This window comes from Asterias amurensis, chromosome 12 (genome assembly GCF_032118995.1).
Source record: "Asterias amurensis chromosome 12, ASM3211899v1".
NCBI classification, from domain to species: domain Eukaryota; kingdom Metazoa; phylum Echinodermata; class Asteroidea; order Forcipulatida; family Asteriidae; genus Asterias; species Asterias amurensis.
The window spans coordinates 6,403,256-6,623,150 of record NC_092659.1 but is presented as its reverse complement, the minus strand read 5'-3'; the positions used below and the strand labels follow the sequence as shown (position 1 = coordinate 6,623,150).

General features: G+C 38.6%; 9 protein-coding genes across 18 annotated transcripts; 2 read left to right on the top strand and 7 right to left on the bottom strand.

Moving 5' to 3' along the window:
- Positions 1–4,033: 4,033 nt before the first annotated feature.
- Positions 4,034–71,965, bottom strand: LOC139944740 (leucine-rich repeat and calponin homology domain-containing protein 1-like). Of its 5 annotated transcripts, none has more exons than XM_071941794.1 (18): positions 71,777–71,965; positions 53,026–53,170; positions 43,442–43,568; positions 42,776–42,881; positions 41,789–41,925; positions 40,384–40,505; positions 37,760–37,954; positions 31,152–31,263; positions 28,982–29,194; positions 26,664–26,890; positions 25,007–25,078; positions 22,855–22,911; positions 20,295–20,562; positions 19,215–19,359; positions 18,216–18,328; positions 13,493–13,630; positions 12,616–12,693; positions 4,034–11,986 (listed from the first exon to the last, which is right to left on the bottom strand). In XM_071941794.1, exons 1-18 carry the CDS (start codon positions 71,940–71,942, stop codon positions 11,870–11,872), a joined length of 2,538 nt encoding a protein of 845 aa, XP_071797895.1. In that variant the 5' UTR covers positions 71,943–71,965; the 3' UTR covers positions 4,034–11,869. The 5 variants fall into 5 exon arrangements, with proteins under 5 accessions (XP_071797895.1, XP_071797897.1, XP_071797896.1 ...); XM_071941796.1 differs by lacking the exon at positions 37,760–37,954 and adding an exon at positions 37,218–37,292 and having other exon boundaries at positions 31,152–31,266; XM_071941795.1 differs by lacking the exon at positions 22,855–22,911.
- A 1,450-nt stretch (positions 71,966–73,415) lies between these two features.
- On the bottom strand, positions 73,416–83,483 carry LOC139945439 (dynein regulatory complex protein 9-like). The gene is made up of 9 exons (XM_071942788.1): positions 83,248–83,483; positions 80,686–80,838; positions 79,669–79,919; positions 78,673–78,801; positions 77,744–77,987; positions 77,080–77,154; positions 76,464–76,595; positions 75,724–75,825; positions 73,416–74,921 (listed from the first exon to the last, which is right to left on the bottom strand). The coding sequence occupies exons 2-9, from the start codon at positions 80,809–80,811 to the stop codon at positions 74,790–74,792; spliced, it is 1,191 nt and encodes a 396-aa protein (XP_071798889.1). The 5' UTR covers positions 80,812–80,838; positions 83,248–83,483; the 3' UTR covers positions 73,416–74,789.
- A 209-nt stretch (positions 83,484–83,692) lies between these two features.
- On the top strand, positions 83,693–87,093 carry LOC139944916 (large ribosomal subunit protein eL33-like). Its single transcript, XM_071942093.1, has 5 exons — positions 83,693–83,764; positions 84,753–84,787; positions 85,171–85,323; positions 86,138–86,285; positions 86,978–87,093. Exons 2-5 carry the CDS (start codon positions 84,771–84,773, stop codon positions 86,999–87,001), a joined length of 342 nt encoding a protein of 113 aa, XP_071798194.1. The 5' UTR covers positions 83,693–83,764; positions 84,753–84,770; the 3' UTR covers positions 87,002–87,093.
- A 2-nt stretch (positions 87,094–87,095) lies between these two features.
- LOC139944915 (uncharacterized) lies at positions 87,096–101,622 on the bottom strand. 4 transcript variants are annotated; one of them, XM_071942088.1, is made up of 8 exons: positions 101,536–101,622; positions 97,306–97,497; positions 96,077–96,204; positions 95,460–95,730; positions 94,874–95,152; positions 94,220–94,303; positions 93,783–93,908; positions 87,096–92,048 (listed from the first exon to the last, which is right to left on the bottom strand). In XM_071942088.1, the coding sequence occupies exons 2-8, from the start codon at positions 97,385–97,387 to the stop codon at positions 91,570–91,572; spliced, it is 1,449 nt and encodes a 482-aa protein (XP_071798189.1). In that variant the 5' UTR covers positions 97,388–97,497; positions 101,536–101,622; the 3' UTR covers positions 87,096–91,569. The 4 variants fall into 4 exon arrangements, with proteins under 4 accessions (XP_071798189.1, XP_071798193.1, XP_071798192.1 ...); XM_071942092.1 differs by lacking the exon at positions 101,536–101,622 and adding an exon at positions 100,774–100,791; XM_071942091.1 differs by lacking the exon at positions 101,536–101,622 and adding an exon at positions 99,858–99,876.
- A 919-nt stretch (positions 101,623–102,541) lies between these two features.
- LOC139945484 (probable RNA-binding protein 18) lies at positions 102,542–110,612 on the bottom strand. The gene is made up of 5 exons (XM_071942840.1): positions 110,449–110,612; positions 108,442–108,568; positions 108,085–108,180; positions 106,863–106,987; positions 102,542–106,057 (listed from the first exon to the last, which is right to left on the bottom strand). The coding sequence occupies exons 1-5, from the start codon at positions 110,505–110,507 to the stop codon at positions 105,901–105,903; spliced, it is 564 nt and encodes a 187-aa protein (XP_071798941.1). The 5' UTR covers positions 110,508–110,612; the 3' UTR covers positions 102,542–105,900.
- Positions 110,613–128,507: 17,895 nt separating this feature from the next.
- LOC139945230 (uncharacterized) lies at positions 128,508–132,327 on the bottom strand. 2 transcript variants are annotated; one of them, XM_071942541.1, is made up of 2 exons: positions 132,122–132,327; positions 128,508–130,401 (listed from the first exon to the last, which is right to left on the bottom strand). In XM_071942541.1, exon 2 carries the CDS (start codon positions 130,390–130,392, stop codon positions 129,916–129,918), a length of 477 nt encoding a protein of 158 aa, XP_071798642.1. In that variant the 5' UTR covers positions 130,393–130,401; positions 132,122–132,327; the 3' UTR covers positions 128,508–129,915. The 2 variants fall into 2 exon arrangements, with proteins under 2 accessions (XP_071798642.1, XP_071798641.1); XM_071942540.1 differs by having other exon boundaries at positions 128,508–130,397.
- A 2,819-nt stretch (positions 132,328–135,146) lies between these two features.
- LOC139945609 (serine/threonine-protein kinase 24-like) lies at positions 135,147–189,446 on the top strand. Of its 2 annotated transcripts, none has more exons than XM_071943020.1 (9): positions 135,147–135,639; positions 155,024–155,254; positions 172,636–172,801; positions 176,767–176,924; positions 180,141–180,326; positions 180,963–181,102; positions 181,427–181,631; positions 182,060–182,202; positions 182,494–189,446. In XM_071943020.1, exons 1-9 carry the CDS (start codon positions 135,568–135,570, stop codon positions 182,534–182,536), a joined length of 1,344 nt encoding a protein of 447 aa, XP_071799121.1. In that variant the 5' UTR covers positions 135,147–135,567; the 3' UTR covers positions 182,537–189,446. The 2 variants fall into 2 exon arrangements, with proteins under 2 accessions (XP_071799121.1, XP_071799122.1); XM_071943021.1 differs by lacking the exon at positions 135,147–135,639 and adding an exon at positions 141,006–141,769.
- Positions 189,447–190,239: 793 nt separating this feature from the next.
- Positions 190,240–202,345, bottom strand: LOC139945608 (X-ray radiation resistance-associated protein 1-like). The gene is made up of 13 exons (XM_071943019.1): positions 202,215–202,345; positions 200,064–200,269; positions 199,121–199,265; positions 198,872–198,969; positions 198,262–198,407; positions 196,194–196,510; positions 195,595–195,743; positions 194,691–194,903; positions 194,036–194,386; positions 193,329–193,542; positions 192,756–192,865; positions 191,905–192,075; positions 190,240–191,017 (listed from the first exon to the last, which is right to left on the bottom strand). The coding sequence occupies exons 1-13, from the start codon at positions 202,309–202,311 to the stop codon at positions 190,817–190,819; spliced, it is 2,418 nt and encodes an 805-aa protein (XP_071799120.1). The 5' UTR covers positions 202,312–202,345; the 3' UTR covers positions 190,240–190,816.
- A 2,807-nt stretch (positions 202,346–205,152) lies between these two features.
- LOC139945122 (uncharacterized) lies at positions 205,153–210,766 on the bottom strand. The gene is made up of 2 exons (XM_071942391.1): positions 210,495–210,766; positions 205,153–207,246 (listed from the first exon to the last, which is right to left on the bottom strand). Exons 1-2 carry the CDS (start codon positions 210,652–210,654, stop codon positions 206,603–206,605), a joined length of 804 nt encoding a protein of 267 aa, XP_071798492.1. The 5' UTR covers positions 210,655–210,766; the 3' UTR covers positions 205,153–206,602.
- Between the last annotated feature and the right edge of the window lie 9,129 nt (positions 210,767–219,895).

Below are 219,895 nucleotides of genomic sequence, written 5' to 3'. Positions count from 1 at the left end.
GGGTAAAACCAGCATTTTTATCCAAATTGAGCCAAAAATTTAATAAAATCGCAAGGGGTAAGTCCAGCATTTATTTGAGCCAAAAATTGAAAAAATCACAAGGGGTAAGTCCAGCATTTTTATCAAATTTTAGCCCAAAATGGAAAAAAAAATCACAAGGGGTAAGTCCAGCATTTTTATCTAATTTGAGACTAAAAAATCAAACCATTGCATGTGTGCAGAATTTATATCAAGTTTGAGCCAAAAATATAAAAAAATCGCAAGGGGTAAGTCCTGCATTTATATCCAATTTGAGCCCCAAAATCATAAAAATATCGCAAGGGTAATACCAGCATTTTTATCCAAATTGAGCCAAAAATTTAATAAAATCGCAAGGGGTAAGTCCAGCATTTATTTGAACCAAAAATTGAACAAATCGCAAGGGGTAAGTCCAGCATTTTTATCAAATTTTTGCCCAAAATGGAAAAAAAATCACAAGGGGTAAGTCCAGCATTTTTATCCAATTTGAGCCGAAAATTTAACAAAATCGCAAAAAGTAAGTCCAGCATTTATTTGAACCCAAAAATGAAAAAATCACAAGGGGTAAGTCCAGCATTTTCATCAAATTCTTGCCCAAAATGGAAAAAAATCACAAGGGGTAAGTCTAGCATTTTTATCCAATTTGAGCCCAAAATTGATCAAAATTGCAAGGGGTAAGTCCAGCATTTATTTGAACCCAAAAATGAAAAAATCACAAGGGGTAAGTCCAGCATTTTTATCAAATTTTAGCCCAAAATGGAAAAAAATCACAAGGGGTAAGTCCAGAATTTTTATCCAATTTGAGCCCCAAAATTAAAAAAATCGCAAGGGGCAAGTCCAGCATTTTTATCAAATTTGAGACTAAAAAATCAAACCATTGCATGTGTGCAGAATTTATATCAAGTTTGAGCCAAAAATATAAAAAAAATCGCAAGGGGTAAGTCCTGCATTTATATCCAATTTGAGCCCCAAAATAAAAAAATATCGCAAGGGGTAAAACCAGCATTTTTATCCAAATTGAGCCAAAAATTTAATAAAATCGCAAGGGGTAAGTCCAGCAATTATTTGAGCCAAAAATTGAAAAAATCACAAGGGGTAAGTCCAGCATTTTTATCAAATTTTAGCCCAAAATGGAAAAAAAAATCACAAGGGGTAAGTCCAGCATTTTTATCCAATTTGAGCCCCAAAATTAAAAAATATCGCAAGGGGTAGTAAGTCCAGCATTTTTATCAAATTTGAGACTAAAAAATCAAACCATTGCATGTGTGCAGAATTTATATCAAGTTTGAGCCAAAAATATAAAAAAATCGCAAGGGGTAATACCTGCATTTATATCCAATTTGAGCCCCAAAATTATAAAAATATCGCAAGGGTAATACCAGCATTTTTATCCAAATTGAGCCAAAAATTTAATAAAATCGCAAGGGGTAAGTCCAGCATTTATTTGAACCAAAAATTGAACAAATCGCAAGGGGTAAGTCAAGCATTTTTATCAAATTTTAGCCCAAAATGGAAAAAAAATCACAAGGGGTAAGTCCAGCATTTTTATCCAATTTGAGCCCAAAATTGAACAAAATTGCAAGGGGTAAGTCCAGCATTTATTTGAACCCAAAAATGAAAAAATCACAAGGGGTAAGTCCAGCATTTTTATCAAATTTTAGCCCAAAATGGAAAAAAATCACAAGGGGTAAGTCCAGAATTTTTATCCAATTTGAGCCCCAAAATTAAAAAAATCGCAAGGGGCAAGTCCAGCATTTTTATCAAATTTGAGACTAAAAAATCAAACCATTGCATGTGTGCAGAATTTATATCAAGTTTGAGCCAAAAATATAAAAAAATCGCAAGGGGTAAGTCCTGCATTTATATCCAATTTGAGCCCCAAAATAAAAAAATATCGCAAGGGGTAAAACCAGCATTTTTATCCAAATTGAGCCAAAAATTTAATAAAATCGCAAGGGGTAAGTCCAGCATTTATTTGAGCCAAAAATTGAAAAAATCACAAGGGGTAAGTCCAGCATTTTTATCAAATTTTAGCCCAAAATGGAAAAAAAAATCACAAGGGGTAAGTCCAGCATTTTTATCCAATTTGAGCCCCAAAATTAAAAAATATCGCAAGGGGTAGTAAGTCCAGCATTTTTATCAAATTTGAGACTAAAAAATCAAACCATTGCATGTGTGCAGAATTTATATCAAGTTTGAGCCAAAAATATAAAAAAATCGCAAGGGGTAAGTCCTGCATTTATATCCAATTTGAGCCCCAAAATTATAAAAATATCGCAAGGGTAATACCAGCATTTTTATCCAAATTGAGCCAAAAATTTAATAAAATCGCAAGGGGTAAGTCCAGCATTTATTTGAACCAAAAATTGAACAAATCGCAAGGGGTAAGTCAAGCATTTTTATCAAATTTTAGCCCAAAATGGAAAAAAAATCACAAGGGGTAAGTCCAGCATTTTTATCCAATTTGAGCCCAAAATTGAACAAAATTGCAAGGGGTAAGTCCAGCATTTATTTGAACCCAAAAATGAAAAAATCACAAGGGGTAAGTCCAGCATTTTTATCAAATTTTAGCCCAAAATGGAAAAAAATCACAAGGGGTAAGTCCAGCATTTTTATCCAATTTGAGCCCCAAAATTAAAAAAATCTTCCAGCATTTTTATCCAATTTGAGCCTAAAAAATCAAACCATTGCATACATGTGTGCATAATTTGTATCAAGTTTTAGCCAAAAATATAAAAAAAATCGCAAGGGGTAAGTCCTGCATTTATATCCAATTTGAGCCCCAAAATAAAAAAATATCGCAACGGGTAAAACCAGCATTTTTTTCCAAATTGAGCCAAAAATTGAATAAAATCGCAAGGGGTAAGTCCAGCATTTATTTGAACCCAAAAATGAAATAATCGCAAGGGGTAAGTCCAGCATTTTTATCCAATTTGAGCCCAAAATGGAAAAAAATCACAAGGGGTAAGTCCAGCATTTGTATCCAATTTGAGCAAAAATTGAATAAAATCGCAAGGGGTTAATAATAATAATAATAATAAACATTTATATAGCGCCAAATCCATTAAAAATGCTCCCAGGCGCTTTACAACAACACAAATTTTAACCACAAAAACAAAACAAAAATTAAAAGGTCCCATAATTTTGGATAAAAATGATGGACTTAACCCCTTGTGATGTTGGGTTGTTATTTCAGCATTTATCTGAGGCAAAAATTGAAAAAATCACAAGGGGCAAAAGTCCAGCATTTTTATTAAATTTGAGCCAAACATTTTTAAAATTATAAGGGGTAAGTCCAGCATATTTATCCAATGTGAGCCCAAAATTGAATACAATCGCAAGGGGTAAGTCCAGCATTTATTTGAGGCCAAAAAATAAAAAAATCACAAGGGGGTAAGTCCAGCATTTTACTCCAATTTGAGCCTAAATTTGAAAAAATCACAAGGGCTACATGTAAGTCCAGCATTTTTATCCAATTTGAGACCCAAATTTAACAAAATCGCAAGGAATTTTTTTTTCAATTTCGAGCCCAAAAGTTTACAAATCACAAGGGGGTTAGTCCAGCATTTTTATCCAATTTGAGCCCAAAAATGAATTTTTTTAAATCAAATTTGACCCTGAAATGAAACAATTGCAAAGGGGTAAGTTCAGCATTTGTATCAAATTTAAGCTCAAAACTCGAACCATTGCCTATGTGCAGAATTTATTTTTGAAATTTGAGCCAAAAAATGAACAAAATCGCAAGGGGTAAGTCCAGCATTTTTATCAAATTTGAGCCCAAATAAGAGACAATCGCAAGTGTTGTAAGCCCAGTATTTTTTATCAAAATTTTGCCCAAGGGGTTAGTCCGGCATTTTAATCAAGTTTTGGCAAAAGTTTGAAAACAATTGGCCCCTTAAGTACAATGCTAGTATGCCTGGCACAAGTCAATTACAAGGGGTCCAAGCAGACAGCATTAAGTTGCTAACATGTTTTCACAACAAAATTCATGATCTCAAAAAGCTCTTCCGATCTCTTCAATCAAATAATGTGTGATTGCTGCGAGTCCCATCACACTTTTATTACTTCATCGACATAATAATTAAGGTTAAAATTCCATGACAATAGGGCATAAACAATGAATGCATTCTGCCCTCCCAGATCAGTAATTATACAAGAAAATATATATGACACTGTTGTACAGTTATTTGTCTACGGTTCGGAAAATGTACAAAAACCATGATTCCAAATTATGCAAGGCATCGAATCATAAAAATGGGAAAGTCTGCTCATCAGCTGGACTGTTTACAACCAAATATTTGCAGCTATTAGCGTGGTCGTTTATTTCACCATATAGCAATCAAAGCATATACTGTACATGTTATACACCTGTGTTTAAAGGCACTGGACACAATTGGTAACTGTCAAAGACCATTTCTCACTTGTTGATCACAACAAATGCATAAAATAACAAACCTGTGAAAACTTGGGTTCAATTGGTCCTCAAAGTTGCAAGAGAACAATGAAAGAAAAAAACAACCTGGCTGCACTACTTGCATAATAAAAGGCTTTAGCTGAAGTCTCCTATTAACTGAATGAGAAATTACCCTGTATTAAAGACTGCGTTACTTCAGAGGGAGCTGTTTCTCACAATGTTGTATACTATCAACAGCTCTCAGTTGCTCGTTACCAAGTAAGTTTTTTATGTTAACATTTATTTTGAGTAATTACCAGTCGTGTCCATTGCCTTTAACACCCCTATGTTTGGACACCAGGAGCTGCCATCATTTGCATCTTGCAATTGGGGAGGTTTTGTGCAAATATCAGGGAGATATTTATAAATACATTCAACATAACAGGAAGTTTTCTAACCAGCAAGGTTTATATTTTTTTCATGAGAGCCTGGAAAGATTACTTTTTTTAGGTTTTTTTCTTTTGAAGTTCAGGGAACTTTCTGCAGAATCAGGGAGAGTTTTCAGCTCTGTGACAGCCCTATGTTCCCAACCCCCCCTCCCCCTTACAAATCACAAGAGGGTATCTGAACATTAGGTTATTAACAAACATAAAGAGGTGTTGTGTTTGAACATAGAGCAGTCTCCATAGCACAGAAATTGTTTGACATTGTACATTATTTTGTTACTCCACCATTTTGTCTTATTCCCCGTTTACAAAAGCAACTAATAAAGGTGTTCATAACATGAACAAGGTGCCACACTATTTTTGCCATTCCAAATTAACGGCTGTGGCTAGATCACCACCTCATACATGTACACTGAAGTAAAGGCTTACTCTTAACATCACCCTATGCCACAGCCGAAGCTGTCAAGTAAGACACAGGTAATGTTTTGAATGGAAGAAAAAAGTAATGGCTGCATCAAGGCAATGGCTTCAATCGAAGTCATTTTGTGCATAGTAAAAGATTTGCTTTTCCCATTGCTATAGTTTGATCTGAACTTCTTTCATTTACTGAAGGAACACGTTGCCTTGGATCGGTTGAGTTGGTCTTCGAAAAGTGTTTGTAACCGTTTTTTATAAAAATGCATATGGTTGGAAAGATGTTTAAAAAGTAGAATACAATGATCCACACAAATTTGTATTGAAATTGTGTGGTTTTCCTTTTACTGTGCGAACTAACTAACACGGTCGGCCATTTATGGGAGTCAAAAATTTGACTCCCATAAATGGCCGACCGTGTTAGTCGATGAGGTAAAAGGAAAACCGTGCAATTTAGAGGCATGGTTGTGTGGATCATTGTATTCTACTTTTACAACATCTTTCTACCCATATGCATTTTGTAACAAACAGTTATAAACGCTTTTCAAAGACCAACTCGACCGATCCAAGGCAACGTGTTCCTTTAAGGAAAACAAGGGTCAATTTAATTTTGGTTTTACCCTTTCCTTATACCGATTTGTGTAAGCACAGTATACTTATTACTTTCCTGGGCAATCTCAATGGTCTAGTTAGTAAAACATCTGCTCTAGATTGGCAAAGGTCGTGGGTGCATATCACACCCGAGTAATATGCCAGTGATTTATTTACAGAACTCATGAAAGTACCGAGTATAACAGTGCTTACATAAATCTGTGTAAGAGTAAACCCAAAATTGTTTATGATCAATTCTTACTCTTTTAAAGGAACACGTTGCCTTGGATCGAACGAGTTGGTCTATAAAAAAAGGTTTGAAACCGGTTGTTATGAAATGTATGTGGTTGGAAAGATGTTTTAAAAGTAGATTATAATGATCCACACAAGTATCACTCAAATTGCACGGTTTTCAGTTTACGTCGCGAACTAACATGGTCGGCCATTTATGGGAGTCAACTTTTTGACTCCCATAAATGGCCGACCGTGTTTGTCAACGAGGTAAATCGAAAACCACGCAATTTTGAGGCATATTTGTGTAGATCATTGTATTCTACTTTTACAATATCTTTCTAACCATATCAATTTTATAGCAAACGGTTACAAACGCTTTTCAAAGACCAACTCCACCGATCCAAGGCAACGTGTTCCTTTAAGGGAAGCTTTCTACCATCATTATCTTCAAACTGTGTTAGTTTGATGTAGATCTGTGGACATTGTGTTTTGTGTCCTACTAAAAGTACCCAGACCCTTTAAAAACTACACAGAAGGGATTTCATGAGTGGCTTGTTTTAAAGGCAGTGGACACTATTGGTAGTTACTCAGAATAATTATTTGCATAAAACCTGAATTGGTAACGAGTAATGGAGAGCTGTTGATAGTATAAAACATTGTGAGAAACGGCTCCCCTGAAGTAACTTGTTTTTCCAGAAAGAAGTAATTTTCCACGAATTTGATTTCGAGACCTCAGAATTAGAATTTAAGGTCTCAAATCAAGCATCTTAAAGCACACAACTTCATGTGACATCACTATTATCTCGCAACTTTGATGACCAATTGAGCTCAAGTTTTCACAGGTTGGTTATTTTATGCACATAATGTTGAGATACAACAAGTGAGAAGACCCATCTTTCACAATTACCAATAGTGTCCATTGCTTTAAATGGAGTAATTCAAGGCTGAAATATATTCCCAAAAAGGTACAGCATTAGTTCTTTACGTTTAACCATGCCACAAATTGAAATGATCACCTACATGTATTCACTGTTTTAAGCACAAGTTGTAATTCATTAAAGTTAACTTTAAAGTTACTTCTTTTTAAATATGATTCAGATTGAATAATGAGTGAAATAAATAAAGCAATTATTTACACAATTTATGACCTCCATTTTTGCATACCCGATTTACATATTATATGTTGTTTACATGCACATTATTGTTAACACTTCCCATGAAATATGTAAATTACACATCGCGTGTCAGTGCCAAGCGTTCTAGTTTACTGGACTCTAGCTCTGATGTTGTCAGCAGCAGAGTGTGGGTTTGAATCCTGGTCATGACACTTGTAATCTTGAGCAAGGCATTTAAAGGCAGTGGGCCGGACACTATTGGTAGTTACTCAAAATACATGGCATAAAAACTTACTTGGTAGCAATGGAGAGCTGTTTATAGCATAAAACATTGTGAGAAACTGCTATCTCTGAAGTAATATAATTTTCAAGAAAGAAGTAATTTTCCACTTAAATATTTGAATTTGACTTCGAGACCTCGGAATTAGATTTTGAGGTCCCGAAATCAAGCATCTTGAAGCACACAAGTTCATGTGACAAGGGTGTTTTTTCTTCCATTATTACCTTGCAACTTCGGCGACCAATTGAGCTCAAATTTACACAGATTTGTTATTTTGTGCACCAAGTGAGAAGACTGGTCTTTGACAATTACATGTACCAACGGTGTCCAATGCCTTTAACCTTACTTGCTCCCTAAAAGTTTGGAAGGTAATGCATTGTTCTACGCGCCAGGGTCCTTGTGGATGGTACCCATTCAAAGAGCTGCCAACACTTGCATCTTGCAATCAGGGAGGTTTTGTTAAACAACCAGGGAGATATTTAGAATCTTGCTCAACATAATATGGAAAGAGTTTCCATAATCAGGAAGATGTTCCATATTGGGTGCGTTCGTTTAGCTTCCCTGGGTTGACCCGGTCTTCCCCCAGTGCGTTCGAATAGTTTTGACGTTATTCCAGGGGCTCACCCAGGTCAGCCCCCCGTGCCCTGCTTGTGGAGTGGGTCACTTGGGGGTGACCCGAGGTGCATGGCGTCACCACGAGAGGGCGAGTGTGATCATTCGATTAGCTCCTGTCAGGGGCTCACCCGAGTGAGCATCGCGGGGTCAACCCAGGGAAGCTTTTCGAGCGCACCCAATGGTTCATCAGAATATGAAGGGAAAAAAAATATTTTCAGGGGACTTTCAGCAGAACTAAATCGGATGAGTCGACAGCTCGACATTCCTTTGGCAATTTTGATCAATATTATAAAATAGCGCCATCCATAAAAGTCGGGGGGAAAAAAGGGAAATTTATCTGAATTTCTCTATAGATTTTCCTTGACAGAATCTGAAAGAATACTTAGTATCTGTGGTGCAAACTTTTACAACAATAAATTACTGTAACACATTATTAAAGTCATAGAAAGTGACTCTTAATGTATTCGCTTATAGAAAAAACACCTTATGCATATTCATTGGATGTACATGTATTCATATTAGGCTGACAGGAAGCAGTTATTGCTCCACCTACAAAAGGTCAAATCAGGCCACGCCCTTTTTTATACAAATTTATTCACAAGTGGTGACCCTTGCCCCACCCCTTGAAAGTGAATGCTCCACTTATTAAAAAAAAAGGGCTATTGACCAAAACGGGCAATGCTCATTAACATTATTATTCACACAAAATGACCTTTGACCCTCAGTGCATGATTGCTCTGCATACAAAAGAGCACATCTGACCCAAACAAAATTAATTCACAAATTAGGACTCTTCCATTCTCACAGTGACTTCTTTCTGCCCACAAAAAAAAGGCCCTTAACAAATTACGTGATGCTCATTCCCATAAATATTCACTTTGATCTTTCAAAGGCACTGGACATTATTGGTAATAATATACTCAAATAAATTAGCATATATAAACTTACTTGGTATTGAGCAAAGGAGAGCTGTTGATGGTATAAAACCTTGTGACAAAAGGGTTCCCTCTGAAGTAGCGTACGCGCAGTTTTTGAGGAAGAGGTAACTTAAAAAATAAAATAAAAATATTTGGATCTGAGAAAGACTCCAGTCCTGAAGCCTTTCTCAGGCATTTGAAAGGGTGTTATTTCTTTCATTATTGTCTTGCTACTTCGATGTTATGATGTTGTTATGAGAATACTTGTCTTTGACAGTTACCAAACATGTCCAGTGCCTTTAACCTCAGTGCATGGCTGTAAACGGGAAAAAACAAAAAATAATCGATCATAAAATAAGCGTGCACACACTTAATTAAGGCTTGTATTTCATCTTCCCAAAAAAAAGATGATGATACATGTATGTACAGTCATTTACAGTGGTACTTTTATACAAAATGGGAAAAAAAAAGAACAAAACTAAAATTTTGGAAAACAAAGTATGTATAAGATGATTAACGGAATATCTACACCAGTAAGTTTGAACAACCAAGTGGAACATTATATAAATAAAGCAGTCACAGTGAGTTAGCACCTATCAACAAAATATTATTATACTACATTGTACAAGGCGTGTGCAATTATGTACATTTTTCACAAAATAAGAACCTGTTTTCATTTTTAGAACTAAGCAACTAAATTAAAGTTCTTTTAAAACAAATTAAACAATCTCCGAGAATGATAGCTAAACATCCAATTTCAACTGAACCCCTTTTTCTTTTTGCTTCGCATGAAATAAACAAAACAAAATAAACAGCGATTACAAAAATGAGCATCTTAGGCTCTTAGAAATCTTTCCTTCAAGATATATGTCCCTTACTGTCTTGGGAGATTTACAAGAATGCAAGGTTTACTTTTCGACTTAGGATTTAAAACATTAGAATTTGGTTGAGCAACTGTGATTGTTATAAGTCAATACAAAATTGGAGTTTAATCTTCACGGGGGGCAAGGACACCCTTTGAAAAGGGCACTTACTGTGAGAAAAAAATTCAAGCCTACGAGAAACTAGTGAAGGGGCACCAGGGCTACTTGTGTGTTCTAAGGGAATCCGTAGTTAAGCCCGGTTCATACTTCCTGCGAATGCAAATGCGAAGCAAATGTTGACGTCACAAATTCGCAACGAATAATTCGCAGCAGTTGAACTCTGCTCGACTCACTTGCGAATATTGCTGTAAAAGGAGGGTTGTGACGTCAAATTCACGTCAAATTCGCTTTGCCTTCGCATTCGCATGAAGTATGAACAGGGCTTTAGGCAGATTTGGTTTCAATTGTACTTTGCGCAGCCTTATGTTTAACTGGGGTAAATAACTAAATAATGTCCCACGCAACCGGAAGATAGCAGGCTCTTGCATATAGGAACAGAGACCTGGCCACAACTTGGTAGAACATGACCCACACAGTTTGGTTAAGCCCATTATTTTCCGGTGTCGCGGTCTCAGTTGTCCGGTGTGCTGAAAGCTCCAGATTACCAAATACGGCAGTATTTCGTCATTTCATATCTGCGCACAGCAAGCGAAAGTGGTCGATTTTAGTGGCGGGCCGAGTCAACTGTTTTGCTCGAGCTTGTAGCTGTCATGGCGGCGCCCACAAGTAAATCGTGTGATGAACGAGTGGAGCGTCTACGACAGTAGCAACCATATAATCGAGTCTCTGAGGAGCAAGAACCTTGCCAGGCGAAAAAGCACTCATACAATAACAAAAAAAGGTGTCAGGGATTTATTTGCGGCAGCAGTAGAGCACGGGAGACTAACGACCGCAACGACAGCATGCTGAAATGCCCGGCTACGTCATCCGGAAAGCTTGGCTCGCCGGACATCTGAGACAGTGACTACAGCATGCCGAACTGCCCGGTGACGTCACCCGGAACTTTGAGCACACCGGACATCTGGCACCGTGACACGGGATATACATCTACATGTATATGAATGCCTCTACATTGTATAGCAGTACATGCAGAACCCAATTTCATACAGCTGCTTATAATAACACACTTTAGGTAGCTAAGCACAACATAATTATGCTCACCGAAAAAGGCTTACCAGCCACAATAGCCTGTCATCACATGCATAATTTATGACTGGTATCCGGTTCATTTTTGCGAAGCAGAAAACTGTTAAAGGAACATTATGGAATTCGTAAGAAAACAAAATCGTGAAGATCACAGATTTACATGTACATCAAACTTACACGGTCTAATGATGATGATAGTAGAAAACAATCCTTGAAATATTTCTGCCTGAAATGTCACATTTTGATGAGAAATAAATAATTTAACTTTGCGTTTAGGAGTTTATTACTCAGTGAGCGTTTTATTCATTTTTTGTTGTTTGCATCAATGTCATGCAAATTGTGTAGTCAGTTTTTCACTATTTTCTCGTGACCCAGATGGCCAATCGATCTCAAACTTCCACAGTTTTTTAAGTTTACATGTATGTACAAATGTATATGGTGGATTACATAAAGTGCTTACATTGCCAGCAACTATTTTGTTAGCAAAACCAATTCTGTAATGTTCCTTTTAGCAATATCTCCTGCTAAAGCAGCTACCTTGGCCTTGTTGAGATATATGGCAGACACTTTAGGAGTGAACTGTATGGTTTGGTTTTGTTGTACACAGACAAATTTACCTAAACCTAAAAGAGTCATTGTACTATAGTACGCCATATCTCAAAAAAAACATTATGAAATTGGGTCCAGCAAAAATATTGAACTTTGAGTCAAAAAACAAAAACAAAAACAAAACCGATTGACTTTGTTGACAAGGTCCAATTGAAGTAGTTGTATCGATCATACTGCCGATGACATCTTGGGTTGTGTTGTATTAGTGAGTAACGCCTGTACAGTAGACGCTACCTTAACTAGTCCCTTCCCTTCTAAGATGTCACCAGCTGTGCATAACTTCTCCTGAGGTAAAAAGAGACAGGAAAAAAAAAAAACTATTTAGAAAACTTCATTCTCTCTCAAAATTTGTTGGGACTGCAAGGGTGCGTTTTCGCGGTTGTAACCCAACAACTAACTTCTAGTTAATTTTTCTTTGATCAACCCCAAAAATCATTTTAAAATTGTCCCAGTCAGTTTCCCTTGTATCTTATATTGATATCTGAAACAAAAAGTCGCATCCCCTTAAGGTGATCCCCTGGCTGCCGCTTCCCAGAGGTTGTATCGTAATTTGGGTGTGCTCATTGGCTACACGGTAGTTAACGATTGTATGGCTTCTGACTGGCACCCCCGAACAAAGATATTGACAAAATAGGGACACCGCCAACATACATACATGTAGAGCTACATGTACCGTAGATAGCTCAGTTGGTAGAGCGCTGGCACGAAAAGGTTGTGACAAAGAGGGACCCGTTTTCTTTTTATCACATAGTGGTTGTCGGACAGCATTCACGGATCAAATCAAGCTCAACCAAATGTGTGCCAACATGTTGTTTTTTTTCTTCAAAAAATGGCTTCTACAAATCACAAGCTGCCGCAGCTCTTTTAATATACAGCTTTGAAATAATTGACAATACTCTTAATAATTCCCTTACCTCGGTTACTCCCGCCGTAGAGCAGGCCTTCAGGAAATTCTCAACATTCCTCCTACATTTTGCAGACGTCAATTTAGGCTGCAAATTAATAATAATAAGAAATACAATCAAGGGGTTGAAAGTCACTGCCGACAAAAACGCCTGAAACGGGGATTCAGATCTTAAGAGGTACAGTTAAACAATGACAAGTCCAACTTTTGATAACACATTGAGTTTTTGGGCCATGTCACAAGAGGCAATTTACAGGCAACCAGTTCCAGGCAATCTCCAAGAGGAAGATTCACATTTCAATGTTCAGGTATTTTTCTGGTTGATCATAAGACAAAGTTTGAAAATCGACTCGTGTGCTACTCAAGTGGTCCTGTAGCGTGCACTGCAGTTGGTTGCATCCAAGTTGGCCGTGTGACAAGGCCTATTGACCCAATTCACCTGACGTCATCATCAGAATAATCTTGTGAAACCTCTATCGGTGGACAATGTCACTGTGCGTACTTCAGTGAAGTGCGCATTCAAGCCGACGCAGCGTTTACACATAAACCTATTGCCAACCGAAATGGTGAGCGTGGCACAGTCGCTGAGTGTGATGTGCGTGCAAGGGGTCAATAGATTCCAAGGAGCTTTTGGGAACAATATCCTCAGTGCTAGAGAAGTTTATCAAAGAGCTTGACTTATTTAATGTGGAGAAACATATGGCAGTTTTTGTCAACCATGCAGACTCACAAAAACTAATCAGCAGAAAATGGTTGGTGTACAAGAATGACAATTATACTGGGATGATAAATTTCAGGCAATTATCTTAGCTCAGATTTTTTTAATATGATTGGGTGAAGGCTTTTTTTACTTTGTGGTTTTATTTGACTGGTTTAGCGGAACATACCACTGCGGGTGAGGGGACATGGATGGTAGGTACAGCATGAGGGAACACGTTGTTCATGAAGTGACACAAGACGACACCGTCCTCTAGGGCAGCCGGGATGTCATCTGGCAAGTTGACCTTTAACCTTGTCTCAATGCACTGTGGGAGGAGATAGACAAAAGAAATGGATTTATGTTTTTTTCTTTTATATCAAATAACAAAAGGAAACGTGACTGGGTAAACAAAGACAAATTTACTAAAGCGGGAATTAAACCAACAACCTCTAGATGAACTTGCCGGCTCTCCACCAACTGAACTAGGCCTATGTTCAATGTTTCAACCCTAGCAGAGTCTTTCTCGATGGCTAAATGACAACACAACAAACATGAACAGGTAACTAACAGGTAACTAATTTAGTTTTCTGTTCATGTTTGTTGTGTTGTCATTTAGCCTTCGAGAAAGTTTAGTTACCTGTTCATGTTTGTTGTGTTGTCATTTAGCCTTCGAGAAAGTTTAGTTACCTGTTCATATTTGTTGTGTTGTCATTTAGCCATTAACTATTTTTTGCATTTATACCCTCGGTCCATTTGGTTGGTAAGTTGTTTGCAACAGCTAATTCTATTTTCTCCCTACATGTATTTTTGTTTACATGTAAATCACCACCAAGTGGACTTACTGAAAATAACGACTGATTTTCTTCACTAGGCTGATGTAACACAATAAATTCACCCAGTTGGTTTGAGCCCCGGTCTGTTAATTGGGAGGTCGTTGGTTCGAGTCCCACTCTAGTAAATTTTGTCTTTGCTCAACCTCAAATTCAGAAACCGATCTGGAACATACATTGTACACTGTATCATCCTTACATAGTTAGATTCACACATTAAAGACATCTTTTAACCCGATGGACAGAGTGCATTAAAACATTAATTTAAACATGAAAGCTATCCACGCACACAAAGCCATGCCGATCATCTGTTACATGTAACTCTTTCATGCGCTTACCGGTCGTTAGCGACCAGTTTTAAAAAAATCCCTACAGACAATTGGTTGTAGAATGAGAAGTAAAGCCGCAAAGAGCGGCCACAAAAATTTCAGAAAGGGAATTGAGGATTCTTGGATGTGATTAGTGTGACATTTAAAAAATTAGTTATTATTAACTTGCATTTTTTTCAATGTAACTTTTATTTTTATCTTAATTTGTTTTGCTTTATTTTGATTGATTGATTTATTTTATTTTTATTTTATTTGGGCGAGGGGTTGTCATTTATATAATAAAAAAAAATAAAAAATAAATAAATAATAAAAAAACCAAGTAAACAATTAATGTGTCTTTAAGTTCAATTAATCATTAAATTGGTGCATGAAAGGGTTAAAAAAGGCTCTTAATATCCAAGCATGAATTCTGTTATTCAAGTCGACCGTTATCACACTCCAACCATCTGAGTTCGGTTTCCTACATCCATAAGAACAATGTAAGTTTTTATTGTGGTCTCTTACAATGGGTCCTGACTACTAATTATCTTCTTCTATTACATTGATTTCTAGAGCTTTCTTTTGATGGCGTCGCAGTCAGTGACCATCTTCGGTTAAAAAAAAAAGGTGGCCCTCACAAAAAACAAGTATTAATGAAAACTTTATTGTGTAACTCCAAAATATCTTAGTCGGTCACAAGGATGATTTTCTTGCAAAAATGTTTTCCCCTCAAGAAAATTGTGCTACAGAAAAATTTCACAGAAGGTTATTAGAAGAGCAAATTTGTGCAAATCAAGTGTTTTTATACCACGGGCACCTCCCACAAATGGTGGTCGGTGTAAACAATCAAAAAGTCTATCATGGAAAACTGACGGGATGGCTGTACTGCGATGCAGGTCTGTACTTGAAGTTTTAAAAAGAAGAAAAAACACACACACACGCTAACAAATAAAACAGAAATGGATGTATCTAATCGAGGGAAAAAACCAAATACTTAGAAATATCTCATCCTTATAATGACCAAATAATAAAAAAATAAATAAAAAAATTGTATTGAATGAAAGCAAAAAAAATAAAATAAAATAAAAAGTGAAAAGTGAAATAAAAAAAATACAGTGACCGACATTTAACTCTTTCATGCACCAACCAAGTGGCTGCAGCCTGTTTTAATCCCTCAGAAAAATAGTTGTACAGTAGAACAAAAAATAAGGATTGCACTACCAGAGTTTTCAGAATTGGAAAGAGGACTCTTGAGGGTGCTATTAGGACCTGTTCTTTGGGGGGGGGGGGCATTTCGATGGAGGAATAAACAATTAATGTGTCAATATGATCAAATTATCCCTAAGATAGAAAGTTCGAAAAAGGGTTGAAGACACTGGACACTATTGAAAATTGTCAAAGACCAGTCTTCTCTTTTGGTGTATATCAACATATGCACAAAATAACAAACCTGTGAAATTTAAACTCAATTAGTCGTCGAAATTGTGACCCTTGTCACATGCAGTTGTGACCTTTCAGATGCTTGATTTTGAGACTTCAAATTCTAAATCTGATGTCACGAAATCAAATTCGTGGAAAATTACGTCACTTCAGAGGGAGCCGTTTCTCACAATGTTTTATACTATTAACAGCTCCCCATTACTTGTTACTAAGTAAGGTTTTATGCAGATAATTATTTTGAGTAATTACCAATAGTGTCCACTACCTTTAATGTGTCCATATTTATGATCAAATTATCCCTAAAATAAAAAGTTCATGAAAGGGTTAAATGAGAGGCAGAGAAACACATTTACATCTTTCTACATAGTACCACTACTCTGACTTTTTATTTATTTATTTACTTATTTATTTATTTATTTATTTATTTATTTATTTATTTATTTATTTATTTATTTATTTATTTATTTATTTATTTATTTATTTATTTATTTATTTCGGGGAGAAAAAAAAAAGAAAAAAAGGAAAAGTTTGACGAAAAACATGTTAACACAAACTAAAAAACCAAAAAAAAAAAAAAATCAAAACGGCAAAGTGTTCAAGATGACGTCAAAAGCCGAGCGGTTACGTTTCTCACCTACGTCCTGACAACGAGACGACATGCAAAGCCAATAGCGCAAACAATTGGCACAATGGTGGTGGGTGTAGGAATCATTCTGGAAGACTCACCTTTCGCATTTGCTCTATTGTGTTAAGATCCGACACGGATCCATAACTACTCATCCAGTTGGGTTTCAACTGAACATTTAAGAACGATATTATCAAAAACAACAACAAACGACAACAACAACGACATGCACAGCAAAACAATGGATTATATTATAGGGAAATGCCGAATGACAAAGCAAAATTGACAAAGACAACAATACATAGTTCAAGGAAAAAACAACAAACACACAAACAACAATGGCAAAGACAAGCAAAGCAAAACAATGGAAAATGTCAAACGACAAAAAAACAATGACAACGACAACAGTGATTTGAAGGAAAACCAAAACGCCAACGACCAAGCAACAACAAACATAAGGAACAGCAACAATCACACAGATAAGCATTAACAAAAACCAGGTTTAACAACAAGGCAATGGACAAAGAAGACACATTTTCAAAAACAAAGTACCAAACACAGATGATAAGAAGGACGGAGACAGCAACAAGTGTTTCAATGAAAAATGACGACAACAACAGAAAAATAAAGGTGTTAACCACGGACAAGAAACAAGATATAGGGGAAGAATGAAGAAGTAATAAAATGTTAAGAAACATCAAGAAAAGTACATTGATAGAAAAGTTGTCTAGTAGTGGAGTAATTTCAGAAAATTAACAAAATCTAAATCAATACCATTTTGAGGAACATTTGTAACCCATTCACTGGTTTTGCCCGAGTTTGATGGATTTACTCAGCATTGAGTAAGGCACACCAATCCTATCAGAGTCTACAGGTCTTGCCTGAGTTTGATGGATTCAGTACTGCACAGTTAAACCAACCATGCTTAGCAGGGAGCCAGGCATACCAATTTATATCAGAGAGTCTTAAGATTTTGCCCGAGTTTGATGGATTCAGTACTGCACAGTTAAACCAACCATGCTTAGCATGGAGCCAGGCGTACCAAGTTATATCAGAGTCTTAAGATTTTGCCCGAGTTTGATGGATTCAGTACAGACACACCAATCTCATCAAATTTATGTCAGAGTCTTAAAGTTTTGCCTGAGTTTGATGGATTCAGTACTGCACAGCTAAACCAACCATGCTTAGCAGGGAGCCAGGCATACCAATTTATATCAGAGTCTTAAGATTTTGCCCGAGTTTGATGGATTCAGTAGAGACACACCAATCCCATCAGAGATTCAAGTTCGATATTATCAAGTCTTGTACAAACACACTATAACCATGCTGGGCAAAGGGCCAATCACAACAGAACATCAGGGTGGAATTATTTTAGTCGGGTACTGCATGGTGTTGGCTTTAAGAGGATTAAGGAGGTCCACAGAACCCAAGAAAGTACAGGGGTGGATTTCACAAAGGTAGTCCTAACTTAGGACTGTAGTCCTAGGCAATGCTAAGATATAGGACTGGTCCTAAGTTAGGATGAGTTACTGGTCCTACATGTAACTTAGGACTGGTCCTACGTATCTCTTAGCATTGCCTAGGACTAGTCCTAAGTTAGGACTACCTTTGTGAAATCCACCCCAGAGTATACAGTACTTACACTGTACACACATTGGTGTAAGGGTAAAAACCAAACGGTATTTTTATATTTTTTCAGAATCTCACCTTTCTAAGATGTTCAATACGATCCATCTCCTCCCTGTACTTATTCATCTCTCGTTTGACGGTGAAGTTTGGCTGAACCTCCCCTTTTGGTTTCCCTCCACCTATGCTGAATGCTGAAATCAAAACAAGAAACAGAGATTATTATTAATGGTTTATTTAGTCATCAATATTCATGAAAGACACTGGCAGTAAAAAAAAAAAAAAAAAAAAAAAAAAATGAATTTTGGTCTAAAATTTACAATTTGGCAGTTAATACAATAAAAAGGTAGTTAAAACGATTAAAAGCAGAAAAACATGCAAATGAACAAGCGACACACGACCCCCAAAATAACAGGTCAAAATACCAAAAAGAGAGTTACTGCTGACAAAACAAGTCTATAGGGATCCAGCTATTAGGAGTTACAGTACATTAAAGGGAAGGATCCAGGAGAAAGCAGGAAAATTATAGCCAATCAAAGTTTCTATTTCAGAACCAATAGGAGTTAAGTGGCGAGTACAAAGGATGTTCATGTTCATTATAAATATATATTTATTTTTTTTTAAGAGAGAGACTACCTAACATCACACGGATGGACGGCCACTTCAAGGTGAGGGTTACACTTTTAACTGATCTGGGCTATCACACCAGATCAACTGCCACCAGGGCCACCAGGGCAGTTACCACCTACTCCTGGGGCAAAACAGGGTTACCCCTTCACAGTACATATGGATGACACTTGAATTTCCTATCTACCCATTCCGTTCCCCTTGTTCTTTTTTTATATGACAAGCAAGCACAAATTTGCAAGCGCAAACGATTTGACCAGTAAGTCTGCTGGAATTGCATCTTGGATAAAAAAAATTGGTGCAATAAAGTCCTTTTTAATTACTCCGCATGAGTCAGCCACACATTTAGTCAGACACACATTTTTAAAAGGGTGAACCTCAGACCGCTGTTTAAGTACAATGAAGGATAATTTACCTCCCAAATTTACAAATGGAACAGTCCACTGCACTTACCCGATCTTGGTTTGATGCTGCCAAAGGCCGATCCACTGTAAGACACAGGGGGTGGGGGTGACTTAGCATTGCCCGGGCTCGCTTCCCTTTGGGGGTCTTGGTCTTCTGGAGTGGAAGAATTTTGTGGCGATGGTGGCGTCCGACTCTGCAAGGAAAAAAACAATTAAAAATGTTGAACCTACAATGTACTGTCTCTACTGTGTGATAATGACTGGGTGTGGGGGCTGGCCGCCGTGATTGGGCCAAGCGAAAGTGCGAGGACCCGGTCTTTATCGTGGGCGTGAGAATATTATGATAATCAGCGCCCCACGCAGAAACCTGGGCTCGATTTCACAAAGCAAGAAAATTCATCGCAAGATAAATTGCAAGTATTACCGAAGTGATTTGTATTGTGACATCACACTTTGCTAAGCAACTATTAAAGATTGACTTGCAGTTAAGATCAATCTCAGCTCTTTGTGAAATCAGTCGCTGGTGTTGTTCACGGGCCTCAAAGTGTGACATTGGGGACCAATTTCGTGGCTCTACTAACTGTGTACAAAGAATTGCACTTACTGAAGCAAGAAATTTCCACTGACGTCAAGCGTATTTCACAAGTAGCGGGGAATTCATACTTGTCTGTAATCCACGTTACTAGGCATTCGTCACTTAAGCAGCTAGCACAGAAGTTTGGCGCTGACGTCAAGCGTATTCCACATGTAGCGGGGAATTCATACTTGTGTGTACTCCACGTTACTAGGCATTCGTCACTTAAGCAGCTAGCACAAAAATTTGGCACTGACGTCAAGCGTATTCCACATGTAACGGGGAATTTGTACTTGTGTGTACTCCACGTTACTAGGCATTCGTCACTTAAGCAGCTAACACAAAAATTTGGCACCGACGTCAAGCGTATTGTACATGTAACGGGGAATTTGTACTCGTCTGTACTCCACGTTACTAGGCATTTGTCACTTACACAACTAGCACAGAAATTTGGCCCTTGCACGTTAAAAACACAATGGCGATCATAAGTGCAGAATTCTGCGGTAAACAGAGCCATGAAATTGGGCGCGGATGTTCAGGCTAACCAGAACGTACCTGTACAAAGTTCCTGAGGGCGCTCTTCTGCATCAGCTTCATCCGTGCTTTCTCCTCTTCCTGCCGCCTTCTCGCGAGCTGCGCCTCGTGGCGGCTCTGCGAGATCCCGCTGTCTGGTTGCGATGGGGGCGGCGGCGGCTGCGACGATGGTAGCGACGAGGACGATACCGACGTGATGTTTTCTGTTCGCTGTAACTGTCTGTGACTGTCGTCTACTGATGGCAGCCGCCCATTCGGTAAGGTGCTGGAGTGATTGGATGTTGGTCTACTGTTGGTTGTAAGTTAGGGGGGGGGGGGAAATGGATCATAATAATTGCATTTTTAATACTTCAGGATTTCTATTTATTTATTTTGATTACTAACTGGTTAATGTTTTTAAGAATTTTTACTCCCGTTGATATAATTCCGTATTTTCTTAATTTTTAATTTGTCGATATTAATTTGTTCAGCGCCCTAGAGCTTGTTTACATGATTAGGGCGCTATATAAGTTTCGGTATTATTATTGGTATTTGAAATAATAACAGAGTGCTTTATATAGGGCTTGGGTACTTTTTGTAACAAGACACTAATGTGCACAGATTTCCATTAAACTTACAACAGTTTAAAGATAATAATGGTAGAAAGCTTCCCTTTAAGCATTACTTGATCAGGTGCTGTAGTTTTTGAGAAATTAGTAAAATGATCTTACCAAACAGTATTCGTCTCAGTGAGACGAATATTATTTTAGCAATACACATTTATTTGACTTTCCTGAAAAAATTGGTCCTTGATTTTCACTTTTTTTTTTTCTCAAAAACTTGACGACTCATGAAGCTGCAACTTCTACAGGGAAATTATAATTACAAACATCTTCATTCACAGTGAGTAAGGATTCATTTCATGGCAACAAAACTTGATCTAAAAAGGGTATCAAAACCCATCAAGTAATTTTCATTTTTATTAACTACAAAGTAGGATTTGAAACTTTGCATGGTGCCATTCCAAGCAACCCCAAAATACCGAAAAATGTCACCGTGCAATGGCCCTGTTCACTTTGTTTCTCTTACACGCCTCTCTTAATATTTATGCATGAGTTACAGTAAGTCACAATTCTAACCCAAAACGAGGCTATAGGCGCAGCCACTGCATGTGGTAATAGTATTAATAATTTGGGGGGCTAATCATCCTTACTCGCAGCTAAGAGCTGAATTGCGAAGGACGCGGCTACACCTTGTTTGAGAAGCAGGCATGCAAGGGCCCCTTTGGCTGCCAGCCACATCAACCCATTATGACCACGGGGCACAGCCAAGATCGAAAGGGTTTGATTTTTCCCCGAGGGAGGAAAACTGGATGGTCTGGAAAACCCTCGTGGCACAGCAGAGAACCAACGCACAACTCAACTCACATATGGCCCTGGCCGGGAATTGAACCGGGGTCACCTTGGCGAGAGGCGAGCGCTTTAAGCACAAGCCAACCATGCCACCATGGTGGCGGGCGTGCACCTATAGCCTCGTGTTGGGTAAAAATTATGACGTCATGCATGATGAATATTAAGAGAGGCGTATCCCAGTGGAAGACAGCCCTGGGAGGACCCATGAGTTTTGTTTACCCCAAGGTTACTCTTCCACTGTCCCTGCCTGATAGGTCCTTATCTATTTCAAGGGGCTCCGGTGGCTACTCCCCGAGGTATGCCCATTTGCAGGGGTGTGTATCAGGGTTAAAGCGATCCAAGTGTGAAAGGGATGGCTGTTATTCCCCAAGGTTGCCCCCGGGAATAGAGAAGTGTGAACAGGGCTAATATTTTCACCAGAACCAATAAAATGTGAGCAAAAAGTTGCAGCCAGAGATTTATCGACCAACCGAGATTAGCAAAAACACATGACAAAGTTAAGCGTTAATTTTCTGTCATTGTTTAGCAGAGGTCTTTTGCCAGAGCTAGGACAGGAAAAGGGTGAGTGGGGTCGGGTCCTGAAATTCAGTGTTTAAGGTGCGGGTGTTCTCGCCTACACAGAGCTGTGGGGACTTTAACACAATCGAACAAAGGCCCCCACAACGTTTTTCTTTGTTAAACTGGGTGTCCCCCAAAAAAAAAAAGTCTTTAGCAAAGGGTACAATAGCAAGTCCCCACAACTCTGTGTGCAAAAGCATGAGTGGTTTTCCCCCTCTGGAAAAAAATTTACAATTAGAATTGTAACTGAAAATTTGTATTCTGGGTGATGCTGCATGCTTGCAATTTGCAATATTTTTGACCACTGTGAGGGCAAGTGTGAACCAAATTTCTGTGACGCGAGACTATAAGACCAACTGATTTTTGTTTCGTCATTCTCACAAAGATTTCAAGTAGTGACGGAGGCAGAGTACCGTTTGAATTTTGTTTTTCATTGTTTTTAAAAAGCCTTGATAGCCTCTGATCTTTCCAAAAACCAGCAAAACTTCAGGTAGACATGTAACTGTCCAGTTGTTGCTACAAATAGCGTCAACACTTTCCTCAGAAATACTTCAAGAAGTGACGGAGGAAGCATACCTATGAATTTCAAGACCCGATGGAAGAGGGACAAGGGGTAGGGAGGTATAGCTTACGTGTAAGGATCAGAAACATTAACCGTCGCCCTCCGTGCCGGTCTCTTAGTCTGCGAACTGAAAGATTACGGGACATAAACGGTTCATAGATTCCATTGCATTCTTTAGTTTGAAGTGTATACTCATTTTTGAGACACTTTCTAATGGTTGCACAAAAGATACATTCTCACAATATCACTAATGGGTGCTACTGATATTAATGCACAACATCACAAAATAAGGGACAAATATTACATTTATATAATTTGATCGAGTTCAGTCAGATTCATCACAAAAGTTGGGACAAATAATATTTTTTTTCGATAACTGAAACTTTGTCAGGTTGTCTGCATTAAATATACATCGAACAAAACAAAACAAAAATCGCAAAATTTAGGAAAATAATCATTTTAGACCACAGAGGCACACTGTACTGAAACCTTCTTTGTAGCGTCATGCACCAGGCTCACCAAACAAAATCCTTAAAGGGTGTTTTCTAAAGGTGATCTGATTTACTACGACTGTACATACATACATGTACCTGTATACAGCACACACAGATCCTTGTCATTGATTGATGGAACATGGGTCATCCTTTATCTTGGCACGTAAACTGTGGCTAATTATAGGACACTTCGTCCTATCATTTCCAAAATATTCATTCCCCACCTAATTGTCCAAACGAGAAGCAACAATCTGCCATAACGCAAAAAGTTGAAATCTTTATAGAGTTGTCCACCTAGTACATGTATAGTTTTTGGGGTTTTTTTCGAAAGATTTTTCAGAACGTGGTGTGGACAAATTTCCATGTCAATTTTGTATTTGTTGTGAATTTTTTTCATCTTCAAATAACAAGGATACATAAAGAGTTTGTTTTAATTGAATGCATTTTGTTTACGCAATGATCTGTTAAAGCACCCTTTAAAAATCTTGATTGTTTTTTTCATTGATTACAAAAACACCAATTTGCCAGCGAGAATATATGAATTTTAGATCATCTTAAAAGTAGAGGAAACAATGCAACCATAATTAGGTGTGAAGTGGAAGATGAGAAAGATAAAGGGTCGGATAACAGGCAATGGAAGTTAAGACATTAGTTGACAATCAGAGAGTTTTCATGGTTTTTATCAAATGAACTTGGTGCAGCATATCACTTTTTCAATTAACCCCAGTCCAACCCTCACCCTCAGGTTCCACTCTATTGCCTACATTCGGAGGGTGAGACAAATTTGTGCTTTCAAGGAGAAGCTTGTCACTTGTGGTTAGTTTTTATTTCTTGATGCAACGCGGTCCCCAAAATAAAAAGCAACAATGACAGCGTTAAAAAATGAAAAAACGAGTGCTTACCGCTAAAAGAATTTTGTACACACGGTTTTGGATTTAGGTTCCTGAATATCTTTCAAAAATGATAAATGCGCCGGTTTGAACAAAGTTTCAAAAAATTATAAACAAAGATTTGCGTGGAACATCAATCCCCATAAATGGTCATTCTTAATACAGGGATGAGAGTCATTGCTAACAAAGAAAAGTCTGAAACTGGGATCCAGATCTTAGGAGATACATTGACATGACGCTAAGTCAACCTTTTTATCAACCCTGTCGTTGATTTCACCAAACTCATCCTAACTTAGGACTAATCTTAGGACTTAGGACGAGTTAAGTTCCGTATCCATAGACGTTATGGCGCATTGAACACATCCTAAGTTAGGACGAGTAAGAGATGGGAGTAGAATCCTAGCATTTCGTGAAATCAGCTGCAGGAGTACTAGATTCCAAGGAGCTTTTTTGAACAGTATTCACAGTGCTAGAGAAGTAGATCAAAGAGCATGAATTATTTTATCTGAAGTTTTTGTTGTTTGTTGTTTTGTTGAAGATATTTTTGAATTGCTTTTGTTCTCCAGCCTGACTTTGAAAAGCCTGAAATCAGACAGAATTCTGAAATTTCTCATCCCTGTTAAGACTATTTCAAAGAAAGTTGAACAGCAGGAGAGAGCTGAAAAGGGTGAAAGTAAGAAAAAGATAATAGTGGAGAAGAGGGTGGGATGATAATAAGTATGATCATGATGATGGTGGAGGGCTGTTAGGGGAACACCCAGAAAGTACATGTAGGCGAGGGTGGCAGTTGCTTTTAAAGCTGGGATGAGAGAAAAGCATGCAGATAAACAACACTTACATCTCCAAGGAGGTCGGTCTTCTCAGGCTCTCGTTAAAGGAAGAGGATGACAAGGGTCTGGGTTTGTTTCTCCTATGAGCAACGAAAGGGGCGGGCAGAAGATGTGCGGAGCCAAGACAAACAGAACAAACAAGCATGCATACAATCAGTCAACGACAGTTCAACAAGGGGTCATCATTCAATCAATGAAAGGTTGCTACTTCCCTTCTAAACTGTCCCCAATCCCAATTATTGAAATTTGCTCCTTTAAGAAAGGACTACAGATCTTAAAGGCACTGGACACGTTTGGTAATTGTCAAAGACCAGCACTCTCACATATGCATAAAATAACAAAACTGTGAAAATTTTGGCTCAATTGGGCATCAAAGTTACATGAAATTTGTGGGCTTTCAGATGCCTGAGAAAGGCTTCAGGCCTAAAGCCTTTTAAAGACTTAAAAGTTTGAGAAAAACATCAAAATAATTGAACGCATCTTTAAACCTTTTCAAAGGAGCATGTCTTACTATTTTAAAACCCCCGTTCCCCAACCCCAACATTTCAAAAGGCATAAGCTGTCAAATACTACATGACAGAACGAGGCAAGCTACAGCCAGAAACAAAATCATAAAACAACATTTTCAACACAATTTTACTCACAGCACACAATCACATGGCATACAAGCAAGCAAGATACTGACTTCTTTAAAGTATTGGGAAAACTACAAGTAGTGCTTAAGGCTTGGTAACAGAAAATATAAACAGTTTGCTTTGAGAAGAAGTATCTTGTGTGCATAGAAATATTATGCGATGAGAAGTAAAGTATCGACCACCACACTTGGCAAGAAGTTAGCTTTTTTTTTGCATTTTCCGGAGCTCGCTAAATTGAAACAAGGTCTCTGGAATGTTTTCTACTGGGTGATTATCTCTGTTCTAAAAGTTCAATCACTTCTAAAACAGACTTGAAAACTTGCTTTCTTGGCATCTGGAAGTCTTTGGAACGTTTTCTATTTGGTGTTTATCTTGGTTCTAATGGTTCTACTGTGGACTTGTGAACATATGGTTTTCTGTTGATTATTTTTGTGTAAAAAATAAACAAATTGCGTATCAGATGAAACTAGTACATTGTACCTACACCGACACGCAATTTGCGCATAGTGTATCAGCCAGATAGACTATTGTATTTAAGTAGCTTGTTCATGGGAAGAACCCAGCCATCGATTTCACAAAGAGTAAGAACTCGTCTTATCTCAAGTTAGGACGAGGAACTCGTCCTAACTTAGGATTAATCTTAAGGTCTGCATGCTTCATTGCAGGGTTGAAACTCGTCCTACATTGTAAGTCCTAAGATTAGTCTTTAGTTAGGAAGAGTTTTGTGAAATCAACGGCTGGTATTTTGGGTGGAACCCAAACTCAGCTGATGGCAAGATAATTCTGTGCATAGCGAACTTGTGTACGTCAAAGCTCCCTAGACAACATTCATCAAAACTAGTTGTGAAAGTGCTATATTTTGTTTAAAAAAGCTTCATTAAAGCTTTATTACGAAGTGAAAGATCTAATCATTTTTAAAAAATAGCCACAAGACTTTCTTCTCAGTATAAGACACGGATAAGTCCAGTCCGTTTGATCAGACCTTGGTAACAGTTTCCATAATTCGACCGCCCCAAAAAAGAGTACGTACCTCTCGATGCCTCTACTGCTGTTTGACCCGTTATACTGGAGTGACGTCGTACTACCAGACGGTGACGACCTTCTGTATCTCTCCTGCTCCGCTTCACGCCTTCTCTCGGCTTTCCATCTCTCCTCCTCTTCAAGCTTCCGCCTCCGTTCCTCCTGCTCGTGTCGGATGCGCTCCTCTCTTGCCTTGAGTTTCTGGTCTTCATAGATTGCCTTTTGCCGTGTGAGTGCCTGGTGTATTTTTGAGAACGAGGAAGAAACATCTGGTATGTTAGGACCATGTACATGTAACATGGGACAATTCTTCATGCAACCAGTTCCAGGCAAGGAGAATATGCGAACAGCTAAGATCATGGGTACATGTACAATTTCTTCATTGTATTTCCATTTTATGAACAACAGATTGAAAACCAGCGATGTAGCAGTTATCTCAATGTTATATAATATGCAATTCAAGTTTCAATTGACAATCAATGTGTGCATGGTTAACAAAAGTGCTTGCCTTTGTCAAATACAAGATCTGCAAAGAGTTACTTCATATGTTTATGTTGTTCATTTGGTGTCTTTGTAACAAAGTGTACCCCTGATTGTGGCTACAGGTGCACAAATGCATTCGAAGTATACATACTTTTTTAAGGACCGTGAGACATGATTCGAAAGATTACTCATGTGCTTGTTAAGTATTCCTGTAGCATGCATTGCAGCTTTGGTTGCCTCCAAGGTGGTGGAAAATCTGCCTTGTGTGACAAGACCCGTTAGATCAAATGGATGGTTAAACTCTGTGAGACTCTGTGAAACCACAGAGGGTATAGTGCCTCATAACAAAATGCAAGATCAGATAAGAATTGTTTTCTTTTAAAAAGTTGGATCTTCCTTCCTGTGTACTTAATTCACATATTTGTAATCTTAGTGGTTTACTAAATTTTCAATTATTTCTTGTTTAACTTTTCAAGTGTAAGTTCACCAGGCCAAAGTCATATCATGCAAGCTAAAAGAAAGGCAACCCTGTTGTCATGCAATCAAAAAAAAAACCGCAACATTTTATCAGCTATTTTAAACACATTTTCTTTTAACAAAACATATTTCCTTCCTTTTTTTTGGACAGGCAAGTTTGAAAGTGTTCTGTTTTTTAGAAAGTTATTTTAAAAATTCTCATTTTATTAACAAGAAACCACTTTTCAACCAAGATTTCAGTAACAAAGCCAAACATTAGAAATCAACTTTTCAAGTTTGCAGAGCAAGAAATATTAGTACGGCGCTTTTTGTTTTTAAAAACAAGTTAAGGAACACAAACATTTTGAGAAAGAAACCATTTACCTTGATCTGTTCTACTCTACCAAGACTTTATTTTCCAAGAAATTCAGTCATGAATCTTTTCTTCACTACAAACTGTCATGTGATCAAGCTTTATGGGTCATTTGTTAGAAATTTTATTATGGAGTAAAACCAGCCAAAACTGGCCAACATGGGTGAATTTTTAATTAAATTTTTTACTTTTTTTTTGGGGGGGGGGGGGTAAATTGAAATGCTAAAATATTTCTTAATTTATATTGGCAACTTCCCCTTGATAATAACATCAACAAGTGGTTAACGTTAGCATTGGACAAAAATGTGCTGATGTAAGATCAATAACTACTCCACTTTACTACATTTTTTCTGCTTTATTCTCCCTCATCTATTGGTGATTCTACTCTCACAACTTTTGAACAAAAAGTGGTATTAACATGGGGTTTTACCAGTATTAAAGCATAGATTATGCTCTTTCCCAATGTATAAAAAATATATAAAATGACCTGGGTCGACAAACGACTTTTTTTTGCTTGATTGCATCACAAATATATTCTTACCAACGTATCGCATGAACCAACAAATAAAATAAAAACTTCGGTCAAAAATGCTGACAAAGCACTCCAGCAGTCGATTTCGTGAAACTTAACAAAACTGCCCAAGTCCACTTGCGCAAGGATTTCTTGTAATAGTGGTGAACAACTGACGCAAACAATGTTGCGCAAGCGAACTTACGCAGCTGCGTAGATTTTCTGTACGGTGGCAGATGCCCAACTTTGTCAGGCAGATATGCCATGCCAATAAATGAATCCACCGACACATACTCTATGTGACTTCACCTTCGTAAACTCGTATTCACTTTAAAATATATTCTTACCAATACATTAAATCACATCAACCAAAAATCCAAAAACTTGTCCTGGTCAAAAAGTTGTTACACAAATGCCAAGAAAGCATTCCAGATGCCCAAGTTTGCCAGGCCGACATGCCATGCCAATAAATGGACCCCCCGATACATACTCTATGTGACTTCACCTTCGTAAACTCATCGGGCTCTTTCTGCGTTGGCGTGATCTCACCGTCTTCCATCACATCCTCGCCCGTGTCTATGTAATCAATGTCTCCCTCGTTGTCCCCACTGAAGGAGCCAAAGGATTGGTTGAGCAGCTCCTCGCGCTGCTGTCTGTGCTCTTTTTGCTGATTGGCTCGTTCTGCGAGAATTCTGGCTTCCTCGTCGTCGTTAGACGGCTGATTATGAGGCAAAGTTTTTTTAGTTTTAGTACAGCTTGGCAAAGAAAAAGGTTTTACTTAAAGGCACGGGACACTATTGGTAATTACTCAAAATAAATATTAGCATAAAAGCTTTCTTGGTAAAAATTTTCTTGAGCAATGGAAAACTGTTGATTGTATAACACTATGTGAGAAAAGGCTCCCTCTCTTAAGTAACATAGTTTTTGAGAAAGAGGTAATTTCTCACTAAAATAATAAAAGACTTCAGCTAAAGCTTTTTATTAGGCATCTGAAAGCACAACAATTTGTGCAACGAGGGTGTTTTTTTCTTCCATTATTCTCTTGCAACTTTGATAACCAATTGAGTAAGTACTGGTCTTTGACATTTACCAAAGGTGTCCAGTGCCTTTAAACTTTTACACTTTTGTGTAATTGGTAAAGACCATTATCCTCACTTGGTGTATCTCAATATATGCATAAAATAATAAACCTGATAAAAATTTGTGCTCGATTGGTCATCGAAGTTGCAAGAAAATAGTGAAAGGAAAACCACACTTGATACATAGCATTGTGTGCTTGCATAAGATGCCTGAGACTGAAGCCTTTCTCAGATTATCATTTTGGGATGAGAAATAACCTCTTTCTAAAAACTCACGTTCTCCAGAGGGAGCCGTTTCTCACAATGTTTTATACTACCAACAGCTCTCCAGCACTCTTCACCAAGTAAGTTTTTATGGTCATTTAACATAATTACCAAAAGAACACCCAGCCTTTTTTGCCATAACAAGCTATTTGCTTGGAATTATGAACTTTAAAGCAACTAGCGTTATTACTTTTATTTTGCATGCATTCTTCCGTGTTTTTTTTTTTAATAAGAGATAGAAGATTTGTTTTGTTAACCTCAAATCAGTACACTGTTTTTTACATGCTGTCTGCATACATTACATTATCAGGCTGAACCCCAGGATTGTCTCAAACTGTGGGGCAATTCTGTACCAATTTGTTATATGTTTTGCCTAGGCAGGCTGAATTGAAACAAAATCTGAAGAATTCTGTCTACTTGATGTTTATTTTAGTTTTAAAAGCCTTAAGCCTGGTTTATACTTCCTGCCAATGCACATGCAGTGTGAATTTTGATGTCACAAATTGGCATCAAATAATGTGCATCAGTTCGCTTATGCTGCGAAAACAGCCCTATGGCGTCAACATTCGTATCGTATTTGCATAAAGTATGAAATGTCCACATGACTGCACTCGATTCAGGAGCTTGTGCATGTGGAGAACCCCGACTTTGAGGAAGAAGAATTGCTGCAGCAATAATACAAAAATACAATAGAGTCTGCAGGTTTTAAGTCCATGCAGTATGCACATTATTTAAAAAACGCAAAGGTTGATATCTGCAGATGAGATGTTTCATGCAGGTGAACCTTGGTGTCACATTTTCAAACCCTTTACAAAATGTCTCATTGTATTGTATATTTGATACTACTCATTTCCTAACGGTAAATTTTGAGGCAGGGGAGGAGTGGGCAGGGGGCAAGGAGGGAGGGCAGAGCTGGGTTAGGGACGTACACGAAGAGTTTGGGTGAGGGATGGGCGAGTTGAGGCAGGAAGGGGTTAGATGGGGTAGGGAGGGGTCAGATGGGGTAAGAACAGGACAAGTTGGGGAGGGGGTAGATGGGTCTGGAATCAAGGAGTGGGGGCAGAAAGGAGGCGGTTAGAGAGTTGGGGCAGGAGGGTGGCAAGTTTGGGTAGGAGGGGTGAGTTGGGATAGGAAGGGGCAAGTTTGAGCAGGAAGGGGGCGAGCTGTGGCAGGAGGGGGGGTGGTTGGTAAGGGAGGGGGGTGAGGGATTTGAGGCGGGAGGGGTGAGTTGGGGTAGGGAGGGGACGAGTAGATGTAAGAAGGGGGCAGGAAGCAGGCAGGTTGGGTAAAGTTGTAGTCGTAATTTTTTTTTGGGGGGGGGTGCTAAGGTACCTCGGTTGCAGACCATCTCTTGTCTCCATCTACATATCCCGAGTCGGCTGTCAGCGTTCCTCTTCTTAGCTCACCAATCTTGGCATTCCAGAAGGCAAAATCTTCCACAACACTGCTAAGACAAGAACAAAAGGAACCAATAAGAGATTGCCACACCATCAAATGAAAATGCACTTACAAAAATGACACTTAGCTTGGTCCATACTTCCTGCGAATGCCAATGCGACACAAATTTTGATGGCACAACTTTACAACAAATAATTTGGCAGAGTTGAGCTGCACTCCTGCAAAATATTCGGAGCTGTGACGTCAAAAATCATATAGCATTTGCGTTTGCAAGAAGTACATGTATGAGCCAGGCTTAAGGCAAGAACAAGATTTCAAACAGAGTCTGTGTCTGAATGTGCATCTTGCCAACGTCCGTTCATACTCTAGGCATGCATAGTGTCATTCAGATCTGCAGTAAATCACATTCAAACATCATGCAAACAGAAATACAAAAGAAAAACCAAGTTATTCACTGTAGCTTGCAAGCCTAAGGAAACCTGTTAACAAGGGTGCTTGCTATGTGAACCAGAAACACGGAAGTTAAACCCCCAGTCTTCAGCGATACGTGTTTCGGGCTCTTGACGTGCACTACCAATCTTAGTACGCGAGACCTACGAAGGACAAAACATTTTAGGAAAAAAGTACCTGGCTCAAGTTAACATCACGTTAAAATACCTTTTTATTTTATACCCTTTCAGAGCAAAAACTTTAAAAGAGGAATTTCTGCGCCAGTCATTATAAGCTCAATTTCACGTATTTGATTATCATCAAAATTTGGCAATGAAATAAAAATTTCTGTACCAGAAAGTACAGACCATAAATTTGAAAGATGGCATCATCCAACATTTTTGGACTTTGACAAAAATTGCAGTTGAAGGGTAACAAACACAGTTTCACACCATGTTAACATGACGTTCATTTTTCATAAGAACTCTATCCATTGGAAAATGAGTGAGTCACAAAACTGAATTCGACCTGTTCAAAACAGCTGAACAACTAACACAGAATAAAGGTGAGAGCATTTGACAAGCTCAGTGCACGATGGTGACAAACGGAAGAACCATGCAAGCCTGTGTACTACAGACATAAAAGTCAATGGATCTTTTGGTTAGTCAAGACAAGTAAAATGACTGAAAACAAAAGTTACAACTCAGTTTTAAAATGCAGTATGACGAAGATAAGACTGTATGTCATGAAGTTGAACAGATACAAAGTTACAACACTACTCAATCTTAAACCAAAGTAGAGATGACAGGTGTATGAAACACGTAGAACTGCATTTTCTGTATAAAGATAAGTAAAATTATTTTTATTTTTTTAGTAAAAAAAAGATATTATGAGAAAAATTCCGTTGTTACAGATGAGATTTTAAGATTGTAAAGAAATCCTGGAAAATGCTTGTGGGCCTGGGTTCCATGTTTTTGTGACCCGTAACGTCATGAATCTAAAACTCAGGAGGTTTAGACAGGCTCTGACCACAGGTTCGGACAAATGCTTTTTTTCTCAACAAATTTTAAGGGCTCAAAGAATATTTCTAGCGTGTCATGAAATAACAAGTTGTTTTTTTATTCAAAGTAAACTAAATCATATTCATAAGGGTTTTGGGTTTTTACCACATTTCACTCCAGAAAAACAGCGTAGGTTATTTTTTAATCATTTTCCCAACCCATGGTTTATTTCCGGCTTGTTTTTTGAAACCCCTTCTTGTTATCAGGGGCTGTGATGAAATCTGAGCTGATACGCAATCTCAGAGGGTTACAAGGTTCACAGATTCAGTTACCAGAAATTGAGACTCTCACACATTTGTGTTGTTCCAACATTTCAAGTTCAAGTGAAGTTTTTTTTTCTTTCTTTTCTTGTACATTTGTAAATCCAAAATTTAATAACCTAGCTAATCTGGAAGTACATGTTTAGTTTTGTGTGTGTATTGATAAACATTTGTAGGCTAACCTTTCAATTGTACAGATTCAGTTACCAGAATTTGAGACTCTCGCAAATTTGTGTTGTTCCAACATTTCAAGTTCGTCTCTCAGTGAAGTTTTGTTTCTTCTCTATCCTTATAAATCCAAAACTGAATAGGCTAGCTATTGCCCAAGACAGTTTTTGTGTTTGTTGATAAACATTTGTGGGGTAGCTTTCCAACTGTATCTTACATCAATTGTTATCAAAATATCAGTTGGAAAAACAAGATCTTTCTCAATGTCCATGTAAACATAAAGTTATGGGGGCTTGGACACACTGAAGTGTGAGGACAAATACAGGGGTGGGTTTCACAAAGAGTTAGGACTAGTCTTATCTCGAGTTAGGACCAGTTACTCGTCCTAACTTAGGACTATCCATGCAATGTGTATATCTCCTAGGACTAAAGTTAGGACTAGTCCTAACTCTTTGTGAAATCGAACCCTGGTAGTGTACATGTAGGAGGGAGGGAGACAGCTAAACATACATGTAGACAAGCTTTCAAGAGAGATTTGTCGTGAGAAAGACGGACATCTATGTGTTATCATGCCAATGTCTTGATTCTGAGGTCGACTGACTAACAGTTGAAACCCCCATGCATCACAATGCTAGCTATCCTTTGCAAACAACTTTGTTCAATCTCTCTATTTTTGAAGGATGTGATTTCAACATAGAGCTATATATATTGACCAAAGCGCTAACACCCCGTTATACACGAACTAAGGTTTTGAAGCCGTGTGGGCGCATCCATGTTTATGTACAAACCAATACAAAAGCTTGAAATTTTGTACGGCAATTGTACGGCTATTTGCATGATAGTGTGTTTGTTCTTTTTTATGTGTCATCGAAGCAAAATATGCAGCAAATGTGAACCCACAATCTGCTGATCAGCGTACAAACTGCGAGCGACATGTGCGTCATGTTTAAAAGGCGCGTACACTTTTTTTAGTACGCCAATCAAGTTGAAGTTACGGTTTTCGTAGCGCGGACGTACGCAAGTGAACAGTTGCGTACGTAAGCACACAAGCCGAATGTACAAAAATCGCGGCAATGTGTGTTCTTTTAAAAATTAAAATCGTTCCGAACTCACGCAACACATAAAACATGTCTGCGCTCAGGGTGGCTTCAAAACGCAGAGCAAGTCTAATCAATATATATAATCAATATATATAGCTCTATGGATTTCAACTGAAATTTGGCACAGTCAGGATCCATTAATACAAGATCAAGAAATATGGTCTCAGGACACTCAAAAACGCTGTAGGCATGGTTCTTGATTGGGCTGACCTACATGTACATGTACATTCGACAAACTGCTTTTTGAAAGATTTCTATGGAAATTCTTACTGTTTTTTTCTTGTGGGCAAAAGAAAAATTATCAGAAATCAGTGTAAAAAACAATTGTGTACACAATGTAGGAAGAATATCATGCCTGTAATGTAACTGGTTAATACATGTATAGGTTACTGTATGCAATATGGACAAGTGATACTGAATGTCAAAACCATACATATGTACATGTACATACATGTACAACTAGTAACAATTGACAGAGTCATTTGCAGATAACCCATAGCAGGCAACGTTGTTGGTAGTGGACATGCACAAATTGTACAGATGCACAAATTGTACTCATTAATCTTTATGACTATGGTTCGATTAAAGGTACATGTACTATACAGGATTGGTAGAGCTGACAAAATAGTTGCAGTGATAAATTTGTGTGTGATCAAACATGTAGGGACAACGATAAAATTATTATTATTATCTATTTATTTATTTTTTTTTGGGGGGGGGGGAGGGGGGGTTTAGATTGTTTATTGAATATGACTTCATTACAGAGGGAAAATTTTCACTGAATTTTTTCCCCCATTTTTCCATAAACCAGTAAGTTTTCAGACTAAAACTTAACAACTATTTTTGTCCCCTTACCAATCCTGTATACCTTTTAACAGAGTAAACAAAATAACCAGTTTGAAACTTTACATTTGGGTGCATTCGTTTAGCTTCCCTGGGTCGACCCCGGTCTGCCCCGGTACATTCGAATAGCTTTGACGGGGCTCACCCGGGTCAGCCCCCGGTGCCCTGCTTGTGGAGTGGGTCACTTGGGGGTGACCTGAGGAGCATGCCGTCACCACGAGAGGGCGAGTTAAGCTTGGGCGATATCGATTTAATTTATTCACGATATATCGCCGACAATATATCGCGATATTCGATATAATCGCGATTAATTAAATTTGACATCATCAGTCTTCAAACTCCCAGTGAAAGTTGTAGAAGAGACAGTCATAGCATAAGAGAGGTGTAATAATGACCTATTCTTCTGGTTTTACTCAAAACCTATGGGGTGCAAGATGTTTCAGCTAGGAAATACATCACGATATTGCGATACTTAATCGATATCGCGATATATCGCGATATATCGCAATATATCGCGATATATCGCGATACATCGCGATATATCGATATTTCGATTAAAACCAAATCGAACCGATAACGAAATCGTTTCCAAATTAATATCACGTTATGCGATAATATCGTGATATCTCCCAAGCTTAGGGCGAGTGTGGTTGTTCAATTAGCTCTTGTCAGGGGATCACCCATGTGAGCACTGCGGGGTCGACCCAATGAAGCTCAACGAACGCACCCTAAGTTATAGCCCTGGCGGCCTTACACTTTCGTATTGTACTACAGTGACGTCCTGGACATCAGGGTACATTTCTGGGGCGGAAAATTTTCACAGCTTCATAACTCAAATCTTACCTGCAAGAAAGCACCAATTTCAACAAATTCACATTCCATGGCAGCATATGTTTTTCTGCGGTGGGTTTTGATCGTCATATATTCTTCACAAATCCGTTATTTTCATGAAATAATGCAGCTCCCAACGTAAAGGAATTCCCGTTTTTGTTCGTACTCTCACAGTCTGCAGTGTGTACGGAAGACGCACGACGCGCACATTTTGAATTGTGTTGCGTGTTAAAGCTGTGCAGTCAAGATACGGTGACCAAGAATTCATGCGTCTTGCACGCGAATGTATACGCGTACGCACGACAACAGACAACACTGTGAGAAATCGATCGAAACGGGAATTTGTTTACGTTGGAAGCTGCATTATTTCACGAAAATGACGGATTTGTGAGGAATTTATGAGGACCAAAACCCACCGCAGAAAAATATATGCCGCCATGGAATGTGAATATGTTGAAATTAGTGGCTTGTTGCAGGTAAGATTTAAGTTATGAAGCTGTGAAATTTCTCCGCCCCAGAAACGGGCCTCAATAGTTAGGACTCTGTTCCTGTGTACAGAGAAAGAGTCCTATATAGGGCTACCTAAGTTACTGCTCTATTTGAAGACACTTCATTGTAGACAACATGAACAAACTAAAGGAATGTATGTGTTGATGATGGCTGTTCAAAATATCAAAATGCTACCATGCCAGCCAAGGTATATTTGTAAACAAGTGATGTCGCGTGCGTGTTGCATCGTCTACAGTTCTATCCACAATGCTCAAATAACATTCTCTTAACATTTCTTTGAGTAAATGGCAGCCATGTTGGACTCTGGTCTTGAGGTTAGTGGTTATATGAGTTCCCAGTTAATTTCTTTGTTTATTTGAATCTAGTGTTTTTTTCTCTGTATAAAAAATTCAGGTGAAGTGTTTATAGCAGAGTTGTGAAAATTTTCACTGAAACTGCTTTTTATTTACCGTTTTGTTTAACATGGAAATTGCTGGCCTGGAATTTCAAGGAGGCAATGGAGGCCAGGGCCTCAGTTGCCCTTGTTATAGCCTTGGTGCCCCTTCAAAAGTTTCCCATAGACTTTAAGAACTTCCAATGGAAGCGCCCATTTTCAAAATAAAAAAGGCCTTGCACTCTCAAAGATGAAATTCCAGGGCTGAAACTGCATTTTTTTGCCAGTTATTTTCCCTTCTATGTATTCCAGTGAAATGCTGGCCTCTCGTGGGGAAAAGCTAACAAGCATCGTATGGAATCCAACATGGCTGCCCTTCTCCAGTGATGTCACATGCAAATCTACTTATAATGGATGTGTTGTACCTAGGGTCACCATTACACAGGGTGGAATGACTGGAGTCAGAATCAAAGGAGGACTGGGGGGAGTGGGCGGAGCCTCTGAAACAAAAATCGGTGGTGAAATAAATTTAATATGCTTGATGAATATCCTGTTCTGTATGGAAAAGAAAAATAGAGGAATGATTTGAACCAAAAGCAAAATGAAAAATGTGACACTAAAGCTTATGTGGAGTGCGTAACGTACGTTACATCAAGTACATTTGCATAATGTCTTGATCAAATAAAATAAATAAATGTGTGCAACCTAAAGAACCAAATTACAGTTATGAAATGAAAAACATTAAGCCATTATAAGCCATTTTGTGCCCCAAAATGCATGGGCGAACACGGGGGGCCAGACTAGTTGGGTTGTGTTGACCCAAGAAAACTGGTCCCTCTCTCAATACACGGCTCTGACCACATCGATTAAAGAGCGCCCTCTATCAAATGTAGGTCTAAAACTCAGCAGCATCCATCATAACCACAATACGACAAAAAAAACAATTCAAATTAACAAAACAAAATACCTAACAGCGCCGTTAGTGCCCTGGTGCCCCTTAGAGTACTGGGCGGAGAGCGTGGAGGGGCTGAGAACGACCGACTGATGCCCTTGTTTAGTCGCATCGTGTTGGTGATGGTGATGATGGTTGGTGGAGGTGGTGTTGGTGTTGTGGGAGGAGCCAAAGCGTGTGGCTACTTCGTGCGTCGTTAGCCAAGTGAATCTGAGCATGACGAATGGATTAGTTTGGTTAGTTCGGTGCGTGAGTGCTCTTTGAGTCCGCTGGACTACGGTGTACTTGTTAAGGAATGGACGTTAGAACTCAATCAAAGCATGGAGGCTCAGTTTCTCAAATACAAATCAGGTTAAATAAACTTTATTTTGTGACTATGGTCTTCTGCTTAAAGCCATTGGACACTTCCGGTAAACAGTATTGTCCAAGTCCCACACTTCGTGTATCACAACTTATATACATTATAAAATAGCAAACCTGTGAAAAGTTAGGCTAAATCAGTCATCGGAGTCGGGAGAAAATAACGGGAACACCCACCCTTGGTTTCCGCACGTTTCGCCGTGTCATGACATGTGTTTAAAATAAATCCGTAATTCTCGCTATCGAGAATTGATTTTGTTTTAATGTTTTCTCAAAAAGTAGAGCATTTCATGGAATAATATTTTAAGAGAAGTCTTTCACCATTACTTCTGTAAACCCTGTAAATTATTTGTAAATCTGTGAACTTTTTTTCTTTTTTTTTCTGTAGCGAAAGTGTCCAATGGCTTTAACAGGCAATTGAACATGTTGAAGATGAGGGTATAACTAAGTAAAACTTAAGTAGGATGTGAAACTTTGCATGGTGGAAGTATAACTACATGTACATGTAAGAGAGGTTTGTGGTAACACCATGGGTGTTACAGTAGTGTTGGTTCAAAAAGAGATACATGTATTCACTTGGTCGTACTGCAAACCTCTCCTACATGTCTTAAACAAAACTTAAATATTCAGTCTATGAAACTGTCTAAGCAGTGGTTGAAGTTGTCCTCTGTTTTGGCCACGAACATTAAATGCCATGTTATTATTTACAATATGAGTGAGATGAGATACATGTACTGTACATACAGTTAGATGGATATTCCACACAGAAATATGAATGGCTTGTGGGATGTAAGATGGTTGCAGACTTGTGATATGAGATTTCACTGCCAGACACATTACATTAATGTCAATGAAGTGAGATGAGATACAATGTGTATAGATTCTGTACAAACATGCTAGTCCAATGACCCCCCAATGACGCAGTCTGCAATGACTTCCCAGCAAGCTATAGTATTCGACAAACCCGCACAAATTTGGACGATTTGCAAAAAAAATTATAAATAAAATTAATTTTTGTTCTTCCTGTTTACTAATTTCACAAAAATCATTGAGAGAACAAAAATCTAACTATTTTAACATTGACTGCCCCCTTGAATGGCCCCCTGTAAGAGGGTCAACACCACAAAGCTATGTAATATCTCATTAGACTGTATAACACACAGTGACATAGACTCCCGAACTGGCGGAACCAAGATTATTGTGATGATAACGTCGGGAAATTTGGGTCAACAGGCCTATTACATGTACATTACATACCATGATGACCATGTATTGTATGATTAGCTAATTACAAACTGCCCTTTTTTAACATCATGCGCTGCCTCCTGGCAAAAATAATAAGCATGGTAACAAAGGAGCTTTTTGACACAAAACAAATTAACACGATTGATCAGTACTGCACAACACAATCACCCGATGCACCTTTATCACATAGCGTCCATCTTGGATTTCCAATCAAACGTCTGCGGAATTCAATCCCGAGGCTTAGATCCACAATAGACTGGTGCCATCTGGTTTTGAGATTCTGAACGTGATCATTCCCAAGAGGGTGTCTGGGAGCCAAGATGAACATGCGTAGGGATGAAGTGTGATAATGGTGCATCGAAGCCACAGTTAATAGCATGCAATGTGTGATGATGATGATGATGATGATGATGATGATGATGATGATGATGATGATGATGATGACGATGATGATGATGAATTTCCAAATAAACTCTCCTGGGCCCAATTTCATAAACCCTGTAAGCATTAAACATTTGCTTAGCACAGAAAACAATTGCTTAACAGAAACAGGTTACAAGCCCAAAGTAAATTAGGTTTGCATTGTTGTGACTGGTTGTTGTGACTGGTGCCCCACTCAAATCTGCTGTCAACAGGGGCTTGTTGCCACCTACCCCTGGGGCTGAAACAGGGTTACATGTACCCTCTTCACAGACCGTAAGGATGTAGGCATGGGTATCATCCACTAGGAGCCTGGCTGGTGGAGCAAAATACATTATGGCACTTAAAGTGCCTTGCTCAAGTGTCATGGCTCGAACACCAAAGCTTGGGTCCGGTGAAATAGACCGCTCGGCCACGACACAACACAATTCTTTTGCTATAGACATCACTGAGAAGGCCCTATAGCATGGATCTCTATGTACAGGAAATCAAACTAAGAAAGCTGCAGTAAGAATTGCGTCTGATTGAAGAAAAGACAAAAACCAATGCCCACCACCTTCAATTCCCCCGAGTCCTGTGACTTAGAATGATACGTCTGCCATAACTGAACATACTTAGCGTTATTGAGCGACTGTCTAGACAATCTCTCGTTCTGCTCCTGCCCTCGCCTCTTCTCATCTTTTGTTGCTATGTTACTGAGATACTTGAAGATGTGAACTTTTCCTCTTGTACAGACCTGCATATATAAAATAAACAAGGCAGGAAAGATTTGTAATGGTTGCAGGCCTGGGATGACACCAAGGCCATGTACATGGGCCATGGCGTCTTTTGGCCCCCTGGGCTCGATTTCAAAAATACTTCAGATTGATCCCAAGTGCAAATCCATCTTAATTGCAAAGCAAAGTATAGTCACAATATAAATCATTATGGTAATACTGACAACACATCTTAAAGAATTTGGGTACATGTACTTTTTGTAACTAAAAAACACAATGTCCACAGATTTACATTCAAACTTTGTTTGAAGATAATGATAGTAGAAAGCAAACCTTGAAGTATTAGTTGCTGAGGTGCTATACATGTTGTAGTTTTTGAGAAATGAGTAAAACAATGTCATGAAAATACATTTTTACATGCTAAAACAATTTTCGTCTCATGATCACTGAGACAAAAATTATTTTCATGACATTGTTTTACTATTTTCTCAAAAACTACCAACATTATCATTATCTACCATCATTATCGTCAAACTGTGTAAGTGTAAATCTGTGGACATTGTGTTTTTTGTCCCACAAAAAGTACACAGACCCTTTAAGATGAATCGTAGTGCTTTGTGAAAACCAGCCCCAGGTCTTGGCCTAAGGATTCCTGCAAAAGTTTCCCATAGACTTAGAGATTTTTCAAATGAAAGCGCTCTTTGCAAAAACAAAAATGGCCTTGCCCTTTCAAGGAGTAGTTTAGAGCATCAGATTCAAGTTCTCATGGATTCAAGTTCTTGTGGTTACAAGAAAGGCATCGGAGTGTGGGTTCGAATCCTGTCATGACACTTGTCGTGTCCTTCAGCCAGATGCCTTACTGTAATTGCTTCTCTTCACCCAGGGGTATAAACGGGTACCTGCTATGGTGGAGTTTGATATTGTGTATAAAATTAAAGAAACTGGAGCGCCATGGTAGCTCAGGGCTGTATACTCCGCAGGGAGCTGGGAAAGATTAAGGGGATGTTACTGGCCCAATGACCAGGGCACTGATGTAAAGCGCATTGATACATTGTACGTTATTTTGGAATGAGCTATATAAGAACTAACTACCATCAGGCCTGATATTGTACTTCACGGAAGCAACACAGGCGATTGCCTTCATACCCCCTGGTCATTGCCTTGGTGCCCTTGAAATGCTCCAATAGAAATTTAACAATTTCCTCATAGGGTGCCCTCTAACAAGGATAAAATGCCTTGGTGCCCTTGCCCTTTCCAACACGAAGCATACCGGCCTGCATCATTATTATTTTTTTTTTCTCACCTGAGCTGGAGGCATGTCCAGAGGATTGTGGTCTAACTTTAAGATTTCCAGCGAGTGGATATGACGATAAGAGGGTGGGATGAAACTGATCTTATTACACGACACGTCCAGCATCACCAGATTCAGCCTGCTGATTTCTGCAAAGACAATAGGGAAACCAATTGGGAAAAAATGCTAATTGAATGATGGAAACTAATAATAATACAGCATTTGTAAGGCGCACTTTCCTGAAAACCATGCAAAGGCGCCTTTTTAGAAATTAAGTTAAAGTATTGTCAAACTGTTTGGAAAGCAAGCATGAACAAGTGTGTTTTTAAGTTTCAGCTGGAGAAGAGAGGGTGCATTTGTCTGAATTCCAGAGTCTCGGTGCTATGCTGGAAAAAGCCCTGTCCCCGTAGCTAGCCAAGCGAGTTCGAGGAACATGAAATATTTCTGATAAAAAAAATCAACAGGGGGTAAAATTCATTTCAGTAGGCTTTTATAAAACTGAAGGGCAATTGTATAAACACATGTATACAGACTGGTGTACATGTAATTTGGCTGTCCTGCTGTTTGTTTAATACAGAATGCCTTTACTGAGCCGTTAAGCTGTGCATGTCAAAACCCAGCATGACTTCAGTGGCTGACAAATGACAACAGTTCAGGTGTTAAATGAGATTTAACTTTCTACCACCTTTTTCTGGTGATAAATTCCTTTTCTGTGTATTTGTATTAGCTTAGTAGTTGTACCTGGGCCGACAGGTTGACAATGAGCAAGTACGCCCATCACTCTCTCTGTACGCCCATCACTCTCTCTAAATACAGTAGTCCCCAATCACGAAATCTTGCTTACTAGAGTCAATTTCACTTGACTCTAGTAAGCAAGATTTCGTGATTGGGGACTACTGTATGTATAGTACATGTAGGCAACTGCAGAGAAAAGTATTTGGACATAAAGAAACAGTCTAAAACAACTCATGTGAGAGTGCCATTGTTAACTGTAGTTACCTTCTGGTAAGTGGACTAGGTGGTTTCTTCTGAGGTTGAGCTCCTTCATTGACACCATGTCTCCGATCTGCATCGGTAATGTGTCTAATTCATTACAGCTGGCATCCTGCACAAGTACAAATAAACAAATTATTTACAACCTGTATGAATAATACAGCTCTATAGACCCAATGCAAAACCACAATACACGTGCTTCTCCTGCCCGCCTTTTCGGGGGTCAAAGTAAGCACAAAAGGATGGTACACATGTTTACACACCAAGGTGGTCATAAACACATGTTGATACCATCCTTTAGTGCATGTTTTTACCCCCAAACTGGCAGACAGTGTGTGTTCTAATAAAACAGTAGATGAAAAAAATTGCATTCTTATTTTGATTAGAGTCTCCTCTCATTTTGATTCTAGTCTGGATGTTCCCCCTAGTTTGTGTGCTTAGCAGCTCTATGAAATTGGGCCCTGATGTCACACCTTGAGACCAGTGAAATAACCAAAGATCTGCTGTAGAGCCCATTGCATAATCACCTTTGACCTCGCATCATTTCACAAGGCTTTCATGGCTCTGGAGATTCACAGTTAAATCTGATGTACATGTCTATACTTAAAAAGCCAAAACCTGACCTCATCCTTTAGGGATAAGGACAGGGGACCAGTCTATTTTGATACTTACTAGATGCATTAAGGTCTTCATCTTTCCGACTGCAGGGGGTAACGCTACTAACTTGTTATTGCTGACTATTAAGACTTCTAGGTAGATTTCACATATCTCTATGGGTAGAGCTGACAGTGAATTTCGACTGCAAAAAGAATGAGAAAACACGAAAACACCAAGTTAGAGATTGTCAAGTTCCAAAAAGATTTAAAAAACAGTGCATTTAGAACTTCTTTTTAAAAATTACTCTCAGAAATTTACCAGTTATTTGACAAACCTTTCGAAACCATTCAACTAAGTTATAAAATACATTATTGTATCTGTACATGTCGGGTTGGCAGCATTAATTAATGGTTTTAAGTGTCTTGCTTTATTGCGCAAATGTCACGACCACCAGGGATGTGGGTTCGAATCCTGTTCATGACACTTGTGACCTTAAGCAAGACACTTCAATTAAATTGCTTCACTTCACCCAGGGGTATAAATTGGTACCTGCGAGGGTAAAGGTTGATATTGTGCTTGAAAAAGCCTTTGGGCATGTTGGGGCACTATGGCAGCCCAGGGCTACGTATATATATACTCCCCAGAAAGATTTCAAAAATGTAAAGCAAATTGATTGTAATGTACATGTTGTAGAATGCGCTTTATAAGAACTAGTTATTATCAGGCCTTGATTACACAAAGGTCCCGAAGGCCATGGCCTCTGTTGCCCTGGTCTTGGCCTTTGTGCCCCTTGAAAATGTTCCCATAGACTTTAAAGATATTCTAAAGGGAAGTGCCCTTTGCGAAATTAAAATAGCCTTGCCCTTAAAGATGAAATTCCAGGTCTGTATTACTATTTTGTGTGCTACACTCTATGGTACAGGTAAAATCAACCAGCCAATTTTCACGTCACTCAACTCTGTCAAAAGTACAATACAGCGTGACTATATAGGCATGTCAAAAAAAGGGGGCAATCTGGGTTCAATCTAATTATATTGACACAAGCAAGTCAGTTTACACCTGTATACACAATCATAATTCGCAGTGTGTACAGTGAAACACACATGGCACGACAAACTTCTGCACTTCCAATTTTGGACTTGTCCACCAGCTCGTTGGGAACGCTGATCTCCCAGTTTTTAAAGGGTTCGCACGACACAAAACATGTCCACAGATTTACATTAAACTTATACGGTTTTAAGAAAATGATGGTACAAAGCTTCCCTTAAAATATTCATTGCTAATAGGTGCTGTAGTTTTTAAGATATGAGTAAAATAATTCATGAAAATAATTTTTCGTCTCGGTGAGACGAAAATTGTTTTAGCGTGTAAAATAGATTCAAAAAATAGTTAGTGGCCTGACGTTTCGACCCTAGCAGAGTCTTTCTCGAAGGCTAAAACAGAATAGATTCACACGACTCTCCTGGAAACATTGCTCTGTGATTTTAATTTTTTGTCCCCAAAAACTTGACGACTAATGAAGATGTAAATTATATTACATACATGTACATTTTCATTCACAGTGAGTAGGGATTCATGTCATGGCCAAAAACTTGCTAGAAAAGGTAGCAAAACCCTTTAACCAAACGCACGACGATGGACAGAAATAGCCAAGGAGCGATTTTCCAGATGTACCAAAAAATTCGGACAGCTCATGGACTCCGCCACAGCTTCATCGTCGTGCCAGGAATACCTGGGCGGCATCCAGGGAAAAAAATATGTGCCAACGGGAAAAGAATAACTGTGATCGAAATGATTTATTTGGACAGGATCGTTCAGAGGTGGGAAATGTCAAGGTACAGGAGCCTGTGTTTATTTGGGAAGATGTTTTTAGCAGTCACTAGAGGTTTGCATGATGGACTCTTTTTAGGTGTCTCCATTAAATGTTGTGAAGTGCTCCAGAAAATTAACATACTTTTTCAGGCCTTGAACGTCACTCTTGAAGGGGCACTGCAAATTGTTCTTCTGGTTTTGTAAGGGGCACTCTAAATAGTGAATTTGTATTTGAGCTTTGCAAAGGGCACCACAGCAAAAAAGCACAGGGCACAACAACAATGCAAGACTTTTGAGACACTGGTGGCAGCAGACATAACTATCCTTTTTTTGCGGCCTTGAGCGTGCTCGCATTATATGCTCAGTATTGCGCAGAGGTCTGAGCATGCGCAATAGGCATTTGCCGTTTACATTGTAACACAGCTAGCGCAGAAATTTGGCTCTTTCTTAAACAGTAAGCGGAGAATGAAGATCCTAAGCGCAGAATTGGGCTGTAAGCAGAGCCATCACATCGGGCCCTGATGGCAGCAAACGGGAAGGCAGTAAGCTATGCCTAATCTTACACGCCTGTACGCTTCGTTTTTGAAAGAGCGGGGGAGCCAAGGTATTTTCGGCTATGAGGAAATTGTAATTTTCTTCTGCATTTCAAGGGCACCAAGGCAATGACCAAACGCCTCCGTTGCATCCATGAAATATCAGGCCTGATCTTGGCCAAACATTTGCAAAGTAAAGGAAGCATTGTCGCAGAATACTCATCTTTTGGCTCACGTACATGTACTACACTTTACAGGTATTGTGTACATGTAGCTGAAGTACAATGTACACGTACCAGCAACTCTTACTGTTTATTTTTACCATACATTACAAACACAATCGAACATGTTATTATGTTTGCATGATGTCATGGATGTAGTCAAATTAATTTCCTGTTACATAAATTAGCAAAGTACAAACTTGGGTTACATGTACACATGTACTATATGATATGTTACGTACTGTATGTTTAAATTCTAAAGGCAATGTTTGGTAATTGTCAAAGACCAGTGTTCTCACTTGGTGTATCCCATCATAACCATAAATTAACAAGCCTGTGAAAATTTGGGCCCAATTGGTCCTCAAAAATGCAAGAAAATTATGAAAGAAAAAACGTCCCTGTTGGACAAATTTGTGTGCTTTCAGATAGGAATAAAAGACTTAGCTGGCTAGAAGTCTTTTAGTATTTTAGTGAGAAATTACTTAATTTCTCAAAAACTACGTTAATTCAGAGGGAGTCGTTTCCCACAGTGTTGTATACTATCAACAGCTCTCCAATGCTTGTTACCAAGTCAGTTTTTAAGTTAATATTTGTTTTGAGTAATTACCAAACGTGTACCTTCCCTTTAAAAATTCAAAATAGTTATACTCATACAAGTAGGTCTAACTTTTACAGGCATAATATTTGGTCCTTGAGAAAAGTTAGGAACATTTTATTGAGTACATTGAAGCATAGAGAAAGGAGTATGACATCTTTAGCATCACTCTTATAGAAACTGTAGCCGGAGCTGTAGCCATCAATTTGGATACAGCTGTGGTATCTTCTGACTGTTTCTGCCGATAAGCACTGACAGGTGAATTGTGGAAATTTACGACCACTCAATAAGTTGAGTGCTTTTTTTCTTCAACATCCAGCAAAAAAATAATAAACAACACTAAAACACTTACTTTCTATTGTATCCGAGTGTACAGTGAGGCCAGTGTTTTTAGCATCGGGTCTGTAAACTTATAAATTAAAATAAACAGCACTAAAACGCTGTTACTTTCAAATGTTTCTGAGTGTACAGTTGGGCCAGTGTTTGTAGCATTAAGATCTGACTCGAAAGCTCCAGCACCGATGTCTAACATTTGAGCCTTTGAGAAAGACTCTGCTGGTGATCAAAACGTCACGCCATCAACCAAACAAGTTTTTTTCATTTTGAAAATGGCAAATGACATTTGAAAAAAATAACTACCGAAAGCCAATTGAAGATATTTGACAAGAAGAGCACTCAGTGTCAGTTACTGTCAGACTGGTTACTGTTGACATGTATATCTGTACCTAATCTGTGTCTACATGTACCTCATGGTATTAAAGGGACACGTTGCCTTGGATCGGACGAGTTGGTCTTAGTGTTTGAAACCATTTTGTTATAAAATACTATATGGTTAGATAGATATTTTAAAAGTATAGTATAATGATCCACACACGTATCACTCGAAGTTGCGTGGTTTTCCTTTTACCTTGTCGACTAACACAGTCGGCCATTTATGGGAGTCAAATTTGTGACTCCCATAAATGGCCGACCTTGTTAGTTCATAAAGTTAAAGGAAAACCACGCAATTTCGAGGCAAATTTGTGTGAATCATTGTATTCTACTTTTAAAACATCTTTCTAACCAATATGCATTTTATAACAAACGGTTACAATCGCTTTTTAAAGACCAACTCGACCGATCCAAGGCAACGTGTTCCTTTAAGGTCTCAATCAGTTATCATTACATGTAGCTTCATCTGTCAAACCATTAGATAACGTACGCAGGTCTGATACTTCACTGAGGCAACGAAGGCGATTGCCTCAATGCCCCCTGGTCCTTGCCTTGGTGCCCTTAAAATGCTCTGAGGCCCAGTAGAAATTTACAATTTCCTCATAGGGGGACTGCCCTTTACCAAGGAAAAATGTTGTGTAGTGTCCTTGCCCTTTGAAAACGAAGCATACAGGCCTGTGTGTAGTGTGTACAATGTAGCTTATCCATGTCTATCTATGTGGTAATACTGTCCCAATCAATTATCATTAGCTTCATCTGTCAAACCATGTACATATAAATGATACATGTTCATGTACTGCGAGTCCAGTGAACTCAACTCTCATGTTTTTATGGCATTTCCTCAATTACAGTTTTCCTCAAACCCATGTTTAATAAAGGGATGATGCACACACATAGTAAAATAATATGTAAACAAAATCTTATTTTTTCTTATTTTTCTATTTGTGCATGATGTACATAATACAATGTAGGTTTGGGGTTCATCAGGCCTTCTGTAAAGTAATGTACGATGTAGTCCACTTGACAAGTAATCTGTACAGTTTACTTGCCCCTAAGAAGTTTTAGTAGCCCTGATTTCAAACACGTATTGTAATTAATGTATTTCTGATGTATCAACCTTTTAACACAATTTATTATTTACATCTGAAAAGGGAGAAATATGTATGTATTGAGCATTCTAAACAAATTGTACATGTGTAGGTTGTACAGTTGTTAGTAGCCCACCGGACAAACTTCATTAGGTGACAATGTTAAACCAAAAGTCAGAGAGGAAGATGGACATGGTAATATGCACAATAATATTGACAATGACATAAAGACAATCAACTACATAAGCCTCCTGACTGGGTTTTCCCCCTTCTAAGTAATGAACATTGTACAGTCAGGATACAAACACATCCGCAATGGGCACTTCCCTTTAACGCACAGTAAGGAACAGTTAAGCAACAAAATTTGCTTACCGCTAAGCAGCTCTATGAAATTGGGCCCAGGGGTCTCCCTATGCACTTGCTAGCATATTTGGCCGATATGTGGACTTAGGGCTTTTAGGCACGAATTCATTTTGTTCATCAAAACATGGAAAGATTGGTTTACTGTATCTTCAGGGAAATGTTTGCAGAAAAAGGGAGAGTTGGCAGTTTAGGTAATGTCAGAAAACAGGCTCAATAATGAGGCCCCTAGACAATCCCTTTAAAGTCCTCTGGAATGTCATGGTAATCCAATCAGACAATGGGCAAATAATAGAGACATCTCTCTCCACTGACCCCCAGAGGCAAAAAGAAGAGTCAATACTTTAAGGGTAATTGGATTATCAAGCTAAGGATAATTGGGGCTGTGAGGTCAGGGCAGCTTCTCCTAAACACACATCTTAACTCACTCATCAAGTTTATAATGGTTGCCAAATATTTAGATTATCTGGGATAGGGAAACAAGTGTGTAGATTTGTTGTTTAATCAGAGCATGGAGCTACATATGTATGATCAGAGGTGTGAGTAAGATTTGTGATCAAAGGTACATGTACATACAATGTCTTTGTTATGGGTGTTTTATTGTCAGTGTAGTACATGTAACACTGATTTACACAATTTTCAAGGAAGATAATAAAAGTCAGCCCTCGAAAGTTTTGAGAAGGGTTGAACTCTTCAATTGGTGGGTCAGATTCGGCAAAGAGGATTCAAGAAAAAAAAGTGCAAACACAAAGGTGGATCAGACACAGCAATCCAATGTGGTCATTTCCGGTTTTGCTAGGATTGACAGGTTTCTGATTGTCTTTTTGAAACAAAAATGGAATCAGAGCTGGATCAAAGGCAGTGGACACTATTGGTTTTGTCAAAGACCAGGCGTGTATCTCACATATATGCATAAAATAACAAACATGTGAACATTAATTTTGAGCTCAATCGCTCATCAAAGTTGCGAGATAATAATGAGAGAAAAAATGCCTTGTCACACGAAGTTGTGTGCTTTCAGATGCTTGGTTTCGAGACCTCAAATTCTAAATCTGAGGTCTCAAAATCAAATTCGTGGAAAATTACTTCTTTCTCGAAAACTACTTTACTTCAGAGGGAGCCGTTTCTCACAATGTTTTATACTACCAACAGCTCCCAGTTACTCGTTACCAAGTAAGGTTTTATGCTACTAATTATTCTGAGTAATTACCAATACTTCAAGCACTGGCGAAAACATGACACAAGATCTTGATCTACTACATGTATGGTTCCGACACAAATGCCAGATCTCAATCCACATTTCTGGATTGAGAGTAAACGGACTACTACAGTCTTGTTGATTTTTCACCACATTTCAATACCTGACAGCGTGGGTGAATGTTTTCCATCAAGAAAAAAGTCCCTTTATGTGGAAAGATCAGTGGGGCCAACACCCTGAACCCTTGCTTTCATAACCGAGACACTAAATCACAACCCGAAGGCTTGATTACTTTGCTTAACAAAGACCAGTTGAAATGTCACTTGCCATTTTCAGAGGCAAGTGTGACAACATAAAAAGGTGTTTCAAAGCTGTAATGTAAGTAAACTTGTCTGTGCAGCAAAGGTGAAACTTTCTCATTTTAAAGAGGACTGTTGTACTCAATTCTGTTTAGATGATATTCCCATTTAGGGAACACAGCAAACTCCAACGAGAGGATACTTTATAGGCCTATATTATAAACACCAAGCTGGCAATAACTGATCTCTCTCACACTAACAGTTGGTTTTAAGACACTGGACACTATTGGTAATTGTCAAAGACCAGTCTTCTCACTTGCTGTATCTCAACATATATGCATAAAATAACAAACCTGTGAAAATTTGAGCTAAATCGGTCGTCGAAGTTGCGAGATAATAAGGAAAGATAAATCACCCTTGTCGCATGAGGTTGTGTACATTCAGATGCTTGATTTGGAGACCTCAAATTCTAAATCTGAGTTCTCGAAATCAAACTCGTGGAAAATTTCTGCTTTCTCAAAAACTACTACACTTCAGAGGGAGCCGTTTCACACAATGTTTTATACTACCAACCTCTCCCCATAACTCGTTACCCAAGTAAGGTTGTATGCTATTAAATATTTTGAGTAATTACCAACTGTGTCAACTGCTGTTAATGTCTATGATTATAAATTGCACAAATTAAGAAACTGTAAGATCAAGTAACTAGATGTAAAAACTTGCTCTAGTCATTGTGAAATCAGCAGTTATGGCTTGGTAGGATTCGAAATCTGGCACAACCTTGTGATTTAAATTCCTGCAGTCTAAAAATTAAACCACTTGATCACGTTGAAAGATTTTTACCAGAATTATATTCAATAGGAAAACACGGCTTTTCCGGTTGCGAGTTCACCGGCCTGACACTGAAATAACTGGCCTCTGGGCTGCAGTCTGATGTTAATTTCAAGCTCTAATACATGACCATGTGTACAAAAATAAAACATATTGACCCTATACATATTTTTTGTTCTACAAAACGTTTGCGACCTGTATCTTTGTAATTTGTTTTTCAGAAGTGAAAACAAATAAATAAGAATGAGAATGTTTCTGTATTTGAAATTTCATGCGATGAGGCACACAAGGCCTGGAATTTTGATCTTATTTATAGGCAAGGCCATTTTCTTTTTTTCCCGAGTGAAATTCTAACTCCATTAACAATCTAAATACAGAATCGCCAAGGTCTAGACTATGGACAAGAACTCAATTATTGACTTTGACATTTGAAGCTTGTTACAGAGGGACGACAATGTGTTCAACGTGTGTGTGTGTTAACCATGGGGTTCTAGACAGAATTCATAGGGTTTTCAGGCCTAAACCTTTTGAGGAAAAAAGGGGCAGGCTGCTTTGGATATATGCCTTTATCAAAATTTCTGGGGGCAACCAAGGACTAACTCACAATGACTCAAGGGGCACTGAGGCCAAAAGAATCAACCAATTTAATTGAGAATATAAAAGAAGAAATGTAGGCCTACTCGCTAGTTAAGATATCCATGATGACAGGTTCATTTTTCTAAGGGTAACGCGACCAACTCTGCACCTGCAGGGCATTGCAGCCGCATTGGCCCTGGGTAAGTTTAAAGGAACACGTTGCCTTGGATCGGACGAGTTGGTCAAAACAAAAGCGTTTGTAACCGTTTTTTATATAATGCATATGGTTGGAAAGATGTTTTAAAAGTAGAATACAATGATCCACACAAGTTTGCCTCGAAATTGCGTGGTTTTCCTTCTATTGTGCGAACTAACACCGTCGGCCATTTATGGGAGTCAAAATTTTGACCCCCATAAATGGCCGACGTGTTAGTCGTCAAGGTAAAAGGAAAACCACGCAATTTCGAGGCATGTTTGTGTGGATCATTGTATTCTACTTTTACAACATCTTTCTACCCATATGCATTTTATAAAAAACGGTTACAAACGCTTTTCAAAGACCAACTCGACCGATCCAAGGCAACGTGTTCCTTTAAGGCCAGGAGGTTTTATGATCATGTCAAAATTGTTACAAAAATTGGAAGTTGAACAAATAAGGAATCCTGATTGCTAATTTGCAGTGACCCCCCCCCCCCTACATTAGAAGTTTAATTTAAAGAGGATGACAGGGTGTCCAAAAGCATCACAAACATGGCTTCCAAAAATGATTAAAAGAAGTGTGTATAGTTTTATTTTCTTAACAACAAACTACAAAAATCATAAAGATAAAACCATTTAGAATGCCCCTGATTACAAAAACATAAAGCCCGATACAAATTTTGACGTCACAACTTTGCAACGAATAATTCAAAAGAGTTGAGCACAGTTCAAATCCTCTAAAATAATCGCAGCAAAAACGGAGCTGTGATGTCGAAATTTGTATCGCGTTCGCAGGGAGTATGAACCAGGCTTAAAGACACTGGACACTATTGGTTATTGTCAAAGACCAATCTTCTCACTTTGTGTATCTCAACATATGCATAAAACAACAAACCTGTGAAAATCTGAGCTCAATTGGTTGTCGGAGTTGCAAGATAATAATAAAAGGAAAAAACACCCTTGTCACACGAAGTTGTGTGCTTTCAGATGCTTGATTTCGAGACCTCAAAATCTAACTCTGAGGTCTCGAAAACAAGTTTTTAAATGGAAAATTACTTCTTTCTCGAAAACTACGTTACTTGAGAGGGAGCCGTTTCTCAAAGTGTGTTATACCATCAACGACTCCCCATTACTCGTTATCAAGTAAGGTTTTATGCTAATAATTATTTTGAGTAATTACCAATAGTGTCCACTGCCTTCAAGTCTGGTTAAAATTCCTTATAATGTAGTTACTCACCTTAAATTTAAATATGTAAGCATAAGTAACCTAGAAAACGACTCTGGAACGATTCTGATGGCATTATTGTAACAGTTTAGTCTCTCCAAAGAAAGATATTCGCACACTTCATCCGGTACTTCTGTAAATCTGTTCTTTGAAATATCTGAAATGGAAAATGGAAGAAAAGAGAAGGAAACAAAACGTTACTCTAAATGAAGCCTGAATGTATTTCAGATCCTGTTCATGTAGCCAAACTCTTATGGTCAGGTCATACATGTAGATTGGTACTGTATAATACAGTTTACAGAGTCCGCTGTCGCGATAATAAACAATAAAAAGATTGTTGAGGTAGATTGTTATAGACAAGATTAATTAAAGAAAGATACATTAAAAGTCACATGTGAATGTTTTCAGCAGAATACAGTGTCTATTTGCAAAATAGCAAAATACTGTCACGATGTTTACTTTTTTTCACAAGGGTCGAATCCATTTCACATTTAGTGAGGCGTCAACAGGTACAAAACCACATCCTGGCCGCAGCATTTCTGAATTGACACCAACCCTCAGAAATCTGAGAAACGCTTCATGCATAAATTGTTTCTCAGATTCAATGTATGTTTTCGGATGAGAAATTATCCAAAACATATTGCTTCGAAGGGCACATATACTTTCTCAAAATAGTTTATACTACAAATCCGACAGAGCCTGCAGTTCTTCTCACCGAGTTAGTTTTTATTTCAGTTTTTGGGTATTAACCAACATGTATGATGAGCCTACCTTTAAAAAGTTTTATCATCATTGCCGGATGGATTGACGGAAAACAAAATTTAAAAAGTAAGGTGCATTTCCTTTTGTATTTAAGTTGTATGTTTTTTCTATTGGCAGCAGTCAGATGCAACTTTTTAATTTGCAAAAGAGGAGGATAACGATGGCTCAATCACACATGAAAAATCAGCTGATCATGGTATAGACGGGCGTTTTTGTTATTGACTAACTTAGGCTTGGTGGTCAAGGTACCATGCCAACGAAAAACAGCATGCTGCCCTATCAGTCGATGATGTCATCGTCAGCCAATCACCCGTGCAAGAAAACCATTCTGTCTAATAGTTGGCTTTTTCATAAGGTGAGATTTGGATTAACGGTGGAAATCGCTGTATCCTGACTGGACTAGGAACGATCCGATCTCGGTTTAAACATTTCCAGGTAGAATATGAAATAATCTATCCATACACACTAATTGGGGACTGTTGCCGACGTTCATAACGGGAAAATTTGCCGTGTTTTTGTGACTTGTTTTCTCCGTTTTTGAAGCCATTTTTCACATACAAATTTCTCTATTTAAAAAATGAGTTGCACCGATTTTTTTAATACATAACGACAGATATGCTCTTTGTCTCAATTTCCTGGTATATTATTTTGGTTGAGACTTTCCAGAAAAGGCAGAAAAAGACTGAATTTCAGAAGCCCTTTGTACTAATTAGTATTCAAACCGAGGTCACGCATGAACAATCACGCCTACTCGCGCAGATAAATTACAAAGGAGACTTATTAAATCGAGTGTTCTGCGGGTGGACTGACAATGCATGCATTCCCGAGTCCAGACATTGACAACAACCTACATGTAGGAAACTGTGACTACTGCAGAAATTTTTCTCAATGGTTTTCCTTTTATGAATATATGTAAGTCGATTATTGAAAACCACTCATGCACAAATTATTTCACACTTGTTCATAAATAAATCTTCCAGGTGTTTGTCAACTAAAAAAGTCAAATGTATTTCGTAAACCACACTGGTTTTAGAGAGTTCATCACCAGTTTAACCCTCCAATTTTAATGTACAGTGTACATATGTACAGTATGCACTATTCAGCTATTGCAGTACACGTACAATGTATGTAGAGTGCCAGAGTAGAGTACATGTAAAGCTGTATTTAGGCATAATATTCTTGGGGGAAAAAAAGGCAAATTTTATTGAGTGAAGCAATGACCTTCTTTACACATGGTGTAGGCTTTTTAATAGCCTATTTAATCACAATTTTTAAAATTTTCCAAGGGCAAAAAAAAAATCAGCGGAAATAAGTCTACAAAGTAGGAAGAATCTCATGCTAACTTGTATCAGAAAACAGCTAAAAACAAAGTTCATGTTTTATCAGGGTGGTTATATTATATATAAATTGTTTCAAAGGTACTTTGAGTTGCCAAAATCAGACAATTTGGAATCTGCATTCAAGAAGTACGGCACGTACAAAAGCCATGCACAGTAGTTGATGCACTGCAATATTTTGAATTACAATCATGGCCTTGTGTGACCCTTAGGAAGATTCAATTTATCAACAATGCACCCTCTAGGCATATATCCTTAATGATGATAAACTCTGGGTGTCAAACGACCAAGTGGCTCAAAATTACAGATGTTCACATTTATTAGAGTTTGTTTTGCACCTGTACACGTACTGTTTTTATATAAGGTATTCTGGTATTAATTCTCAAAGACAAGGGCCCAACTTCATAAAGCTGTTTTAAAGCAGAAAATACAAAGCAGAGAAAGGACCATAATATAACAAGAATTATATTTCTACGAAGTTCTATGCACAGTTCCATGTTTGTCACAGTAAATAAAATTGGGGGAAAAAATACTGTTTCCACAAAAATTGTTTTAAATCGGGTGCATATGATTTGTTACATCAACACACACTGTATCAATGCATCTTACAATGTATAAATAGACAGTGACCTTAACACCAACCTACATCATGTTGTGTGTACTACACACATCTTGATGGGGTTTGGTCACTATGGCAACAGAGATCCCTTTTTCATTGGAATGTTGATTAAGAACTTACAGTGTACTTACACATGGTATCCAAATGTACCATCAGCTGAGAAAAATCTTTACTGCGAACCATTGCCAGGCCTGATGCTTCGTTTTTGAAAGGGCAAGGGCACCAAGGCATTTTCTTCTTTAGTAAAGGGCACCCTATGAGTAAATTGTAAATTTCTACTGGAGCATTTCAAGGGCACCGAGGCAATGACTAGGGGCAACGGAGGCAATCGCCTTCGTTGCCTCCGTGAAGTATCAAGCATCACTAAAATAATGAAGCTTCAGCTCGCCTGACCCCTTTTCTTATCATCTTGGATGGTCTCATCAAGTAATATGTTTCGAGGGAAACTGATTGGATTGGGTAAACTGAAAATAATTTGGACTAAAATTGACTAGGAACAACAGGAGTTGAACCTACAACAATAGGATTAATGTGGTGGCACTTAACCAACTGAGCTACATGTCAACTGGTGTACATTGGTTTTTCTCCCGTTTTTTACCATGATCGGGATACCTTGTCAATTGTCAATGGTATTTGGTTTAGGACTTCTGTAGAGCCCTTTATCCAGTGCCCACACGTTTTTTTCCTTTGGAAAAGGCAAATCTGAGAGAAATTACCAATTTACATTATTAGCCCTTTCCAAAATAAAAAATGGTAAGTCACGTCCTCTCAAAGTTTAAATTCCAAGACTGTGCTAAAAGTTTGTTAATTATAGACAAAGTGAATTCAAAAGTAAAACACCCAATAAAACCAACCTGCACACTATTGGTATTAATTGTCAAAGACAAGTCTTCTCACTTGGTGATCTCACTTGAGCTCAATTGGTCATCGAAGTTGCGAGATAATAATGAAAGAAAAACACCCAAGTTGTCTAAAATCTAATTCCGAGGTCTTGAAACGCAACTTCGTGGAAAACGATTTCTTTCTCGAAAATTACGTCACTTCAGAGGGAGTCGTATTGTGTGTTAAACCTCTCCCCATTGCTCATTACCAAGTCCGGTGTTATGCTAATAATTATACTGAGTAATTACCAATGATGTCCACTGCCTTTAAAGCCATTGGACCCTTTAGGTAAACAGTATTTTCCAAGGCTCACACTTTGTGTATCACAACTTATATATCAAATAACAAACCTGTGGAAATTTAGGCTCAATCGGTCGTCCGAGTCAGGAGAAAATAACGGGAAAACCCATCCTTGTATCCGCACGTTTCGCCGTGTCATGACATGTGTTTAAAATAAATCCGTAATTCTCGCTATTGAGAATTGATATTGTTTAATTGTTTTCTCAAAATGTAAAGCATTTCATGGACTACTATTTCAAGAGAAGTCTTTCACCACTACCTTCTTTAAACCCTGTAAGTTATTTATAAATCTGTGAACTTTTATTTTGTTTTCTGTACCGAAAGGGTCCAATGGCTTTCAAACAGTAGCGTATACAACAAGTATGTAAATGTAGGCTACATTGTACAACATGTACTTAACCTATGATGCAACATGGCTGATGTACTTAACCTATGATGCAACATGGCTGATGACGTTAAGCCCCTAGTATTAAGGAAGTATCAGTCAGCCCGCTCGATCCCTTTATATAAGATTTCAAGCATGCCACGTCTGAAATAGAACAAGATGTGCTCCATTTGGACCATGATTCACACATTATGTCTGCAGTCGGCATCTAGACTTTCAGGGTTTTTACAGCTGTCTAGGACTGTCTAGGGCAGGCATTTCTTGAGAAACCTTTTTGTTGGATTTCAGTCACTTTATGGAAGCCGTGTCTGCATGAGCCTCTTCCCTGCCTGATTTCTTGTTACAATACCTGCACAAATTTATAAATTACATCATACATTGTACAGTACAGGTACAACACTATGTTCATTGTACAGTCTTGTGCTAGTCATAGAGTTATATATAAAACCAGAGGGCGCACTGGCCTTTAAACACGGCCCGGCATGCGCGCAGGCGACCATTTTCTAAGTTGACAAAACAGCATCGCACAGCGTGTGTTTCCGCGGCCATTTTGTAAGTTGACAAAACAGCATCGCGTAGGCGCTCAATAAACACAAACTCCAACGTGTAATTCATATTCACTGCGCATACACAATGGCGCGCGTGTCTCCTTGCGATCCCGTCGCGTTTGTGCAAGCAGCATCACCAGTTCGCCCTCTAGTTCTTATTTATATAACTCTAAGGTGTTAGTACACCACAGTTTATTTGCATCATGTTTTTGTTAGTATGCAAAACACTCTTTAATGTGTCTAAATTACATTGTACATCCCCTGTTGATAAGCCAAGTATCTTATAATTTATGCATACTTTTCAGAATGCGTTTGGTCGTAAAAAGATGGAAGAGCGATGATTTCAGGATGAGTTTTTTTTCTGTATTTTTATTTTGTGAACTGATTTTAAACTAAAATTCACTTACATGTAATGAACGCAAATTGTTCATCTAGTAAATAATATTTCAACATTTGTACAAAGCGCCATCCATTTACAAACGTAGTGATATACTATACGTATAGAGAAGTAGATCAAAGACTTATTTATTTGAGAAAAGTACAGCATTTTATTTTATTGTTGTTAACATCACAGAATTTAAAAGTCTGAATTGAGATATATGTAAGGAGAGGTCTTAAATTTCTCAATCCCAGACAACCATGACAACAAAAACATCCTTGGCCAATTAAAATGCACAGTCTGGTTACTAGACCAGTTAGGTACGGTACCTTACAAAAAGCTTACAGCACAAGGTGTGAGATGCTACTAAGTACATTACAGACAGTAGAGTGTAATTTGTACATTGTACACTGACTTAACATTCATGTTGTGATGTACACATGTCAGCCTACAATTTTAAGATGAAAAGCTCTCAATACAATCCTTCGTACATCACGCCTCATCACGCCTCATCGATGACTCAGCAGCCTATTATCACTTTCTTCAATCCTCCAACAGTTCAACTCTAGACTTTCATAAGTCTCTCACAGTTCTTTCCAGGTCTGACATCGTTCATCAACCTGAGTGTAATTATTTCTTTTGCTCTAAATCTAAAACAAGAGGACTGCATATTTCGTAGCTCTCTACAATGTATGGTTTTAAAAGAAACATTATTTCTACAGTATTATACATCATGTAAACCAGGCCCAGAATTAAACGTTATCAATTTTTTTATCAATCAGATTGGTTTTTAGGTAACTTTCTGCGGCATTGAGGAGAACAGCTCTGCTACATTGTGCGGTCACAGCAAATCTACACCGTGCGCCATTCGATTGTACACGCATACATGTTGACAATATTATTGTTCCAATGATTTGGGGTGTTCTGCCTTAAGCCTGGTTCCTACTTCCTGCAAATGGAAATGCGATACAAATGTTTGCGTCACATATTCACAACGAATAATTGGCAGCAGTTGAGTTGTGCTAGACTCTCTTGCAAATACATACGGTATCGCTGCGAAAAACAGAGTTGTGACGTCAAATTCATGTCAACATTGCGTTGCATTCATATTCACATTCGCAGGAAGTATGAACCAGGCTTTATACGCTGGACAGGAAAACACGGTAAGGGTGCATATTATAAAACATGTGGATTAAACATAAGCTCACACATCACTATGTCACTGAGTACATCATCCTACAACCTTTTCTGTCTGTGGACAGCCATGACTTCATCGCAAACTAATTGAGGAAGACAGTCCTGAATCACAATACAGTTGGATTAAGGGCAATTGATAGAGGGGTTACACACAAGGTGTATGGTCTGTGGTGATTGAATGAAAACAACTGCTGTCCCACTATGTTGATAGAGCAATATGGATAGGGGAAGGAAGAGGTTTACAATATTCACATCATCATGGCGTGCTTAGATGAAGAAAACAAAACTTAAAAGTTTGATTTTTTTTTTACATTCAACAGGACTTTGTCATCGGATGTATGTAAGAAGGTTAAATTCTACATTGGGAAAACATTTTTTTTCTGAGGTAATTCTAGCATTGAAAAAGTAAACAAAATTAATACATTTTTATTTGTTTTCCCCCCAGGCAACAACTTCTATGCTTCAATACTCTTGTTACTTGGACCAACTTTTTTAATGTGCCTGTAAATGATGTCTACAGTAAACTACATTACAGGTGGGCTACCTGCACATAAATGTTGTACCTCCACAACAACACCATTGTACTCACGTCACCCACCACCAAGCAAGACAAGCCTACTTTCTACAACAAGTTCTGCCAACATCGTTTGTTTTATTTAATACACTACTGCACATTTTGTTTGAAATCAGTGGTCCCAACAGAGAGATGGGTCTTGGTTTATAAATGCAGTCTCCTGTACATGTACTGTAAGGCCAAGTCAAAAAATTACCAGTTGATCGTCCGGATTTAAAAAAAAAAAACGAGGATGAGGGCCTTACTATTCACTTTTTACTATTTTTTTTCAAGATGGCCGCTTCCCGCTTAGTATTTCAAATCAAACAGGCCACCAGTTCTTCAGTTTGAATCAACCGCAAAGTCATTTACCTATTGTTGCATGAAGACCTGTGCTAACACTAACACTAACAGGGTCGGATAACACTAAAAAGGTTTGCTGGTAGGCAGTCACTAATATTGTTTTATGAAACAGACGGTTACAAGTGTTCGAGAGCATCACGTTAGATTCGGGAAAAGCTCCTAGGGCAGTCCGTTTGAAAAGATTGATAATTTTAAAATAAAATAAAATAAACTAAAAAAATTAAAAATTAAAAATCGGGAAAAAAAAACAAATAGTAAAAAAAAGGATGCGGCCCAAAAAAAGGATGCGGGCGGGGACGATCAACTGTTTGTTAGTTTTTTTGGCCTAGCTTACAATATGTCCATTCTATTTTGTATTTTTTTTTTACATGTAGTCGTCACACCATGAAACCATGGATGAATCCCACCTTTACTGCACGGCTCATGGCAACCTTGACCCTAATTTGTTGATAAATTCCAGACTTCCCCACTGGGAAATGATCATACACCCTCAGCATTACACATGTTCACCTATACAGTACTTGTTTTTGCATTGTGACCTTATATAGCCCATCATAGCCACATCTACCTTACTACAATGTACATTTTGTACACGATGGAGCCTACTATACTACACTACCAATGACCATTGATGTTGCCAGGCCACTATAAAATATACAGCACTTTTTTTAGCAGCATCATGATACTTTATTTAGCACAAAATTATGACATTTCACTTGTCCTTACATTGTACAGGCAACAGCCAATGCAGGCCTGATACTTCACGGAGGCAACGGGGGCGATTGCTTTCATTGCCCCTTGTCAATGCCTTGGTGCCCTTGAAATGCTCTCTGTAGAAATTTCCTCATAGGGTGCCCTTTGCCAAAGAGAAAATGCCTTGGTGCCCTTGCCCTTTCAAAAACTAAGCATACAGCCCTGCCAATGTACCACTGACTGTTATTACATAGTAGGATAGGGAGATTGCTTGAACTTTCTTGTCACTGGATACATTTGTACTCTTGACATGCTCTAAGATTCCTAGAAGGAGAATCGAGCCATGCAATGTGTAATATTAACCATGCTGAGATGACACTGACATTACATTGACATGTGTTCAAACAGTACCATGTAGACATTACACCATACTGTGCCATACTCTGTGGTGTACATCAATCTCAAGCTACATGCTTTTTAATAATATGCACAAAAAAACATATTGTGCAATTGTGATTTGCAATTGCATTTGTACAAAATATATTAAAACAAAATTCTCTACACCATTATACCACGGAGCTACACGTACAGTACGTATACTCGTTGAACGACTTTTCTTGTATTTAAAGGCAGTGGACACTATTGGTAATTACTCAAAATAATTATTAGCATAAAACCTTTCTTGGTGACGAGTAATGGGGAGAGGTTGATGGTATAAAACAATGTGAGAAACGGCTCCATCTGAAGTGCCATAGTTTTTGAGAAAGACGCAATTTTCTACGAATTTGATTTCGAGACCTCAAGTTTAGAACTTGAGGTCTCAAAATCAACCATCCAAACGCACACAACTTTGTGTTGACAAGGGTGTTTTTTTCTTTCATTATTATCTCGCAACTTCGATGACCGATTGATGTTAGTTATTTTATGCATATGTTGAGATACATCAACTGTGAAGGCTAGTCTTTGACAATTACCAATAGTGTCCACTGCCTTTAAAGCAACAAAACATACAAACTGTATCAATTGCTCACGATTCCAAAACCACAAATTTGCTGCTGACAAGTAGAATAGCTCCCGGGCTACCCGGGCGCTATTCTTTTTGTCATGCGCATTTACCATGTGCGTGATTACTTGCATGCGCCCTGTACAATTAGCAAAAATGACACCTGGCACGTGATGATGAATGGACCAGTATTAGAACTCAACTCTCGGTCATGAATATGAGGTACATGTATAAGAATAGCATATTATGTACACAACAGCTTCAATATTTTTGTGTGTGTCAGATCACCTCATTAATAATAATAATAAATAGTAAAGAACACTTAATAGAGTGTCGGTATCCGCCTCAGGAAGGCGCTCATGGCGCTTGAGGAGAGAAAGACAAATTAGGACTGAGGATTGTGTGAGTACATGTATGCCTGGGGTGCGTTCCACTCGCGCAAACGACTCGCAACTGTTCGCGCAAACGTTTTTTATCTTTTGAACGATTGGTGCTTATACGCGATGTCAATATGGCGGCGCCCTAAAATGAAGATGGCGCGCACCATACGTAGTTTTTTTTTTTACTTTGTTTTTGCTGCAATAGTCCTCTTTTTGACATCATTACATCAATTAATGAACTTTTTATTCCAAATCTGCATTATCATCCACTGAAAATACAATGTAATTATGTTTGTGACAAAGAAATAATACGGTATGCTTGTCCGCCATTTTAAAAACCACTCGCAAACACCTCAGAAGTATGTTCGCCTAAAGTTGCCAACGTTCGCCAACGGTGGCGGCAAACAACTCGTTCCACTTGAAATTGTTGGCGAACGTGCGCAACTGTTGGCAACGTTTGCGCGAGTGGAACGCACCCCTGTTTGAATAGGTGAGATTTTAAGTTTGTCTTGAATGTTGTGATGGATGGAAACGATTTGACAGTCAGTGGGAGTTGGTTCCACACCCAGGTTGATGCCACAGAAAATGACTTATTGCCCCAAAGAGTGGAAGTTCTGGGCTGATGAAGCATCATGAGCTCATTAGAATGCAGTCCAGTTACAAGTAGTACAACACCATACATGAAGCCCACACTCTTTCTTTTCTCCTTCAGCTGAGTGACCCTTCTTGCAAAATCTTGTTGAGACACCATTGTTTGTCCAGAGTCTACTAAGCATACAGTTTGAGGTCAAGACCCCCTTTTAACAAGTGAGACTGATCCTGGTTTTAAGAGGCAATTAAAGGAACACCTTGCCTTGGATCGGTCGAGTTGGTCTTTGAAAAGCATTTGTAACCGTTTGTTATAAAATGCATAATGGGTAGAAAGATGTTGTAAAAGTAGAATACAATGATCCACACAAACATGCCTCGAAAATGCACGGCGTCCTTTTACCTCGTCGACTAACAGTAACACGGTCGGCCATTTATGGGAGTTAAATTTTTGACTCCCATAAATGGCCGACCGTGTTTGTTCTCAGAGTAAAGGGAAAACCACGCAATTTCGAGGCAAATTTGTGTGGATGGATCATTGTAATCTACTGCATTTTATAACAAATGGTTACAATCGCTTTTCAAAGACCAACTCGTCCGATCCAAGGCAACGTGTTCCTTTAAAGTGGGCAATACAAACCTGGCATACAGTGACACACACTTCCATCCTGCAGTTTTATAGGCCTACTACTAGTACTACATCTTGAAATACTCTGGAACAAATTTCTTAAATAGAAGTGCCCTTTACCAAAGAGAAAATACCTTGGTGCCCTTGCTCTTTCAAAAGACAAAGCACCAAATTGTAAAGGCTAGTACATTGTAAATTTCAATTAATATTGTATGTTAAGGAAAGAATGGTTTGCCAAGCAAAACAAGCAGTTCTCCTTTAACACTTGCCCACTAAACACACGATGCAAGCCTTACAACACCCGAATCAGTCAAAATTCACTCCAAATGGTCCAGCTTACAAGTTCAGTGTTGAAAAGCATCTCCATTGAGCTTGAAAAAAAAACCTTCAAATTCACAGTTTTCATTCTCAAAATCTGAGCATCAAACTAGTGGAGGTCTAAGTAAATAAAGCAAATGCCGCGGGGCAAATAACTCAACGAGTTCACAAAGGAGAATACTTTGACTATAAATTGCACATTGTAAAATGGTAAAATAGACGCTATTCAAGGTGAGAATGGATGAAAAATTTCACGGGGCTTCTTTGATTGAGTGGATTATTCAAGATTACAGTGACTGATGAGTGTTTGCGAATGGACAAGTGAATCTAGCGAACAGACTGATTTGCAAACTGTAGACATGTACATAAAAATTGTTATTTGTGGCTTTAGTCTGGTACCCGATGCGAAGAATAACAACAATGTGGTTTCCTTCCTCCATTGAGAGTAAACAGTACTGACTCATTGTAAAATCTGCCTATTAAAAAAATCCCTCCACAGTTGTTTAAAGACAGTGGACACTATTGGTCATTGTCAAAGACTAGCCTTCACAGTTGGTGTATCTCAACATAAACATAAAATATCAAACCTGTGAAAATTTGAGCTCAATCGGTCATCGAACTTGCGAGAAAATAATGAAAGAAAAAACACCCTTGTCACACGAAGTTGTGTGCGTTTAGATGGATGATTTCGAGACCTCAAGTTCTAAATCTGAGGTCTCAAATTCAAATTCGTGGAAAATTACTTCTTTCTCGAAAACTATGGCACTTCAGAGGGAGCCGTTTCTCACAATGTTTTATACCATCAACCTCTCCCCATTACTCATCACCAAGTAACGTTTTATGATAATAATTATTTTGAGTAATTACCAATGGTGTCCACTGCCTTTAAAATAACCATTCTTTACAAAACACATGATGATGAGTATACCTATTGTTGGTGCTTTTTGCCCCCACAATCTGAGTAAGCGGTACATCAGTGTATGTAACTTGTACATTTTTTTGTTTTATTAAAGTTGCCTTTAAAGGGACTATGTACTTTTTCCTAACACAAAACACAATGTCTGCACAAATTTACATTAAGCTTACACAGTTTGAAGATTATGATAGTAGAAAGCTTCCCTCAAAGTTTTACTTACTGAGGTGCTGTAGTTTTGGAGAAATTAGTAAAACAAATAATTTTGGTCTCAGTTTTAGCATGTAAAAACGTATTAACCAGTTATGCTATGGTTTTGGTATAATATCATAACTGGTTAATGGGATTTTATATGCTAAAATAATTTTTGCCTTCCCGAGACGAAAATTATTTTGTAACTTGTTTTACTCATTTCTCAAAAACTACACAAATAATATTTGAAGGGAAGCTTTCCACTCCCATTATCTTCAAACTTTGATAGATTCATAGACAACGTCAACCTTTAAAACCATTCTCAGTCTGCACTTTAAAAAAAACTCCAAGCAAGTTGACTGCCAGTTCCCTGACAGGGGGTCAGACGGTAGCCAGAGGGGAAATCATCCCATGCCCCCTCAGGGGGGTTGCTAAATTCATGGTGGCAGACTACCTAGGAAGCCTGTACACTGCAGCAGAGTGGGTCATAACAAGTTTTGTACAAAACAACTTCATTACCCTAATCCTTTGGAAGGCAAGGTTTGACGAACGACTAATAATTCTGAATCATTGGCATGTTTAACGCAATTGAATCATTACTGTGCTTATAACGTTGTAGCCTACTATTAAGAATACATCACTTGCAGCCACAGGGTTCTCCCCAGGATTTCAATAATTTCAGGAGCCATACATGTGTACATTGTTACTTTAAGGACCTTCTTATTTAAATGTAAGAACCTACATGTATGTATACTATTAATGTACAAAATATGTATAACATGTTGGCATCCCCCTGCACCCATGTTTACCACTTTTGTGTATTGAATGACTGTTAAGTACTAAAGAGACTGTTACATTGTAATACATTGAATTCTGTATTCAGTAATGTAATACAAAATGATACATTACAATGTAACACTTGTGAACAACAAGCAAGTACACACATTGTGCAATGTGTGTTGTGTACAAAATACAAAAACAGTGCCAGTACCAAGGTTGTATGCCCCTATTCTGTAAAGCCCAAATTTTAAGTCACAAAATTCACAACAAATAATTCATATCAGTTGACTAGTGCTCAACTCCTGCAAACATCCGCTGCGAAAACAGCCCTGTGACGTCAAAATTTACATTCACATTCAGCGCATTTGCAGGCTTTGGTCTTCCATGAGTTCAATTCAAACTTTTTTGGTACAATACCATACTTTAATGATGTACATGTACATTGAGAAAACCACGTTAATGCCTGAAGGACAGAATCACCCACACTTTAACAGATCCCAATGTTTTATGCAGTCCACACAATGATTTATAATCTCTTCTTGCAAACCACCCAGGTCTGGTGTCCCATATCACTCAGACAAATCTAATTCCACACCATGCCATACCGGAAAGGATGATGTCATAGCAATGCACCACTTCAATTGATTGTAAAAAAAAGGCCAACGTGGAGGCTCCCGCATAAATACAACATGCACATTTGTACTAATTATTGTCTCTGCAGTCTGTGTCAGACACATGTTGTGAAGGCTGTATGCTGGAGTATAGGATCGAGGGTGTTCCCCAATGAGTTATGACTAATCAAAGTGGTTTGTCATGTGCTGGCAAAATAAACTATTCATGCACTGTCTTCTCTATAGCGCTACACATAATTATGTACAAGCACTGTATATTTTTATTATACTAATTAGTAGGACTGGATTTATACAGCGTCCAACATCAAACCTGAGTGCTTTACATAGTAAAAAACATGGGTACAAACCAACAACAGTGTCCACATTGTACATGTAGTTGTCTCCACATTGCACGTACATGTATACATACAAAATGTACATGTAGCGTCAATTCACTTACAACAAACTACATTTTCATCGATCTTGTGCACATAACAAAAAAACGTGTCTAAAGAAAATCGAGTTTGGAATTGGACACTGTTGTTCAAACTGCTGTTTCAGAGTCTGCTGCCTATTTTGAATTTTACTTCATTTCCCTAGGACAAAAATAACTTTAAATTTGTACAAAACTGTCATTGTTTTTTCTTTTCCTTCCACTATAGCAGTAGGCCCCTAATTAATTCCGAAACAAAACTGAAAATTAAAAAAATTAAAACTTTTGCCCGCAGAGGTCCCCATAGAGGTCACTTTATGAATATGCAAATGTATATTGCTTAAGTGGTGTATCAACTATCCAGACAAGTAGGTCCCTTTGTGAAATCACAAAAAAGCAAATCTAGTGATTTGTTGTTTTATTAATTTAAATTAGGATAATTACACAACTATTAAGTTTGAAACTTGCTGCAGTCGTTAACGGCAATGAACTATCTTAAATAATTAGAAAAAAATATATATGGATATATATATATATTTTTTACACATGTTGCAAAAACGTGTGATTTTTGTCAGTTAGGCATGTTACATGAACTGTACGTCAGTTCATCAGGGGTCGAATCTAAGTGTATTTCCATGGTAGTCAGCAGGGCTAGTATTCAAGAATTTTTAGTAGCCCTGATGAGATTGTGGTAGCCCGAAAGGCACATTATGTCTCGCGTCACGGCTCAAATTTTACAATACACCATAGTTCAGTTCTTTATTGCTTGTGATGATGATTTTTGCATTATTTTTCCACTAGCCCGTTTGGGCTATCAAACTGGAAAAATCAGTAGCCCGGCTGTAAATCTGGTAGTCCCGGGCTAGCAGGCTAGTGGCAATTTCGACCCCTGGTTCATGGTATGAGCGACGATTTGTACCCACTAAATTTAATTATGTGTACTATATATTGGCATATCGCCTTAATGCAGTGAGTTTGTGACCTTGTACTTTAGTTGTTGCACTACACTTTAATTTATATTAGTCAGAGGAAGAAATCTTTGACCAAGTTCCTGCTTATAATACATGTCTGAGCATTGTACAAATCATGGTGGTATAGTCCTTCGTTCATTTGCAGTCATACAACATCACCCTTAAATATTTAATAACTATTCAACTACTACGTGTACATTTAGGGACCAGAGAAAGTTGAAGTAAATTTTTGAAAATAAAACACTGTGTCAATTTACAGTTCCTGTTTACATTAAACAAAGATTTCTTATAAGGGTCCACCTACATGTATGTGTATGACATTGACATGACCAGAGTCCAATTTCATAGGGCTGCAAAATAGGGATGTGCTTTACCACTGAACTACATACATGTAGCCAGCACTTGCAGTAATTTTCACTGGTCCCCCAGATGTGTGACTAGAAATTGGCCAGCGCGCCGCAGCCAAATCTTTTAAGGAGAACGCTGCGGCTGTCAGTTCAGGCCTCTTAAAGGGAAGGTACACCCTTAGTAATTGTCAAAGACCAGTCTTCTCACTTGGTGTATCCCATCATAACCATGAAATAACAAGCCTGTAAAAATTTGAGCTGAATTGGTCATCGAAGTTGCGAGAAAATGATGAGAGAAAAAACACCCTTGTTGGACGAATTTGTGTGCTGTCAGATAGGAATAAAAGACTTCTAGCTAGAAGTCTTTTAATATTTTAGTGAGAAATTACCTTTTTCTCAAAATCTATGCAATTTCAGAGGGAGCCGTTTCTCACAATGTTTTATACTATCAACAGCTCTCCAATGCTCGTTACCAAGTCAGTTTTTAAGTTAGTATTTGAGTAATTACCAAACGTGTACCTTCCCTTTAATAACCCATGGCACCCACAGCAAATGCCGTGGTGCCCTGTGCTTTTGCTGTGGTACCCTCTGCCAGGTTCCTACACAAAGTTCAAAATACAAGTTTTCCCCATAGAATTGACCCTCACAAGAGGAAAATTGCTATGCCCATTCAAGAGTGATTCACTGTCTCACCAAACAAAATGCCCAATTCTACTTTCAGCGTACAGACATGGCAGAAACTACTGCAGAAACTCAACAGCCAAGGGATTGTCATTAGTCACGGAAAATCATTACATAAAACGCTAATTTTGCGCACGTCAAGTATTATACACAATTTTGCGAAGAACAAATAATTCAATTACTCCTCAGCTGTATTTCTTGTAATAACAAATCTTTGTTTTGACAGCTTTGGGGTATCCTGTGTTGTCATGGGAACACCTTCACAATTGGCCGGTCATTGAAATGAAATTGCAGGAAATTGAGTCTGATTAGAAATGTTTGATTGAATTTTCGAGAGAAACTGGAGACCAAAAGATATCATTTTTCAAATCCCTTTAAGTACAGTAAAGACTCCCTACAACATGTTTTGGATACAATATTCAGTTAAACTGAATTTAAATACTATACGGTACAGGAGAAAAAAAATTAAAGCATATTTTTATCAAATATATATGGACAAAATACATGGTACATTTTGTGTCGGTTACTTAGTAGTGTAACTATTTTTGTACATAGTTTGTATGTCAGAAGGTTTTCAAATATGTACATCGTACAGTGTGTAGGCCCTATTACACGTAACATGTACACAAGTTTAGGGGGATGGGCTTATAAATACTAGCTGATGTCACAGGCTCCAGCAGCCAAGTATTTTCTCTTGAATTAAAACATCTGTTTCACACATTGCTGTAGTATGTAACTGCACATGTAGCTCTGTGTTTTAATAGAGTTACTGGATAGTTTTATATCAAAATACACTTTACTCAAAGTTTTTAAATTCAGGACAATTTGTTTAAAAATAAGTTAACTACAATGTAAGTTCAATTGCAAGTGTCCATTTTACAGAGCATTGCACATAATTGTCAATAAAGACACATATTTCAGCATTACAAAAGCAGTCCTGTAGTGTAAGGGCATGGCATGAAGTACAAAGGTCACTTGACCGCCCAATCAATGGCCGCATTTTAACAATATTTATTTTACTATTTTATCTGATTTATTAATTTGTACATCACTTGAAGTCAATACAAAATTGATAAAGCTGACATTTTATAGTGTATGGCAGGTATAAAGTACATGATGTTGTGATCTGAGCATACATGTAGCCCTCCTCCAGAACACAGACCCCGCCCCCACCCCAAACCCTCCAAGTACAGTATCAGGCTTGCATAGTCCCTTTAAAATAAAACCACAACCAGCATGGTTGACCCCAAGGTCACGGGATGTCTAATTCACCTGATGAAGCAACAAGAATACCTCTGAGGTCACACAAGACAGGTATCTGCATGATCCATTTGTGCCCATTACAAATGGAATGTTCCTGTCTGTGTGTTGAGGGGGAGGGAGGTAGGGGAGGAGCAATGTAATGCAGAGCTAACAATATACTTCCTATGGCATTTTTAACAACGTAGGACAGGTACACGTTACTGGGTCATGATGGTTGGGACACCCATGTAGAGCTATAAACCATGGTTTAACTGATTGTCAAGGTCAGAAATGAACCAGGAAATTTCTGGCATGATGAGCCCGTTTATGTAGAATTTTAACAGTTGTTGATTGGGGATTCTAGCCAAGTAGGTTTAAGGTATAAAACTTTGAATATACAGCCTGTCCTAAAAATATTACAGTTTAATGTAAATCCTGTGTGTTGTTGAACAAAAATATACAATCACAGTTAAACTTCTGCGAGTATTGATTGAAAGAACCACTTCTTCCTCATTGTGGCCTATATAATATTGCACCTCTTCCTGTGCCCCCCCCCCCCCCCTCCACAACCACCCACACCTTGACTACCCATTTCACGAATCTGCTTACCACAGAATCCTGTGATTCAGTACCATTTTAACAATTTCAAGTATGATTCTAGCATAGGATTCTTCATTAAACAGAGCCATGAAATTGGGCCTGTCCCAAATTCTAAGCTCATTCACATGGACTTCCAATAATTGAATTATTAAAATTCTAAAAAGTGATTGATAATTTACGATACATTTTTATGTGATTGTACAAGAATGTACTTTACATGCGAAGCAAGCGCTTGGTAATTTACAAACCAAATACACTGTACATCTGAGATTGAGAAGTGACTGAATGGACCCTTCCCATGAAATATGCTAATTACATTTACGCATGCGTACAGACCCTGTTGGTTGGCAAACGCCATAGAGTTGTGCACTAAGCAGACGTGCAATCGCGTCTGCGTCACGCAGCCATTAGCCATGTACAAAACAGCACGATTTTCCCTCATTTTGCCAACCAAAATTTTAGTGCGCACGCGCTGTGAGCAATTTACATATTTCATGGGAAGGGTCTATTATGAACACTGCCATGTCATGTGTGCCATCATGATGCATCCATACAAATTTAATAGGAATCTGTTCAGTCTAGGACTAGGTGTCACATTCTGTCATTTACATTACTTTCAATCAACATGAGAGAGCAGCAGTATAGTAGGACAATCATTGGTCTAGTCACATGGGCCAAACAACAAACCAAACCCATGTACAACAACACAACAACAAGTGACTCAATCATGGGCAGACATGTGACACACAATATTAATTATTCAAATTTGTCACACACACACACATGCCATGTCAGAAAAAAAACAATCACTTTATTCCTGAACTGGAATCGGGATCTATTAAACAGGTTCAATTAAAAGCATAAACTACAAACATTCCTTCAAATTTACGCAGCTGTTTAATTGGTCTGTCTTCCATGCTATCATCCACCAGTTGTCGGTTGTCAGTTGAAAGTACACAAACAGGGTTCATTCATTCCAACAGTGACAAGTGCATTATTAACAAAACACATCCGAGAGAGAGAAGAAAACGAACACCGGTCCCACTTTTATAACTCACCTACATCCAGCGTATCCATCAAATCGAACTTATCAACACTCTTAGGAAAGTCTCTCATATTCCTGCCACCTAAATTCAATATTCCAGTCATGTGAGCATCTTCCAAGACCTTTTCTAGGGAGCGCAACTGGGCCCCTCCTAGATGGTGCGAAGTGGGGATCGCCATTTTGCTTTGAATTACTGCATGGATGGATGGGTCGCCCACATCCATTTACACACTAACGGGGATTTTGTGCACGACAGACGAACCCGGAAGGGCTTGGCGGCAGAGGGCGCTGTTTATATTTTAGATTAGAGCACTTGGGTTATTTGACAGGTGTTTGAAAAAAAATATATTCCAGTTTACTCGGAGTTTTTTTCTTTCTCTTAAGTTAGGCAATTCTGGTTATAGTCAGGGCCCAATTTCATAGAGCTGCTAAGGACAAAGATTTGCTAAGCATGAAATGTCTTCCTTGATAAAAACAGGATAACCAGCCAAATTTCCACATGATTTTCAGGATAAGCAAACAACAGCTGAATACCAGTAACAAGCAATATACAACAAATGGAAATTTAGGCGGTAATCCTGTTTTTATGAAGGAAGAAATTTCATGCTTAGCAAATTTAGGTGCTTAGCAGCTCTATGAAATTGGGCCCAGGTCAAGACAAAGCACAAAATTGGCAATCCGTATCCTGCTACCATTTTTTAAAACTTATTTTTACAAATAGAAATATATATTTTTGGTTAGACACTGTTTTATTTTACAAAGAATGAAAAAGTGGCGACAGGATACAGAAATTTTTTCTTACTGAAATTACGAAAAACAAATTCATTTGATTGTTTAAAGGGTAGCTCACTGACTGTACACTAACGACATGGAGTGGGAAAAACAGTAAGGAATCACACCTGAGTGTAAAATATGACAACCCTGTACTTGAACTGAGTTAAAATACTTCTTCTAGAGTATTTGGTCTCGATTGATATGCAATCTAAGTCCGTTCACACTAATGGTTACAACTCATTCAACTTTAAGATGAAGCATGGTATGTGTTTTATACATTTTCCCTCGTATATAATGCTTAGTAGACATTCGTAAGGAACTACAGAGTCACTATTTAAAAGGCGCAATGTTCAAAACAGGGCGAACAGGGATGGACAAGAAATCAACTTTGAATAAGACAGTAAGCCTAAATTTGTTCAATTTCCACCCTTACCACTTAAGGACTGTAGGACAAGTCAACATTGAGACAAAGTGTGTACACCCATAACTTCTTAATTAATGAGAAGATTGTCTTCATTTTAGTGACATATTAGGGTATGTTGCACATACAAAGGAAAATCTACTAATTTTAGTGTTTCCTTCCAATTCTAAAATAAAAAGTCTTTCTCTGTTATGAATAATTTAAGATGGTCACCTGCACTTTCTTAAACAAAATGAATTTTCATTGAAGATCAATCCTCTTTGAATTTTGAATGTGCACATTAAAAAAGCTTGACACATGACAAAAATACCACTAAGTGTGAACACAACCTCTATTTGTCTGTACACTAGCACTTGTGTGATACAAAACAACAAATCGCCTTTAAAAACACAATAATTACACCATATTTTCCACAGCTCTACATATAAGCACAATAAATGAAAAATCAAACTCAAAATGTTATAACAGTAATGTTTATTGAATCATTAATTAACTGTAAAATGTAACAATTAACAAAAATGGTGAATTCAGTTTTATGCTTCAAATGTAGCAAGTTCATATTGTGGTGGACGGATACTTTAAGTTTTAAATTATTGAAAATACAAATATCATGTTTAATTTATTATAATAATTTTTATATGTAAAAACAAACTTCCACAGGACGGCTCAAACTTGGACGGTTAGAAGTTTAACAGATATCTTTGCATTAACAAAATGCTATGACATATGGTGTATGGCAGTACAAAATATAAATCTGTGGCTGGTTATTAATTATAAAGTCGTTGTCCAATTCTTTTCCAATTTTCAGGAAGACCCCAACATCTGCAAAAGTTAAAAAGTAATTTTCTTGTTTCCCACAAACTTTAATTTTTGAAATTAGTGGCACAAACAAATTACTTTCCTTTTTTAGAAGCATTAATAAATATATCTCCTTTAGAAATATTCCTTCATAAAGATTTTCATTTTATTGATACAATTTTAAAAACCTCAACAAAGTGTGTTGATTGGTGATTAAATATTGTGTTAACAAGACCAGGTCGGAATTTAAAAAAAAGGGAAGATGTGTAAACAAATGGACGGTTGGATTCCACATGGCATATTTTCACAAATTTAACAATGTGTTTAGTTTACTAGTGTCTTATTTACTCTGAATGGCATTTATCCCTAGCCATCTCCCGATATTTGGTATGGCCCAAAAATGGGTAGTGTTTAAATTATCTTGGGACTCAAATTTGTGGGAAAATAGCTTGGAATTTTTACGGAACCAGAATTTGTTGCGGAAGACCAGTTTCAAAATGAGAAAAGACATGAAAAGGCCAGAATCAAAGGGTCATCATAGTTATTACAAACTTTTGTTGTTTGTTTGTTTGTTTGTTTGTTTGTTTTGTTTTGTTTTGAAGAGAAAATTATTAGTCTAAATTCTTTTATGGGTAAGTAGACTTTGATACTCAACAAAATTAAAGGACATTTATCGGAGTGAAATTTAACATTGGAGCATCTTAAAAAAGAAAGTACTGAAGTAAGCAACATAAGATTGATGGACTTGTCCAGTCCGGACTTTACTGGCTCTAAAATCACTGGCTCCAGGCATGTGGTCCAGTTTAAATTCGAGCTCCTTAATTGACCTAACACATTTTTTCCCACATTAAAAATCACTAAACTGTCCCTGTGTCGATTTAGAATTTATGCACACCAATATTAAGTTAAACAACTAGTGAAATAATGAGGAAAATGTACCCCTACTTCAGTTTAAAACACCACCCTTCCTTTTCTTTTCAATATTTACAGGTATTTACTTATAATTTGGAAAGCTGAAAAGTGTACATTGAATTTACTTCTTCTTCTTTCCCTTTCCCTTTTTCTTGCCAGAGCCCTTCTTTCCTTTCTTGCCCTTCTTCTTCTTCTTCTTGCTGTACGGTCCGATCTGCTTCCTCACCATGATGCCACGCCACCAAGATTGTAACTGGAACAAAAGAAATGACAAGGTTGATTGTTAGATAGGAATTCGTTTTTTCTGCTCATAAACGTCTGTAACTGTCAGAGGTGAGAGTCACTGCTGACAAAAAAGGTCCGAAACAAGCAGCAAAATTTGAAAGTATGCTTAAAGACAGTTATTACTCAAAATATTTATTAGCATAAAACCTGACTTGGTAACGAGTAACGGGGAGAGGTTGATAGTATAAAACTTTGTGAGAAACGGCTCCCCCTGAAGTGACGTAGTTTTCGAGAAAGAAGTAGTTTTCCACGAATTTGATTTTGAGACCTCATAATTAGATTTTGAGGTCTTGAAATTAAGCATCATCTGAAAGCACACAACTTTGTGTGAAAAGGGTGTTTTTTCTTTTATTATAATCTCGCAACTTCGACTACCAATTGAGCTAAAACTTTTACAGGTTTGTTAATTTATGCATATGTTGAGATACACCAAGTGAGAAGACTGATCTTTGACAATTACCAATAGTGACCATTTCTTTGAATGATGGAATTTGTGTTACAGAACAAGATCAAAAAGCAGAATTTGGCACATCAAAAAAAGAAGAAAAAAATTGTGGCAAGGCTGACATATTTTGTTTTCTGAATTCAGATAAAAGTCCGAAATTTTTCATCCCTGAATTCTGGGTAGATTTGTTGTATCACCACCTAAATAACAGTGGCATAGCTAAACATTTTCTCCAGGGGCATTGGGGATGCAAAACTTTCCAAGATAAATCGACCAAGTGTCTACAACAAAATCCAATAACGGTTTTGAAAGATTCCTGTCTTACCTTGACGGTAGACTTGAGTTCCTCAAGTTCCTGATCCTGTAGTCTTCTGATTTTCTCTTTCTCAATTCTGTCTTCCACCACAACCTGCTCGTAGTCAGTATACTGCCAAGAGAAAAAAAAAACATCCAATCAAACATAAAGTATGTAAAGTCATAATAATAAGGGTTGTTATAAAGCAAAGTTTCGGAAATGATCATTGCTCTACACAAACGCATTGTTACCCAGAGGCCATATTCAGAAAGAGTTAAGGTTGGTCTAAACTGTGTATCAATCTGAATTGCTAGGAAAAAATGTGATGTCGCAACGCTGCATTATGAGATATCTCATCTTAAAATGAGTGTAAGTGCCTTGTGAAATAGACCACTGGGCTAAAAAGAGCTAATATTAACCTTGAGATGTGTATCACTCATAATGGCTAAGCGAAGTATGATTTCACAATGCAAACCACTATGGTGATGTAAAACTAACAGGCCAAGAGAGGTTGCGAAATACTTCAGCCGCAGCAGCCATGATAACTTAACATGGTTGCTAAAAAGTCCAGTGAGAACTGAACCACTCTGCGCTGTAAAACTACCGTGGCCACGCTGTAAAACACTATGCAACTGTGGCAGAATATAAGTCCAGGTAGGAGCGCCTGGTAGAACTACACCAAAGCCAGTCACAGTAACTTTCCGCGTAACAGCGGAAGAATATTTCAATGGGAACACGGCTGAAGTCAAAACACTTTCCAGGGGCATTACCTTTTTGGTTAGATCCTGAAGCTTGGCGAGGTCACTGGCCTTGGATGCCTTCAACACCTCCAGCTGGTGCGTCTTTTCTTCAACGTCTGTGTCGTACTTCTCCATCCAGTAGTCGACTTTTTCTTCCAGCTCCTAAAAACAGAAAAGAAAAAGTGTGATGTGAAAGTATCAACACAAAAGGCAATGAAAAGAATCTGCATTACGAATCACTTTAAAGATCGCAACTTTATAGTCAAGTTTGGTTGTATACGACTATATACGACTTACACAACTTATACAACTTGGTTGTATACGACTTATCAAAGAATTTACAAATTGATTTATAAGTCTCAAGCAAATTTATAACTTTAATCTGGTCACTGTGGTCCAGGGATTAGACAGCACGACTTCAATCACAAGGTTGTGGGTCCAAATCCTACCAAGCTAACCACTGTAGAATAAGTGTTGTCGTCTAGTTACTTAATCACAATTTCTTGATTTGTGCAATTCATAATCAAAGACATTAAACCTATGTTTGTTTGAAACAGATTGGCTGTTGCATGCCAGCCTGTTTTTTTAATTTCCCATAGTGGGAGTTTGCCTAGTTCCCTTGACAGGAAGTAAATCTTGTACTTACTGCTTGGTGTGCCTTGAGGTATTGCTCTATTTCCTGATTCACACGAATCTCCTCGTCAATTTTCTTCTTGATGAGCTGTTATTAACAAGACGAAAAAATGTGAAAATGTGATGAAATGTTTTGCTCTTTTGAGTTTCCAGAGGAGATGTCAATAAATGCAAAATTACATATTTCGTACAAAAGCGTGTGGGATAAAATCCCAGTCATGACACTTGTGTCATTGAGCAAGAATGCTTGAATAAAATTGCTTTTATTCACCCAGGTGTATAAATAAGTACCTGCGAGGGTAAAGGTTGATACTTTGTATGAAAAAGCCTTTGGAGCACCATGGATGTCCAGGGCTGTATACTCCTAAGGGAGCTGAGAAAGATTACAGGGGTGGATTTCACAAAGAGCTAAGACTAGTCTTATCTCGAGTTACAATGTAAGACGAGTTACTCGTCCTAACTTAGGACTAGCCGTATGTTTTTCATACCTCGTAGGATTATTCCTAAGTAAGGGCTAGTCCTAACTCTTTGTGAAATAGACCCCTGGAATGTTATTGTCCCAGGGCATGATTGCAAAGCCCGTTATTGTCAGCGCAAACGAATCAATTAGAGCCAGCATTAATCAAGGGACCAGGGGCTCCAACGAAATAAATGTATGACCGAAAATTCAAGCTCACCTCGATCTCATCCCTGAGCTGCTTCTCGCTCAGCGTACATCTCTTCTGGACCTGACTGACGGCCACCTCGGCATCCTTCTGGACGTACTTGCCCTCCATGCTGGTCTTGGCTTTCATCTCTTGGAGCTGGTCCTTCAAGTGAGCAATCATCTCGTTCCTCTGTTGGATCTCTTCTTCGAGCTCCACCTTGACGTTCTGGATTTGACGCTGAAGGCTCTTGATCCTCTTGCGCCCCTCTTCCTCCCTGGATTAAACAAAAGTACATTGCCATGGATTAACTGATGCACTCATTCTTAAAGGCACTGGACACTATTGGTTAATACTCAAAATAACTGTTAGCAAAAAAATAAAATAAAATTGAATTCAATTTGAGACCTCAGCTGAGGTCTTGAATTCAAGCCATCTGAAAGCACACAACTTGTACGACAAGGGTGTTTTTTCTTCCAATATTCTCTCGCAACTTCAACGACCAATTGAGTTCAAATTTTCACAGATTTGTTATTTAGTGCATAAAAATATGTTGAGATACACCAACTCGTCTTTGACAATTACCAAAGGTGTCCAGTGCCTTTAACTGATGCACTTATTACTTAATAAATGGAGAGTTTTGTGGTTTCTCCACAAACCTCACTTTGGATTGCATTTCTTCACCATGTAAAGTAAATTTTACTCACTCTCTCATTTATACTAACTTTTAGGATTTTGTAAGTTTGGGGTTTTTGGATGGATAAAAAAAACACAAAAAAAACCTGACATGGTTGCTGTGGCTGCCAGGAAGTTTGAGGCCTGCTCGAGACCTTTCATGAGTTTCTTGCTTCATCCTTACAATCACTGCGGTCCAGTGCTAACTTACAAACCTGTTTGAGATTTTGAAATTCTGGAATGATATTTTGATGCAATGTTCAAAGAAGCATTATAAAGAGCCTTACTTGAGGATTGTGTTCTGTAGTTCAGCTTTCTGATCCTGCTCGGCAGTCACTGAGTGAATGAGACTCATGAATGTCTTCTCGCTGGTGATCTCATCCATGGCTTCTGACAAGACATCTTGAAGAAATTGCCTGCAAGCAAATGGGAGAACTCATTCATGAAGTATACAGATGAAAAATACAAACAAACACTTTACAAAAAAGGGATCTAATAATAATAACACAGGCCTAAAATTTTCTTTTGCTCCGAGTCTTGGTCTTGAGAGGTCTTTGAAAGGGCTAGGACATTTTCATTTTGCAAAGGGCACTTCCATGTAAGTCTATTGGACACTTTTGAAGGGGCACCGAGGCCAAGACCAGGGGGCTCTTTGGACTCTGTGTGATTCCAGGCCTAAGAATCTCAATGGAAATATTTTTAAAAGTGAGGTGCTGCATTTGTCCGGAGAGAAAGGACCACAGAAGGAGTTAGAACATCCCAGCATCAAATGAACAATGATCACCGATGCCAGCACCAGTGATTTAACGGCAATGGTTGCTTTTTGTTTGCAATACTTACAGTTATTCAAAGTATGCTCCACTTTCTAAACAAATTCTGAAAGGAACAATCGTCAAGTATAGGAACAAATTTCTCTGTTGGTCACAGCTGGCTATCGATCAGAGATGGTTCATTGTTTACTAAAAATCCTGCCGATTTAAAACAACTTCTTTCTGAATGTAGAAATCCATGGAAAATTGTTTTTATGATACATTTAAATCCATGGTTACTCATGGGTTAACAGCAGCAAAATTATTATCACCCAGACTGCCGGTTACCATGGCCAGCAAATCGGCGGCAACGATAATTATACACGAAGGCAAACAGCCCATGGAAGAGCAACGGGTGATCACAATGCATTTTCTAAGGGACAAGCTTGAGGTGATGGTCTGTGGGTTTTTCAATCTAACTCCTTCCATGGTCCTTTCTCTATGATTGGTCGGTGCTGTTGTGAAATACCTCACCTGTCATACTGCAACTTCCCCAGGTTGTCTGACGTCAAGGGACTCTGTTTCAAACTCTTTGTAAACGTCTGCGCTGCGTGTCTTATCCCTCCGACCACACTCCCGATCTCGTGATCAGTCTCTTTCAGGCGGTTTGCGTCCCCCCTACGACCCCCGGCTCTCAACTCTGTCCTCTTTGAGATCAGCCCCTCGTACTTGGATTCTAGCTGCTTTTGGCTGTCGATGATCTTGCCGATTTCATCTCCAACAATCTGCCCGAAGAAACAAATCATGTCAAGTTTAAGATTTAAGGTTTTTGAATCATTTGAATTGTGAGACCGCTTTATGTAATAGGGTTCACAAGGTGCTTCAGAAAATTTAGCAGCCTATAACAGGAACACAGGAGCAAACCCCTTCTCTTAGCATTACGTGTACCTGGGTTATACACAGCACAAGGGATCTTTTGTCCTAACGAAAGACAAAGCAAACAGGTTTAGAGGTTTTTGCTTAAAAAAAATTGTCAAGACCGGGTCTCAAACCCATGTTCTGCTGATCAGAAACACCAGAGCGTGAGTTTGGTGTTCTTAACCACTTGGCTACGTTTCGATGACTTGCGTTCATGTTTTTATGTTAAAGCTGAAATATTTGAATAAAGAAAACACTAGGGAAACTGAGGAGGGGTTGAACTAATGACCTTATGGCTACAATAACTGACCTATCTAGCCCTATGTTGGCTGTCTCTCTATTTTGTGAATATCTTGGTTTGGGAGTAAAAGTCAAAGCCTTATTGCTTTTAACTGCCGTGTAGCCAGGGTTCACACCCAAGTTACGATACATCATGGGAAGCACAGCCAAGGGATTGACAAGAGCAGGATTAGAACAAACGACCTCCGGATTAACGTACTTCGTACTAGAATTATTGGGCTTTCAGGTTGGATCAGGGGTACCTTCTCTGCATTTTACAACAAAAAAACGACTTAAAACAAAATTGGAACAATCAGTAGAACCTTTAACAAAATTTACTCCAGTAGTACATACCTCATTGGCATCTGCTCTTCCTTCGTAGGTTTGTGGCATTATCTTCCCTAGGACAGCTAGCTGGTCCACGGTGTCTTCCAACACCGTGGTGATGTACAGCGAATCCAGCTCCATTAATTCGGACATGATGGCAGCAAAATCACTTCCCTGATACTAAAGATGAAACAATGGCAAGTAGGAGAACAAGAGAAGCCTTATCGTTAATGCTGAAAATTCACAAGACTTAAAGACATCCCTATGTTTTGACACCCTTGTTCCAAAACCTTGTGTACTTTTCTAACCCAATAAACCCTAACCCTAGTTTATATAAAAGCATTAAGGTTTTTAGAACATGGGGGTGACGGAAAATAGAGCAGAAACCGTTTTAAGTTTATGATAACTAAGGAGCCTACTTAATTATTATCTGAAGAAATATCCATCCTAAAGGTTAAAATCTCCAGGCGATATGAAATGACATGTCAATAGCAAAGCCTTTCCACTAAAGTTAAGCCCCAGGGGATTAAGATATTGCACCATTATTATTACTGGTTTATTGTAAAAAACATCTGCTTGTCGCAGTCCAGAGACAAACAAACAAACAAACAAACAAACAAACAAACAAACAAACAAACAAACAACCAACCAAACAAACAAACAAACAAACAAACAAACAAACAAACAAACAAACAAACAAACAAACAAACAAACAATCAAACAAACAAACAATCAAACAAACAAACAAACAAACAAACAAACAAACAAACAAACAAACAAACAAACAAACAAACAAACAAACACGCAAACACTCAACCAGACAAACAAACACATAAAAAACACACTAACAAAAACCAAACACACACACGCAAAAAGGAAAAAAACTGGGAATAAAATCGATGGTAAAAATATGAGGCCTGCCAAAGTGTGTTACATGTTCAAAATACTGGTGAGGTAGGGAATGGGGCTAGACCTGTATCGGTTGGTTCTGCACCTAATACTAGACAAAGAGTCGGAATTCCTAAGGTTGTTATTCCTTGCAGGAGGCAGCCACTCTCTATGCTTGCTTGAGGACAGGAGCGAATTACCAAAGTTCAAAGAGAGCTGTTCAAGTCTTTCAGTGAGGGGCGGAATGTTAAGCACCACACAAATATCAGCATAAGGTTTAAATTTACAAAAATCCCAAGTAAGTATGATACGGAATGCCTTTCGTTGCATTTTCTCGAGGCACTCTCTTTGGACTTTGGTAAGACCACAAAACCAGGCAGGTGAGGCGTATTCAAGAGTTGGTCAAACATATTGCAAATACACTGTTCTCAAGTCATTAACAGGAATGTTACATCGTTTAAGTTGACGTAAGAAGTAAAGTTTTTTGTTGAAGGCTTTACACATGTAATCAACCTGAGTATCCCATTTAAGGTTTTCTTGTATATGAATGCCCAGAAGCTTAACACAGTTCGTTTGATTGATGACGTTATTACCAATTTGAAAAATGGGCTTAGCAGGTTGGCGTCTTTGGAAGCAAGAAATCATGACTTGACATTTTTGGGGGTTGAGTCGCATGTGATTTTTTAATGACCAGGAATGCAAACAATCAAGCTGCTGTTGCATTAGACTTGTTTGGTCATTATTACGATATGTTTGAGCCAACGACATATCATCTACGTATTTGTAGTGGGAAACCTCAGGAGTGCCAGAAACAAAGTCATTTATCATTGCTAAAAAAGCCACCGGCCCTAGTTTAGTACCCTGGGGGACCCCAGCATTGGTTGGTTCCCAGCTGGAAATACTACCATCATATCGAACAGCTTGACTTCTGTTTGTTAAAAAACTACATACCCATGGAATAATTGAAGTACGAACGCCAAGGTGATTAAAACCATTGAGGTGATTAAAACAAAACACTATTGGGATGAATAAAACTTGTTCATTGTCTTTCTTTATTGTGATCATTGTCACTTTCATTTTTGGTTGTTTTATTCAGCTACATTAATCATTGCATGGAACTCTTGGCATTGTCCCTTCTTTGGACGAAAGGCTCCAGCTACGAAGTGCAACTTGGGACAATCACTTCATCTGTGACACCCCTGGCGGGCCTAATTTCATGGCTTTGCTTACTGCCAAAACCGGCCAGATTCTGTGCTTGCGATCACCATTCTCCGCTTACTTGCAAGCACTGATTTTCTGCGCTAGCTGTGTAAGTTTTTTTTTCTCCTGTAGAGTGTAGTAAGTGTATAAATGCTACTTTTGTAATTTTAAATAATAAGTGTAAACAAAGTAAATTTAACTATGAACTATTATGAACTTGGAGTACGCACGCGCACAAGCCAAAAATTCCCTGCTAATCTGCTTCCGCAAGCGCTGATTTCTATGCTTACCGCATATATAGGCCTAGTTCTGCACTTATTTTATGAACATTCTCAGGCTCTGCTTACTGTGGTACGGAAAGCACCAAATTTCTGCACTGGCGGGGTAAGCGGGAGCCATACAATTGTTTGATGAGCTGTTAATTTTAAATTAAAAAGTTAAAAAACATAAAATTAAAAAACATAAAAACAACAAAAGGAAATAAGGTTTAAAAAAACTTACCGAATTTTTAATTTTAGAAAAAAACTAGACAGTAAAAACACACATTCTCGTTGAAGTGTAGTCTGCTGGAGACAATTTAAATAAATGCACAAATTCTCTAACGAAAACCCGAAACAAATTCTACATTTTTTACGGAAGAATATTAATGCACCAAAGATGAATGTGTACTGTGTAGTTAACCGTTGCTCACTCCATGTCATTTGTTTCACACACACGAAACTGTTTACAATGTGGTTTCCAAAGTTTCACTGCAAGTTCTGCCAAAGGCTCTTTCGCAAAACATAACTTAAATTATTTTAAAACAAAATTTATATAAAAAATGGTTCAACTTAAATATAAGACAGTATTCAATTGTAACAAAAAACAATTATTTTAAAGAATAAAATAATATTTTTGATTATAAACACATTATTTTAAAAGGTACTTCAGAAAATAGTAGTTGTCATTATTGGAGAAAATAATTACAGCAAATCCAACAAACAACCTTTCCAATTTCGGCCATTGAAGTCCAACGAAGGTGCGAATAAATTATATTTTGTAGAGGGAAATTATTAGATTTGTAGGACGTTTTAGATAAAAATTTCATAAGTAATTTATTTATGGGTAGTTTACCTAAATGGTTGAAGAACGTTTAGTCAGTGATGGCTTAGAAATAACGGAGATTAGTGTGATGTAAATCGTTGGAATAATCGTGTGTATACGACTCGGTCTAAACACCGACGAGACACACACACAGTCATGTGGATGTGACTGACGAGTTTTGTGGATGTTGACAATATTTCTGTAGACCGATGGAAATTGTGTATGTTGTAGTTGAAAGCTGGTCTAAATAGGCTGCAAATGATAATGTGTATAATTTGAAAATTTTACATCCATCGTTTGCAGAAAAACAATTAAATTAAAAAATACACGCATGAATGAAAATCATCATCATGTCGTCAGGCTTCTTTTCCTAATTTTGACACTGCTGCTGCACACTCTCTCTGCAGTGAAGTCTTCTTCATTTTCAAGTCTTCTTCATTTTCAACTTCATGAAGTTCAGCGGGTCATTTTTTTATAAATAAAAGAGAGATAAACCTCGCTGTAAATTCATGAATCATGCGGGCAATATGATTGTCGCAATATGATTGTCGTGAGTTGCGTTTGCTGACGCCGGGGATGGCACTGCAGCTTTTTGCATATCAGTTTTGTTCAGACAGTGAGTGAGGAACTCGGGCCACCACGCCGCGGGGGTCTAAAATAATTTACGGATAACTTTCCGTATGGCGCCACCACCTTTTCACTCATTTTTACAAAAAGGGATATCCCATTGAGGTAAATTAGATAGGGGGGCCTACTGTTTTAACTTTTATTTCATAACAAAATCAAATGAAAAAGTGGTGGCGCCATACGGAAACTTTTCCGTTGTTCATTGTAGAGAAATGTTGCGTTGATTCATTAACATCGTAATCTCAATCTCAACCTTTGTGATCTCTGTAAAAACATATTTTCTTTATTTTATTCAGGGACTAGAGGCTGTCAACATGGTTGCAACAACCAGGTAAAAAATAACAAATTACAGCTAGTGGCTAGTGAATCAAATGAGAAGGTTCATCCAAATCACAGTTTCTACAATTTTGAAAATGAAAGTTACATTTACAATTTGACCTTCAAATAAATAATTATAATATTTTTTTTACAAATCAACAAGTTGTCTTGCCCAACAGTAGGGGGTGTGAAATGGTATCATCTGTTTGACTTCCCATTTTTTTTCCCCTTCTGAAATCTTGCCGGGAACAGATTTAACAAAGAGCTACAATTTACCTAAAATGCAAATAAATCGTAGTTGCTAAGCTGCTAAGTGTGATATCTTCGTACCCTGTGATATAGAGTTCCAAAGTAATAATAAGATTTTGAATCCATTATCTCTTGATTCCTTTGTAGACTATACGTGAGAGCGGTGTTCACAGGCTACAAGCGTGGTCTCCGCAACCAGCATGAAAACACTGCCCTGCTGAGAATCGAGGGCGTGGAGAACCGCAAAGATGCGGACTGGTACCTGGGCAAATGGTGCGCCTACGTCTACAAGGCCAAGAAGTGAGTCAGGGTACCGCTAGTTAGGGAAATGAAATGATTTAGTGAAAGTGCAAAAATCACTAAAGACAGGGTTTGTGGTAACACCATGTGAATATCTCTTTTTTGAGTAGTGTTGTTTCTGAAAAGAGCATACTGATCGAACATTGGGTTGTTAACCATGTTTTTTTCTTCAGAATCAACACTAATTTCTGTTGGAAACGTCAAGGCCACACCAGCTCTTCTCAAAACTATTTTATACATGGTTGTATCCGCATGAACGTCGGCACATTGAAACTGTAAATGCCTAGTCAACAAGTACGAAAAAAAGTTGTAGGCTATCAAGCCTTGCTGGCTGAACTGAGGTTCTTGAAATAACCAATGGCACCCACAGCGATTGCCGTGGTGCCCTCTGCAACGTTCCAATACAAAGTTACATCTTTCCCCACAATTGATGTGCTCTTTCTAAAAATCAAAGTTCAAGGCCTGCTGTCGATTTAACTAAAGTCTTCCTAACTAATTAATCTTAAAAATTGGGACGAGTTAAGTTCCGTATCGATTAGCGTTTGGATGCATTGAACCCATCCTAAGTTGTGAGTTACTCATCCTTACGAGCAGGGCATACTGTTGGAAACATCAAGACAAAACCGGCTAATCTCAGAACTGTCACTTCTCTCGAATACGAGTTACTCATCGTAACTCAAGATAGGATTAATCCAATATTGCGTTTCGTGAAACCGGCTGCAGGAATTATATTTCTCATGAGAGATCATCTATGTGCGAGGGGTCTTTCACTTTATGTATTATTAACCTTAGCTTGAATTATTCATCTTCACAGCAAGAAGAGGCCAGCTGGCTACACAAAGGCCACCAAGACACGAATCATCTGGGGCAAGGTCGCCCGACCCCACGGGAAGAGCGGTGCCGTCAGGGCCAAGTTCAAGGCCAACCTTCCCCCTCAGGCTATGGGCAAGAGAATCAGAGTGGTAAGTGCAACATGTGTGACGCTAAATAAATAAAAATCCAACAGCAGGGCCAACATGTTTAAAAAATCCGTCGATAATAAAATTTTACCGAAACAACTGCTATAGCTGTCCCAGGGACCAATTTTATAAAGTTGCTTAATGGTGAGCAAATTTTCGTGCTTACTACAGCAATTTTTTTAAAATCTTAAGCGTAAGCGTACTTCAAAGGTTAGCAAGAAAAATAGGCGGCCAGTTTGATCGTCACCATTAACGGTCCTGGAAGAAACTGGTTTTATGCTTGATGAAGAATCATCTAGAAAGCTAACTGCTTGTCCAAGGTGTGGTATAGGGGTGCTCGTGTTGTGTGGTCGTGAAAGTGCAGTATTTACAAGGTAGCCAAGCAGGGCTTTAATTTTGGATCTTAACTCTGCAAAATTGCAGGGGTATGCAACCCAAAATTTTGACTGGATCATAATTTATTTTACAAGGCCAGAATCAAAATGAGTTGAGCAGGCATGAAGACCTATCTCCTGCGACAAACAGGACTTGTGTGGTTGTGAGTTTATTGGATTGGTGTTTAAGTCACTGACCTTGGGCCCCGAGGTCCATTGTTTATTTCAAGCCCTGCTGAGTATACTAGGAAGCAAGACACTTTGCGTATATTTTTCTTGGTGAATAATGTTTCTCCTTTTGTTTCACTTTCTTACTTTCAGATGATGTACCCATCTCGCGTCTGAAGATGTTTGCCAACATTAGGACAAGCCTAGAGTAAAGGACATTATGGTTGTTAATAAATAAATGCAAGGACAAAAGTAGAAAATCAAAACAATGCCATGTTTGTTAGACTGTTTTTATTTGGTTGTTTTAGTATGCCGTTGTCTTATTTATTTAGCCTTACCCTTATACCTGTGGCTAGTTCCCTTTTGAAAGCAATACGATAAAACTGTACTAATGCAATAGACTGTGCAAGTCTCGCGCATATTCTGACTTCCGGGACCATTACGATCTATGGTTGTTGAGGTGTCGCGTGTTAATTTTGTTAAATGGCTCATTATTCAGATGTGGATTTTAATACAAAAGGGGTTTCTAAAAAATTAAGGTCTAATAAGCATCCTTGTCCCAGAGTTATGATTTTGCTAAAAGCTAAAACTCATTTTATTAAAAAATGTAATGAGCATTTTTGTTGTTCAGATACTTTCAGATAAAATTGGTAAAAGGAAGATTTGATTTCAGAAATCAATGTGTTCTCTGTTTCGATACACGTGACACTTGCACGGCCTATAGGATCCACAAAACCTTGTCCCTGTTGGTGAGATTGAGGTGCCCCAAGCTTAGTATTGCTTAGCAGAAGCCAGTTACCAGCCCAAATTACACCATACTCTGGGCCGAATTTCATATAGCCTGTAAGCACAAAAATTGCTTGTTACTGGCATTCAGCTGTTGTTTGCTTATCCTGAAAATCACATGGAAGTTTGGTTGGTAATCCTGTTTTTTATTAAGGAGGAAATTTCATGCTTGTGCTTACAGGCTTTAAGAAATTGGGGCCCTGGTTACGGCCGTATCCAAATAGGCAGCTACGGCTTTGGCTGTTGCTAAGAATGTTCTATACCTCAACACATGATGAAACAGAAATCTAGCTGTAGTCACCAATTTGGACACGACTTTAACACTATGATGACTGGTTCTTACAGCAACATACCTCCATCATCAAATGCTACAATTTCTAGAAATTTTTTGGCAAGAAACAGTAGTTTTAACCTAATTAAACCCCAAATTGTTGAGACGCAAAACTTTGATAACTTCAAAGACATTGCAAATACTTGTTACATGTGTTAAACGTGGAATGAGGCCCATGCTGGTCTAGCGATCAAGTTTTATTGCTAGCTACACCAACATGCACCGTATTCAACAGTAAGCACTTGCGCAATGGGCATTTGCACAAAAGGTCTATGGTAGCAGTAGAAAATTGCCTTGTGCACCTTGTCCCTCCACCTTGGCACTCCTTGAAATCTTTCAAAAGAAATTAAAACTTTTTTAAAGGGTCAGGGGTCGATTTCACAAAGAGTTAGGACTAGTCTTATCTCGAGTTCGGACCAGTTATTCGTCCTAACTTAGGACTATCCATGCAATTTGTATATCTCCTAGGACTAGTCCTAAGTTAGGACTGGTCCTAACTCTTTGTGAAATCGACCCCTGGGTCCTTTTTGTAGGACAAAAAACACAATGTCCACAGATTTACATTAAACTTGCACAGTTTGAAGATAATGATGGTAAAAAGCTTCCCTGAAAATATTACTTGCTGAGGTGCTGTAGTTTTTGAGAAATGAGTAAAACAATGTCATGAAAATAATTTTCAGTGATCATGAGACCAAAATTATTTTAGCATGTTAAAACATATTTTATGACATTGTTTTACTCATTTCTCAAAAACTACAGCACCTCGGCAAGTGATATTTTAAGGTACGCTTTCTACTATCATTATCTTCAAACGGTCTAAGTTTAATGTAAATCTGTGGACATTGTGTTTTGTGTTACAAAACGTAACCAGAGTATCAGAAGAAAAAAAACTTGTTGCCCCTTACAAACATTTTGGCAACTTTAAAAAAGGTTAAATTTATCACTATCAATGCACAATTATACATAAAATATTCTTGTTTATATATCAATCATTATAAAACCATTCATAAGACATGCTTATATAGTGCTGCCTTATATAATTTACTCAACAAGCACAATTAAATATTAGAATCGCAATATTAAAGGTAGGGTCATACCTTGGTAATGACCTCAATGTATAAGTGGTTTTTTTTTCAATTCTTATCCGAAAGTCTGCTTGTTAAAAAATATGGTAATGGTAGCAAGCATCATGCAAAATTGTTTTGTCTGAAGTGCCCCTGGTGACAAGAAATCAGTATAAGTATGTCAGCTAAAGTCTGTTTGTTCCAAATGCTACGGCCATAGATTTGGTTACCCGTTGTGGCCTCACTAAACAAGGATGAATTAAAGGAGCACGTTGCCTTGGATCGGTCGAGTTGGTCTTTGAAAAGCATTTGAAACCATTCGTTATAAAATGCATATGGTTAGCTCTATTTTTAAAGTACATAGAGTATAATGATCCCCACAAACATGCCTTGAAATACGATCGGCCATTTTGTGGAGTCAAAATTTTTACCCCACAAAATTGTTGACCGTGTTAGTTTGCGAGGTAATAGGAAAACCGTGCAATTTTGAGGCATGTTTGTGTGGATCATTATATTCTACTTTTAAATTATCTATCTAACAATATGCATTTCATAACAAACGGTTTCAAGCGCTTTCCAGAGACCAACTCGACCGATCCAAGGCAACGTGTTCCTTTAAATTAATAAAAACATGAAGATAAAACAATAAAAATCGTAACAGTGAGCGTTTTAAACCAAAGATAAGGTAAGAAGGCTTCGTGCTCTCAACTTTTTTTCGCTTTGCGTCCATAGTTCTGGGTTTTTTTGGTCAAACAGCCTATCACATCCCTGTAATAATTAAAATGTTGGACAGGTTTTGTTCGTCAGTTTTCGGAAAAAGTAGACGTGGTATTGAGCTGAAACTTTCACGTGTGACTTATATTATTTCTTTAGTGATAATTTGACCTATTAATCAGGATTACATTGACAGAAACCAAGCTATGACCCTTCCTTTACCAGGCACCTAAAAGCAGATACAAGTATATACAATAATTACTCACAGATTTTACAAATCACAATAACTTAAAAAAGGAATATTTCAATTAAAAGGCAGGGTGTACTTTGAAAGACACTGGACACTTTTGGTAATTGTCAAAGACCACTGTTCTCACTTGGTGTATCTCAACATATGCATAAAATAACAAGCCTGTGAAAATTTGAGCTCAATAGGTCGTCAAAGTTGCGAGATGATAATGAAAGAAAAAAACACCCCTGTCACACGAAGTTGTATGCTTTCTGATGCTTGATTTCGAGACCTCAAATTCTAAATCTGAGGTCTTGAAATCAAATTCGTGGAAAGTTACTTCTTTCTTGATAAGTACTCCACTTCAGAGGGAGCCGTTTCTCACAATGTTTTATACTACCAACCTCTCCCCATTGCTCGATACCAAGTAAGTTTTTATGCTAATAGTTATTTTGAGTAATTACCAAAAGTGTCCACTGCCTTCAAGTATTCCCAAAACTGATGACCTTTAAAAATTACTTGTTAAAGAGCACTGTAGAGTTTTTGATATTATAAAACATTGTTGTTCCCCCCCAAAAAAATTGTTTTTCCCCCGCAGGCATGTGAGACTTCCTCTTTTCAGCTAATTTCCTCTGTTTTGGTTTTGATTTTCCCCTTTTTTACTTTACTTTCTGTGTACAAAAGTATAGGAAAAAAATCTTTTCCTCTTTTTTTCTTACCCGGTTTTCTCTTTTTTTTTTTTTTCATGGATAGTTACTCACATGCCTGTTCCCCAAAAAGTCTGATAAAAGCTTCAGACATGAAGCCTTTGCTCAGGCATCTGAGGAAATGCACACAATTTTATGTGCAACAAGGGTGTTTTTCCCTTTCATTATTTTCTTGCAACTTCATTGACCAATTTTATGAGTCCAAATTTACACATGTTTATTTTATGCATATGTTGTGATATAAAGTGATTTTTGAATATACGAGTCAGTTTCCCTTGTGGTTTTACTCATCTGTTTTGTGAATGAGTTTGAACATTCACTAGTGGCATACTAAACATTGAGGTTTTAAAACTGACTTGAAACGTTGAAATGCATTTATTATACAAAAGACTTCAACTTATTATTATGTCACCAGAATCTGTTTGAACGAGCTTAGAAAACATTGGAAAACGTGAACGGCCATAACTCCTTATATCAATGATGTACTGAAATTGTTATAAAATATTGCGAATGACATGCATACTAGAAAAGAAAAAGAAAAAACAAACGAACAAACTCATGAGTATGACCTCAGTTCCATTTGAGCTGAACGTGAAAGTCAGGATATACCTTTGTAATTACATGTAGGCCTACTCCAAAATATAAAGACCACACAATGTTACTGGATGGAGAGCATTGGAGAGCTATTGATACTATAAAACGTTATGTAATGTAGCTTTAGCAAATTGGTAATTTTTTTCTCAAAAAAGTTTGAATCCGAGTATGGCTTCAGGCACGAAGCCTGCCAGCAAAAAAAAAGCAGGCGATGCAACTTCATACCATCAATGACTTTACTAAATCACAGAACTACAATGATTGAAGGGTAGGCACTGTACCCAAAACGTCTGTTGCAGCGAACGACCCCTAGCTGATGTTCATGCCCAGTAGAGTAGTTCACTTTGATCCGGTATGGCAACTTTCATGAACTTCGGCCAGAAGTAGCAACTATCCGTTTCCACGTTATAATCGAGAGACGCCAATATATCTTGACAGAGACTCCTCGGTATCTTGTCCTCTTCTAGAACTCGGACAATGATCATTTTTCTTCGGATGGACTCGGAGCTGACTCGACTCTTGGCCATGGCGCTCGTGAAGCTATGGTAGGTGTGTTTCAGGTAATTCTCCGAGGTGATGATCACGATACGAGAGCAGTTGAGGAGGCGAAGTCGCAGGAGTTTGTTGCGGCTGGACGAGCGATCGGGTCGCTCCACCTCCGACCACAACCCGATGTTTAGATGGCTCTCTCGCTCTTGTAGGTTGGAGCGGATTAGCTCAGCAAAGTGGACGTCGGAGCTGTGGTTGTGGATGAATATGTCATGCAAATGTAGAAATGACCGTCGCTCCTGATGCATAGCTGTGGTGTTTTAGTTTTGTTTTAGTTGAGGTGCCAGGAGTGAGGTGGGTTGAGACGATGGGAAATAAATCAAGCGATATGCAGAGAATGAGTTGATATGTAGTTTTACAGATGAGGGGGATGTGATGGATGTTAGGATGAAAAGAAGGACGAGGAAGTTTGGAGATTTGGTATAGAATGTTGATGCAAGGTTAACAAAGAAACGGGTAGGAACGAATATAAAATAAAAAAATACATGTAGTAAACATGCATGTTAATGGTTGAAAGTGGTATTGGAAATCCATTTCGGATTTTAGTTTCAGGTTGTTGAATGTTGATTTGTTTTTTGTGTGTTTTTATTTTGGGGGGGGGGGGGAGGTTGGAAGGTTGCCGATGGATATAGAGAAGGCCAGAAACAAATTGAATTTTAGTTCGTTTTGTAAACATTTAATTTGTTGAGGTTGGGGGTGAAGGTAACGCACATGGAATTAAAAAAGGCAAAAAACAAAAGATTTGGGGTTTAGGTTTTAGGTTTTTTGTTAATGGAGGTTGGAAGATAACGAAGATGGAATTGGAGAAAGCAAGAAACAAAAGATGCCACTTAAAATACAAATTAAAATTGAGTCAATATGTTAATTTTGATATTTTCGACTGCCATAACAGAAGAAATTCATGTAAATAATGGATCGTTAGAATGCACCACTACCATGTTTAACCTTATTAAATGTTGGTTTTTGACCCATACACCGATGTGTGTTAGCTCTCTATATGTACTCAGTAAACATACTCAGTACTTTCCTTGAGTCCTATGAAAAAATATCACAGGCATATTACTTGGCTGGGATTCGAACCCACGACCCTTGCCATTCTAGAGTAGTGCAAGCAGTGCAAGGGTCGTGGGTTCAAAACGCTTTTCACTCTGTATCTCTTTTCCCCTTGTGGAATATACAGGTAAACGCCTGGAAACGAGGTCGATTTGGTAGTGCACCGTATTAGGAAGGTTTAGCTGCACGTTACGCGAGCAAAATCATAAACATGAACATGAGAAAATGTTGTTGTAAAAATCTCATGTTTTAAGGATACGTCACGGCGAGCATGAAATAAACCCAAAGTGGCGACCTCATCTTGAAACAACACAATTTTCTGAAAATCACGTTTTCGCTCGCATAACGAGCAGCTAAAACCTCCCTATTGTCATGATTGTGAATCACTCGTTTGGTTCATTAGACTTGGAACCATAGAGCTATGTATATTGACTAGAGCGCTAACTTGCTCCGCTTTTTGAAGCCACCCTGAGCGCAGACATGTTTGATGTGTTGCGTGACTACGGAACGATTTTAATTTTTAAGAGAACACACATTGTTGCGATTTTTTTTAATTCGGCATGTGCGCTTTCGTACGCGACTGCCCATTCGTGCACGCCCGCGCTACGAAAACCGTAAGTTCGACTTGATTAACGTACTACAAAAAATATATACGCCTTTTAAACATGACGCACATGACGCTCGCAGTTTTGTACGCTCATCAGCAGATTGTGCGTTCACATTTGCTGCATTTTTTGGTTCGATGACACTTAGAAAAGAATAAACGCACTATCATGCAAATAGCTGTACAATTGCCGTACAAAATTTCAAGCTTTTGTATTGATTTGTACATAAAACATGGATGCGCCCACATGGCTTCAAAACCTTAGTGTGTGTATAACGGGGTGTTAGCGCTCTAGTCAATATATATAGCTCTATGCTTGGAACTTACAAGTTCGGTGTGGACTTGGGGCCTGATGATGAACCACAGTGACAGTGTTCGCTTGGATTGCAGTGCTGTTATTCCCAATTATGGAGATGTTATGCGTTGGGCAGCACTGACCATTCCGCCACAGCTCTGCCAAAAAAAAAATATAAGAATAGAATTGTTTTCTCCTTCCATAAAATATAGGATTCGAACCGCCACAAGCTACCGGACAATCACGTTGGTAAAACAAGACAAAAAAATTGTCTACTTCCATACAGGATTAACCAGATAGGTCTGGGAAAACCCTCGTGGCACAGCAGAGAACCAACGCACAACTCAACTCACATATGGCCCTGGCCGGGTATCTAACCGGGGTCACCTTGGTGAGAGGCGAGCCTTTACGCACAAGCCAACACAAACCAGTAGAGCACGATTATAGTTCTGCAAGGGGAGGCACTTACTTTTAAATCGCCAGGTGATGACCAGGAGACAGACAACACAAATTGCTGCTGCACAAATAAGGACCACTGTCACTGCAATGTCGTCTAGACGAACAAATCAAACAAAGAAAATACAAGAGGAAATAATATTTAGAATAATATATCAAACATTGCCATGGCAATATTCTTTTTTCCCAATTTGATTTACTGTGACAAACATAGAACTGTGCATAGAACATGTAGAACAACAATTCCTGTCTTCATGGGCCTTTCTCTACATGCTTAAAGGCATGGACACTACTGGTAACTACTAATTTAGTTGTTGGGCTAAAAACTGGTAACAAGCAATAGAGAGCTGTTCATAGTATAAAACAATGTGAGAAACGGCTCCCTCTGAAGTAACGTAGTTTTTGATCGAGTAATTTCTCACTCATATATTTATAGACTTGAAGCCTAAAGCCAGGCATCTGAAAACACACAATTGTGCAACAAGGGTGTTTTTTTCTTCCATTGTGCTTGTGCAACTTCAATGACCAATTGATTCAAAATTTTCATGGATATATTAATTTTATGGATATGTTGAGATACACTAAGTGAAAATGCTGGTCTTTGACAAATACCAAAGATGTCCATTCAGTGCTTTTATAAGTCTCAGCTACAGGTTTCTACACTCACTTCCATGGTAGCTCTCTTTCACTTTCACCGTCATCTCTCCAGACCTGACTTTATAAAAGTCATTCTGGGCGATGCAGACGTAGATCCCAGCATCGTCAGCCGTGACGTTCTTCACAAAGTACGTGCTATTTTCGTGGCCGGGGATTGGTTTGCTGTTCTTCTCCCATGTGACTTTGGGCGTAGGGTATCCCACTACTGAGCAACTGAGTGTCAGTGGTGAACCGTTGATCGGATCCATCGGGATTTTGGTATAGTTGGTAATGCGTACAGGCGACTTATCTATGAATAAATAATCCAGTGAGTATGGTTTTTAATTGGCCCATAAAAATGAGGGAGAATATTTCAAGTATAGCAAAATACCTCTACTTGGGACAAACACTGATTGCTTCAAGTTGTTTACACATTATGACTTCGGAGATGATCATTGGCACATTCTATTTTTCCAAAGTGTGTCATGGTTGAACTAAGCAATCAATAGTCACGATTTTGGACACTAGTTGCACCAGACGCCCAGGCTTACTTCACAACCAGACACGTTAAATGAACAAATTAAAATAAAATCTCAGAAAAAGTTTTTTACGAGTACCTTGAATGTCTATGAACACTTCCGCGTATCCAGGAGTCGCTGTCGTATATTGATCCTCACTGTGCGCCACGCAGTAGTACCGACCCAAGCGGCTCTCCGCCATGTTGTCCAGCCTTAGGGTAGACGTCAAGGACGAAGCGTTTTTCAGTTCGCTCTGGTCCATTTTTAGAAAGGGGGGACTAGGGGGTAGTGGCTCTGGTAGGGGCGAGTTGTAGCAGCTTTTGTCGGTTGAGTTACACCACCAGATCTGCAAGCCGTACCTTGGCTCTACCTTCAGTAAAAAGAAAGAAAAAAAATCAATAACAAATCAGCGAGAGTCGAGGAAAAGATGAATTTAACCCGATTCTTTTTGGAGGTGTTTAGACAAGACATCCAAAATCCATACGCCATTTTGAGAGGAGGTGGATACAATACTATGCCACTATAATGTTTCTGTAAATCTCTCATTACAATGACTACAGCAATAACAGACCTGGAATTACAATTTGCCCCTGGTCTTGGTGCCCTTCCCGTTGACTTTAAGATTTTCCAATGGAAGTGCCCTTCGCAAAATGAAAATGGCCTTGCCCTTTCAAAAATGAAATTCCAGGTCTGTTATAAAGTGAGATAAGACTAACCCCTGGATCAAGATTGCAGGAACTAAGATCCCGTTGGACTTCACATATCAATTCCGTGCTGTTTTCAGGGAAAAGTTCCAAACGAGCGACTGTCGGTTGCAGAAACTGTGGTTCTAGTTGCACAGGACCTGTGAAAGAACAGAAGGAGAGAGAATGAAAACATTTGAACTCAATCGATCATGAAATAATGAAAGAAGTTACACCCTTGTTGCAGAGAACTGTGTGCTTTCAGATGCCTCTTATAAAGCGTTTTCTTGGTGAAAATATACAATTTAATCTAAAATTACATTACGTACTTCAAAGACAGTCTATCCAGCAATGTTTTATAATATCAACAGTTATCCAGTGCTCTATGGTCATTACATTGTGGAGTAATGACCACAAGTTAACCCTACCTTTAAAGGTACAGGACAAATTTGGTGATCGTCAAAGATCAGTTTTCACACTTGGTGTATCCCAACATGCATCAAATGGGCAAAACTATGGAAGTTTTTGCTTATTAGGTCTTTGAAGTTGCAAGAAAATATTGAAAGAAAAAACGCCCTTGTTGCAAAAATTTGTGTGCAAGCTTCAGACGCCTGAGAAAGGCTTCAGGAACCAAATCTTTCTCATTCAAATTATTTCAGCGAGTACGCCTAATTACCTCTTTCTTAAAAACCGTTATCAACAGCTCTCCATTACGTGGAAGTGTCGTGGCCAAGGTGTTAAGAGCACCGAATTCAAACTCTGGTGTTTCTGATCAGCAGAGTGTGGGTTCGAATCCCCAGCCGTGACACTGTGTCCTTGAGCAAAACACTTAACCATTGCTTCGTCCTTCGGATGGGACGTAAAGCCGTTGGTCTCATGTGTTGTGTAACGCATGTAAAAGAACCCAGTGCACTTATCGAAAAGAGAAGGGGTTCGCCCCGGCGTTCCTGGTTGTGGCTGCTTATTGCGCCGTAGCACCTTGTAAACCCTTAAAAGGTGCTAAATAATTGGGTCTCAGAATTCATCACTGCAATAACTTATCTTTCTGAAAGTTTGTATATATACTCAGCGCCTTGAGTACCTTGTTTGGTAGATACGTGCGCTATATATAAGACTTCGATATTATTATTACTCACGCCCAGAACCAAAAGTGTCCTGAGTGCCTGTTAAGTAGTTTTGTATTAAATTGAGAAGTTCTTTTCAGAATTAAGAAACATTTTCTTTCCGAAAAATGTTGACCAAAAAAAGAACGAAAAACTTACACTCAAGACAAAGATCTGTCTCACAGAGTAACATGATGAGGATGCCACAGATCCAGAGACTCGTGATAAACCGCATGTTCATTGCTCCAGGAGATTGTCACTAAGAATGAGATGGGAATAGCAACTCTTTCCTTCAGTGTCTTCTTGGTCTTGATCCTACGTCCTTCCCGAGTTGCTGCATCCTTGTAATTCCTTCAAGAGATTGCAATAAGATGAAACTCTAATGAAACAATATAATAATTGTGGGGGGCTAATCATCTTTACTCGCAGCTAAGAGCTGAATTACGAAGGACGCGGCTACAATGTGTTCGAACGCAGGCTTCAAGGGCGCCTTTGGCTGCCAGCCACATTATGACCATGGAGCACAGCCAAGATCGAAAGTGTTTGACTTTTCCCGAGGGAGGAAAACCGAATGGTCTGGAAAACCCTTGTGGCACAGCATAGAACCAACGCACAACTCAACTCACATACGGCCCCAGCCGGGAATCGAACCGGGGTCACCTTGGTGAGAGGCGAGCGCTTTACGCACAAGCCAACCGTGCCACCCAAGCTCCAGCAGTAAATGTGCACATGTGATTTGACTGCGAATCTCTGCATGAAATGAATGCAATGTCACAGGTACATCTGGCAGCATCCAGTCTGGCATTATTCAGAGCATCGAAGTGTGACGACAGATGTTTAGCCTAGGGAAAACTGTGTCTGCATCCTCAAATTTGAATAGATGATGGTACGGTAGTCTATAGCAATTAGGCCTTATTTGGTAATTAAAGTGTTCACTTTGTGTATAGACCGTAATGGAATGACATTATTTGAGTAGTGCAGCCTTGGCCTTGGCTGGAGGTCAAAAGAAGGTCATTCATGAAATGGACCTATAAATGTGTATCAAGTATTCTTCATCAATCTAATAGTACTCAGAATTCAATCTAAGCAAGACCATACATTTTATTTTGTAGTTGTCTTTATAAGTAAAAATTACAGTAGGTAAACTAAAAATGTAGGCAATTTTCAAATGTACAATATGTTGCAAGTCTGCATTTGGCTAATATTAGTAAACATTCATGCACGTAGTAGGGATATGTGGCTTTTAGTCTAAGTCATACATGTATATGCAATACGTAAGAGCACATTTCCTTCCAAACCATAGGCCTACACTGTACCTTGTTTACAAGCAGAGATCTAGAAAAACAAAGCTGACAGTTAATGACACTATTTTTTCCTGTCTTCAAAACCACCGTTGTTTACCTTTCAGTTTTGCCACAGAGTTTGTTGGTGAGTCACAGTAGCGTTGTACTATTGGTCTCTGTTAAAGGCACTTGGCATAAAAACTTACTTGTTTACATGCAATGGAGAGCTGTTGATAGTACATATAAAGCATTGTGGGAAACGGCTCCCTCTGAAGTAACGGAGTTTTCGAGAAAGAAGTAATTTTCCATAAATTTGATTTCGAGACCTGTTGTTGAAATCAAGCATCTGAAAGCACACAACTTGGTGTAACAAGGGTGTTTTTTCTTCCATTATTATCTCACAACTTTGATGCCAATTGAGTTCAAATTTTCACAGGTTTATTATTTTGTGCATTGTTGAGATACACCAAGTGAGAAGAGTGGTCTTTGACAATTACAAAAATTAAAAATTGAACTGTCTTAATTTTTCACAAACACTCTAACTAAGATTGATCTCATTTGTATGATGGGAAGGGCCTACATTTGTTTTATTCATTCCAGTAGGCCTACTGAACAGAATTCGCAAAATACAAAAAATTACATTTGAACTAACTGTCTCAAAAGACACTGGCCACTACTGGTAACTGTCAAAGACTAGATACAGTGTATCTCTACTGTATGCATAAAATAACAAACCTGGGAAATTTGAGCTGAATTGGTCATCGAAGTTGCGAAATAATAATGGAAGAAAAAACAGCCTTGTCACACATTGCTTGAATTTGAGACCTCAAGATCTAAATCTGAGGTCTCAAAATAAAATTTGTGGAAAATTACTTCTTTCTCGAAAACTACTTTACTTCCAAGGGAATCATTTCTCACAATGTTTTTTACCCAATAACTCGTTGGAAATCAAGAAAGTTTTTATGCTAATTTTTGTTTTATAGTAATTACCAATAGTGTCCAGTGACTTTAATTTTGACAAACACTCATATCTCATTTTTGTATTAACTGCATGGGTACAATACAACTTAACAAGGCCTATAAACAAATTCTTCATTCATTCCTTTACTACACAGAATTCAAAGAAAACATTTTATCAGACCATCTCCATGATCAAGGAAAGTGATTGGGAATACCGGACACTTCGGCACCTTGCAAACTCGGCACCAGCAAACTCCGCACCTCTCAAACTCCGCACCCACAACCTCGGCACCTTGCAAACTCGGCACCCACAAACTCGGCACATGTACAACTACAAACTCGGCACCTGGTTGAAAACGCTCAATCTGCCACGGTTACAAACACGGCACCCAGTTGGAAACTCAAATAAATCCCGATCCTCGTCGTGTGTATCGACGGGTTCAACGTCGTACCGACGACGATACATACCTAATAATGTATTTTCACTGTCATGGTGAGGTTGCCCTTTTCAAAGATCTGTATCAAAATAATTAAAATTTATTTTGTGTAAACTTTTGAAGACGTTTTGAAGTCGAAAATACGTAATTTCGATGTCCAAGTATTTTTGGGGAACATTTACACGAAACTTTGATCCAATAAAACACTAATTAAAAATAAAGAGTACGTGTAAATAATTTCTGTTACAGACTGTCGTGCACTGTGTTTTATTACAAGATGATCGTAACCCACTTTAAGGCTGCTGAGACATTTCACGATTCCACTAAACACCGGATGAGCACGCTGAACTGTCGCTGCCGCCGCCGTGTGGTGGGGCAAAAGTCCCCCCACGGCCGATGGCTGTTATGTAGGCAAAACACGCCCCCAAATCACACTCTCTTCAAATCAAAAAGTCATTCTCAACTAAACGCTAACATTTTCAAAGCCCATTACATCAACACATAGCGACTCATGCACTTTCACCAACATGATGTGAAAGAAAAAAAGAAAAAAAAACTGTACGTGCGGACGTAAAGTTTCCGGGACAAAAAAAATCTCCGATGCCAATTTTTCAAAAGTTTGGAACCGGTTATGGTCGTATAAGCTAGCATAACTACTAATTATTTCAACTAAATTCAAACCAGTTTTTATGGTGTTATTACTACGTACTCTTCGGTTGGTATTTGCTGTTGGTGCCGAGTTTGGTTTGGTGGACCAAAATAGGCCGGTGCCGAGTTTGTTTGGTGCCGAGTTTGTTGGACCAAAACAGGCCGGTGCCGAGTTTGTTTGGTGCCGACATTCTTGGTGCCGAGTGGGTGCCGAGTTTGCGAAGTGCCGAGTTTGCTGGTGCCGAGTTTGCAAGGTGCCGAAGTGTCCCGTACCCACGAAAGTCACTGTGCGGTCCTACTAAAAGCCGACAACAAGCCGACAACGCCGACAACAAGTCCAGAGCGCCGCCAACACGCCGCCAACACGTTTTAAATACCTCAAAAATGCTTTTAGTAGGACCCTCACTGTGACTGTTCATTCATACACAAACACAAAACTACCAGAATTGTAAAGTCAAGTGATACATGTATGATGAGAATTTACTGAAGGTAAAACTACCGGCCTTGGTGTTATGCGTTTAGCGTAGCACCCTGACCATGAATATCCCAGTATGTTTTCAGGAAAACCTTGTATATTTGTAGGCCTCTGGTTCTACTTCGTCTAGATAGACAATTTAGGGGATTCCCCTTATCCTTATTATAAATTACATTTTCAACCCCCCCCCCCCCCAATCCGGATATTTTCCAGCATTTTAAGTAGATTACATGTATGTTAATAATCTAAATTACATGGCCATCAGAAATGATAATTTTAAATCTAGACATCGTCCTTAGTTTTAAGGCGTGTGCTTCGCTTGGCAGACAAAAATAGAGCGCGGTGCATGTGTAATGTGTACGCGCGCAGCTAGCTGGCATGTGGATAGCCGGAGCCGTACGTTTTCGTGTGGGGTGTGGTTGTGCATGTTTTTTTTCACACACACCAGCAAAACATGGCCAACCTGCCGTGCGATAAGAGGCCATCATGCCCTTCTTAATGCAACTCGAGCATAAGCAAAATTTGACCTGTCCGATGTATACGTACATTTACCATTCTAAATAATGTAGAAAAATAAAGAACTTACAATGCATTTAGATAGAGTCCATCGTTGTTTATAATATATAACTGCTGCCTTTACACAAAAAATGGTACGCAGTGTAGGTTCGGTTACTCGTTTGTTGAGGTTCGATATTTGAATGCCAAACAGGTACTAGTTACTAGTTACTAGTTTGGCATTCAGCATTCATTTGTGCACAAGTTTTGTATTGCGAGCAGTGGGGTCCAATATTATTATGTAATTTTGGCTGGTGACCTGTCCCTGCCATGCGAAACTGTTCTGTGTGCTTAGCAAGGTTTTTGTGCTTACAGGTGAAATTTTGCCTGGCATGCATTTATTTTCAATTTATATCAATTATAGTGTGCGGGAACTAGCAAGTGTCTGTAGGCCTAGTCGGCCGCGTGGTAATTGATGGGCCCACCAGCTCTGCTAAAAGCCGTATAAGCACATAATCGGCGCATGGCTCTGCTTACCGCCGAATTCTGCGCTTACGATCACCATTCGCCGCTTACCTGAGCGCCGAATTTCTGCGCTAGCCTTGTAAGCGAAGAATGCCTATAATGTGGATACGCACGCGCAGAAGCCAAAATTCCCCGCTAACACGTGAAACACTCTTGGCGTCAGCACAGAATTCCCTGCTTCTGTAAAGCACCGATTCTGTGCTTACGGTAAGCAGAGCCATGAAATTGGGCCCAGGTTACTAGGCATTCTACGCTTACACAGCTAGGGCAGAACTTTGGCGCTTGCACAACGTAAGCGGAGAAGGGTGACCTTAAGTGCAGAATTCGGCGGTAAGCAGAGCCATGAAATTGGGCCAAGGTCGAGAATTGCTTTAAACAAGGCATGACAATTAAAATCGCTAGCACAAAAATTTGGCGCTTGCACAACATAAGCGGAGAAAAGTGATCTAAAGCGTAGAATTCGGCAGTAAGCAGAGCCATGAAATTGGGCCAAGGTCGAGAATTGCTTTAAGAAACGGAATGACAATTAAAACATAAACTAAATAAAAGATGCACTTCTGCCACAATTAACATTTAAATTAAAGCACATTTTTTTATGGATTTATTTGTTTTTCATTGGAGAGGTGGGGGGGAATACACATTATTAAAATGCATTTTAACATTTCATCTCACTTCTTGCAAAAAGGGAGTAAAATTAAACGGTTTATTTGTAAAAATTAATAAACTTACAGTCAAACAGACAAATAAATGATATCCAATGATATAAAAAGCTATACTACTCATCTACAGGGTAGCTGTTGCTGGCAGTCAAAAGAAAAATTTTCAAAAACATATTTTTTACATCTAGTTATTTTCTCTTCAGTCAGCAGAGTTTCTGCAAATATATATAAACAAATCTTGTGCTATTTAAATACTACTTATATTTCTGGGTAGAACAAAGACAAACTTACTAGAGCACTGGGGATGATTTCACAAAGAGTTAGGACTAGTCCTAACTTAGGACTAGTCCTAGGAGATATACAATATGTATGGGTAGTCCTAAGTTAGGATGAGTAACTCGTCCTAACTCGAGATAAGACTAGTCCTAACTCTTTGTGAAATCGACCCCTGGATTTGGACCAATGACCTCTGTATGAATTAAAGTGCCGGCGCTTACCAACTGAGCCAGATCTATGTTGGCGGTCTCCCTATTTTGTCAATATCTTTGTTGTGATTGTTTTTTTTACTATAAAAAGTCGCATCCCTTTCTAAGGTGACCCTTTGGCAGTCACTTCAAAGGTTGTATCTTAAAGCCATTATACACTTTCGGTACACAAACAAACAAACAAACAAATTCACAGATTTACAAATAATTTACAGGGTTTACAGAAAGTAATGGTGAAAGACTTCTCCTAAAATATTAGTCAATGAAATGCTTTACTTTTTGAGAAAACATTAAAACAATATCAATTCTTGATAGCGAGAACTAGGGATTTATTTTAAACACATGTCATGACACGGCGAAACGTGCGGAAACAAGAGTGGGTTTTCCCGTTATTTTCTCCCGACTCCGATGACCGATTGAGCCTAAATTTTCACAGGTTTATTTTATATATAGGTTGTGATACACGAAGTGTGGGACTTGGACGATACTGTTTACCGAAAGTGTATAATGGCTTTAAATTTGGGTGTGAATACCTGGCTAACAGAGCAGTTTGGTAACAGTTTGCTTCCGACAGGCACCCCGAACAAAGATATTGACAAAACAGGGAGACTGCCAACGTAGGGCTAGATAGCTCAGTTGGTAAAGTGACAGCATGTCAATCCAGAGGTCATGGGTTCAAATCTCATTCTAGTCAATTTCTCTTTGTTCAACCCCAAATCATTTAATAGCTACCCAGTCAGTTTCCCGTGTGATAATTGATCGTTAAAATTTTCAACTTGGGAGGCTTAACTGTGTTTGGTTTTGGTATGACAGCAGAGTTTTGTCGGAAAGGCATTGGGGTGAAGTATCACACAGCTCGAAGCTATCAAAGTTTTTCAGAAAACTGAAACATTTTCTGTTTGTTTGCATTGATATGAGGATGGACTAGAAACAAATAATAAATTTGATCGCCAATTTATTTAGTTAAACCCTTTACTATTGGTCCAAAAAATAACAGTGTAGTGTCCAGTTTCAAAGAGCTGCTTAAAGGTAATGGACACTATTGGTAATTACTCAAAATAATTATTAGCATAAAACCTTACTTGGTAACAAGTAATGGGGAGAGGTTGATAGTACAAAACATTGTGAGAAACGGCGCCCTCTGAAGTGACGTAGTTTCCGAGGAAGAATTAACTTTCCACTAATTTGATTTCGAGACCTCAGATTTAGAATTTGAGGTCCCGAAATCAAGCATCTGAAAGCACACAACTTCGTGTGACAAGGGTGTTTTTTCTTTCATTATTATCTCGCAACTCCGACGACCGATTGAGCTCGAATTTTCACAGGTTTGTTATTTTGTGCATATGTTGAGATATAGCAAGTGAGAAGACTGGTCTTTGACAATTACCAATGGTGTCCAATGTCTTTAAAGAGAGCATGTGTAGCATTAACTGGGTGAGAGTTCATATTGACGATACAGCTTCTTTAACTTGAATGAAACATTTGACAATGCACACCAAGTGAATTCAAAAGTACTTCCTTAAGAAAAGCATTTATGGAAACATAAAAAAATTTAAGCTTAATTTAAAAATCTCATAATTCGTGTTTAGCACCTTTAAAGTATTGGGGTACTTTATTTAACACAAAAAACAATGTCCACAGTTTTACAGAAAACTTACACCGTTTCAAATTCATGATAGCAGAATATAAACCTTGAAATTTTACTTGCTGAGGTGCTGTAGTTTTGAGCAATTAGTAAAACAATGTCACGGGTTGGTAAGTTATTTGCAAACAGCTAATTCTATTTTCTAACTGGTTAAGTAATTACACTTATGTACATATTGCACTTCTTCTGACATATCACAAATAACTGAACATCAGGGACTCTTATGAACCATTCATAAATACCTCAGACAGTTTCACTATTCCCATTGGTGGAGAGCGCGTCACGTGGGGGTGTTTAAACGGCTGATAATGACCAGTTGGAGCTCGGTTGACGATCGGTTGTTTTCGGATACTGCAGGCTAGTCTTGGTTCAAGACGTTTCTAGTTACAGGCAATGGGGACGCTGTCGGTGAGTTTCTCGGGCTGTGTGTGAAAGGAAAACGAGAAACGTCTGGCACCAAGACTACGCGCACGAACGGATCCGAAAACTGTTGTCTCAGTCATAACAATGCAACACACAGACGTACAGAGCTCAAGCCCGTCGGAAAACGGATAAGTTTTACAGAGTTTCTTACTTTATTACGCCTTTTAACCAAAAAGGCATTTATGAATGGGAATAAAAGAGGAGTGACTCACTCTTAAAATGCCGTTTAAAACCTTGCAGGTTCGGTGATGTGCGATACGACCCTACCGGTTGTAAACGTTTAAGAACTACCCTATTTTTACCTTATTAAAGACGGGGCTCCAAGATCGAATTCAATTTTGTGATGCACTCATTTTCCCATCGATAGAGTCCTTGTGAAAGTGGGGAAAAAGTTTCAAGATTGCCTCTAGCTTTCGGGCAACCTCGGTGGTCTAGTTGGTAAGACATCTGTTCTAGATTGGCAAAGGTCTTGGGTAGCCTAGTTTGGGTGTGACTGCCACCCAAGTATAATCCTGCGATTTTTTTTCTTCACAGAACTTGAGAAACTACCAAGTATACAGTCCCAACAATCATCAGTGTAAGGGTAAAACCAAATAATATTCCTTACCCCCGATGCAAATTTATCATCTATCAAATATTATCTTTATCTTCACTGACTGAAGTTGACCTTGGAGCCCCTCCTATTAAACACATGTTGTTACTGCACATCTGAATAGGTGTCACCTCTTGTCATATGGTTTGGACCGTTTGGCATCAGTTTTCCCTTTGGGTTGCTGCTGGCTTGCAGCCGAGTACGTTGGTACGATGTTGAAGTCATTGCTGGCACGCTCCATCTGTCTTAATTTACTCTCGATGGCTCTGATCTTTGCATCATTGCTGTAAAAAAAATAACAGTGCAGTGTCCAATTTCAAAGAGCTGCTTAAAGACACTGGACACTATTGGTATTTGTCAAAGACCAGTCTTCTCACTTGGTGTATCTCAAAATATGCATTAACATAACAAACCTGTGAAAATTTGAGCTCAATTGGTCGTTGAAGTTGCGAGATAATAATGAAAGAAAAAACGCCCTTGTCACACAAAGTTGTGTGCCCTCAGATGCTTGATTTCGTGACCTTAAATTCTAAATCTGAGGTCTCTAAATCAAATTAGTGGAAAATTACTTCTTTCTCGAAAACTTTGTTACTTCAGAGGGAGTTGTTTCTCAAAATGTTTATACTATCAACCTCTCCCCATTACTCACTATCAAGAAAGGTTTTATGCTAATAATTATTTTGAGTAAACACCAAGTGTCCACTGCCTTTTACAAGTTGTCTGCAGAGCAGAAATAAGCAGGATAACAGTAACAACAGTCCCTTCTAAAGGGATATAGGGCGTTGGAAATAAAAAGAACTCTGAGTGCAAAGCGAAAAAGCATGCGAGCTCCAAAACTTGCGAGCATGAAGTAACATTTATCTTTGGTAAAAGCCCTACTCTGCAATCTGGGGCGCTATTATAGGGCTATTTTTTTCTTTTTTGGGAGTGGGGGGGATAAACAAAAACGGAATTTCCTTGTTTAGGGGGGGGGGCAAAAAAAGAAGAAGAGAATTCCGTTTACATGCAGAGAAAATACATGACCTATGCAACACGAGTTAAGCATACAAACAGTTTTACTTGTAAATACAGTTTACTTTGTAAGTTTACCTATTTTTGCACGCGTGTTTCTTTGTGCTTGTGCCTGCCACTGCAGCCTGATGACCACCAAAGCTACTTGGGAGCTTGTCCGGGGCAAGAGTATTCTTGTCTTCCTCGATCTGCTGTTCTTGTGTCTAGTACAAAAAAGAAAGAACAATTTTAAACAATAACTCATTCATTCTTGGAGATTCATGTAATTTCAAGATTTGACACGTCGTGGCTGAGGGGTCAAGCACACCGGACTTAAGATATGGTGATTCTGATTAGCAGAGTGTACATTAGGTTTGAGTCCCGGACTTGACACTTGTATCATTATAAATACCTCAGACAGTTTCGCTATTCCTATTGGTGGAGAGCGCGTCACGTGGGGATGTTTAAAGCTCTGTTTATAACTGGTTGTTTTTGGATACTACGCGCCAGTCTTGGTGAAAGACGTTTCTCGTTACGGGTGATGTCAGCGAGTTGCTCGCGCTGTGTATGAAAGGCAAATGAAAACGTCTTGCACCAAGACTATACGCGCACGAACGGATCCGGAAACTTTCGTCTCAGTCATAACAATGCAATACACGGACGTATAGAAAAAACACCATTGTTGCACAAGTTCTTTTGCTTTAAGATACCTGAGAAAGGCATCAGTTCAGATCTGAAAACAAGTTCAGACCTGTTCTGAAGTTTTTTTCAGAATCAAATATTTTAGTGAGCAATTACCTCTTTCTCAAAAACTAAATTACTTCAGAGGAGTTTGTTTCTCACAATGTTTTATACCATCAACAGCTCTCTGTTGCTTTTTACCAAGTAAGTTTTTATGCTAATATTGAGTGTTTGCCAAACGTGTACAGTGTATTGGTAATTGTCAAAGACCAGTCTTCTCATTTGCATCTCAACATATGCATAAAATAACAAACCTGTGGGAATTTGAGCTCAATTGGTCGGAAGTTGCAAGAAAACTAATGAAAGAAAAAACACCCTTGTCACACAAAGTTGTGTGCTTTCAGATGCTTGATTTCGAGACCTCAAACTCTAATGACTCAAAATCAAATTTATTCGTGGAGAATTACTTCTTCCCCGAAAACTACATCACTTCAGATGAAGCCGTTTCTCACAATGTTTTATACTATCAACCTCTCCCATTACTTGTTACCAAGTAAGGTTTTATGCTAATAATTATTTTGAGCAATTACCAATAGTGTCCACTGCCTTAATTTGCACATTATTGGACCACAGTGTTTACCTTGTAGCTTGATGTCTGGGAGTGGGCCCATTTCACAGCAAGTTTCTTGCTCAGTGCCAGCTTACCATCTAAAGCATGAATGGCATGTTCAGCCTCCTACAAATGCAAATGAAAACAACTAGTTCAAGATACATGGGTAAAGATTAAGTAAATGGTTAGTTTTGCCAAAGAACAAAGAAATTGGTTTAAGTAGGCCTACTTGGTTTCTTTTCCGGGAAAAAAAGTAACTCCGGAAAAAAAGGACCTAGTATATGTACCTAGTTTTTTCCTCCTGGAAAGAGTACCTAGACTTGCTCTGACAACTTCCTGAAAGAGGATTTTCGAGGGTGAGGTTTAAGACAGGAACAATTGCCTTACCTCCCGAGTCTTAAAGCTGACAAAACAGTAACCTCTTGGTTTGCCCTCGCTTGGTCCCGTCTTGTGAAAAAGGAAGTCAAATTGTGCGATTTCACCGTGACGTCTCAAGAGCTTCAACAAGCTGTATCTGTTGGAAAATTAATAAATCAGACAATAACCAAAATTATGCTATAATTTGATTATTGGAGGAGTTAATTATTTTCCGAAAAATGTCTGTATACTGCCACCACTTTTTCATACGTTATGAAATAAATTAGTATCTAATTACTCAAAGGGTAAAAATGAGTGAAAAAGTGGTGGCAGGATACAGAATTCTTTCCATCACTCATTCCGATATATTGTAATTTTCAATCAACTTACCATCCAACCAACCTCTGAAATTTTTTTTACCAAAGAAGGGAATCCAAATTAAGTTGTATACGTATGTCTAAGGTTTTGACAAAGTATCATATGAATATAATCAACACAATGTAGAAAAACGACATTTGAATTGATACAAATGATTAATCGTAGTTGCGATAACGTAACCCTCCTCCCGACTCCGCCGTCGGAAGGAGGGTTACGTTATCGCAACTAGATTAATCGTACAGTCTAGCACCTACCGGTGGGACTTCTCTCCGTTGCATAAATAAAATTTGACAGAGTCCGATGCCTAAAGCAGGGCCCCTGCTAGCCCTGGCGGCCTTACACTTTCGTTTTGTATTACAGTGACGTCCTGGACATCAGGGTACATTTCTGGGGCGGAAAATTTTCACAGCCTCATAACTCAAATCTTACCTGCAAGAAAGCACCAATTTCAACAGATTCACATTCCATGGCAGCATATGTTTTTCTGCGGTGGGTTTTGATCGTCATATATTCTTCACAAATCCATAATTTTCATGAAATAATGCAGCTCCCAACAATAAGGAATTCCCATTTTTGTTCGTACGCGCACATTTTGAATTGTGTTGTTAACGCTGTGTGCAGTCAAGATACGGTGACCAAGAATTCATGCGTCTAGGCTTGCATCATGCGTCTTGCACGCGAATGTATACGCGTACGCACGACAACAGACAACACTGTGAGAAAACGATCGAAACAGGAATTTTTTAACGTTGGAAGCTGCATTATTTCACGAGAATGACGGATTTGTGAGGAAAATATGAGGACCAAAACCCACCGCAGAAAAATGTATGCCGTCATGGAATGTGAATCTGTTGAAATTAGTGGCTTGTTGCAGGTAAGATTTAAGTTATGAAGCTGTGAAATTTTTCCGCCCCAGAAACGGGCCTCAATACTTAGGACTCTGTTCCTGTGTACAGAGAAAGAGTCCTATATAGGGCTAGGCCCCTGCCATTGCGCCAAAGTTTTTATCAACAAATGTTCACATTAAAAACCTCATGATGCATTGATTGATGGTATTAATTATTATGCATGGAGGAAGCTATGTCTGTATAATGGTTTCCGTATGGCGCCACCACTTTTTCATTCAATAGAATCAAATATGAAATAATTTAGTATCTAATTCTAATTTACCTCAACGAGATAACCCTTTTTGTAAAAATTAGTGAAAAAGTGGTGGCGCCATGCGGAAAGTTGTCCCTGTTTTTTAACTGTTATCCAATTTGAACTTGACTGTTGTGCATTTTGTTATTATACCGCTAGAAAAGAAAAAGAAAATATAAGCGTCTCTATAATTTAATTGTATTGTATCTTTTTGTAAATACTCCTGGTGTGAAACCTTGTGCGCACCAAGTGCGCACCAGGTGCGCACGTGTGCCCACGATTAATTCATAAATTAATATTCATAGAAAACATTCCAGAGCATGGGGGTAGCAGAGTGAGAGAGTCGGTAAATAAAAAGAGACACATGAAAGAAAGAGTCTGTAATGTATTGTAGTAGTATGCAACAAATGAATAACAAAACAGAGACCTTCACTTTGATTGAGGAGCTGCTGCAGTAGTTTTGGCACATCATCAGCAGAACCAACAATGAACAAGTGGACCACGGTTTCTTTTACTTACTCAGATATCTTTTCGTCGATGTTCCCAACCCAGAGTCTCCGTCTTTCACTCTGCTCCATGGCATGCCAGACAGCTACACTAAACAAAGAAGCTGACACTATAAATTAACTGACAACAAACAAAAGTGACAGGGCGAACGAATTATTGTATTCAGCCATTTTGGGCACTCGATCAACAGTTGAGGGCGCCCTACCTAGTTTTGCAGAGTGCATAAATAAGCCATAAATACACTGCTGATTTTTAAAGCAGGGGCTGTGGAGGGCGGGGCGGGGGAGATCGATGGGACAGATAAACACTTTTTTGAAAACCATCACAATTTATTACCCCTTAATTGTCACGTGGGCTACTGATACTAAAGGTTGTTTATGTTTCACATTAAATTTTAATGGAAGACAAAATCTCCTGCCACACCCGCAACAAACCTCGCCAAAAATTGACACAATTGATTTTGGAAACCGAAAGTGGAGGGTGGTTTGAAAGGTTTCACGAGAGCTGCGTGTAGGTTTGGCGGCGGGGGTAGGGTAAGGACAAAATGCATTTTTTTTTATGTGCAAGAAAGTTTAACATAATGTTCGATTCTGGACGGGGAGCAGCCATTTGACACTTTCGGTAAACAGTATTGTCCAAGGCCCACACTTCGTGTTTCACAACTTATTATATATAAAATAACAAACCTGTGAAAAATTAGGCTTAATCGGTAATCGATCGGAGTCAGAAGAAAATAACGGGGAAACCCACCCTTGTTTCCGCACGTTTCGCCGTGTCATGATATGTGTTTAAAATAAATCTGTAATTCTCGATATCGAGAATTGATAATTGTTTTAATGTTTTCTCTAAAGCATTTAATGGAATAATATTTCAAGAGAAGTCTTTCACCTGTGGCGGAAATGTAGACCTCGTCTGACCTAAAGTCCTCTCACGGGTCGTCTTCAATAGCGCTGCCACCAGGCGGAAAATTTAAAGGCCTAAACCACCGGAGTTCCGCCTCACCGGTTTAGATTATCGAGTTGGTAGACTAGGGTTCGCCGTCAAAATATATGACCAAGTAAGAGGATAAAACCAAATCATTAAATCGGCACACAAGATGATTTAAATTCTGCAAAATAGCAATAACTGTTTTATTTGACTCTCCACTTCACCAAATTATTATTTACATCACTCAATATTTACAAGCCAGGGTTTATCAGTTCTCTTATATTTCCCAAATGAATCCTCTAAATTTACTGGTCTTCCACCTGCAAATCTACTACTTAAACACGTTAAAACTTAAACGATACTAGGCTCCAACCTACAATATCCACTACTATAATCGAAGTGATCCTGCGCTCTACAGCTACAACAAAATCCACTTATTTAAACCTATAATAAACGACAGTGATACCAGGCTCCAACCATACAATATCCAACTGCTCCAAGTGATTCTGCGCTTTGCAGCTTCAACAAAATGCACTTATTTAAACCTATAATAAACTACAGTGATACCAGGCTCCAACCATACAATATCCACTGCTCCAAGTGATCCTGCGCTTTGCAGCTTCAACAAAATGCACTTATTTAAACCTATAATAAACTACAGTGATACCAGGCTCCAACCATACAATATCCACTGCTCCGAGTGATCTTGCGCTTTGCAGCTTCAACAAAATGCACTCTAACTATAAACACTGAAAGGGTCCTGCGCTTTGCAGCTTCAACAAGATCCAATCCAAACGAATCCACGAGCGATGAAAATTATAAGGGAACTGTCTACTCCTTGTCTGATCAGATAAACTTGAGCTTTGTAATATACAACACACCAAGTGATTGGCTCCAATATCCTCCTCTACTACTTACAATTAATTATCTACAAATCTAACACAATCCTAATGGCTCCTCGAGTTCAGCTCCTCGAACTCTCGTGGCTCCTCGAGAATGCTCCTCGAGAAAATCTAACGTAATTCCTTAAATAGCTCCACAGTCCGTAAATAATTATCCTTTACTAATTACAATTAATTATCTACACATCTAACACAATCCTAATGGCTCCTCGAGTTCAGCTCCTCGAACTCTCGTGGCTCCTCGAGAATGCTCCTCGAGAAATTCTAACGTAATTCCTTAAATAGCTCCACAGTTGCTAAAATAAATATCTGACTGCACAGCTCCTCTAATAAGTTACCATGAAGCTCCCCAATATTTAATCTATAAATTCCAGAACTCCTCTAAAGCTCCCCAATAATGCAATATGACATCTAACGCCAAAGCTCCTCAGTGACTATTTGGCTCCACAGCTCCCCAAATTAGCATCTCATAAAATGGCAAATAAATCGGTGAATATTTAGTTTAATTATTCACAAAAATCCACATTGTTTCCTGTCTTAAAGTTTATAAACAGAACTCCACATACCTGTGTTTATGCACTTCTCAGACTCAGCGGAGCAATCCAACAAACAATACTTTAAGAGATCAGCAATACGATTATACACAACTGTCAAGGTCAAGGCCAGGATCGATACAAGGGAGTCGGCCAAAATTCACTAAAATCTGCTCTATTTATACTCTTTGAACTACGCGCCATACGCACAGAAAAGTTCTCACGCATAGTAATTACGCCACGCCCCTAAAAATCGGCGAGAGCAAAATTGGTTTACACATAACTGTTGCAAAACGGCTCAGAATCACATATTTATACAGTTTGATTCTAAATGAAAGTGCCAAAATATTCTCTGGTAATTATCATTTCCACTAAATAAAAGAATTAATTAATTAAGCAAACTTAGTTCCTAAGAAATCCATTCATAAAGTTCGAGAATGCATAAAAACAAACCTTACTTTCATTGATAAAAATAGTATGACATCATCTCATGAATATTAATGAGCCTTACTGAACACTGTGCAGACGATAATCTGCCTCGTTTTTCTACTTAATTTAACCACCGGAAAAGTTTCATTCCAATGTGCACCAAAACCATAAAAGCTTGTTCAGTATGAAAAACTGTAAATCTACACTCATAAAGTAAGGTGTTTTTGTGGCTATTCACAAACTAGAAAATTATCTACCAGCTTCCAACCAATCACAGCGAAGTTAAGAACAACCAACGGCAGTCGCCATCTTGGATTTAATATAAACAGTATCTGACATGTGTACTTTATATAGAACACACGTGTGTACAATGTCTTCTCTACACACCAGTGAATTTATACCTCGGAAATACCTCGAAATCCAGTTAAAATTATGGAAATAAATGCTGAAAATATAGTACATCTAAAATAGAGTAGCTCAAAGGTAAGCCTGACGAAAATGACAAATTTCTGGGGACATTTTCGTCACACAGCCTTCCCCTAAGACTTTGCTGTCCTCAGCAAATTTAAAATACACAAAAACGTGCTGTACATTAATTTCCTCAACCTGTATACTCTGTAATATAGTACAATCCTCAACATTCAGTACTTTCAATTTTTACATTTACAAAGCATTGGCATATTAAATTACAGTCATTAAAATATTCACACTTTACTATTTATTTTTAGGCATCTTCTCTCTTCTTCCATAGAATTACCTAAAAGATTTTACATGTATAAAGATCAACAACATAAAGAAGTCTGATAAGGCTCGCTCCTCTCAATTAACTGTGAAATTTCTCTTTATTTTTAATTAAAACAATTTGGCGACACTTCTTAAATTTCTCTTATATGTACAAAACAAGTAATGCATCTCAATGAGAAATTTCCTTAACAAAACACGTTTCAAACTGATTTCTTATTGGTCAATAATTGCAATTAATTTATAATGTTGAGCCTATTATTTATCTAGTTAAATTTTACCTAAAGGGGGCCTTACTCCTCGTGCCGTTCAATCTCATACACACGTTTTGTTGTGTCATGTCGTACCAGTCGCCCTTTCCTGTCGTATGACTTCACAGTATACTCTTCCGTTACCTTGATTAGTTTATCCTTCAGGAGCTCCTCTAATCGCACTGGCTTCCATTTGTACTCTCTCTCTGTTGGAATCTCCTCTCCTTCTGATTCATTAGAACTTGAGGCACTTGCCTCCTCTGGGTCATTGATTTCTTTCGGCCGGATAAGTTTACCTTTTCCTCGGGGGGTCCTTGTAACTGTAGGCTCTGGGTCCTGGTGTCGGTCTTCCTCATCGTCGATCTCCAGGTCCGAGGCCATGAGGGACATGGCAGCCTCTGCTGCTTGTTCCTCCTCCTCTACTTCTTCCAGGGATTGCCTTAGGGTGATTGCAGGAGCGGGAGGGAGTGATTGGGGGGGCGTATCCGGGGCCGTTTCCCTTGACAGGAGTGGGGTTTCTTTGTTGGTCCTTTCCTCCTCTTCAGCTCTCTTCTTTGCTGGCGTAACCTGTTCTATCTCGGGCTGGGATCTGACAGCCTCCTCTATCCTTGTTGGGTGTTCTGCCCGGTAGTGCCGCTTCAGGGCGAATCGTTGTAAGTAAGTTTGCGGACATCTCCGGCAATGAAACTTGTTGCGATAGTCCATATGTGTCATGCGGTGACGATCATAATTATATCGTTTTCCAAACCTCTTCCCGCATTCCTCGCAGGTAAAAATGCGTCGATCATTTAAAATCTCTTTCAGATCCTGGAGCTCCACATTCAGGGGGAAGTCCTTCATGGCTCTGTATTCCACAAAAAAAAATATAATAAAATATAACAAGTCATTAGTATTTCTTATAATCTTAACTTAGTTCTTATATTCCAACCTAACCATAATTATTCCATATATCTCCTCGGAGGTTTCCTTTCCCTCTCCGGATTTCTCCTGTGATTAGCTGTGTTTGTTCCCTTTAACTCCTGTGTATTTCTCTTAGTACACTCTTTTATAGGCAGTCCTTCATAGACCTTCAGCCTATCTGCATGTACCACAATGAATTTACTTGGTCCCTTCTTAATTCGGAAGACTACATCAGTGAGCTGCGTCACTACTTGATATGGTCCTTCCCAAGGTAAGTCAAGTTTTCTACTCCTCCCTTTACTCCTAATGGGATTATGTAACCACACATAAATTCCCTCAACAATTCTACAGTCAGCTGCTGTACGATTGTATTGTCTCTTCTGTCTTACTGCTGCATCATGAAGGCATTTCCTTGCTCTATCATGTGCACTAAAGAATTTACTTCTTAAATCCTCTACATAGTCACTACTATCGTTATCTAGTTCTCCTTGGGGCATCTCTATAGTTAAATCTACAGGTAGTTCTACATTACGTCCTAACATCATCATATTAGGGGTTTCCTGTGTGGATTCCTGAACAGCACTTCTGTACGCGAACATTGCATACGGTATTTGCTCATCCCAATCCTTTTGGTTCCTCCTGGGTTCCACTAATGTCGCCACAATATTCATCAAAGTCCTGTTAAATCTTTCTACAAAACCATCCGACTTTGGGTTGTATGGAGTAGTTCTAGTTTTCCTAATTCCTAGCAGCTTACATACTTCAGCCATAATGTTTGACTCAAAATTCCTACCCTGGTCACTGTGTAATTCTCTGGGTACACCAAAACGACATATGAATTCCTCTACTACTTTCCTAGCTATTGTTTCAGCTGTCTGATCCGGTATCGGATAAGCTTCTACCCACTTGGTAAAATAGTCTCCAATTACCAAAATGTACTTATTACCTCTGTCAGTGACCGGTAATGGTCCTAAAATATCCATGGCAATCCTTTCCAATGGTGCTCCAACCATGTATTGTTGAAGTGGGCATTTCTTATTCCGTAATGATTTACGCCTAGTACATAGACTACATACTCTTACAAAAGTCCGTACATCTTGACTTAATCCTACCCAGTAATATCGACTCTGTACTCTATGTTTTGTTTTCCGTACTCCCAAGTGTCCTGCTGTCTTTGATTCGTGAAGTTCAGTTAGTACTACTTTACGAAGTCTCTTAGGCAATACTACTTTATAGTCCACTTGTTTACCATTTTCCGACTCCCATTTCCTACATAGTACTCCTTGTTTGATTACTAATTGTTTCCACTGTGACACATAAGTTTTAAATTCAGAAGATCGATCTGAAATTTCTCTCCAATCCGGCTTATCACCATCTTGTTCCAAAGTGGTTAGTATTTGTCCCATTACTGCGTCTTCAAGTTGGGCTTTCCTTAGTTCCTCCAAATTTATCTCAGCTTCAATGGCTATTACTCGAATTTGACTAAATAGTTTCCTTCCATCATTTGTATTGTCTTTGTCATTCACTGTTAGTTCGTTCCTTTCTGATATTGGTGGTTCTGATCCTTTATTTTCAGATTCGTGTCCAGTGATGCATTGGGTTTCTGCTCGGTCCGTCGTCTGGTTAACGTCTTTGCATTCATCACGGCCACATTGTTGACACTTACGGGAAAGTCCATCTGCATTGCCATGCTGTCTTCCAGGCCGGTGTATTAATGTCACGTGATACTGACTGATTGTCTCTAACCATCTTGCTAGTTGTCCTTCTGGATCCTTGAAGTTTGTCAACCATCTGAGTGCTCCATGATCCGTTCGTACTGTTACAGTTCGGCCAAACACATAAGGTTTGAAATGCTTTAAAGCAAACACAACTGCCAGTAATTCTCTACGGGTTACACAGTAATTCTTCTCTGCCTTATTTAAGCTTTTACTAGCATATCCAATTACTTTCTCCATTCCATCTTGGGTTTGTGAAAGTACTGCTCCAAGTGCATATCCGCTGGCATCAGTGTCCAATATGTAATCTCCTTCGGGTAAAGGATACGACAAGATTGGTGAAGATATCAACTTCTGCTTCAATTGTGCAAATGACTGCTCACATTCCTCAGTCCACATAAATTGTCTGTTCTTCTCCGTCAGTTGATGAAGTGGTCGGGCTATATTAGAAAAACTCTGGATAAAGCGTCGATAGTACGATGCTAATCCCAAGAAGCTTCGTACTTCTGTCACCGTTTTGGGTCTCTCCCAATTTTGTACTGCTTTGGTTTTCTCTGGATCTGTCATAACTCCTTCTGCAGAAACAACGTGTCCCAAGTACTGAACACTTTGTTTAAGAAGATGGCATTTCTTCGGTTTCAACTTCAACTTCGCCTCTCGTAATCTTTGGAATACAACTTCAAGTCGTGCCAATGCTTCGTCTATTGTCCTACCAAAACAGAGTATATCATCAATATATAGCAACAAGATCTCCCATTGAAGTCCTGCCATGACTCGTTCCATTAATCGCTCAAATGTTGCAGGTGCATTGCACAAACCAAATGGCATTACACTCCACGAGTATAATCCACCCTGTACAACGAAAGCTGACTTATCCTTTGCGGCATCATCAAGTTCAACCTGCCAGTATCCTGAGGCAAGATCCAAACTCGAGAACCATTTTGCTCCTGCTAACGCGTTAAGTGAATCCTCAATATTAGGTACAGGATATGAATCCTTTCTAGTCACATCATTAAGTTTTCTATAATCAATGCAGAATCTCTTAGTGCCATCCTTCTTTGACACTAACACTACTGGTGAGGCCCACGGACTTGATGATGGTTCAATGAGTTTCTTCTCCAGTAGTTCTCCTACTTGTTTATTAATTTCGTCTCTACTTGCTCCTGGTGCTCGTCTCGGTCTTTGTTTGATTGGTGCAGAGGTTCCTGTGTCAATTCCATGCTTGACTAAACTCGTCTTTCCTATATCATAGTCTCCCTTTGAGAAAACATCCTGATATTTAATAAGTAACTCTGCAACTGCGATCTGCTCTGATTGGTCCAGTTTCTCGGAGCTGTCTCTCCATAAGTCTTGTAAGTGGTCCGGCATCTCTGTCTCTACATCTATCATTGTCCGAATGAAAGCTGTGCTTGTACTCTCTCCTGTCATCACTGCTCGTGGATTTATCGATGTTTCCTCAATGGGTGACATCAATCCAATTACAGTCCCTTCTTTTATTGTGGTGTCTTGGGCTCCAACGTTCATCACTCGTACTGGTAATGCTTCATTGGCAGTGTTCACCAAGGTTCTTGCCACCAAAACTCCTTTGTCCGTCAAGTTGCTTTTGGGTAGTCCTTCAATTAAGCCACACCCATTATAAGTCATAGATTTTGCCAGTGCTGAGTACACAACTAATTCCTGTCCAGCGGGAATTGATATGGTTTCAAGTACCACAACTCTCAATGAACAATTAGTGTCATCTACAGCTAAGCAAGGTATTTGTTCTCCTCTTATTCTTAAGAACAATTTATCCAAGTCCAAGATTCCTTCAGCTTCTAATAAGAAATCTATTCCAAGTATTCCATCATTGAAAATGTCTGCAACTATCATCTCTAATCTAATATTTGTTTTCCCTATCTGCAAGTCAATCCATCCACTGCCTAATACTTCAAGCGGATTTCCATCGGCTTGCTTCATTCCAGTGTTCAGAGGTTTCAATGTTGGTCTTAACTCGGCGTCTAAGTTCAAGTAAGTCGACTTTGAAATAACAGTGTGGGTTGATCCAGTATCTACTAGAAATTTAATGCATTTGTCACAGATTGTCCCTTTAACGAAAAGTCCTGCTTGCATCACATCTCTTGTAGATTTGTCCACTGCTTTATTTTCAAGTCCTATTTCCTTTGTCCTTTGTTCATCTGATTCACTGGGTCTCTTGCAGTATTCTGCGGCCACCTCTCGACCCTTTGAGTTGACCGATGACCGTTTAACGGCGGTGCCATCTGGTACTGTCTATTTCGCGACTCCCGTGTTGGGCAGCTACGAGCGAAGTGTCCAACGTTTCCACATTCATAACAAACTGTGTTTTCTCCATTGTGACTGTTTTGAAACTTCGGTCTTCTCATCTCCGACTCCTGTGCATAGTTAGGCCTCGAATTCTTCTTCATGTCTTGCATGGTTTTCATTAGCTCTGCCATTGTAGCTCGCACTTCTGTCAATCCTTTTTCAAAACTTGCCATTTGATTTGATACTCCTTCAGTTCCAGTAATATTTCTAGAATACCTACTCGGCTTCATTCGGTCTCTGCTATGTTCTGCTTGTAGAAAACATTCAGTCTCCAATGCGGAACGAATTGCATCATCAAGTGTTTCCGGTCTTGACCGAAAAATCCCAGCTCTAATTTCTGGGTCATCCATCGCATCTAGGAAGTGACCCTTGGCCAACCTCTCCCTAACTTCTCGTGGTAGTTCTGGGTAAGCCATGCTAGTCAAGTCTCGAATTGCTTGTCCTACTTCTTGAAGAGTTTCATTTTGTTTCCTCTTCCGCATCCTCAGTTCAAGAAGATAGTTTTCTGGGTGTTTTCCTGGTCCAAATCGTTGAGTCAACTTGGTAACCAATTCACCGTAGGACATACAGCCATTCATGGGCATGCTCCCCAATACTTTTAAAGCTGGACCTTGTAAGCGTGTGGCCAGTTGATAAGCAGCATCTCTGTCTGACCATTTGTTCACCACCTTACATGCCTCAAAATGTCTCTGATAGTCTCCCCATCCAATGCGACCATCAAACTTGTCTGGAGTCACCTCCTTCTTACTAACGAAAGATCGATCTCCACGTTTTTCTCGATTTCCAAAATATCCGTGAGTGTTCACAGTTCCATAAGTCTCCTGGTCATCTTCAACATTATGCCAGTTCCTCCTGTGTGTCTCACCTCGTCGGTCATCCGATCCATAATTATCGTAATCTCTGGTAAATACTGGTTCTCCTCGAGCTTGGTATGTGTCTCGATTTCCAGTTTGCATCCTATTACTCTGGTACTCCTCTTGTCCCAATGGTTCCAAATCTGGATAATTAAACCTAAGTTCTGACGTCTTAGCGTTCCGATACTCTGTACGTTTATCCTCTCGACTATGAGGCTCCATTTCTCCTCTTTGTTCCATTACGTCTGGAGTTATCATTGTCTTCTTAGCTCCTTGGTTTATTCCGGTTGCCATCGTATTGTCCTGCTGACCTTGACCCAAACTAGTTGTAATCGTATTCGTATTGCTGACCTCCATAATCTCCTGTACCTCTAGTACATCCATATCTCCTTATCCACTCAAGTTTTTCTAAACTGTGTTACTTCCTTTGTAATCCTTACAAGCTGTATCGCTTAGATCCCGAGTGTTTTCCTCTCAAGATTTATCCTAGAACTTTATCTTAAACACTATCTTAAATCTAAAGTTTTATCCTCAAACTATTGTATCTTAAGTTTTATCCTCAAACTATTGTATCTAAAGTTTTATCCTCAAACTATTGGATCCCACCGCTGCCACCATTGTGGCGGAAATGTAGACCTCGTCTGACCTAAAGTCCTCTCACGGGTCGTCTTCAATAGCGCTGCCACCAGGCGGAAAATTTAAAGGCCTAAACCACCGGAGTTCCGCCTCACCGGTTTAGATTATCGAGTTGGTAGACTAGGGTTCGCCGTCAAAATATATGACCAAGTAAGAGGATAAAACCAAATCATTAAATCGGCACACAAGATGATTTAAATTCTGCAAAATAGCAATAACTGTTTTATTTGACTCTCCACTTCACCAAATTATTATTTACATCACTCAATATTTACAAGCCAGGGTTTATCAGTTCTCTTATATTTCCCAAATGAATCCTCTAAATTTACTGGTCTTCCACCTGCAAATCTACTACTTAAACACGTTAAAACTTAAACGATACTAGGCTCCAACCTACAATATCCACTACTATAATCGAAGTGATCCTGCGCTCTACAGCTACAACAAAATCCACTTATTTAAACCTATAATAAACGACAGTGATACCAGGCTCCAACCATACAATATCCAACTGCTCCAAGTGATTCTGCGCTTTGCAGCTTCAACAAAATGCACTTATTTAAACCTATAATAAACTACAGTGATACCAGGCTCCAACCATACAATATCCACTGCTCCAAGTGATCCTGCGCTTTGCAGCTTCAACAAAATGCACTTATTTAAACCTATAATAAACTACAGTGATACCAGGCTCCAACCATACAATATCCACTGCTCCGAGTGATCTTGCGCTTTGCAGCTTCAACAAAATGCACTCTAACTATAAACACTGAAAGGGTCCTGCGCTTTGCAGCTTCAACAAGATCCAATCCAAACGAATCCACGAGCGATGAAAATTATAAGGGAACTGTCTACTCCTTGTCTGATCAGATAAACTTGAGCTTTGTAATATACAACACACCAAGTGATTGGCTCCAATATCCTCCTCTACTACTTACAATTAATTATCTACAAATCTAACACAATCCTAATGGCTCCTCGAGTTCAGCTCCTCGAACTCTCGTGGCTCCTCGAGAATGCTCCTCGAGAAAATCTAACGTAATTCCTTAAATAGCTCCACAGTCCGTAAATAATTATCCTTTACTAATTACAATTAATTATCTACACATCTAACACAATCCTAATGGCTCCTCGAGTTCAGCTCCTCGAACTCTCGTGGCTCCTCGAGAATGCTCCTCGAGAAATTCTAACGTAATTCCTTAAATAGCTCCACAGTTGCTAAAATAAATATCTGACTGCACAGCTCCTCTAATAAGTTACCATGAAGCTCCCCAATATTTAATCTATAAATTCCAGAACTCCTCTAAAGCTCCCCAATAATGCAATATGACATCTAACGCCAAAGCTCCTCAGTGACTATTTGGCTCCACAGCTCCCCAAATTAGCATCTCATAAAATGGCAAATAAATCGGTGAATATTTAGTTTAATTATTCACAAAAATCCACATTGTTTCCTGTCTTAAAGTTTATAAACAGAACTCCACATACCTGTGTTTATGCACTTCTCAGACTCAGCGGAGCAATCCAACAAACAATACTTTAAGAGATCAGCAATACGATTATACACAACTGTCAAGGTCAAGGCCAGGATCGATACAAGGGAGTCGGCCAAAATTCACTAAAATCTGCTCTATTTATACTCTTTGAACTACGCGCCATACGCACAGAAAAGTTCTCACGCATAGTAATTACGCCACGCCCCTAAAAATCGGCGAGAGCAAAATTGGTTTACACATAACTGTTGCAAAACGGCTCAGAATCACATATTTATACAGTTTGATTCTAAATGAAAGTGCCAAAATATTCTCTGGTAATTATCATTTCCACTAAATAAAAGAATTAATTAATTAAGCAAACTTAGTTCCTAAGAAATCCATTCATAAAGTTCGAGAATGCATAAAAACAAACCTTACTTTCATTGATAAAAATAGTATGACATCATCTCATGAATATTAATGAGCCTTACTGAACACTGTGCAGACGATAATCTGCCTCGTTTTTCTACTTAATTTAACCACCGGAAAAGTTTCATTCCAATGTGCACCAAAACCATAAAAGCTTGTTCAGTATGAAAAACTGTAAATCTACACTCATAAAGTAAGGTGTTTTTGTGGCTATTCACAAACTAGAAAATTATCTACCAGCTTCCAACCAATCACAGCGAAGTTAAGAACAACCAACGGCAGTCGCCATCTTGGATTTAATATAAACAGTATCTGACATGTGTACTTTATATAGAACACACGTGTGTACAATGTCTTCTCTACACACCAGTGAATTTATACCTCGGAAATACCTCGAAATCCAGTTAAAATTATGGAAATAAATGCTGAAAATATAGTACATCTAAAATAGAGTAGCTCAAAGGTAAGCCTGACGAAAATGACAAATTTCTGGGGACATTTTCGTCACACACCATTACCTTCTGTACACCCTAGTTATTTGTAAATCTGTGAACTTTTATTTTTTTCTGTTCCGAAAGTGAATAATTTTTAAGATAAAAGAAATCCGTTATACTTTCTCATGGCTTTGTGCAAGTGACTTCCCTTTATTACGATTTTCAATTGTTTACTGGGTTGTGCTGAGATGTCAAACAAAAAGTTTAAAAATATTAATTCGGTAAAGACTATTTTCATACAGTAAGCATTGGAAGGTATTAGCATGCGTTTGCGTGTAGCAGCAGTATGATAGGGAAACTTTAACAGTAAGTACAAAATTGGCCATTGGCCCCCATGTTTGTTAATAATCGGCTTCATTATAAATAAGGCGCATTCGAACACCCGCCCCCCCCCCCCTTAACACACACCAGAGGCTTGCCAAATTGCCAGAAGGCTGCTAAATAAAGTTAGAAAAGTAACATTAAAATACATAATGTTAACGCACCATAATTCATTGATTGAAATTGTTTGTTTGTTTTATTACACAGAATTACTTAAAATACAACAAGTGGACAAAACAAGTAAATTAAATACAAGAATCATAAAAGACATTGGAATCTAAAGGAATTGTCTAAGAAATTGTTTTGGTCATTTGGTTCAAACAAATTTTTAGCCCATCCTGCTTCAGAGAGCAAAAAAAGCCTGCATGCAAAATCAAATTGCTTTTGACAAAAGGAAGTCATCATTCATCTATATCAATTAGAAAGTCAGGTCCAGACTCCCAAAATTTGTTGTTAAATTCATTGTCTTAAATTTCAACAATTTAAATCACAATTGAATTGAATAAAAACAATAATAAAATATTAATTAAAACCTTCTTTATAAAACACATTTGAAAGTCTTTGAAAGTGTTTGTTAATGACATAGAACTGGTTAGACCATGTTTTAAAAGTAGTGTATAATGATATTAACTATGTGCCTCAAAACTGCATGTGAACTAAAGTGGTATGCCATTTTGTGGGGTCAAACATTTGCTTCAACAAAATGGCAGGTTGTTTTGAGGGTAAAAGGACCATACAATTTTCAGGTATATAGAAGGTTAATTTTACTTTGAAACATCTTTCCAACTATATTTCATAATAATAGCAAGCACCTTTTGAAGCCATATAAGTGCCCAATCGAATGGCAACATGACCCTTTGTAATTCAACATTTCCCCAGTGTGGGATAATAAAATTCTTATCTTATCTTATAAGATTAGTTGCTTTGGATCGGACGAGTTGGCCTTTGATAAGCGTTTGAAACCGTTTGTTATGAAATGCATATATGGTTAGAAAGATATTTTAAAAGTAGAATAATGATCCAAACAAGTCTCACTAGAAATTTCACAGTTTTCCGTCGCGAACTAACACTGTCAGCCATTTTATGGAGTCAAAATTTTGACTCCACAATTGTTTGTGTGGATCATTATATTCTACTTTTAAACTATGTATCTAACCATTTGCATTTTATAACAAACGGTTTCAAACGCTTATCAAAGACCAACTTGTCCGATCCAATACAACCTGTTCCTTTAATAAGAAGTCAGCTCAATACTCGTTATAAACCTTGCTGTTGAAAATTCATAGCATCTCAAATTTCAACAACTTTAATCACAATCAATGATTTCATTAACCTTCTTTAAGAGACACCTTTTAGATTTGGCAATTTGGGCTGTGGAAGCGCTTGTCATGACATGAACTTGGTTCAACAAATACCTTTGAAAAAGTAGTGTATAATTATTTACACTAATGTGCCTCAAAACTGTGTGGTTTTCCTTTTACTTAGTGAACTAAAAATGGTCTACTGTGGAGTCAAAATTTTGCTCCAACAAAATGGCAGTTTGTGTCAGTTCAAGAGGGTAAAAGGTAAACCAAACAATTTCCAGGTATATTTGTGTGGATCATAATTCTCTAAGTTTTTTAAAACATCCAATGGCAGTCTTTGTAGAGCAGCATAGGGTGTTGACATGGGCCTTCAGTGTTAGATGTTCATCCATGACTGCCGCCACCGAGATTTCTTGGGTATGAGGGGCTTCACTGCAAATCACCAATCGTGATGGAAATGACTGGGAGTGGATGTTGCGAAAATCTTGATGTAAAAAGATGAACCTTTGTTTTTGCGGCGATTAGCATCATGACATCTTGTTTCGTACGCCCGGTGGGTGAATGTCCTTGATGCACGCATTGAGTTTCTTGAGTGCAGTGTCGAGACTCTGACATAGACTTGCCTCCGTGGCCGCCTCATCCTCAAGTTGTAGTGTAGTGGGGGTGCATATACCTGGAGTCACACACCCTCGCCTGTTCTCTTTCATCAGTGTCTTTCAATGTGGAGGCAATCCATTGCCAGCTTTGTCGTGAATTCAGTAGCCATAACCTTGAAGATGTTATCAAAGTACTGCAAGAGTAAACAATTGAAAGAAAACAAATTAATAGTGGAGAGAATTATGGGTTACCTCACCTCAGTATAGCTAATCAAGACATTCCAACCCTTCAACTTTATTACGGAAACATGCTGAACTTACTTCTGTTTTGTGAAAATATGGTTATGTGTTCACAGTGTATCAAACCGCGGCCGAAAGCCAAGAATGATAATCTACCACTTGGACTTGTCCTCTCATTGAGCAGAATACAATGATAAACAATGGTGGCAGCCTCTCCATAGGTAACAAAAGGGCAAAAGGTCTGGAATCCAGAATTACACACTAACCCCGGAAAAATAGAGATTTCGATCATGAATTCCAGTACACTCCATCCCTCTTCGTATAAAGTTGCCTGCCTCAAAGAGCACATCAGTTGGTCAACTAACCACCAAAAAAACTGTACTCTGAAGTTGTTCCAGGAGTTTGTAAGACTAAGAGGCTACAATAAGCCAGTTTGAATAAGTTCGGACTTTGCATACATCATCTGATATGGACACACATGTGACATTAGAGCAAGGGGTCAGTAGTTTATTTTGCGTCTTGTATGAGACTTCTCCTTGAACTATCTACACTAATAAAGAACTCTAATTTAGATGCACATATCAACTTCATTGCCCTTGGCCAACTCTATATGGCCAATTTGGTGCCAAGTTGGTGTAGTTTTAGTGTATTCGTTTGCAAAAGATTTGTGTACACTAAATCTATATCATGTGATAAAACCAGACTACAACACTGCAATACCAGATTATGTACTTTTGGGGATAGAGCTTTTTCCGCCATTGCCCCTAACTTGTGGAACCAGCTGAATTTATGTCTCAGGGAAACAGCAAGTATTGATGTTTTTAAATCCGGGCTAAAAACCCATTTCTTTCGAAAGGCATTTTTATAACTGTTTATTGTTCAAGTAGTTGTTGTGGTTTTTATTATCATTTAAGGATCTCTTGTAGCACTTATTTTCCATTCTGTAATTAATTATCGTTTCCCTGGAGTTTTAGTGCATGTCTCTTTTTACAATTTTATTGGGTCACAGCTGGTCTGTTTGTACAATCTCTTTGCAGTTTTAAATTGTGCATACTCCTATTGTATATTTTATACCTTTCCATTGTATATTGTTAATTTCTTTAATTGCTTGTCATTGTTCGCTTGATTTTGAACTTATTTTTATATCTTGTATTTTTTGCTGATTATCTAAATTTTTAATGTTTCTCTGTATTAGCGCCATGGAGCATTGTTTTCGATGGATATGGCGCTATATAAATTTTTACTATTATTATTATTATTATTATTATTATTATTATTACACTCTGAAGTGTACATTCATTGAACTACAAAATGTACTTTGCCTTTGGTGTGTATTATGGATCGAATGTACGGGCCAATTTGGCAACGTGTTAAAACTGTATACTCAGTATACTTTCCAGAGTCCTGTGAAAAGTCAACTCAAGATGAATGGTCTATTTTTGGTTACAAATAACTCATGTTTTTAGAATGAACGATGCAATGACTACAGATAAAATAGTATCCAAAATCATTGAGCTCATTCAACCAATCGAGGGCGTGCATTTTTATCGTTCTCGTTTTCTTTATCGGGGCCTGTGTGACCAGGCCTTTAATGAGGAGTGACTCGTTCTTAAACGGCCGTTTAAAACCTTGCAGGGTCGTTGCCGTGCGATAAAGGCCCTCGCAACACCAGCGACGACCTTGCCGGTTTTAAACAGCCATTTATGAACTCGTCGATATCCTCGTATCCCCTTATTTATATAAGACGGAAAAGTTTCTGTATGGCGCCACCACTTTTTCATTCGATATAAAATAATATAGTATCTAATTTACCTCAATGAGATATCCCTTTTTCTAAAAATGAGTGAAAAAGTGGTGGCGCCATATGGAAAGTTATCCCTTTCCTGTCTTCAATTTTGAAATTATTAATCACGAAGGATGATTTCGGTTTAAACCCCTTTTGTACACTTTTTGAACCTAGCCGAATCGACTAAAAATACATCCTCTGCAGGTGTAAACAAAAATAAGTTTGTTGTACTTGTATTCCCCAAGTTTGTTAAACTTAAAATATCACAGCCCAATTTACTCATTGTGATGCAACTAATATTACTTCCTATGGCAAGTTGAATGAACTTACAATTCGAAGTGGGCGCTACTTTTCATTTGAAGTAAAATTAACTAAAAACCAATTGATTAAATCAATTCAATTTTACTCAGTATGGGTTTGTTTGATTTATTTGAAATTGGTTATTAACCTAACAAAATTATATTATTGTATGTAACTTGAATTTGCAAGGTAAATAGGCGCAAATAATTTAAGTTTGTGCTACTCACATTTAACTTAGACAATCACAACAATACAATGATCCGGGCAAGTTTAATTGATTGAGGTAGATTACACAAGGTATTTATTCAGATTGCACATGAAATTAAACTGAATTACAGCGCTAATAGTACTTAAACGTTTTAAACTTAATTCGCAGTGTGATTTTATACTGGTGTGTAATATTATGATGCAAGAATTAACACAAATCAATGTGTAAACAATTTAAGTCATAGAGTTGACGGAAATTAACTGAGTTGAGGAAATTAACCGATTAGGGGGTAAATTACATACTGATATTTGTAAATAACACTCAAACAAAATCATGAAAGTGATTTTCTGTGTGTTACTAAAATTATTGACACTCCAAATTCAGTAAGGTCTGACTTGCGGTTTGTGCAATTATCTACCATGAACGCATTTATTTTATGTAAACATAATATGAACAACAACAACAACAATAATTTTTAACGATAACATCAGCAAACTCGTTTGAATACTCTTGAAGGATTTGGGTACTTTCTGTAACACATAATACAATTTCCATAAATTCCTATTAAACTTACACCGTTTGGAGATATTGACAGTAGAAATCTTATACTACTTGCTGAGGTGCTGTAGTTTTTGAGAAAGCAAAAAAAAGGTTTTACTCATTCCTCAGCAAGTAATATTGTAAGGGAAGCTTTCTACTATCATTATTTTCAAACTGTATGAGTTTAATGTAAATCTGTGGATATTGTGTTTTGTATCATACAAAAAGTACCCAGACCCTTTAACTTCATAGCATAATCACATAAAAAACACCTTGCTTTGTTGTATCAATTTTTAGTTGTGTTTATGATACAACTTTCATTTGTTAACGTCTCAATTATCTGACACGGAAGTTATTAAATACAGTATTGTTTTTGTCAAGTGGTCATACGCTTCAAAACAATATTCTCTTGACGGTGTGGAACATAACTAAAGTACAGATTTTTCAGAAAAAACTTTGAAGAAAAAGCATCTGGCTGACAAGCTATATCAAACAGGTTTAGGATGCATTTATAAGATAAGACTTTTTTGGACTATTCTTTTAAAAAATAAATTTCAAGTTAACACCCCCCCCCCCCCCGAAAGATGTATTTTTGTTAGTCTTTGTTAAGCGAGTAAAATTAGTGGAATAATAAAAAATAATGTACTGCAATAAGGTGTCTCTAGCAAAGAGACCTACTGCAGGTTATTATTTACAAACAATAATTTTTAAGCTAAGGACCCATTTAGTTGACCTTTAAAAAAATCCTTAAAAAGTGCAGAGAAATCAACTTTAGGTCACTGTAATGTCTAGCATTGGGTATAGATATTCAGCTTGCTCAACCTTAATGTTACATCACTTTAAAGAAACACGTTGCATTGGATCGGTTGAGTTGGTCATTGAAAAGTGTTTGAAACCGTTTGATAAACACTTTTCCTTGGTTTCAAACACTTTTCATGGACCAACTCGACCAATCCAAGGCAACATGTCCCTGTAAGTAATAAGTAGAAAAAAGGATTGTTCAGTAAAACTTGTATAAATGTACATGATTAATTATAGCATTACATTGGCAAGTGGTCAGCTGGTTTCAATCACTATTCTTTAGAACAACATATGGTTTTTGAGGAACTACTTCTTGTCTGCGGTGGGAAAAATGTCTTTGCCATTTTTTCCATAATCACTTTTCCATTGTGTGTTTTCTTCAATTAATCAAGAAGAGCAGTCCGTTCCTTTTCAGAGCTTGCAGCTGTTTCATCACCAGGAAATTCAGGGAGGTAGTTATCTTCTGCCTTCTGCCTTTCTTGTTTTTTTATGTTCTTGGCTGATTTAGAGTGATTTTACAGTTAGTTCTGTGCATCCGTGATTTCGCAATTTTGATCTACAGTTACCCATCTTGAGTTTAAGGCTTATTTTCCAACCAAGTTAGCCAGTGGCAGCACCTGGTTCTTTCAGGTATGGGTGCTTCTTGACAAATGCTTGTGCTACAGAGCAGAACTGATCATCTGATGGATATGCCTTGTAGCTAAACATGGCTTCAGCAAGTTTTTCCAAAATATCAGATTTCATTCCTGTTGGGTTTGTCAAAGTTCCATCCTTCTCAAACTGTTGTTTCCCCGTTTGAAAGTTTCATCTCTGTGTCGATTGAGAAGGATGGGATTGGAAAGACGGTAGGCCACTGAAGTGCTCTATCTGTACTACATGTACTTACAGCAGTAGACATGGATGATGCTTCCGACATCGACGGGGACGATGACAGCAGAGATGAATTACTCAAAGGATCAAACACAGTGTCAATGTCTGTGTCTGAATCTGAATCAGGAATAGAAAGTGGAACGACTTTGATAGTTCCCCTGTCTTTAATATCCTTGAGTGATGATAAGCTCATGAAATTATCAAAGTCCGGATCAACGAATTGGAGACTGAATTCCCGTTTGAGTTCAAACCTCTCCTTGACTTGGTTCTTCAAATCCTGCACACTTTCCAGCCCAGGGGGTAGAATCAGCTTCTGGATGTTTCCTTCGGTGATGATGACTCTCAACATTATGCACGATGGTACAACAAGTGCATCTGCCATCTTGACTATCTGTCATAAAAGAAACGAGAACAACACAATTAAATCATTAAAATTAATTTTTCTTTTGTTTGTTAAATTACAGTAGTCTACAGCCAAAGTTAACTAAATTTGTTTATAAATGAGTAACTATTACTAAATGTTTTGTTGTTTGGACTTAATTTATTTCTGTGCAAACTACATACCCTTCAGTAAAACTTACTTTATTACAAACAAGTAACTATTACTGTGTGTTTTTGTTGTTTGGACCTAACTAATTTGAGTGCAAATTACATAACCTTCAGTAATCCCAACTTTATATATAAATGAATACTTTTACTTTGTGTTTGTTTTGATTAATTTACTTTAATTTACTTCATTTACTTTAGTGTCAAACACATACCTTCAGTAAAACTAACTTTGTTTATAAATGAGTAACTATTACTTTGTGTTTTTGTTGCTTGGACTCAATTTATTTAGGTGTAAAACACAAACCCTTCAGTAAAACTAACTTTGTTTATAAATGAGTAACTATTACTTTGTGTTTTTGTTGCTTGGACTTAATTTATTTATGTGTAACACACATAAACCTTCAGTCAAACTAACTTTGTTTATAAATGAGTAACTATTACTTTGTGTTTTTGTTGCTTGGACTTAATTTATTTATGTGTAACACACATAACCTTCAGTCAAACTAACTTTGTTTATAAATGAGTAACTATTACTTTGTGTTTTTGTTGTTTATTTTGGTGTAAAACAAAAACCCTTCAGTCAAACTAACTTTGTTTATAAATGAGTAACTATTACTTTGTGTTTTTGTTGCTTGACTTTATTTATTTATGTGTAACACATAAACTTCACTCAAACTAACTTTGTTTATAAATGAGTAACTATTACTTTGTGTTTTTGTTGTTTATTTTGGTGTAAAACAAAAACCCTTCAGTAAAACTAACTTTGTTTATAAATGAGTAACTATTACTTTGTGTTTTTGTTGCTTGACTTAATTTATTTATGTGTAACACACATAAACTTTGGTAAAACCAATTTTGTTTATAAATGAGTAACTAATACTTTGTGTTTTTGTTGTTTGGACGTAATTTATTTATGTGTAACACACATAACCTTTAGTAAAACCAACTTTGTTTATAAATGAGTAACTATTACTTTGTGTTTTTGTAGTTTGGACTTAATTTTTAGGGGTGCAACACATGTAACCTTCAGTAAAACCAACTTTGTTTATAAATGAGTAACTATTACTTTGTGTTTTTGTAGTTTGGACTTAATTTTTAGGGGTGCAACACATGTAACCTTCAGTAAAACCAACTTTGTTTATAAATGAGTAACTATTACTTTGTGTTTTTGTAGTTTGGACTTAATTTTTAGGGGTGCAACACACACACACTTCAGTAGAACTAGCTTGAAAATGAGTAACTATCACTTTGTGTTTGTGTTGTGTTGTCTTTATTTATTCGGGGGCAAAACAGGAACCCTCGAGCAAAACTAGAAAACGGCAAGTTAATTTAAATAAATGCTCCAATGCAACTGTCATACAAAGAGGCCTATATCACTCAGTCATATTGTCAGTTTTAGCATGTCACAGTCAGTATATTGAGCATGTTGTTGTGTACGGAGACGGACAACGTGGTTCAACATTACAACTCCAACGAACTGTTTAACTTAAAAATAGTCATGAGCATATCACAACTACTATAGTGTAATAACTAAAATAACACTTTTTGGATTATGTTCTTACCTATGATGAATGGCATTCAACGAAGTAACTGATCACGTCTTCAATGCAGGGGACAGCTAATCTTCCCTTGGCTTGCTCTCTTTGAGCTCCTCTGTTGTTGTTGTTCGGAGAGAGCGTGCCATGCCGTTGGTGTGGGAAATGTTGGTCCCATACAAGCAGTACTTGAAGCCATTCACTATAGGCAGGGGACCAGGCCAAATGGCCCGGTACGGTCATTCATATGACTTGTTCTATGAAGTTGAGTTAATCGGCTGGTCCAAGTATTGTGAGCCTCAAACTCATTACATACAATGTTTTCTTTGCATTGGGACCAAGCTATATGCTATAAATTATCTTTATTCATTTTGTGTCTGTCAATTAAATATAATTGGTGAGTGACAGATGAGAAAACTATTGTATTTCGTTTGGTTTGGGTTTGAAATGCTTAGAGCATGGAAAGTTAGATTATGCCATGGCGCCCCCCCCCCTCAAATAGTCATTAGCCGTGTTTGTTCGTTCAAGTCATGTTTGTGCTACGAAAAATTTGCATACTGTTAAGTTAAGCTCTTCAGCATCAATACAAGTAATTGAGTATTTCTTACTCAATAACCGCAGTAAAAGTGGCAAAGTTTTATTTTTAAGTATCACTAACCAATAAGTGTCAGTAGTAACTACTTGATCGTAACTCTTGTTGATTTGACCTTATTATTTATGGATAAACAACTTACATAATTAAAGTAAATCTGACTTTTCAAGATTTAAGTTTCAATCACTTAGGATGAGCAAGTAAAAACAACAAAAAACGGTATTAAGTATTATCAAATTAAATAATTCGAGTTTAATTTACTGAACCAGAGTTTCATTTTTTTGAGTGATAGTGGACCACTGGCACCATGGTCACTGGTGGCACGCACAGTTTTTAAGCACGGAGTTTGAAGAAATTGAGTTGATAATATACATGTATTTTAACGTGCGAATAACTAAAGTATCCGTTCAAGAAGTACAGCGGGATTTACAGAAACGCATTTCGCCAGGAGGAAATAATTAAACAAAATAGATGTATACTACCTTTTCTGATGAATTTAGAACTGCGTAACAAGCGGAGGTCCTTTCCCACGCATCAAATGGCGCTGCTCAACTCGCGCATGCGCACTGCACGTTTAAATCCCAGCAGGCGTCAACGTTTTTTTTATTTTATTTTTTTATCCAATGACATCCCCGTATTTGTGTGACGAAATAATGAATATTGATGATTAAGCCTTTCGTCAAGCTAGTCTTTTAACCAGCAGTTAATTTAGTTTAGTTTTAGGCAAATATTCATCTTTTATCATAATTATGTTCCGGTGTTTTACTTTTAATTCAAAAAATAGGCAATTAGCTTCGACGATTCAAAAATGGACGAGGTTTTTGTATTTGGAAATTTACGTCAAAAATGTCCGATCCACTTATTTAATTTTCAAATAAACTTAAGAAAACAACTTCAAAGGATAAACAATTAGCTTAGACATTTCAAAAACTGACGAAGCTTGAATTCATTTTATATACAGCAAAAATGTCCGATTTACTGTTCATCATAGCTTTGCTACTTCAAAAACGGACTCGAAGCTAAACAATAATTGTAGTTTTCGGGAAGACAATTTTTAGAACAACTATTTAATCACATAGAAAACGGCACACCTTATACACAACGTAGATGCGTATACGAGTTGGTCGGTAAAATTGGCATTATTTTTTTCTAAATTCGGCTAAAATTTTCACAGTGCCCCCCCCCCCCATTTACACAATGCAAGGCTTTTGCGATAGTTGACGGCGTGCCCATCGTACGGAGTTGATAGTTTTGACGGCGTGCCCCCGTCGTACCGTATGGTATGTCCTTCCTCTATGGTCGTACGGAGAGGATGCCTGGCGTGAAAAGTTTGTCTCGCCGATGATGGAGAAGTGCACACACGGATGATCGCGCAGAGTCGACGCCCATGCAAGTTCAAAACTTTAGGGCTCTTGTGTGCCACCCTATTCCTCCATGATAACGACTGAGGAGGGGTTTAGCTAGCTACACTCACAAGGTGCAGATTGGCCCTGGTTAGTTGAAGAAGAACAGTTTCGGACACACAGAGAACCACACAAAACGTTATTTAAAGTAAACTATGACGAATTACAATATTGTACTAATTGTTGCAGACGTTGTAAGCACAAATTTGTGGGCTTTGAAAAAAGTTTTTGTTTTTATTAAAAAAAGTTTTTTTTTTTATTAAAAATGTATGGAAGCGAGTTTAAAGGAACACGTTGCCTTGGATCGGTCGAGTTGGTCTTTGAAAAGCGTTTGTAACCGTTTTTTATAAAATGCATATGGGTAGAAAGATGTTGTAAAAGTAGAATACAATGATCCACACAAACATGCCTCGAAATTGCGTGGTTTTCCTTTTACCTCGTCGACTAACACGTCGGCCATTTATGGGGGTCAAAATTTTGACTCCCATAAATGGCCGACCATGTTAGTTCGCACAGTAGAAGAAAAACCACGCAATTTCGAGGCAAACTTGTGTGGATCATTGTATTCTACTTTTAAAACATCTTTCCAACCATATGCATTTTATAAAAAACGGTTACAAACGCTTTTGTTTTGACCAACTCGTCCGATCCAAGGCAACGTGTTCCTTTAAGCAATTTTACCCGTTTGTTTTACTAGGCCGCGCCTAGGTAGAGGAAAACGATGAGTTTCGCTCGGCCCCACTTATATTTTATGCGCAGGGGCAATTTATCTGTTTATCAACAGTTAGAAAGTTGTTGAACGATGGCGTTTACTTTTGATGTGGTTCTACCTCCATGTTTTGATCAAAGCTACAAAAAGCCAGAATCAAAATGCTCCAATGCTCCAATGCTTATAAAAATAATGCCCGATATAATGACCACTGCACACCGCGTACCATACGAATACACACTAAAAGTGCCCCTGGGAACGATACCGGTTTCTCTTTCGTAATACAACTACTGACAATGCGACCATTGTGGGTACGAGATTACTACGTGTTTTCAAGCATGGCGACCGGGCAACTGCTGAACGCGGAAGAGCAACACCGAGTGGCAAAAAATTGTTGCAATTCTCAATGAGTTACAGCGGAATACTTCAAGTTATAGCTTCAAAACGTCAGTAAACACCAGTCGTACATGTTAAGTAATCTTTACGGCAACACTTGGTTGACTTGAACACGGGAATTGTACAGTTATTGCGAATGTTTTCTCTGCAAAATTAAGTTGACACTGACAGCCGGCCGGGTAGTGTCGTGTACGAAACATTTTGTTATACTCAACTGCGTGAGAAAGCCATTTTTGTGTGTGGAGGTGGACATTGGACTGTGCAGGCTTGTGTTTCATCTAATTCGAGAGGATTCGAGGAAACCGGAGCTGGGGTTTAATCTAAAGATTCGTCAACTGCAGACAATGAAGAGAGACGTCAGGTAGCACAAAATATGCAGAGGGGAAACCAGAATGGAGAAAGAATGAAGAGGAGTTCTTCAGGTGTTGGTGGGATTGGTCAGCGGGTAAGAAATTGATCAATTATTTTGTAATCCTGCCCCCCCCCCTCTGCCCCTCCCTGCCTGATCCTGCTTGACCCATCATGATCATGACGAGTCATTCAGTCATCAGTCTGTCAGTGATGACATTGTAATTACTTAAAAATAATAGGCCCCTATTAATAAACATTCTAAAATGATTATTAATTTATTAGCCTATTGAATAATTTATAGACCTTATTTATGCATTGACATCATCCAGCCGCCATCTTTGAGGTCAAACGGTGACGAAACAATCGAAGCGCACATAGGTTGGCCAATGAACAACCTCTTTTTGACCTCAAGGCAGGGGCGCCGTACTGAAATGACGTCATGTGCATATAAGGTATATGGCTTGACCGTGACGGTTTTTTTTTCAAAATAAACCTGCCAACCCCAAAACTGCAAAACAAACAAACTAGTTGTACTTGTTGTAGGCTAGTATTATTATAACTGCGATAACGTGTTGGCAGGAGGGTTACGTTATGGCAACTACTATTATTAGTAGAAATTTTCTATGTTATAACTAATTTGTGTCATGGTCGTGTCTAGAAGTAGAACTTTAGAACTTCTTTGTCATGTTTGTCTTTTCTTTAGTAATTAATGAGTAGTGTTGTGTTCGGCTGTACAATAAGTAACTGTAAACACTGTAGCATTAATAAACATGATTGGAAACAACTATTGTGATGAGAATTAACTTTTAAAGTCAGGGAGTTACAATGTAGGTTCTCCAGTTCTCGGGAAACATGTTTTTTTTAAACCCTTGTTGAAATATGTAGGTAAATTTTAATGAAAGAAATCTTAATTAAACAATTACATACATGTAGGTTCCACCTTTAAAACTGTGTTGTTGATGCATTTGAAAAAGAAATCCAGGAGGCAAGTGTACATACATGTACATCAGTTGTTTCCATCCAAGGAACCCTAAGTAGGTCATTCACAGCTCAGAGATTTGGAATTGATTCACATGGGGAGAAACGGCCAGAGCTCGAGGAAGCTTTCTAAGTGGCACTGGTACCCACTGGGTACAGTAGGCCTTGGGAAGCTGTCTAAGTACAGCACTGGTACCCACTGGGTAACCAAAAGGATAACTTGATCAGGGTTTGACAGGTTTATGCCAAGGGGGCCATACATGTAAGTTGTCAACAGTTTAAAGATAATCAAAACTCTTGTATACTGTATTGTAAGATGTGCATGTCATTACGTTAGATCCCTTGTGTACGGTGCTCACGACAGCAATTTAAAAAAACAAACACAAATTTGAAAACTTTTAAATGTTAAAGTCACCTGGAAATAGAATTTTTTCTTCTTCGAACATTAGAGTATATGTTTCTGAACAATAAAATAATTTTTTGAGTAATTGTTTTAACGATTTATATACATATGTTAAAAAAAAAAAAAAAAAGTTATGTGGGGTTGACTCCGCCTACCCCTTTGGTGAGGTCAATCGAGGGAGACTTTGCCTCTATCGAACATCGAACACACGTACGTGCAAGGACATTCAAGTCCTAGTCGTGAGTTTGTACACTTTCGAAAAAGTTTTTTTCTTGCATTTTTCCGGCAACGTCGACCAGGTGTATTGCTGCTGGATGCAGCAAAACAACTAAAGATAGGGTCAGTTTGCAAAGTGGTCCGGTCCGACGTCTTTTTCAGCGCTGTGCAGCAAACACTTCGAGCCGTCGTACTTCGAGAATCCGGAATACACTACACATTTTGACATGAAGAGAAAAGTTCTTTTCTAAAACATGACGCCATCCCAACGTTTCCAGCTAGTGGGGAAGTCAAAGAAGGTACATGAAAGATGTAACAAACCTGAAGGAGCATTTATTTTGCCTAACGTGAAAAAATCAGGTATTGTATCAACTTGTAGTGCATGTTTTGTGTTGGCACTGCATGCGATTCATCGCGCCTCGATTGACATCACGAACAGCGCCCTCTCGGTTTGGGCTTATTTTCAAATTTGTAAATAACATGGAAACCAATTTTTTTTAAACCTTAGTTAATCGTTTTTTTTATTTTCCATTCATCAAAACACATATTTTAGTGACAAAAGCTTTATTTTGACAAAATGCCACTTCCAGGTGACTTTAATTTGTGAAGGACATTGACTCCCTAAACCCATCGTCAAAATATGTATTGGGGTCTGTCCACACTAATAGGTCTTTTTGGTTCCAAAAGATAACTTTTTGGACTGTGACTGGGAGGGTACACAAAATACAACATTTTCCCCTGTATTTTGTTTTGTACAATTCTCTGCTGATAGTGAGTGTGCTTACCAAACAGTATAACAAATGTCTTATTATGTAAGAAGTTACGCAGTTTTCTTTAAGACACATTGTTTGTAACGAGGACAGACATTTTGTATTGGAATTGACTAGAAATGGATGACACAAATAATTAATTAATTGATTTACTCAAAGGTTAATTAAGTTAGACCCATTGCCCCTATTTTTATGGTTATCTGTATAAACCAAGAGTACCTTGAGGTTTTTCAGCTGGTATGAATGTTTGTTTTTAACATGGACAGACATATTGTGACAAATATCTGTCCATGTTACAAACCTAATATCTTCAAGATAATTCCCTGTAGTTTCTTGAGTACCCACGCAGATGTCTTGGTTTTGCCTGGAAACATTCTTTGCAGGGACAGCATTGTAGGGGACAACATTTTTGGCAATCTGTTTATATTATTATGCCTTTCTCACCATTTATGTACGAAATGTCTGTCCAACATTCCCCTGTTACAAACATAATCATCTTGAAGATGATCCCCAGTTATTGCTAAAATACAGATAAATGTGTCTTGCTTTTTGCAAACAAAAACCTTGAAGTGATTTGGAATGTGCATGGGAAACAAGCTTGACAAAACTCTTCTTGTTTATTTTTGTCACCCATTTATAAAAAAAAGTCACATCAAATGGTCCCATTAGTGTGGACAGACCCATTGTGCAGTGTCAATGCGATGCAATGTTTCAGCTGGAGAGATTTAATAGTAACTCTTTTTTCTCTCTGATAAGATTTTAAATGGAATTCTAAAACCTCCCCACCCCAGAAACGACCCTCATATCCAGGAGATCACTATACAAAACTTGGGAAAGGCCTCCATGGTTAGGGCCTGTGTATTATGTAAAAAAACAACCAATTGTTTACTTTTAGTAGTTCTTCAAGGGAATTTCCCTCTAATGTTTTTAGAGCTCTGCATTAATTAATGTGCTATTTATGAGCATTGCTAGAGTGTAATATGTGGAGTTTCATGCCTGTTAAAAGTTTTTGTGTACATAACAGAGGCAATTGCCAGCAATCCCTGGGTAATTGCCTCAGTGGTGCCCGCTTGTAATGTTTTGATGATTTTCCCGTCAATGGAAATCGGCAAACTCCAACATGTCCAATAAAGGATAACAGTCAATCTCATTCATACAACATTTTTTTCTCTCTTTTTAACGTCTACGATTATGAATTGAAACAAATCAAGAAATTTTGACTCAGTCACTAGACGAGAATACTTATTCTAGTCGTCCGTGATATCAGCAGAAGATATTATACAATGTATACATAGAAACATGTAGCAAAGCATGGTATGATTCAAACCACACAACCTTGTTTGTGATTGCAAGTCCTGTCTAATCGTTTGACCATGGTGACAGTACTTAAAATCCCCCCTCAAAAAAACATCAAACTAGGTTCCCTTTACATTATCTGGAAAAACAAACAACTTTAATTTACAAACAAGTTTCTGCTTTGCAAGAATTGCTACAGAGCAAATTGGGCACAAGATTTATCAAATTGCTACTAAATAATTTTTTTTTACTAATTTGTTTAACATTTAGTGTGTACAAAATAATGTAAGTTCAGTCTAAATTGTTTGATATAATAATGCACAGTTGCTGGACAAATAGTTCCCCAATAATTGATAATGAAATTTTTTAGCACGATGACAAACATACTGCATATGAAATCACAACGTATATTGATGACCTCATGTACATGGAGTGTAAACATTTATTGTGTACTCAGTCATTGACGTAATTAGTACCGGGTTAGTATATTCTGACGACAGTAGCGCACTCCTAAAATCCCCTGTCACAGACACTAAATAGCCCCCTCTTGTGTCACAAATAGGAGAGGACACAGACAGTACTGGTTCACTGCAACACAGGGGATTATGCCGATAGCCTGATCGTCTGACGTCATTCTTCGAGGCTCGTGAATAACGCCAGAGACCGGCCTAAAAAAAATGGCAAAATTGGCGTGTAGTTTGACCTCTGACCTCGGTCATTTCACATAGATACGCAGTTAAATTCCATTGCGGACTTGAGAGCAGTGACGATTTGGGCATCTATGTCACTGCACGTATCAAATGATATCATTGTATCCAATGGAATCACTGGATCTAGTGGCAGGGACCTGTCTTTATCCTTGCGGATAAAGACAGGGGCCCAGTCTACACAGGGGACAGTAATAAAGTGCTGGTGCTGAGGTTTCTGCCCAGTTAGTGCCTGTTGACTTCAGTCAGGGTTTCAATTTATGATTGATTTTGGGGGTTTAACAACAAATTTACTAGAGTGGGATTCAAACCATGACCTCAGGTTGAGCGTGCCGGCGCTCTACCAACTGACATCTAGCCCTGTATTTTGTCAATCTTTGTTCAATTTTTGAACATTTGTTTTAGGCCCCTCTATATTAAATTACATTGTACTTAAATTTATCCCATTTTTACTTGAAGTCACCTCTCACGCAAATTTATACAATTTTTTACACAATTGCAACTTTTTGTCACAACCATTTTAACGAAAGGAGCAGAACCCCTTTTGATATGAACTCAACTCACCAAACTTTGCTCATTTGGTACGTAAAGTTGATCACCCATCCTCAAACAAAATACCGTTATTGAAAACTAGGTATACAATGTAGGTTAGGTTTTTAAAACACTTATGTTGAACAAGTTTGTTTGCTTTCAGATTCCTAAAAAGGCTTCAGGCCTGAACTCTAAACAATGAGTGAAAATTGACCCCTTCCCTAAAAACTACTTTACTTCAGAGGGAGCAGTTTCTCACAATCAACTGCTCTCCATTGCTCATTACCAAGTAAGTTAGTTTGAATAGTTGCCCCAAAAAGTGTCAAGTGCCTTTTAGTAAAAGCTCTGTGCACTGTTGTGTTTTAACAATAACAACAACAAACTGAAAAGTAATCCACCCCCAGTAATAATTATTTGTAGAATTTCCCAGTGCTATCAGTGCAAACCTTGCACAATGGTAGCCTGAATTGTATTATGGGAGGGTATAATATGCACTGACAGTTTGCTGACCCTGAGGATTGCATTGTACTTATCCAACCAACGCATTGTCATGCAAGTATACTCGGACCCAGTGGGGTGTTTTGTACACTCTCAACACAGTGCATGCCTTATCAGTGATGCACTGGGCCTGTATTAGTACAAGGTATTACAGGCTGTACTTTTTTGCAGTGGTGTGACTCTCGGAAGCGTTGTGTTGGTTTTTTCTACCACCAGTGATGCAGTGAGACCACGTATTTAGTCGTCACATCCATGTGGTGGGCTATGCATGCTATTTGAAGAGTATAGTTCATTTGTGTACCACTATGACCCTGTGACTGTATTTATACAAAACTGAGTATAGAAATACTGTGGTTTTTGCAATCGTTGAAGTAGCATTCTTTGGATTATGACCTGTTTGTTGGACTATTATTTGAGGTGCATTTGACAATCAGTTGTTCAACCACCCGCTTCTCGAATCCAGTCAACAATGCCAGCAATCACTTAAATCGAGGGATCCTACTCTAGCGGAGATGCACATAATGTAGGGAGTGTGTTCCAATTAAATTTGACATCCACGTACGTACATGTACACAGAGGTTTGTTATAGCAGCCATTTGTGAACGACTAGATACCTGTATATGACATACACGTAGTAGAGTGAGTGTGTGCAGTGTGGGGATGCTCCAGGTAATAGCAATTATGGAAAATACATGAAAACAATAAGCGAAGTCAGTCATCGGAGTATAGTTTTTGTCAACGCTTTTCGGTGTTGGGAGAGAGGCCATGGGGAAGCCGTCAAAACATTCTGCCATGGGACGTCCGGCCTCTACCGTTTCATCACAGGTAATTGACAAGAAATCGTCATGATTGATACCGGTTTTTTATTCATCTTGGAATAAAATTATGTGTACACACTTGTGCTTGTTTTGAGATATGAAGAAGGGGTGCATTTTGGAAACCCTAAACGCAGTCAGTTGGACCATGGAGGTCTACCCCCCTGGTTGGACTCAGTGACTGGGTGGGGTATGTTCCCCCCATTTGGTTAATTAACACGGGCTAAAGGCCTTCCTTCATGGGCCAAGTAACAGTGTCAATTCAAAAAATGAATACATTTCTACATATTCGCTGTATGGGGGATACAATCTTGAGGGGATACAATCTCTTGGGGGGGGGGGGGGATCTCCTGCCATACCGGCATGACACTTGGGTTTAAAGCTTCGGCCACTAGTTTTCCAGGTGTAGGTTGTTTGAAGTACATGTAATTGCTGTTGGTTCAGCCTGCACATAATTGTTTAACATTTTCTTAATTTATATAAATTACGAAGGGGTCTTACATTGTACCAATAATTTGGGCTCAACTCCTTGTGTGAGTCGTCAAGAGACTGAAAACAATTTATGCATATTTACTTATTGTCATTGTCCTTAATTTCAGTAGTACCAAACCAAAATCAACCGATTGCATTAAAAAAAATTGCTTTATTTCAGAGAGAAATTTCACAGCAAAAAATGTTTCTTAATATTAACTTTGTAAAGACAGTAATCTTTCACACAGTGATGCTTTTTGACCTTAACTATCATTTAACAGTGTACCTTTAATTTTGTGATAGTTGCTGGCAGTGCTCATCCATATAACATAAAAAAAACAATAAACTGTTTTATGCGATTTCCATGTCAAGTTTAAGCTGCAAGTCAAATGTACAATTATATCACACTTCCTCCTTGTTTTAAAGTGAAATGAATTATAACTGATAACGACACTATAAACATAGTGCATTTCCTAAACATCTGTACTTCAGAATTTAAAATGTAAGTAAATCTCTGTTGACAATGATAACAGTTGGCGTACATATACATGTATATGTACGCTGTACCCTACGTACCAAGTACACTACATTTAGTAGGCCTACACACAGCTGCCTACACGCATGAACATGTAGGCCTGAGAGTTTGTAGGCCTACATGCACTGTCTAAGTGCATACATGCACTGTCTAAGTGCATTGAAAGTTTATTTTGAGGCTTGGCTCAACTGTAAATTAAAACCTACTCTGACCTTGTACTTCACCTGCATGTATAGCACTTTACTTGGGTGAACCATGGGTGAACAATTGGCCTTTCCCTTTCTGGAGTCTGTTACAAGTCATAAATATTCATACAAATTGGGGGAGGGGGGTCGGGGGGTGGGGGCGGGGAAAGCTTACCACTGATTCTCAAGGACACTGTGAAAATAAACCCACTGCTCACAGATCATTCACTGAAACGTTGTATTTTGTGATATTTCATACGAAGACATGACTTGTTTTGATTGCAGCAACCACAATAAGTTAAAACACAAACCTGCCGTCGCCCTGCTACATTTGTACTTTAATGGCAAGGCAGTTTTTCCGCCATAAACACTGGTCATAGAGGAAGGACAGAGATGCACTGGTAAAGGGCACCTCTAATACATATGTATGAGGGACGTGTCGTGTCCATTTCTAAGTACATACATTTCTTTGGAAAATGCAAGGGGCATGGGGGGGGGGGTCATTTGCATCCATGAAGGATAAGGCCTCCGAAAAATAATAATTTTTATCTTATTTTTTCACACTAAAACTTGATCACCCCATCACCTGTTTGGTCGGATGGTGAGTTTTGTAAAATTAAACAGTAGGAATTTTCTGTCCCAACAAACCAATGATGTTCATATTGGTGGTGCTCTTTTGCAAGGAGAAAATGCCTTGGTGCCCTTGCCCTTTCAAAACGAAACATAAAGGCATGTATTCCACTGCATCCTTGAACAATTTACACAAAAATAGGTCTTGTTTCTTATTTTCCCCACTAATACTTGATCATCCATTGTGATCACCCAGAACTTCACATGTTGTTCGGATGGTGAGTTTTGTGAAAACTACATTTAAACGGTGTGATTTTTCTCTCCCAACAAACCAATGACGTACATGTAGATGCCCATTGTACCTTTAACATTCAACCATTACTAATGTGCCAATGTGACAGTCAATGTAACCAGTGCTGAACCCTGTCATGAAATATTACTGTTTAAATTTGACAGACACCCATAGTTTTATTGAACCAGACATTAGATGTTGTCTACCAGTATTACTACATTATTAGTATCATATTAAGTATACAGGTGGGTAACAATTGGGGGTGTGTGAAAGCAAATTCGCCAATGTGATTTCCTCTTCTGCTTAATGAATTGAGCCCGTTGGGTTCAGGGTATAACTCTGGGCGGGGTGTGGGTTAGATGAGTCACCCGGGCTACGTGTGTACCTGTTGTTTGTAATAGAGTGCAGTGAGAGGTGTGCTACATGTATTTTACATGGGTAGAAAGATCATACAATGTACCTGTTGACTTTCATACACCCATGTGTACATTGTGTAGATATGGTTTGCAGATAAAGTTGATGCAAACCTATTTGGCTTTTAGGGGCCAGGCTGCTGGGAATATTCGGGTACAAAGTTACTCTACTGATTTTAAAGCTCGTTATTTATAATCGTTATTTATAATTTATTGAAATGGTGAATTATGTGTCACTGTCAAAATGTGCAGTTTGTTAACATTAATTGTAGTACATGAGCATTACAGTGTACCAGGTACATGTACATGTGCACCTAGATCTACATGTACATGTACAGTGCATTTCCATACATTACACCGAGTATCGATTATGTAACTTAAAAATATTTAAATCTTTCATTCAGAAACAACAACTTGACAAAAGTGGCCGATAGAAATCCAAACACCCCTCTGACTAAGACCCATTTTAATCAAATTGAGGTTGTACGTAAATTCCTGTATGAGTGGTATTGTCCTGATTAATGGACTTTATACCTCTATTGGTATATTTGTTAGGAGATTTTCAAGGAAATGTCAACACATGATTAGTCAAGCTTTATTTATCCAGCTTACGTAATCGCTCATTTGGATCCTGGTCTCACAGTTCTGAAAAAATTCTTTAGATATTTTTGGTAAAACGTTCTAGCTGTGGAAGTTAAATTCACTTAAATTCAATTTAAAACTAAACAACAATGATGATGATTGTCAGTTGTGTGATTTGTCATGTGTTTTTTTTCTCCTCAGTATTATCCCAAAACCTCATTTTATTTCAGTAGCTTGCAATACTGAAGAAAAAAGAAAGACATTTATAGTACCCAATGTGTCCAAACCTGACATGTACAGTTTTGTATTTCTGGTGCAGGTGATGCACATTTAAACCCCCTGAAATGTAGCATCTGTTAAAGGGTCTATGTAACTTTTGTCGGACAAAAAACACAATGTCCACAGATTTACACTAAACTTACACAGCTTGAAGATAATGATAGTAGAAAGCTTCCCTGAAAATATTACGTGCTGAGGTTCTGTAGTTTTTGAGAAATGAGTAAAACAATGTCATGAAAATTATTTTAATCATTTACAAACGTATTTTCATGACATTGTACCTCCTACTCATTTCTCAAAAACTACAGCACCTCAGTAAGTAATATTTGAAGGGAAGCTTTCCACTATCATTATCTTCAAACCCTGTAAGTTTAATGTAAATCTATGGACATTTTGAAAAAGTACCCAAATCCTTTAAGGTCCTGGGTCTAGAATTATCCCTTGTTAGAACAATAGCCATAATATATTAGGAATTTTCACATCTGTCCAATCTTTATCCCTGTACCGTTTTTTGGTTTCAAAATAATTGTAATTTGTTTTCTTCATTATAGTATTTTGTTTTCTGTTAATTTTTAAAAATTGGTTGCCAAAATGATTCATAACCCAAGAAGTTAAAACAACCATCCGATGGATTTTCTACAGCTTTCAACAGTTTATTGATTTAGTGATTGCCTACAGATAGCGGGCTGTTTATACATTTAGGTGATGTCTACAGGATGACTACGAGTGCACTAATTATAAACTCATTTGTTGACTTCCATTGTCAGTGATGAACTTTGGTACACCACGTCAGCCTTTTGAAAACATCCGTGTTTGGGTGTTGGCTGGTTTGCCTGCTCTTGTCAAGGTCGCGCTGTGTGTGTGTTGCTAAGCAATGGCTTCTGATGGAACAAGCTATTCTCGTTTAAACGTTGTTCATCTTTTGCGGGTGTGTCAGAGCATCTTTCGGAAATTTCACGTAAAGACTGAAATGTTCTTAGCAGTCCGGTTCTGGTATAATTTTTGATGAACTGCTGAAGCTACGTATAGCGGCCGTTGATTATCTTTAAAAAAAATCTGAATATTTTTTAAAATGACTTTTAAAGAAATGTTTGGAAAAGATTAATTTTGAGGACTGGGTTTTTGGTCCTCCTCTGTAAAAAATAAATGCAGCTAAAAATCCTCAAAGTTGTTGTGGTTTTTGTGGAGTGTAAACAAAATGTACACTGGCTACAGTGACTGTAAAAACAACCCAGCATTCTTGTTTGCATTACTTCATTCTAAGAATGTCTCTCTGACAATTTTGATTATCTGACTCGTCTGTGAGTTTTAAATTTAATTCAATGAACTATTCAGCACTTATTAAGCTCACTACTTAGCCTATACTTCCACACCAGTTATTTTGATTTGGCTGGAGGGGAATGTACAAAGACAACCACCGACCCTTTTGTGTCAGTCGAAAATGTAATTAACGATGGTCTTTTCCAAAGGAAGCGACTGAGTATATTTTCTCTTGAGTAAAATTATTTGACAGCGGAAACGTTCAGACGGGAATTTAATTATGCGACTCTTTAAAAAGAAGAAGCTTATTCTGCATATCATACCAGGTCCAACAGTTATATTATATGGCAGCTTGGTAAGTACATTGTCATTCAGGATAAATTTGACATTGCTGATTTATGGAAAAGTCTATTTCCATCAGGGACTCAGGTTTTCAGAAAGGGGTCACAACCAACCTGTGAAAGTTTCATCAGATTCAGTAGTGGCATTTTATTAAAACATTGACAAAAGTTTCAGGTTTGTTGAGAGATTTGTTTGCTTGTTCTTTGTATAAATTGCTGTTAATCAAGTTGGTTTTGGTGTCCTCGGTCTGTGAGCAAGAGTCCTGTAATTTTAACATTCAGTCGGAGTAACCCCAAAACCTAAACAAATCTAGTAATATAGTTATACCGCGCATTTTCCATACTAAAAATGATCAAAAGGGCATCACAACAAAAATGACTACTCTGAACTTATCAGAGTTTACTAGCATCAGTGCTCAAAATACTGAATATTTTAATCGTAGTAGGCCCTACATGTATTTATACAAAACATTTTGTAATGATGTGACTTTACATAAATTTAAAACTCGCAACCACAGTGCCCCCCTTTCCCCCTGAGGTCAAAATTTATGAAAAATAAAGTAGGTCTTTATTTTGTTGACGCCCAAACACACATTTTGTTGACGCCCAAACATACACACATAGCTCTGGTGTGCGGTCTGAAGTTCTTATTGGATTATTTCAGAGCCTTACAACTTCCTTATTACAAACTGATACCATACAAACGCATTAGTTCCGTTTATGTTATCACTGGTTGAGTGTTTGCCAAGGGATGGATCATGTTTTAAAGGCAGTGGACACTATTGTTAATTACTCAAAATAATTATTAGCATAAAACCTTTCTTGGTGACGAGTAATGGGGAGAGGTTGATGGTATAAAACATTGTGAGAAACAGCTCCATCTGAAGTGACATAGTTTTCGAGAAAGAAGTAATTTTCCACAAATTTGATTTCGAGACCTCCGATTTAGAACTTGAGGTCTCGAAATCAACCATCCCTAAACGCACACAACTTCGTGTGACAAGGGTGTTTTTGTCTTTCATTGTTATCTCGCAAGTTCGATGACCGATTGAGCTCAAATTTTCACTGGTTTGTTATTTTATGCATATGTTGAGATACACCAACTGTGAAGGCTAGTCTTTGACAATTACATGTACCAATAGTGTCCACTGCCTTTAAGGGTGTACACAGTGTTAATTATTCACAGCTGTACTTGTAACGTACATTCATGTTCAATGTGTAAGGACTACTTTATGTACAGAAACTGAAGTACATGTACACTGATACTGTATGGGCATCAGTCAAGAAAGAGTAGACTTATTAATGCTTGCGTAGGGTTAAAGGAACACGTTGCCTTGGATTGGTCGATTTGGTCTTTGGAAAGCATTATAAACCGTTTGCTGTGAAATGCAAATTATTGTTCTAAAATAGATAATTTAATTTAGTTGAAAGGTGCAACGTGTAGCCATACATTGTGTTGTAGTTCCGCAGTCAAGTCATAGCGTCCAGTACAATTGCCACTGGTGCCAAGTACATACGTGTACGTGTACTCTGTGTGTAAAAATGTATGTTATGTGTAATTAATTATGCATCTTAGAATGTTACATGCACAGTAATTAGAAGACCTTGTTTAGTATTTGCGTTTTAAGTGGTCTGCAAAATTTTGGTTGAATTCCATTAGAACAGTAGTAAAATTTATCGCCATAGTATGCAACAACATGTCTGCATAATTTTGTTCAGTACAGTAAGACGGCTCTTGTAATGTCCTACATAGCTTTTGTGCCCTTTAGGCGATATACAGAAATGTGCTGATGTGCAGTTCTTAAGTAGGCCAATACATACAAGCCTAGGATTCTATTAAGAGGTCGATACCATTCTCATACCGCAAAGGGGGATATCCACTGTAAAAACCACTCTTGGAATACTTTTGAAGGGGCATCAAGGCCAAGATCAGGGCAACAGAGGGCATGGCCTCCAATGTCTCTACAATGCAATATTTATAGGCCTGTGCATGGGTACAGAAAGTGCACTTGGTCTCGTTTCAGACCACATGTCATGTCGTGCAGTTAAAGAGCAACAGCGGAGACAATGGTGATTGTCAACAAAATCCACACTGACAGAAAAAGTTACTCTCTGTAGCCTACATAGTAATTAAAGACAGTGGACACTATTGGTAATTGTCAAAGACTAGTCTTCTCACTTGCTGTATCTCAACATGCATAAAATAACAAACCTGTGTGAAGATATGAGCTCAATCAGTCATCGAAGTTGCGAGATAATAATGAAAGAAAAAACACCCTTGTCACACGGAATTGTGTTCTTTCAGATGCTTGATTTTGAGACCTCAAATTTTAAATCTGAGGTCTCGAAATCATTTTCTTTTGAAAATTACTTCTATCTCGAAAACTTCATTACTTTAGAGGGAGCAGTTTCTCACAATGTTTTACACTATCAACCTCTCCCCATTACTTGTTACCAAGAAAGGTTTAGTGCTAATAATGTCTTTGAGTAATTACCAATAGTGTCCACTGCCTTGTGCTTGGTACTTAAATATTTTCACTTTAGGAGTTCATGGATTAACGCAATTTTTCAAATGAAATTCACACTGACAGAGCAAGTTACTCTCACTCCCTGTATTTAGACTAAAGTTTGAACTCTACTTCTTTCGAGCACAGTTTTGAAATGCTAACTGTACAATCCCCTGATGCACATGTTCCTGGCACAATAATGGTTTATATACAGTGTAGGCCTACACAAATACCAAGATATATATACAAACACCAACAGTTGCTGTCCCCTGTCACTGTCCACATCATTAACCCAGCCTGTCACTCCAACTACGGGCGATAAAGGAAGCTTACCTATTGCCATCGCCCTAATCACCATTGTCCCCGCTGTTGCTCTTTAACCGCCAACTCTCCCCAGCGTGTATGTCCTATGTCCACCAACCGCAGCGGTTGCCCTGTGCAAAGCGCGTCACAAGTCGGCGCAGCCCAGGGACAGCTCTTTTTTTTCAGCGGGAAAAAAAAAAACACCGCCCATGTGCGAGTCACTGCTTCCTCTTAAGCCAGTAGGCCCTGGTCAAAAGGATTTCATTATTCAGTGCTTCCTGTTGCCCCCCTCCTTGGGAGAGGAACGGAGACCATCGTCATAATTCTGCCGAGCTCTTTAGGCTGACTTCAGAGAGAGAGAGAGTGACTTACTTTTGTGTTAGCTCATCATCGACACTTACAGTCTTGGCATTGTCAGCGAGGTGATGACTAGGACAAGTTTCCATTTGGCATCGTCGCAGCAATTTGTGTTTGGGTATAGAGTTTTTAAATGTTCACGTTTTGCTCTTTTCGGCCTTAAGTCATCGGTAAACACAAAACCTTTGTGACGATCAGGGTGAGCTAGCTACAAGTACAAAACACCTTAGCAAAAGAGGAGACAAATAACATTTTTTAAAGCCACAATTCCTAGTATCTTTTCATTAGCTGATTTACCAACCACTGGAAAAATGGTAAGATCCTCGGCGCCAGTTAATTTTTTTCAGCAGCACATTCCTCGTTAAATATGATCCGGAGGAACTCTTGTTGCCAGGGGCAGTGAACCGCGGAGACTATTGATCTGGAAAATTACTTGACGAGTAGATTAAGATGAGAAGAGACATCTTCTTTAGATGTGTTCTTGTAAGAAAAATTAATGTGACGAACATTACGCCCTGTCTGTCTGTTTGTCGTTGAGGCTGACGACTACATCTTCGATCGAACTGAAGTATTCTGCGCAATCGTGATCAGCTCTGAGCACTATAATCACCCTTCCCAACACTTGGACTTGGAGTCATAAAACGTTGTCTTGAGAACATCTGTCTTGTTTAAACCAAGAACTAGATCCGTGGAAAGTATTTGCAAGATCTGAACCCCCCTTTGCCATCATGGAAATGTGGCAGAAGATAGTTGTTGGAGGGCCAGGTTTACGTAGCTCTTTCATAGAGGGGATTCGTAGCCATCTTGACTCGTGGAACAGCCTTCTTAGAGGGCTTGAGAGGATCTGTGATAGCCCGGGGAAGGGGCAATCGCTGGACGATGGTGTGGACAGCTATCAGGTACTTGTTTGCATGATTGATTCTGCTAATGACGCGAATGTTTTGTTTATGGTAATTTTTAATATTTTTGATACTAAGCGGTTCTTCATAAAGTTAGTACATAAATTGTAATTGTTCATCATGTCTGTAATTTGTTTAATAGGTACTTTATGTATGTACATGTACATGTACAGTATGTGACTGACACAGTGTATGTACAGTACAGTTAGTTAGCAACTAACAACTCGACCAGTGCCTTGTCTTTGTGGTCTTGGACTACATTATTTTCATGTACCTAGAGTACATGAAGTTTATCTAAAGTTCCTGCACACGTTTTATCATTGTACCTAACTGTACATTTAAGCCACCTACGTGTACCTCCATAATTTAAGGCAGTTAAATTTCTTTAGCTTATGACTTCTTTTGTTTGAATTATGTACTTGAATTTTTCAATGGTGACACAGCATGCAATGAAACAGTTGGGTTGTAATAGTTGAGTTAGTTCTTTTTCCGTTCACTGTTCCTGTTTCTCCCTTTATTTTGACCTGAGCTTCCCAGCTTCTTTCCCCTTCCCCTCCATTGTACATGAATCTAAAGACCCTCCCCTTTCCACTTTCCACTTCCCACTTCCCATGCCCAACCCCTCAGTCCCCTTCCTCAGCCCCCTTCCTCAGCCCCCTTCCACAGCCCCTGTCCCCAGTCCTCCTTCCTCACCTCAGCCCCCCTGTCCCTAGTCCCCCTTCCCCAGTGCCCTTCCCCTTTCCCCGGACCCCTTCCTAAAGCCTGACCCTCTTTCCATTCTTGACTCCCCTCCTCTTCAATAAAGGCCCAATTTCTTAAAACCTGTAAGCGCACAAGCTTGCTAAGCACAGAAAAGGATTACTTAATAGAAAAAGTTTCAAAGAAATATTGTCAAGCAGTATTTTCTGCTTAGTTAGGCCCAGATCCTGCTGACGTACACGATACGCACACATGTGTGAGGCGTATTGTTCTCTGAACGTGACTTGGATAGTATTGACTGTTAATCAGTCATATGTTAACACTTAGTCATTACTTCATTGAAACCAGAACCCTCAATTAGTGACGGTTCCTTAATGTACAACGTCTTGTAGTTGGAAGAGGAAGTGCGGACAAAACCGCTACAGGTGGCAGGAGGGGCAGACGGTTTTGGCAATATCCAAGATTAGAAGAGGAAAAAATAGGCCAGGGCCCAATATTGTAGAGCTGTTACATGTAGGCTATAACAAAATTACGCTTACTAGAATAAGGTTACCAGCCAAACTAACAGGTCATTTGTACAATTTGTAACTGGTATCCTGCAATAGTTTGTGCTTAAATAGCTATGAAATCAGGGTCTGTAATTATATGGAGGCTATGTTGCCCCTGGTCATGGCCTTGGTGCCCATTTGAAAGTTCCCCATAGACTTCAAGATCTTATCTTCCAAGCAAAGTGTCCTGTGCAAAATGGAAATTGGCCTTAACTACTCGAATATTAATTTTCAGTTCTGAAACTGATCATATCAAGTTTGCATCAAGTGAACAGACAGCTTACATTGTAAATGTTTTTATCATCCTTTGTATTGAAAGTCAGTGGACACTATTGGTAATTACTCATAGTAATAATTAGCATAAAACCTTACTTGGTAACAAGCAATGGAGAGCTGTGGTAGTATAAAACATTGTGAGAAATGACTCCCTCTGAAGTAACGCAGTTTTCGAGAAATTTGATTTCGAGACCTCAGATTTAGAATTTGAGGTCTCGAAATCAAGCATCTGAAAGCACACAACTTAGTGTGAAAAGAGTGTTTTTTTTTCTTTCATTATTATCTCACAACTTCGACGACAAATTGAGCTAAAATTTTCACAGGTTTGTTATTCTATGCATATAGTGTTTTGAGATACACCAAGTGAGAAGACTGGTCTTTGACAATTACCAAAAGTGGCCATAAAGTCCAAGTAAAAAAGTTGCCATAACAATTATTTTCACTTTACCGGTTAATCAAAGGATTAACTCAATTTTTCAAACAATCTGTTTGGCCTCGTATCGGTTAAAGCCCAGACCTCGCCCACTACTAAAAACACACACCCTGATTTAGTTATAAACGAGACCAATTTTGGGCACCAAACTATAATCACATCAAGCCTGCCCTCGCTTGACAAACCCTTATCAGCCCAATTGGAGGAAACGAGCCTAATCGCCCATTCTACTGGCAAAGTGAGCCGGAAACTCTGCCCAATTTTTCCCCTACCCTTCCCCAGACCCCACCCAGACCACCCTTGTCTAAGGCTTATATTTTTCTTTTTTTCACGCTTTTTTTCCCCTTCTTTCACAAAGGGGTTAATTTTTGTATGGTCTGTGGACAGGTCTGGTCTGAGTGGAACAGCGGTTAGACTTGCCTTAATTCCCCGAGTCCCTTGAGGGTTTAATCTGAGTGGTACCAGTCATGGATTTATTATTGAGATGACTGGAGGATTGTGAGGACACAAATTAAGAGGAATGACAAGTTCTGTCTGAAAAGGAAGTCTACTGACTGCACAACCACAGTTTTGTCTTCTTATTATGTCTTTTGATGAATCCGTGTCTGTTGTCTTTTGGGCCGGCTGAAAATGAACATTTCTTGTACGGGTTAGTCAGGGGTCATCTCTAAGTTTGAAAGTTATAATATTTCTAGAAATTGAGGAAATTACATATCCCAGTGTCTTGTCTCAATAAATGCATCATACAGTGTACATCCACCGTGTGAAAGTTTCATCAGATTTGTTGGTCGAGCCAAGTTCAGAAGAAATGCAGTGAAAAAAGGTTGATGTTTTTTTCAATGGATTTTGTGCGCATTTGTATCAGGGGCACAGCAATTTTCCTCTGGTAAGGGGCGCGCCATAAAGGAAAATGTAAATTTGTATCGGAACAATTGCAGGTCCAGGTGCCATGGGTTATTTCAAGGCCAAGTATAGACTTTAGTACATAATGTACAAATTTTGGGATGTGTTTTTTAAATTAACAGCAAGCCTAGGACCATGCCTGTAAAACCTAAACAGAGCCTGCTGATTACATTACATATTTAAAAAATCAATGATTGATTCGCAAGGGCTCTCTCCCAAGGCTACCCGTGCTACGAAACCACAAAAAGGTAAAAACCCAGGGTCCTAGCTCCTCAAAGGTCACCCCAGGGTCACGCCTCTAAGTGGGAACCCCCTAGGGGACCCACATGCTGTTTTCAGTTGACCAGTTTTTGATATATTCTACCCCCTTCCCCAGCCGATAGGAAGAGACCTTGCCAGTTGTGGTTACCGAGTGTCTACATCTCATAACCAGTTGAGGGAGTCAGGTGGTGCACTCATGGCGCACTGAAGGAGCTGCAAGCCAAATATTGGGAGCAAATCCATCGATCAATGAGCCTGTGAAATATAACACTGTTGTTAGGGGGTTACAGTTTTGTTGGGGGACATTTTGGGCGGAGATGGTGTACTCTTGGGAAGGGGGACACACACCCCTAACTGTGTGATTGATGAGGTGGGACTCGGAGTAAAGGCTGTGTAGTTAGAGATTGCTGACTAATGAACAGCTGAATGTGTCCCACAACATTGCGGACATGCAGTCAACCTGATGTCTGGTTGTATTTCAAGGGAAAATGTACTTTTAATATTGTATCCAATTGATGCATTTAAGCTGGTAATTAATTAAAGTGAAAGTGAACTTGTTTTTATGTTGTGGCTGTACACTCATTGTATAATGAGGGCTGCAATAAAAAAAAGCAGTCAGCAATAATTTGCCAAGCAATTTTCTGCTAAGCAAAAATATGCAGGGTACCTGTCTCAATTGGTGCATGGTAGAAGGGTGAGCACAAAATTTATGTTTAGCTACTTCTGGTGCATCAGCAGATCATCATACAGAGCTGCTTTAGAAGGTAGCTAAAAGCACAACAAAATTATGCTTCCGACAGAGTAAAGCCCGGTTCATACTTCCTGCGAATGCAAATGCGAAGCGAATTTGAGGTGACTTTGACGTGACTTTGACGTCACACCCTCCTTTCTCAGCGATTATCGCAAGGGAGTAGAGCAAAGTTCAACTGCTGCGAATTGTTCGTTGCGAATTTGTGACGTCAAGATTCGCTTCGCATTTGCAGGAAGTATGAACCGGGCTTTAGGTTACCAACTTCGATACAATGTCACTCTCCTTAGGGTGCCCTTTACCAAGAAGAAAATGCCTTGGTGCCCTTGCCTTTCAAAAATGAAGCGTACGGACCTGGTAAAACCAAATATTAAACCAATCTTACTTTATGTCTTCTTGCAGAACATGAAGGCAGATCCGGAGCAACTGTTTGCCAAGCTTGACCGCATCGGCAAGGGCTCCTTCGGCGAGGTCTTCAAGGGGATCGACAACCGGACGAAGCGCATCGTCGCCATCAAAATCATCGACCTGGAAGAGGCCGAGGACGAGATTGAGGACATACAGCAAGAGATAACAGTCCTCAGTCAGTGTGAATCGTCATTTATCACAAAGTACCATGGTTCATATCTCAAGGTAAGGAACATATATGCTGCCCCCTCCCCACCCCCTTTAAGAAAGATGAAGACAAAAACCGGTTACAGAAACTCCAAAATCTGCTGCTACCCAGTGTTACCAAAAGGCTACTATTGCTTAGCATGAACATCTGACGTCACACTTTGAGGCTAGTGAATTATGTCATTAAAGATCGGCCTTTTATTTTAGCCCATATCAATCTTCACCTTTGACCTCCCATTCATTTCACATGGCCTTCATGGTCCTGGAGATTCACAGTTAAATCTTACATTAGTGTATACACGTATACACATAAAGCCAATACCTGTCTTAGGGACCAGTCTACCCATTGCTTAGCAAAGTGTGATGTCACAGCACAAATAACTATGGCAATACTGACAACTCATCTTCAGATGAAATCGACCCCAGGGCTGCCCATTGGGGGCCTCCTGATTGCCTGCTGACTGGAATTTCATCTCGCTGGATCATAAACCTTTTCATCATATCTGGAATTTTTTTTATTGTCAATCAAAAAGTACCTTGACCTGATTAGGGATCTAGTTTATACTTCTGGGTGGGGCCTGACAGAAGGCACGTTCATTCCTGAGCAAGACTTCATGTACTAATAGGGTCCGTGGCCTGACTGAGAAACATGGTAGGGCACATGTCGTCATTATACAGGTCACAGTTGGCCAGACTATTGATTTGGGTCCGTGGCCTGACTGAGAAACATATACATGTATAGAGCACTTGTCGTCATTTTACAGGTCACAGTTGGCCAGACTATTGATTTGAGTCGGTGGCCAGATTGAGAAACATGTACACGCGTCGTCGTCATTATACAGGTCACAATTGGCCAGACTATAGACAGGGAATGATTTCCCTTGTACAGTATAGCAGAGAAAATGTTACAGAAAATGCTCCAGTTGCTCCTCAAAAATCATCATTTGCTACTCAAAATATTAGCATTCAGTGTGCACAGAACTTTTCAGTCTAAATATTTTGCTATGCAAATATGCTGATTGATTTGGGTCCATGGCCTGACTAGGAAACATGTTGAGCAAACAATGTACTGGTTACACTACAGTGAGCGTGAGAATAGATTAGACTGGGTGTGTTTGGAATATTGAACCTTGTACTTTGGATACATTGATCTTAACGGCTTATGAATTACCCTGGTTATTGTCAATTGTGTAGTAACGACATAACAAATGTGTAATGCCTTCCGGAGTACATGTTGTTTAGTGTCAATGATTCATGGCTTTGAGACTTCATTTCAATGCAAAATTGGTTTTGGGGAAAGTCAACATAATGTACGTATATATATTATATGACTCCTCTACTTTTTGAGAATATCATGTTCAGAATGCACAGAACATTTTTAAATAATATATCCAAAAGAGTTTTTAAAAGAAGAGAATAACATGACTACACAGTTTGTTTTCCAACAATGTGCAAAGGGTGTGCACAGTATTGAAAATGTCAATATTAAAAAAAATTGCTTATAGTGAAACAAATATATAATTTTACAAAAATACATGCTCCAGATTTAAGTACCCCATACATGTAGGGATTTTGAAACCAAGATAAAACATTGAGTCAAAATCTTCTCAAATGACTGTTTCAATTCAGCGAACTTGAGGCTAAAAATAAACAGATTGGGTCCAGAATCCACAGTTTTTAACAAACCTGAGGAGAATCCTCATATACAATGTATAGGTCACATAAAGTGTGGATGCTAGCTCCCCCCCCCCCCACACAGCTTTCTGTTGATGGGTCAAGCTAGCTCTTGGAAAAACAGACCTACATGTAATACTTCACAGAGGCAACGAAAATGTCTGAGTGCCCTTGCTCTTTCAAAAACGAACAAACATGCCCATTTGGGTCCAGAATGCCCCACAGTTTAAAAAAAAAATAAGAAGAATCATGATGTACATTTTATATGTACGTGTACGTACATGTACATAGGTCACTGAAGTGAGGATGCAGCGGCTGATTTCACGAACACTAGGATTAATCCTAACTCGAGTTAGGACGAGTAACCCGTCCTACATGTAACTTAGGATGGGTTCAATTCGTCCCACGTATTTGGATACGGAACTGAACCCGTCCTAAGCCCTAAGATTATTCCTAAGTTAGGAAGAGTTTGGTGAATTGACGGCTGGTCTCTTTCAGTGTTACCCTCCCCCTCTCCCCCTTTAACAATTTTATGTTGATGGGCCAAGTTCTTTGTTAATCATCAAACTCAGGCTGAAATTATGGAACCTTAATCCACTTAAGTGTCCCAGGTGGAGATACATGTACATGTAGCAATGGTCCAAGTAAATCACAGCAGGGTATTTATAATAAGGTCAACTACATTGTAGGTTGTCCTTCCTTAATTAAGTTGTTAGTATTGGAATGGGTGTCCCTTGAGATATGTGATTTAGATAGTAAAATTCAATCTTAACACTTTTGCATAACATGTTGTATACATATTTTATGTAAGTTAATACATGAAGTAAGCAGAAAGGTTTGCTTACACTGTATCCGTAAGCAGTTTTATTAAATTTGACCCATACTGATACAAGTAGGGATAGTAAAGTGTGAGCAAACTTGGAGATGAACATGTACATGGTCTGTCTTTAGCTATTCTGCTTAACCCGCCTAAATGCAATTGTCTGCATGGCCCAATTTTATAAGCCCTTTCAGCACAGAAACTGACTACCGGTAAGCACAGACAAATCTTGCTTAGCAGAAACATGTTACCAATCGACTTTCCATAACGTTAACACTGTAGCAAACCCACTCATTTCAAAATTTTTTGCTAAGTAGTATTTTTCTAAATAATAGATGTTAAATTTGCATCGGGGATAAAGAATATTAATTTTGGTTTTTACCCATACACCGATGTGTGTTAGCACTGTATACTCAGTACTTTCCCGAGTCCTGTGAAAAAATATCACAGGCATGTTACTCGGGTGGGATTCGAACCCACGACCCTTGCAATTCTAGAGCAGTGTCTTACCAACTAGACTACCGAGGTTGCCCGGCAGCTAGAGGCAGTTCGAATCCTATGTTTTGGCAGCGGGTACCGCAACGATATAATAGATGTTAAATTTGCATCGGGGATAAAGAATATTAATTTTGGTTTTTACCCATACACTGATGTGTGTTAGCACTGTATACTCAGTACTTTCCCGAGTCCTGTGAAAAAATATCACAGGCATGTTACTCGGGTGGGATTCGAACCCACGACCCTTGCAATTCTAGAGCAGTGTCTTACCAACTAGACTACCGAGGTTGCCCGGCAGCTAGAGGCAGTTCGAATCCTATGTTTTGGCAGCGGGTACCGCAACGATATAATAGATGTTAAATTTGCATCGGGGATAAAGAATATTAATTTTGGTTTTTACCCATACACCGATGTGTGTTAGCACTGTATACTCAGTACTTTCCCGAGTCCTGTGAAAAAATATCACAGGCATGTTACTCGGGTGGGATTCGAACCCACGACCCTTGCAATTCTAGAGCAGTGTCTTACCAACTAGACTACCGAGGTTGCCCGGCAGCTAGAGGCAGTTCGAATCCTATGTTTTGGCAGCGGGTACCGCAACGATATAATAGATGTTAAATTTGCATCGGGGATAAAGAATATTAATTTTGGTTTTTACCCATACACCGATGTGTGTTAGCACTGTATACTCAGTACTTTCCCGAGTCCTGTGAAAAAATATCACAGGCATGTTACTCGGGTGGGATTCGAACCCACGACCCTTGCAATTCTAGAGCAGTGTCTTACCAACTAGACTACCGAGGTTGCCCGGCAGCTAGAGGCAGTTCGAATCCTATGTTTTGGCAGCGGGTACCGCAACGATATAATAGATGTTAAAAACCACTAGTATTTTTCTGCTTACTAGTCTAATTCAAACTTCATAAAGCCTGTATGCTTAAATTAGGCAGAAAATACAGATTGACAAATTTCTTTGCTAAGTAAAGAACAAGTGGGACACCAGTCGCAACAGTGTAAACTTAATGGAATGACGGCTCACCAGAAGTTTGCTAAACAGCATTTTCTGCTGACCAGCTGGCCTAATTGATTGTCTACAGGTGGCTCTTGAGAGAAACAGGCACCTGCTTTGTGTCTGCAGCCTTGCGTTCTGACGCTGCAGGTTTTTTCTCTTTCTTTAACGGTTGTGCATCGTCACTACCTGATCGCATTAACAAACCCCCTCCCCAGTGATTGTCAACTCAGTTTATTTTGACCTAGTTTGTTGGTGCTATGGGAATGGAAACAGGCTGGTTGTGTTTAAAGAACAATCTGATGGATTGGTAAAGAAAATTGCCTTTTAAATGCCCCACCCCAAAACACTTTTCAATCTGAATACAGGTGCGATAATTTGTCAGTTCTTTTTAGGCAGGCTAGAGCTTCCAACTCTATGTGATGCTGCAGAAAGTTCCCTCAAAATAAACCAATCTTCCCATGTTCTGGTAGCTCAACAGCCCCCACCCCTCCCAAGTGATTGTCAACTCCATTTATTTTGACCTAGTTTGTTGGTGCTATGAGTATGGAAACAGGCTGGTTGTGTTTTTGAAAGACAAACTGCTGGATTGGTTAAAAAAATTGCTTTTCCAATCCTTAAAAAAACACCACCCAAAACACTTTTTCATCTGAAAATGGGTGCGGTAAATTGTCAATTGTTGTAAGCACAAGCTAGAGCTGCCAATTCTCTGTGATGCTGCAGAAAATCTTCCCATATCCTGATTGGAAACTTGTTCCCTTTGTTTTTGTATGTTGAACTTTAGTGCAAGTCTAAATCTAGATGTGTCCTCCCTGATTGTTGTACACATTCTCTCTGGTTGCAAGATGCTAATGTTGGCAGCTTCAGCAGGCAGTTTATTTTCCAGTTGGGTACCATTTATTAGGCCTAATGGACACCGTGTCAAACTCTACAGCATTTAGATATTCAGATTTTACTCCTTGCTGATCTTGTACACAGGTACATGTACAATACAACACAGTGTGCAGTTGTACAATTATGTCCAATGTACTGGACAAGAGATGTTTTTATTATCAAGGTGACAGGTGTCACTCGGTATAAATAACATGACAATAAACGCAGCGGCAATTGTTATCACACAATCAATGCAGCCTTGTAACAAGTATTTTTTATCTCCTCAATGTCATTTTTATTTTAAAAGGTTATTTTGGCGTAGTTCGTATCCACCACAGTGTGCGACATATTGCATGCCTATGGATGTAAGTTATTGCATTGGATCTTCCTTCATCATCAGGCTTCACAGTAATCGATGGTCGTACAGTTCTTTTGACCAAGAGACCGTATTGAATAACCCCTTCGTTGCTATGAAAGAGGCCATACTGTAGGGCAGACCGTATGCGCGTCTTAACGTGTACATCATTGAAGCATGCAGAAATCCTGGTTTATTTGTATGGCACACGATCATGCACACGCAGGTACATGTATTTGACATGAGTGGTGACGTCATATTCAATACGGACTATTTGATGGTTCGACACAAATTGCTTGCACACATCTTTCAAGAAAATAACTTCGCGTACAATAGTTACCGTACCGTTATCGGTTTACTGCATATTGGCCTACCCATAAATACTGTTTTATTATTGTTATTACATAAGTATTTCCTTCCTCCTTGCCTACATGTACACGTGTAATATGCCACAGCACATGGTCATGCAAGAGATGTTCAGGCCCTAATGATGTTCGTGTGCAGTATAATATAACAGGCCTTGCACTTGGCTCTCGAAGGGCACAGCAATTGTTCTCCAAGAAAGGGGCACAAGTAGGAAAAAAGTGAATTTTTATTGGGACTCTGAAAAGAGCACCAACGCAAAAGCGCAAGGTAGCGAAAATGCTATGGGTGCTGTGAGTTACAATGCAATTAGAGGCCTGTCACAACTTACTCAAGGAAACTGTTGAAGTCTGATGTTGAGGCCATTTTAAGATAAACAGGGGAGGGGACCAGTCTATTTGCAGAAAAGGGTATGCATTTAACAGTGTTAAGGTTGAAAATGTAAACATAACTTACAATGTCAGAGGGTCCATGGTGGAAAACGTCCATTGAAAAAAAAATTTGCCTGAAATGCTTACATGTAAAAAGTTTTTGGGAGAAATGAGTAACACATGTACTTCTGATCTTGCTTGTCCAAAACTGTTTTTCTATTTAAATTTTCTTGGGACTTAGTTATCTTTTCACGGGTTGGTTGTTTAACGAATGTATGTCGGGTCATACAGTGCTGCCACTGGTCTTTGATAAATGACTTTGTCGCCTACGGGTACCGAATAAGGCATGTCTGTTCATAAAATAATTATTACTCATACATTTTGAAAGTGTTGTCTATGTCAACTTTGTCACCATGTTAAAAAATCAACAGCATTAAACGTTAGTGCCGGTAATTTAACATCCTACAAAACCTCAACCAATGTTTTCAGTTACTAATCTTTTTAAACTCCCATGTTACCCATTCCAAAACATCATCAACATCCCATCCCATTCTATTCATGCATTAAATTTTCGCCGCCGACAAAATAATGTAGGATAAGGCCCACATGAGAAAACGGGATTGTACATCGCGGAGACAAAGCCCCGGGAGCTTCCCTCGCGGTCACTGATCATAGGTCTAGGACCATTCCTCCGTGGTCGTCGCTAACCAATCACTTCCCGGAGTGCTTTTAATCACCGTCCCATGAGTAAGGGTGGATCTTAGAGAGCGGATTAACCATACGCCTCAACAACTCATCAACGCTGCACATCTTTAAGATGCCATCAGATGGCCATTATACATTGTGGGGGCTGGCTAGTGTCAAGCCCCTTTTAATTTTTTTAGTCCCGATGAAAAAAAAAAATAGTTCAGCGACCCCGCCCGTTTCCTTTTTAGAGGCTGCCTCCTTTTTTTTCTTTTTTTCCTTTTTTCTTTTTAAATAAAAAAGAAGTATACATTTTATTGGTCTCAGTCGGAAAAAAAAACAAAAACTGAAAAATTGCCCAGCTGGTTGTCTTTAATGTTTTGAGCGGCCATTTTTGGAAAAGAAAACATTTGAAAAAGAAAAGAAAAGGCACTCCTCCTTTCTATTTTTAGAAAGGCAAGACACGAAACATGTTTTTTTTTATTTGGGGGGGGGGGGGGGGGGGCTTGGCTGGCCCTGCCTTGTTTGGCACTGATAGTGCAAGCCCCAATACTTTTCCCAAGCCTCTTCCATTGTGTCCTCAGGTGTGTTTTGAGGATTGGGGCAGTGGGCACACAACAAGCACACCTTGGTTTTATTTATAAGGACTGAGGCCATTTCCTGGTGGGAGTTGCCAGGATGTTACAATGCAGGGTGTGGTGATTGGGTAGTTAAACATTGTACAGTCGCCATCTTGTTGATATTAGGAGATTGCGCATTAGGGACTTCACTTAGAAGTGATGTGCGCAATACAGATATGACTTATTGAAGTTGATTTATCATTCTGGAGTCTCTAGTATAAAGTAGTATACATCTCAGCTAATCCACAGAGTCCTGCAATGGTTTTTTTTGGGGGGGACGCTAGGTGGCAGCATACTCACCAAGTAAAAACCATTGTTCTTGGTTAAGTGTGCATGCTCAGAACTGCGTAAACAATGGACATGTACCTGGTAAGTCTGCTGCCACCTAGCGCTCCAAAGTATCCCATTGTACACTTCATGTATAAAGTACATTACAGTGTAATGAACAGTGTTTACAATGTTATGAACTGTGTTCGTGTAGTTCAGGATCAGATTTCACAGAGAACTACATACGTACATGTACTGTACACGCATGTTGTACACTGTTACTGTCAGCGTTCTCCCCTATCTGAGCTGCCTACTCCGGATTATTGTATTCAGTACTACTTTACAAAGCAGAAATAAGATTCAGAGCTTCATAATATGCTCATTATAAGCAGAGACTCGTACACATAACGGCAGCGGACTGTATGCACCATCAGCAGGTCATTGAACCGCTGCACTGAAAACACCAGGCCTTGTTCTCAACCTTTTGGACTCCTGCAGGGAGGTCATGATCTCTCTTGGTTCTTGATGTCAGTCCAGCACCCGGAGCCGTCCTCTCACAAGATATATGAGGGCCACGCCTAGATCCGTTAACCCCTAATAAGAAGTCACTTTGAAAAGCAGGTGATGGGGATAGCATCAGGGAGGGAGACGTCTTGTGGTTGGAGAGGTAATCCTGCTAAAGTCTCGTCTCTTTGGGGCCGATGATGAAGCACCTTCAAGTGATGAACTTAAAGATACATCTGTAGAGCTGTGACTCTCCGTGATTCTGCAGACGTTTCCCTGAAAAGAAACCAATCTTTCTATGGTGGTTCTGATGAACAAGATTTCTGAGCAACCAACTAGGAGATGCCACAGCTTCTATGAGAAAAACTAGAAGGCTGTACCGGAACTTAAAATAAGAGTTAGGGGCCAGATTCAGAATAGTCAGTGGTACAAATTGTTGACCCACCTATCCACCCCAAATTTAGTTTTTCAAACATTGAATGGCTTCATATTATTTTCTATATACTGAAGAACAAAGTAATGCATCAAACGAACCAGATACATAAATTTAGATCAAAATCAATGGTCTCCAACTGACGGCTTTTCCTGGCTTAATAAACAACTTTGTAGCTTAATCATAAATGAAATTGACGATCTTGGCCAGCTGGGTATTTTTTTTTCTTCTTTTACAATTAGTTTCTTTTCAAGTAAAATTTTAATTTGGATTGTCAGTTATTATTTCTTTTGACCCACCCATCCACGATTTCCAGAGGGAAAAAATAATATTTTAAAAGCCATTGGACACTTTCGGTAAACAGTAATGTCCAAGGCCCACACTTCGTGTACCTTTACTCATTTATAAAATAACAAACCTGTGAAAATTTAGGCTCAATCGGTCATCGAACTCGGGAGAAAATAACGGGAAAACCCACCCTTGTTTCCCCACGTTTCACCGTGTCATGACATGTGTTTAAAATAAATCCGTAATTCTCGCTATCGAGAATTGATATTGTTTTAATGTTTTCTCAAAAAGTAAAGCATTTCATGGAATAATATTTCAAGATAAGTCTTTCACCATTACCTTCTGTAAACCCTGTTAATTATTTGTAAATCTGTGAACTTTAATTATTTTTCCTGTACCGAAAGTGTATAATGGCTTTAACCATGACTATTCTGAACGGCCCCTAAATTTTAATTTGTTTTAAATGATAATACTGTACCAGTGAATTGGACCCACCTCTTTACATTGATATCAGTTTCGTTCAAGGAAAGTGAAACTACCTCATGTGTATTTTAAAAACATGTGTTAACTACAATTTGCATAATTTACATGCGTAACTTCCTTGACACGCTTACTTTGTTTGTTCCAAAAATAATAAAACAAGTTGGTTACAAAGTCAACTTTCTCACGCCTCTTCGATGAATCTTGAGTTCAATGCTCTGATCAAGTCATCAGCTGGAATAAATGGTATGACAGTTGTGTTTTCATTTTGTGTCACTGTCGCGATATAAAATATTTTGTTTCACTTTGATTGTTTCCTTTGATTTCAAACTCTTGGTAGCTTAGTCACCTTACTAAGGAATTCTTCCATTAAAGGCAGTGGACACTATTGGTAATTGTCAACGACTAGCTTTCACAGTTGGTGTATCTCAACAATATGCATAAAATAACAAACCTGTGAAAATTTGAGCTCAATCGGTCATCGAACTTGCGAGATAATAATGAAAGAAAAAAAACCACCCTAGTCGCGTTTAGATGGTTGATTTCGAGACCTCAAGTTCTAAATCTGAGGTCTCAAAATCAAATTCGTGGAATATTACTTCTTTCTCGAAAACTATGGCACTTCAGAGGGAGCGGTTTCTCACAATGTTTTATACCATCAACCTCTTCCCATTACTCGTCACCAAGTAAGGTTTATGATAATAATTATTTTGAGTAATTACCAATAGTGTCCACTGCCTTTAAAGCCATTGGACACTTTCGGTAAACAGTATTGTCCAAAGGCCCACACTTCGTGTATCACAACTTATATATCAAATAACAAACCTGTGAAAATTTAGGCTTAATCGGTCATCTGAGTCGGGAGAAAATAACAGAAAAACCCTACCTTGTTTTTGCACGTTTCGCCGTGTCATGACATACAATATGTTTACTATAAATCCGTAATTCTCGTAGTCGAGAATTGATAATTGTTTTAATGTTTTCTCAAAAAGTAAAGCATTTCATGGAATAATAATTTCAAGAGAAGTCTTTTACCATTACCTTCTGTAAACCCTGTAAGTTATTTGTAAATCTGTGAACTTTTTTTTTCTTTTTCTGTTCCGAAAGTGTATTATGGCTTTAACCACAACTTACATGTACAACACCTTTCAGGCCCGATACTTCACAGAGGCAACGAAGGCAATTGCATCCATGTGCCCCCTCACTGCCTTGGGGCCCCTAAAATGCTCCAGTAGAAATTTACAATTTCCTAGGGTGCCCTTTAGCAAGGAGAAAATGCCTTGGTGCCTTTGCATAAACGAAGATATGTATGTACAGGCCCTTTTTGTGGGGGCAATTAGAAATGAAACGTACTATGTAATTGTCGTTATTTGAGCCCAGGTGTATAGGGTTGCGTTTCATTTCCCTAAATGAAACAAAATAGGGGTGTGTCTGAACTTGATATGAAATAACTGGTATTATTGCATTTCTTGATTGGGTTCAATGGTTTTGGAAATAATGCAAATTATCATGAACAAGTTAAAAATTAATTAAACAAATTTCCTTGTTGAGAGGGCAAGGCTGGTTTCCTTCCGTGGTGATTTTAATTATACAGGTTATGTCAATACTAAATTTCTTTTCCCCAAATTATAAAATAAAGCCTTTTATTTTATTTTTTAATTTTTTTATATAAACCAAACCTAAACTGATAAATAAAAAAAACATTCCGAGATCGTCATTTCCGTTCAGAGTACTTTAGACAAACTTACATATGTTAGGTCCAGAATGCAGTGGAAAGTTACACTACGGCCACCCCCTTACTTTTCCTTTAATGTCAAGGCACAAGTTCAGGGTGTAAGATGGTGGCCCTGTTTGGCTGACAGGTTGCACCGATAATTGATGCTTGGAGACAGCTCGCAGACTATGTTTGATGTACAACGTATGAATCCAGACTAGCAATGATGTGGCAATGTCAACCTACATATCCTGAGCCACTAATAATAACCCTCGATTGCACTGGCTGCTTTGGGTGGGTGGGGGAAGATTGAGCATTGGTCCCCAGGTGAATGGAAAGTACGTGTACTGATGTAGGTGGGTGATTCCTGGGGTACTAATGTAGTTCATGAATGTGGGTGTGACATACATACACGAGTAGAGCTGAGTTGTGCTGTGTTGGGTTGGGAGTGTTCGAGCATGGATCCCGAGGGTTAAGGAAGGGAGGTGGGGAACCCCTGGGGTATGTGGATGGCATGTGTATTCAGTGTACAATGTACGCCTACGCCTACAATAGGGTTGGGTTGGGGGAGTTCGAGCATGGACCCGGGGTTTAAGGAAGGGAGGTGGGGAACCCCTGGGGTATGTGGATGGCATGTGTATTCGGTGTACAATGTATGTGTACGCCTTCCATAGGGTTGGGTTTGGGGAGTTCGAGCATGGATCCCCAGGGTTAAGGAAGGGAGGTGGGGGAACCCCTGGTTGTGTGTGGGTGGGTACACCCACATACATTTAGAGGTAGGGGACATAGAGTTCATGTTTATTGTACAGTATGTGGGTGGGATGTTAAGTGTTTTAGGTGGGGGTGGGGAGGGTTGAGCACGTGGATTTCTAGGTTTATGGAAACGTTTGGATACATGTACATGTATGTTGCTGGATTGGGGTTACGGGCGATGAGGTTGAGTTTGAGCTCAGGAACATTGTGGTTTGATACTGTTTGATGTTGTAATGTAAGTTGTTAACTTATAGGGGACAACTATGGTGGGATAACCATGTGATAATTTAGTTATCTCATCTTGACAACTCATTTTAAATAAATAAATGGGTTCATTCAGCTATTCAGCGTTGTACCAGGTAATGGAAATGAAATGTTTGTATTAAAAATCCAAATGTCAACCCATTTCCCTGTATCAATAAAGATAAGCAACACACCGCTCCTCCCTCGCCCTTATCACAAAAATCTCAAAACTCATATTTATTCATCGATACGGCCCACACCACACGAATCTGCCAAGTCATTTCTCTACACGGGTTTATGAACCAGCTTTTCATCAACATGTATTCTAGTTTTTATGAAACTCTACGTCACACATTACCATGACCCCATATTTCCATCCCGCAAACCTGGATTTTCATCTTCAAGGTCAAGGTAATTTTGTCATTTTGCAAGGGGGCACTTCCATTGGAAAATCTTAAAAGCCAATGGGAAGCTTATGAAGGGGCACTAAGGCCATTGGATGCCATGTCCTGCATGTAATTCTAGACCTACATGTAATCCTGGGGGTGGGGGGGGGGGGGCGATTTTACAAAGAGTGAGGACTAGTACAACTTTTGTACATCTTAGGACTAGTCCTAAGTTAGGACGGGTAACTCGTCCTAACTATAGATATTAGACAAGTCTTAACTCTTTGTGGAATCCACCCTTGGTCTCTGTGCACAATATGCACTCTAACTGGGAGTTATCATACATGCTCTCGATTCGGCCTCTTCAATAAAATTTATTAGAATACTTTACACAATCGGGAACCCTATTGTGCTCCATATGAAGATATAACAATCCACCAACTGCTTTGTTATTTTTTTTTTTCGGGGAAAGGAAATGCTTTGTTGTAATCTTGACGATTCATAGTGTACATTGTGCACCCAGTGCCAAGTTTCTACACAATACATTTTGTACAGCGAAGGTTGAGTGATTTTTATGAGGGCTTTCAAAGTTGACCTTTAGAAGTATGCAGAGTAGAATAAATACGTATCGGCATATGTTGAACATTGCCTCCCATTGACAACAATACGCTTGTATTTTATGGCGGCAACCTGTGTTTATTAATATGGTTGAGGCTGTTGTGGTGACTTTGGATTTTTTAGGAAAGTCACTGTTGCTATATCAAAGGCAGTGGACACTATTGGTAATTACTCAAAATAATAACTATCATAAAACCTTTCTTGATTACGAGAAATGGGGAGAAGTTGATAGTATAAAACATTGTTAGAAACAGCTCCCTCTGAAGTGACGTAATTTTTGAGAAAGAAGTAATTTTTCACGAATTTGATTTTGAGACCTTAGATTTAGAATTTGAGGTCTCGGAATCAAAAATCCAAAATTGGTGAAGAGAGCCTCGTAAGTGAAAACTTGAGCCCAAGCCATGTACATGTATAGGTGCAGAAAGGACCAAGCTTGATGCTTGATACTGTTAGTGTACAGATTGTTTTGGGATGTAAAATACATGTTTAAAGGCAGTGGACACTATTGGTAATTACTCAAAATAATTATAATCATAAAACCTTTCTTGATTACGTGTAACGGGAAGAGGTTGATAGTATAAAACATTGTGAGAAACAGCTCCCTCTGAAATGACGTAGTTTTCGAGAAAGAAGTAATTTTCCACGAATTTGATTTTGAGACCTCAAGTTTAGAATTTGAGCTCTCGAAATCAAGCATCAGAAAGCACACAACTTCGTGTGACAAGGGGTGTTTTTTTCTTTCATTAATATCTCGCAACTTCGAAGACCGATTGAGCTCAAATTTTCACAGGTTTGTTATTTTATGCATATGTTGAGATACACCAACTGTGAAGACTAGTCTTTGACAATTACCAATAGTGTCCACTGCCTTTAAGTAAAATATGGTCTGCCAGTTTCAGTCTCATTATGTACAATTTTTATATGCACTTTACTAAAAATTGCTTACATCAAATAAATTAAGAGCATTCCCATGTGTTGTTGTAAATTGAATGAGTCAGTTTTTTAATATAGCTATTTGATCAGCATTTCTGCCCAGCAGGGGTTTGGTGTTCCCCCAGCATGGGTTGGTGCTGTCCGTAGTTATGTTGGTTGGTTCGTTCTCAACTATAACAAACACAGCAAGTCGCTTATTACAGAAAATAACACTTGGAAATTACCTTGAGCTTTTTCTAACCCATGGTATTCAGCTGTAGTTTTGTGGCTAACAATATGAGCAAATAAGGACTTGTATATCAGTTTGTTCTATGTTACTAATACTGTTTACAGTTAGACTTGAACTTGAAGTTCTTATCGTTGTGAAAGGAGCTGACAAGTCTTGTGCTTTGATGAAACTGGCTAGCAAGGCGTGGATCCACCCCACCAGGAACCGTGCGGTTGGCCCCTGGACCCTACCCCTTAAATTTTCTTTGAGCAAAAAAACAACGTATTATGGCTACAAAGTTGTGCCCCCAGGTAAAAAAAATTGTGGATCTGCGCCTTGCCTGCTAGCACACCACATACATGTGATGTATTACGTGTTCGTGCGGATTCATAAATTGTTTTCACAGGTTGATGGATTTAGTTTGATATTCTTCCCTACCCCTATCATGCCCATCCCCCCCCCCAAACCCAAACAAACCAAAAACAACAAGAACAACAACCAAATGACGTACATGTACACTGCTCAAAATGGAATTCTTGAAGTCTTTTTTTTGGTTAAAAAATTTCTCGTTTCAATAAAATATTCATTTTATGAATCGGAGTGTAAATTTGGATCATCATTGATATTCATCTGTACTTAAATATTTTACACAAACTTGTGTTTTAAATGATTTTTGTAAATGAACATCTAAACTCAATATTATGCAAAGGTCAACAGCCATGCATGTAGCAAGTAAAATGAAGCTATTGTCAGTAGACTGTGCGCTGATAGTGTGCCTCTTTTTCCCTTTAACCCGTAGTCATTGAAAGGTACTGGACACTATTGGTAAATTACTCAAAATAAATGTTTTTAGCATAAAAAATTACTTGTGAAAGAGCAATTGAGAGCTGTTGAGCTGTGAGAAACGGCTCCCTCTGATGTAACACAGAATTCAAGGCATCTGATGTAACGCAGTTTTTGAGAAAGAGGGTAATTTCTCACTAAAATATTTGAATTGAGCTGAGGTCTCAAATTCAAGGCATCTGAAAGCAAACAACTTGTGCGACAAGGGTGTTTTCGCAATTTCAACGACCAATTGAGTTCAAATTTTTCACAGGTTTGTTATTTTATGCAAAATTATGTTGAGATACACCAAGTGAGAAGACTGGTCTTTAACATTTACCAAAGGTGTCCAGTGCCTTTAAACCTGGCTGCTGACTGCATGCTGATCATGCCAACTAAATATTGACCTGAAATGAACCTGTATCCCACAGAGCTAGAGGGCTGTTGTGATATTCCCCCATGGGTTATGAGGGACTGTCTGGTGCTGCATTGAAATCTGAAATCAAAGCTCATGAATCAGACGAACCATGGACGAACCTAGTGGATATCAACATGTGGGAATTGTTGGTAAACTTGTTAAAGACTGACAGAGTTGAATTACTCATTTGGGGAAGTTGTGTAGTACATGTAGCACTGTGCACATAGCCTAGTTTATGTGTACAATAAATACAGAGTTGCATTTACCTGCTGACTGTTGGGGGGGGGGGGGTACACACATAATGGACACAAAGCAGCGTTCTCCCTTTAAAGGGAAGGTACACGTTTGGTTACTACTCAAAACAAATATTCACTTAAAAACTTACTTGGTAACGAGCATTGGAGAGCTGTTGATAGTATAAAACATTGTGGGAAACGACTCCCTCTGAAGTTATAGTTTTTCAGAGAGAGGTAATTTCTCACTAAAATAATAAAAGACTTCGAGCTAGAAGTCTTTTATTCCTACATGTATCTGAAAGCACATGAATTCGTCCAACAAGAGTGTTTTTTCTTTCATCATTTTCTTGCAACTTTGATGACCGATTGAGCCCAAATATTCACAGGCTTGTTATTTTCTGCATATGATGGGATACACCAAGTGAGAAGACTGGTCTTTGACAATTACCAAACGTGTACCTTCCCTTTAAATATGCCACTGAAAACTCCTGAGGACTGGTAAAAATTCACTCCATGTGGACCCGCTGGCTTGTTCAGTGTTGAAAAACATTCCTACGGTACATGTACTGTATTGCATACATTAGGGACTAGTGAAAGAGGAGATGGAGTTGTGAAATGACGAGCTAACTGGTGTCCAATCACTAAACAAGTTAAAGGCAAACCCGGCAAAGGCCATGGCCTCTGCTAACCTGGTCTTGGCCTTAATGACCCCTTCAGAAGTTTCTCAAAGACTTTGTAGATTTTTGCTAAATGGAAGTGATCTTTGCACACTGAGAGTGACCCTGCCCTCCTCAAAAAGATGCCTGTGTTGTACTAAAGGGTGTACATGTGTACTTTTTGTAGGACAAAAAACACAATGTCCACAGATTTACATATATTATGTACACTAAACTTACACAGTTTGAAGATAATGACAGTAGAAAGCTTCACTGAAAATGGTACTTGCTGAGGTGCTGTATTTTTTTAAAATTGAGTTAAACAATGTCATGAAAATAATTTTTCGGTGATCATGAGACGAAAATTATTTTAGCATGTAAAAACGTATATTTCATGACATTGTTTTACTAAGTTATCAAAAACTACAGCACCTCGGCAACTATTATTTTAAGGTACGCTTTCAACTATCATTATCTTGTTACTGCACGTGCATTACATGTGTATCAACTGTCTTTGTTGACATTAAAAGTTCATTAATCTTGTCCACTGCATACGCATAACTCCATAATTAATATCAAAATGAAATTGCGTGGTAAAGTGTTATGAAGGTCAAACTCCAACCCAAATTCTGACTTTAACTATTGATCTTGTGTTTGTGACTAATCCTTTGTATTGTACATTTAAGGGGTCCTGCCCTCTTTCATTTCAAGTGTGATGTACTTCCTGTGACCTCTTACAATATTTTATAATATTATGAGATTGCTGTTCCAATGCCAGAGGGTTAACATGCAGGTGTTTCGGCTGTTTCTTCACCACAGGGTAGCAAGCTTGATTTTATAATTATTATATTGATGTTCCAATACCAGAGAACCAACCACTGTTTGTGTTTTCTGCTGTTTCTTTACCACAGGGTAGCAGCTAAAACATTTTTAACTATTGCTGTTCCAATGCCAGAGGGCTAACCATGCAGGTGTTTCTGCTGTTACTTTACCATGGGGTAGCAAGCTTAAACATTTTATACTAGGATATAGAGCTGTTCCAATGCCAGAGTCCTAAGCACTGCATGTGTTTCCTGCTTTTTCTTTACCACAGGGTAGCAGCTAAAACATATATTGCTGTTTCAATACCAGAAGGCTAACCACGCATGTGTGTTTTCTGCTGTTTCTTTACCACAGGGTAGCAAGCTATGGATCATCATGGAGTATCTGGGAGGGGGGTCGGCGCTGGATCTCCTCAAGCCGGGCAGGATGGAGGAGGTGTTCATTGCCACCATACTAAGAGAGATCCTGTACGGGCTCCACTATCTACACACTGAGAGAACGCTACATAGAGATATTAAAGGTAATGCAGGTCACAATACTTCAAGGAGGCAATGAAGGCGATTGCCTCCATGTCACCTGACCCTAATTTCATAGAGCTGCTCAGCTAAGCACAACATTTGCTTAGCATGAAATTTCTTCCTGGATAAAAAAACGGATTACCAACCAAATTACGCTCCAGATTTTTGCAATATCCTAAAAAAAAAAAAAAAAAAAAAAAAAAAAAACTTTTAAAATGAAGTTTTATTGTGTATTACATCTTCATTTACATACAATAGGATTACAACAATCAAACTTTTCTGAAAAACCAAAGGTTGGTTTTTGAACCATTTTATTTTTTTAATCCTAATACAATTAAACTAACCTCTGAAAAATTCATTTTAAGAGGTGGTAGCAAATTTTGAGATATCGCTGGTAATCTAAAGGTTATGTCTATATGCGGGAATAATAATCCGTAAATGGAATACACAGTCTGAGAAAAATTTCTTGCAGAAACTTTTTATCAGATTGAAACGTTTTTTTTTAAAGCTCCTATCCCTCCTTTGAAGGGGATCGTTTCTCAAAATGGTATTCATTATCAACAGCTGCAGCACTTCTTAGCAAGAAAATTTTTATAGTTGTAAAGTTTTTTTGAGTAATTACCAGAGGTATGACATTCCCTGTATTAGTCAATTAACGGGCAAACATTCTTGGAAGGGCTAAGGATTTTCATCGAGAGTGCTGCTCTGGTTAATTTGAATTACAGTCAACATGAGGAAAACAGACATTGTTTTAAAGTACCCTTAAATGCGTTGGTAGAGTAATTACTTTCAACTCTTTAAAGCAATCGCACAACACTTCGTGTATCACAACTTACATGTATATATAAAAATAAGAAACCTGTGAAAATTTAGGCTCAATCGGTCGTCGGGGGGGGGGGGGGGGGAATAATGGGAAAACCCACCCTTGTTTCTGCACGTTTTGCCGTGTCATGACATGTGTTTAAAATAAATCTGTTATTCTCGACGTCGAGAATTGATAGTTGTTTTAATGTTTTCTCAATGTTTTCATGGAATAATATTTCAAGGGAAGTCTTTCACCATTACCTTCTGTAAACCCTGACATAAGTTATTTGTAAATCTGTGAACTTTTAACTTTTGTTCTGTTCAGAAAGTGTCCAATGGCTTTAATCCCCCTTCACACTGAACGAAGTTCTCAGGGAAAATTTGGTCGACCTTTTCACACTTGATTTGCTCTCTCGCTTTCTCTCGTCGACCGAGGTCGGAGTCATGTTGAGATTTGCACATTCTTGTCTATCTCTTATTGGGAAAATCAGTTTGAAGCACGTCAATGTCCCTGGCAACTACATGTACTGTATTGACCCGCCCTTGCACACACGTCACACGTGGCGACTGTGCCACGCTCACCATTTTGGTAGTCAATAGGTTTACGTGTAAAGGCTGCGTCGCCTAAAATGCGCACTTCACTAAATAACACACAGTGACATTGTCCACCAATGTGGCCCATCCAGATTATTCTGATGATGACGTTAGGTGAATTGGGTCAACAGCTCAGCTTTTGTCTTCCCCTATTTCTTCTTCCATGTTTTGTCTTCCAACCTGGTCTTGGGTTCAATCTTTGGCTTGGGCTTCTGGCTTGGGCTTCTGGCTTGGGCTATGCGCGGTGCGCACACAGTGAAAACACAGCTCGGCATTTAACATGCCATTTTTTAGCAGAGTGTGTGTTATTATTGTTATTACTTTCCCCGACGAGAGACATCAAAAACAAACCCCAGCATTGGCTAGCAGCTATCCTGAGCTTGAGCCCAGGCCGAAATTTGTGAAAGGCCCCTGGTGATAAGCTGTACCTGTAGGACAGGTTCTTTTTATGTTTCTATATGAGTGCCCTGCTAGTCTTGGACGACGCTGGTGTATAGACCTTTATCATGCTGTCACCATCTTGGTCATGTTCCCTGTTTCCAATGCTGACATTCATTGCGGATGGTACCAGACTATTTTTTTGTCCAGCCTCAGTTTGGTTACAATCAGTTGGAATGGAGTAAAATCAAGATTAACACACAAGATGAAGGTCTATTGAATTGACTAGCTAAAACATAAACAAAAAAACACACAAAAAGTTACAAGTATGTCAACACTATGATGAAGCCATACTTTTTCGCGGAAGAGATACAGATTTCCAGCGTATCAATCATCAGCGACTTACCGAATGTAATTAAGAAATTAGCGGACAATTAGGGGAGTGATCTCACTTCCCCTTCTCTTGACAGACTTGTTAGATAAATAAGACGTTCAAGCTGTTTATCCATATGAAACGCCTAAATGACACAAGAGAAATTTGTACAGAATTTTTTCAAAATACTAAATTTTTAATGCATGTTAAATTCCGAGTTGCTTTCTCAAGAAGACGATCAGAGCAAAACGTTGAGTTGAAACCAACGGTTCTTTTTCAGAACCACCGCAAGTCATTTTAGAGATAGTCATTACACTGTTACCGCAAACCTTTCCATATTATTATTATTATATTTTGTTTTAATACCAGGAATAACATTCTATCGCTCTCAGTCAAACGTGCGCTGTCACAGAAAAGTAACAGAAATAAAATTAAAACAGCGTATGTAACGGCTAAATGATTTTAAAGTAACTTGTCTCGAGTCCATGTCTGTAGTTGGATTGATCTTTTGTACTCCTACATTTAATGAGTCTGCGTAAACTGACCTCCAGTGTTTGTGTGCCACCTTTCTGGTTTTTACATATTGCTGCTCACATGCATTTTTGTGCCTTGCCCAAGAACATTGAGTGTTGAGTGTCATGACCGGGATTCGAACCCACAATGATGATTGCGCAATCAGAGCTTGGTGCACTGGACCATGACTGGACAGATCACGCGCCACATCACGTGTTGTAAACGAACAGTCATGTTGCTCATTCTGACTAGCCTTGCCTGGATACCTTACCTTAGAGACGAATGCGAATAGCCTGCGGCGTTTATGACTAGGTTTTTTTTTTCTGTGTCAGGCTTGGTGACTAGGGGAATCAAGCCCTGGGCTTATCAGAACATTTAGGGGCTCCAAGGGATGAAGCAACTCGGGCCACACCCTTGATCATTGCGATCATTATCAAAAGGAATACATGGGGGACTGTGCAGTTGGAGGCATGAATGTACAGTGGTTTGCAGAACCACCGTCTCACTAGAATGTTGACTTAAGCCCGGTTCATACTTCCTGCGATTGTGAAGCGAATTTTGACGTCACATGGCTAGTGAATGTCTCAGAGGAGTTGAGTACATACCGACTGTTTCAAGTTATTTTTTATTGCGAATTGGTGACACAAAATATGTATCGCATTCACATTCACAGGAATGATGAACAGGGATTTCACCTAACAAAGATACTGACAAAACTTTCTTGATTACGAGTAATGGGGAGAGGTTGATAGTATAAAACATTGTGAGAAACAGCTCCCTCTGAAGTGACGTAGTTTTCGAGAAAGAAGTAATTTTCCACATATTTGATTTCGAGACCTCAGATTTAAAACTTAAGGTCTCGAAATCAAGCATCTGAAAGCACACAACTACGTGTGACAAGGGTGTTTTTTCTCTCATAGTTATCTTGCAACTTTGACGACGAATTGAGCTCAAATTTTCACAGGTTTGTTATTTTATGCATATTATGTCGAGATACACCAAGTGAGATTACTGGTCTTTGACAATTCCCAATAGTGTCCAGAGTCTTTAAGGAGTAGAGCGCCAGCATGTGAATCCAGAGGTCCCAGGTTCAAGTCCCTCTCTAGTCAAATGTCCTTTGTTCATCTCAACAAAATATTTATTCGGTCCAAAATTGTTTAGTTTTGTATCTCATCACAATCTTGTTATACCATAGACAGAGTTTATTATTATTTTTCACACCAAAAATTAAATACCATTTTCCTCTTTAAAAAAGAAAAAATGTTAATGACAATTTTATTTCTTCTTCTCTTCTCTCACCACCAGCTGCGAATGTATTACTGTCGGAGAGCGGTGACGTGAAGCTAGCAGATTTTGGTGTCGCGGGGCAATTAACGGACACACAGATGAAGAGGAATACGTTTGTAGGAACGCCATTTTGGATGGCACCCGAGGTGATAAAACAGTCTGCCTATGATGCTAAGGTGAGGAACAAGACTGTTCATACATGGCATGCAGTTGCCCTTTTCACACTACTCCATTCCCCAGTGTTGCTTCTGAGGAATAATGGCCAGCTTTTTTACACTAAGATTGCTTGTACATAATTTTATTTGGATAGTAAGATTTTTCGCGACCCCCGTCTTCTGGAATACACTGAGCCCAATTTTATCAGCCTTTTTGAGATATGGGCCCACTTTGATCAATACACTACATGATACGTACAATTGAAAGGGCAAGGGGCACCAAGGCATTTTCTCCTTGGTAAAGGGCACCCTAATGTATGAGGAAATTGTAAATTTCTACTGTAGCATTTCAAGGGCACCAAGGCAATGACCAGGGGGCATGGAGGCAATCACCTTCGTTGCCTTAGTAAAGTATCAGACCTGATGTGTTATACAATCCCATGAACATGTAAAATACATGTTGGGCAACGACCTTTTCCCTTCCATGCTTGTGGCATCCTCATCATTTCAAGGGCACCAAGGCAAAAAACCAGGGGGCATGGAGGCAATCACCTTCATGGCTTAGTGAAGTATCAGGCCTGATTCCATGAACATGTACAATACATGTTGGGCAACGACCTTTTCCCTCCTCTACTTGTGGCGTCCTCGTCATTTGTTCCTGGAAAGTGAAGAATGCACTTCCAGATAAAACCCCACGCCCCACACTCATCCCTATCAACCAAGCAATTGCACTTTCTTGTCTTAATTCAATAAGCTTGTTAGCATTGGCAATGTACTAAATATATCTGACGAAAAACAGATACTAAGTCCGCAGAGAGAAGAAGAGGTTCCCCTGACATTTCCCCCAATCAGGCAGCTGTTGTATAATGATGAGGCCAGGGGAATACAACAAATTGTTTGTGGCACATGCCAGAGCATTATATATATCACACTCAAGGTGATATTTTGTTTGCCTCCGTAGTTCGTATGTGTTTGGTAATCACTCTTAAAATTAATGCCAACAAAAAATTCCTTGGTTAGAAGTAAAGCAGCTTTCGATACTTAATTTTATGCGATTATGGAAAAAATATGTTAGATTTAGTTTTTAGAATTTGAGGAGTGTTTGTAACAGTAACGTCACTCAGATTGTGTATTCCAATTACGGATTATTCTTCCTGCGTAATCACTCCTGATTTTTGTGCAATATCTCAAAATCCTGACCACCTTTAAAATTTTCACAGGTTACTATAACGTTGTATAAATCTACATTTGTATAGGAGTAAAAACAATCGAACGGTTCAAAAAACTATCGAACGGTTCAAAAAACTAAAGGTATGCTTTCCCTTTAAAATGAACACATCAATTGAAAAATCTTTAGCCAGTTTAGTAGGGTCTACTAGATAGAAAATATTCTTGCTACATATGAAGCCCTTCTGGACTCATGACATGGTGAATACTGTCAAGGATTCCTCTTTGGATTTCGGAACACGCCCTTCCGATCCCAAGCCGTACCCAATCTCGTCTGTCAGCCCCGGGATTAAGTGGGTGAATAACTCACCGATAACACCACAACACTTCTTGATCGGCATTGTCATCCAGTCATGACAAACAATGGGTATGACATTTACTTTAGTGTACATGTAGCCGACCGTGCAAGTATGACCTTGCAAGGACATGTAGTCAGAAAGTTGGCAAGCACCCAGGCAGGTGATTGTTAAGAAGTTTGATGAAGACGTCGGATACATCCGACAAATTAGGAGTTAATTTGATTGGTTAAGATTAGGGAAGTGCTAGGGAACAATCAAGTGCAATACAGGATTGAGGCAAGGTTTTTATCCAATTGCAGTCAGGGGACTGAATGATATTAAGGCTGTGTCTGAAATGGCAACTTCGGCTACAGCTACGGCTAGATTGCACCCATCTGCCTATTCTTCAACACTGCAGACGCTCTGATCTAGCCGCAGATGTAGCCGAAGTCGCCATTTCAGACACGACCTGTTATCAATCTATCATTTTTTCTTGAATCGCTTCTCCATTCTGAAAGCTTTTAAAGACGCTAATGTCAGATTTTTGGCCCCGCACATAAAAGTATAATTTTTGGAGTGAATGATATTTCAAAGAGTATCACCCGCTCTAACGAAAAAAAAATAGTTTCAATTTTACTTTTAATGGTCGGGAACCATGACAAAAATTTAAAAAAAAAATTCTTATAAAACATGAATCGGTCATGATTGTGATATGTTGTCGGGATGCCGACAAAAACTAATTTTGGGCCTTTTATTTCACTGCTTATAATAATTGGTGGATCTTTTTTTAGCAATGGCTTAATGAAAGCTTGTAACTTTCTCAACCTCAAGAAAATACCTATTTGAGTTTTAAAACAAAATTTGTGTGTCAAATCAGCCAAAAAATCTGACACACCATCTTCTTTAACGCTTAAAAAAAAAAACATTGATAAGTATTTTGGGTGTCTTTTTAGATTTGTTTTACTTACTTATTTTATAAACCAAATCTAATCTTACATACGTACATCAGTTCTCATAGTGGCAACTTTTTTTTTTTTTACATCGTGTGTTCTGGGTTGGTATTTTGATACTCAACGGAATCATACTACCAGACACAAAGTAAAGTGTCTTGCTCAAGGACCCAAGCGTCATGACTGGGATTCGAACCCACTGCCTGATGATTTAACCACCAGAACTTGAATTGCTCGAAATGGCTCGGCCATGACACCCTTCATTAGATAAATATCACCCCTGCTTTGTATTGCCTTTACGTCCGAGGACATTTAACAAAAGGGACAATAGGTCCTCACTAGTCGGTTCTTTGTTTTCAGGTATCCTCACTAGTCATTTGTGTACAAAACAAATGGGGATTGTTCCAATACAGGAACAGCAGAAAGTACAATACTAGGTGTCCTCTAACGCATAGGAGTGCTGTACCTGTGTGTGGGGGCATGTCTACTATTGATAACCGAGGACTTAAACAAAAGGGATCCGGGAAAAAGTCACACCGGGGACAGTCCTCGGTAGATTTTGTGTACAAAACCAATAGGGACGTCTGAAAAATAAACTATGTCCAAACAATAGGAGAACAAAGAGATGTCCTCGGTCTGCACCATATACGTGGGTGTGTGTGTGCGTGGTGTTTTGTGAAAAAAACAATAACACTGTTCTACATACGTGTCAAATGTCAAGAAATGGACTGGCTTACAGGGCATGTGTTTTCAAACACAACTTTTCTTTTTTCTACTTGCAGGCTGATATATGGTCGCTCGGCATCACAGCGATCGAGCTGGCCAAGGGGGAGCCTCCACACTCTGATCTTCACCCAATGAGGGTGCTGTTCCTCATCCCTAAGAACAATCCGCCTACACTGGAGGGGAACTACAGCAAAGCCTTCAAGGACTTTGTAGATGCCTGTCTCAACAAAGATCCTGCCTTCGTAAGTGCAGACAAACCTGACCAGACAAAACAGTTCTCTTTGACTGGACGCCCTGGGGCCGATTTCAGAAAGAGCTAAGATTGAGCATACATGTAACTGCAAATCAATAGACCGATCTATTAAGCTCCACCCCATTGCAACCCATTGCACAACCAAAAGTCTGACATTATAAAGTCCGACATGCGTGCGCAGTTGTTTGGCACGCGCGGCAGAGTTGTGCAGAATGGCATTGGAGAGGCTCACTATGTTCGATAATGTAAATTTTAAGGAATTTTTGGTTGGTAAACACTGCTGTTAAAGGGTCTGGGTACTTTTTGTAACACAAAAACATTGTCCACAGATTTACATTAAACTTACAAGAAAATGATAGTAGAAAGCTTCCCTTAAAATATTACTTCATGAGGTCACTGGTGCTGTAGTTTTCGAGAAATGAAATGAGTAAAACAATGAAAAAAAAAAAAAAAATATGTCTCAGTTTTTGCGACTTAGGGTGCATTGCGTGGGCGTGGGCAGTAATATTTACGGTTGAATTGGCCAATGGTTACAGCCACGAAAAACAAACCCCTGTGATGGTTTTTTAAAAGTTTATTTTGTTTGACAATAATAACATGTGATGTATTTATTTCCCTATTTCAGAGACCCACAGCCAAAGAATTGCTCAAGCATAAATTCCTGAAGAATGCAAAGAAGACGTCTCACTTGACGGAACTTATTGACAAGTACAAGAGGTGGAAGGCTGAGGGGAATGAGTCGGATTCTGACTCAGACTCAGATCAGTAAGTATTTTTTTTTTTACAAGCTTCTTTTAACATACAATTTTGCGAGTTTGAGAGTCAGATTTGAATAAAGTCTAGTACAATGACGTGCTTAGCACAAGTTACTGCTTACTGAATTCCTCAGACTATAGAGACAGTTGCTATGTCAAAGGGTTCGGGGCAAGCTTTTGCATAGCAACCTCCAGATGAGCGAACCCTGGTACCATTGTGCCATACACAATAGTGTCCAGTGTCTTCAACAATTCTTTATAATTCCTTTTAAGTTAATACTCTTTCAAAAAATAAAATAAAAATCATTTACTAAACATCTCTATTTATTTTCAGTGGTGATGAGAGGTTAGGCGGCGATAACGACTCAGACTCTGGATGGAGGTTCGATACCGTTCGGGGGAACCCAAACGTACCCAACGTTCCTCAACACGTCAGCAATCATCCGAACGAAATGAGCGTTGAAGAACGCGAAGTACCCGTCCAGCGACAACCCAAGTCGGAATCCCTCAATTCCCTGCTGGTGCCTTTACTAACAAAAGTAAGTGGAGTCCAGACACCAGACTGAGCATGTGTTGAATAGCTCTATGATAACATGATACTATATATACTACGAGTCGTACAGAAAATGTGATTGATGACACTTTTTGAGCACATAAAAAAGACCACACATGTTTGATATCAGCACTTTCGAAATACATAAAATAGATCGTACAAGTACGACCTTGACACTGAAAGAGTGAAGCCTGGTTCATACTTCCTGCGATTCCGAAAGGGAAGTGAATTTTGAGGTCACTGGTCTGTTTTTGCAGTGAATGTTTTGCAGGAGTTCAACTGTTGCGAATAATTCGTTGTGAATTTGTGTCATCTAAATTCGAATCCCATTCGCATTCGCAGTATAAATCAAGCTTAAAAGTTTACCAATGACCATTGTGTTTATATTTCTTTTACTGTGATTTATTTTTGCAGCTCAAAACAAAATACCAAGGGACAGAAGCCCCCGGGGCGTCGACGGCGATAGACCAGTTGAAAATAGCGTTTGACTTATCAGAGGAGTCGTACCCAGGAATCTGCGACCGGCTAGTCCAAAAGGTCGTCACAAGAGTACGAGAGTAAGTGTTTGTGTAATTGTTTTATTTATTTTATTTTTTTTATTTTTTATAAATAAAGAACAGAGGCCAGTTTCATAGAGTTGCTTATTGGTAAGCATTTTTGCTATAGGTAAAATTCTGCTTAAGCTTTAGAGTAGTTCACTGTTTCAGCCCCAGGAGTAGGTGGCAATGATCCAGTCTGGAAAAAAGATTGTAGCCCACACCTTGAAGTGGCATTCAGGCCTTGTGTGTCTGGCGTCTTGCAAAATTATTATTATTTACAACATTTCTGTGTTATTTGTTCCTCTGCAGTAGCTCCTTGTCGTCATCGTCAACGACCGCTAACGCCAAATAAAGAGTACTGCAAAATCAGCGCCCAACAAACGGGTGCCATCTGACTGTTTGAGAGACTTGGCTCTCCATACATAACAGCAGTCTAGACAATCAAGAAAAACTAATAATGTATATATTTATATATATATATGAAGTGAGTGTTTTGACACACTTGGTCCTCCATACGTCTGGACTATTGGAGGGCCTAATTGACTGTGACAGTGTCATAGATAAAAAACAAATGCATCATTCGTGTGCTCTGGATTTTTTTATTTTATTTTTGGAGGAGGAAATGTCAGTGAAGGGTTCCTGCCAACGTTACTACAGTGGAGGTTTCTCAAGGAAAATTCAATTAGCGTGTGTCTGATTGGCATAAAGAGACCAACAGAGACGACATCATGCCTGGAACCGCAAAAGGAATTTACAGTGAACCAACGTCTATGAAAAGGTTCCTGCGAATGTCTACTACAGCAGAGGTTTCTCGGGAAAAATCTTGGCCCATTGCTTCTGATCTCTAATGGTGTGAACCACTTGTTGGTGTGTGTCTCATTGGCATAATGAGATCAAACAGAGGGCGAGATCATGCAGAGAACCGCAACAGGAGTTGACAGTGAACCGACAGCATCCACTTGTAAATGAAAGAAATTCTTTATCACCTCAGTAGGTGTGTAAAGTGTATCCTAAAGTCGGGATGGAGAACAACTATTGCCTTCTCAAGAAGCCTGAACTTAAAACCGACTCCTGGAATCTTGGAAGGACGGTGTCCCAGGGAACTCGGTCTGCCAGAGAGTCTGTCCCCCATCATACAGGAAATTAACATGGGCTAGAAGAGAAGGATTCAAAAGAGGGCGCTATCAGAAGGAATTTGTACACAGTTTGCCGTATGGGGAGGGGGAGGTGGGGGGCGCTTCTCCTGCCACACCAGCTCCTGGAATCTAGAAGGGCTGGCACATCGTCCCGAATGGATTCTCTCCAAGTGAACACTTTCTGGGAGAGATTGTGGAGATCACCTGGAACTACACGCAGGATTTTTGTTTTGGAAGTCGGGAAAACAGGATTCAGTTTATTTTGTCGGTTTAACCCTCAAGGGCCATGTCACATGAGACAACTTACAGGCAACCAGTTCCAGGCAATCTCCATGAAGGGAGGGCATTCACATTTCAATGTGCAAACAGTTTGTTGCGGAATGTAAGATCATGACCGAAAAGTGCCTCCTGTGCTATCAAAGTGTTCCTGTAGTATGCACTGCAGTTGGTTGCCTCCAAGTTGCCTGTATAAGTTGCCTCGTATGACAAGACCCTGAGAAAGGAAACCATTTGTAAAGTTAAGAAGTTTTAAGAGTTTAGTTTTCCCTATGAAAATCAGTTACGCACATGGTGGTTGAAAACAGAAATTGGTTTTAATTCGACCTCTGAGTTTAATTCTTTTTTTTTTTCACTAGTTGGTTGTCAATAGACCTTTATCACGCTGTCACCATCTTAATCAGGTTCCCTGTTTCCATATCAGCAATGAATGCTAACGTTCATTGCGCAAGCATGGCACCAGACTATTATTTCGTTGAGCCTCAGTTTGGTTATGAGTTGGAATGGAGTGAAATCAAGATGGCCACACCGTGATAAAGGTCTTCATGGTGGGTCTATTCCAAACTACAGGAGGGGAATTAGGTTTCCCTACCAAAAAAAAAAAAAATGATTGTCAACTCACTTCAACACAGTGTAAGGGGTAGGTTTGTTAGCCAAAATTTCGTGAAAAAAATCTTCAAAAATTAGTAAGGCTGAAAAAAGTCATTGTTTGTGGTTTATAATAGTTTGGATATCCCAAAAATTAGGGTTAAGGCAAGATAGGGCAGTTTCCTTTACGGAGAGGGTTAATTATTTGATCTTTTTTGTTTTGTAGCCTGCAAAATATGATATTCCTGGAATTTACAGTACATTGGTTGTGAGACAGAGATACGTCATTACAATGCTGGGCCCAATTCCAGAGCTGTTTTATATAAAGCAGAATGTATTGCTTAACAATTTTCTGCTAAGCAATTTTCTGCTAAGCAGAAACGAGCAGGATACCAGTCACAAGTTTTACTTGGCTAGTGGTAAACTGTGTTCTGGTAAGCGTATCTTTATTAGGCTTTAAAGTTTTCCTTTTGTGCTGTAATAAGAAACAGCTTTATGAAATTGGGCCCTGGTGTCGTCTTTACACAAGGAATGGAATGCAGGAGGAACCACTTACGGATCTTAGTAACGGAGACATCAGATACAATGCAAATTATCCTAACTTTTTAAAGGCAGCGGGCACTATTGGCAATTACTCAAAATAGTTATTAGCATTAAACCTCCTGATTACTAGTAATGGGGAGAGGTTGGTAGTATAAAACATTGTGAGAAACGGCTCCCTCTGAAGTGACGTAGTAATTTTCCACAAATTTGATTTCGAGACCTCAGATTTAGAATTTGAGGTCTCGAAATCAAGCATCTGAAAGCACACAACTTCTTGTGACAAGGGTGTTTTTCTTTCTTTCATTATTATCTCGCAACTTTGACGACCAATTGAGCTCAAATTTTCACAGGTTTGTCATTTTCTGCATATATGTTGAGATACACCAAGTAAAAAGACTGCTCTTTGACAATTACCAATAGTGTCCACTGTCTTTAAAATTGTGTGGTGTATAATGTTTTTTTCGCTCACCTTCATGTCAAATTTGAACATCTTCTTGACGAACAATCACACTTTCTCATGATGATGTGAACTGATCCATTATATTTATATAGTTTGATTAGGGGTTGAACAAGAAAAATTGATTCGAGTGGGACTCGAACCAACAACTTTCGGATTACCATGCCGGCTCTCTACTAACTGAGCTATATAGCCCTATGTTCAGGGTCCCCTATTTTGTCAATACTAGTGTATAGTTTGACAATTGGGTTCAGATGTAAATGTTGTTTTCTTTTTTTCTTTTTCTCAATGGCGTAGACTCACCATTAACTTGTACCATTTCATTATGTGTGCTTACTGTACCTCTAGTTGTAGTACGAGCGCACTTGTAAATGTTTGTATACACTAATATATTGGGTTTTTTTTTTTAGAAGAAAACTATTTTGTTAATTTGTAAAATGATTATCTATAAACTAATGGTCGAGTTGTTTGTTTTTCTGGACCTACTTAGTTTGTGACGGAGTATTTCTATTTATCGAGGAAACTGCTGGAAACCCAGTCAAAGTGACTTTTCTTTTATAACCTTGATTGTGGGGAAACGTATTTTGTTGTTGTTGAGATTTCCAGATAATATTCATTTCAGAAATGAGATGTAAAAAGGGTTCTTCTGTTTTGCATAATTTACATTTAACGTTTTCTGGATTACTTTAAATCTTTAATTTTTAGGCGCAGAATTCTCCTTTGGAGTTTTCCCCCGGTCGAGGGTTTTTAATATTATTTATTTAAGGATGGGGGGGGGGGGGGGGGGTTGCGTTTTTAGGGGTGGAGAGAGGAGGTTAAGCTATGGAAAGTGTTTTGTATTATTGTATGCACTTTTTTTATAGGAGTAAGTACGTATCTATTGGTCTATACACATGTTTCTTAGTGAACATGTGCTTGACTAAAACCCAATATACATATCAGTTACCTTGGTAACGTGTAAAGGAGGTGGTTGGGAGGTAATTTCATGGAGATGCCTTAGGCATGCAAATTGGTCGATGACAGATCTGAATCTGGCCCTGCAAAGTCAGGTTACCAACTAAAACCCTATGTAATTTGCATTGCTTGTGGTTGGTTCACTGCTAAAAAAAAATCTTTTTGCGTTTCAGACGTATTTTCTATTTACCCGCCTTGCAGCTCTGTCAATTTGCACTGACGTTGTGGATGAGTTTATCACGTAGACATTTTTGGAGGTTTTTTTTCGGTATAAGGAACACATTGTAAAGTGTGTTGATAGCTATCGTAGTAATAACCGTTTTGGTCAAAGTAGCGTTAAGTTCTTTTTTTGCAATGTATTGTTTCTTTAATTTGTCACATGCTGTATTTCATTTTCAAAGTAGATTTGTTGATTTTCTAGGATTGTAATAAGTATGAGCCTAATTTTAGGTGCTTTCCTGTCCTCTACAAAGCCGCTCATTGCTCATTATCTAAAAAAGCTTTGTTGATAACGACCCCCTGGGCATGCTTTGTTCCTGAGGTAATCCACCGAGTCAATCTGATGAAAAAAATACTTCATCCTCATAAAAAAATCTTGGAGCCATTGTCCAAAATTTCAACTAAAACTAAAACTTGTTTGCGGAAGTAAATAAGTCCTGACTGATGACTTTGAAGATAAGATGTTGAGCAAACTACCTCTAGTTACCGGGCAATCTTGTTGGTAAGACACTGCTCTAGAGTGGCAAAGGTTGTGGGTGCGGTCGATTAGCTTCCCCGGGTCGACCCCGATATGTCCCCGGTACGTTCGAATAATAACTTTGACGTCATTCCAGGGGGCTCACCAGGGGAAGCTAAACGAACACACCCAATAAGGGCACCCTTTGAGGAAATTGCAAATTTCTACAGGAGCATTTCAAGGGCACCAAGGCAATGACCAGGGGGCATGGAGGCAATCGCCTTCATTGCCTCCATGAAGTATCAGGCCTGCAAGCGAAAAAAAATTATAGGATGGTAAAGGCCAATAGATTTGCATACACGCTCCCATTGGCTCCATGCTATGGTACACACACACTTTGTGGTGTATAAAGGCAATAGCTGAATTCCCACTGATGAATAATTCAGCGTCAAGTGCGTGGCAGCTAATGGGAATGTGTATGCTAATCTATTGGCCTTACCATCCTGGGAAAAATAAATTTGCGACCTGCAAGTGCTATGCCAGTGGAAGTCACATGTCTAAAGTCGATAGCTCTGCAAAGAACACATTATACAAAGAGGCTCTGCTTGTAATGCTTTGGTTGCCTTTCTTTTGCTCTCCTCTAACAAAACTGTTCCAATGTTGAAAAAAGGTCATTTTCACTCCCAGGGAACTTGGCCTAACATGAGTCGACTGTACTATGTATGTAAGGAATATTTGTATTTTAGAGTAGGCGTCCAAAATTATGTCATAAAATAGTTTGGGTTTTGTTAGAAAAATACTACATGTAGTTTTATGTGTGTAAATGTTAATAAGTTTCTTTTGGTAGCAATACAATGTATTAAGTGAATTTTAGGAAAAGCTTTTGTTTGCTTTTATTTGGTTACTTTAGGTGATTTTTTTTTCTTGATTTTCCCCTATGATTTTACCATAAATTGTGTAAACATTTGTTTTGTTGTTGTATTTTTATTTTTGTTTGTTATTTCTAATTTTTTGGGTTTATAAAGAGGACAAGTGTTTGAAACCAATGGCAGCTTTTCTTATTTTGCCCGAGGGCAGGTCACATGACTTCGGTCATGTGACACATCAGGTGGACACATGGCCTTCAACGTGGTCATGTGACACTGACTGACTTCAGAGCAGCTGTGAAAGAGGATGCTGTTAGCTTTTTAGAAAAAAAATTCTGTTTGTTTTTGATGTTCAATTTAACCAATTATAGAGGGCTAGGACTGTCACCCGAGCCTAAAAGCCCAGGGGTCGATTTTACAAAGAGTTAGGACTAGTCCTAACTTAAGACTAGTCCTAGGAGATATTAAAAACGTATGGGTTGTCCTAAGTTAGGACAAGTAACTCGTCCGAAGTCGAGATAAGACTAGTCTTAACTCTTTGTGAAATCCACCCCTGTTCATCCTTCTTGCGAAGGCGAATGCGATCGAATTTTGACGTCACAAATTATCAACAAGTAATTAGCAACAGTTGAGCTGTGTTCAACTCCTGCGAAACTCTAGACTTGATGACAAGTCGTTAGGCGCTGCTTATTTGTCTGCCACTCATGCAAAAGTCACAGTGCGATGTTACACATGCAACAGTCATAGGTAGCGGGAGGCAGCTTTCGACTGACTCACACACACATACTGGAATCGAGGGTGTGTGTATCGTCCCCGTAGCTACATGTACATGTACACCGTGCTGTAACTACACACTGCGCTTAACAATTACCGTCTTGACTTCACAAGACTAGCGAAACATTCACTGCTAAAACAGCCATGTGACTTCAAATTTTGCTTCCTGTTCGCATTTGCGGTAAAGTTTGAACCGGGCTTTATAACAACCCCCACACCCCTCACTTTCTTTCCTCCTTGTAACGTAGTTAGTAAATGTGTTACAATTTGTGCAAAATTTAGGGTTACCTAATTTGACACATTTGATGTAGAATTGCTGTTCAAGTTTGGCAATTTACAGTATTTCTTTTTTTGCTGTACTATAATGATGTAAAACATGCAGCATGCTGTGTTCTTTATCATTGACTTGCTGGTATACAAGTTGTTTTCCCATTTATGATGAGATTATTTTTGAGACCATGTGTAGATAGTCGTACGATTGGGTGAACAAAGTTATTATTCTTTAGTCTTGTTGAACTTTTGTAACCAATTGATTTATAACCGTCGTCGTGAAGTGAGTAAAAGCAAGTCAGAGATTTGAAATTCAAGGGTATACATAATTATTATAGGGATAAATTTTGTGTAAATTTATTACTAATCCAAGTTAGTGGTTTGTTTTTTGTAAGTGTTTATATAGTAGGTATTTGGGATATAATAATAAGAATTAAAGAAATAGCTACTTTGTAAATTTTATCTGTAGATTTGAGGCTTTCTTGTAAAAATCGAGAGACACAGTGGGACGATGGAATCCCAAAGCGTAATTTCTTTTCCTTTTTTTCGTTCTTTTTATTTAATTTTAATTGTTTTTTTTCTTTTTTTGTTCTGTTGACTTCTATGATTATTTAATTATAAATACATTTACCCAGGTTTTATTGTGTTCTTGTTTAAGTTCCAGTTGTAAAGTACGGGATGAGTAATATACGTATGAATAAAACAAAATTCTTTATACTTCATATGTTGGTGAAAGTATTTTATTTTTTTTTCTAGAAGAATGGTCGGAGGTGGAGGGAGGGGGGAATGAAGAGGCCAGCCCAGCATTTTTACCCTTATTACATACAATCTATATTTTAATAAAAGTTAGGCCCTCCAAAAAACACGACACAATTCCAGCATAATTTTTATTTTGGGCCCAAAAATCACAAGGGGTATCAGCATTTTGATAAAATTTGGGCACAAAAAGGAGACGATCACAAGGGGTAAATTCAATTTGGCAAAAAAATAAAATATTCACAAGGGGTAAGTCCAGCATTGTTATTCAATTTGGCAAAAAAATAAAAATCACAAGGGCATTTTTATTCAGGTGGGGCCCCCCCCCCCCAAAAAAAAAAAAAATCACACAAGGGCCAAGTCCAGCATTTGTATTAAATTTGGGCAAAAAAGTTAACAAATAACAAGGGGAACGTCCAGAACTTCTGTTCAATTGCGGCAAAGAAAAATTCAAAAGGGGTTAAGTCCAGCATTTTTATTCAATTTTGGGCCAAAAATACGAAGAGGGGTAAGTCCAGCGTTTTTTACAATTTGGGCCAAAAATCCAACCATACTTATTTCATGACTTATGCCTTCAGGACCCAAAGGCCCAAACCAAAGGCAAGGCGTCACCATTTTACAGAAAATCAAAACAGCAAAACCAATTCTTTCTGTGAAATATATTTCAAATTTATTGTAAACCTGTCAGGAATATATTCCACATTAGGAAAATAATTTATATAAATTGATAAAGTTAATTACAGATTCATATTTTCAGGGTTTAGAAAACAGTTTAATTTCCAAATTTATTATTTACATCTGTACAAGTAATGAGTGCCTATTTGACAAAAATACTAAGCATAAGAAACATTGAAACTTGGCAAATCTCTTTGCTCAGAATAAAAGTAGTAAAGGGGGCTTAAAGACACGGACACTATTGGTAATTGTTAAAGACCAGTCTTCCCACTTGGTGTATCTCAACATATGCACAAAATAACAAACCTGTGAGAATTAGAACTCAATTGGTCATCGAAGTTGCGAGAGAATAATGGAAGAAAAAAACACCTCCGTCACACGAATGTGTGTGCTTTCAGATACTTGATTTAGGGACCTCAACATCTCAAAATCAAATTCAAATATTTTAGTGGAATTTATTTTATCTTTTTCAAAAACTATTTTACTTCAGTGTGAGCCGTTTCTCACAACGTTTTATAAAGGCCTACTGTCAACAGCTCTCCATTGCTCAATACCAAGTTAGTTTTTACATGCAAACAATTATTTTGAGTAATTACCAATAGTGTCCAGTGCCTTGACAGCTTTATGTAATTGGTCTTTTGCTACACTGATCTCATCCATCTCAAGACTTAATGACGGACGCAGATTTGACTCTTGTCGTTGCTCTGCTAGACTTAGATCTGGTGCCCCCATGTGTCGACTCCTGTTCCTTGAATCTGTCGCTGATGCTTTGCATGGCCTTTAAGGTTTCTGAGACAGCTTCTTGTTGACTTTCCTTGCTGTGCATCGAGGTGGCTCGGACAGTGCTGTACTTGGTTTGAATCTGAAGACGCAAACAAAAAAACAATTATCAAATTTTATATTTTAATGTGTCTGACCAGGAACAATAGGGTTTTGTTTTTTAAATGTGTATATAGTCATCACAAAATGCCCAGCAGTGCTATTAGTGTTAATTTCTAGTCTTTAATCAAATTTTGTCAGTAAAAATTAACAGAGATAATTTAAAAACAGAGAATATTGTTTTGTTTTTAGAAAATGAGAGACGATGTTAGCAATTTGAACATCTTGACATAAGATAGTAGTTTGACCTCTCTTTAAGCGAATGGGAATATCAAACAAACTGGTCGCTTGCGGCTGCTATGGTCTCTAAAGTTTGAAAAGTGAGACACATCGCTGACAAGATAGATCTAAATAAGATTTGAAACTTTACAAGGTGGAAATTAGATATGGAAAGGTTTGCAGTAACACAGTGTAGAGTGTCATGGCTGAGTGGTTGAGAGCATCGAATTCAAGTTCTGGTGCTAATTCACCGAGTGTGAGTTCGAATCCCGGTCGTGACACTTGTGTCCTTGAGCAAGATACTTTACTATAATTGCTTCTCTTCACCCAGGGGAATAAATGGGTACCTGCGAGGGTAGAGGTTGATATTGTGAATGAAAACGGCACAAGCGCCTAAGGCAGCCCAGGGCTGTATAGGGACCTTAGACACATTAAAAAGGGATGTTATATTGGCCCTAGGGCACTAATGTAAAGCGTATTGATACGGTGGTTGTGAAATGTGCTATATAAGCATTTGTTATTATTATTATGTAATGACTATCTCTAAAGAGTTGGGGGGCGGTTCTGAAAAAACAAAACGTTGGCTTCAACTCGATATCGATCAGTATGCTCTGATCGTCTTCTGGAGAAAACTGAGAAAGATAGACCTACCTCCTGGAGTAGTTTGACAACCTCCGGGTACTCCTTCTTGAGTTTCGTCTTGTCTTCTAAGATCTTGCCCAAGTTGATCTCATCGATGACCAATCTTTTCTTCATCGACTCCAAGATGTCTTCCAGCTTCTCAGCTTTGTTTTTATGCGGTGGTCTGGGTTGAAGTGTGCTCTGCGTAAAACAATTAAAATAACACTTTCATGTAAAACTTTCCCTCAAAAGAATATAATCTACACAGCGGTAGATGCACACATACCGCAAGCCTATTACAGGCCTGAATTTTCACATTTTTAAGGGCAAGACCACTTTGGCTATGGAGCAAGGGATGGCCAATGGCCAATGGGCAGAAAGGGCAAGGCAGTTTTGGCCGTGGAAATAATATTTTTTGAGGGGCATCACAGCCATGGCCTTCGTTGGCCGCCGAGTGTTTCCCAGCCTGCCAATATATGCCATGTGTCTCAGAACAAAATGTACACTTTTTGAAATGGCTGCCAAATAAAAAGTATATAATTCTGGGGAAAAAGGTTTAGGTGTTTGGATAGCTTATGGACTCAACCTCTACATCACACAAACAAATCTGAAAATGATGTATGATTGGGTGAGCAGTGCTCACTTTTGTAAAGGGAATGAAAATTAGGTTGCGCAGTAATTAGCCTTCCAATTTGTGAGAGTATTAATTTTTGGTTTTTACCCATATACACCGATGTGTGTAGCACTGTATACTCAGTACTTTCGCGAGTCCTGTGAAAAAAATCACATTTTTTTTTTTTTTTTTAATTTTATTTGTGAGAGGTTTGGAGCTTTCAAAACTCACTCCCAGTCAATGCCTCATATCCAATATTTATACTTACTCTCTGATACGGTTCAAATGGTTTCTGAGGTCGTTCTAGATCCACCTGGTTCTGATACAGAGTAGATTGCTTCAAAGCGAGCCGCAGTGAGCGCAGGTTCCCTTGGATATCTGCAAATAATAAATGAAAAATAAATAATAACAACAATAATAACTAGTTCTTTTGTAGCACATTTCACAATAACGTGTTTTACAAACATTCGGCCGACCATGCCAACCAAGGTGGTTTGTTTAACAACAAAAGCAATAATAACAATAATAAAATAATAGACAACGCTTATAAAGCGCTTTACATCCATGACTGGACCCCAAGGCGCTGTGCTGGACACATTAAAAATGGCAGCAAACAAGAGCAAAAATAACCAAAGAGCATATAAGATTTCTAAAAATATAAACCACAAAATGAACCAGCCAATAGTTAAAACCACAAACCGCGAAATTTAAAAAGTTATGGAAAAGCACTACTATAGAAAGATTAGTTAAACTTACAATACTTAAAGGTAAATACTTAAAGGTCTAGATACATGATCAAAAAATCACTGAAATATATGGTACATGAAAGAGGTTACTTTACCTGTAACAACTGGTTCAAAATCCGGATCATCCGGAGTGTCGTAGAAAATCTCGTAACCTTTGAACTTATCGGGTACAGAGATGGAGTATGCAGCACTGTCTACCCGCTCCTTCTTCCGCCGTTCTTTCTTAGTCTGTTTTTGTTTAGCAGGGGCGTCGTCTGAGGAGGGCGGAACTTGGTCGGTACCTATTGGCTCTTCAGTTTGATCGTCCACCTGGAAGAAAAATCAGTTCATAGTTTTGCTAAAAAAAAGTCTTTCCCAAAATAGCACCCTCCTTGTGATTGAGGGGTAAGTACCTTTGGGCCAGCATGCATCCAAGGTAGACACATATATGTAGCCTGATGATCATCTGAAGTCACACTTCGAGGCTCGTGAATAAAACCAGATACCGGCTTGGCCGGACGCTGCCAGATGTATCATTGACCTCACAATATTCAAATGCTGCATGAAGTGACGATCGAAAATACCAGCTAACAAATGACACCAATATCAGACATCGTTGGTCGAGCTTTGGCGCTCGACTCAATGGCACTCCACATGATGATGATGATAATGATGAGTACCAATATGGAAAGCTTTTACGCCACAGCACGTTTATCCAATAAAATCATTTTATCCAATGAAATCGTTGGGCATGTAAGATCAGTGCCTGTCTTCATCCTTGTGGGTGAAGACAGGGGACCAGACTATCACATGCACCTCTTACCTGCGTAAGGAAGACTGGCTCGTCGGCTTCTTGAGCTGCTTCCTTCTGATCACCAGGGGGAGTGGGCCTCTTGAAGTTCTCTTCCGTCCAAGACTTTGTCCTTGACATCTTCTCCTCCTCTGGCCCCTCCTCATGTCGCCTCCTATTATGAAGTGGATCGGTCTTTGGTCTGTCCACTGGGGTCCCTGGGATTGGTGGGAGTGGTTCAGAGACAGGATGTTGGGACGTACCAATGGTGCGCGGAGCGGTGGGTTGCATGGTCGAGGGTGGGAGGGCTGCTCTTGCAGCTGGTGCTGATTCAAGCATTAACTGAAGTGGCTTCTTTGGGATTGGGGGTACAACTTCAGCAACCTGAAAAGAAAACAAATATTAGAGAAATTATTCACACCTCACAGCTGGTTAACAACAACCTGAACTATTAAATTAACCCCCATTACTTTTGGCTTACCCTACTATAGTGGTATCTTGCCTTGTCTTTTATCTCTGAGACCTCGGTTCGAATCCCACCACCGCCCTATGGATAGGGGTTTTCAGTCCGTGCCTGACTGCTTAGGTCCTTGAATAACTCTTGGGTTTTCCTCCCACATTTTCAAAATTAAAATTATAGTGATTAAGTTCACTTTTCTGAGGATAGATGAAATGGAATGAAACTTACCTTCCTGTGTGGTTTCGTAGGGACCTGTATAACAGGCTTGGGCTGCTTGTCAGGTTTCTTTCTGATCATACTGATGCCAAGCCTGTCTCTGAGGTACCTCTTGAGTAAGGGTGGGTCTCCGCTGCTGTTGGTGGTCAGGGGATTGTCATGAATGATCAGCTCTTTCAGCATCGGCCAGGCGGCAACCGCTAAGAGGGATTCCTCGTCTTCGATCTGAATTCAAAGTAAAACCCAATCGCCCAATAAATAATAAAATCAACATGTCCTTATATATAAGGCATCTTACAATAATTGTCTCAATGAGCTTTACGTTTGTGCCCTGGGGTGGATTTCACAAAGAGTTAAGACTAGTCTTATCTCCTAGGACTAGTCCTAACCTAATTCTTTGTGAAATGGCCCCATGGTAATTGGGCCAATAACATTCTGTCAATCTTTCTCAGCTCCCTGGGAAGTATACAACCTGGCCAACCTTAGCACTCCTAAAGGCTTTTTAATACAAAATATCACCATCTACCCTAGCAGGTACCTCATTATACCCCTGGGTGAAGAGAAGCAATTAGTAAAGTATCTTGCTCAAGGACAAAACTGTCATGACCGGGATTCGAACCCATCCTCTGATGACTTAACCACCAGGACCCAATTTCATAGGGCTGCAAGCGTATTTTCACTGATTAGCAGAAAAGTTGGGCCACCATATTGACTGTTTACCCTGGATTTGCATTGTGACGTCATTTGCTTTCGTCCGGTAAGCACCTGAAAGTTAGCATGCCTTTTCGTGTGCTTACAGTTAGCAGTGCTATGATATGGAAATCGCACAAAATTGGCTGCTATAGCACACTATGAAATTTGGCCCTGAACTTGATGCTCTAAACCACTCAGCTTATTAAACATAACTCTTACGTACCCTATTGAAGGCTAGGCTGAGGTGTTCCAATTCAGGAAATGGAGGCGGTAGATCTTGTGAGGGGGTGTCGTCGTTCAAGCTACCCTCTCTGGATTCCTCCTTAATCTCCGTCAGATATTGCTGTAAGGCATCAGGTGTGTTGCTACCATCTTAAGGTTTAAGTGAACGCAAGACACAAAGTCAGTTAAATTTTGAAGGAGTGTTAGCTATTATCATCGAATTGGGGTAGCATTTTAGGGCGGCACAAGGGGATGCACGTTTTTGTTCTAGGGGAGGGGAACTTCTGGCAAGTTTCAACTGTACAGCTTTTTGCATTTCTATAAACAAGCCCCTTTTCAGCACTCTCGTTACGCCATTCACTGTTTTTCTGACGTGAGTGTAAGAAAAAATTCATTTCTCACATGTGTGTAATTGGGAAAAAAGTATTTAAAAAAATTGAAATTGTCATACTAACGCTTACAAAACTTAACATTTTAATTACTTGGGTGATTTTAAATCAAAAACTCAAAGTTCAAAATTGGGGATACGTCAAGGACATCAATGGCTAACCTCTCCCGCCAAACAAACCAAATTAATCAATTCAATTGAGTGTTTCTTACCGGCAGGCTCAACTGGCGTCACCCCAGGTGATGCCATCCCACTCCTGCTACTACTGCGACTCTTGGATTCCTTCCTCCTGGACCGGCGTCCTGGCGTAGAGGTTCTGGACGGAATTTCACTCTCCACAGCGATGTGTTTCCCGCTTAGGGCCCTGAGGTGAGGTACGCAGTGGATCTCGTTCTTCTCCAGGTTGAGACGTTTGAGTCTCTTCAGTCCCGCCAGGCTGGCGAAGGTGGCAAGATCGGTCAGGTGGTTGTCATCTAGGGACAGAAGCTCCAGGCTTGGGAAGCGGGCAACGGAAGTTTCTTTGGAATCACTGGCAGGAAAACAAACATGTGATACACAAATTAGATAACAGCATAGGAAGATTCTTGACTATGTTAAGACGTTTGAGTCTTTCCAGGCCTGCCAGGCTGGCGAAGATGGCAAGATCGATCCAGCGGTTGTCATCTAGGGACAGAAGCTCCAGGCTTTAGAAGCGGGTGATGGAACTTTCGTTGGAATCACTGGCAGAAAACATAGTTGCTGAAAAAATTTAATAGACGATTTACAGCTAGCATAGGAAACTTTTGACGGTAGTTCCCTACAAACCTGACACACGATTTTACGCCACTATGTCACTTAAAGCCATTGGACCCTTTCGATCCAGACAAATATAAAAAAGTTCACAGATTTACAAATAACTTACAGGGTTTACAGAAGGCAATGGTGAAAGACTTCTCTTGAAATATTATTCCATGAAATGCTTTACTTTTTGAGAAAACAGCAAAACAATATAAATTCTCGTTAACGAGAATTACGGATTTATTTGAAACACCTGTCATGACACGGCGAAACGCGCGAAAACCATGGTGGGTTTTTCTGTTGTTTTCTCCCGACTCCGATGATCGATTGAGCCTAAATTTTCACAGGTTTGTTATTTGATATAGAAGTTGTGGTACACAAAGTGTGGGCCTTGGACAACACTGTTTACCGGAGGGGTCCAATGGCTTTGAACGTCGTTTAGTAGCTTAAACTGTATTAAATCGATACGGAAGCAACTGAGATAATTTGGCTTCTATCTCCAAGCGCTCCTGGTGTGTGGGGTGCTCAGCTGAGGGGCTGACATCAACAGTAATTCGACTGAGATGAACAAATTACTGGTCATGTTAACCCTCAGCTGTTGCACCAAGTCCTGGCCGGTTTGATGATCCTGTATGTAGATATTAATTTTAATGAAGGCGAAGTCCATTTTAATGAAAGACACGTACATTCATAATACCAATTACAGAAGTTCTTTGAGGAGATGAGGTCTGGTAGATAGATGTTCAAACTCTTTTCTACCACATTCCTCTTACTTTTAACGGCAGCCATTAACTTTTTCTTATTGTTCTTTCTTGCTATTGTCTTTTATGAAGTAAACTTGTGGATATGCCCATGTGTAAACACAGTTTCATAGTGTAAATATTGAAATTGCCAGCCTGCAAGTCTGCAACGATTTGTCATTACAAGGCAACTCAAGACTGGAGCTTCATCTTCGAGAGGGCAAGACCATTTTTGTTTTGTAAAAGGCACTTCCATCTGGAAATCATAAAGCCCAAGGAACCTTTTAAGGGGCAACAAGGTAACCAGAGCAATAGAGACCATACTGTGGTCTTGGTGAAATTCCAGGCTCGGCAAATGCATCTATACTATCACTCATCAAAAGACACATTTACCACCATATCTCTCAGAAGGACTCCAACCCCATACATAATATCCAACCGCCAGTCTATGCGTTCTAATAACAAAAAACTTTTAAGGAAACCCCTGGCCAAAACATCACAGGGTGAAAGATCGTTTACTTCTGCTGCTCCTTCATTATGGAACGACTTGCCAGATCATGTTAAACTTTCTCCATCAATAGCTTTGTTCAAAACTTCCCTCAATACTCACCTAATGAGGACTTCATAACTTTTTTTTCTGTTTATTGTGTCACTGCGCCATGAGCATCTTTAGATGGATACCGGCACATTATAAATGCCCATTGTATTAATATTATAACTATGGACAGTTGTGAGTTTGTGATTGATTTATGAAAGTTCTTACAGCAGTGTAGTCTTGATAGGCTTGGCTAGTTCGGGTGGGAGAGATCGCAGCTGGTTACCGGTGAGGAAGAGCACTTTCAGTTTGGGGAGGATACCCAGCGTTAAAATATCATCTTTGGAAAGGTTGTTGTAGGAAAGATCAAGAACCTGAAAGAAAAAAAATCAACAAACAAAATTTTTAATTATCAAAGTCAAGAAAGTGATATAATTTCCAACAAGATGAGATTCACCAGGGACCAGACTCATAGAGCTGATTAAAGGCACTGTACACTATTGTTAATTACTCAAAATAATTGTTAGCATAAAAGCTTACTTGCGATTGAAGAGCTGTTGATAGTATAAAACATTGTGAAAAATGGCTCGCTTTGAAGTAATATACTTTTGAAGAAAAATGTATTTTATCACTCAGGCCTTTTTTGTAATAATTTATCTGAAAGCACAAAAATTTGTGCAAAAAGTTTTTTTTTTCCCCTTCATTGTTCTCTTGCAACTTCGATGACCAATTGAGTAAAAAACGAAGCAAACAGGCCTGAGTTATTAGAGTGGACAGACCCACCTTTCCTCTGACAATAGTACAATAGTATGGAAATAGCCACAAGATATTTACTCACTTCTAAACAAGGAAAATCGTCAAACTCCACTCTTATTCCTCGTAGTGCATTTAATGGCATCTCCAACTCTCGAACTATTGGAAAATTGGTAAATGCCTCTGAAAAAGGAAGGGAAAACAAAACAGATGAAATTTTAAAGAATTTTTGCAGAGTGTTGGCTTAAAAAAAACTAAACAACACAAATTGTTACGCATTCGCTGGAATTATTAACTAGGCTGTGTAACTAAGAAGTTTTTAAGAGAAACTTACCAAATGGTAAAAGGTTTTCCCCAGCATTAATGTACGCAACATTATCGAACAACTGGAAGTCTTCCTCCTTCACATCCGTGAGCTCTTTGTCGGTGATGTTGATCGAGCACACATCGGTGGGGTCGTCGACACAACAGTGCTTTATCTGTAGGCAGCCAAGAGTGTGAAAAAAAATAATAATAATAATTATATTTATACCGCACACATCTGTTGGTAGAGAGTTTTTTCGTTTTTAAAGATGGATGTTCTGCACGGTTAGTAGTTTACGACACAACGCAGATTTATCCCAAGTACTGTCGTAGACATTGAGGGACGACCGTCCTCAAAGCCGCAGAACCATCCGACATCAAAAACATAATCTCTCTAATAGAGCACATTCGCTTCCAAAGAGAAACAGAATGATAACAATAAACAGGAAACTAAGATAATGATTTAAAAAACCTCTAATAACTAGAGGTCATTGGTTCAAATCCTGCTCTAGTAATTTTTTTCTTTGTTCAAACCATTGAGTTATATATAAGAACTAGAGGGCGCACTGGCCTATATACGCACCCCGGCATGCGCGCATCCGGCCATTTTCTAAGTTGACAAAACAGCATCGCACAGCGTGTGTTTGTGCGGCCATTTTGTAAGTTGACAAAACAGCATCGCGTAGCATTCAATAAACACAAACTCCAACGTGTGTTTTAGATACAACGCACGTACAGAATGACGCGTGTCTCCGCGTGTCTCGGGTTTGTGCAAGCAGCATCACCAGTGCGCCCTCTAGCTCTTATAAATGGTTCAAACCCAAATCAAAAATAAGTGTAAAATGAGTGTGAACCAAATTCCTCACTAAATATAAACCCGCCTACTAATGAAATTTAGTTGGTGATTCATTTATAACTTTAATTGCCCTTGTTGTGTTTAGTTTTTTAACAATCAACGACAGTCGACATATTACCAGGAAGAAGCCGTCCAGCATTCCTGAAGTAGAGTTGTCGGCTCTGAAATCGTCCAGTGTCGATGGCGGATTTTTCTTTCTCCTTTCTTCTTTTTCCTTTTCTTTACGCTCATGTTTAATCTGTGCATAGGTCTTGGGTTTCGCACACAGGACAGCCTTAAAGTGGCGACGCTGCTCTGCCTTTTGGGCCACCAGCCAGGCTCCAGCTGTAAGATCAATAAATTAGCTGTTGATAACTTTCCCTATTTGGTGATGAAAACAACTTTTTTTACGACACTATCCACTAAACACAAGCCTCCACACATTTACAAACTTACACAGTTTAAAGAAAATGATGGTAGATAGAAGGTTTCCCTTAAAATATTACAAGCTGAGGTGCTGTAGTTTTTTAACTCTAGAAATGGATTTATACAGGGATTTTGTGTACACATGTCACTGATTGTTAGACAGATTGGAGGTCGACTGTTCAACTTGTGTATTGGACATGTTGGCCATCCGTCGAGTTGTCTCAAACCGTCTTGGAAAATGACAGTGGAGTTGTCCAACGGACGAGTTGTTCAACATTCAACTCTACCACGTCTACCAGTCTACTGACACCTGACACTAGTGACAGTGACACCAGTTATTGCAGAGTGCAATTTTACTCTGCACTGCAACTTACTCAACTGCACTTTAAAAAAACATTTGAACGTCAAGTCAATCCTCAACTAAATGTAAACTAAAATACTCGTATATCCTCCCCTTACCAGTTTTCACGATATTATGCCTTTTTCTTTAAATTGGGAAAAAAATAATGATGCCTTATATCAACCGATGCCCTAATTACCTTCTTTTGTTAATTTGAAGTATGCAAACATATATTAAAACTTGATGGACATTGAAATGTTCACACTACACACCGATCTTCGATGGCTTCAACTGGCCCCATTTGTTTTGAGTTTTTCCTGTTTTCACGGCAAACAAGAAAGCATAGTTTCCCGGTGAAGCCATACATGGAAGAAACATCTGCAGTGACTACAAGTGTTCTTTGAGACTCTATGTATGACTCGATAGCCAGCAGTTGTCTTCGTTTTATTCAAAATATTTTTTAATGAAATTTTAAAATTACCATGGTAATTTGCAAAAAATAGCAAAAATAAATAATTTAATAAAAAGTGTGAATAATCATTGGCTTTCAAATCTGATTTTTATTTATTTTTTTCCCCTTTTTTTCTCTTAAAATTTACAATAAAGTGTTTAAACAAACAGTGATAATTGAATCAACAAGCTGATCGTTTAAATTTTAATATTAATAATAATGTTGATCGGAGGGTTAAAAAAAAAATCTCAAAAAATATTAGAAAATTATATAAGGCACATGGCTTCTTTAAGCCTCTGTATTTTTTTTCCAGAATGCTCAGCAAAATATTCAGTCACATGATTTGATCATCATGAATTGTGAATTGAAATAGTGTTTGATGAAACTTTTTCGGTGGGCAAATATTTTTATATGGCTTCAACATTATGACATATTTTTGTACCTTGTAGAAATGCCTAAAATACCAACATTTTTGCATTTACAAGTGCAAATATCCAGTGGAGCCTCACGTGTTTCTAAGTTTTGGTCAAGGGAGAGGAGACTCTTAGCTTGGCAAATAAAACCACACAATTTTTATCTAGGGACTGTTTACATCGCGCACAGAGAGGTAAAAGATTTGCCACGATTTTAGGGACACCTCGAAAACAGGACCTCCTACGATATATTGTTAATAATTTATATATCACTGACTTAGGCCTAGGCCTATCATGCCTATCTACCACTATCCCTATCGGGTTCAGGGCTCAAAATTCATGCTGGACGCACGCCCGAGTGGTTGCTTGATTGATCTTCATGGAATAACTTAACACAGCTCCTTTCTAGGAACCCAACACCCAACTGCACTGTGTTTATCCATGGTTTATCATTTTAAATAAATGTTCTTCAGCAGTCTGGCATGTCTGGCAGCTTGTCCTGTCATGCCTGTTGGAATGTTGTTCCCGTTTTGTTTTGAGTTTGATTTGACGGAGATTCGATTTGACAGTTAATAAGATAAACGACAAACCAATTCATCTTGTGGAAATACTCCCCAAAATACTCTTTTATTTATTTCTAAATAATAAATAATCTTTTACCATCCTCAGACTGCCTGAAACCATTCCTTGCAGGGAAGCAATTCGTAAAAAATCCTCCTTTTCCGTCATCAAGTTTCACACCAGCAGGCATCGCCATGATGGATCTTCTCCGTCGCTAAGGCAACCGTCACTTTGTTGACAATAAGTCAACCTCGTTCTCGCAGTCCACTCCACTCAACGTTGTTGCAATAGGCGGGAACGAAAACAAGGCTAGAGATTTACAATGGACAATCGATGCGTGGCTGCACAGAACACAATCACGATCGTTCCCATTTTGGGGGCATGTACAGAGATAATTATGGAGCGCCGGATGCCTCTAAAATTCAACAGCGAAAGAGTTCTCATAAGTGATTTGGGGTTATTTTTCAAACTTACAGCTTAAAATTGTCATTACGGTCTGAAATTGCTCTCGAAACAGGATTTTAAAGCAACAAACTTTTGTTTTACCATTTTCTCCAAATAATCGTGAAAAACATGCTGAAGATTTATGATTGTACGAAGTTTTCTACTGAAAAATTTACCACTGTTGCATAAAAGTATCATTTTGTCGTGTTTGAATTTCAAGGGATACAGTTGGTTTTGAGCAGCAAAGGATCTACCCATTTCACTTCAGCTTGGTCTATAATATTTCCTCCATTGAGGCATTTAAAAAAACATGGTTTATAAACCATGAAAATTGAAACATGAAAATCATGGTTTACAAATCATGGTTTATAAACCATAAAAACCGTAGCATGAAAAACGTGGTTTACAAATCATGGTTTATAAACCATGAAAGTTGAGGCATCTTGAAAACATGGTTTATAATGTTTTTTTCATGCTTCAATTTTTATGGTTTATAAACCATGATTTGTAAACCATGATTTTCATGTTTCAATTTTCATGGTTTATAAACCATGTTTTTTAAATGCCATAATTTATGATGGTTTATAAACCATAATTTTTAAACCATGATTTTCGTGTTCCCATTTTTATGGTTTATAAACCATGATTTTCATGCTTCAATTTTTATGGTTTATAAACCATGTTTTTAAGATGACCCAATTTTCATGGTTTATAAACCATGATTTGTAAACCATGAATTTGATGCTTAATTTTTCTGGTTTATAAACCATGTTTTAAAGATGCGTAAAGTTTCCATGGTTTATGAACCATGATTTACAAATGTTTGTTGCATGTTCATGGTTTGTAAACCATAAACTTACACACAACAAATACTACTGGTATGTAAACCATAAAAAGGATTTGGCAACACTTTCTATGGTTTACATCTAATTGCTATAAACTATGGTAAAAACATGCCTTAAAAGTGCCAAACAATTAATTGACAGACGGCGCCCCATAGGGGAGCACCCGATACATTTTGTCCGTCCAAAAAGTATTTTATGGGCAGCATCATACTTCAAAAGAGGGCGCTATTTCAGACAATGAAAACCACGATTACAAACTTGAGACCATTAATCTAAGCTACATACAGAACAACGGTATTTTACGTAACAAAACAAAGGACAAAAATACAAAACACTTTTCACCCCGTGGTTTTGTTTGTTTTGTTTTTAAATTTCCACTCTTTTCGGCCACCTCTTGATAAAATAAATACAGAAATGGGAATAAAACCGGAGTGTTTTTGTTTATGATGCGCTTTCGATTGTGTTTCACAATTCGTGGGCACGTTTGGGCGTGTTCAATTAACCAAAACCTTTACGCCCGGGCGGTCATTGAAAGCAAAAATGCAAAATAATGGCCACTTTTCGGCCGCCTAAGTAAAATTTGACTTTCTGGAATCTTAAATGAGAAAATGAGATGGCCACTTTTCGGCCGCCATCCCAGAGTAACATTTGCTTTTTAGTGGGCAGAAAAGCAGAAAAGCAAACAAAATGTTAAAATCTGCTTTTCTACTGATCCGATAGCAGAAAAGCAAATGGCCACTTTTTTCCTCCATAGTAAAATATGCTATGCAGGTGGCAGAAAAGCAAAGAAAATTGCACTTTCACGAAACTTAAACCCTTTAGTCCCTGCACCGCCCGAGTTTGCTGAAATCCAATTTCTCAAGATTCTTGCAGTAAATTACTGGAATCGTAGTTCAAATTTTAAAAGATAGCCATGGCTTAATGTGTATGCACAATTTTTTAGCCTTTCGGTAATATTTGTATTAAAGTACAAGTTCTCATGGGAACAATAAATGCCTCTCGTTAAACGGCTACGGTAATTTTTATGCCGAATATGTTTGTGCACGGATAAAATGGACACAATAGCTTTGCAAGGCTTTTGTCTGGCTCAAAGCTCATACTGATTAAATGCGAAGGCGTTAATTTTCGACAATATCATCGTAAATGATGAACAATTTCCTGTCAACTGTGAAGGGAGAATTAATAACGATCTATAACAACTAGATATTAACAAAATGCGTAGACCTATACTAATGACTATCGAGTTTTCTTTTGATGTTCCTTTTTTCTACAAACACAAGCTAGCGAGGTTTCCTCGTACCGCATACAGTGTATCGCTATATAGGCGGCTGCTGGGCGGTACAGTGGCTAAATGGTTAAATGGTTTTCCACTCTGGTGTAAAGCCAAATGGCCACTTTTTGTCCGCTAGCATTAGGACATAAAGTAAAATCTGCTTTTCTGGTAACAGAAAAGTAGAAAAGTAGAAAATGCATTAAAAAAAACACGTTCAATCTGCTTTTCAGGAAGCAGAAAAAGAGACACAAATTTCATACAAAAAAAAAAAACCACATAAAATCTGCTTTTCTGCTATTCTGACCAGAAAAAGTAGATGGTCACTTTTCGTTCTTTAAAACAGACTTTATGAAATTGGACCAATAACCATTGGCTGCGAGTTGTCCGCATCAGCGCGTACGGTGCACGTTTTCCGTGACGGTAAAATACAAGGAGTCTGTTTGTCACTTTATTTTGAAACCTTTTATTGCCCCATTATATCAACAGAAACACATAGTTATTATGATGAAAATAAAGTATTTCCTGCACGGTGTGCTTTAAAGGCACTGGACACTATTGGTTATTGCTTAAAATAATTGACTGGTACCGAGCAATGGAGAGCTGTTGATAGTATAACAACATTTAATTTTGAGAAACGACTCCCTCTGGAGTAAAGTATTTTTTCATATATAAAAGAAGTAATTTCTCACTCAATTAGTAGACTTCTGTTCTTATTCTTAAATGCAGTGGACACTACTGGTAATTACTCAAAATAATTATCAGCATAAAACCTCACTTGGTAACGGGTAATGGGGAGAGAGGTTGGTAGTATAAAACATTGTGAGAAACGGCTCCCTCTGAAGTGACGTAGTTTAAAAAATAAAATAAAAGTAATTTTCAACAAATTTGATTTCGAGACATTAAGTTTAGAATTTGTGAGATCTCGAAATCAAGGCAAACAAGGATGTGCAGCATGGTGTTTTTCTTTCATTATTCTCTTGCAACTTCGATGGCTACATTTATACAGGTTTCTTATGTTTGTTGGGACAAGTGATAGACTGGTCTTTGACAAAAACCAAAAGTGTCCAGTTCATTTTAGTTGGTAATAACTCTAGACGGTCTAATGATGATAGCGATGTAGAAAACATCACTCGAAATATGTTGGTCTGAAATGCCATAATTTTATGAAATAAATAAAACTAATTTCCGGTTTGAAATTTGTCATGCAAAATGTTTAATCAGTTTTTCACTATTTTCTCGTGACCCAGATGGCCGATCCATCTCAAACTCCACAGGTTTGTCAATATGTGGATTATTGCAGCTACAGTTTTATTAGCAAAACAAAAGACAAAAAACAGAAATCCTTAACAGTCACCTGGAAGTGGTATTTTTTCAAAAAAAAGCTTTTGTCACTAATATATGTGTTTTGATGAGTTGAATGTGAATAAACAGTTAACTAATGTTTTAAAAAATCAGTTCTTATGTTAGTTACAAATTTAAGACTAGACCCCGACCCGAGAGGGCGCTGTTCGTGACGTCAATCGAGGCAGACTTTGCCTGTAATGCGTATAGTAAACACAATTGCAAAGTACATGTACGGACCAAGTCGTGAGTTTGTACGCATCAAATAATATTGGTTTTTTGTTTTTTTCCGGCAATGTCGACCAGGTGTATTGCTGCTGAATGCAGAAAAACACTTTTTGAAATGTACCAACTCACGACTTGGACGTACATGTACTTTGCACTTGTGTTTACTATACGCATTGCAGGCAAAGTCTGCCTTGAATGACGTCACAAAAGGGGTAGGCGGAGTCAGCCCCAAATCAACTTTATATATTTTTTAAACATATAAATCGTGACAAACAATTACTAAAAAAAATGTTTTATTGTTCGTAAGCATATACTCTTATGTTTGAAAGAAAAAAAAATTCTATTTCCAGGTGACTTTAACACTTGACAATAATACGCCACAATCTTTCCAAATAGTGACCCTCCTCCGGGTTCGAGTGATCGTCCAAAAATGTAATCAATTTTTGATAAAACTTCTTCGGGTGCTTTTGGAGACATCGCCTGGTTGCCGAGAAACAGCCCGAGAGGCAACAATTCGCAATTTGTGGTGGCGCCCTTCCGAACACTGTTCGATAAAATTCTCCAAGCGTGGCTTGTTTAGCATGCCGCATGAGCCCAAGATCGTATTGCAGTTTCCACTTGTCAAGATGTTGAATGCGTCCCCAGTCTATTTGTAGCTTATGCTGGATACAAGGAATTCCGTCCAACGCTTTGTCCAGATACTCCATCGGCGTTGGAAAGCAAAAATTTGGAGCGTGCTCTTCTAAATCGCCTTGGAGAAATATCGTTACATTTGCGAGGTTTTCATAATTCTTGATGATGTGGTAGAGATAGGTATGGCTCTCTCGTCCAACGTTAGGTAGCTCTTCCCATTGTTTGACCGGAAATGGTGGTTTTAAGCTTCTTTCGTGACCTTTGTCGTACACGTGACAATACTTGGCAACGGGTTTCAGCCAATCAAGTTTCTCCTTGTAGTGAGATATGACGAAATCAAATTCCCAAAGACGTCTGTACGCACTTCCTTAAATAAAAAGAAGAAGTTTAAGACCAAACAACATAAAAAATTAATGCCAACAACGACAATCAAACCTACATTAAAACAAAACACAGCAACAAGAGAGTGTTCAAACTTGAAGGATTTTGAATTTGTTTTTCTCCAAAACTGACCAACCCTTCATTGCCTTGGTGATGTAACCAGACACTCAACTTTTTCCCTTGCATTTTGAAAGAATCTGATAAATGCATGCACTATACTTGTCTTGTAAAGAAAATCTCAGTATTGCCAAGGCCTACATTCTACAGGTCAAAATGTGAAGGCTTTTATTCTGTTTTCTTCTTCAATTATGCCTATAAAAGGAAGGCTTAGATTGAGCACCACAGAGCACCTAGACATTTGTCGGGCCCTTATATTTTAAAGCGGCCCGGACCCCACGCCGTAAAGTCTTTATACGCTCCGCGATCCCATGGGATTGTACAAAGGCAGTGGACACTATTGGTAATTACTCAAAATAAGTATTTGCATAAAACCTTACTTGGTAATGAGTAAAGGGGAGCTGTTGATTATTATAAAACATTGTGAGAAACGGCTCCCTCTGAATTAACGTATTTTTCGACTGAAAGAAGTAATTATCCACGAATTTGATTTCGAGAACTCAGGTTTAGAATTTGAGGTCTCCAACTCAAGCATTTGTAAGCACACAACTTCGTGTGACCATGGTGCGAAAAGGGTGTTTTTTCTTTCATTAATATCTCGCAACTTCAACAACAAATTGAGCTCAAATTTTCCCAAGTTTGATATTTTGTGCATATATTGAGATATTGACAATTACCAATAGTGTCCAGTGTGTTAAACTTAGATTTGCAGACGGCACTGCAGTATTTTCGTGCAGTACGGCACTGGTAGGTTCGCACGCCTTTTCGTGTACTTACGGCTAGCAGCGCATTGAGAGAAATGGCTCCCTCTTAAGAAATGTAGTTTTCGAGAAAGAAGTAATTTTCCACGATATTGATTTCGAGACCTCAGATTTAGAATTTTAGGTCTCGAAATCAAGCATAATATTGTTATGAAAGCACACAACATCGTGGGACATGGGTGTTTTTTCTGTCATTATTATCTCGCAATATTGACAACCGATTGAGCTAAAATTTCCACAGGTTTGTTAGTTTATGTATGTTGAGATACACCAAGTGAGAAGACTAGTCTTTGATATTTACCAATAGTGTCCAGTGTCTTTAAACAATAATTCCAGCTATGAATAGCGAGGAATAGCGTATACACAAACCATGCCAGGTTTTATTGTGTGCGGCTGCATTGCTCAAAATCATAAGCATAAAGGTTAGTGTTTGACAATGCCCGAACTCTGACTGAGATCATAAAAATCATTATTACTTGCTCATTGAGGCATGAGTAATTGGCTTTGTATGATGTTTTGCCATGCCACGCATTTGTAATGTGCTATGCAGGCAGTGGTATGAAATAGACCTTTATCATGTTGCCTCCATCTTGGTCATGTGCCTCGTATCGAATAACAATAATGAATGCTAATAATAATTTTCAAAATAAATTAGAAACCAGACTAAGGCTGCACTATGATATAAAGGTCTATTGTACCAAGATGTAGTGCCGTTGAAAAATCACAGAAATTATACAGGCCGTTCCCGAAACTAGGCTATAGGTTTCGGCTCTTGCTTGATCACCGTACGTTCACAGAATGATGACCAATATGCCAGAGCCGAATCAGAATCCGTGGTTTCGAAAACGCCAGTAGGTGTTTTTGCTATATACTTGAACCAGCTTATAAAGGGAAAGTATACACTTGTTTGTTAGACCTGGTGATTGTTTTTAATCTGATACAAAATTAAATGTAGACAAACAATAAAACTAAACCTGTGTGGAAATTTTATTTCAAAAGGTAGTCTCGATTTTGAGAAGCGTTACCGCGGTAATGCATCTCAGTGGCATAATAAACTGATATCTTTTTATCTAAACACATAATACTGCGAAGTGAAAAATGCTTTGTATTGCTAATAATGTTTAGACTTATGGACAAGTCGTTAATGGTCCCACGCAGTGAGATAGTCGAGTTGTGGCGGTCGCGCGAACTGCTGGTAGCCCGACTTCTACTCCCCATTGAATGGGACGGTGGTCGTGAGAGCAGGAGCCTCGGGCGAGAATACCGCGGGAATCGAGGGGAGAGTCGAAACGCTATCACCGCGACAGACATTTAACGACTTGCCACAAGTCTAATAATGTTCAGGATTTCTAAACACACACATTCCCCCATAGATTTTAAGCAACCCTTGGGCCAAAGTTCATAAAGACTGTAGACACAAAAACATGCTCCAGGAAAATCTTGCTTAAAGGAACACATTGCCTTGGATCGGTCGAGTTGGTCTTTGAAAAGCGTTTGAAACCGTTTTTAAATAAATGCATATGGGTAGAAAGATGTTGTAAAAGTAGAATACAATGATCCACACAAACATGCCTCGAAATTGCACGGTTTTCCTTTTATCTCGTCGACTAACACGGTCGGCCATTTATGGGAGTCAAATTTTTGACTCCCATAAATGGCCGACCGTATTAGTTCGCACAATAAAAGGAAAACCACGCAATTTCGAAGCAAACTTGTGTGGATCATTGTATTCTACTTTTAAAACATCTTTCCAACCATATGCATTCTATAAAAAAAACGGTTACAAACGCTTTTTATAGACCAACTCGTCCGATCCAAGGCAATGTGTTCCTTTAAAGGGAAGGTACACGTTTGGTAATTACTTAAAACAAAAAATTAACTTAAAAACTGACTTTGTAACGAGCGTTGGGGAGCTGTTGATAGTATAAAACATTGTCGGAAACGACTCCCTCTGAAGTAATGTAGTTTTTGAGAAAGAGGTAATTTCTCACTAAAATAATAAAGGACTTCTAGCAAGAAGTCTTTTATTGCTATTTGAAGGCACACAAATTCGTCCAACAAGTGTGTTTTTTCTTTCATCATTTTCTCGCAACTTCGATGACCGATTGAGCCCGAATTTTCACAGGCTTGTTATTTTATGCACATGTTGGGATACACCAAGTGAGAAGACTGGTCTTTGACAATAACCACTCGTGTACCGTCCCTTTAACAAGCTCAACTTGCCCAACATTCCATACACTACTGCGAAAGTTGCCCCATTCATCGTGTGCTTAGCTGAGAATTTTGTCAAGCAGCATTTTCTGCTAAACAGCTTTTGGGCCCTGGTCCTGTTTACATTATACTGAAATCCGCTTACCATTTTGGACGAACAAGTTGGCTCTCAATGGACTGAAATTCGAAGAAAGAAGTTGACCATCAGCTACATCATCAATCACGTAAACTGTAAGCAGGCCAAATCCTAGGCCTACTGAAAACGTACATAATATGTAGCAAAGAAATCGTGGAAAAGATGACATTTTTCTAAGGCTATTAAAGCAGAATACTTGAACCTCATAGCCAAAGCGTACGTCGTTCCATCAATGCAATATTGAGCTATTGTGAGAACATGATGAACCAAACATGGCGTGCGGGAAGTATACACACCCAGCCATGCACAGGTATAGTAGTGCATTGATGCGGAACTAACAAGCCTGATGATAATGGCCTACTTCCCTGATGTGGCCTTTTAAGTACGATTATTTTTGTAAAAAAAAAAAAAAATAATATTGAATAATTTTCATCGAAGGCCGTTAAAATAATTCTATCGATCGTTTATAAACGCGCGAAATAATTACCATTATTACACAAAGTTGTAAACATCGAACAATACAGTTGAATTCATATCGCTCCACCAGCTATTTTTTTTTTTCAGATTTGAATTATTTGTGTAGAAATATTTGTTTTATGGTAGAAGTTGACATCTGGGCCCAATTTAAAGGCAGTGGACACTATTGGTAATTGTCAAAGAATACCCTTCACAGTTGGTGTATCTCAACATATGCATAAAATAACAAACCTGTGAAAATTTGAGCTCAATCGTTCATCGAACTTGCGAGATAGTATGAAAGAAAAAACACCCTTGTCACACGAAGTTGTGTGCGTTTAGATGGTTGATTTCGAGACCTCAAGTTCTAAATCTGAGGTCTCGAAATCAAATTCGTGGAAAATTAATTCTATTACGAAAACTATGGCACTTCAGAGAGAGCCGTTTCTCACAATGTTTTATACTACCAACCTCTCCCAATTACTCGTTACCAAGTGAGGTTTTATGCTGATAATTATTTTGAGTAATTACCAATAGAGTCCACCGCCTTTAGTAGGGATGAGTATGGAGGCATGGAGGTAGAAATGTGTGCGTTTGACGCCATGGAAAATCTCTTTTGTGAGTTTAGTGGTGGTTCTAAGGATAGCCGATTTGTTCAGGGCCCAATTTCGTAGAGCTGCTTAGCACACAAATTTGCTCAGCAAAAAATCTCTTCCTTGATAAAAACAGGATTACCAACCAATCCATTTGTTGCATATTGCTTGTTACTGGTATTCAGCTATTGTTTGCTTATCCTGAAAATCACATGGAAATTTGGTTGTTAACTCTGTTTTTATCATGGAACAAATTGTCTGCTTAGCAGCTCTATGAAATTGGGCCCAGATCAGCTCGACGTTTCGTCGTCAGTGCTCTGACCGTATTCTGGAGAATGTTGCTTTACATAGTAGCAAACATAACTATGCCCAATCAGAATGAGTTAGGCAACTAAAAATGGGCCCGATTTCATAGAGGTGCTGTATTATAAGAAGAATTTGCTTAAACATTTTCTGCTAAGCGAGCAGGATACCAGTCACAAATTATACATGTAACATGGTATTTTGGCTGGTAACCGTTTTCAAAGCATAACTTTTCAAAGCATTGCTTAGCTACTCTTTGTGCTTAAGCAGCTCTATGAAATTGGGCCCTTGTCACGTGTACAAGTATAGATGGGTCCAGTGTTGTGGGCGAGATCTCTTAGTCCGAGACCGAGACCAAGGGGGAGACCGACACCTCGGCCTACTGTGGGCCGCCGGTGAACGGACCCGAGACCGCTCCCCTGATGACCAACCCGTCTGTTATTTGTTTATTTATATTCCACTCATCAAAACACATATTAGTGACAAAAGCTTTATTTTGACAAAATACCACTACCAGGTGACTTTAAAGTAATTATTATTTTGAGAGCTTTGTCCTACCCTATTGTGTGCGACATCAACAAACAATTGACGTTAGTTAGCCTTTCGAAGACGAATGCAATCACTTCAATCAGCCCGGTCGTCAAATATAATGAGATTTTCGTTCAAGCTCATCAAACATAAAAGTGCACCAAAAGCCTAAGGCCACTTTTACCTGAAATGCATCTCACTGAACTGCTGCTGTTATTCGGAACAGTTGGAAGAGAACAATATTTCACCACAAAAAACCCTGAGAATCCAGTTTGTTTGTTCCACTGGGAGTCTAAAACTTTGACAAAGATGGACGATACTGTCATGTTGGTATATCTTATTATTACCGTAATTATTGTTGTTAACAAGGGTGTGTTTGCAGCGAGAGGGTGCCCTTATGGATGGGTGCCTTATGCTGAGTCTTGCTACTTGGGTCTGGATGGATCCATGGAGGGGAACTGGTCCACCGCCGTGATGCAGTGTGATCGTAACAATGCATCTATAATGGTACCAACCTCAGATGACGAAAATGAGTTCATATTTACTTCGTTTGAGCATCATGAAGATCTTCTTGGTATTTTGATCAATTGCAATGATGCTGAAGTTGAAGGTGAATGGAACTGCAACGAGGACGGTAAATAATTTACTAAATATTCGACTGAATATCGGAAGTGGAAGCCAGGCCAACCAGATGATGAGAAACACCAAGGTGGTCAGGATTATGGCTTCATGATAACCAGTGATTACAAGAGAAATCCAGAAATACTTGGCTATTGGGGTGATGCATCGAAAGAAGACATGTTCATCATCTGTGAGCGTCCTCGCCATGTCAGCTGTGGTAAGTTCGTGTATTGTCTGACAGTAGATGAGTCTACTGGTCACTTCGTGTCTCGCTGTCACTTCGGCCACACCCTGGACTGATATCCAATTGACACAGTAGCCGCATGCAGACGACGATGTATGGAGCGCCAAGACTGTCTCTCGTTCAACATCAAGCGGAGTTCTACTGGTTCCACGTCCTATTGTGAGCTCAATAATGCCACTCGCTACCAAGTCTTGGAGGAATATTTTCAAGAGAGTGTCGGCTGCTACTACTTTGATTTCAACTGCTTCTGATGAGAAACTCGCATTAATTAGTTTCTTTGGTGTAAACTTCAATCTAAAACGGAGCAAGGTTGGTGACATTTTCGCTGAACACAAGTAGTTTAAAGTCACCTGGAAATAGAATTTTTTTCTTTCAAACATTAGAGTATATGCTAACGAACAATAAAACACTTTTTTTAGTAATTGTTTGTCACGATTTATATGTTTAAAAAATATATATAGTTGTTTGGGGGGCTGACTCCGCCTACCCCTTTTGTGACGTCAATCGAGGCAGACTTTGCCTGCAATGCGTATAGTAAACACACGTGCAAAGTACATGTACGTCCAAGTCGTGAGTTGGTACATTTCAAAAAGTGTTTTTCTGCATTCAGCAGCAATACACCTGGTCGGCATTGCCGGAAAAAAAACATTTTTTTTTTTTTTTGAAACTTACAAACTCACGACTTGGTCCGTACATACTTTGCAATTGTGTTTACTCTACGCATTACAGGCAAAGTCTGCCTCGATTGACGTCACGAACAGCGCCCTCTCTGGTCGGGGTCTACTCTTAAATTTGTAAATAACATAAGAACTGATTTTTTAAAACCTTAGTTAACTGTTTATTCACATTCCACTCATCAAAACACATATATTAGTGACAAAGGCTTTATTTTGAAAAAATACCGCTTCCAGGTGACTTTAATCTTCTGCATTTCGGCCTCTCAGTGCTCAAACTAAGCATGATAAGAAAACCTTTCCGTCAATAGCGCGACTGCCAAGACTTCATAATGCAATGATAAAGAAAAAATCACAATGAAAAGACACCCCCGAGCTGACACAGATACCAGTGGTAAAACCCCAGATTAGTGAAAGCATCTCGTTATCTCAACGATGCCGTCCAGCTTGTTGTCAAATCTTGCTCGGATTTTTATCTTGTCTCCTTTTCCAAACCTCTTCATCGTATAAAGTATTGACGAGACTCGAAGATTTCATATTTATTTTGCCAATAGACAGTTTTACCATTGGTTAGACTGCGGGACTTACAATGTTATGGGTTCAAATCCCACCCGCAGTATTTTTGTGCACAAGCTTATGTGGAAAGTGTTTCTAACTGGAGTACGTTAGTTCGTTAGTCATACTGCACGCCTAAAGGGTCATAGGCCATATTTTTGACAAGAGACAGTTACCCGAGTGGTGCATGCTCAAAGAAGTGTCGATGCCCCATTCAAAGACTTTAAGTAGATTATAAAGCCCGGTTCATACTTCCTGCGAATGCTTCGTGCTATGCGAATTGAACTGCGTCACTAAGGGAAATGGAGCGCATATCGATGGTTGCGTCATCAAAATTCGCTTCGCATTCGCATTCGCAGGAAGTATGAACCGGGCTCGAGTCTAGACTACCCTATTTGGTTTATTATCATCACTTTTTGGTCAAAAAGTAAAATGAATGCAAAAATTATAATTGTTAAATGATTTCTTTCAACACAACACCCCTCCGGCTATGAAATGGTAAAGCCCTCCGCCGCCCTCGGGTAAACAAATCATTGGGTGCGTTCGTTTAGCTTCCCTGGGTCGACCCCGGTGTGTGGCGTTTTTTTTTCTGTAATTTTTTGTAATTATCTGCACACGTTCGTCCTGGAAAAAAACCCACCACACACCGGGGTCGACGACCGACCCGGGGAAGCTAATCGAACGCACCTTATGCACATGACGTCATTTCAGTAGGACGCCCTCACCTAGAGGTCAAAAGGAGGTTGTTCATTGGTCAATACTGTGCGCCGCGCGTACAGATCGGTGCGTCTCGATTGTTTCGTCACCGTTTTTTCCTCTAAGAAGGCGGCTGGATGACGTCAATGCATAAGGTCTATAAGGGAATGATGTGCGCGTCGCGCGTATCATGTGGCACAACTGTTTCAGCCGTTGCTCTCGACTAATAGGAATGAAGAAACTGTCTTGTAAGAACAGGTGCAAGGTCGCGTGTCACGCACATGAACTAACACTTTTTACCGGTCATTAACAAAGGTTTATACACACCCACGTGACGCGCTCTCTACCAATAGGAATAACGAAACTGTCTGAGGTATTTATGAATGTTCTTTTATATTGTACACAATTTTAATGCAAAAAATTAACTGGTGTGATAATCTGTCAGTTAAGCGCTATCTAATGTGACACACATACTGCGAAAAAAAGAAGAACAAGAAAATCGGCTTTTACACATTTCTTTTGAGTAGAAGTGTGATTGAATCAAACTATATTATGTGCGGCCGAATTTTGCAGATTTTTACGGTAACAGAACACCTTTGGTAATTGTCAAAGACCAGTCTTCGCACTTGGTGTATCTCAACATATACAGTAAATAACCAACCTGTGAAAATTTGAGCTCAATCAGTCGTCGAAGTTGCGAGATAATAATGAAAGAAAAAACACCCTTGTCACACGACGTTGTGTGCTTTCATATGCTTGATTTCGAGACCTCAAATTCTAAACTTGAGGTTTCGAAATCAAATTCGTGAAAATTTACTTCTTTCTCGAAAACTACGTCACTTCAGAGGGAGCCATTTCTCACAATGTTTTATACCATCAACCTCTCTCCACTACTCGTTACCAAGTATGGTTTTATGCTAATAATTATTTTGAGAAATTACCAATAGTGTCCACTGCCTTTAATCATTGCAAACCAAAATTGATACTGATTGTCTCAGAAATCATGAGGCTAGGTCTACTAAAAAAACGATGTTATGTTAACAAAATGGCGACAAATATATCTTTACTGATATCAATTAAAATGTTTATAATAATTAATTAGCAATCAAAATTATAAATGAAAACTAAAACATAAGCAAAATTGTGTACACTGACTACCCAAGAAATTATCTTCGCTGAAAATCCGGAGCGTTTTTATATTATTCATACTATCAAAGCAGGAACATCAACTGAAAGATGAAACAAACATGAAAATCATGTTTGTTTGCGTTGATATGAGGATAAAGTGTACAAAAAATGAAAACAAATTGAGTCAAAAGTTAAAGACACTGGACCCTGTTGGTAATTGCCAAAGACCAGTCTTCACACTTATCTCAACGTATGCATAAAATAACAAACCTGTGAAAATTTGAGCTCATTCGGTCTTCGAAGTTGCGAGATGAAAGAAAAAAACACCCTTGTCACACGACGTTGTGTGCTTTCATATGCTTGATTTCGAGACCTCAAATTCTAAACTTGAGGTCTCGAAATCAAATTCGTGAAAATTTACTTCTTTCTCGAAAACTACGTCACTTCAGAGGGAGCCATTTCTCACAATGTTTTATACCATCAACCTCTCTCCACTACTCGTTACCAAGTATGGTTTTATGCTAATAATTATTTTGAGAAATTACCAATAGTGTCCACTGCCTTTAATCATTGCAAACCAAAATTGATACTGATTGTCTCAGAAATCATGAGGCTAGGTCTACTAAAAAAACGATGTTATGTTAACAAAATGCCGACAAATATATCTTTACTGATATCAATTAAAATGTTTATAATAATTAATTAGCAATCAAAATTATAAATGAAAACTAAAACATAAGCAAAATTGTGTACACTGACTACCCAAGAAATTATCTTCGCTGAAAATCCGGAGCGTTTTTATATTATTCATACTATCAAAGCAGGAACATCAACTGAAAGATGAAACAAACATGAAAATCATGTTTGTTTGCGTTGATATGAGGATAAAGTGTACAAAAAATGAAAACAAATTGAGTCAAAAGTTAAAGACACTGGACCCTGTTGGTAATTGCCAAAGACCAGTCTTCACACTTATCTCAACGTATGCATAAAATAACAAACCTGTGAAAATTTGAGCTCATTCGGTCTTCGAAGTTGCGAGATGAAAGAAAAAACACCCTTGTCACACGACGTTGTGTGCTTTCATATGCTTGATTTCGAGACCTCAAATTCTAAACTTGAGGTCTCGAAATCAAATTCGTGAAAATTTACTTCTTTCTCGAAAACTACGTCACTTCAGAGGGAGCCATTTCTCACAATGTTTTATACCATCAACCTCTCTCCATTACTCGTTACCAATTAAGGTTTTATGCTAATAATTATTTTGAGAAATTACCAATAGTGTCCACTGCCTTTAATCATTGCAAACCAAAATTGATACTGATTGTCTCAGAAATCATGAGGCTAGGTCTACTAAAAAAACGATGTTATGTTAACAAAATGCCGACAAATATATCTTTACTGATATCAATTAAAATGTTTATAATAATTAATTAGCAATCAAAATTATAAATGAAAACTAAAACATAAGCAAAATTGTGTACACTGACTACCCAAGAAATTATCTTCGCTGAAAATTCGGAGCGTTTTTATATTATTCATACTATCAAAGCAGGAACATCAACTGAAAGATGAAACAAACATGAAAATCATGTTTGTTTGCGTTGATATGAGGATAAACTGTACACAAAATGAAAACAAATTGAGTCAAAATGTAAAACACTGGACCCTGTTGGTAATTGCCAAAGACCGGTCTTCTCACTTATCTCAACGTATGCATAAAATAACAAACCTGTGAAAATTTGAGCTCATTCGGTCTTCGAAGTTGCGAGATAAAAATGAAAGAAAAAAAACCACCCTTGTCGCACGTAGTTGTGTGCTTTCAGATGCTTGATTCCGAGACCTCAAATTCTAAATCTGAGGTCCCGAAATCAAATTCGTGAAAAATTGCTTCTTCCTCGAAAGCTACACCACTTCAGAGGGAGCTGTTTCTCACAATGTTTTATACTATCAACCTCTCCCAACTACTCGTTACTAAGAAAGGTTTTATGTTCATAAATATTATGAGCAACTACAATAATTGTGTCCACTGCCTATAATTAGTAACGTGGCATTTTTGCTTGTTTTGGGGGTTTGAGTTTTTATAACTACCGTGGATACGAGGCAGACCGTATCCTTTTTGACAGTAGACAATATATAATTTTTAAATTAAAATTCTCTACAAGTCAATCGTTTCCAATCAATACACGGATTTGTTTTTTACCCGAAGGATTTACCTGGGAGAAACATTCATTGCCTGAACGTTTTTTAGGCAGTTTAATTTCCAAAAGCGTTCTGCTTCACCTTACTCTTAAATGTTGTCATTCTGTCGATTATTATTGATTCATTGTGCACCAAATATATTTATCATCTCATGTTACTGTGCTACTTGGGTAATTTCAACTTATTGTGTTTTTTTTTGTAATGAATTGCAGCATTGAAATAAATGTTACTGAATTGAATTGAATTGAATTGAATTTGTTAAAGGCTCTGGACACTGTTGTTAATTACTCACAATTTGTTAATATACAAATTGAATTTGTAACAAGCAATGAATAGCTGCTGATGGTAGTCTCAAACATTGTAAAAAACGGCTCCCTTTGAAAAAAACGTAGTTTTTGTGGAAAGGGGAAATTTTTCACTCAAATAATAAAAGACTACAGGTCTGAAACCTTTTATTAATGCATCTGAGAGCACACACATTACAACCGTATTCTCTTGCAACTTCGATAAACAATTGGAGACTTTAAGGCGCTAGGTGGCAGCAGACTTACCAGGTAAATTTCCATTGTTAACGTAGTTCTGAGCTTGCGCACATTACCGAGAACAATGGATTTTACCTGGTAAGTCTGCTGCCACCAAGTGTCCTGAAAGTCTCCCATTGAGTCATTTTTGTTTACAGTTTTTGTTGTTGTGCATATTATTATGTTGGAAATTGGGATACACCGAGTGAGAAGGTGCTGTAGTTGACAATGGACCCTTCCCATGAAATATGCTAATTACATTCACGCATGCGTACATACCCTGTTGGTTGGCAAACGCCATAGAGTTGTGCACTAAGCAGACGCGCAATCGCGTCTGCGTCACGCACCCATTAGCCGTGTACAAACCAGCGCGATGTTCCCTCATTTTGCCAACCAAAACTTTAGTGCGCACGCGCTATGTGCAATTTACATATTTCATGGGAAGGGTCTATTACCAAACGTGTCCAGTGCCTTAAAGACTCTATTTTTTCTAACATCATATTATCCAATCAATACACTGTTCAGGGATTTTTTTTTACCGGAAGGATTTGCCAGGAGGTAGAATTCAATGCGTAAATGCTTGCTTTTATCAATATATAGACCACAGCCTTGGATCACAAACTGTTCTTCCAGAAACGTCAGAACGAGAGGAAAATTGAAAAGAACAAAAAATGCGGTAACTATGGCGACGTGTCATAAACTGTAAGCCGGTAATGTACTGCCAAAGAAACAAGACAGTGGCGACCGACTCTTTCAAAACAGGGCCAAACTTCGGCTCTGTTTACCGCCGAATTCTTCCGTAAACCACAGCCTTGGATCACAAATTGTTGTTCCAGGAACGTCTGAATTAGAGGAAAACTGAAAAGAGCAATAATTGGTAACTATGGCG

What these genes read in the sequence shown, in the direction of transcription:
- LOC139944740 (XM_071941794.1), bottom strand. Translation starts at nt 71,942, where the DNA reads ATGGCGATCCCCACTTCGCACCATCTAGGAGGGGCCCAGTTGCGCTCC. An exon ending in AGCCCGATGAGTTTACGAAG is followed by an intron (nt 26,891 to 28,981) that starts GTGAAGTCACAT and finishes AAAATACACCAG; the next exon opens with GCACTCACACGGCAAAAGGC. An exon ending in ATGTCCCCTCACCCGCAGTG is followed by an intron (nt 12,694 to 13,492) that starts GTATGTTCCGCT and finishes ATTAATTTGCAG; the next exon opens with CCTAAATTGACGTCTGCAAA.
- LOC139945439 (XM_071942788.1), bottom strand. Translation starts at nt 80,811, where the DNA reads ATGTCCGAATTAATGGAGCTGGATTCGCTGTACATCACCACGGTGTTG. An exon ending in ACCTCAAGGCACACCAAGCA is followed by an intron (nt 76,596 to 77,079) that starts GTAAGTACAAGA and finishes TTCTGTTTTTAG; the next exon opens with GAGCTGGAAGAAAAAGTCGA. An exon ending in TTCAGGATCTAACCAAAAAG is followed by an intron (nt 75,826 to 76,463) that starts GTAATGCCCCTG and finishes TTCTCTTGGCAG; the next exon opens with TATACTGACTACGAGCAGGT.
- LOC139944916 (XM_071942093.1), top strand. An exon ending in TACGTCTACAAGGCCAAGAA is followed by an intron (nt 85,324 to 86,137) that starts GTGAGTCAGGGT and finishes TCATCTTCACAG; the next exon opens with CAAGAAGAGGCCAGCTGGCT. An exon ending in TGGGCAAGAGAATCAGAGTG is followed by an intron (nt 86,286 to 86,977) that starts GTAAGTGCAACA and finishes TCTTACTTTCAG; the next exon opens with ATGATGTACCCATCTCGCGT.
- LOC139944915 (XM_071942088.1), bottom strand. Translation starts at nt 97,387, where the DNA reads ATGAACATGCGGTTTATCACGAGTCTCTGGATCTGTGGCATCCTCATC. An exon ending in CCTGCAATCTTGATCCAGGG is followed by an intron (nt 95,731 to 96,076) that starts GTTAGTCTTATC and finishes TTTTTACTGAAG; the next exon opens with GTAGAGCCAAGGTACGGCTT. An exon ending in GAAAGAGAGCTACCATGGAA is followed by an intron (nt 94,304 to 94,873) that starts GTGAGTGTAGAA and finishes TTGTTCGTCTAG; the next exon opens with ACGACATTGCAGTGACAGTG.
- LOC139945484 (XM_071942840.1), bottom strand. Translation starts at nt 110,507, where the DNA reads ATGGAGCAGAGTGAAAGACGGAGACTCTGGGTTGGGAACATCGACGAA. An exon ending in TCAGCTTTAAGACTCGGGAG is followed by an intron (nt 108,181 to 108,441) that starts GTAAGGCAATTG and finishes TTGCATTTGTAG; the next exon opens with GAGGCTGAACATGCCATTCA. An exon ending in CCCAGACATCAAGCTACAAG is followed by an intron (nt 106,988 to 108,084) that starts GTAAACACTGTG and finishes TTTTTGTACTAG; the next exon opens with ACACAAGAACAGCAGATCGA.
- LOC139945609 (XM_071943020.1), top strand. Translation starts at nt 135,568, where the DNA reads ATGCAGAGGGGAAACCAGAATGGAGAAAGAATGAAGAGGAGTTCTTCA. An exon ending in GCTACATAGAGATATTAAAG is followed by an intron (nt 172,802 to 176,766) that starts GTAATGCAGGTC and finishes TCTCACCACCAG; the next exon opens with CTGCGAATGTATTACTGTCG. An exon ending in GTCGTCACAAGAGTACGAGA is followed by an intron (nt 182,203 to 182,493) that starts GTAAGTGTTTGT and finishes GTTCCTCTGCAG; the next exon opens with TAGCTCCTTGTCGTCATCGT.
- LOC139945608 (XM_071943019.1), bottom strand. Translation starts at nt 202,311, where the DNA reads ATGGCGATGCCTGCTGGTGTGAAACTTGATGACGGAAAAGGAGGATTT. An exon ending in TGCTGGACGGCTTCTTCCTG is followed by an intron (nt 199,266 to 200,063) that starts GTAATATGTCGA and finishes GGCTGCCTACAG; the next exon opens with ATAAAGCACTGTTGTGTCGA. An exon ending in TTGTCAAACTACTCCAGGAG is followed by an intron (nt 191,018 to 191,904) that starts GTAGGTCTATCT and finishes TTGCGTCTTCAG; the next exon opens with ATTCAAACCAAGTACAGCAC.
- LOC139945122 (XM_071942391.1), bottom strand. Translation starts at nt 210,654, where the DNA reads ATGTCATCTTTTCCACGATTTCTTTGCTACATATTATGTACGTTTTCA. An exon ending in CAACTTGTTCGTCCAAAATG is followed by an intron (nt 207,247 to 210,494) that starts GTAAGCGGATTT and finishes TTTTTATTTAAG; the next exon opens with GAAGTGCGTACAGACGTCTT.